Source organism: Metopolophium dirhodum, chromosome 7 (assembly GCF_019925205.1).
Source record: "Metopolophium dirhodum isolate CAU chromosome 7, ASM1992520v1, whole genome shotgun sequence".
Lineage (NCBI taxonomy): Eukaryota > Metazoa > Arthropoda > Insecta > Hemiptera > Aphididae > Metopolophium > Metopolophium dirhodum.
Genome location: NC_083566.1, coordinates 22,314,075 through 22,567,315, shown reverse-complemented (window position 1 = coordinate 22,567,315; position 253,241 = coordinate 22,314,075). Strand labels below are relative to the sequence as shown.

The 253,241-nt window shown below is 30.2% G+C and overlaps 8 protein-coding genes, 1 long non-coding RNA gene and 2 pseudogenes across 15 annotated transcripts; 4 read left to right on the top strand and 7 right to left on the bottom strand.

Annotated features, from left to right (window-relative positions):
• Nucleotides 1-15,332: 15,332 nt before the first annotated feature.
• On the bottom strand, nucleotides 15,333-26,424 carry LOC132949014 (polycomb protein Pcl). Of its 2 annotated transcripts, none has more exons than XM_061019754.1 (12): nucleotides 26,267-26,424; nucleotides 25,565-25,616; nucleotides 24,464-24,592; nucleotides 24,192-24,389; nucleotides 23,381-23,515; nucleotides 22,316-22,488; nucleotides 21,609-21,804; nucleotides 20,873-20,940; nucleotides 20,538-20,708; nucleotides 19,980-20,103; nucleotides 18,630-18,761; nucleotides 15,333-18,575 (listed from the first exon to the last, which is right to left on the bottom strand). In XM_061019754.1, the coding sequence occupies exons 2-12, from the start codon at nucleotides 25,586-25,588 to the stop codon at nucleotides 17,865-17,867; spliced, it is 2,061 nt and encodes a 686-aa protein (XP_060875737.1). In that variant the 5' UTR covers nucleotides 25,589-25,616; nucleotides 26,267-26,424; the 3' UTR covers nucleotides 15,333-17,864. The 2 variants fall into 2 exon arrangements, with proteins under 2 accessions (XP_060875737.1, XP_060875739.1); XM_061019756.1 differs by lacking the exon at nucleotides 26,267-26,424 and adding an exon at nucleotides 25,682-26,208.
• Nucleotides 26,425-37,031: 10,607 nt separating this feature from the next.
• On the bottom strand, nucleotides 37,032-43,681 carry LOC132949624 (rho GTPase-activating protein 190-like; annotated as a pseudogene).
• Nucleotides 43,682-60,993: 17,312 nt separating this feature from the next.
• LOC132948759 (ras GTPase-activating protein raskol-like) lies at nucleotides 60,994-203,649 on the top strand. Of its 4 annotated transcripts, none has more exons than XM_061019403.1 (18): nucleotides 60,994-61,313; nucleotides 123,854-123,993; nucleotides 124,138-124,182; nucleotides 139,490-139,703; nucleotides 194,266-194,363; nucleotides 197,334-197,428; nucleotides 197,928-198,167; nucleotides 198,247-198,348; nucleotides 198,791-198,975; nucleotides 199,058-199,224; nucleotides 199,333-199,754; nucleotides 199,819-199,967; nucleotides 200,242-200,408; nucleotides 200,491-200,786; nucleotides 200,864-201,615; nucleotides 201,683-201,840; nucleotides 201,902-202,047; nucleotides 202,109-203,635. In XM_061019403.1, exons 1-18 carry the CDS (start codon nucleotides 61,196-61,198, stop codon nucleotides 202,362-202,364), a joined length of 3,750 nt encoding a protein of 1,249 aa, XP_060875386.1. In that variant the 5' UTR covers nucleotides 60,994-61,195; the 3' UTR covers nucleotides 202,365-203,635. The 4 variants fall into 4 exon arrangements, with proteins under 4 accessions (XP_060875386.1, XP_060875383.1, XP_060875384.1 ...); XM_061019400.1 differs by lacking the exon at nucleotides 60,994-61,313 and adding an exon at nucleotides 81,632-82,370 and having other exon boundaries at nucleotides 202,109-203,649; XM_061019401.1 differs by lacking the exons at nucleotides 60,994-61,313; nucleotides 124,138-124,182 and adding an exon at nucleotides 81,632-82,370 and having other exon boundaries at nucleotides 202,109-203,649.
• LOC132948256 (myogenesis-regulating glycosidase-like) lies at nucleotides 74,615-80,158 on the bottom strand. The gene is given in 5 exon segments (XM_061018659.1): nucleotides 74,615-74,752; nucleotides 74,754-74,939; nucleotides 75,465-75,584; nucleotides 75,632-75,714; nucleotides 80,155-80,158. Coding segments are annotated over 5 exon segments (531 nt in total).
• On the bottom strand, nucleotides 102,537-107,112 carry LOC132948763 (uncharacterized). Its single transcript, XM_061019406.1, has 3 exons — nucleotides 107,040-107,112; nucleotides 104,062-104,309; nucleotides 102,537-102,707 (listed from the first exon to the last, which is right to left on the bottom strand). The coding sequence occupies exons 1-3, from the start codon at nucleotides 107,110-107,112 to the stop codon at nucleotides 102,597-102,599; spliced, it is 432 nt and encodes a 143-aa protein (XP_060875389.1). The 3' UTR covers nucleotides 102,537-102,596.
• Nucleotides 108,981-114,980, bottom strand: LOC132948761 (uncharacterized; annotated as a pseudogene).
• On the bottom strand, nucleotides 121,337-122,969 carry LOC132948762 (uncharacterized). The gene is made up of 4 exons (XM_061019405.1): nucleotides 122,707-122,969; nucleotides 122,516-122,611; nucleotides 121,639-121,786; nucleotides 121,337-121,561 (listed from the first exon to the last, which is right to left on the bottom strand). Exons 1-4 carry the CDS (start codon nucleotides 122,803-122,805, stop codon nucleotides 121,431-121,433), a joined length of 474 nt encoding a protein of 157 aa, XP_060875388.1. The 5' UTR covers nucleotides 122,806-122,969; the 3' UTR covers nucleotides 121,337-121,430.
• Nucleotides 128,231-136,649, top strand: LOC132948760 (uncharacterized). Its single transcript, XM_061019404.1, has 4 exons — nucleotides 128,231-128,378; nucleotides 134,792-134,899; nucleotides 134,988-135,044; nucleotides 135,250-136,649. The coding sequence occupies exons 2-4, from the start codon at nucleotides 134,810-134,812 to the stop codon at nucleotides 136,396-136,398; spliced, it is 1,296 nt and encodes a 431-aa protein (XP_060875387.1). The 5' UTR covers nucleotides 128,231-128,378; nucleotides 134,792-134,809; the 3' UTR covers nucleotides 136,399-136,649.
• A 1,736-nt stretch (nucleotides 203,650-205,385) lies between the features above and the next one.
• On the top strand, nucleotides 205,386-236,352 carry LOC132948246 (uncharacterized). The gene is made up of 3 exons (XR_009665013.1): nucleotides 205,386-205,924; nucleotides 231,558-231,679; nucleotides 233,535-236,352. It is a non-coding gene; the product is annotated as an uncharacterized LOC132948246 (long non-coding RNA).
• LOC132948245 (piwi-like protein Siwi) lies at nucleotides 206,628-228,144 on the bottom strand. 2 transcript variants are annotated; one of them, XM_061018642.1, is made up of 18 exons: nucleotides 227,938-228,144; nucleotides 221,313-221,549; nucleotides 221,210-221,249; nucleotides 219,325-219,438; nucleotides 218,899-219,110; nucleotides 218,644-218,829; nucleotides 216,078-216,254; nucleotides 214,669-214,824; nucleotides 214,408-214,553; nucleotides 211,757-211,865; nucleotides 211,394-211,683; nucleotides 211,164-211,312; nucleotides 210,233-210,357; nucleotides 209,983-210,151; nucleotides 208,844-208,965; nucleotides 208,608-208,765; nucleotides 207,249-207,414; nucleotides 206,628-207,165 (listed from the first exon to the last, which is right to left on the bottom strand). In XM_061018642.1, exons 2-18 carry the CDS (start codon nucleotides 221,532-221,534, stop codon nucleotides 207,049-207,051), a joined length of 2,658 nt encoding a protein of 885 aa, XP_060874625.1. In that variant the 5' UTR covers nucleotides 221,535-221,549; nucleotides 227,938-228,144; the 3' UTR covers nucleotides 206,628-207,048. The 2 variants fall into 2 exon arrangements, with proteins under 2 accessions (XP_060874625.1, XP_060874626.1); XM_061018643.1 differs by lacking the exon at nucleotides 227,938-228,144 and adding an exon at nucleotides 223,151-223,430.
• Nucleotides 236,353-238,308: 1,956 nt separating the features above from the next.
• On the top strand, nucleotides 238,309-243,876 carry LOC132949351 (uncharacterized). 2 transcript variants are annotated; one of them, XM_061020200.1, is made up of 6 exons: nucleotides 238,309-238,506; nucleotides 239,528-239,648; nucleotides 239,741-239,837; nucleotides 240,466-240,653; nucleotides 242,955-243,005; nucleotides 243,095-243,876. In XM_061020200.1, exons 2-6 carry the CDS (start codon nucleotides 239,562-239,564, stop codon nucleotides 243,176-243,178), a joined length of 507 nt encoding a protein of 168 aa, XP_060876183.1. In that variant the 5' UTR covers nucleotides 238,309-238,506; nucleotides 239,528-239,561; the 3' UTR covers nucleotides 243,179-243,876. The 2 variants fall into 2 exon arrangements, with proteins under 2 accessions (XP_060876183.1, XP_060876182.1); XM_061020199.1 differs by having other exon boundaries at nucleotides 238,310-238,607.
• The last annotated feature ends 9,365 nt before the right edge of the window (nucleotides 243,877-253,241 follow it).

Genomic DNA, 253,241 nt, shown 5'->3' with positions numbered 1-253,241 from the left:
TTTTTTTTAAACAAATAGTATAATAACTGTGAGGCGGGGATTTCAATGCAAATTAAATTTTTCTTTATAAGCTCTAAAACAATGTTTTCCAAGTACAAAATTAGTTTCATACATCATACTATTTGTTTTTACATTTTTTTCATTTTCAGTAAAATATTATAAATATTTTATTATTAATTAGTGATTAATTTTTATTTTATCTGTTATACTAGAAGAAAAGTTTTTCAAATTTCTAAATTGTTCTGTAATCGAAATAAATGTTGAAATGATTAACTGGAAATTACAATAATTGTATTTTATCTTTTATACGCGTTATTGACGATTTTAGATAAAACTTAAGGCTAATGCATAGGTATATTATTATAATATGCATATATACCTATATTTTAAATAAATTAATGCATTTCTAATAATCAATTCTTTCAAAGCACTGACATTAACTAGTTACCTATTAAAGACGATTGTAATCACCTAAGACCTAACCTTCTCGTTTTATAGAAATCTACTAAAATACGTTAGTGTACTACGTGAAGTTGAAGTTTTTATCAATAAAAATAATAGTAAAAGAAAAATTACTAAAAAACTTGAATCCACATTAAAAAAAAACGTAAAAAATAAATTTAAAAAATGTGGGATATTTTTAGATTTTTATTCATTATATTCAATGGTTTTATTTTACGGTTAAGGGCATTTTCGAACAAATTCTTAATCAGATCAAACAAATTACGTACTTTTACGTACTGCTATATTGGCAAAAGAAAATTCTCGGAGAGCCCATTATTTGCTTCGGAGGGGGGATAGGAAAATGTTTCCTCAGCTCCCCTTTTATGGGGAAATTAAATTTTCTGGGGTACCAGATGTCAAACAAATTCTGATTCAGATCAAATATATTCAAACTAATTTCGTACTAAATATTGGCAAAAAAAATTCGTGGAAAGTAATTTATGGGGGGTGAGGGCTGGAGAAACGTACGTATTAAGATCCGCACCCTGATGTAAGTATAAATGTAACATTTAAAACATAATTTATTGTTTTATTAACATGCAGTATCTACTTATACATAATTGTTGATTATTAATAAATAATTTTAATGTATTCAGCGTATATTTTTTTTTTTATATTTTATAATTATACTAGCTGATCCTGTGCACTTCGTTGCCCGTTAAATGTACCAACTCTATATGACTCAAACTTTGTTCAATTCGTTATTTAATATTTGGTGTATGGTGTTCAAAATTTCTCCAAACTTTTCTGTTGCCTGGAATAAAAATTCTGATTCGCAGCATTATATTATCAGGTAGGCAATTTACCTGCGGTAGATTGCGGACCCAGTGCTGTTTGTACGCAAGTGTATGATTTAACTCTAAAGTATCAAAGCTATACCAAGTTTATTTTGATATAATACGGTGGATTAATATAAACAATTAATACATAATCCTAACCTAACCTAACTATACTAAAATCCGATGAATAAAAAAAAACCAAATTTAACCCTTTTTAAATTAGCCTATCTTCTTCCTAGAGATCTGCACACAAACATTCATTTATATATAATATAAATGATCCTGCGCACTTCGTAAAAAATTGTGATTGTTCAACTCCTTTTTGGTGTAACTCACTGCAGTAAGTGCAACTCAGCCACCCTGGTAGGCAATGTGCGAAAATTCGATTTGATGCATGCTTGTACCTGCAGATCTGCCAAATTAACCAATAGCAACCAATAATAAATAAAGACTATTTCTATTAATTATTTCTCCTATAACCAATAGCAACTATTTATAAACAAATATTTCCATCGTAAATCTCAAAATCCCTGTTTGAGCATTTCTATTAATTGGTCGTAGCGTAATGTTATACAGCCTATAGCCTCTAGCTTCGATGAATGGACTATCCAACAAAAAAATAATTTTTTAATTTGAACCAGTAGTTGCTGAGATTAGCGCGTTCAAACACTCAAACTCTACAGCTTTATATACCTATTAGTATAGATACTAACATGATATATTAATATATTATGAATAATGAATATAAATATATAATATATCGTATTATGAATTATGCTTTACTTATAAATTTTATAAGTAGGTCCGATTGGATAAAAATCGCATTAATTGAGAAAAATGGAATGTATTTAAATGAACACATTAAAATATATACAAAACGACGATTTGGTTAATGATCCGTAAAAATTCTCATCAAATAAATATTTATACAGGAAATGCACTTGTTGATACTGAAAGCCGATCTATCTACTACAATTAATCGATCATTAAAATAGTTATAAAGTAATAAATTATAACATTGGTATACAATTAAATTAGAATTAATGTCTTTATTGTGTGCAGTGAAACGATTTTAATTATATTCTAACGCTCACTTGGAAAATCATATTACCCCTACACAGAGTCTTACTTTGGAATTTTGGGGCCCAGGTTTATTTTTCAGTGGGCCCCTTTACTTAAATTATAAATTAAGTTTTTTATTGCCATAAGTCCATAAATAATCTTATTATTTAATGTTGATTGATACAAATAAATCGTACATGACTGTATTACAGTAATGTATAGGGCCATTAGCCATTAATAATGACCGGGCCCTGGGATGCTGCCCTTCCAAGTAGAGCTCTGTCCATACATATTATTATTATAAAGCACCTAATATAAAATAATAAAAATAATATATGTGCGAACTAGGAATATGGCAATTATAATGTGGGCATACAAAATAAGTTTGCCAATTATCAAGTTCAGAAAAATAAAACGGCTTCAAGTGTTTTGGAAAAAAGTAGTATAGATCTATATATTTATTTAATTTTGCAATTCTAAAATCAGACGGGAATGAATATAATATAACAAATTTAATTGGTATTTGGTAGAACAATATTTATTAAATTAAATTTATTATTAAGCTGTGTATAAGTACTTTCATTAAGACAATAATATTCTTAATAATTGTTTTTAAAAAAGCATTACCTAAGTATTAGGTATTTAGGTTTTCAAAAAATTTTAATATAGTCTATAGGCAGGTACTTAACTGCTTTTGTAGGACGTATATTGTCAATCAACTTATAAAATGGTAATATTTAAAAAAAAGTAATTAAATCTTTAGATTACACAATAAGACTATACTACTCATAGTGTATAATAATATATCTACTGTAAAATATTCACAAATGAATATACCAACAAAGCCAAGTGGCACATAGAACTAAAAGGTTCTATTCATTTTTGCACTCAAATGTTTTAATCACTAAACTTAAGTCAATAACATAAAACAGGCATAAGTTTTCAAACATTTAATTCATACATTTCAAATTTGACATTCTAAATTAAAGTTGCTATTTGAAGTATTTATCTATATAAGAATGAATGTTTGTCTGTCCATCCGTATGTCTGTCCTTTATGACAATTTATGCATTTCTAATTAGCTGGACAGATTTTGATTAAATTTGTTGTGTGTATTTTAGTGGTTCCCGGGATATTCATAATTGGGCCCAGTAAGTCCAACCCAGTGAGGGGCTCAAACAGGGATTTTGAGATTTACGATGGACATTTTTGTTTTCCAATGGTTGCTTTTGATTATAGGAAAAATAATTAGTAATTAGGCTGTAAGGACGTGCCCCCATCCGCTATTATTACCAATTTAAATTTTTTAACTTATAATATATGCTACGTCATGTATAAAATATTTTGAATAATGATTATATTTTTTAAATTGTTAACATTTTTGTTTATGTCATTTGAAAATGTATGATTATAAATTCGCATTATTGGTGGTAAATATTTTGTCATCCCAATATTCAAAAACATTATAAACTATCCTATAATCCTTAAGTTATCTTGTGTTTAAGGGTGTCGATACCGGTATTTTGTCAGCTGCCACTCGAATAACAGAAAATTCCCACCAGGTCACGGTGATATAACAGTTTAAAATAACACTTGAAGGGATTTGAAACGGATCGACCTAATAACGTGTATGGATTTTTTAAACAGTTTGGATTCCTCGCGTTGTCTTATTTAGATCTCACTAACTATGTACCTACATTTTTGTATATTTAACCACTATTATTACGCTTATTTAAATAAATTAATGAAAAAGTTGTACTTAAACTACAAAGAAAACATATTAAGACGTTTCAATTTGTTTTCAATATAAAATTTAATAAAATGTTTAATTTTAATACCTAATAAGACATGAAAATTAAATACAAGGTTCCTTATAAGTTGGTACTTATTATTGGAATTAAAAAAAAACTTTAACTTTATGCAATATGCTTGTCTTGATATATTTTTAGGGTGGGTGGGAATAAATAGGGGTCAAATTTGTGTCAAAATTTAAAAGATTTTAGCGGCTGACATTTTTTATGGTTTTTTTGTTTGTGGGTGTTTGTGTCGTGTGTATGAGGGGGCGAGGTTATCAACTAATGTATAATATGAAAGTGATATTTCAATATTAACTTTGTTGTTATTTTATTAATGTATAAGTTCTTGTGTATCAGTTATAAAGTGCAATATTATGTATATAGTTATTATTATTAGATAGGTAGGTATATTAAAATGAAAATACATATTTTCAATATTAAATGGAAAGTTTACCGATCGACGGTCGTACTGATGTCGAATTTCGGGTAGAAGCTAATTATCAGTAAGGAGTTGAAGAAAATATACGGTTGGTGCAGGGAAAATAAATAACATTTTGAAGAAAGTGTGTATCCTTGTAAAGAGGGAGAGAGAGAATTTTTTTCTCCGACACGTACAAATCCTTGATTCACCACTGATTGTCCCGCATACAGCGTAACAATACATATAACACATAACAACATCCCTAAGAACCGACGTATGACAAAATGGTCTAGATTGGTTGAAGTCGGCAATTTACTGGTGAAAAATTTCAATCAATTTCTAGTTAAGTTGCGCGTCAACTATACATAGCCCCGTACGGAAAGAATACATGTATATATGTATATAAATATAATATAATTGCAATTAAATCTTATGTCAATAGTCAAAAATAACTAAACAGGAAAAATTATCACGCCTCGTAGAATACACGAAGTTTGATCTTTTTTTTTTTATTTGAAAAAAGAAAGCTTTATTTAGGTCGCATATTGGACTCCTATTTTTTAATAAATTACTTTAAACAAAAATATCTACATTTCAAAATAGGTACTCGAAAATTTGAGGCTATTTGTATGTTTATCATTCTGAAAATAGAGTTTTTACCAAACAAATGCAACCTATAAGTTTTCATATAAAAACAAATTATCGAAATCTAAATATTTACCCGAGAGTCATGATAATTTTTCATATCAAGCAAATCCTTGTACTATAAAAGTGTTTCGGCTCCGACATAGTTGAATAACTTATTACTATTGTCTATTTATCATACTAAAACATATAGTAAGTATATGCGTAGTTATAAATTATAATATAATGTTATCCAGATGGTTTTACATCAGTTAAAACTGACAAATTTATTTGTTTTAACAATTAATTATCATATTTACTGTGATTATAACTTGAATTTAATGTATATTTGTGTGAGGTGTTTTTATTTATCTTTGTCCCCCTTATTTTATATTTCTGGGGGACCCTTAGTTGTACTCTAGGCTCTAAACTTTACAGTTTACATACAAGACAACTCTATTAATTTATATAATCAAAATATAGATAAAATGTCAAATTATTTCTTTTTATATTCGAAGAATGATCGAACATAATTAAGTTACACTATTATAATAGTAGCATTTTATCAAAAACTCAAAGTATCAGTCAAAGAAATAATTCACCATTTATGTCAGTACAATATATACAATGTTTGGTGTGTTTATTTTTTATCCGTGAGAAAAACAAGCTAAAGAGTAAAGCTGTAAAAAATATTAATTTTTTTGTTTTGAGATTTGAATATTAATGATAAAACAAATAAATCCTGTTTCTCTTGTTACAAAACCTTGATGTTTAATTACTAATGAATACTATTATACCTATTACACGGCGTTTATATGGCCTAATATCTATCTAAAACCATTGAATGGACAAATAGGCAGTGTTATAATAATTAATAAATTACTACGTTCGCTTCACATTGCAGTTAAAGTTAAAACCGTTTCTTCTAATCATACGATATGGTATGATTTTGAATTTTCTTTATTTAATATTACGTTATATGCGCCATCACAAATATAGGATAATTTAAACATTCAACATAATATATCTTATAGCATCTTAACCCATTTTGACGTTAATGCGCTCATACATTGGACCCATGTACCAATATATTATGCATATAACATATCTACATGAAATATTTTGCATGCGCCTTGTACAGTTCTACCTATAGTTACGAAAATATCACATAAGTTTTCAATATTTAACGCATGTGCAATTAGGTGATTCATGGCCGTAGGTATTCTAATGGCGGGGAGTTCCAAGTTTCCGAGACCCCTGGAATTATCTTTGAGATTATTTTTGTTCCACAGGTATGATTTTTTATTTTCCATAGAACATCGGCTCTATACGTGACACCTCCCCCCCCCCTCCTCTTCCAAACCGTTCACACACGCTCACACCGGTAAAAATTATGCTGCAGGGCACGGCCATGAAGTAATTAGTCTTTGAGAAATGAGAATATTATCAAAAATTACTATTAACGGGCTAAAACCAGAAAATTACTTTAATTCGCATTCAACCGTGCAACACGACAGCGCGCGTACCTAACATATTTATGATAAAAAAAAAAAAACATAATACATAATGCGTTCCTATGATAAATATATTATTTTTACGTTTATTACGATCAATACGATATGTACATAAACAAAAATAAGAAATATTATTACAACAACTTACTTTTGAAACAAACTCAAAAATTAGATGAAAACGTAAAAAATATCACTCACCGGCCGTCAGAAAAACTAACGTAGACTGCCATTATTGTTGTATTATTTCATTTACACTTTGTAGGACCGTTTGGTTTTTTTTCTCGTCCGTCGAAAGTTCTTGTAGAGACTTAAAGTATACTATAGATAGAGTCCCTGCTGTGTGATAGCCACAATCAACCAAACACTCAGAAAAATTCTATAAAACACATTTTCTACCGGATTTGAAGAAAATTATTTGTGACAAAATGTCCCCGAGGAGAAATTTTTACAATAAAAGAAAAACATCTAAAATATAAAGTAGGTAAATGCCTATTAAATAGTTTGCTCCCCATGGATTTACTTAAAGAAATTCATGAACACAGATTAGGTACAGAGTGCAGATATTACTTATCTGTAAATCGAATGGAAAATAAACAAAAAAAAAAAACCAAACGAAATATACTGACAGTCTTTATATTATTTTGTTCAAAGTTTAAAGTAGTTTAATTAAAGGAACCTACTTGATAAGTAATTAGTATCAAATTACAAAATACAAAAAACTGAGAAGTAAATAGGTACCTAATAAATAATTGTTTCACCAATTAATATTTAATATTGCTTAACTTAAAAATAAATCAAATACGATATATACAAATTATTTTAGCTGAATTAATTACCTATCTATGTATTATTATAGCTTAACAACTTATATAGGCATTGATAAATAAAAACTGTTTATATATTAAAATAAAACTCTTAATTCCATATAAAAAAAATATAATATATTTTACACTATATTATTGTATTGAATTTTACTCGGATGGCAGTAGGTATAGGTTAGATCTAGTTAATCATCACAGTCGCGTATACGATCATCACGTATACGCATTTAATCCGGCCCAATGTTATATATTTTTATACGAGATTTACAAATATATACAACGCTGTAAGTCGAATACTAACGTTTCACAATCATAATAATAATATACTCGGAAAGTACCTACCCCTTAGGTGATTTCCATGCACCCAACGGCAAAAACGTAGGACAGTGTGTAATAAAAGTTCAATCGCAACTACCTACCAATGACATTTAAAATTTATTTTTTATTTTTCGTAAATAAAGCTTTAGCGACAATAAGGTTTCTAGTCTCCATAAACTTTATAAATAGAAATAATTATTACCTAATATTCGTTATGTCCTTATGTTACACGTTCGGGAAGATTAAATTTACAATTTATGTTTTATAGATTTATATTGAGTGAAAAAATGCGATGCAGATTGATCCAGTACAGTTCTCTTTGTCGAGGGCTAGGTGTAGGTGCAGGTGCAGTTTAAGAGGGTTGTCAAGAATTTTTCGGGCTTCGGCATATTTGAAGCAGTTGATCACTATAAATAAGCGTATGCTCTATTATGAGTATTTCGTTGCAAAATATCACATACTGGTGCTGGGTCTATGCCGACGAGGTATACTGTATAGGAGTGGGTTAAATGGGAGTGGCCTATTCTTGCTCGAGTGATTATTAGGTACTTCCTCTATTCTCTGCGGGGGGAGGGGGCATTTCAATGGTTTTATGTTTTTTTAAAAATTTCTGAGTTAGTTTGAGCGAAGTAAATTTAGCCAGTACTTCTGCCATTCTCTTTTTAATTTGTATTGGAAGTTTCAATTGAAATTGAATCACTCATTTTTATAGTTTTATATACCTACAATAGGCAGGTATTCTACACCGGGATTACGGGGAGGGACAGAGAGCACAATATACCGTACAATATGCCGTACCCAATATTTCGTACAGCCATACGAATCGGGTTACCAGCACATTATTATTTCGGCTTAATTTTTAATACGCTTTCGATATCCGATGAATCTCCTCGCGCGGAAACGTCAACTGCAGCAGCATAGTGCAACATAACTACGGACACCTATGCGTAATAATACTATATGTATATATATACAATATACGCATTGAACACACTCAATCTTAAAACGTGTAGAAACTAGAAACACTATACAGCAGCACGACTATATTAATATAATAATATTATGTATACATAGGCTTACTTACACGGTTACACATAGAATTAAATTGTATTCGCAAATGCATTATATCTCTGAACTTCTCAATTTCTCGTATATAGGTAGTTATTGTATCATAGGTAGGTATCAAATGAGCTGATGGTCACCGCCGCCGTACCGGATCAACGTGAGGCGATGTACTCTGTATATAGATAGGTACCTATATTGCTAGCTAAAGGATGACAGGCAGGCTGTAGGTATATAGGCACTGTGTAGGAAGCAAATGTAAATATATATTTCGCAGTAGGTGCACACACGCTACACGCATAATAATATATTATATATTCGTATATTATTTTGCATTGGACAAGTCTACAAACTACAGGCACTTATATATATATATTAAATATACATAAATATACTACGATAACGAGTTCTCAATTAAATTTAAGGCACGCCTCAGGAGTTACTTAGGTATTTATTCGAAACCGAGCCATATTCCCAGCGCATAATAATATATCGTATCGATAATAATATTATTAAATGTATTATTATTACAAGCCTAAGTGTAGGTACGCCACCAGTCTATATAGGAACATTATAATATAAATAGAATAATATGATATGGACTAATAGTTTAAAGACAGGTTGTAGATACAAAATATATAGGTACCTACTACCTATACATCGTGTAGTACAGAACTGTAGTGGTTACTTCAGCCGCGGGATCCAAGAAATATGCGTAAATAAATTTAATAAGCTACATATGTCATATAGGTATAAGGTAATTGAGCTAGGGAGCCAAAAAAAGTCTTCGAGGGCCGCATGGTTGGACCACCCTACAGCTGTACAAAATTCATAAACAAAAATGTTTACAACTCGACCCACATTCTATCACATTCTATAAGTAAACAAATCCATATAGCATAATAGGTATGACTGTATAAGGTGACAAAAATTAAAATAATAATATAATATGATACCCTTTTTGCAAAATGTATAACAACAATGCACCTCTAATATTATAATACTAGGTATGTAATAATATACCAATGCTGTATCACACGTCTCACACGTCCCCCCCTCCCCAAAAATCTTTTTTTTTAATTATCGGTAATTTAGATTATAATATTAACAACGTCATCTATTAGGTAAGTATAACTATAAGATAAATAAATTATCATCTCGACAACGGTTATAACTTATAGATAACATTTTTATGCCAACTATTGTAATTCATCTTAAAAAAATAAACGTAGCACGCCGCTCAATATTTTCCACTTCAAAGAAAATTTAATATTTATGAATCATAAATGTATATTAATAAGTAACCATTAATTGTATATTATATAAAATATAGCTATTACCTAGTGGGAATTGGGTGATTTTATTCGTCTTTATTGTGATATACATGCGTTAGAACAAATCGATTAGAAAAATAAAGTATCTGTACCCATTTCAAAACATATTTATGTTAAACGTTTAAGAAATTAATTTGATTTTAAACCAATTTTTGATTAAGTGAGTAAAATTGCAGAAACGATTTCTTACAGTAACAAGGAATAGTAGAAACTCAAAAACACAGAGCTAGTTGTAATATTCTTAGTATTTAGTAATAACTGTTGCACTTATACTACAAGGTTTTTATTAATTTTTTTTTATCCATTTTTAGATGACTTGCTCTCTTCTTTTAATTAAAGGTTTAAATCAAATTCAGATATTTTAATTTCACTCGCTTGTTACCTTCTAATTTCTAAAGTACGCAGTAGCCAGTAATCGTTTGATGATGTTAAACTGGCTTATGATTCTTATAAAGATGATTTAAATTCCAAATAGTAGGTACCTACATTAATATTTACCGGGGAATTTGAGTAAGTAATGAAAAAAATTAATTGGAAGACGGAAAAACAGCGTTAACTAACCTACTGGGTGGATTATTATTTTTCCCTGAGGCATCTTTATCTTAATGTTTAAACATTATTGAAAATAAACTCAATTTTACCTGTGAAAACAGCTTCTCTTTAGTCTAAAGCGTACCTAATTGATTTAATGGTTTGGTAACACCTATTTAATATATTCATAGGGACGTTGAAAAAAATATCGAAAAAGGATTGATTATTATATTTCTCTAAAAATACAGGTGATTAGGTTTCAAAATAGAACTTGATTATTATTATTTTCTTCGTCATTCCTTATTTAATTTAATTATAAATTTTGGTGCCAAGCTATTTAATTGTAATTTTCACTACCTATAATAAAACAATATTGATAATTATTATAATATATTCAAATATAAATTTATATTACCTACTTAAACGTTAAAACGATTGTTTTGTGATTCTAACGGTAATTATGAAATTAGTGCCTCCCACAAAATACATTTCTGGCTACGGTTCCTAAGTATAGGTATGGAAAATTGCAATATACTAAATACATTATACATTTACCTATGTATAAAATAGGTGTATATTAGATAATTAGTGGATTGCCGCATAGGCTATAGTATTATTATAAATATGTACAAATAATGAGTAGTTACTAGTTAGTAGGTACAATAGTCACTAATAATAGTTTACCGACGTTCAATAAGTTTTTTTTAACTAGTTTTAAGTTGTTAATAAGTAGGTAGGTACCTAATTTCCCTATTGGCACTTTGTAAAATATAATACTTACTAAACATCACGAATTAATGATTACTTAATGATTGGTCGTCTAAAAATTGTTATATATAGCAGAGGTATTCAAAAATTTTCATCCCATAGCTCCTTCGAGTCTTCACAATATGTTGAAGGCTCCCAATTTATTGGCGACTTTTTAATCAACGGTGACGGTCATAGTCCATTGATGAATACAATACAGACGATAACTATGACTTAAGTACAGGTATTGAAAGATAACTTCAAATTTTCATAATCGGTACCTATAAGTAATATAACGATTAAACACTATATTTAATATTTATACTTATTTATAATTCTTCGACGTGGCTCCCTTTGCCAACTAACGCGGTGCACTATTCGAATATCCCTGTTATATATAGGTATCGTCTTAATCAGATGAATGTGTGAAACATCGTGGATTATAGATCAAAAATCACACGCTGACAATATTCAACTATAGGTTAGGTTAGGCGCCTACCTACTTATATATATCATTGTCATTGTGTTCTGTTATTAAATAATACCTTCCAACCAGTAGGTAAAAAGCGTAGGTAATATGGGCTAGCTCCAGACAGATTGAACGTTTTTATTTTAAAAATTTACCTAATATTATATTGTTTCTAAAATTATGAAAAAATACATATACTGTGTTCTTTAAGTATGTTGAAATCATATAGCAGAAGAATAATCATAAAGGTCATTAAAGTTCACACTTTTTTTCACGTTTTTAGATTTCATTAAAACCTCATACATTTATCGCAAATACAACATCATTTATTTTATATTCTAAAAAAAATGGTTCTTTACTTTTCTATAAAAATGTCAACTTAAAATGTATTTTTTACTTTTCTGTTTTTACTTGTATTGTAATTTTTCTATATCAAGCAGCATCCTACCTAGTTGATGTGTACCTTCCAACACTTTAAACTATAAGACATAAGTAAATATTAAATGAAATGTTAGCTCCTAATATATTACGGTTCCTTCATAGGGCTTAACTTTCAACTTTTCTCTACAATTGTAACAATTCCACCAAGTTTACATGCCTACATGCCTAAACCGATTAGTTTTGAATGCATTGTCCGATATGATATATATTTTATAAGATCAGTCTTCCACTGGGTCCGGCCCGACAGAGATCATCGACACACGGATGCCATCCTCAGACTTTGCAGGAGTTACTTTCAACATTATTATTATTACCTAACGTAATATGTCAATATATTCATATATATAGGTACCTATAGTATGAAATCCGTAAGGAGCTGCGCACTGCTCGATAGATTTTCCAACCAATTGATTATAATTTATAAATTTATAACGCAGAGGCGTATGCAAATTGTCGATATTCTTGCAACAAACCTTCTTCTCCTGTCTGCGTATAACTCGACCTATATATGTATATAGAAATTCACGTCACTTCCACATTAATAGCACTCTGAATATTCTCGTAATTATTGGCTATACGATTTGTATTAATTAAAAAAGGAGGAACAGACTATTGATAGGTAATCGAATAAAAATGTTTTGCCTATATGTTTTTGGTGAACAATCGGCGTGGTAATAAATTTTGTTCGTAGAAATACAAGAAAAATAATTATTTTATTACATCAGTGACCATAATATTATTAAGGGGGCTGGAAGTGCTCTGTTTCTAAGGAGTAAACGATAGGCAATTAGTTTATCAGTTGAAGTCGCGTAGTGCTGTACTGTGAGTAGTAAATAAACATTTGTGTGAATGTCCAGCGGCCAGCGCGCCACCACTACTACCCGCATATTCAATAACGGTGGGATATTAACTATAATTTCCGGAAAACAACTAGCGGTTCGCACGCGCATGCACAAGTCACGGCATTTGATGAAAAAATATATTTTGTTCCAACGAGAAACTAATTTTAATCAATCTAGACCTAAAAGCCTGACAAAAATACGTCAACTCAAAATTATCGGATTTCAATTTTCGAAAAACATTTGAGTTGATCGACCTTTTTTCTAGGTTATTATAGAAGTCGATTTTTGAATGACTTTCTTAAAAAAGACACTAAACACTAAAGTAAAGCCGGGTTCACACTACACGAAGTCGTGTGAACTCGGCTTTAATCTAAAAATTTAAAAACTAAACTAAGATTTAAGAACAGTTTTTAAAGAAATATCAAAAATCGATTTCCACGATAACCTAGAAAAAAGGTCGATCAACTCAAATCTTTTTATAGAATTGAAATCTGATTATTTTAAGTATGCGTAATCTTGTCAGGCTTTTAAGGTCTAAAACGTGAAATAAATACGCCGCTTCCGATCCCCTTAACGACCGAATGAAAATCGCTGGGTAGACCACATAGTGTATCGGAAACGGCGGCCGGTAAACGTAGACCGCATATTGGAAGACGGCCTCCAAACAAATAAAAGCCTAATATAGATGGATAGGTAACAAAAATAAATTATTATCAATTATATGACTTATTATATTATAATGGAAAGAACAATGTTCAGTCTTGACATTAGAAATAATTACAAATGGGGTGAAATGTCCAAGAAAATGCCATCTTCAAGACTTTTAGACTTTAGTATAATAGACAATAGTATATCACACTTTATATTAATATTCAATTTATTTCTCAATTGTATGTTTCTATAATATATATCAACTTGCGGACCGCAGACACATTTTTTAGGGATCCTAATGGCTGCGTAATTATAAAATATATATTATAGTTTTTACATTACATTTTTATAATAAAATTACGAATAAAGATATTTTTGGATATTGTCATTATAGTAAACGTATATAATATATATTATATGCGTGTCTCCTTCACCGATCGTTATGTTGAAAGCCCATAGGAGAAAAATTAATTCCGAGAAGTTGACTGATAGGTACGTTAGACGCCCACCACGCTGATGCGTTATCGTATGTCAAAAAAACGGTAATCGGAATAAAATTCCCCCGACGAACAACCCCGGAAAAAAATCCCCGACCCTAGGAAAAGAAATCCCCAAACTAAAATATAACTCACAAGTCACAACCACATGCAAATGGTTGAACAAATATTTTTTAAACGTTAATTAGTCTCTATAATTACCACATTATTAATATTTAATTACAAATACGTATATTATATCATTCAAAAAAATTATATTTAGTGATAATAGAATATTAATAATAATTTAAATAATATTTTGTTTTAAATTACGATAATATATTATGTGTAATTCAATTTAACGACAAAAATTTGCAAATTATAATATTGTAGTTTAAAATTCTAGAAAATTATTTATAATATTATATATATATTAATTTTTTGAATGATATAATATAGTATAATATAATATAATATAATAAAATATACGTATTTGTAGTTAAATATTAATAATGTGGTAATTATAGATACTAATAAAATTAACGTTTAAAAAATATTTGTTCAACCATTTTCATGTAGTTGTGAGTAATATTGTAGCCTGTGGATTTTTATTCCGAAATTCCAAAAAAAAAACGGTATCTAAGAAGTTCCTATGTTTTATTACTATTACAATAGTATGATTGTTATTAATTGTTAACGTGTGAAAAAGTCATTGGGTATTTAAATGTTTTGGACCGTGGGCAGTTTGATAAGTTTCAAAACGGACCCCGTTAATATTATATTCATTAAGTGTAATCACAAAATATCTTATCAAAACAAGTATTTGAAAGTGGTGCAATTTCTGACTTCAAAGTATGTTATCGACAAAGTACCTACCTAGTGGCTAGCATACCAATATTGTTATTTCTGTTACATAAAAAAAGTTTTGTTTCTTAGAAACGACACTGTTTTATTACTATTACAAAACAAATTGAACTAATATACTTAAAGAAAAACACAATTGTATTGGTCATGCAGAATTTTAGCATTGTAAGACAGAAATCAGAAATAATTTACAAATATGATTAGAACACCATTTACACCTTTAATTAATTACTGATGTTAAAAAAATATTTTTTCACATTGTATAATCACTGGTTTGATTTACACATATCGCAGAAACATAAAAACAAAATACAAAATATATGTATATTATTTTAGTTTGAATAATTCATTAGGTATAAAGTAAAAAACTTGTATTTCTATTTCTCATATGCCTTTCCTTAAATTCTATTAAAAATACATAGGTACAATCACATAATAAATATGTATATAAATACATATTTATATATTAATAAAAATTCCTTTATAATTAAATAGCATAATTCCTTTGAAACAAAATTCTTTAAATACATTGAAAAGAATTATTTTTATTATAATAAATAATCATAAATCATCACACATTAAGATTTATTGGGTTCTGAAAAGGTATCTCTCATCTATAAAAATCTACATGACTACGTATAACAATTCAATTAATATAATATTAAGATGGAGCAAAAAAAAAAAAATAATATTAATAATTCGTTCTAAAGTATAAAGCAGTATTGCAGACTTAATTAAACATACATAATTATAAACGGATAATAAATGCATAATACACTGTTTAAAATAATATTGAGTTTGGATTGCTTCATACCACGTATGATTTGGAAAACTAAATTAATATATTTTTATTTTTATTGAAAAATAATAATTATAGGAACATGCATCATTTTTATGTCGAAGAAAATAAAAAAAAATTGTTTAAAATTATAATTTCAGGTAGCCAAACCAAAATATAAAGCCTAAATGATATAATTAACAGTCATCTCAATGGCAGTGATAATTTACATAATTAATCATTGATAATTTTACATAAGAGAACATAGATTATTTGAATATAAGATATTTCAAATAGTTACTGTATTTGTACTTAAAAACCTGTCATATAAAAAATATTCCTTCATAGAAAAAAAAATATATATTTATTTATTATAAATACTAATAGAACGAGCTTAATATGTATGGCAAAAAAATTGTACTTGAATGTAATTATTTATAAAGAAAAATATCAAAATATCATCACAAATTGAAATATGCTTCTTAAGAATAATTCCAAAAAATGAACGAGAGTATATCTTTATGACATTTCCCAAGATGTTAAAAATATCAATGTTATGGGAAACAAAATTCAAAACAATAAAAAACGCATTAAAAAAAAATAAATTTCGAGATCTACAACACAATTTCAAACCCATAGAATGTATGAACAAAACACTAGAACATTTTATAATAACTACCCATAAAAAATGTCACTTATTTTTAAAGTTCTTAAATGCCATGACCTTAAAACCACTACCAGAAATAATCGTTTTCACGTTTTGGACACATGTTTCAGTCTTAACGCATACAATTCTTTACATTGATTAAAATTAAAAATGTTTTCATAGGTAAAAATTACACTAAATATATCTACATGATACTAGATAACCCATCAGTATAGGCATAAACAATTTAATTACACCCTTAAATCATAAACAATTTGTTCTATTTAAATTTATTACATTCATTTTATATTAAATAAATGTACCATTAATGGGGTTATGTATTTTCATTAACCAATGATTAAATAAAATACCTATTCAATTAGGTTAACATTTTTAGAAATTTTTTTAAATAAAAATCAGAAAATTACACAACTATGGGATGGGTTGAGGACCAGTAAAATGTGATATGGTAATTTCACCCAAAAAGTTACCATAGCTATTGCGCCAATATCACTAAACTATAAATATGAACACAATTTACGTTAAAAAATATATAATAATAAAAATAATAAATACAACTTGTTCTTTTTTTACACTCGCTTGATTTTTTTAATAAATACTTAAAAACCTTGTGCGACCATACACATTCACTAACTTATGAAAGTAATTAATAAGTAGTAGGAAATTATTATAGGCATACAATTTGTGACAAATGCCGAACAATTGATATAGTCATAATTTTTAAAAACAATACCCAAAACTCAGAGTTTTCAGAATAAACTAAAATGTGTTTGGATAATGTATAATAATGGTATGAAACTGAGCCAAGTCCGATGTATTTTTTTTAATACACGTTAGTATATAGGAATCATATTTGTATCAACTAATTATTGCCAACATTCCATCAAGAATATAATATTGATTATAACAATACAAATTTAATACAACTCTCATCACAATAGCTATGAATAGGAAATTAAGAATCAAATCAGGAACGTTGATAATAACAGTCGAATACCAGGTTTGGTAATAGTAACAGAATACAGATGAATAACAGCTTACACAATCATCATTAAAATCATGTTATTAAAATGTAATAACATTTTGTTTTCCTTCTATGGGGAATTTGAAATGTACTTAAATTGAAAAATATTGTTATGTTTATGATTACATAGAATAATATGCTAATCCCATCTAATTAAAAATTCTTCTGACCCATCTGGGTTAGTTCTTTTGCATAATATAGTATATTCTTCACCATTAGCAATTCTATTACTAGCACCAAAATACGAATGTACAAGAGTTTTAAGATCAGCTGTAGAGTCTACAGCATTCTCAGGTGAACAAGGTCTATTTACAGAGTGACTGTGATTTGCAAAGAAATCTGAATAAGATTTATACATTGGACGACCATTACAATTGGTCTTAGACTGGCGTTTTGTTGGAGTCAAACCGCTATTCTGTAAGCCATTTCGACGTAACCTCTTGCGTTTAACTAAATACTGTCCATTACGATCAACACGCAAATCTTTTTCACTTAAACGTCGTTTGGTGGTGCGAACTTGTGGTTGAGTAATTACAGGTGCTAAAGAAAGTGGCAAAGTAATTGATGAAGCAGAACGAGTCTCACGAGGAAGCGATGATCTAGCAAGTGGTCGTCCATTCAATAAACGGTTGACACTAAGTCGAAGTCTCTGACTACGGCGGCTTTGAAGGTCCGTTGTACGCAACGAATCAATATCATCTTCATCATCAAGGTCTTCATCATCATCTGGTTCATCTTCACTAGTCAGTTCTCCTTCAGATGCCGATATATATTTTTCTGGAGTACTCTCAGTTGAACTGAGATCAAACGGTGATCGACTTTCAGGAACTTTTTCTTTTTTTATTGATTTCTAAAATTTAAATAAAATAAAATTGAGTCAAACAAAACCTTAAATAAATATTACTTTAACTTTATTAGTAACCACACTCGAACTTCGAGAACTTCGTTTATTTGTCTCTATTTGTTGTTGCCTAATCCGTCTTTCAATTACAGATCTTGGAACAGGTACAATTGGACTGGCACTTTTAATACATACCTAAAACACATAAATATAAGAATTAAAAAAAATCAAATCAAGCCATGGTAGTAGGCATCTAAAACTATGTCAATTAACATAAATATACAATTATTATTATTTATTAGCTATTGCCAATAGTGATATTATATTAATGTTATTTTAAGCACACATATCAATAATAAGTGCAAGTTATTTAATTGTTTTGTTGAAAAGATCATACAAAATAATATAAATAATAAAAAAAATTACTGCAATTTGGAGATGAGCACAAAAAAGATAGGCAATACTAAAAATACATAATTCAAAATTTGTATTCATAAGTGTTTGAAAGTCAAATATTGACAAAAATAAAATTAATAATTATTACATGTTGCCATTCAAAAAAATATTAATCGTAATGAATTGAAGCTTGTACGTACATTATTATTTTCTATAGACAATGAAATTATTAAAATATTTTGAATAATTTTAAGCTATTTATATCATGAGCCTTTTCGTACAACCTGCCTTACGGTATATCGGGATTTACTAATAAGTCAGTAACAAATTAAAATAATTTAGAAATAAAAAAACAGTGAAACCTTCACTAACGGACACCTCCCAATAGCGGACGTTTTTTAGGGAATGGGGGGACATTTTTACTACTTTTCAATAGAAAAACCTCCGAATAACAGACATTATTTTAATAGGGAGTTTTAAAAATAATGGTAAATCCCTAATTTTTATTTGAAAATAATACATATTCACATTTTTATGTACTCTCGTAATAATGTAATTACGATAAAAACCTCGTTATGTGATGAAAAGATTACGACAAATTGAGTTATCGGTGAAACAGTTAAGTGTTATGACAAATAATAATAATTAATAATAATTTTAAAAATATCAAAATGTAATAATTTACTATCCCCTATAAATAACGGACAAAATTTTGGTGACCAAGAGTGTTCGCTATTTAGAGGTTTCACTCTATATGATTCAATATTATAAATATTGTAATGATTATAAATGGATAATAAACCAATGTTAGCTGATATAAAGATGTTGATTGTTGATATTGGAAAGTGAGATAGGAGAAATTTATGCTTTTGCAAAATGTTCATTATCAACAATTAAATGTTTACAGTTTTTGGTTTAATAGAATATATAAAATGCTCTATGTAGAATAACAGATCAACATAGCAAATTTACTTATATCATTTTTTTACAGTGAAAATTAAAACGTTCAATACTTACATTATGTCCAATGGATGGAAGGCCTTTTGGTAACATAACAACATGTGAATCTTGATGTAAAAATTTCAATCCTTCCACTGAATACATTGACTCGGTAAGTCGTTCATTTATTACAAGATCAGTCCTAAGATAATTTAAATTAAATGTTTTATTAAGTATGCTATTAACTATCCTATGCTTTAAGTATCATACTAAATATTTTCACAAAAAATCAAAATTTTTAAATAGTGATGATTTGTATGAAACATTAATAAAAAAACTATGACTTTTAAATAAACATCTTATTAAACTTAATTTTTAATTAGGTAAGTCTTAAAGGGAACAGATAAGGTGACAGTATTATCAGAGACCATCGCCACTTTGATATTCTTACAGAATATAATTTAAGAAAGAAAGCTTTTGTATCGGTTTTTGTTAGATGAACTAAAATAGAATTTGATATTATTAATAAGTTCTACAAATTGATTAATTAAATATTTAAAAAAAAATTATTTCAACTAATTTTTTGATTGGTTAAAATTAAAGTATATACAACTTTTTTGATATTATAATACTTACTTTTTTGGAGGTGGTAATATACTGAGGTTAAGTTTATTGCGCAATTGGTGATGCAAAAGATTCTCATTAATTGGAACTTCTGCGGGTAACGTAAAACGTGGGGGCTTAGGTGGCAACTTCAGTCGGAGTCCCCACATGTTGGTGGGTTTTTTACCCTGGAATTCAAACCTACTGTAAAGCAGACAAATATAAATAGTTAAATTTAAGTATTATAGAAGATAAGATGCAAAGCAATTAATAATATATATATATAGTTTAGTTTGCATTGTCATTTTTTAAAACTGAAACATACTATGACATAATATGTTAATTGATAGTTAAAATTATATACTAACTGATTGGTGTCTTTGAGCAGGGAATTGACAACATAAACTTTCCTGTCATCAACAGGAACATTAAGAATCTGTAAACAATTATAATACCAATATAATGATAGCAAAATACATTTTTCAAAAGTATTTTAATATAAACATTATATTCTTAACTATAACTTATAGTTAAATCTATCAACAATTTATAGAGGATACTGTAAAACAGATCAGTGTAACATATGTGATATGTGATAAACTCAAATATTTGTTTCATAAATTATAAATGTTGAATAATAAACTGATCTAAAAAGAATTATCAATAAGAGCAACATCAAAGCATATTATCCTGGCGCTTAATTGATAACTCTATATTATAATACATGCTATATGGATACATTTCCAAAATACAAATGACTTTTTTAAAACACTTCAGTTAAAAAAAGTAGTTCCACATTTTAATGCAGCAATGTGGTGAAAAACTATAATTTAATTATGAATATGATTAAAAATTACTGGAAATTACTTATAAAAGGTTTGATTAATATAACTGATTCCATTGCAGTACATGTCTATGAATTAAACAATATGTTTTATGTAAAATATATTGCATAAGTAGTAAAAAATGAGTCATATGTATAACAAATAAAGAAAGTTTAGTTATAGTTTTTCTAATTTTTTTTTTTTCTAAGTTTATATCAAAATAACTGATTTTATGAGCAGAAAATTACAAAAAATATTTACTATGAAAAATAAAACATACTTTAGGAGGTAGATACATTGAAGTCCAATGATTATCTAAGTATGGAAGTATATTTATGTCCACATCATAATATTTCTGTGGTTTATAAGCAGTCATATTAAAAAGGGCAAGATGAACTAAATCCGACCATTCCATTTCAATACGACGTACAAACTCTGTACCTACATTGCACACCGAACACAAAAAGACATAGAACCTGAAACAAAAATATTTAAAGGCAAAATTAAAATGTAATAAGATTGTATGAATTTTTCAGCCAATAAAAAGGGAGTTAATATAAATAAAGCTAACATTTAGATAATCAACATTTACTATTACTTACTAAATAAAAATTAATGTTAGACATTTTTTATATATTTATCTACTGTCAATTTACTATAAATAATAATATTTGTGTTTTTAAAAAAAGTTAATATTAACAATCTATACTCCTTTTCAAAAGAGAATATACAGGCGACCACTTTATGTCTAGCGGCGCGCATTCCCCACAAATTTCCCATTGTTAGCACTTAGCATGATCACGTAGTTCTCGACGTACCAATCAAATCATTCGACATGCGCGAAAGCGGTATATTCTCTTTTGAAATAGAGTATAGTTAATTAACAAAACATTAATTAAATATAAAGGTAATACCTAACTAGTTTTTAAATTGTCTATAGATTTGTTCTCACAAATAATTTTATTTAAATAGATTATTTTAGCTTACCTATCGCCAAGATACAGAGGATATATCAATGAAGTGACACATTTTTCATGAAACCATTGTAAACATTTACCACATTGCAGCATATTGATGAACCAGTCACCAGGTCCTCCACAATAGCAATAGGTTCCTAAATTGTTAATACGGTGATGTATATCCCATTGTAAAGCATTCAACTAAAAAAAAATAATTAATTTAAATAAAGATATTAATTTGATTGATTAGTAAGGCTCGGATTTCAATGTATTTGCATATTTTTTTTTAATGCTTGACTCAATGCAAGTTTAACATTTATTCTAACGTTTTTAATGTGATTTTCAATTTATTAGTAATTTTTACCAGCTTATTGTATACGTAGTGACAAAAAAAAGCACAAGATTGAAACACATTTATATATATTCTTTCAAGTTTGTACTATAATAACATCAGGTTATATGGTTTTAAATAAAATTAAAGTTCTAACCAATTAGTTGATTATATACAACTTTTATTGAAGAAACCAATCCCATATAGCACATACTAATATGTTAATTGTACACAGTTTGTGTTTCTTTGCTCAGTATTACGTGTTTTGTAAGAAGAATTTTCTTATCATGCAATAATATTGTATCAGTAGTGCGTGTGGCCGTTATCGGATACCATTACTTGTTGTTTGTGTGGTTTCACTAAGTGTTTACATTTTATTATTTTTTCAATACACAGGGGACATTGAACTAAAATTTTAAATCCATGTAGCGTTTACGAGGAAAAGTAGGAGTGTATAGTTATGATATTTTTTTCATTCATTTTGTTTTATATACTTAAAGAATTTTAATAAAATTACATGTTAAACAAACAATTACATGTTTAACTTTTATTGCACAGTATTAATACTTATTTAATTCATCGATATATCGCTTTTGTTATTTGAAATAAAAAATAAGATTATTTTAAGTAAATTTATTTTCTTAAGTACTTTTTGATATGGCATTTTTGGAGTTTATAGGTCATTTTTCAAAAGGAAATTTAAATCCGAGCACTGTTGATTACCAATAAAAATTTAGAATCCTAATAGTACAGAAAACATACATCATAAGGTAGTTTAACAACTTTTGGAACAATTGTGCTTGATACAGAATTTGTGACTTGCAGTCTATTAATCTGTTGTTTTTCTTTACATTGAAAACATATCCATACAGTAATATCTGTAACTTCAACTTCCGGCTGCAAAAAATAGAACCATTATTTTTATAAATACATATTTTAACGGTTAAAATAAATATAATTAATTGCATTAGAATAAAAACATGTTATAATATAATATGTAATAAATATTAATTATACTTAATAACAATTTAATAGAATTATCAATACTCCACACATAGAAAAACCAAAAAATAAATAATTACCAAAGAACTTTTTATTGCTGAATTAATTTAAATTAAATTTTTTTTTTAATAAGACAATTATTATACATATATTTAACTATAAAAAGAAGAGTATTCATTTAATAGTACTAATATAAATCAAAACTAGAGCAGTAAGTGTTAAAACAAGTAATAAAAATTGATGTCACTGACAGAACGCAATAAATTACAATATATAAGACATAAGATATATAGTATTATTAATACATGTTATTAGTCAAATTATATAAATTGTATGACACCCGGGATGGATTATGTAATATTTATAAAATACAAGTTCATAAAAATTATTGAAGATTTGGGCACAATTTCTTATACACCAATGAACAAAGTCTACAAAGTCAACATTTTTTTATTATCATGCATATAAGTTTATAATATAAAAATTACTGTTTAAAAGGTTCTAGAACAAATTTTAATCAACTAGCCTTTTATATATTTTTTTAATAGTAGGTAGTATAAATTATATTTACCTTGTGACATTTACGATGGTATACATTAGCACATTTATCACATACACAAATATCATCTGGCATAGCCTCGATATTGCACACATTGCAAAATTGGGTAGTGGTACTCGTACATGTCATCCGTGTAACATTTTTTAAGAATACCCATTTTACTGTATTATCACCAAACTTAACTAAGCATTTAGATTCTTTATACCTCAACTAAAAGTAAAATAAAATTTAGTTAACAGCAAGTTTATAATTAATTGAAAAACATATAATTAAATATTAATTACTTTTGCTATAAATCCTAAATAAAATCGTTCATCATTTAGATGAACCAATACTTCTTCTCCACAAATATAACTCTTGCTTTCAACAGTTGTACTATCAGGAGTAGGGGCCTCGGGGCTCTCCCTTTTTATCTAAAAAATAAATAATATCAATGGTTAGACTAAAATCTGTTCGACTCTTCAATAGATCCTATTATGTATAGTAAATTCAAAAAAGGATACTTTTGTATTTATAACTAAGTGTAGGTAAAATCCCTTAATAGGTAGGTACCAAAGCCCCAATTAGGAATTTTGGGGACCCATAAGTTAAATTATAAATTCCAATTTTTTTTTTGTTAGGTATTTTGTTTTTTTATATTCGATTTATATAGGTATTAAGATTGTAAATAAATTATATCATAAGTCTATAAGTAATTTTATTATTTAATATTGATTGATAAATGATATAAATAAATTGTATAATATAACTGTATTACATAGTTGCATCTCCCTCCCCCCCCCCCCATCACCCTTAATAGAGCTATGTTAGGTACATATACATATTTATATATATATTATTAGTATTGGTGGAAATTTTTACCCCATAAGTTATTGAAAATGAAAAATTATTATATTTAGGTAGGTGCAACGTCTTATTTGAAGGATGGAAAAATATATAGGTATTTATGGTTTCGTTTGATTTTAATAAGTTCAAAATGTTCAAATAACCATAATTCAATCAATAGGTAACTAATAAAATAGCAAATTTTCAAAAACCAATATATATTATATAAAAGCCAAATGTATTATCAATATAGTTTATACTAAAAATTGTATAATAGGCATAGGAAAATATAATAGGTATTGAATAATATTACCATATTAAATGTACCAATATTATAGATTTTTCTTTATTTAGATTTGATTTTTGAATAATTTTTAAAAACAACTTGAAAATGTTAAGATTTTTCTATTTTCAAGAAATATACATAATAGTTCAGTTATAATTGATTAATTGATAACATTCGTGTTATTTTCAAAGATAGAAAGAAATCAATATTGAGAAAAACTCTTGATTCTAATTAAATTATTTAAAAGTTTAAAAAATGTCAATAAATTTCTCACAGATTCCTTTTTGATCTGCAACATTTTGTCAGCTATCCATTGTCGAATAATCCTGCAAATAATAGAATATTGTTAAAAACTATCAAATGGTATCAATTACCTATAAACAACAAGTACTTTCTAGCCAGGTACAATAGATGTACAGAATAGTCAAACAATACATTCTACTCTGGACAAACAACTACAACTTTTCTGTAGATAGACTGTCAGAATGATAGGTAGTGAATAAAGCGTCAAACGCAAGACCAGTGATCTGAAGTAGCGGACACGGTTGTTGTTACTCGTAACTCGCACAGCGTTTGACATACGGAAACGAGTGTCTGTAAACAGTCTCGAGCTTTCCAGCTGTAGAATACCTACGACCACGATTAGGCTGACTTTCTCACTCGCACACACTAAACACAAATACAAACACTACCTATAACATTCACTGATGAAGCTTATACAACACATCCATACAAATATTTCACACACATTTCCGCTTCGTACACAACATACTCAACTTGCCGTCATCACCGGGTAAACGATACGGACGACTAGCCACCCATCTCCGTCGCCAGCGCAAGCCTTTTCACCGGTGTTCACGGCCGTCCACCGTTATCCCTGCGGCCTAAAGCACGGGGACTGGACAAAGGCGTCCGGCGGACAGACAGAGACTCGCTACCTTCGACATAGTCCAGGACACGCCGTGTCCCAACTCACCATAAACGCAAACGACGACGACAACGGCGACAACGGCAGCAGCGATCCAATTCCTCGACTTCTCGTCAGCCTTTTGATTACATCTTCGATTGGACCGCGGCTGGGCTCGACGTCTGCGGTTGTGTTCATGGCCCCCGTCGGATCACTGAACTGCGGCCGCCCCGGGTGGCACCACTGCGCCGTCGCCGCCGCCGCCACCGCCACCTGCCGACCAGTGTTATCAGTCAGCCTTGGTCGGGTGGGCCGCCTCTGAAATTGTTTTTTCTTCGCGAAATGCCCAACAGAATAATATCAGACTGCATGCAATTTACAATGTTTTTTCCCAGTGTTTACGACATAATAACAATGTTGTCGCCTACCCACAGGTACCTACGTGGCTACGTGTATTTCTGCGTGTTGTGTAGCTTATAATTGTCACGATGTGTTGATATTTACAAAGACTGTGCAGTGCACACGACTAATTATTATAGAACCATTTCAATAATAATAAATAATAATACTCAAAATAGATTACAAATAATATTATAATATACTAAATTAAATTGCTATCAACATTGATTCAAATAAGTAGCGGCTATGTAGGACCAAATTAATCCGAATAATTATAATAATTATTTATATGTTAAAACCTTAGACACATCTGATCATTAGCCTTACCATTTTATCTTAGCCTTGAAAAAAATTGGAGGTACCTACCTACTTATACAGCTATACCTACCTGCAAAAAAATATTTTTTAAAACTTACACCCCATACAGTATAGGTAGCGTCTCAGCAACGATAGGTACTGAAGTAGCATGATGGGCAGCACAGTAAAAATTTTAAAGAAAATAATTTATAAATCTTCCAGGACTGTATTTTTGTCTATCTTATTATTTTGAAAAAAAATAAATTATAACTTTATCATTTAAGATGATTTTCACTCTTTGTCTAACACTTAAACACCCATGACCCATCCATACCTAGGTAGGTATCTATATAAAGCCATACAGACATTAAGATGTTTAAATTATGTGTAGATTTTTCGATTTCAATGTACCTACCAATTGATCTAATGAAGTGATATGAATTTTGAAAACAATTTGAATTTGTCGTAAAGACGCAAACACTAACCTCTACTATAATTGAGATCGACTTTTTCTCTCTCACTTTTTTTTAAACATTGGGTAAACACAGTGGTGTTTTCGTAAAAAAACCACAAGGTATACGTTCATTTATGAATTTAAGGCAATGAATATTGTGGTTTTATAAACGCAAGACTAATAGATTCAACCCTTCAAAAAGCTGCACGCTTCGCTCTTTTCAGTATACCGATTATATTTCATGAAAAAAGGCGGCCATTCTTATTACTCAGCGGATCACGAACAATGGTTGACTAATTCGTGGTACTAATCAATCTTGATAATTATTATTTGCTACGCGGTTTTAACATATAGTCATAATATAGATAATTGATAAATGTCATTGATGATAATAAATAAATACGGATTACTTAATTTTTAAATCATATTGCCATGTATTTATTTTTAAATGTTAAGGTAGTATACGGTCGTAATATCGTATACGTGCATATTTGCACTATTTTTACAGTTTGTAGGAACGCAAATTCACTTAATAGTAAATAGTAAATGGGTATACGCCGTATACGGTTACCCCGTATAGCCTCCAAAACCGTTAACAGAAGAATTATGGTTCTAATTTTAAAGCTCATTATAATGGAAATTGTATATTTATGCAGTTATACGTTATAACTTACTGTAGTTTACAAAAACTGATGTGTATACACTATACTGTTTACTATAGTGCAACGAAATTCCGTCGAAACGAGTCTTGAACGAGCTGCGTATCTCATCAGCTCCTATCTGACGGAATGCACGCGGCTGATAGAAGATCAGTTTTCCGAGGATAGCCATAAATCATAATATACTGCATTGCTGCTATCATCTATACCAGTGCTTCTCAACATTTTTTTATACGACGATACCCTAATTATTTATATCCATTAAAATCCAACCCACTTAAAAACACACTCACTTACCTAAATGTAAATTCAGAATGTGACCATCTTCACAATTGTTTTTTCTTATCTGTAGTTTTTACCATCACGACATAACGCCATAATATCATATATTTATACTTAAAACACGTACAATATATAATTATTAAATCATTTTTGGCGACACACCGGTTAAAAACCACTAATCTATACTATATTCACAGGTGTCAGGTTCCTTGTAACACATAAACGGCGCTTTGCTCTAATTGATGGTTGTGGGGGGGGGGGGGGGGGGGTAACTGCCCCCCGCTCACATGGAGAATTGGCTTATAATATTTTCTACTATTGCAAACTCATTTATCAAGAATTTATTGTATATACTAATAGTATTTAGAGAATACATGACTCGCACTACTGAAAGAATAGTGACACAACTCAAAACTGAGTATTAAACTATTAAATAGTAAATACAATTATACCTACGTCAAATAAAATAATAAATTGTATTAATAATATTTTTTATAAAATAAACCCATTGTAACTTGTATTTATATTTTATACCACAGTTATAATATTATTTATTATGTTTAAAACATGGACCACAATATTATAATTTTTTTTTTTTTTTTTTCATGAGCCCGGCAACTATGGCCATTAGCTGTTTGTTTTTATTTGTAGGGGAGGGAACTTAGGTGTAACACGTGTGTGTAGTTTTGACATTTTTTTTTAGTGGGCACCTGTGAGTATTTGCCATGCCCGGGTGGGGGATGGCGGCACTACTCTCCAAACACCGTGAGTCGTGACTTGCCCAAAGAAAAATGCCACCCGTGAACCGAGCTTTGGACCAGCGCCGGTGTGCGTCACAACCGACGCCTTAGTCCGCTCGGCCACTCCGTACCCCAATATTATAAAATTATGCCTCTAATAAAATGACGATCATCAAACAGCAGGAATTAAAGACAATTATTATTATGATAATAATAGAATATTTGACTGCTGGCTGCAGGTGCTATTTATATAATTTTAATAATTTTATATTATTCACGACCATAAAGATAACGAGTAGGTACTCCACAAAACTTAGTTTGTGTCGTTTTGCTAAAAATAAAATTGTATCAAGTCGGTTAAGAACAGTGTCACAACTCAAAATATAAAAATAATTTTGAGTTGTAAAATTTTTCACGCGTGAATAAATGATAAAAACATTAAAAACGTTTAGAAAGAATAAATAATAGTAACATATCAAAGGTTATATGTCAGTTATGTTAGTAAAGTTACCAGATTTTATAAAGTTAACTAAAGAATAGGACAGAGCAATAAGTATTAGAATCAATCAAAACCTGAAAATCTAAAATTTTGAGTTGTGTCACTATTATTTCAGTAGTGCGATGTTTAAGTATATTATATGGGTTAAAAAAATCTAAGTAAAACCATTGATTATAAATAAGTGCTAGTATTTATAATCAATGGTAAAACCTTTATAAAAAAAAAAATGTGAATTAGTCAAGAGTCGTATAAAATATATTAATTATATTATTGCATGTAGGTATTATCGTTATATCGTAATACATTTATACTAGGTATTATTGAATTATAATAAATAATGTATTCATACATAGGTATATTATGTATACCTATAATCTATAGGTAGTGCTTGATTTGGAGGGACGCAGAACCACAGGAGGGCTGAGTACTTCAATTCAATTTTCAGAAATTTTAGATTATTCCAGATATCTATATTTATTTTTGAACAAAGGCGGTAGTTTATTAAGGATTTTTTATAAAGTTATTTTTTAATTAATTACGTGTAATAACGTCGTTGTAATACTAAATCAATCTACAAACCGCAGTACTGCACATGTGCGATTTTCAAATAAAATGAATTTTTATAAATGTACTTATGGAATGATAGAATCAGAATTGAGCGTGCAATACGAATAGGTATTACCTTTTTTGAACAAGAGGGCAATTTGATCTTAGGTAAGGAGCTACAATTCGAAAATCCCCTATATTTTTTTATATTTTCACCCAGGATCCAGGGAGATAACGATATTGTCATCATTGTACATGTTATTGAAATACTATGTTGTTGTATATAGTATCAACATAGAACTTTAATGTTCTATGGTATAAACGATGATAACAACGACAAATAATAATAATTGTTATTGTTGTATACAATATTTTTATCATTGATATCATTGTGACAGTTTGTTCAAAATTAATTAAGAAGACGCCACACGTCCGTACATTTTATATTAAAAACCGTTTTGCGCGGGTAAGAACCATATTCAGTCTGTATCCTAGAAGAGACATCAAATTAGTATAAAATATAGAAGATAATAATATTTTCTGTGTTGTAGCGTTTTTATTTGTTTGATGTCATTAAAAAGAAAAAGTTATAATAGGTAGTTTCAAAAATCAGATATTTTTACGTTTTACAAACTTAATTAACCAGAACAGATAAATTACCTAGTAGGTACCTATACGGCTATACACTTTAATAGTTTATACATGTATTATGTATTTTAATATATTATAAAAATTATACATACACTCCGATAGTTATGTCTGAAACAAAAAAATACCTTTAAGCATTGAGAGGAAAAAATAAGGAAAACATAAGAAATTCTATTTTAAAGATTCCAAAACTTACGGGGTGTAAGATTCGGCGTTCATTAGTTCACCCTCTAATAATTTAATAAGATTATGTCGTTTGCAGGTATCCATAATATATTCACCAGCGTGGCACTTAGATGTTGGAAAGAGTTCAACGTAAACTCTTACGTTTTGCATCATTCATCTCCAAAATGTACTGCCCTTCTCATGATTATTCTTTTGTCCAAAAAACATTAAATCCATCTTCTATTTCAGATCGAAGACGAGGTACTATAATTCAAACTTTTCAAGAAAACTTCTGGCAGTTAGGGACTTAAGAGTTAGGGTTGATTCTTCTACATTGCTTTCCCATATTAATTTTAGAGTACCCCTGTCGCCAAACAAGAACCAATTTTCTTTTCTGTTTCTTTTTCCTCAGCCAACTATTTTTATAGCAATGTCCTTCAGTCCTTTAGCCCTTTTCTCCATTGACACATCGTATGCAACTTTAAAATGAAAAACCCCGTTTTTCTTTTTGAGATTTTTAATTTTAAATTATTTGCTATACGTTATATTCGCTTCTCATAATTTATTACCTATTCTTGTTTTATTGGACTTCAGTCGGTAAAATAATAATTAATAATTTAAATTTATATAAAAACAATAATTTCCAGTATACTATATAGTCCAAACTTTATCTATCCATTGTCCAGTGGCGGATCCAGGTGGACAAAGAAGGCATTTCTTGTAATTTCTGATTATAATATTTTGAAAAGTAGGTAGGTACTGTGGATTTTTTACTTTTAAGTTTTGACATCCCTGGGCCACCAAGTACAAACTAAATCCAACTTGCTTTCAGAAACCACTTCAATTTTTTCTACTATAAAAAGTATCGTTATCTACAAAAATTAAAACCAATACATTCATCGCTCCAATCAGAATCTCAAATAAATTTAAGGTTATTATTATTACTAACTCAACAACCAATGTATACGATATTTAATTACAATTTATAATGTATGATAAGGTCTGTACCTATATCATAATTATTTATAGCCGACAAAATAATACATGCTATTGATAATCACATAGCATTTGCATCGCGACGACTGTGTGCCGTTAATGATTACTGCAGGCTTTTACCGCGATTAATAATTATATATATACACATCTGTCACAGTGTCACACGTTACACGCCCAAGTAAAAATATCACCCTCGTATAAGTACGATCTACCAAAGATAATTGAAAATAATAGATCCTGAAACAATTTAACGTACCTACATGGTATACCGAAAAATATAAATGAACACATAACAAAAAAACGTTAATTATATTTGTAATTTTTGACATAATGAGTGGATTAAGTTAAATGGATCACCCGGTAAATATAAATATATTATAACTGCTATAAAACAAATATATAATAAATAATAATTAATAATATATAATAAATTCAATATTTTCGGCCAAAATTAATTCAACCTAACAAATTACTTATTAATATAATATTATTTTCTAATTATTATAATATAGTAGTATAAATATATAATAAGATATACTTATATAGGAAAACTTATATTATTATAATATATATATATATAAGTTCAGGAAAATACGATATAAGTTATCTGGTATATAATTATGTGTGTTATAGGTAGTTTCTAAAAGAAATATTAAAAATTAATGTCTTCATGTATTGTCGTTCAAACGTGAATGCGAGTGAATAGTGTTGAGAAAAAAAACTAAAACCGATAAAATCACGAATAACTTGATTTTCAAATAAGATTTTTTACAAGAGGACGTTGCGTGGTTGAATGTATACAAACATATACTGTTGCTAGAACCTATATTATGTAAGCGATACTTCAATGTTGTGTAGGACAACAAGGATTTCCCTTGAGATTGCAGTTGCACTGATGATATTAAAATATAACATAAGCTGACCCCAACGAATATCACAATATACCTATAGCCTATAAGTACCCCAAGTATGTTCATATTTTAGAAAAAAATCTTTTTTTAGATAAGACCTAACAGAAAAAGTACACAACCATTATCAGGCTATACGCACGCATAACAATTTCGTATTCGCAATAAATAAAACATATTATAATAATAAACGTTGCGATTTTTAATATTTGTCTTAATATCTATTGACTATTATACATTTATACATTTATAAACTATACGCCACAATTTTCTCCTATCCTTTTTTGGAATCAACAAGTAACTACCTATTTATGTTATATTGTTATACATATAGTTTATACACTTATATCAAAGTACGTGACGATAGATATTATTATTCCTAAGTATTATTCTAGGTATAACGCACTCGTCGTTAAACTTAACGTGATCTGTACTTCGACGATCTATTGCCTATTAAGGATTTTTAATTGGACGACATTGATAAAATAAAAATATGAATTTAATGGACAGTAGCCCAAGGTTAGCCCCATGTCTACAATCTGAAATTTTACCGATATACATTTTGAATGTTTTTCCCTTACAAATTGTTTTATTTTATTTTCTAAAGAAAACTTTTTTTTAATAAACACAATTATTGGAAGAAAAAATATATGTTACCACTATTGCAATTTGTTAAACCTAAATATTACATAGATCAGTGGTGGCTTGAACTTTTTTCTTTGAATCACATTTAATATTTTTACACCACCCAGCACCCACCCTGAATATTTTTAGAGAGAATTCTTAGGTTGTTAGTGATTAAGTAATAGTGAAATGACCTCTAAAAATTATTCAAACTATCTTATTTTTTTTTCGTGTCTCTGGTTATTGTACTTTATTATAAAGTTTTATACATTTTACTAAATAATAAATATCAAATAATTATACTTGAAAACTAATTATTAATTAAAAATAAATAAATTATAATATAGGTATAATAACCAAAAATTGTAATTCAGAATAGGTTGTTGATACCACTTTTGTTCAATATCATGCGACATGCATTTTTAATTTACTACATACATAATTTATAACATTATTAGGTATTACTATTCATTGATTCATGAAGATCAAAATAATGAACCTATATGGCTATACTTATATCGAACTACATGGTTATAGACATAAGACATTATTAAACTTGTAGAATGTAGGTTCTACATTTTAAAACCTAAAAAAATGGTTGAAGGGTTTAAAAGTGTTTATTATCTAGTAACTAGATTCTAATTCATAATTTCATAAATATATATATATATATATAGTATGTAACATTCTTGTAAAGAATACTTTTATTTTATTTTCAGAATACTTATTCGAATAAATGAGTATTAAACTATTAAAGTATTCCGAATATATATTCGAATATTTGAAAAAGTAATCGAATACTATTGGAATATATGTTTTTCCCCAATATTTGTCAGTTTAGGAATGGTTGGAAATTAACTTGGGTCGTGGGTCCATAATATTTCATTCGAAGTGAAAAACTATTGTCTATAATTTATAATGTGCCCAATTTGTAATAGAAAAAATTGTTTTGTCACAAATATATAAACTATTTTCGACTTCAATAAAATTATTCAGAATACGTGATTATTCGAATAAAGAAAAGTGTCTGAATACATTTATACGGTAAACGGTCACTTTGTACGGTCCATTGTTTAAAATGCATAACGCGGACACTTTGTACGGTAGGGTAAAAATGTACATGGCAGACCGCGGACACTTTGTACGGTCCGGTAAAACTTTAGATTACAGAATGCGGGCACTAATTTACTTAAACATAACTTTTGATAATATAATACAATTAAGATTTATAATCATATTTTTGATTGTTTGATCATTTTGATTATTATTAATAAACCATATTTTATAAGACTTTAGTTTTTATTTTAAAATTTTCTATTTTAATAATTTCTATTATATATTATATTACTTTTATTAGGTATATAGCTTATGTTTATGATATATACTTAATGTACATAATAGTACAAAGTGTCCGCGTTGTAAAAATTGTTGTGCATCTTTACCTGACCGTACAAAATGTCCGCGTTTCGCACTTTTAATGCTTGACCGTACAAAAGACATAGAACCCATTTATTCGAATACTTTACAAGACTGGTATGTAGTATGTACCAAAAATGTTTGCAATCAGTTGAGAACTAGTAATATAATTAATTACACTAATAAGTAATAACATTATTATATCTGACTGCAAACCTGAAGCGCAGTTTATTCGGTGACCTTTGGTCAAAAGATTAAATTGCGGCACCAATTCACCATACTATAATCCAAAAAATATTACAACACTCAATAATTCGCTCGTTTCTCGTACAGTCGTAATAGAAATTAAAACGATCAACAATCAAATGGCGAACAAATCATTTCATTACATATAGAAAAAACAATATAACATTAAGTGAAGACAATTCAAGTTTCATTGACACGTCATAATATCATACCTAGGTTACGAAAAAAAATCGATAAATATTATTTTCATATAATTGTTTATCAGATTTATCTAAGCATGGTTATAAAAATTAAAAACAGTACCTAATACACAAACCAAAATGTAGTTTAAACATGAAATGTAATTCATAAATGACAATATATTTTTAGCATGGATTTTACTTGGTATACCTATGTTTAAGATATACCTATAGTAATATGTGTAAATGTGTAATATTCACTACTAAATTTCACGCAATTTAAGTTGAAGTAAATTAATAACTACAATTTATTGTAACTATTAATATTTAATTATATACTAACATATTGTCACATGTTTGAAAAAAATTTAGTGTTTTGTACTTATTATTTAACTTTTAAATGTTTACACGAATACAAGTATTTAAAAATTCATTAATTGTGTAAGACTTAATAAATAATAATTAAATACATATATTAATATGAAGTACCTACACAGTTGATTATACATATAATATGTATCGTTTGAAATAAAAATGTAGGTAGGTAACTAATTACCGATAAAATGATCACGACCGAACCGTAATGGGCACGACCGTTCAGACTATGGGTTTTATCGGCTGCCGAGTACCTAAAAGTGAGATTAAAAAGCGCGGGAATCGTTGTTAATTTTGAATTTAATAGGTAAAAATACTAATTAATAGTAAACTCATTTTTGATTTTAACGAAATGTATCTAATATTATAAGTTATATAATCATCGAAATCAAACTAGCCAACATGTAGTTGTTCGGTGATTCAGTCTGTTTGATGCAATAAACGTGTTCACTTGTACCTACTTTTAAAAGCATATTATTATAATTATTAATATTACTATACTGTATCTTGTACTACTTAAAAATTAAATCAATCGTGTTTTTGTAATTTACATCATTTAAGAAAAACGTTTACATCAGATAAGTGTTTATAAATTCAAAATATAATCGATTTAATTTTTGAGAACCAATACAATATATTTTAATTGTAATATTATAACTATACATAGAAATGAGCTCACTTCTGGAAATAATTTGTATGGTTAAAGCTGCTGGTGAACTTGAAAAACCAGCACATAAGCACAGAAGGTATTGGGTCCATGCTATACATAGTAGTAGGGAACACGACATGCAATTTCAAGTATTTCATAATAATTAAAAAAATATATCCTGAGGAGTTTTTCGACTATTATCGTATGTCAATTTTCTCGTTTGAAGAACTACTCGAAAAGGTCCGACCAAATTTAATGAAGGAAATCACGCACCTTTGAAATCCTATAAGTCCGAAAGAAAAGTTGACGGTGACTTTGAGGTAACATATTTAATTTGAGTTTAATTTTATATTTTTATCTACGTTATTTATACCTAAACACGTATAATAATATGTTATGACTAAGACACATCACATAATTATTTAGTATTAGCTGGTATAATAAGTAACTGAGGAATTTCTATTTTTGACACCACAAAATACAAACTAGATTCAATTTGCTAATTACTACCAAAAATCTCCTTCAAAATGTATGTTCGTAGCATTTTTTATACTAAAAAAAATAGGTATTTTCAGAAACTATTTTTTTTTTATACAACAGTTGTCACTCAGTTGTAAGACCAATACATCTTTGCTTTACTTGGTGACGATTTACACCTAAAACCATGTCATAATATAATAATGGACAGTGATACTTATTGCTACTTAAGTGGGTAGGTACTTATATCAAAACAATTATTTGAAATAAAAATGAGTAATTTATTTTAAATAGCATTACAAAATTGCGAACATTTCCTCTTTTTGTTCAAAGCATAATATCTTTAAATTTATATAAAATAATAAAAAAATATGATACAAAATATATTAAAAGAAAACATTACTTTATAATTGTATTTCAATTATTCGCATATTGAAATAATTAAGTAAGAAAACTAAAAATCATACAAAATAATATTATGTAAATTATAACCTACCTGGTCATATTTTATACCTAATTATTATAATTTATTATAAATAAACAATCAAAAAAATGTTTATTGTGTCTGGTTTGATGGTGATGGTTGTGACGATGACGTAGGCGTGAGTGTGGTTTGAACAGTGGGATCTGAATAAGAGGATGATGAAGTATGAGTATAATTAAGTTGTATACAAGCTGGATTTGAGTATGAGTATGGTTGAGCATTTAAGTAAGAACTGGAATTATATTGTAAGTTAGAAGATGAGTTTTGGTTCATTGTATAATCATTACAATAATTTAAAGGAGCAGTTGGATAATGGGACACAGGTTGTTCATGTAGTACACGTTTTTTGTATGGGTGGATGTTGATTTTTAATAATATGTTTTAAATATTGAAGGATGTTAATAAGGTGAAATTTTAATTTTTGTTCCTCATTTAATAATTTCATGTAGAGAAGAAACGACATTACAATGCTCATGTATGGATTTGATGTAATTTCTTGATTTTTTTCAAAGGGTTTGATTAAATTACTTTGAAGTGTAGTAACTGGATTTGTTTTTGTTTGATTTGAACTAATAAGAGTAGATGAAACGTTAGCTGTTGTCTCGGAGGTATCATCGTCGAGGAGATACATATCGTCTAAACTGTGACGTCCTGTATCGTCTTTAACATTTTCAAGATTATCAGTTCTAATAATAAAATATAATTTTATGTTTAAAATTATTGATTGAATTAATAATAACGATTGTTTGATTTTCATGATTAATATAGACGCATAAATAGGTTATTGCTAAAAAATGAATCTAAATATTTTAAAAATATCATTGAGTATTAAAAATTATCAATTAAGTAATAGCTGAATGTTTATAGTTTCCCTGTGGTTAATATTTTTTAAATTGCAACAAAATGTTTAAGTGAGATCCAGTCGGCTTTGTCAAAATTTAAAACTTATGTGTAAAATTGACCAATCAAAATATAAATTTGCATAATAAAGTTAGGTACTGCGTAAATAGAAAATGATAAACATTTCTGTATTTACTTATAATTGTACCAACGTCTGGTTTACATCAATAGTCTGTAGTCTTTAATAGATTCCAAATAAGGAACTATTTTTGTACGGCCTTTAAATCTATCAATAATATGAGCTAGAGCAATAAAAGCGGCATCAACATTAACATTCAGACAAGCAGATGTTTCAACAATTGGTATAGCTTTCTTAAATTCATTTCGGGATACAAGTTTTTGAACTTCTTGAACATATGTTTCATTTAATTCATCATTTTTGGTAGTAACTAATACCACAGGTTTTGTGGTATTCTTTATATTTTTTAATATATTTGTCACAGTTTCTAATTGTTTTTCTATACTACGACCGGGTACTACACTGACATCAAACACGCATAAAAAACCATCAACATTGAATTTACCGGGAGGTAACACTTTTTGTTCAAATTTTTCTTCAATACCTGAAATTAATAAAATAATAAGTTACTATAATATTGAAAAAAATACCTTTTAGATTCTGAGCGGAGCGATGAATGTATTGATTTTACAATGATACATGTATTTTTTTAAATTATTTTTTCGTGTCTGTCATTGCTTATTAGGACAGTAAAAATGATTACTTTCTTTTAGTAATTAAATATCCACACTGACAAACCGTCACCGCTCAGAATCGTCTTTCGTATACAATGATTTTATATCATTGAATTCAAATTTAATACCATCCATTATACAGTGACCAACTTGTAACCTACTGGCTACTGTACAGCAGAGCGATATCCACTTACCTGCCTTTTTTATATTAATCTCAACAATTCATAAATAAACATCATATATATATATTATGGCACATTAGAAATAAAAAATTATTATTAATTTAACTCTTTAAAAAGTATGTTGTGTGGCAAGGGCGGAAAGTGAGCTATTTCAGTAGCGGGCGACGTGTGCGGCACGAGCCGTATGTGAGGGCCGCATTTCGCCCAAGACTGAAATTGCCTTCCTGCACGAGCCACACATACTATTTTTTGTCACGCCTCTGCGTTCATTAAACGCGCCATCACGGCAAAGATAATTCAGGCTAGGCAAACAACCAGGCTATTCTACGAAAACAATATTTCATGAAAGAAACGATTTGGTTTTATTTATTTTAAGCGTCATGCAAAGAGATTATAATATGAATGTAAGATGTAACCAAAAACTTATGTTTTGTAAGGACCGTGGTGTAGATTTCAGTATAAATAATAATTATTATCCTATACTATATATTAAAATAAAATAAGAATAAAAAATGTAATCAAGGCAAAGGTAATGCATTATACGGGAATCTATGCAACAACCACAGATATATACTAATACTAGATAGCCGTCTTCTCGTTATCAGTTAAACACGCCGCCATATGCAAAGAATACTGCTCGATAAACAAACGTTATCATATAGCTGGTACATAGACTAATTTATCACTTATTATTCAACGACAACCAGACTCCGCATATTGTTCAAATTAAATAATTGTCGTGGTTAAATTATATTATATTTTATTTGACCTAACCTTATTGTTAAAAAAGTTTGTAAAATTATCGATTGCAATTCCTGGATAACAAAATTTATAGAAAATAGAAATGAACATAATTATTGTTTACCACTCAGACACAAACAGTTTGTTCTCCTAAAAAATCAAGGTGGTTTGGTTATAACATCTAATTGTGTATATAGAATAATTAAAGAATCTGAAATTAGTTTCTTATATCATACAAACTATCTTTCAAGTATCAATATTAAAAACGTAGACAAAAAAATTATTAGTCATGTTGTTAACAAATTTGTTTTGACCATTCTATATTTAAAGATTTAAGTTGTGAAAATGTTGGTGTTTTAGAAAGACCGCATAAATTAGTTTTAATAACTTTGCTTGTTAACAAAATTTTAAGTGTTCGTTTACATTCCTATGGTAAACAGTTTTCATCAGACTTGTTAAACCCTGTGAGTAAACGTCAAAAATTAACGAAAACTATTATTTTTTATAATCAATAGTCATATGCATACTACTACCTACTCTACGTTTTTTTGCTAACTGTACAATTTTGCAATAATGTAATAATATTATGTACCTACCTATTTTTTAATAACCTACTATTTTATAAGTTTTGTTAATAATATAGGTAATTATAATAATGTAGTACCAGCAATTTATATCTTAGTATTTTTTACGATGTTTCCTTGTTTCATAATTCATAAAACATTACGATTTAGTTAAATCCCACATAGTCACATATAGGTAGTATTAATTAATGGCTCTGTTTAATAATATAAAACATATTATTGAATTATAAAACAGAGAACTGAGAAATAACAAAATATAGGTAAGTTCTCATTTTTAAATAATAATAACAATAACAATAAAATAATAAATCTATAATATAAATATGTATTATATTGATAATAGTCTAATATTGATAACGTTTGTTTATCGAGTTGTCTTTGCATATGGCGTCGCGTTTCAGTTTATTTTGTGGTGTTTATTCGAAGACGGCTATCTAGTATTAGTATATATCTGTGGCAACAACCAAATTGTTATACGAAAACAATTTCATGAAAGAAAAATGTTTACGCGTCATGCAGGGAGGTTATAATATGAATATAAGATGTAACCAAAAGTTTATGTTTTAGGAGCACCGTAGTATAGATTTGAATGTCTGTTCAGTGAATACCCGTGATATCTGAGTTCAGTACTCTAATGCACATTTCCATTTTACCGCCCGGTACTTTTGGGGAATTCTACTTTACCACCCGGTACTTTTGGGGATTTCCACTTTGCCACCCGGTACTTTTGGGGATTTCCACTTTACCGCCCGGTACTGCTTTCGGGGATTCCCACTTTACCACCCGCTGGACGGAAAAACATCGCTTTCCAACGCTTCAATCGTCATCGAAAACTTAACTTTCGGTGCAGGCGTAATAAAAATATATTTGTATTCAAATATTAAGAGTTTTTAACATACCTAATTGGCTTCTACAAATATACATTAATTTTTCAGCTGATTCAATTTTAGTGGCCACGCAGCGTTTGATATATGGGTCCATTTTCACTCCTTAAAAATGTATATAAATAATCATTAAAAAAAAAAATATACAACTTAAACATTTTTCTCTTCAATAAAATGCTTGTATGTTTTTAAATAAATTTAAATCTAGTAATACTGATTTCTAATAATAATTAATATTATAATTCATAACAGATAAACTCAAAATGTTTAAAACCTTTAAGTTTATTATTAAAAAAAATACAAAACATGACGTGAAAAGACATTAAATATATAATATATAAAAAAGCATTATAGTTTAGTGGGGCTAACGTCGATAACCATATACTGTCTAGTTGAAACTACTGATTATATATATACATTATACTATGCACCTAGGTATATGCAATATGCATATTACATAGTGCCTATTACAATATTAGTAATTAAATTGGTTTGCCTCGTGATCAGGCTCCTGGCACAGTGATTTAAAATAAGTTAAATATGAAGATGGACATTTAAAACTAAAAGGCATACATTTATTAAATTTGGCCTTGTAGCCTTGGTATAAATAAAAAAAAGGCCCGGACCCTCGGGTAGCAGGCCAACATTGTTTATACCAATACGGGTGTTTACAAATTGCAAAAACGATAAGGGTTATTTACCATTAAACGGTTGAAATGTTGAATCATCTATAAATTCAGTTTGTTCAATTACACGAAATGTGTATTCAGTACCTTCTTTAGATGTTTTTATAACTTCTCCCCAGTATAAAAAATTATCATTATTAACAACTCGTCCACTAAAATCAGACTAAATATAGAAACATAATTAGATATAGGTACCTATGTTTTATATTAAATAAATACAGTTACATTGCTTAGTAAAGAATTATGATCGTCTTCGAAGTCATTAGATGATGATCTCATGAATCTGTTACATAGACATGATTTACCGATTCCCACTGCTCCTTTTTCTTTCTCTGCACCAGAAAGTCCCACAACAGCAACATTAATGTAACGCGGTATATCAGTTTTCTTTACGTATTGTTTTTCCAAACGACTATAATGTAAACAGAAATATGAATTTTGGATTAGAACATTATTGGATCATATTTCATAGTAATAGGTACCTATTTAATTAAATAAATTGTTTCAACTTTCAACATAGGTAGATATATAAATTGTCACTATACAGTTAGGTATAGGTACCTAGATACTATATGAGGAAAGTTTTATGATAAGGGTGATTACTGATTAGCTTAGTAAAATATATAAAAATAGGTCGTTGAGACAAATATTATAACTTAATATAAAGCTATTTGCTTTATATAGATTATAGATATTAAAAAACAAAACAAAAAAATAAAAATTCCTATTAAACGTGTTTATACTTTTTAAGATATAGGTAGGTACCTAAATGGCTAAATACATATACCTATTTCAAAATACTTTTAATATTCTAATATTTTATTACTTTAATTAGTAAATATATGGAATTTCCCAACTTAACTCAAACATTTTTTGTAAGATGTATCAACTATCAACCTTTATAATTATTCAAATTAAAATACATGATGCCCGCATGTGTATATCTTACAAACATACTACAAAGAAAATTTGCATTCAAAAGAACCCATTTTGTGTTGTTAGTAAGTTTTAATATTACAATAAATTAACTTAGCATATGATTTAAAGGTAAGAATATGTTTGATCTCATCAGCTTTTTAATAATTTAATTTTAAAGCAAGTTATAAAGCCCGTTTCACAGCCACGTCTACGGTATGTGCAGCTGTGAAACAGGCTATAAATATGTAAAATATTAATACTTTAAAAATTCTCATAACTCGGTTTAAAATTAATAATAAAACATAAAACCCGATAATAATAAAGAACATAGATAATATTCTTACCTTCAAATTTGATAACAGGGCAAATTATTATGATAGGTATTAAAAATAGCAACACAAAATGGATCCTGCTAAATTAAAATTTGCTATGTTGCACGTTTCCAAGACAAGGACAACATATTATGCGGATATCAAGTCATCTTGATGTAAGACTACCTATTCCAATGTATCATAATAAGTTTCATCTTACCAAAATGTGTTGTCCTTAAAACGTTGGTAACTCATAACAATATGTTGTTCTGTACAATCAAATCGTGGTATTTAACTGAACTATATTATAATATGTATATACAAAATAAAACGAATAACATTTTATATAATAGGTAGTTAAATATATTATGCACTGTAACGTTTTAATAAATAAATTACAAAAATTATAGAATTATGGACAGAAATTACAATTATAACTGATGGTCAAATAAAAATTGAGAAAAATTCATAACATTTTATTATGTCTATCGCACATATTATTAATATTATTATGTTTACAAATGTACTTTAATATAATTGTGTTGTACGGACAGTATTTAGTGATAAAATAATAATCGAAATAGTATAAATGTGTATTCACATTATTTATCGATTACACTGTGTACCACAGATTATGAATCATACGTCACATCTCATTATAACGCATAATTTTAAACATTATCATGTAGTATTACAGTTTAAATAAGTTTCAACTTTTAAAATAGGCAAAGATGTAAAGTTCGATAGTATTATTATTTTTTGTTCAAGGTTTCTTGGTCGTCATTTGGCATAATGATATAGTGTGTACTGACCACAAAAATTATTATATATATATTATATATCAGGGGTTCCCAACCTTTTTATCATCGAGTACCACCAGATAATTTTAGAATCAGTTCGCGTACACCACTTCAATTCTAAAACTAAACTAGGAGTCAAAGGTCAAATTTTTTTTTAACGTACATTTTTATTATTTATTCATTTCTTAACATATTTTCTTATTAGATATTTATGAAAGTAAAAAAATCTTAATTTTTAATTAAATCTTAATATTTAAGTTTATTACAATTTTTAAATTTAATGTGATATTTGTTGTTGTTTATTTTGTACAAGAACATCAATATCAGGCTGAATGGAACTTATTTTCACTCTTTTGTGTCATTTTGAATATCGAGCCTACTTCTGTACTTATTTTTCAAATACATGTTTGGCTGTGTTTTTGATTTTTTACTTGTGTTTCCAACGGAAGTAGTATCATCGCTACATTTAAGAAATCTCTTCATTTTTACGTACAAATTGTATTTAAAATAAAAGTTTCATAAAATAAAACACTACTAAAATACAGATCGTTTTATTTGGACGTATAACTCATTGAAATTTCGTTCGTATATTATCCAATTATCGTTATCGCTAATTGAGTTGACTATTTTTAGTGCTGTACTGCTGTCGGTAATCGTCAGTCATCCCGACGCGGCGACGCAGGTACATTAAATATTATCGGAAATAATATAATATTATGTAATATTACATTATAAAATGGTCCGTCATCCGTCGATAACGACGTATGGGAAAACCATCCACATACCACATACGACATTACGACGTATACATAAATAAATATATAATATAATTCTAATTAATTAATATAATGTAAGATATAACATTTTCCATTTACATATTATACATTTTATAAAAATTATACCAAAAAAGGTGGATAAGTGGATGTCGCTCTGCTGTACAGTAGGTTACAAGTGGGTTACTGTAATGGATGGTGTTAAATTTGAATTCAATGATATAATATCATTGTATAAGAAAAACGATTCTGAGCGAAAACGGTCAGTCAGCCTATGATATTACCAAATATACTTGATGATATTATTGTGAAGAAAGTAATTTATATATAACCTATTTACGTCGAGCCTTGTTTTAAATTTTCAATCCTTAGCCATAAAAGTTAAACATTTTATACATTTTTAACCACAAAATAATTAATAAATTATAAATTTGATAAATGTTGTCAAAATTTGAACTTTAAATGCTTATAAAAAAAAATTGTGCCTATGTATTTTTAATATTTTTTAACTACTATTAGAATGATATATCAGGAGCCTTGTATTAAATTTTCACGCTTTTTTACCCAACAAATAAAAATTTATTGATATTTATAGAAAAAAAAACTAAAAAAATTGAAAACTGACAATGTCCGTAAACAGCTCAAAAAGAGTCAAAATATTTTTAAAATTTTATCGTGTATAGAAAATGCTAATATAAACATTCAGTCAAAATGTCATGTCCCTACAGTCATTTGTTTTAGAGTTACACCAAAAACCAAAATCTATTTTCTTGAAAACAGATTTTGCGTAAAAATTCCCGTTTTTCCTTAATTTTTCTTTTGTTTTTCACGTCGCTTGTGAAAACTACTGGGAAATTTTTGACCCCCCAAAGTACCAACTAGATTCACTTTCCTATCAGAAAAGTTACTATTGAAGAAAATCCAAGCACTTTTACTGTCCTAAAAGGTGACGACAGACACAAAAATTTAAAAAAAATAAAAAAAAAACACACATCATTGTAAAATCAATACATTCATCGCTTCGCTCAGAATCTAAAATTTCTTCGCGTACCACCTACGAGCTTTTCACGTACCACTAGTGGCACGCGTACCACGGGTTGGGAATCTCTGGTGAGTCTGGTCTAGTATATTCCACACAATCAGGCTATCAGCATTTTTATTTGTTTGGAAAAACAACATTGGTATTTTTAGGCTAAACCACGATTTAAGATAGTATTATTGCACATGCATTAGTGATAAACTGTAATAGTTTTCCCATACGTCGTTATCGACGGATGACGGACCATTTTATAATGTAATATTACATAATATTATATTATTTCCGATAATATTTAATGTACCTGCGTCGCCGCGTCGGGATGACTGACGATTACCGACAGCAGTACAGCACTAAAAATAGTCAACTCAATTAGCGATAACGATTATTGGATAATATACGAACGAAATTTCAATGAGTTATACGTCCAAATAAAACGATCTGTATTTTAGTAGTGTTTTATTTTATGAAACTTTTATTTTAAATACAATTTGTACGTAAAAATGAAGAGATTTCTTAAATGTAGCGATGATACTACTTCCGTTGGAAACACAAGTAAAAAATCAAAAACACAGCCAAACATGTATTTGAAAAATAAGTACAGAAGTAGGCTCGATATTCAAAATGACACAAAAGAGTGAAAATAAGTTCCATTCAGCCTGATATTGATGTTCTTGTACAAAATAAACAACAAATATCACATTAAATTTAAAAATTGTAATAAACTTAAATATTAAGATTTAATTAAAAATTAAGATTTTTTTACTTTCATAAATATCTAATAAGAAAATATGTTAAGAAATGAATAAATAATAAAAATGTACGTTAAAAAAAAATTTGACCTTTGACTCCTAGTTTAGTTTTAGAATTGAAGTGGTGTACGCGAACTGATTCTAAAATTATCTGGTGGTACTCGATGATAAAAAGGTTGGGAACCCCTGTACTAGACCATGATTCCATAATAATATTATAATATATTGATTTTGGTATTTGTGTAAAAAAAATCTTGTTTTTATTTTACAAAATTACAACTGTACGGTTATGTGTATTACCATACACCCGTGCCCTGCTGAGGTGCATCGAATGTGGCCCACATATAGAACAGCACTATAGAATAGAAATCGGATAGAAATCGCGCTAGCTACGACATAGGTGAGTTTCAATGGCGTAATAAAAGGCTATTAATAACCTTTTGACTGTATTTTTTTAAACTTTATTTACAAAAATGAAAAATACATTAAGATAGTAAATATTAAACACGATTTAGCGTCTAGGTATGTATATTTAAATTCTTTAATAATAGCAACAGAAAAAGACCAATTTGGGGATTGATCCTTCAAATCCCCCCCGTAAATACGCCACTGCCTATAGGCTATAAGTATACAAAAATTGAAGATCCATTATGATATAATTAAACTTACTATATTATAATATTATATATATGATATATCAAATTATACCAACTTCACTCACACTAGTCACAGTGTCACACAATAATCATAATCAACTTTTCCACTCCAATACTTATAAGTTATACGTTTATAACCTTTATATTATTAGTAGGTAGTCTAAATACTAAAATATTGTGTAAAAAATCATACAAAAATGCAAAATATAAATCATCCAAAACGTATTAATTGTCTTTTATTTTAAATCGCTGTTGATAGTGAAACATTTTTAAGGGGTCGGATTTAGGCAATATTATATATCGACTGTGACTGGGTGTGTAGTGAATGATCATTAGTGTGCGTGAATTCCCCGAACGCTTTATGTAATTAAAGATAAACTACAGCTAAGATTCTTGGAAATCAGTAACGTACATGGTACATAATATGCGCAGTCTCAAGTCACTAAATGTTGCGATCAAAAAAGTTTTATCATGAAAGTCCCAAAAAGCGGGAAAAAAATTCAGCCAGTAGGTACCAAAAGCCCGATTTTCATTTTAAAAACATGTTTGAATTCCTTATTCTATTTTCTAGTTTATATAGGAAAAATGGATTTTTCATTTTTTATTTTGTTTAATTGGTATAGTATCAAATGATATTTCTTTTTTTTTTTTTCAAAATTCACCTTTGCTTTAGTGTTACTAAAAAAAAAATCGAAAATCCATTTTCTACCTAACTTAGAAAAGAAAATGAGAAATTTAAACATGTTTTCAAAATTAAAATCGGGCTTTTGGTACTGGGTGAATTTTTCTTCCACATATAAATTATTTCCACGAAAAAACGACGACAAAATGACCCACTTTCAACAGCCTTAAGAGCCTTAAATATTAATTATTTATTTAATTATTTTAAACAATTGACTATCTTATTTATTTATTTTGACACAAACTTAATGATAATTTAGTATTTAGACATAATATACATGCTCTGAAAGAAGCAGTCATGTACTCGTGTGTAATTTTTATACAATAAGCTATTTTAGATTCCACATATATTATACGTTAAGATAAAATAATATTATTTTATATTTTTATCATAACATGTTTATTTTTCTATCGAATTCTTGCCTCATTATTTTTTTGAAAGCTATACATCCATATAATTTTGATCATCGCTAGCTACTTTGTAAAAAAATGTGTACGCCCAAGGCGTCACAATGCCTATTCAGAGTATACGTATATTATATACCTACGATTACAATATTATAGTGTATAATATACGATCTCGGTCCTAGAAGAGGTCACGTTCTACTTCTGTACAATTAAAATAAATCCAATATTTTATTCTATTGTACGAAAATATTATACCTGATGCAAAATAATGTTATTTTTTAATATGTTATACATTGTATCTCGATAACTAATACGTAGTACCTATTGTTTTTTATACATTTTATTTTTAATCAATAAATAGTTGTTAATTGGTATAAATATAAAATATATATATATATTAATTATTTATTAATTAATCGTAAAGCGTTATACGCAATGTTGCCACTATATAAAGGTTTCTACAACTGTCGTTGTGAGCCAAACTGAGACAGAATTATTATGATAACTCAAGCGATTTGGGGCGGGTTCCTCCTTATGCAGAGGCAATAAAATTCTGAGAAAAAAACCACGAGATAAAGCGTTGTTCATGAAAAAATTGAGCCGTCCATCAACGCATACATAAATTTAAATACGTAAAAACAATACGTAAATTGTAGATAACACAGCGTTGAGACAACTGAACATTTTTACAGACAACGAAAAAAATTTTAACTGGGATTTGATGTGGTATGGGGATTGTCAGTTTAAACTTTATTTACTGCTGATAGCTGATAAAACGATACGGAAGTCATTTAGAATTGAAGCATTGCAATTTATTATTCAACAAATTTTAAACAGCCTAGGCTAACGTTTCAAACGACTATATCAATTACTTTTTTGATATATACAACGATGGATGTGTCCGCGGTAGTTCTAGACAAACATATATTGTCTTCAATTTTAATGTTTTATATTTTACGTACGCCGATAATCGTACTAGTGTCTGAGTGTTTCGCCTTTCATACAATCGTGCCCGACGAATTTATGAATAACATTTATTGTCCCGGTTGTCATGGCCGGCCAGTCTGATGTTTGTATTGAAGACCATCAACTTAATTTCTGACGACATCAGCGGTGTAGGTACACCGACGTTTTGTTTGATGTTGCATATAAAAGAAAATTGTTTACTTTTTATCTTTTTCGTTTCATTTGTGTTTGATGGGGTTTGATACACAGACTACTTGTAGTATACTATATTTCTTGAATAGAAATCTGTGGTGTGATATATAAATATATAATAAAAAAAAGTAATAAGTCAGCAAGATGCTATATAGTTACACATTTCCGGAAAACTATTCGTTACACTAAAGGCATAATTAGACAGAGGCACAGAACAACTCCAGAAAGAATCGGAGATATAATATACAAGGTGTAACAAAATTACCTAACTATACTGTTCTAATCAATATTTTGACATTTTTTTTTTTATATTCCTGGTGATTTATTGAACGTAAGAAACTCATTATTCAAAAAGTAATAATGTTTTAGAAAATATTTTTCCATGGTTTCAAGTTGATACAAAACAACGGTTTTTTATCAAAAATTATATTTTCAAATATTTTTTATCCTAATAATATTTTTAATTTTTTACTTTTTTGAATTACAACATACAATTTATATTTTATCTTCGAAAGCAGAATATTTTTCCGAGTATTTAGATACAAATTTAGGATAAGTAGTGTATGAGTATAGCCTATAGGTAGCTATTTAAAATTTAGATAAGCAGAGTAGTGAACCGAACCATAATTTTGTGGGGTAACTGCGTAGCTAACACTCCACTCCACTTATCAAAACTTTAAATCTTATACTATTATAACTATTATGAACTATTCATCCTAAATTAGATATTTTATGTTTCGATTTAATAAGAAAAATATTCTCTTTTGGAATATAAAATTAAAACTGTATGTTGTCAATCAAAAAAATAAATACTTAAACAATTTTGAGGATAAAAAATATTAAAATATACATATATACTTAAAAAATGTTGTTTTTAACGATTAGAAACCATGTAAAAAATTGTATTCAAAAACGTTTTAAATTTTTGAAATATTGAGTGTTCAATGATAAATTATCACCCGATATCTATAATTTATAGACGATGCGGTACTTGTAGGTACAGTATAAAATTGTATATTTTGTAATACTGAAAATAAAAAGTTTTAAAATTTTATATCAACAATATTATTTAAAGAAAAATGTTATAACAAGCAATACAATATTTTGGTGGCAATAATATTGTTCAAATTTCAAACAAAACAATAATATATTAAGATACTAAATGTAGATCTACCAACTTAAAATACTGAACAGCTGCTTCTATACTATACAATCAGCTGTTGTGTTTGTTACCAGCGGTTTTTAATTTATGTAGGTATTGTATATTTTGCATTGTTCTATGGTAGTAGGCGTAGCGGTTGTAGGTTACCTCATCTTTTAAAATGAGTGGAATGACTGTAGTTCGTGAAATATTTTGTTGATAAAATGTAAAATATAAATACAATATTGTTAATATTACAGAAATAAAAAAGCCGTCGAGTAGCCAATACTCAGTAGGTAGCCGCTCTGCTGTACAGACGTACAGTAGATTTCGATTGTACCTTGTCATGAGTAACTATTGTTATATAGATATCTTTAATTTAAATTCAATGATAAATAATTGTAGTTCTACGATAAAAAACGGGTCTGAGCAAAGACTAAATAATAACTAAAAATTTAAAATACATGATTATTTAACGAACCTTAAATTTCTTAAAATATAGGCGAGTGCATAAAACTGCAAAGTGTTTTAAAATTAATTCTGATAACCTGCAGATAGGTACCTAACTAATAAAAGTCCCTATACTAAGATTATTTGTAAAATATTATCTAATTTCGTGCAGTATGATACAAAAAATGTAGGTAAGTATAAGTAATGCTTACTTTTGTTCAAAACTTTTTTTCATAAGGTTTATTAAAATTTTTAAACAAATAACTAATTGTATAATATCAATTATGATAAAATATATTTTAATTTAAATAACCTATATGTAATATGACGTATATTGTAATTAGTTCACAAATATTAATATTGGGTTATTTAACATAGCACATTATTCACGTATATGATTTAATATTGTTTTTCAATTTCATAAGAATATATTAATATAATATCAATCGATTTCGGTAATCGTTAGGTAGTACGTAGATAGTATTTGACAGCATTACATTATTATAATATATTAAAATGTATTTGACTTATTTTTTATTCCCAGGACATAATTTAGTACAAGATTGCCTGATAATTTATATTATTTAAAGTTACATGATATTAATAGTTTAACTTGTTATAAAGTTTATTAAATTTTTTTTATAGTCAGATATATGACGTACGTATTATACAGATATAAACTGTCCATCTGTGTGATAATAGTAAATTATTAAATAGTTTTATCCGTTAGATTATAACAATACTATACCATTTAGTACCTACAACTTGTCTAGCTCAATAAACTATCAATAGTAGAGTGTAGACTATACATAGTATATAATATTTAATAAGATATAAACACATAAACATCTGTAATTATGTCATAAAAAATTGTTGTTACTTGTTAATTGTTAATATTATCAGTATAAATTAAATTACAAATTGTAATCTTATTTTTGAGATAATATACGCCAATGCGTCAAAACGCGTTGTAAACAGTTATGACACGTAGGTATATATAATACTTACGTATACTATCATCTATAATATACAATGTATGAAAAATATTTAGTCTTGAATCGTTTACATTATGAGGTAGAATGATATTCCTATTCGAACGCCTGAGTTTTTTTACTTAAAATATTCCACCATTCATATATTTTAGCTTAAAGCAATAAATTAGGCTATTATAGGTACTAAAATGTGTTATCAGAACTATCTTGTGCATAACTATAACTGAAAAGACACGTTCATGTGTAGGTACAAACTAGACATAATATGATAAAATAAACTTTAAAAAAGTCACACGAGAAATAGCCAGTGGTCGAAACTCGGGAGTATCGTTCTAATTGCAGAAAAGCTACAGAAGCATACTATACTTTATTTGTAAGAATATTAACATAGTGCCACTACAATACACTGCAGTACACAGAAATACACAATATAGCGAAATACTATATCTAAACAATTAAGGATAGCGTATGGAAAAAAATGTAATTTGTCGCCACTTATACCTATTTGATGACAATTTATTAAAGTATTTAAAATAATTACGTTACTAGAACGGCCCTTAACTTGCTCAATGCAAATTTCTTAATACAATACGTCATGATAATTATTATACAACGATGATGATGAGTGTATTTTTGAATTTTTCTGCTAGATTGATATTTAACTAACTATTTTATATCAATGGTATAACATAGATTATAGATAAGAGTATAAGACAAATTATCTCTCTTTTCGTTTTCGACGGTTTTACCTTTTAGGCTTTTTGAATTTTGATTTTTTTAAAGTAAGTATTCAATATTTTGTCCTTTTTATTAAATAACTTAAGCGACTGAAACTACAAGAAAATTAAAAAAAAACAATGTAGCAAAAAAGTAACAAACTACATCATTTAAAAAAAAAAAGTAGTAGCGATAGTGAAAAACTTTTTTGAGAAGTAGTCAAGTAGGTAGCTGTAACGTTAGCGCATCACAAAAAACGGTATAGTATGTCTCGACTCCCGAGCATTAAATTATATCCGACCACTGCAAATAGTTAGTTAGTTTTGTTAAAAGTTAATACCAAATTACATTATTACCATGAAGGTAACTACCTAGCAATATATGATGAACTATTCAAATACCTACCTAATGGCTAATACTATCAAATTACTATATTACATAGCTTGTGTTATAACTTGTCAATGTTACGGGGAGCTATAACATCTTTATATTTATTGTTAATATTAAAAGTGTTTTAATTTTTAACTCTAAAATCACTTAGAACTATTTATGATAGACATATTATTCATGTGAATGCATTTCCACGTCACATGTGTTAATACTTAATGACAACAGTAAAATTTTATCTTGACATCCTCTTTGGAATAAAGATATATTGGAATAGACCTTACCGGCTTACCCATAGATTTATTACCTATATATGGTTATAATATGTACATTGTACATAATTACATAAATATATTCCATAAGATTTTTAATAATATTATCTAGTTTTATATTTTATATAAGCTGCTTGTATATCTACTATCTAGCTGTTTAGTCTTATATACTGGTGCAGTATAGTAAATAATAATCTATATTATTATATAAAGAGGAGTTGTTAGTTGACGTTTTTGAGTTTAATCTCTGGAATTACTGGACCGATTTCAAAAATTCTTTCACCAATAAAAAAAACCACATTCTTTGTGAGTGTCATAGGCTAATTTAAAAAGGGAATTGATCACTCCGGGTACGTGCTTAAACGGACATTTTGATATTTACGATAGAATTTTTTGTTTATTAATGGTTGCTATGTGTTGTAAGAGTTAAGTGTTGTAGGAGTTATGTGTTGTAGGAGTTAGAATAATATTTATTTATTATTTTTTTTTAATTTGAATATTAAGGGAGCGTTTTAATATCATTCGTTTTAATCAGTCGAAGTTACGATCAGACGAGTACACCATTTGCGTGACGCCATCGCTACTGAAGGAGACGCGGCCAACATTGGTCGTTTGACCATTATCTCAGCTACTCATGTTGGAAGCCCACGCATGATGCATTCAATCGCGATTTGCAACGGGAGCAAGTCTATGATCGAGATGAAAGAGCTGAAAGAGTCAAACAAATGTGCCGAAAAAAAGCCTAACACCATCTTCCTCTTTTGTTTAACATAATCACAAATTAGTGGAAAATTGTACCAATAATTATACCTAATAACTTCATCTATTAATTATTTACTTCATTTATTAATGAATAACTGCATATATTAATTAATTTACTTCATTTATTAATTACTTCTTGCAATACTACATTGCTACTTCGAACAACATAAATAGTTATAAATAATGCTGCAAATGGTCAACAATTTAATTCAACACCAAAAATCAAAGACCAAGTTTATTTCAAAGTGGGCTCATTGCTACCAATGCCAAACGAACCACACACATTTTTACAAATTTACTTTATAGGCTGTGAGGATGGATGCACAATAACCTTAATTCACCTTTTGCCAGACGCATCGTCGGTGATCTGGACGCTTTATTGAATGATTACTAATTCAATGACAATCAATAAGTCTCAAGGCCAAACGATGTCTGTTTGTGGCTTAGATTTGGGTATATCGTGTTTTTCACACGGGCAATTATACGTGGCATGTTCTCGCCGAGGTAAACCATCCAGTTTGTTTGTGTTGGGTAAAGATGGACTCACTAAAAATATCGTACATTCCATTGCACTAAGAGACTGATAGGGTTTTTTTTAATTTTCATAATGTGTGATAGAGATGTAATTTGAAATTTATTAATTTATTATTTTGATAATAAAAGTACAATGAATTCAAAAAAAATTAATATTTGGTGTTTTGTTATTGTTCACAGTGATTCATTCCTCTTTCAGTCATATATCAGTATAACACATCAACATACAATTACAATAATTTAGTAATTTATTATTTGACTACCAAAATATTCATTAGAAATAATTAACATGGCAAAAAAGCGTTTGCCGGGTCAGCTAGTTAATAATAAATATGTAGCTAATAAATAAAATATAAATCAAAAATAAAAATATTATACACTATAATAATATGTACATTGTACATCATTTGTAATTATTTTATTTTATTTTATATTCTATTTTTTTTTTTTATTCATATTGTTAAATACACAAAAACACTAGCATTTTAAAATTAAAATAACAACTTACTATAGTTTGTCAACTTCATTAAATAAATTGTATTTCCCAGTATTTTATAGTGAACAATTAATTAGAAGTTAAGACAATCAACAACAATGACTGATGCCATATGAACAGATTTCATATGCACATACTATAATATTAATAGCAGCCATTAATCACATCCGATCATTTTTAATTGATTCCATTCTAAAAAGTGTGTATGCGTTGTAAATGAACATTGTTTGTTATATCAAAAAAAAAAAAACAACTCAAATATATATTTCTTACATAGTTATGCAATACTAGCTATATGGTATTACATATTATACGAATATTTTTCGCAACAATACCGTCCAGGTTCAACATTAGCAGCAACATCCGACTAACAGGCTATGTGCATTGTAAACTCCATTTTATATTTTTGTGACTAGAATTGCGATTCGAGAAATGTATGGAAGTATGGAACGTAAAATAGAAATGTCTTATAAGTATGAGGGGAGAATATCAGAAAAATATTTCTCTAATAGTGAAAATATATTATAAAATGTGCACTGCATTTTTCGATGTTTGATAAAATAATAAATTTGTTTTGAAGGTGATTCAATAAAATGATACAGTAAGGATATTTATATGTTTATATTTAATTAATTTTTGTGTAAGTTTATTAAAATTATTTATAGGCCAGAATCCATCGTAAATCGTAATAGTATAACCTTTGTATATTTTTTTTATTGGTAATGTACTATATAATATTATAATCTACATAAAGTGTCATTTATTAAATCAGTGAATCAGTCACATATGTTTTTGAAAATAATTTGGCAATGTTACAGATATTTTTGTAATCTATTGCTTTACATTTGATGTATTATAAATATAACATGAATATATTTTAATCATAAAATGCATTTTTTTAAGTGCAAAAATACTTTCAGCACAAATTAAATGTTCAGCATTGGGTGCGGTAGTGATTTTCGTGTGATAGTGTATAAGCATGTTATTATCCTATTATATTATAATAATATTTAATATTACGAGTACGCTGTACGCATGTATATATTATTCCTAGTATAGTAGTTTAGGTACATAGATATTAAATTACTATACCATTATAATATACATAATACCTATAATCATAATTGTTACATTGAGTTAATGATTCAATAATATATTAAATTAGGTAATATTAATTCAATTATTTATTACGTGTTAATAAATTGTAAGTATATAAGAGTGTATAATAATTATATATAATATTTTATCGAGAAACAATTTTTATAGTCGTATTTGTATAGTAAACCTGCCCGGTTGGATATTTACACTCGCAGGTGTTTCATATTGATGCTTATAGGTGTACAGGATATTATTTTTCCTTCCCAAATGTATATACATAGACTGCAGGTATATAATATGTTCACTTACCCCTACGGCCAACAAATAGTACTGAAACGTCCATAAATAAAAATTGGGGACAAACAAGATGATAAATATGAGATTTCTAATGTTCTTATTGTGTGTGTTCAAGTAACAGCTGTAGCTATACAATATATAGTACCTATATATACCTAACCTACCTATAATATGAACCTTGCTGAACATGGTTGATGATTGTTAGATTTATACCAACGTGTATCACCACAAAATAATGAAACGATTTATGCTGTAACTATATTAAGACACTTAAAAATATTAAGAATTTTAATGAGAATTTTAATTTATTTTTTTTTATCTTCGTGTACCAATATTAAAGCTTTGTTTTGCGTGGTTTGTCTCATTCTCAAGTATAACTTTATGTTTTGGTATTCTTAAGTAGGTATTAATAAATAGTCAAATAGTAAACACTAATAAGACTTAGTAATAATTAATAAATAATATAGCTATTCACATCAACTGCATGAGAGAATTAAACGGAGGATTTGGTTTGCTGGTTTTCTATTTGTAATACCATTTCCAGATCACGACTATTCACACTAACCACTTAAGACTGACATCTTCGGCTAACAATACAAGGTTCTAAAAATATATAATAAATAATGCATTACTAACACTAACCAGAACAATCGGTTGTATTTAGACAATTTAAAATCCCTCTTCGTATTTTCTGCGCATTTGCATATTTTTTATCCTTGGTACATAATTTTCTATCTACGCAATATTATATGTTAATCCAAAATAAGTGTATTAGACGATTAATGATTGAAATTTGCTGTCAATATGGACCCTTAATCATTAACTCAAACGTTTTTAACAAGGCTATTGACAATAGGTATGTACTATTATTTGAATTTTCCATGAAATTATATTACGCTAAATATTTGTTTTGATTATTTTATTAGCATATTATTTATAATTGATAGTTGTATCTCAACATGATTTCACTAGAGCTTAATATGGAACAAACTTCTCAAAATGCTTAAGTTTGTTTAAATTACACAATATTTCCAAACATAAAAATCGAATTTAGGGCGAGTAGTTTATGAGTTATATAAGTATTTAAAGTTTAGATGAGCGGAGTAATGGACAAACATTTCGCGGGGAATCAAAACTTTAAATACTTATAGTTATAACTCATAAACTACTCGACCTAAATTCAATTTTTATGTTTGAAAATACTTAGAAAAATATTCTGCTTTTTGTAATATGAAATTAAAACTCTATGTTATCATTCAAAAAAGTAAAAACTTAAAAAAATTATGAGGTCAAAAAATATTTGAAAATATAATTTTTTAATAAAAACGTTGTTTTGTAAACGACTTGAAAAGTTGAAACTTTGTAAAATAATATTTTCAAAAATATTTACACTTCCTGAAATAATGTGTTCAATGATAAAAGAATGTCTGTATAAATAAAACAAATTATACATTAAAACCTTCCCCGTGACTCAACCGATCTATTAGTGAAAACTGTATTAAAATCCGTAGAGTACTTTTGAGATATGCACGTACATACAAAAAAGGGATGATTGATACATACAAAAATGAAAAAAGGGACATTATTGAATATTTAGTAGGAATTCCTTATTTTTTCTAGTAAAAAATATAGCCTATGTTACTCAGGGATAATGTAACATTCTTACGGTGAAAGAATTTTTGAAATCAGTCCTGTAGTTTTTGAGTATATTCATTACAAACATACAAATCTTTCCTCTTTATAATATTAAAAAGTATGGATATAGATATAGATTTTTCAATATTTAGAATAGAAATACATAATAGTAATGTATATTATACACCGTTTATGATCAACAGATCGTATTAAGTAATGTAATGTCCGATCGTGATGTTAAGTCGTATAAAGACGAATATACCAAAATCATAAAAGCGGTAGCTAACGTGTGGTTTATGTTATATTCATAGAACAAAGGAAAACAGTTAGGTATATACCTACTTATATATTTATACAACATGCTATTATATCTGTGAATAGTTTTAAATTTCGTTAGGTTAGGTCATTTTAATAATAATAATAATTCAGTGAACAATAAATATCGGATTTTGTTGTTGCTCGTGTAGCACTGAAGATGTACTTGCAATGAGATTCTCGTATACTCCGTAAACCTCATCTATATTGCTGGTATATTAAATAAACACATGGATAATGGATATAAAAATAAAGCTTAATCTAACGTATATCCAAGGTGTCTACGTTGCTTATATCTTAGTATATAACACACATACACGATATACACGAATAACTTTTCAGATAGAACATAACACCATACATATAAATATATAATAGATAATCGGTGATAAATGATAATAATGATAATATGTATAGTTATATAATATAACATATGATGCACACGCCACACGATACATAGTGGACCACAAACTGAGACGTTCAGACGTGATAAAATACTATATCGTCGATTGGTTTTCGTTTTTAACACCTTTTAAAAACGACCGTTAAACAATTTAAGAAAACGTGGCCGACAAAAAAAAACGTCAGCGCGCCAAGCAATAACTTGTAGCAACGATGACGTATATACATATAATATGTATATAATATAATAACGACTACGATTACTACTATACGGCGATGAATATATTTAGACCAATCTGACCGAACAGTAATAGGGGGGGGGGGGCACAACCCTATCGCCTCGTCAGAAATCGATGACAATTGGACCGCATCCAACGGTGGCGTTGGCGGAACAATAATCGCGCCGCGGGCCTATAAGCCGTCAACAACAACTGTTTCTACTTTCCAGAACGTCATGTCGTCATGTCACAGTGACTTGGCGCAAACCTCGGGGCCGTGGCATGACGTACACGATATATGAGAGGTCCCTCTTCAATAACAAAAATTAATCATGATTAAAAAATAAAAAAAACCGTAATCCAGTTCTTTTATTTTTAATTAATGGTGCGGTATTCGTTACAGTATTCTACAATTTTTTGATTTTTGTTACCTTTAAAATATGATCAGTATTGGTCTTTGGTATGCCATATCTGTCGTATACCGGTGATGCGATATCTACCCTAAATTGTATGCGGTAAAATATGACCAGTATAGCATTCTATACATTTTACGTACCTATATAAACATTATTTTATATTTTAGGCATTAGCCAACGATTGTCGATTAGTATCGACTTACTGCCTCGCGTATACACTGCGTCACTGCATGCAGGTGACCCGGATTTTACAAGCTTATCTTGTAAAACTAAGTACAATATAATGTTTTAGAACGCATAGCTTGATAGATAAACTATAATACATGCATAATATTAAATATCCTCAATTACTTTTATTATAAATTATAATCATCCAAAACAGAGTAAAATCAGGATATGCACCACAGAATAGATTACATGTATGCACACCAGCGACCAATAGAGACATAAGACATAAGACACAGTGCTTAAGACGCTTAAGTGCCTATTCACGTTTACGTAAATACATCCATCTTGTAATATTTACTCTGTTCACTACCAAGTAAAATATGATGTTATTCCTTTAATACAGAAAATAACATTAACATTTGTATATTTGACGATTCTCATTTGAAAATAATAATTGATGACAAATATATAATAATCCATACAAATAATATGTATAGTGTTAAATAATAAACTTAACAAACTAAAAATAAATATTAATTAACTTACAACTCACTGAAAACCTCACAACTCGCATAGACAAAAGCGACGAGTCGAGTATGAAATCATGTTGAAAAGAAGTAGGTACCTATAGTGTATACCACGAAATAAATATTAACATTGTTCATTTCTGATTAAAAACGCAATTCGCAGCCTTAACTACCGGTAGTTTACCACAACAAACGCCAACTCCTCCCTCTCACCGTCGCCGGTCAGACCAAAACTTGTCCAATGCCTGTAACGAACGGTGGCGTACAGGTATAATAAAATATGTACAATAATATTATAATATAATAATATTATACTACCACCAGTGGCTGGTGCCCCGGGTACCTCCTAACCGGCAATCGTGTACGCACGTCGCATTCGTCGGTGTGCGGCAGGGGCAGGGGCGGCGGTCGACGGGCGGACGTATGCGATATCAATATTTGAAGAAAAAATCCAACGAAGAAAAACCGTGGCCGTCGCATCTTTTCGCTTTTAACGGACGACTCGGGCACGAGGCGCGTGCGGCGGGCGGGAGCGGGCGCGGCGTGCATAATATAACAATAAAAAAACGGACGGCGCGACGACAAAGTGAGTGTGTGTGCACAAGGTGCGCCCCCCACCCCCCTCTGACAAAATCGTCCACCGCGGTGGCGGGGCGCGCGCCCGGTGGCCTTCCGTTTTCAGCGTCTCCAGCGTCGTCATCGCCGCCGGCCTGGCACGCCAACGGCGGCCACCGAGGCACGGACGGACCGCGGACGGCGGTGCAGTCAGTTCACGCGTTGCCGGCGCACCAGTACAGTCACGCGTTGCCATAGTTCGTCGCCGCGTCAGCACGTCCGTGTCGTTTGCCCGTCTACGAGAGTTCCGAGTGCGCGCGCGAAATCGACTTCCGTTTTCGAACGTTTCGTTTTGTTTCGAGTGTCTGTGTGTTGCCAATGCCGGTTCGGAGCTAAATTGCGCGCGAGAAATGAACAACGGCGTGACCGCCTCCGCGGGCCCCGTCAAGCCCTTTGCGGGTCGGAGGACTCGGTGCACCAACAAGCTCGTGTACCCGTGCCGGGTCGAAGGATGGTTAAATGTTTGCGGTAAGATATTTTTTGTTATACTAACCGTCACCAACGTCGTTATAATCACAAAACGTTGCGCGACATGATTAAACCACAATATTATTATTGTTACTAATTGCTAATTGCTAAATAAATAACAATACAATAATGTAACAGCGGTAAGTGGCAACTAGTACAGTGAAACTTCCATATTACGAAGTTTCACGGGGCATAAAAAATTAGTATTAGAGAAAATTTCATTCAATAAACCTAATTTGATTTGGTTCTCAAAAATATTTCGTTTAACGGATAATTGTGTTAAATGGAAGTTCGTCATAATATGGAAGTTTCACTGTAGGTATTTGTATATTATGTAGGCACTACATAGGTAGCTGCGAATTCTGTATAATGCACTTTATCGTGGCAACAGTAAATTATTGTTATTATTATTATTATTATTATTATTATTATTATTAGGTAATAATAATTATTATACCTATAATTGAGTAGGTAGCTATTATTTATTAACTGCAATATCGGCGAAAAACGTTTATACAACAGTCCGTTTTTTCTCTCGCCGTTGCGGTGACGCTGTCAAATCGAATATTGCGTTGTACGCACATACCGCGTACCTATATACCATACTTACGTAGTTGTATACACTGTAGTACAGTATACGATGTCTTTCGCGCGTCTCCGCCTCACTGTATGAGTTTTGAATGCACGAGACGTGCTCCGAGTCGGATTTTCGGGTTACCGTGAACCCTGTTTCACTGTGCAATACAGGTAAATCGACTCCGTGCTCTAGGTAGAGGGTATTATGAACGTGTTAACGTCGGTCGGATACGACTTATTGTATTATGTGTTTTATTGCGTCCGATGTTCTCAAAGCCCCGGGGGAGTACCGAATTCGGCAAGACGATGACCCGCAGCGGTCGCTCTTGCCACGCTGACCCAATGACCGCGCGCGCGGTAGGTGAGCATAATGTGTATATAGTCGGACATAATATTATACGCGTATGGTATGCGTTAATAAAGAGTCCGAAAATAATAATTTTATATTATTACCTGTGAACATACGTACTACAGTTATGCGTTTCGTACCGGGCGCGCGATATGTATATGCGAGCAGCTCGTATACGTGCCCCGTCCTCCACCTCCTCCCACCCCCAGCCGTTATAAACCCGGTCCCCTCCGACCATCACCGGACCGAAACCGAACGGTACATATTATACCGGACATAATATAATATTATTATTAGTACGTATAATGATATGTAGGTATATACTAGGTATATAGTCGTCATCGTATACATGCATATATATATATAAATACATGTCCGGTGCCCAGTGTATATTATATTATTACGTTTGTGTTGGTGCGTGCGGGACCGCGGTCTATTGCAAACTGAATCGTTGTATTATAATTTATATATATTTTATCGTCGCTGCGTATAATTATTATTAATTTATTATATTATAATAATTATTGTTATCAGCGTTGTGTTTACGATGTGCTCTCGACAATATTACACGAGATACATCGAATATCGATGCAAAAATAATTACAATATGTATCAGGTAGGACGTGGTTCGTAAAACGTAACCAAAATCGTCTTTCAAGTAGATAGGCAAGCCGCAAAATGTTTTGAATCGACAAAAATTTAACGTTTTGATTAGGTCAGGACTTCGTATGAGGTGTAGGTATAAAACCGCGGCGTGTTGCGTTCTACCAGCGATGTCATTTCCACCAACGGTTTTTTCTAGAAAAACGCGATTCCATTTCCGTTATTAGTAATCACGGTGTAGCACCTAAAGAATCTTTGTTAGTAAAGGTTAATATTTTATAGCTGTATTGACGTTGTGCTAGGATTATTAATCGTCGAATAAATTAAATAATTATAAAATATGAGTTGGGTGCTGCTGTTATTATGGCACCAAGCGCTCATAGGATCCCACTCGACTCGTATATTATTAATTATTATTATACCTATATTATCTAAATATCTAATATATAGTATAATGTATCCGATAATATTACCTATATATTATTAATTAAACAGATAATATTATATATTGATGGAAATACCAATATCTACCGTAAGAACAATATAGAGTTACAATAGTTACATAGAAATCTACTATCGAGGTGGATTTATAAATCCCACTATAATATTATACTCGTATATTATGTGGGCGCGGAATTACTGGGTATAATAAACATTTGTTTTGATGATAATTATATGCTGATTAGTAGTTTTATATGAATAAGTATTAGGTCAGAAATTAATTTTAATTGATGCGTTCTTATGAAAAATGAACGTATATTAAATATGATGTATTTAATTTAATTTATTGGTACCTACGTGTATAGATCATAGACGTATTGGTATTTCGTTCGTATAAATAAATAAATACAATACACTTTTTATAGTTTTGTCCAAATAATAACGTGTTCGAACAATACGCTGATCACTACAGCCGTTTAAATTTAAATTTACATAAACGTACAGTTTTTTTTTTTTGTAAATATTTATGCGTTTTTACCAATTCCCAAAATAGGAATCAAATGTTTACTTTAGTATACGATACTCAAAGATAACAAAAGAATCCCTGATTTTCCGGTTCGTTCCATACTACTGACTTAATAATTATTATAATATTATTAAAACCTCGTTGATCAATCAGCGGATCGGCATTCAGTAATATTTCATATTTAAAAACATTTCAACAATCAACAGGTGTTTTTAAAAAAGTGTTGGTATTACTAGTAACTATAGTAATTTAATGATATTTTTATGAACTAATTTTTATTACTATTTCCCTATCTAAGTATACATAATTTGTTTAAATAATCTCATGCGACAACGCCATCGAATTCCAATTTCTGGAATATTTTTTGTACATTTATCACGTTATGTTCTTATTGTTTCCTACAGAAGAGACTATAAAATAAAAGTCTTATAGAAAAAAATTCATGTATATTATATACACAAAATGCAATTATTATCAGTTATTTTTTAGTCAATTTGATGCGTGTTTTTCATGAAAATTACTGATCTAAGTTTTAAATTAGTCTGCATACTAATAAGACTTACTATTTTACCAGCTAAAACTTATTATTTTATAGCTTAAAATTATAATATAATAAACATAATACATAAATAAAATTTTTACGTAAAATCTAATCGTTAAAAATGTAATTTTGAATTTAGTTATAAACTAAAAGTATAATATTATATAAATAGAGAAAAACTAAAAACTAAAATCAATAATTATTATGTTCTTTCTTTTTAAAGCGATGGTAGTATGTACTACCTATATGGTCTATGAATATAATTTTCAATAAAATATAAGAATTATACACCATCGCAAAAATACATAGGTAGGTAGTAACTACACTAATGCGTTTTGTAAATAACTAACGTATACCTAACTACCTACATTATTTATACTAGTTTATATTTTAAGCATACATTTTACTTTCAAGTTTGCTAAATTAATTAAGCACAAAATTATATGATCGTATATAATATAATAATTAAATAATATTTTAACTTTTTGAAAATCTTTTAAGTGTGAATAGTTAATTATGATTTTTAAATGCTAAAATTAAGTGACAATTAGACGATTTGTAGAGTCTATAGCTTTTATGGAAATTATATTAATAAGTAAATAATAAAATATAATATATAGCTGTGATATAGCTGTATAGACACGTCCCTTTATTTTTTGACAATAATCATCTCATATATTCCTCAAACATAAAACTATTTCATTCTTTAGTTTAATTACTGAATATTTACTAATTTTATGAGTTTAGTGTAGTGATGAGTTATTGACGTAGAAACCCACTCAACTTACCTATATAAACATAATATTATGGTGTATGTGACTATACTGACTAACGATCAGCATAATATGTGATTTCTTTTACTTTCGATAGTTTGTATAGACAAGTAATTGGTATAAGATAGTTTTGATAAAGCTTTCTCTCTGATTTCTATACATTTAATGAACACGAAAGTGTATCATGAAATAATTGTATACTAAATAATGGATTGACAATGTTTTTTATGTGTTTTCCTAATTAAAATAAATTACTTTTCTTCCTATTACGGGATTTAATTTTTATAAAGTTTGATATAACATAAATATTTATTTAATTTACGTAATTTTAATCTCATATTGATAATAATAATATATTTCTAAAAAAAATATAGTACATTATTAGCTGTACAAAATAATATAACAACAAAAATTTAATATATAATGGTATTGACGTATGATGACGTATTGTCATCATGTATACTATATCGTCATATAGAGATTTTGTTCGTTTTGATTTGAAATTATTTGTTAAGTTTATTATATCATCCTTAATGGTTTTATTAAGAGTTATGAAATACATTTCAATTTTACCTTGGTATTGTTTCCATACAATATACAAGGACAAATATTACTCTATCGAAAAAAATGGGACTTCCTTTTGTATGACTATAATAATTTTCTTATAATATTAATATTTTATTTAGGTATAATAGGTTTACAATTTAAATAATGCTGTTATAGTGTTAAACAAATAATTATAATATAGGCAAATTCGAAAAATAATCAGGTAATAAACTATAGATTTTAAAATTACCTAATGGATGTAGGTAATTACATAAATTTAATGTTAGATTAACATAATACAATACTAATATTTTTTTTTACCCTATATGTTAAAAATCAATTAGTTATTTAATAATACCAAGATTGCTTCTTATTAGTTTTACTTTTTGGAGTATTCATATTTTTAATCTAAATCATTAAATATTAAATATAAATGTATTAGTGTAAGTACTTGACATTAATGAATAAATTCAAAGTGTTTGATTGTTAAAAATAATAATAATAATAAATTATAGTAATGTATATAATTTGCGAATTGTTGGAATAATATGGATGAATTTTAACATTATAAATGAACAAAATACTTTTGGCAATCATGTTTGGCATATACTTATGACTCATTTGACCTATTTGGACCCTTAACAGCCTTTGCGCATGATAAATATAAATATAAAATGTCATTGGAGATTCGGAGATTACAAAGGGACATTAGATTTTAAAGTTATACATTAATAATACTTCCCATATTTTAAGATCGATATTCAATTAAAAAATTAATTTTTTAAGGTGTACCCTCCTATTTTGAAATAGTTGTTATTAGGTAGCGAAAGTAATTGTTACTTGTAAGTGCCTTCATAATCATAATTTATTTTTTTATGTGTTTTCTAGCAATTTTTTACAATGGTTAGCTAAAAAGTATTTTGGGTCTATTTATATTTTTTTAATTTAAATATTGCGTGGTTAACTATTCTTCGGTTAAATTCTAGAAAAGCGCGAATGGATCCGATGCTTTATTATTTAATTTATTAAACAGATATTATTATAACCCATACACGCTAAGTGCCGTTACTCACTGAATGGTTCTTCCCCCTTGCTAGTTGCTAACAAAGCCCTGTTATATTAAATATCGCCAATGACTCAAAGCCCGGGCCTTAGTTTTTTTTACCGATCTATTGTTGTACCTAAGATTTTGAGTTTGGCTTACTGGGTACCTAATGATTCATTAGTAATGACTAATGAATAATGATTTATGAATTGTACCTACCTACACTGATATATAGGATTGGAAAAATGTCTTGTCTTTTTTAACGGTTAATTTATATGTTTTTGTTACATTTATATTTATTTTACATATGAAATGATTTATTTTTGACCAAACAGCCTGCCAAACCAATAGCCATTGAAACGCTGTTTCGATGTTTAGTATTTTTAAATTTAAATTTTCATAATTTTTAAATAACATAAGGTACCTATGCTTATCCAAGTATAATATAGTTTCTTCATTATTTTCCTTTGATCCCTCACAAGTCACAATGTATTTTTTTTACTAATCCAAGATAAAAAAAACACACTATTCCTAGTGTATAGTAATTATTATCTTTGAGTGATAAAAAAATACGAAAAAGAAATGTAGGCCCCTGGAGGAAAATCGTGGCCTAGGCTTTTATTTTCCTGGCCGACATTGCATATCCCTTATATCCTTGTAGTCTGTACAGTATACAACAAAATATGTAAATATATGAGTAGATTGTATAAACTATTAAATTAAAAACAACAATTATAGAAGTATTACTAATTACTTGACCAAGCTGATAACGAATACCTATAATTGTTTCTATAAACTGTCATTGTCATCTATATAATTTTTGATTATATTGTTTAAAATTAAACATTTTGATATTTGAAATAATAATTGTTTGTGTTCATCATTTATAGTTTATGGTGTATCTAGTAGGTATACGAGTGTTATCGGGCCATTGAGCAATGAGCTGATATTGTTTGCCATTAAAACACTATACATGGAAAATAAAAGTTTATTAAAGGTCATACTACTCATAATGCCATGTAATTTTATATAAAAGGTCAAGCCATTTGATTACAATATTATTTTTCATTTATTTTTTGTATGGGGTGGTTTTTCAACCATGTAGTCATTAGACTGTCTCTAATGTTGTAGTTTGAGAAATGAGTGAATATTTGACGACAAAAGATTATAGTAATATATATACATTTTAGGTTAATGCCGTTTTTAATAATAATAATCATTTTCAATAAATACAGTATAAAGTATTAAAATCTATCATTAAATAAAAGGAAATAACGTTTTATGCTGTAACATCATCAAATTTTAAATACATAATATTATTATGTATTAATATAGAGAAACGAACCATTATTGGAGATTATTCATTATTGGTTATCAACCAATTATCAACTAATTAATAATTATTCGTGTATCGTGCGTTTAATATTTAAATTATATGAAATTATAATATAATAATACATTAATAATTGCTCTAATAAAATATAAATATTTTTACTTATTAAAAATCTTGGTTATAACATTATATATAGTTATATTGCTTAAAAGTTTTTATCAAAAAACAATTTGTATTTTAAAATATGTATTATGTGGCTAAATAGTATTGTACTAGTAATAACTAATATGTATTAAATAGTCTAAATTATAACAGTTGAGTCTTATACATGTCTTTTTTTATTACTTTAAAAATTGTCTTCTTAATATATTTTATAGATATGGAAATATTTATTTCCAAAACTAAATATTTCATTAAATAATGATTTTGATACTAATGAAATTTGATAACTTACTTTTTACTTACAATTAAATATCGATGTAAATATTCTAATATTATAAAATATTTACGACTTAAAAACTTAATTCTTAAGGGGATTCGATACCGTGATTTTCTGTTCTTGTCTAACACACGCGCGACATAGTATTTTAGACGTGTTTTTTGCCAAACATTCCAATTGATCTATTGAAGCGATATGAATTCTGAAAACTACTTGAAATTGACTTTCCCACATTTTTGATATTATCCCCCAAATTCCAGACAACGTAATATCAAAAAAGAGTATTTAAACATTTTTGTATTTCAATTTTTAGAAAAACTAAAATCAAAAAATCAAAATTGTGGGAAAGTCGATTTCAAGTAGACTTGACGACGAATTCAAATCTGTTTTCAGAATTCTCATCACTTCATTAGATCAATTGATATGTTTGGCAAAGAATCCGTCAAAAATCCTGTCGCGCGTGTGTTAGACAAAAACAGAAATCACGGTATGGAATCCCCTTAATACTTAACACTTATATGATATATTATGATATATTTAACAAGCATTAATATATATGGATTAGTTAACAAATGTATTCTTTAAATCGGATTAGAATACATTTTTAGAAAATAATACTTGTATAATATACGTATATATTTCTTAGTATGTTTTATACCCAGGACCAAACAAAGGAAAAAAGATTTTCAATAAGATTTTCGTGATTTGTTTAACAGTCGGGGGTCTTTGTTAAAGGGAGAAATATATTCGGTACAAAATCCATACAATATCATATGACGCATAAATGGATATTTTGTATAAATTCAAAAGGATTAAAAAATCTCTCATTCTTCGAAAATTGAAGGTAAATTGTTGGCAATTATGAACGGGTTTAGTCTGTTTACATTACATTAATTTTGATTTATTAAAACAAGCAAGCTGCAAGATGTTTTATGTAAATACTAAATAGGTACTGTAGGTACACACATATTTATATAAGTTTATCCCATGGTATATTCTTTGCGACTTATAGGTCTTAACGAAGACTACTTAAAGAAAGTATTATTAGAATTTAAACTATAATATTTATGAAATTGTATACGTATTCAATTGGATAATTATTTGTCAGCTTTGTAAGGTTTAACGAAAATAAGTCTCAACACTCAAAATAATAAATAATATTGCATACCTACTATTTTTATTAGTTTTTGTTTTTTTTTTGCTAATGGAAATTTTATAGTTTTAAATAAATATTATAATTTGTTATTCAGAACATTCCTGGTAGACATTGTTTTGAGCTGTAAATTATAAACGTCAGTTTTTTTTAAGTTATAGAACACATAAAGAAATTATTTATTAATAATTAAATTATTGGTAATACTTACAAAGATATATTTTTACAGACGTAGATATGACTATATTAATAAATATTGTAGAAAATGCAACATTTATGCAACTATCCAGAAATATGCGTTTTCATTCAAATATGCAAAACTTTCCAAAAAATAAACAACTATAGACTCTACCTATTGCGAAAAGTCAATATTTTTCATCGAAATTATTCTAGGTGAATTGAAGAAGAATATGCATTTTGCACATAAAGCCGGGCCTTACTTAACACTGTTGTCGGTAGTATAGAATTTATTATAGACACGTAGTTGGACTCACATTCAACATAATTGAAGTATATTATGTATAAAAACACAGCAAATTTAATTTGGTATAAATAATAAATTAATAAATCAATAAATTGAAACACGATGAATCAAAATTGCCAATAAATCGATGAATAGTAATGATCTATGAAATTGCATTTACAATTAAATATTGTTGTCTATTTATTTTTTGATAATTCAACTAGACTTTTGTACTTAAATAAATCATTTTTAATTTATCTTTTATTATTTATTTTTTTGATATTTTCATCTCCCTTCACGTTTATATCAAGTGTATACGTCTTACAATAATATTAATAAAAAAAACATACATAATATTTAGTTACCTATATTCTTTAATTAATACTATTCTGTACAAATTAAAAATACATTATTAGTTTTATTTTATTTTCCTTTGTCTGGACATCACAATTAAGATTGTTATAGGCATTTGGTTGAAATATATACTACTTTGGCAATGGTTAGGTTAGGTTAGTATTAAACTAATACTTAAATTCCCTCAAAATACATTTTACAGTAGACTAACAATTGTTCAGAATCGTAAAATATTTAAATATGTATAACACATCAAATAACAATAGTTTTTATTTATCCACTTGTATAGAAATATAATAAAATGTGTAGTGTGTAGGTATCTACATAGTTTATTATAAAGTTTTGAGTCACTGAATAATATATAATATATAATAGGTAGTACCTTCCAAAGATTCATTCTAGTATCGGTTTTTAATATATTTTAAGAAAAATCCATTTGTTATTACTTTTTTTTTTCATAAACGCAAGGGAAAAATCTTAAACGGTAATGCACGGACTTTTCTATATTTTGATGGTTCGCTATTCACAGCATTTGGGGTCCACAGATGTTACCATGGCAACTGACAAGTGCAACATACACTCCACCCTATAGCATCCCTCAGACGCAAATCGATATCAATCTCTATAATATACCGTGTAAACTTCACTAGTAATAATATTTTTAATAGTTGCTACGTAAACTAAGCCATGCTATAAATCTTAAATAATGTTTTATTTAATGTTTATAAAAGTATAATTTATTAACACCGTTAATAATCTTAATTTAAAGTGAAATTTGATATTTTTATACTATTAAACGTAATGTATATAATGTCCGTAAGTCTTAATGGTGCAAATATAGTCGACTTATTATATAAAAATTATTATTATAAAAATATACTAATCAGAATTCTAAATTTATCATTAGTTTTTGTAAAAAAAGCAATATAAATGCAAATAATTGTAATAAACGTCAGTTTATGAAAAAAAATCCACGTATTTCTAGTAATATTTCGGTAGTGATTTCGCCGAATAAATTATAATCAGTTAATTCTGCATCAAAGAATTTTTGATTTGTGTTATTTGATTAAAAAAATGTATTACTAATGTTATGTTTTATGAAGTCATCGAATTATCAAAGAGGAATTCACTTAATGTAAATGTAAATATTTGTATGGTATTATTATTTATCAAACATAATCAAAATTAGAAATTAATAATTTTTTTTTAAGACCTTAAAAAATAATAGGTATTATAATTTTTAACCTGGGTTATTAATTGTTTTCTTTAAATAAATTGTAAATAGATTTAAATAATTTCTTTATTATACCTAATAGTTCTGTACATTCTATCTTTTAATTAATAATAATTTATATTTATTAATATTTTTTCAAATTATTGTAATTAGGTACCAATACTGTATAGGTAGGTTAGGGGTTATTAGGTTAACCTAACCTATAGCCAAAATAACTATATTTTAATATAAGAATTTAAAATGGTATAATGTCTTGTACCCTTAATTTTGAAGAAGTTTCAAATTTGTATAATATAAACAATTTTTTTTAAGAATCACAGATCAATTTCTCATCTGTTAATGATCAAAATTTGATGTTCAGGCATTCTATTATAAATATGTACCGGTTCGTATTATTTTTCAGTTTTTCACTCATCGGGTTTTTCGATTCAAATTACGTGCATACTTACGACATCATCTTACAATTTTTATCTATCCTAATTATTTATTTTATTGAATAATATATAATAAAATTAAAATAAATTTATGTATTGCTAATTGGTCCGTAAAATTTAATTAGTTATTTACCAAATTAATCGGAATTAAAAACTTTCACGTCATCCTTGTCCGGCACTATATAGGTAGGTACACGAGTTTATTATTGCAAAACAAATAGGTGTGGACGAAGAGTTAGTGACTCACTCATGTAAAACGTGATCATTCAAATAATATATGTACAGTTTACATCCAATGCCCTCCACTCAATGATCTCATCTTCAATTTCCTATTATTATTCGTTATTTATTATGGGACCTTCAACCCAATTTAGTCAAATAGATTTATTTCCATTTCAACTTTTATACCTAATACATAATATTTTTTTTTTTAAATAGACACATTCTGTCTTCATAATTAAAATGAGTGTTATATTCATAGACTTATACAACATTTGAAATCATTGTATTTTATTAGTGTAGGCGTTCATTTGCGTCAGCTTTATAAAGTGTTGTCAAGAACTTTCAATCTTCATAAAAATGATTTAACACTTATTGTTTATAATATCTACAGACTACAACTTCCGCGGCTGTCTATTACAAACATTTTATGTTTACCTATACTTTTTAGAGATGTTTTAATAAAACAATTTTAGTTTTATTGTTTTTTTTTCAGAGTCATTTAAATTAATGTAATTTTTACTCTCAAAACTCATTGTGTATTTTTAAGATTTTTCTAAAAATACTCGAGTGATCAAATTATTAGTTTTCTAGAATATAAAATATATGTAATTTTAAAAATCTGCAGATATTAATGATATCTATTTGAGTTTGTATAGGAGTACTCCGAGTACGTATAGAATACTTAAGCGGGATATCTTAGCATTTACAACTTTAAGATCAACGATGTACGATTGCATTTGAAAAACGATTACATGTGAATTTCAACTATCGAAAGATCAAAATTGATTAAGATCTAGACAAAACCCCTTATTTGTGAACATTAGTTATACTCAGAAACGATTCCATGTGAATTTCAATTATCCGAAAACCAAAAATGATTAAGATCTCAAAAAACCCCATACTTGCAAACATCAATTATACTCAGATCAGTCCAATTTTCAAAATTTTATCAAACTTTGTTTAATTTACAAATAGTATACCTACCTTCTTACGACGTTATAAAATGCCAAGAATTCAATAAATGATTGCCATGTATCAATATATCATTAACAAAGTTATTTTTTAATCTAATCATTGGGAAAATTGAAGTAGTTCTACTTATTATGAAATGTATTACAGTTTTCCGGAGCCAATGACTAATGCATTCATTTTCATTTTCATATTTTTATTTTGGTACTTAAGTATATATAATAATCCGTATACAATATTATTATTGTACCTATGCGGATTATATAATTTTGGCCTTCGAGATTTCGCTTTATGATCTCAAATCTGACCTTTGTCACTTAATAATATTATCTGTTTGCACTGTACCACTGTTCTTCGTGTATTATTTATGATCTATAAAAATGTATATTCTTAAAGTATTATATTAAGTTTATTAATTACGATTATTTACGTAAAATAATATAGAATGAAAACAATAAATACATTTTGTTGAGGTGGATATTAGTACGCTACCTTGTGGTTTAACCACCTAGCCTTGTTTAGTACTTTTACCAACAGTTAGATGGCGCAGTGTAATAAAAATATAATAATATATTAATATTACTTTTATTATCTTATAAAATAGAATGCTCATATTATATTGCATTTAGTAACTCCTTAGTCCTTATTTTATGTATATAACATCGATGACATTTGTATGATTATGTAATTAACTGCACATATGTATAACTAGTATAAGACACATTATTTAAAGTATATAATATTATAAACACGAATATAGCCATTAGATAGTATGATAAAGATTATGAACGGAATATAAATACCTACATTTTGTTTTAATTTAATTTTAATTGTAGATTTATCATTCGTATTGTTATGTGCAACTAATTTCGAGTTTACTAATTTTGAATTTCCGTTACAATTGTTTTGCTTCTATAATAAATGTGGTCGTAAATTTGAATAATATTAATCTGAATTTTAATATAAATTATATTTAATTTTCAAAATATGTTATTTTGATTGCAACTTGCAAGTACCATCCAGGTTTTTGCAGGTGTCAATAAAGCTTTTATTTAATCAATATTATGTTACAGAAATTGTGCAATTTGAGATTGTTATATTACAATCAGTAAGGTAGATCAGTAGGGTTAATCCATCAGACTGGAGGATTCAATCGACTACCCTTACTTACACTATTTCAAAATTAGATCGATAATAGTGTCTGTGTGATTACCACGGATATTCATTAAATTTCTGCATATATTTACTGTCTAAAATACAGTGTTTTAACGGTTATTCACATAATAATAATTCAATTTATTTAATAGCTTTTTTTTTTAAACTTGTTAAACATAGTCACCTGCTGATCAAAATCCCAAGGTGTGTACGAAAACTGTACAACTGACGTGAATACATTTGCTTGCATCCATCTTTCATACATCTCTTTAGAAGGGTATTGGTGAGTCATAGTAACCGTTTCCACCGATAATATCGGGTAATACAAACGGATATCCCACCATATTCAAATGTACCAGATATGTTATTAATGTGGGTAGTCCACGTTGGAAATCCCACCGAGAATTACGATATATCATTCTTAAAAGACGTGCAAATTCTTGACTTCTTCTAGATGTTCTGTACTCATTCTCAAAAGATGCAATAGTTTTAAGATATGCGTTTACAATATTCTCAGGGTATAGTAAGTCAGATCATCATAGTGAAATTCTGGAAGTTACGGGCTCCTGTGCAAAAATAAAAATAACATACTTTTTATAATGTTTTATAGTTTTATGTAAATAACAAATTAATTATTGGTTGTATGTAATATCTAACATAAGTTCTTGATTGAATATTTAAATTCAGTTTTCATTTTTACGCACTGTATATAAATACCTATATATTTATGTAAAACAAAGATATAAAATATATTGGTAAATTGTAATTATTCTTAGATATATTTTAACAATATTGTAATCATAAGTCTTTAATACATTATATAAATTGTGAATGTATTGTAATAAACATGATTAAGCACAAGGTTTAGTTGTTTTAAGAAAAAAAGCTCAAATTAATCCTATATTATGCTTTAAATAATATTTATTTTTATAGTTTTTACACTTAGTTACTCTTAAGTTACTTTTAATATTTTCAACATAAACATATCAACTGACTTCTCCTGCATCAAACTTCAATATATCAATACCAGATGTTGCAAGTAAATTACGTAGAGCATTAGACCACCGTGCAGCTTCTTCAGGATTTGTGAAGTCTACATAACAGCCATTTCCATTCTACCACGTAGTATTAACTTCACCTGATGTACTTTTCACCAACTAACCCTTGTTTTTGACATTTCGTGACTAGAACACTCCGAATTTATGAATGGATGTGTCCACAAGGAAGACTTAAAACCATTTGATTCTATAAAGTAATTATAACATAGAACAGTTAAACAGATATTGAGTATAAATGTCTATAATTCGCAAACGGAAAGATTCTTCCGGAGGATAGACTTACTTAATATGTTAAAGATTAGAATGAGAAATGTGGACCATTTATTATTAAAAATCTAATAGGTACCTATAATAGCATTCTATCAATAGCAGAAGCTATATCCTATGATATTAACAGATTTATTTATTTGAAAATGTTCAAATAAAAAATAAAGATTTTAATTAAATATTTTTAAAACACTAAATTCATTAATAAAAAAAATATGTATGTAGGTATGTACAGTAAAATATAAAATAGATACCTCGCCATAAAAGTTTAAATGAAAAATATAATAGTAACTTACCTTTGTTGATTACAACACAGAAATAATAAATAGGAATTATAATATACAATCTTAGATTAAAATAGCAAATTTAAATTAGTGATTACATTTATTTTATAATGATATTTAAATTATTCAAATTAATAACTTATGCAAAAGCGAAATAGTAATTTTTAAACGTAAAAATCATTTAGTATTAAATTTCAATATTTCCAAAGCCAACCGATTATCACCCACTTAAATTTACATTTTCTAGTAATATATTGGCACCTGCAAGTAATATTTTTACCATCCCATCAGTTTTTTAATGTAGTTACTTATTTTTTTTTTTTTAAATCTGAATGACTTGTTTTCATATGATATTTAAACATGTATTTTATACATGATAATATATAGGTATTAAGTGCTGTATTAAGTAATAAAATAAAATAATTTTAACTATTAAATTAAATTTGATAAAATGAACTCTTGTGAAATGTTAGAAGCTTAAAATGAATCTAAAAAATTGGATGTCGCTCTGCTGTACAGTAGGCTACAAATGGGTCAATGTATAATGGATTGTATTAAACTTAAATTCAATGATATAATATCATTGTATGAGAAAAACGATTCTGAGCGGAGACGGTTTGTTAGTCTCGATTTTTTATATTGTTATTATTTAATATTTATTATAGCCTGTTAGTTGAATTAATATTATAATATTATAATTTTTATAAACAAAGCGTTAGAAATTAAAATCCCATTTTTAGCAGTTTTTCGTAATTTGTTAGTAGATTTTCCCGTGGCATTAAATAACTATAGAAAAAATCAAAAAATGACCTCTTTAAAGTATCGAATTGATTTAATTTTCTAAAAGATAAGATACTGTATGTTTGAATCGAAGCACTCCTTCTAGTAGAAGTTCTGTATACAGGATAAGAAAAAAAATAAAATAAAATAAACACCATTGTAAAATCACTAGCTTCCTCACTCCGCTTAGAATCTAAGACATGTGTGCATGAACTTTCTCTTAAAAGCTTGTAAAAAAATAATCTAAATATTTTGGAAATTGTTGTGTATATATTATAATATACTTAGTAATGAAAAGTTATAAGTCCCTATGAATAATAGGTAGGTACATTTTGAATTAGAACAAATTGGTTTCAAGTCCGTTACTGTATATAAATAATTAAATAATGTAGTATATTATACCTACTAGGTACGTTATGTTATTTTTGATGGAAACCCGAGTATAAATCGTAATTGATATGTTTGAATAATGCAATCAATATTCTTAAATTATTAAAGAACATGGGTCCCCGTGTAATTATGGTTGGGTAATTAAGAACCATGTAGACATAGATTATAGATATGCAGAGTGTAGAAACTAGACATAGTATACATTAATATACATCATCATATTATACATTTATACGAAGAAAATCGGTTACAGAGTAACTACAATGACTTTATTTTAACAAAACATTTTTGCGCCTCGTATTATCAATATGTGGTTGTTATTACGTGCAAGTAAGAAATGAGGTTCGGGTAAATGTTGTGATTATAATAGTATTAATAATAATGTATAATATCCTGATATTTATTTGTCATGCAATTTTGACACGTTTAGTCGTTTAAACATTACAATTCAAAAATATTAATCACATAATTACACAAATGGTGGGTATATAGGTATTAGATTTAGTCCATATAGATAGTTTCCCCGCCGCGTCTAGACGCAACTATACTATTCTAGGTCATGGGCGGCGTGTAAATGCTGCAGGGAGACTGTCCCCTGCATTTAAAACAAAATCTATAAATATACTAATTTTTATAATTTTCAGTAGAATCGTCATAATCACTGTGAATGAAAATGAAATACTGACACAGTTTTCTACAATATAACATTATGTATACAATTAACGACACACAATCGTGATCTTATAACCATTTTGGTGAAAAATTGAGTTTTAGGAAAATATTTGAAAATCTTCTAGAGGGCTATCCGGCTATTTTAACTTTTAACTCTTATCGGATATCTTAATACCTACTAATCTATTATCATTTGTAATAAATTCTAGTTTTTATAATCAATGATATTAAGTAACTATATAATACATAATCGAAATTTGCATACAAAACATTTATAAGTTACAAGTGTAATTGATAATATTATGAATAATAACCACTTAAATAAATGCAATAATATTACAAATATAACAGTAAAATATATACTTACAATTTATACTATTACAAGTATTTTGTTATTAAATTTTTTTTGTAAATATGTTCAGTGTTTATTATTGAACTATTTTCTTTACCTATAGAAACTCTGAGAAAGTGAAATTTTGTTTAAATTAAATTAATTTATGATGTTGTAATCACCTATAAATTTTTTATTGATGTAATTATAAAATAATAACATTCGATTCTTAATATTTTTTTTAAATTCATTTATTACGGCTTCAACATTATAGTCATTAGCCGGGACACTCTTCATATTTTATAATGAACTATTTAAATGTTTTGAAATAATTAGATTTGTATTACGTTTCGTATACATGTGTATGATGTGTACTTATATATAATAAGTAATAACTAATGAAGTAACTACGACTGTAAAGTGTACACACCAATTGTTGTATTTCAACACTACTTTTTTACTTTTGATATTTTTTTGCAGTTCATATACATATACTTTTAGTTTTTCTCAATTGTTTAATTAATGACACACAGGTAATTATTATCGATAAAAATATAATTTTAGAATAAAAAAGCATTTTTTTCATTAATAATTTATTAAACAAAAAGGAGTAAGTGAAAGAAAAAACGCGTTAGTTGTCGTTACATGATACTGTTATAAATAATAATGTATAGTATATTCTTTATTATAAAACGAAGGTACATATATAATATAACATATGTTTGTATTGTAATTTAGAACAAATTGAGTCGACAAAAAAAATAATAATTATATGTCTGCTCGAATAGTGATACCAATGTAATATCAGACTGTTTTGAAAAAAGAAACCAGACAATTAGGTATTCATTAAAATATCATTCTTAGGTGTTTCAGTTCTTGTCTACGCGCGAAGGTCGTAAATCAGACTCTTCTGACAGCCTGACACCATCATCGTCCATCGATCAACACATGTATAATATATAATTATGTATAGAAAAAAAATGTATAAAATGTGATCCTCTTAAATCAAGATCGGCCACATACTCGTAGACACAGTATTATAATAGGTTTAACGCACAGTATTTCGGATTCGGACAATATGGTATGACATTCGAATCGAATATAACATAATTACGTTAGAAATACAATATTATATTGTGTTCACATATTATTATATTGCATTGTATTGTATTAAACTATAATTACCTCGATAATTAAACTGTAAAAACGTGTTTTATAAAGAAGCGGGGCACTTTTCCTGACATTTTTTATTTTTACCTATAAAGTAAATATTATAACTTATAACTTATAGAAGGGCAACGCAATCTGTTTCATCGATTATTATTGTTTATTACTTTTCACAAAAATATTTTGTGATAAAATCTATAAAAATATATAATAGCATTGACAATATGTACTAAATAATGTTGTTAATTTAATTAATTAGTAATAGTTCGTTAAAATGAAAAGCCAAAAGAACCATCATATAAACTTTGCACCAGCTAAAACAAATAGGTATAGGTGCATAAAATGTTGTTTCAAAAAATTATTTACGTTTGTATGGTGAACGGCGAAACTGGCCATACGATGCAATAACGTTTTCAAAATTATTAATTTAATATTTCTTGAATTCTTGATTATGAGCTTTCTTAAGCATGTTTTCATATTTTTAAATCCAAAGCACTTTATTATAATTAGGTACTTCACGAAACATATTACAATACCAGCTTTATAAACGTATTTGTTTGTATACACTATAGGTACATAACCTAATGTATGAGATTTGTATTTTTGCAATAAGAAAAATGGATTGTAAAATATTATGGAATATTTATACAGCACATCACGATTGTCAATGTTACCTACACCTTTTTGTTTGCGGTTACTCCGTTGTTCCTTGTGTACCTACTATATTTTGGTTTACCCATGGTAATCTATTGTTTCCTTCCTCCGAAAATTGTTGGGGAAATTATTTTGTGCTTGACAACGGTTTGTTGTATGACTACGCCTAAGTGCCTTTAACTACCTATATATAGGTTCAATTCATAAACATTGGACACAAGACAGGTGTAAGATGTGTTCGGTCGGAACAACAAACATAAACTCTACGACCATAGCGACACAGTTAAGTAGTTAGCCTTCCATCGACATCCACGATCCACCGAATACGGTAAAAAAAAACTCCGTCTGTTCAACCGACGTCGACTTAACGACGGCCATACGGCAATAATCTTCCGGTAGTTAGGCAAAAGATATTATATACATTTATTACGTGGTATAATATGTTTACCACGCGTTCAAGAGTTCTGGCAAAAATAAAATAAATAGATACAGTAGTATGTATTGGTAAGGTATATGTATGTGGTAAGGGTGCGAAGTGCGCCATTTTAGTCACGGGCGAGGGCTAAAGCTCGTCCAAGACTGAAATTGCCTTCCCACACGAGCCACACGTATTATTTTTTGTTACGTCACACCACGGTAATTCGCGAGTTTTCGTACCTATCCAGTATATTAAGATTCGCCTGCAAACTGTCTCATAGAACAGCACTGCAGGAGGTACCTAGCTCAGTATAGTATAATTAGTAACACACTAGCTAGTATTTGATATTATATTATTATGTCGGACAAACCATATCGATACTCATTCATATGTATTGATCTTATTAGGACGCGCGGTAGCGGGGGATTTCCACTTTTCCGCCCGGAAAATAAAATATTTACCGTAGAATGGAAAATCTAACTCTCGAGGCAGGAATTAACAAATGTGTATAATTAACCGAGGTATACCTTATGAAAACAAAATAAAAGATCATTGCTCCAGCATAGGCGCAATTCGCGGGGGACGGGGGCTAATGGGGCTTAGGCCCCTTAAAAAATATACACTTTTTTAATCGTTTGGCATCGAAGCCTAACCCCCCTACTGTTGATGGTAAAAATGCCCCTCACTGAAATTCTAATTGATTTCTGCCCATGTGCTCTAGCTAGTGTACCCAGCAGCGTATACCGCGCGCGCGCATTATAAGCAACGGGGTCGCCCTCGCACTGCAACGGACGACGACGACGACGGTGACGACGTATGCACAACGCGTATTACCTACACACACACACACACACACACATATTGGCGAACGCGAATTTATCGAGCCGTACACATTAATATTAATTAATAATAATCGTCGAACGCCCTACATATTATTATGTGCGGAGTGGCGGCGGCGGCGGCGGACGTTCGCGTCGGACCGGTTTTCACCGTGACCTTATAACAAACGACGCGCGCGGGTAGAGGCCGCCGCCGCCACCGCCGCCGAAGATATCAGGTGCCACCGCCGCTCGATGATAATACTCGCTGGCGTGACGACGGTCCAGTCGTATCGCAGATTCCGTTACGGCGCCGACCACGACGTGTTGTTCGTATTGTGACGTGCGTGTGCTTGTGTGCTCGTCGTGCGTGTTCTCGCGTGTGCGTTGTCCGTGCGCGTTTAAGGAAAAAAGACGCATCCCCCGTCGTCATGATCGCGGCCGCGGCCGCCGCGGCGGCTGCACACTGTTGCGACGGCGAAGAACTGCGCGTTCCCGGTTCGCCGCAACCGTACGCGCGCAGAGTTCGCGGATCTTGGCGCGACTATTTGGAACCGCCGGACGACGGCGTGGATATCGTCAGCGATCCGTACGTCTACGACGACTCGTACGACTCGTACGACGATGATGACGTAGACGAAGAGGAGGAAGACTCTTACGACGATTCGTACGATGACGACGAAGAAGAGGACGGAGACGAAGACTGTTCATGCTGTTCGCTGTGTTCCTCGGGCGGTGGTCGTCGCCGCGGACGAGACACGCCGCCTACGTCGTTTCGATCCTCCTCGTCGTCGTCCTCGTCGTCGTCCACCGGTTCGTCCGCGGCTGCTAAAGCTGCAGCCAATATTTCGTCTTCGGCGCCGCCGCTGCCACCGACGCATAGACACCTGTCGCCAGTTTTCGAACCGTCCATGCGTGGCTCGTGCAGGTGCATACGGTGCCAAAAGCGCCGTTACTCGTTGGACTTTTTCAAGAGCTCCGACTTCAGGCGAGGCATACCGTCTCCCAACGTGTACATGATCGACGAGCGGTCGTGCAAAATCGTCCACGATTACATTCACGGTAACCAAACCATTTTATTATGAGATATTAAGAAAATATTATTTAGTCAGGTTACCAGTTACCTGATTTTTTCCTTTTTTTTATGGACTTGCACAATTTATATTACGAATCCCTTCGTTAGTGAATATTCAAATTGTATTTTCATGATGATTTTTAATCAAATTTTATTTTAATCGGCGTGATAGACGAAGAGAAAATTATATTATTACTATTGGGTAAACCTTAGTGGGTAGGTACTAAAACATATTTTGTTGAATATTATATAGCAGTATGATTATTATTGCGTGACATGAACCATTTGTAACGGTTACCGTCCGAACCAGTACCTTAAATCCAACATGCCGAATATAATATGTCAGTTGAGTGTTCGCGAGGTTATAACTATAAATAAAAAGTGTAGACGTATAGTCAATATTACATACATATGGCAATACATTTTTATTCAAACGTCAACAGTATTCATTTTAGATTTTTTAACATGGAATATCGTCACACTGCAGCCAAAACTCTTTAGGAACTCCCAAGAGACGACGCAAAAAACCGTTTTATAGAGAATAATAATTGTTTGTGATTGAACGGCATGAAATGGACGCGAAGAAAACGGTTGGTGGCCGCCACCGCTTTTGTCCTTTAAAAATGACCAGCGAAAAATATTGCAAGACCCGAAGACCGCTCGCGAGTGACGTAAACCATACGAACTGTGTGGTGGTGGCCTTGACCGTGGTATAAATTCGGCGATCGTCGTGGTATTTTCCGTCATCGGCCAATGTTTAGGAAAACGTTGTTGTCGTCGGAAAATGTCGAGGTATATGCACCCGTCGTGCTGATCAAACAGTTTTCCCGTACACGATGGTAAGATTGTGATGAAGTTATGCGAAGAAATTCCTGCAGGACGATTCTTGTAATAAATATATTTGCGAACCACATAATCATCCCCGGTCCGATGAAAAGCGTCTCTAGCTCCCCAAGAATTACGAGATGAAGTTAAGTTAAAAGACGTATACTTCGTGTCTTACATCATGGCGAATATATAAAATCTTTCACAGTTCTCCTTAAGTATAGACTAAAGTTTTATCATAAATGTATAATTATATACCTATAGATTAATTTTAAAAATCGAAGTTTAACCCTGTTAGTCTCGTTTTGTTTTAATACTTAATGCTGTGCCAGTTGATTTAAAAGGGTAGGTATAGTTATGTACTATGTCGAATAAAATAGAATTTTAAAAATGTATAATTAAACATAAAAAGAGCGGAATGCACTTAAATGTTATATTGTGTGGCAAGGGTGGGAAGTCGCGGACGACCAAGACTGAAATTGCCTTCCCGCACGAGCCACACATACTATTTTTTGTTACGCCTCTGCGTTCATCGATAACTACAAATGTATTGTAGGGATCTATGCAAAAACCAGACTATTTACAAAAACAATATTACATGAAAGAAGCGATTTGACTTTATTTATTTTAAGCGTCATGCATAGGTAGAGGTTATAATATGAATATAAGATGTACTTAACCAAAAGCTTATGTTTTATTAGGCCCGTGATATAGATTTTAGTATAAATAATAATTATTACCTATAATAAAATAAAATAATAATAAAAAAATTTAATCACGGAAAAGGTGATGCATTATGTTGAGATCTTTGCAACAGCCAGATTATTCTACAAAAACGATTTCATGAAAGAAAAATGTTTACGCGTCATGCAAGGAGGTTATAATTCGAATATAAGATGTAACCAAAAGCTTATATGTTATGTAAAAACCGTGGCATAGCTTTTTAGTGTCTGGTTGTGCAGAGGATACGCGTGATAAAAAATCACTTTCCAACGCTTCAACCGTCAAACTAAACTTTCGATGCAAGCGTGACAAAAAAATCATTCTTTTAGTACGTACGTAAAAAATTTACACATGCCGTAACATCGATCGTTAAAGTAAAAATCACAACAATTACTAATGTTAATGAGTAATGACCATCGACCAGGTTACTATAGGACACACTTATAGGACGTAATATATTTACTGCACTATAGCGGTTTGGCATGATATGACAATTTTATCAGTTAAATCAGTGAAATTATTATAATTTATTGTTATCAATCGCGCTTACACCTGTAACTGCGATATTAATACAATTAAATTATATTTAACTAAAAAATAAACCGCTCCAAAACGCACAAACATATTGGATGAAGTTCTTCATAAGTTGGTTTTCACTTATAACTTATGGACTCCATAGTATGGTTTCAAACATCTCGGTTCTTTTTTAAATTCGATAGCGACGTTCTAGTATATATTATTATCGTATAATATTAACTATTATTATTTATTATTGGTATATAGGATGCGTTTAGATAACGTGAATCGTTTTTATAATTATTTTCAATTTATATAACATTATGTATATTATATCAGGTAAATACACATTGGTACCTAATCAGTAATCACGCGTGTACGGTGTACCACATACCCACTATTATATATTTTCACAAAGTATATTAACGTCATTTGGTTCTTCTTAGTTTTAATATACCCAACGATATACGCATAGTGCATACAAAATACTAGACACGAGTTTGCCTTAAATTACTACGAGTTTCTGTTTGGTGGACATTGTGAGGTTGTTTTTTTTACTCTTTCATTTCCACAGTATTCGTTTAGGTACCTACCATAGTTTCACCGTAGATACTTATGTTCTTATACAACGGTCCGTTTTTAACGAGTTTCATTATTATTACTTTTATGGCTCGTTTTACACGGTATTTTACGTATTATGTTATTTACTTTTCAAGCGATTGAATTCTAAACGTAAAACATAAAAACAATAAAATATTACATAAAAAAAAATGTTAATTGGTTTCTACTTTATTAAACAGGAGCGTTATTTGTAATAATATTATATGCTCCAAAAACGTAGAAAAACATTCAAACTAAGATAATTTCGTGTTGATTTTGTTTACACTTTTATACGGATGGTTTTATTACTTCTAAAAAATAAAACGGTATAGGTAGCCACAATAGGAATGTAAAAATGAATAACTCATTACAAACTTTCGTTGTTATAACTTTCAACTATAACTGTTGCGGTATAGTATTTCATAACAGTATTCAAATTAAAAATTTTGCTACATTGAGTTCAAATAAAATTTACCTTTGGTTTATTTTTATTTTATGGTTTTTCAGCCAAACTGCTTTGAAGGTCTGTTGTATTTAATAGTGTATTCCATACGTAAACATATTCGTCTCAAGGGTTTGAGTGAGTGTTGTAAATCCTATAATGTTTTATTATGCTAATAAGTTTAATTTTAAACTAGTTTTATCTTGTAGTACGGTCATGCCGTGACCATAATTATTAAGAGAAAAAAACGGAAAGCAATTAGGGCCCTGAGGGTAATTGAGGGTTAATTTAACTCGGTTTCCTTGCTTCTGTTTTTAACCTGAAATAAGAAGTCTTTGTCCACTAGTTAAAAATAAAAATTGAAAACGAATTAGCGTGTGTGTGTGTTTTGAGAAAAGAAAACGTTTCGCCAATAAGTAAAAATTGATAAAAAAAAAAAAAATAATAAAAAAGTATGTAATATTATAACCATATTATTATGTTCAATTGTTTACCATGTATCGTAAGAGTGAACCATTGGAGGTCTATAATTTTGAGTCGTGGAATTTGGATTTAAAATGATATGTTTGAATTGGTGTGTTCTAAATTTGTGTCTAATAATATTGTGTTTCAAAATATTTTTGCTCTCGGGTTACGTATGTTACATTGGTCATTGGCACGTCGCCTCCTCCGCGTAACCATAGACTAAAATATACACACTGCAGCACAACTATTTTGTATATTTTTTAATCTCTAAGATCGTGAAACGGTTTAACTCTTTTAGCGCTTTCCGTTTAAACGCTCGCTCGCATATTATCATTACAACGACGACAATCGGTTAATGTCGTATTTATGTACACAACGGGCCGGGTCGCGGGGCGAGGAGACTTGCATGTATACACCATAATATATAATATAATAATATACGCTGCCGCTGTAATTATAAATAGAGATTTAACCCGAGTCGTGAATCGGTTATTAGCATAATAATAACAATAAATAATACGAAGGAGGAAAGAAAAATATGTATTATATATTATTATATTAACGGGTCGGGTAAAACGGAGACGGCGCGCGGATGGCTTGTAATAATAATAATAATGAGATGAGACGAGACGAGAGAAAGAGAAGCGACGACGAGTGCAGTAGCCACGGCGAGCACACACAATGGGTACGTGTGTGTCTGTGTTTAAATTATGCAAGAATCAGGGAGAACATGCGAATTTATTACTATAACGTCCGTCGACCGGTTCTGCGCGAAGGGCCGGACCGGATGATCTGATTTAAACCGCGTCTGTTTGCTCGCAGCGCAAAATCGTAGCCTGCGTGTCCAGGGCATGATAATAATATTATATTAACGTCGTCGCCGTTACCGTGTGAAACGGAACCTTTTCCGTCTATTTCCACGATATTCGAAACGCGACAGACCCCGGTCCGGTACACTATAGGAAAAGTCGATCACCCGGAAACGACAACATGCACGCGTCGACTACAGATTGTGGGATATTGTACATAGGTACCAACGCTGACTGTTTTGTAATAATAATTGTTTGTTGTATTATTCAATTATTGTTGTTGTTGTTGTTATATTTAGGCGTATTACAGTAACAGTAAATATTATTGTGACGCAAACGTCGAAAACTCGAACCCGTCGTGGCTCAAATCTCAATAGCGGTTCTATTGTTTTGTGCAATTAGCAATTGTTTTTTACAATATACTTTTATTGTCGACTTTGTATTTTACACATTTTACGTACTAGGAATGATGATGGATTTCCTAATAAGTATCCATAAGTACTATAAATTGCATACAAATTATGTCTCAGTACTGGCTTTCAAACAAAATGATTTTGGTTTCCCATATGAATATAAAATTGTGTACACGTACTATAATTGTATGCATAAACATTTTTATTTTTGAACGATGGTTCTACACCTATTATAGTATACAATATAAATGCGTTTGAGCGTTCAGCAATATTTGATTCGTGAGGCATATAAATATATAATACGACTATAAGTTCGTTTCTCATGATATCTACCTATTCGTTGTACAATACAAGGTGGATTCACCAACCGTACTCACCCCCATTGTTTCCTTAATAATGATTTTATTCAAATTCTGACTTTTTAAATGTTGAATAAAGTACTTACGCTTAAATTGTATGAATCCTCAGAGTTTTTATCCAATTTATAGAGTTTTCAGTGGTAATACAAACTTTTATTTTCAAATGAAAATCAACATTCTTTTTTAAAAATTGTTTGAATACGATTTTTTGAAAATGTTGATGTACCTAATTCAAAATTCAAACGAGTTATTTCTGAGTATAAAGCTTTAAATTCTAAAATATTGGTATTTGATAGTAGGTCTAGATAACTAGATATATAGCCATATGGAGGCTATAATGATTTTAAAATTAATAATAATAATAATATATTTCAAAAATTGTCCCGAGTACCTACAATAAGAACTAGAGTAAAAATTAACCATAGGTACCTATATTTATTTTTATTTTGTGTAGAACCATAACCTATTAAATTACTGTTAAGTACTCTATAATATATAGTATACTATTTGTTTATAGTTTAATAATGCAGAAACTAATAGTTGGAATTTCAATTTAGACGAGACCAAATTTTCAAATAAATCACCCGATTAACAAATTGACAATAAAGAGAGAAGTTCTCATTTGTAAATAAAAGATCTGTACCTCCATAGGGTATGATACAAATTATCTAAGTACCTATTTAAAAATATGTTCTTTGAGACACTTCTTTCAGCATAATTTAAAATTTCAAAAATCAGAATTTGAATAAATGCCTTAGGTATTGAAGGATCAAAGTTGTATAGATTACTTGTTGAATCACCCTATATAATAACTATTATGCAGTAGTTATGTTTTTATTAGCACCACCCGTCTGTTGTTAGTTGTTAATTGTTTATATTACACGCGTCACGATAAACATAGAAGAAAGTAAACATTTACAAATATTTATTTATTTCGAGCTCAACGTTTGTTTAATTTTAATCGTACGTATTGTATTTTATCCCATGGTCTTAAATATCATATAGCTATAAATTATAATATAAAATATGCACCATAGTGTGAGTATGATATTTTGTTATTCTAGAACACAATATTTTATATTATGCATACAATTGTACGCACGATTACACATTTTAATGGAAAAAAATATATAATATAAATTATTAATATTATTATAATGATATATGTTGTTATCCAATCTGACGTTAAGTGACGTGCCGTTATAACGATATCCGTCATTTTCGCGACGTACAAGTTGTATTTAAGTCGTCGTTCTATTTCCCCAAATGTGAGTGAATATAAAATTATAATAATTTTTTTCTATACAAAGGCGTTTAATGTTTATTTTATATTTTTGTTCTATTTGTACGAAATATGACTATTGTGTATTTATGTATAATTTAATATTATATTTATCGTAATATCATGATAATGTCTGTCGTTAGTACTTCAATACATATATTACACAATATTCATAAAACATTTTTTATGCAGTTCATCTGTGGATTTGATTTAAGTTTTAACCGTCTGGAAGTAATCATTTCAAATTGAAACTTGAATTCTTGCAGTTGATGGTTCATTCGTTTTCACGCGTTTAAGCTATTATGATTATTTATAGTTTTGTATTTAGTCGATCTTGGCTGATTTCATGATTTTACAATGTTATGATAATATTGTACAGCCACAATTCAAAACCGGAGTGCTTATTTTAGTACTTTTCACAACTTAGCATACCCGCGCTGCGTATGCTATCACCTGAATTCTGAGTGTGAATTATAATACGGAATGAGATAGACCTCGAGTTTCGCGTAGGTACAAATTAAAATACCTATGGAGTAAGAAAATAAAAGATGTTTGCAAAATTAGAATCAACGACCGTGGTTGTATTTTAAAATCTTAGATGTAAATTATTGCTTTTTCAAATTTTAATTAGGTATCTGTAATAGCTTGTATAAATACAATATAATATTGCATATTATTATAATTTCATTTGTTCGTAGGTTACGTTTTGAAATATAGTTTAAAGATGTAGCTTCCGAAATACGCACACGCAATTTAAATTGCCTTCTTCCTACGTAGGCAATCATAGCATGCACAGTCTCTGCGAAAAAAAAACAAACATTGTCTCTGCGGCGAGTACGGAGGAGAAAGGTCAATTGGCTATAATAATAGTCGCGACCTGTGCTGATGCTGTACGTGCGGGGGGAGGGACCTTGATTTCCTCCGATTCTCGTTCGTTTGTTCGTGGGTCTAAGCAATTTTTTTTCGACTGCTCCTTCCTTCCGCCGCGACCTCCATATAGTATGTATATATGTAATATGTAATGATACGTCTGTCTGCCGTTTTGACCCAGTATTCGGCGCAACTCCACTTTGCGTGGGGTGTGGTCTACTGCACTCACACATATAATATTATAATGTTCTCGAAAATGTGCGTATGAACTTGTACATTATTCTTACATTAGTTACATTGTGTTTGCATTTTGTACATGCACAAGGCGTATACCTACACACGTGCGTTCTTTAAGCTACGACACTGTTATTACTTATTGCCTTACTATAATAAACTATACGAGTCGATATAGACGCGTTCAATTGTCCCGCCCTGCATTGGCGTCATTTGTAGGACGCAAAGACCATTTTAATTTGTACGACCGTAATTTTTTTTAAATGCCTATACCTTGATCCCTCGTCGATATTATTTTTAAAAAAAGGTATATCTAAATTCAACTACTTAGGTATATTATTTATAATTCTGTAGGTACTTAATTTTTAAACAGAGTAAATGTTATAATAATATGTAAATTATCTAATAGTGAACTGTGAGTATAAAATAAAATAATTTTGATTTTTATTACCTATGCCAATATACCTAAGTATATAGAAAAAAATCTAGTATCTACTACCTATTTAAATCTATAGCCAAACAGAAACTCGTTTAAATGATATAGTTCACAACTCCACTGTATATACGCAATGTCCAAATGACACCTCAAGTTCCATTTTGTGGAGTTTAGACCAGTGTTAAAGTTTTAAGTTTTAAACAGGTATATATAGAGTAGCAAATATTTTAAACACAACGATGCTGACGATAATAATATGATTGTTAGTAATTTCGCTCCGATACGTATATAATTGACTATATATGCGACTAATGACTATAATATATTATACTGTATGGACGATCGCAGCCTATACATACACTCGCCACCCTGGATACTTCCGAATAAAATCGAACGCCTTAATAAGTTCGCCTATAACTCAAAATTTGTATCTTACGTTAAAATCAAACGATATACATATCTATCATATTCTCTATGGTATGATATATACATCATTGAGTTTTCGTTTTAAAAAATCCGTTACGCGTGCAAATCGGACGATAGTTATTAATTATTATTATATACCTATACCATTATAAAATATTATGTATACATTTTAGTAATAACTAATAATTATCGTCATTAAATTTTATTTGTGAGTATAGAGAATTTATAAACCTAGCTGTACACGAGTAGGTAGGTTATACATCTAAAATATATGACGTGTTAGATATTATGTTCATTAGGCTATTTTATTTTACCCGCTGAAAACCCTAGGCGCACCTGATGCATACGCAACTATACACGCGCGGTTATTTTTACAATAATTAACAGAATATTGGCGTTTCGTTTTTTATACAGTAATAAAAGTTATTTTTATAACATTATCGCCATTACACTACGAGAACACGTTTGAAACAGTTAAAATAAAGATATTAATGTTCCGTTAAAGTTAAATGTTTCTATGTGTGCGCAACGACTTTGGAAGATTTCCTCTAAAGTTGTTGTCGCCTCGTACGAATACGCTTATGCATACATTATATACATAATATAACATATTATGAAGTATAACAGAGGCCAACAAACTCTTAAACTAGATTGCACAAGGTTATAGTGTTGTTTCCATACGAATCACGCTTTTATTGGTGTGCAAGTGTGTATAATTTGATAATAATCAACAGCACGACTTTTATTATAAAAATATCTAATAAGCCATTTGGCTGAGATCGTGGTATGTTGCTATGTGGAAATGAACAACGTCCATTCGTCTTAATAATAATAATAATATAATAATACATTCGGATTTGGCCCAAAACATTCGAATTATTCTGCGGCGGGTCTGCACTCTGAAGCAGTGTGTCATTCGGTCAATTGATTTGTGTTATTCCCCTTGAACGTTGACGGCAATCCGTCTGCATCGTTGATCATCTATAATGACAGGCGAACAATCCTTTCAAAATAAGTTCGTCTTACGGACTACGCCACTACGGTCACGATCTATTATAATTGTCGGGAGACGTATGAAGAGAAAGGCCCTCTGTACTACAATACATATTGGGTATAATAAATATTATATACATATACATATATACATCATACGTATAAGTCTCATCGTGACTCGGACGACGCTAATATTCATCAGACGATCATGTATTGTCTATAAACAATACTCATATTTCGTACACTGCGTCCCATATAATACATATTATACATCAACAATCAACGTATTTTGTAATATTCATTATAGATAGCCATCCGAAATGATCCGGTGTTTGGATGAAAAAAATAGAAACAACACGGTATCTGTAATGAATTATGTTTTTTTTTTTTTAATGCGTGCACATAGTTATATTATAGTTAAAGTTTAATGCAGTTATTATAAAATTACGTGTTCCTGGTTGGTTTGGCTCAGTATAGTATCTCAATTTATTCAATTCTAATATGACATTCACGAGTGTGTATTTTAAGAAATTTCGGTTTCACAAGCTGTTTGCCAATAAATATTATTTATAAAAAAAAAACATTTGCATCACACAGTATATTGTATAAAATAATTTACAGTAATTTGTAGATAAATAAAATGGCTCATTGCTCACTTTACGCAAACGAAACGTAAGAACGTATTACAGTTAAGACCCAAATTTAAACATAATTTGGCCTGAAAAATAACCTAATTGAGTCCAAAAAATAATACCAGAATAATTTTTAAAAAAAACTGTCCTTCTAATTTTACCTATTATATTAAGACTGCTAGAACAAACTATTATAGTTATTACTTATTAGAGTATCAAATGCTAAAAAATTAAATACACGTAATTTTTATTTTATTGCAAATCAATTTTATTATTCATTATTATTATTACTATTATGTATTATTATTATAGTCAAATGTCGCTACCAATTACTGGAGATCGATTATAGGTACCACTGATTTATATTTGTATGAAAATAATCATCTCATCCTACGTCCTACGCTGTAATTATTTCATATTATTATCGTTGAATATCATAATAAATTATGTGGATAAGATAATAGGAAAATTCAATATAAACTAGCTGTTTCATCGGACTCAATTAGGCGTATTATCGGACGAAATTCAGCCATAAATATAATTCCCAAATCAGGGACTGAACTGTATAACTCCCAAACAGTACTTACACCTATTCAACATTTCAACGTATTGATTCACACCATAGTAATAATACCAACATTTGTACGTAATTTTTAAGTAAAACCACTTCGTCTGAGCATGTAAAATGCATACATATTATGACATATCTACTAATATACTAATACAACTGCACAAACACAATCATAATTATTAGTAGACGTGCAGACATGCTGCAGTGTATCATAATATCATCAGCCGCCCAGAATACTTCCTTGACCTGTTTATTATTCACCACACGATTGATTAGTAGTCATTGACTTACTTACCCTGTAGCGAACTATTATGATATCATTCCGTTGTATATTGTGCCACTGCCCACTGGTTCTGTATACATTAAATTTTTCATATTTAATATATTGTATGTACACGGGGTGATTCATCAAGCACGCTTATCTCCTTTTATCTTTTAATAATGTAATCATTTAAATTCTGATTTTTTGGAATTTGTAGGTATACTTGAATAGTTGAATCCTGATTCGATACTGGCAGATTAAATACTTAGATTTTTTATAACGAGTAATGTAGGGCGCTACAAACTTCTTTAAATAATTACCGTAATTTTTTCTCTGTAAATTTTTAAGAACATGACATTTCTTTAAAAATGTTAATGCATTTAGATTTGATTCGAATGAATAGTATTTGAGTTATTACTTACAACTAAAAAAAACAATGCAAATGACGATAATGAGTTAAAAGTGGTGGTTGGCGAAGTTGTCGAGCAGTGCGGGGGGAGGTAATTTAATAAATATATTACCTGGCTAAAATTATTTTATTAACGTTTTTGGTCATACTAGTATGAGCTGTAATAACTAATTTGGACTGCAATTATACTTATATTGTTTACAACAGTCTTTAGTTACTAAAGAAGAGAAAATACGTGATTAATATAAAACTATTTATGTATGTATAATGTATATTATAAGTATATACGTATGTATAGTACCTATATCTATGCCATATGGTTTAGTAATTATTATGATAATATTATTTCAAATTATCCATAACTAGCTGATTGGCTACTTCTTAACTGAACAATGTGGTTTTAATGTTCTGCGTCGTTCACTTGTAGGTACCTAGGTACATATTCTCCTAATCATGGCTGTGATAGTATAATAAAAACAATTTTCTCTATTATAGATATTATATCATGTATATAGATTATACACTAATATTATAGTTATATTCAAATACAATCAAAGGTTCTTCATTAGTTCAATGTGTAGTTATTAGTTTATGGTCTAAACCGATATTGCCTGACATAAACTGTTTCTTCTATATATAGGTTACACTATCTAGGTGTACATACTATGGGTACTCTTTTCTAGGACATGTTCATTAGACATCTTATTAGATAATACGTATTACCAATATATAAGAATGTATTGCAAATACTGAGATACCTAAAAGAATATAACGTGGAAAAAAGTTGAATTCGAAAGCTTTTAAAACGGTTCCGAATAGTTTGATATACCACTCACTCGCATGTTATATACTTGTATGTATTATAATAATAATATTATTTTTTAATGTCAAAGGTATGTCTCAGTATAATCTGTTTCGTGAGTCTATATTCATCTGAAATTCTCATAATGTATCGTATTAAAACATAGATATACCTTACTAATGAGAAGTTGATGAGGAAGCAACATAATTTAAACGAGTAATTTCGTTATTATTATATTTTGTAGGCAGTAGAAAATACCATCAGAATAAATCGTGTTCTTCGACGATGTAATTTTCGTGCTTCTCGTGATTCTCATATCGTTTACTACGCACTATTATAATGTTATTTTTTCACATTTTTGTACCTACGCCGCACCTTTTTAAATGGTGTTATGATTTTTGTACACATGTGTCGGGACATTCTACACGAATATTTTATAAATCATAAATACAATGGTTTCACTTTTTTGATTATTTTTCTGGTTTTAATGAGCAGTTGTATGGAATATTTCTGCGGTGTCCTGTTTTCTGGGATCAGTTGAGATTATCCAAGTTAAATTAATAATTTTATGTACCGTGTCATCATTACGAGTTTGCTCAGGAGTTGTTATGGTATTATATAGCTATGTAATATATTACCACCGAGCTTATGTGCGACTGTAATAAATCGCCGTCGTACACGCTTGTATTACACCTATATTTTGATTTAATTGTAGACTTTTTATACATTTTAGACAGTATTTAATATATTTTATTATTTACATTTTATTATAACATCATAATTCAAAGTTAGTCAAGTCTTACTAAAATTTAAACCAACATATTATTATTTTTTTTCTGTAGCTCCAAAATGTTCAAATTCTTTTCTTAAAAATAACATCTTGTTTTTATAATAAGTAGGTATATTGTTTTTGCCAAAAAAAAAATAAGTGTAAAAGTGTACGGTAGCACTAAAACAGTAAAACGTTAGGTATGAGTATATGAGGACTTAGTATTATTTTATGAGTGCCAACAACGGATTAACCGAATTACTTTTTTATTTGTAGAAAAAGAAATGTTAAACACCTAGGTATGTGAATACATTTAGATTTTTTTGGTAGATTTTTCTAATTTTAAGTTTTTAACCTATAAGACACTTTAAAAGAGTATGACATTTGTAAATCACCATTCTATAAAACTATGCAAATTTTAGTGCATATTTATTTTACAACATATAATATTTTTGTTGTCACTTGACAGTGTTTATCGTACATAAAAAATACATTGTCTAAATAGGTAATAAATATATAAATATTTGAAACCATACTCTGGTAATTTACGAAATCTGTTTTTTAACTTATGTGTTTGTGGTCGTATTTAGAAGGATGGGTGGGGGATAACCAAGCCTATTCTCAGTTTTTTTTAGCATACCTACATATCCAACATCTAAAAAGTAAGAATATAATTTTTTTCTGTCACAAAACATTCCACGTAATCTTCATCCCTTCCTATTAGGTACCTATAAAAAATTATGTTTGATACGTGGCTTGTGTATATAATTCATTCGTGTACTTTACACATTATAAGTAAATGTAGTATGTAGTATGCAGTATGCAGTATGCCTACTCCCATATATATATTTATACTTGTACAGGGTGATTCTCTAAACATTAAAACTCATCATCATGGTCAAATTTCATTAAAATTGTTTTTCATACTCAAAGAATTTTTAACGCTATACATTTTTGATTAAAATTAAATTAACTAAGTACCCACAGTTGTAATTTCATCGGTGTTTTAATTTTTTTTTAATGACAATCAATATTTTTTAGGAAAATAAAAATATTGAACTTACAGTTTTTTTATTTATAAGAATATACATTTTAATTGTTTATAAGATATTATGTGAAATAGGAAACACTCTAAACTTTAAATGGGTACCTATATACATACCTACTTTTAAATAGAAAAAGTCATGTACCTACGAATAATTTAACTTCAATAGGTAGGTATTTGTTTTTTGTGTACTAACATTTTCATAAAAGTATTCTGCTTATGATTGCGGAAAAAAGGTTTCGTGATGAGTTATCGTAAAAAGATTATTAACGTGGAAAATCACAGTTTTATATAAAATAATCTCACGATTAAAACCCCTAGTGTTATAAATTTAGGCACTTCAAACTCTGGAAAATCCTTTTTTCACACTGAACGAGTTATTGACGAGTGTTTACTGTTAAAAGAATCACTCTGTATATGTGTGCGCGTGTATCACACGAATTCTGAGCACAGGTATTGTGTTACGCGCCCGGCCGAATGACGCGACACATTCCGCCGCCGCCGTGTTCTTGCAGCGATCGCAGTTACGACGATATATTATAGTGGACGATAACGACTGGCGTACCCAACAACAGTTCGTACTTAGGCAGTTAGGCACATATAATTATTGCAGAATACGATATTCTGTATCTGGACGGGTACGTTATAGACATCGTCGAGAGTCGCCGCACCACTTTTAGCCGGTCGTACCTATTTTGTTATTATTCAATGCGTCGTGTGTGTGTTTGTGTGTGTGAGTATATAATTCCGGTGGGACCGTGTCATTCGGGAAAAAAATAGGTAGGTACTGTTTTCATTGCGTAAAAAGACGATAATATAATCATGGGTGGAACTATACTACCTGTGCCACCTGATATCATATATAAAATAAATATACATAATTTATTTGTTATAAACATTTTAATGAAAAACCATTTGCTATTAGTTCTAATTAATAAAATTAAAAATTAAAATTATTAAAGGAATATAAAATATATACCAATTAAAGTATTTTTAATTGTAAATATAAGGGAATGATGTGAAAATGAAATAAATCCAATAAAACCACTAGAACTATCGCATTCCTTACCAAATCCTCCCCTAGGACCTCGCCCCATTTAACTTAAATATAGATCACCCATGGGTAGAGCTCACGCTGCTCCAAATATACCGAAATAATTTTGACAAATAAGCGCGTCTGCACCTTTTTAATATTATGTATACGCGTGAATACGTTTATTGATTTTTTATTGACATTTGAATAACATTAATAGTACCTATACAATATAATATTATTATATTATAATACGGGTGTTGTACGGTGCACTTATACAATACATCTATACGGTAACCATTATACGCACGCATATGCGGTGCATCGGGCATCAGCAGTTTACGTGGCGTAAAAAGAGGAAGAAAAAATAACGCTATCGTTCCGACGAGTTCGTTGATCTGCCGGTGAGCAAGAAGAAGAAGAAGTCGGAAAAAAAGTCGCCACCGTTATTATTATTGCCAATATATAGAATATAATAATATACTGTTCACAAGCGACTATTGTCGTCGTTTTCTCGCGCGCAAAGCACACCTATAATATCGAATATATATATAATATGAACGTAGATACTCCGTGTCGGCAAGTGGCAACGGGAGGTTATGTACAAGTACGATCACCGTCTCGATCATCCGCCGCCCGTACGTCCGTTTGTATCGCGTATATATATATATATAAATATATATATTATAAATAATATAAATAGCGAATGTGTGTTAGTACGTTCTGGGCCAGCGGAACTGCAACAGTATCAAGATAAAGCCGACGCACCAGGAAAACACCTGCGAAACGACATAAAATACGCTATACTATAATAATTATTGTTATTATGTATTATAATTTATATAACATATATATATATATATATATGGTGTCGACAGTTTGACCGCATTACGATAGTATAATAATGTGTGCGTAACGACTGCGTGAATGGTTTATGTATAGGTATTTAACCTGGTAATTGGTATGTATATATACGAGGGTCACCCTGAAAGTAATGTTACGACATTTATAAAAAAATCCTTAAGTGCATATATTTTCTTGAAATGTACAGAGATTAAACTACAAGCATATAGTTATTTTTGTACATAACCACCGTTCAAACCGATGTATTTTTGTAGACATTGTACCAACTTTTGTTTCCTGCAGTGTCGAAAACTCTTTGCTACTTTGTTTCACCTCTTCATTGTCAGAAAAATGTTTATCACCTAAAGTGATAATTACAGAGTGAAAAATTCAGGCTGTAAGAGGTAGAGTGACGGTTAGGTTACTAACCTAACCTAATCCGAAGGTGACGAGGTGTCAGAAAGTACCTTAGAAAGGCGTTAGTACATTGCCGTTGTCATGAAGGAGGCTAACACCGCGGTTCAGCACTCAGAATATCCCCTTTGGAAATTACTATTTTTTCCGCAGTTTACTTTAGGGTGTCATAGTATTCCGTTGAATTTACTCTTAATAACCGGTAGAAAATGATATTCTGAATATTTCTAACTGATGAAAGAGGCAGTTGAAAAGTGACTAAAATAAAGAGGTATAATGTGAGTTCTTCGACATTAGAACTGGTGCCAATCCTACAAAAATGCATCAATTGGAACAGTGATTATATGAAAAAAACAAAAATATTTATATACCTATTATCTACCTGTACAATCACTGTAAATTTCAAGAAGATATATGGCGTATGCACATTTCGATTTAAAAAAAAAAAAACGTTTGTAAATATTGTAGCCTTACTTTTTGGATGACCATCGTTACCTATATGGCTATGTAAATAGGCATATGGTGCAGCTATAGAAAGCATTGGCCTTGGATTAGGAGCTAAAATGTTATTATAAATGTACACGTACCCCGCCTTGCCAATCTTGGATTTTCAAACAACAAAGCTAAATCATTAAATTTGTTTTAAGCCTATCGATTATATCCTGTACATTGTTTTCATCATATAGGTGCAACTTTTAGTTTGTAAATAGTTGAAGTTAGAAACTTATGAAAAATAAACTGATTGCCAATGACGTTTGTACAAGGTCTGTTCAAAAAGTACACTGATTTTATTTTTAATAAATACAAAAATTATGTTACTCATTATTGAAGATATCTCCTTTAAAAACTAATTTCCTGCCTCAACTCCAGCCAGCTCACCAACGATAAATCTACAATTCGCTCTACGATGTGCGCATTTTTTCACAAATGTCATCGTTTTGGATTCCGAAGTTCATCCAGAATGTGGATAATTTTCAATTGACTTCCGGCCATCTTTAAATGTGCATAGGCACAACTACGTAACCAACCTAACAAAACTATTAATTTAAAACAACCTATAGGCGGCTTATATCTAAATCAGTAGGGAATATTTTTGGGAGGGCTAAATCGTAGTCAGGGGGTGAAGACCCCTAGCCTCTCCCTAGTTATACCACTGTTAAAACTATTAAAGCAGTCCAAAGTCTTCAAACGACTTAAATCATTATTCCCAAAATCGATTTGATAATTATATACATTTCCGTTGCATTTTTGCCTGCTTTCAAACCAAACTTGATGCTGATCGTTCATTTTAGACATGTACAAATCGACAAATGAAGCAAACTAACTTGATTTAACCATGTACCTATAATATTTAACTGAGATAGTTTAAAGCAATATCATGTCTGAATAAGATGTAATAACAATTGTCCCAGTACTTTTTAAATAGACCTTGTATATATCAAATCGTATACAGAAATAGTTGCTACAACTTATAATACCTATAACCAATGATGATTATAATGATGTAACGATGTTTGACCACTTATTTTTATGTCTTCAATCTTGAAAATCAAGTTTAACGACTAAATAATAACTATTTCCCACTATAATTTCTGCTTTGAATGCATTAAATGCATTTTGGATCAATTATTCTTTTTAAATATCATAATAAGTTTAATTAATCGATTTATACAAAATAATCTATTGGTATTTCCATTACAATAAGCTTTTTTATTTATTCACCAAGACATCTCTAGGGAGTCAAGCTTCTTCAAAGGTTAAAATAATTTTTCCATCACAAGGACATAATTACACTACAATAATAAAACTACATCAGTACGTCTGTGGGCCTATCGTTAATCTTCTATCAGTGATATATTAATATATACTTACGGATACGAACAGTCTCGGACCCAGTGCCAATGTACCATACGCTAAACGCATTTCCGCCGGAGGATTGTCAATTTCCCACAAGAAGAACGATATCTGATAAGTAGCATACACATATCGCATCATTGCATATAAATAATAAATATATAAACTTTAGTCTATAAGTTATAATATAGTATAGGTAAATATTATATATAATTACCTAACTATTAATGCCGGGTAAACATATTACGGATTTCGTTAAATTTTGGATTTTTAATATAGCTCGATTATACCACTTGATTTAATTAAAATGACTTCTAATTATTAAACTATTATTTAAAATGTGTTTTAATTCACGATATAATTTTACTTAACATAGTAAAATTAGTTAAAATATCGACTATAATAAGTCTAATATTAAATATAATATCTATTATGTATCTAATTTACAATACTTCAATTAACTAAAAAATCTATATAGCAGAGTTATCCACTATCCTGTAGCAGTCGTAATTCACAACACTACGGGACGCGGGTTATATTATATAATATAATGGGCATATACAAACGCAGATTATTACACATCTGATGACCGACTCTCGAAAAATGTCTAAAATAAAATAAAATTTAGGTTAAGTTAACCTACTGGTTGCCGTCGTTCTCAACACAAGATATATTAGACCAATTATGTATATGAATGTAAAAATATTGTTAGATGTCCCGAAAAAATCAAATTTTGAATTTAGTGTTTGCAGCTATAAAAATGTTGAGAATCAAGTTTTAGTCTACGCAGTAAAACACAATACATGTTTGTCATTTATAAGTTCGGTGTCCAAAAATGATGACAATTTAAATAAAAAATTATACAATAGGTTACACAAATTGTTTCTTTATTGTTTCAATTATTTAGGTATCTAGGATGAATATTGTCGCACAAGTACGTTATCAGTTATCATTGTTTAAAGCGTATTGAACCCATTTACCTAATTATTATTCTTACTCCAACCCAATTGTTTCAAATTATAGATTTAATTTCTCACCAGAGTCGTTTGTATCTTCTCTGACAAAATGAAAAATGTTGTGAATATCTTAACGGACTATACGATAAGTCATATAATATAATATACGGCTAATCTCTTGTTATCACGTTTATCAGTATGTTTCGTATGTAATGTGCTCTATAATATTATTTAGATTTGCTAGACGATTAGGTATTGTTAGTCGACAATTTCCAGAACTACTATCACTTCCATTAAACATCTGCAAAAGTCTACGTAAATATCTTACGAGTAGGATAATAATGTTTCAACGGATTTTTAAAATATAGAGTTGTTCAACGGTGTCAAACACACATCAGCAGCCCACATTGCCCACCTATATTTTCACAGTTACAACAGCTATATTATTATACAGATATCTGGTATATTAGTATAATATTACTCGAGTTTTTGCATGACGTGATGAATGATATTTTGAGATCTCAGTTCTTAGAAAGAAGTGTAGGTATAACCTACAATACGATAATAATGAATAATGAATATTGATGAAAGTGGCAAGTAATTGTTATTTTGCATGCCTCTCGTAGCTGTCAGGTCAAAATATACATTCCACTGATTCCAGTAGGTACCATTAAAATGGGTGTTTAGATTTATTTTGTATAATATTATAATATATTTTTATACAACCATTCAGCATTCTTTGCTCGAGGTTTAGTTTCGGAAAACGGTACTTATAAATTATAATGCTTTATACGCTATGATGATAATAGGTACCTACTTGTAAATAATATTGTTATAGTATAAAATATATATTATTTTTAACTACATACTATTATGGTGAAAACCTCGAGTTTTAGTTTTTGATTTCTGGTAACATTTTTAATTGATTGTTATTTGTATTTCTTTCAACCGTACAGTTGTTATTACTTACAAAACTGCCATCACAAAAACGTTTAGTTTTGAATGAATTCGATGACATTGTGTTTTCATAAAATAATGTATGGTTATGCAGTACAAAAATGGCAGTAAAAGGTTGTCGTAAGACCGCAACATTTGTCACTCGTATTCGGTCACTACATATTGGTATATATACTATTACATATACTATATAGATCATTTTCAAGGATTAGTCTAGTCGATAACTATCCCGATTGCCTTACTTATTATTACACGCGTTATGACACGAACGAGCTAGAATTGCAGACCCGATGAGACGTGATAAAAATACATAATTACTTCGTCTTCTAGATGTATGTCCGCGCTCGGGTTGATGTCCAGCAAGATCGTCACGAGTTTGTTTGCCTGTATGAAATAAAAATTAAAAACAAATTTCTACCCAATAACGATATCCTATATGATATTATATACTATGTAGTATTATTTTAATAAAATAATATCGATATCTTAAGTTCTAAACTATACCTGGGGTGATATAATATAAACTTGCTGTGGGCGATCAGAAAATTGTCGGGAAAATCAGAAGAAATTTGAAAACGCGACACGCATCATTAGTAAAATATTAGTCACGCATTGAACATGATATTTATTTTATAAAATATTTGTATTATATTAATATAATAATGCCGTGGCCGTCGGAAGTTCAGTTAAAAATGCACTAATCGAAGTATATATATTTTTTTTAATTTAGTAATTTAATATTTACTGAACAATATAACATTATAGCGTTGTCGTTAAAACGGCACAATTTCTGTGGCATAACAGATAACACTGATTGAATTAAAATATATATTTTTTACTCGAAAAGCAAGTAGGTATACCATATCATATTACCTATAATATACCTACGTCCACAAGAAAACACGTAAAATGAAATGTTGTTTCGCTGTCCCGTGAAATCAAAAAATAATATGTACGATATTGGTGCCTTTTGGTATAAAACGCCCACGGTACATAATATTATACAGGAAACGGTTAAACGCGATTACGAGTGGCTATTGTGTTTCCCGCAAACTATGCCACGGTTAGGTACCTATACCTTAATATATACGTGCACGTGCGGCGACAACGGTACACTACGAAAGAAAGGCGAAACCGCTTTTTCGATCGTGCGCGATATGCGATATAATTACCGATTAAAAAAGAGAGTGTAATGATATTTTACGCACAATGTGGAAAAAAAAAATAATAATAATGATTTTCATTAAGCTCGCTTATAACATTTACGTGCGTAGCCCGTGTAAGGTATACCTACATAATATTATACCATGCTGCACACGCGCGGTTGCAGGGGAGGAGAAAGACGCGAACGTCCTAGTAAATGCTGTATACCTGTACACACGGCATGATAATAATAATAATAATAATATATTTTACACCTACTCGCACGCTAAGTGGTGCAAGTCTATATATAGTATATAATGTATACGACCTGTGTAGTACCTACCTATACTAAACTCAACGAGTTCGCTTCAAGTTGGTAATGTTGTGCCTACTGGAATATATTATAACGATATTATAATAACCAATAATGATAATAATCATACGGAAATTATTGATTTAGAATTTCGTAATTCGAAAAAATCAACGGCAATTTGAAACCTACGTCGTCGTCGGCTGACGTGTATATTTACTATATTTACAACGCCATCATAATATTATTATTATTATTAGTACTGTCGATTCCGGTCTTACTCACTTCCTTTGCAACGTCGCCGGAAACCTTGCACAACACGAACAGCCTCAGAAATCGTTGCGATACATCCAACAGGTCCGCCGCCGGACCGGAACGTTCCGCCGACAGAAGCGCTCGGTGGACTTCAAACACCGTAGCCGCCGCTGTCGTCCCGATTTCCATCAGTATTTGCGCGCCAAACGCTCCGCCACCGGTTGTCTTTGCCACGCGGTCGATCAACGCTTTTCTCTGCGCTCTCATCGCCAACAGTTCTATATTGTGTTGATGAAGGTTTAGCCAGGTATCTGGTATATACACCGATTAGTTGGCACGATTGCGCCGATGGTTTGTGTACAATATTATATCAATAACAATAATAAGTCAACAAATATAATGTATACCCAATCCATTATTAAGAAAACATATAATTATGTAGGTGTTAATATTTCACCTTGCAGGTGTTGTTTAATAAGATTTCCCAATGTCCACTTATGCCGATGAGGGTTATTTTAAATAAATAAAACATTTTTAATGAAATGTATTGTGTTCGTTGAGTATAATACAATATTACTTATAGTCACATAAATCATACAATAAACAATATGATATCGAGATCGACAATCGTATCGTATTACTTGCGAGCTCGTAATAAATAATAATGGAATACAACAACATTATACTACAAACTAGTCATATTTATCTGAGTTAATGCGATAAAGTAACCTCCAAATACATGATCATCAATTTTAGTATATAACAAATAATATAGAATCCCTATGTCCTGCCTACATAATTATATTTTTAATTATTATACATAATATTTTTCGTATTAATATTATTACTATTATTTTTGTGTGAAAAATTTAAATAAGTAAATTGATTTAGGCTTATAATTCACGTTAACAAAAAAAGTTAAATAAGAAGCTTTGGAATAGCGAGATATCAGGTAAAAAGTATATGGTTATATTATATTTATATTCTTAGGTTTAGGGAATAATTTTTAATATGAGTATTATTGAGTCTTATTTAATAAATTGTAGAAAAAATTGTCGTTGGCCACGCGCGTCATACCCATATATTTTCGTGTTCACGTATAATATATTAAGTGCACCGTATAATCGGAATCACTCGTATGCACATTGCACATCATATATAATTATATAGAAGATTCGCGTATTATATATTATAATAATGTTATACGCGCGTACAGGTATTTATGTATATGCGACGGATAAATAATTACGCATTAATATTCCGTGGGTATATTATAGGTACCTACATAAAACTTAATGTATACCTACTGTGTATTATATTATTACTATTTTTACTATATTTATTTTGAATATTAATCGATCGTGTCGATATGTGCGCTGAAGTCTTTCCACCGCGCTCCGGGGCGTTTGTAAAATATTACATACCTATCGCGACCGATTAAAAAAATTTCCCATAAGAATACGCGATCGAATGTATGTATATAGGTACACAATATACATATAGATATATGTTTACCTATATGCACGTATGAAGGCTCGTCGCTAATGGCATCGCCATTATATTATTATACTTTTCGTCATCATACTATATATTATAATATGAGTATATTATATTATACATACATTTTTATATATAGGTATAATTATTATAGTTTATTACTGTTGCTGCTGCAGCAGTATGTCCTAATTTTTCAAACGAGTAAGCACTCGCGTAAGTAGCTATGGATTAATCACGATTTTTAGTCCAAAAAAACCGTATAAATACGGTGCATATAGGTAGGTATTTGGTGCACAGGCATATATAGGTATTCTGCATACCCATGGTAATGTATAACACAGCTATGTATCATGTTGAGTGTAAACACGCGACGTCTCTAACTCTCCAACCCGTGCTAATTAATTTCCTAACGTATAGACAAGTCACGCGTCGTACAAGTGTCAACTTTGCAAGTACAACAATATACGAGTATAATAAGGTGTGAACATATTACGACGTATACACCGGTACTATATTATTATATGGGACGACTAACGGTAAAAGATTCCGGTTTCAAAAAAGAAGGGTTGTAATACTAATATTACACTATTGTACAAAAATCGCATTCAGAACAAAATATGTGCTAATTACATTTTGTATTTGTAATTAATATGGGATTACCTATAGGTATATTTAATTTTATCGTCAACTTGTCTAGAAAATAAAATAATATGTCCATAACGTATAAAAAAAATTAGACTTAAACTAAAAATAACAAACTCTGTATATGTATTACCCTGTTATTTAAAAAAAAAATCATATTTTACCTTCGCTAAGGGACCTACTTAATTTATTTGAAGTCCCTATTGTATGAGATGATTTTTATGAAATAAAACATTACATTCAGACTTTTCCCGGGGATACACTCTGACCATTGTGAAGAAACGTCCTTCGATTCAAACATTGGTTGTTGCCCGCTGATCGATATGAGAATATGTATACAATAATTACCGATAACTGCAATATTATGATATTATATGATATATTATTTTAATCATGTATTTTTATCGAAGTCAATTTTATCTTAGTATAATATACTACACTTAATAATACTGATAAAACCGTTTTGGATTCGGAAATGCGTAGGTACATTGCGATACAACAATAAATCACACCCAAGTCCTGCAGTCAGTGGTGGACTAAACTTCAATTTTAAATAACGCATTATCATAATTAAGTACTTACCACCACCACCACCACCACCACCATCATCCTTTTTTCTTATAACAAAGTTATGATGTAAATAAAATGTGATCAAAAGAACCAAAAGGTCAGACTTTAGCATGTAATTTTGCGCCACAGTCACGGGGTGGCACCACTCCCTTTGAAAAGTTGACGCAACTGCGTCAAAATTGAGCGCTTCGGCTCGCCACTGCCTGCAGTATATTATTCGGTGTTGGGTATATATACATTGTTTATTTAATAAGAATACATAGTATTACATAGTATTTATAATCAATGGTAATACATACCTGATGTGGTGATACTTCCATCCACCACCAGTTTGTTAAGGTTGTGATGGCATTTTTTAAATTCGGTACACATCCGGCAAAAATTAATTTCCGAAAGAAGTGGAATGAAATACAAACAAATCTGTTTGAACACACGCACATATAGTATGTACTGCTTTTATTATATAATGTGCACTAAGTATACCTGGTTGTGACTGATACAAATATACAATATATGCAATTTACAGAATGATTCACCAAACATGCTAACCCCCATTTTCCTTTTAATTATAAATTAATCAAATTATGATTTTTGAAATTTTGAAATATACTTAAGGACCATATTTTTAAATTCTTTAGATTTCTGTACTACTTAAGGAGTGTCCTGTGGTGATACAAATACAAACATCGGTTTTTAAAATGAAAACCCTCCGTCCCTCCTAATTTAGTATAAATTATTTAGCTGATAACTTTCCTGAACATTTTGTCGTTTCAAGTGTTTTTTGAGTTATTTAACTTTGTGAATTGAGGATAATAGGTCCACGATAATGGATTTGGAAGATATGATGGCAATGCTAATTAAAATTGTTTAGTAATTTATATTATTCTATCAATATTTATATTTTATAAAAATGTCCATAATAAAAAAGTATAATTAATACTAGATCTGATATTACATCAATTTTATACTATTGTAAAACCATTTTTATGAACTTTTATCCTTAATATAAGCATTTTAATAACTTTTTTTTATTACAGTGTGCTATTAAAATTTAATTTGAATAACTTAGCATCGAAATACCGGCGCTAGAATAGTTTTACAATTTATTCACTGGTTCATTTTAATGAAATTATATTTGTTCGACGATACAGTGTAATAGAATTATCAAAAACGCCTCCCCCGCCCCCAAGTATATTATTATTTTTATGACCCTACCTGGAATATGTTTTCCGGGTTTATGGAAATGCCATCGCGATGCAGCAGTCGTAACCAGTTGCTGCTGAACAGACACATAGACGTCACCGCCCAGTAAAACCAACCAGACAACGTTCGGCCTGCAACGTCGTATAGTATATATTGTTTTTGATGACGACCGGAAGAGGTGTTTGGATTATGGGCCTTACAGTCACCGGAAGTGTGGCAGTGTATCACAATATGTCGTGTCGTACACTCCAATAGCGTTATAAATATCTGCACGTAATGCGGTACAATTCGGAACGCGATTTCCGGAATCGACGATTCGGAAGTGGCCAAGTCTCTGTACATCAACACGCACGCCACCAATGCAAACGACCCGTTCAACGTGTAGCGTTTCAACTGCGGTAAATGACACTGCTAAAATGAAAGCAGATACTTAGGGCACCAAATTTCCGCACGGCAGTCTTGTTAAATAATTGCGCGCTATTTTCGCGTAGACTTCATTAAAAATTTCCTATAACGAACCCCTTAACAAAATCTTAGTCTTTCTCAAAAAAGTCGTTATCCAAGACGTTTATTAAATACCGTTTGACAACGGCGCAATCGTAACGATATTGTAATAGTCAAATAGCACCTACCTTAGCTTGTATTGAGTTTCGGTGATCCGCTGAAATTAAAAAACCACTCGTACACAACGACTGCATCATAGCGTGCCTGCTGTGTATGCAACTTTGTACGCGTTCGTGTACACTGAATTGTGTATGCGCGAGTCATGAGGCGTACACCAAAGAATACTATTATTGTATTATTCTAATTTGTTTTTGTTGGATACAACGACGTTTTTGGGTATTTCAATTTATTTATTATTCATGGTATGCATGTAGATACGAAAACATATTATTGTTATTTCAACTTAAAACTAACCTCATTCCCGCGTATGCATTACTAAGTCTAAAAAATAATAATTTCAAAAATCAATATTTTCAATCAACTTAACGTCATATTTATAAAATCCCGATTTTAATTTTTCGGAGAATAATGATTAGTGACATATCCAATAATACATAATATAGTATCGTTGTGGAATATTTTCTATGAACTATCGCGGGGACGCATAAGTGATTTATAAACTGTAAAATAATGAAAAATATAGAATAACGCTTGTTGGTTCATTCGTCAAATTTGTCGGCAGTCGGACGATCATAAATTGGATATTGCTCTTCGATAACTGTCATATACGATTGAATGATGATCACTAGGTATCCTCCCACTGCCATTACACTCTGTAAAAAATATATGAAAATGTATTTCATAAAAATGTCACTTCACACTGACATCATTCATTTTTACTAGGTAATACACATTGTGTATATCAATATTATTAGGTTTGATGTAGTTTTGTATTAGTTTTATTTTAATTATTTCTTAACTTCTTTTTTCCGTATAGTGTACAACATAATTACATAATATTATAACGACCCAGTTCAAAACTGTACAAAATAGTCTATATCGTATAAACCTGAATACGTATTTGAATTCGTACTACAGTTTTCTTTAAATCAATTTACCCACTTTTTTGAAATTTAACTCTTGAAATGTTGAACTAAAAAAATTATTTAAGAAATGAAAGCAAGTCGTTTTTAAATAAACTTTGTTAGGAATTCAAATATTTTTTCAGAAATTTTATCGGGTAAATAGGTAATACATTAGTCAAAAGATTGGTATTTTTAGAATAATATAGGCACCTATGACTTATTGCATATTATTTGTGTAATGTGTTGTCGAAATGTGTGCTCCTCTATTTCTTTTACACTACAGTCACAGTGTCATACACACTAATGATCAATTACTACGCACACATATTTTACATGACACGCATAAAGAAAATTGCAAATATTCAATACTTAAAAAACGATCGGTTGATAATTATAACCTTTTTTATTTGTGTTATAATCGACTTTTTTTTATATAGTTCCTATTGCTTCCCAGAAAAAATAAAATCTTTACTCATCTGAGTATTACTAATTATCAATTATTGATATTGTTATGACATGTTGTTTAGTTTGTCAGTTGCGAATAAAATTTAACTGTTTTTTTGTTAGAATGAAAAAAAAACTCACTGATAAGAAATATTCGTCGTCCAAATAACTCAAACCATATAAAGAAAATCTTATTTTCTTGTTATCAATCCTTTCCAAGAAACCTTTTATCTGAAATAAATACTTAACATAATATTCCCAACAATAATATTAATTATAATATTTAAATGCGTATTAGATTTTCATTGCTATCGATAAAAATATAAAAACATAATAAAATAGGAGCAATAATATTTTACTTATGCCGTCATTGTATAACCGTAATGTATTTCTTACTGTTCAATAAATCAATCAATATAAAATAAAGAGGATGTGATGGCACTTGTTGTCTCCGTCTTATAAGTGCGTAAACTGGCAAATTTACGCTCAGCAGATCATGTTGAGCTTCGTTAGTTTAAAAATTAGAGTAAAATTTAAATTGACCTATAATAAAACTTAATGGTAAAAAGTAAGAACGTAAAGTAAGAAAGTAAAGTGTTTGTATGTTGGTTTTTACGATGGTTCAATTGTTTAACAATTTGAACTGTGAGGCTTACACTTACATTTTAATACTTTATGGATAAAGCAATACTACAAATATGAATTCTAAATTAAAATCGTGACCCTTTTTTGAGCTTAATGAAAATATAGAATACTACACATTTTAATGATCGTTACTTTCGACAACATTTTCCAAAATCATAATTCAAAAACGGTAAATACTAATAATTAGAAAAACGTTTATCGATGTATATACGTTTACGTTCCTGCATATAATAATTGCATTGATTATAAAAACGAGTTCAGAGCTTAGTAGTGACTCAGTGTAGATATTGTACTATAAAGTATACATTTTAATAACATTATTATATTCTGTGATAATAGCGTGGTGTACATTGTTGCAGTGTAGTATCTCCCGCGGCCACGCTCCACTTAATTTACCTATCTAAGCTCTTAAGTCTTAATGTTATCAAACGTGATTTATAAATAGTTGACTATTCGTTAAAGTTCGATATCCATACGTCGAAATATGTAACTAAGATCTAATAGGTTGTCATATGAAATATTGTACAAAAAGTAAAAAAAAAATCGGTATCAAACTGTAAAGAAAAGTTTGAATGATTTCATGATAATGACAATGACTGAAAAAAAACCAAAATCAAATTTACGCCATAAAATTTCTGGTAAAACAAACAATCTATTTAACATTAAAATCAAGTTTAAATAACCATTCTGTTTATTATATAAATGTAAAATTAACGAATAACGAAAAAAACACTAAGCAAATTGCAGCCTTAATATTATTATAGTTAGTAACACATATTGTACCTATTATATGCACGTATTGGCACACGTCATGTAATTTACTATTATAATATTAGGTACTCATTTATTTTTTGTTTTGAATTCACAATAGTTGTTAGGTACCTTATACTTATTAGTTGTTATGTATTGTATAGTAAGTTGCTGGTATAGTAATAATATAACTATAAATAGAATTGAGAAGCTGTAGCAGTAGCTTATAATATTAATCAAGTTATAAAAATGTGTTTCCGTATAAGACCTGCGTGACTACGTTGTACATTTGTAACAATATCAAACGATTTCGTGGACTATTCATAAAATAATCATTTTGTTATTTGTATTATAGCATGGTATGTTTAAGTATGTTTTGTCTGAGCCTTTTCATGTCTTTTATATATTCAATTTTGTTGTATAATAATTTATGTTTATACTTTAAAGTTTAAACCCATAATTTGGCTCAATACTATAAAAATAATATGTAATAATAATCACTACGGCATGTATGATGTATGTACCTATTCTTAATAATCGATAAGTTGTAATATTCATGGTCAATTTTAACGTAGGATGAACTAGTTTTATTTAATATTTCTTATATCCGTTTCGCATAATTTCCATTAAGAAAGTAATTTTATGTAAAACATAATATGCATATTGCATATTGATTGTCTACTAAAATGGCTTAGAAACAAGATATTATAATATTTTTTTAGGTTAATCTCGTTGTAGATATTACAATTAAATTAAGCCGGATACTTTTAAAATACATAAATACATTATTATTTCTTTTATAAATGAAAGATAGTTTATTTTAATTATACTGCAACTAATAATAATATTATGTGAATACTCAACTCCGTTTTTTTCGTCGTCTGTCAAATGTTTGTGAAATGCAGCATTGAGAATAGTTTTTGTCCGTCTGGCCTGATGTATACAACAGTGAATATAATATGAAACAAAACTTACACCGTTCACGAAGTCCGTATAAAATAGGTATATGTTTTAAGTATAGATGTTGATAAATAAAATTATACAATATAAATAAAAACGTGTAGGTACTTACTTCGTTGGACGCAATTGAAGCGGCTTTGCACACGATATATACCCTTATCATGTAGTGCAGCGGCCATATGACCATGGATAATTGTGGTGTGATTTTAAAATTTGAATATGCCATGATGATGCCCAAAACGAATAAATGGGGAAGCATGCTCAGTACGCAAGTGATGATGCTCAAAAGGATCAGCACCTTGTGCAGATATATACAACATGTCATAAGAACGAAATATTATATAATATAATACACAACAAGTCGTATTTTGAAAATGTCGGTACACACCTGTTGAAAATAATATTATATAACATAAATCATATTATATTATTATTACTGCAACAGTTATTCAGTTTTTATGCAGCGATACCTAACCTGATAAACGTCATTTGTGCGATCGAGGATGGTACAGAGGTCAGTGTGCGCTCGGTTTAACTTCCGGATGTGTATTACCATATTGGTTGGTAGCGTCAACCGGTCTGGCATCGTGAATAAGCCCGGGGGGCGTATAGTCACTGAAATTCTTTCCAAAATTGACACAAATTGCAGGAGTCTAAAATATGTTTTTTCACATTCAAAACGATTTTATACTCACCATGATTTTTTCGGATTCGAAGTCTATCCAGCGATACGTTGAGACACTTATAGCATTTTGCTAACACTGAACACATACACCAGAATTGGATACACAGCGAAATCGCCGCCAGTTTGTGAATAACATTGTCCTAAATAAAAAACATCAAAAATCAACAGCCAAAAGTGTAGAAAATTAAAATTGAAAACTTTAGTGTATGCGTATATTGTACTGCATCGTTATATTTGTCAATGCGTGTTTTTATACAAGATTGTTAATTGATAAATAATATTATATGCATAAATAGGTAGGTTCTTGGAGAAATAAATTAGTAAAAAATGTCGGTGGAAAAAATTATAGTTTTAATTTTAGTGTGCATATAGTTATATAGCCTATTGTCTGTACCAGTGTTTCAAAACCTTTTTTATAATATGATGATCATTATTAGACCATTCTTCTGCCAGGTGACTGAAAAAAAATGTCTATAGACTTATATATACTATACCTACTATCTATAATATAACTATGATTATAACTTATATATTGTTACTTTTTATACTATAATAGCCAACAGATTCTAGTTCTAGTTACATCATTTTATTTTTTAATATTATAATACTAGTTAAATTACTCTGCGTTGCCCGGAAAAAAAGACCTCCATTGGTCGGACCTCTAATTTACCCTTTTTTATGAAGCCTATCTTGTTCTCAGAGGTCTACTCTATCTCTGTACCAAATTTAATCAATATCGGTCCAGCCGTTTAGGAATGCATAATTGGCCACATAAACATTTATTTTTATATATTTAGATGTTCATTGTGACCTATCAACAAAAAAATTAGCATCCCTAAGTTGAGTCACGATCCACATCAGGTTAGGAAATACTGGCCAGTAATCTTAGGTACCCACGATCAAGATGAACAGCTTCCAAGCAAACGAAAGTCTTATCCTATTGAAACTTGTCGTAACTGATACGATCGACAAAACTGTGTTCATTATGATCATCATGATGGATTCAATGTTAGTGTTGCGTGCAATCATGTTGATGGTGTTCCCGTCTCCTAAAAATCAGTCATATACCATCATGGTTTTAATTGACGATGTATTACATGTACTCATTACACTACAGTATATTTTGGTTTTTAAACTTAATCAACATATTGGTTTTAACATACATAACCTAACCTAACAAACCTATAATCGAGCCATGGCACTTGAAAAATGCATTGAAGAGCTCGAAAACGGTTCTTAGTCCTTTTAAATGGAACGGCATCAATATGTGTATTATAATCATAATCGTTTGGTTCAACCACAGAGATATTATGAACATGGGTCCCACTACAATCTGTATACGATCGTGAATTGTTATCTAAAATTTAAAATATATTTAATAATTAATTATATCTTATAAGTTATACAAAAACTTAAGTTTTCGGAGAAATTGATGTGAAAGTTCTTGAAGTCAAAAATTAAATGATTTTTATATATGACATCGCTACCACGAAGGGAATAGTAAAGCTACTCAGCTTTACTACCCTTTGAAGTCAATAATAAATTAATAAATAATGTTGCTAATGTCTAATTATTTTACTATATTATTCTATTTAATTTATTTACATTACTCAAAGTTCTATTTCCTTGGTACTTGATTGCATTCCTTAATTCCTGTGTAGTGCTTCCGGAAACTATCAATAGTATGATGTAACTAAACGAAAAAATTAATCCAGGTATACACCACAAGCTCTTGTTTTTCTAAATAAAATTACATAGCTACATAAATCTTGTTAGTTTTTGTAGTATATGTATATAATAATTAAAGTAATGACTAATGAGTAATGACCAACTCCAATCGAAAATATTATTTCTGTATATTTTAATAATTCATTGTAATAAAATTATATAAAATAGATGTAAATATTATGAAATACCATTTCGCTGTCATTCTTTGGTATACGGATGGGCATCCATCCGAACAATATTGAATAGTAATAGGGAACACAAAAACTCTTGAACACAATGTATGAATTGACTTTCATGTTTGCCGTACAAAATCAAATGAATTATTATTTTTAGTAATATTATTTTGTAAAGTACCTATACATACAGCAGTCAGCAACTACGATTGTGAGTTGGGTATATGTATAATATGGGTATACAGTCACTACTGTTTTTGTTTTCACTAATATTAGTCAATAAAGACCTAACAATAGTTATTACTTATTAATACGAAAAATGAATTTTTTGGATCAATAAACTTTTGACTTTTTAATGTTTGTGTATACAACTGATAACTGTACAATAGTATTGTTAGTAAAAACATATTTTTGACCTTGATAAAATGGTACCTATAATATTATGATGTGTATACGGCTTTCTGATAATCATGAATCATGGCTTACTAGTAAATGCTATCAAATACCTATGTGTTAACTTATTATTTTTTTATTATTTTGTGCACAGTATTGTACCTTATCGTTGGACTTTAATAGGTCAAAAGGAAACATGACCTAAACATTTTCAGGTTCTTTTATTACCTAGTTAGGCCAATTAAAATAGCTTTTAAGCAATAATTGTAATTCAATTATTTGTCGAATAACAATAATAGTAATATCAAATCTACATTAAATTTATATCGATATCATATTAATATATTATGGTCAAATTGAAATGTTTAAGTCACGTTTAAGAGGAGCTTAATATACAGGAGCATAATAGAGATACTCGGACACCATGTATTTTATACGTGCAGCTATAATACTAATATGTTATGTTGAAAATGTGAATACACACTATAAATAATATTATGATATTTTTTATGGAATCAATTGTCTAAAAAATTAATTTAGTTCAATTTATTTGTAATGAGTTATGATAATATATGCAGTATACGTAGTGGATATACGTGCTGTACGTGTGACCTGAGATTAAAACCGTAATTACGCGCTCATTATAATAGGTGACTTTATAATTAATTATAAAACATTATAATAATATAGTATATATATACCTAGCTAGTTCATAAAATGTATTATTTTTCTATACACTTACTTTTCTAAACAGTAATGCATGGATACGTATCAAAGATCAAATAACTCAATCCAAATAGGCTCAATGTATATACCAGGGATGGCAAATCCATGGCACGCGAAAAATTAAAATATTTTTACTATAATATATATTATATAATATTATAATAGGTAAAAATATTTTGAATATACGGCTTTTATCGGCTTTATTATATAATATTGCGTTCAGTATGTTATCTACGTTTATTGAGAGTAATAAACCTACCTCAGTAAACATTGATCGTAAACATAGGGAACAAGATTTTGAAAGTGTGGAATGAAATTCAAAAAGATAATTCCACTTTAAAAATAGTAGCATCAGCTGTTTTATCTATTTTTTCTTCAACTTATTCATGAGAGTCACTATTTTCAGAAATGAATTTTATAAAATCTGATTTAAGAAACCGACTAACTGAAGAATACCTCGGTCACGGGCGGCATTTTTCTTCGGGCAAGTCACGGTGTCCGGAGAACAAGTGCCGCCATCCCCCACCCAGGCACGGCAGATACCTACGGGTGCCCAAATCAAAAATTCTGCCAAAACAAACACACACGTGTAAACAAATCTACAGTACCCTCCCCTACAGTACCACAGGCTAATGACCTAGCAGTTGAAGCCTTAACCCTAATAACAAAAAAATAACTGATGAATGCAGTGCCGCATGTACTTTATTAAAAGTTACTAATTATAAACCAAATGACAACGAATTTGCATCAAGTATTCAACATCAAAAATCACATTAAAATAAATAATTAACAAAGTAATATTATTATAATTGTATGTAGGTAAACCAACATTTTTTATACTAATACATTAATTATACAATCAAATTAGGATAATTTTTTTTTACAAGATTGAACATAACAAAATTTTTTTCATGGCACGCTCGAAAAAAAAAAGGTAATTTTTGGCACGTAGTGTTCCAAAAGGTTTGCCACCCCCGGTATATACGGTCGTCTATGTTGATAACTTACTAATTTAACGTAGGTCGTAGGTCGTTATAACAAAAATTTGATATTATATATTTACTTCGGCATGGTGCTAACCACAGCATTTGTGCTGTATAATGTATATCACGTATCTTACCTTAACTCAGTCCTTCGCGTGACCGTGACTGTAGTATTCATTATCTGTATTTATTCACTGTACGATTAATCTATTCTGTATTTCTGTGGTACGATTCTCAGATTGTATATTATGTATAATATCACAGAATATATTAATATTAATAATGTGATAATAATAATTAATAATATTATATTATGTGACATGTATCAATATGCATCGTGCGTATTGTCTAAATGTAAGTATTAAAATACGTACAATGTAACACGGACTAATAAGATAATAATATAAAGAACTGGTATATTTTTATTGAATCGTTATACCACATTACCACAATGGCACACTACCATAGGGAGGAAAAAACAAGTGCGTGAGGGCTCATTACTTGACGTAAATACTAAAATACCTATATGATTATCGACGAAATCTAAGGTAATTCCATTTTCCTAAACTGTGATGAAAAAACCATACATTATACATGCGAGTATCCGATAGATAATGCGATGTAAACTCTGGAACTCCTTTACTTTCTGAATTGTTTTGAAAATGTGAAGTATAATATGGTGTTTAATATATTTTTAATTTTACTGTAAATAGGTACTTAATATTGAACGAAATAATAATCTATAATTAACGGATGGAAATATTTGTGTGTGTAAAAGCAACCCACAATTTAAGTCTACCGCACTCATAGTTCTGAAATTTGGTACATAAGACATCGTACACTCAAGGTGCACATCACCTTGAAGCCAATTTTTTAAGCGTGGTCCACACAGGTACTTGTTTGTTTACGAAAAACGAATATTTATTATTTGCTATTGATTACAGAATATAAAATGGTTGTAAAATATTATTATTTTATATAATTTTAGAGTTTTTTTATATTTAGTCAAAGCCGCCCAAATGACTGTTAAAAATGTGTGTAGTTTATATTATGTTACGGAGTAACAGGGTTAATCCACTGGCATTATTTTATTTGTCACGGGCAACGCCGTTCAGGATCAGCTAGTAGTAATATAGTATAATATAATATAATATAATAATATATATTATATAGCAATTGTATATTTATTATTTAAAAAAGACAAATACCGGTTTTATACACACCTGGTGGTGGTACACTGGAGTACTGTACCATGGTGAAAAATTAAGGTTCTATTCATACATTATTATATAATATATGCTATATACAATATACCTAAGTGGTATAATGACAGCCTTTTTTTGAAAGCTTAATCTCAAATAATTTTTTAGTTGACAATCGCAAGAAAAAAAAATAACACGATTCTTAAAAGAAATCTTTTATTTGTGTTGTATACAGTTTTGAATATTACAAACTATACTATAATATACTATTGAATTGTATAACTATTTTGTGGGTAGTGGGTACCTATCACCCATGGTATACAAACGAAAAGTTAATAAAATTACAATAAATTATTGTCGTATATTAGAATAACATAATGTAACATATTATATTAATATCTAACCGCCGTTTGTCCGTAGTCTACTAGTGCTTATGGTTCAACATGCACCTGTGCAAGTCACGGCAGGGGTGTCAAGTATATCACTGTAGTATATGTTCAAACAATATTACGATAATGATGAACTTGACTTGTATATAAAAGCAACGTAATTAGGAGACATATTGTGTATTGAATGACAATGAATGTATAATATAATACGTATTCGTGTTGTGGATATATGCTATTATTTAAACTAAATCGATTCGCTGGGTTTTTGTTTAACTGTAATTGTACTGCAACACGATCACCAAATACGAAATTACACTGATCACTGCCTGGAAACAGACCATATTATTTTGAAAACAAGCTAATTGTGAAATGGCCCTTTTATTGTATTTGGCCAACCGCAAAATTGTATCATTTTGAATTTTGATTTAAATGTATTGTTTTGTCCATAATTTGCCTTACCGACGATAAAAGCGTCTTGTCCACCATCACCATACCACAAACGTCAAATTTCACTTTGCTATGTCTCAGACGCCGGGACAATCGTTTCATCTGAAACACGCCTATTATATTAGATAATAAGTTATTTTTGTACACTATCCTGGCTGAGAAAAGGGCCTATAAGTTGATTAAGCTGACAGATTATGTGTTGTACCTTGTACGGTTTTTAGGGGATAAAACAATAGTTATTCGATAACAAAAAAAATAATGAACAATTTGGTTGAAGAATATTCGCCACGCGAGCATTTACAGAGATTGGTATGCATTCGATAAATTTAAAATATGTATATTTTATAATTTATATATTATATATAATCGTATTACGTACCTCCCAACAGTCACCGCTCATGTCTAACGTTTCCCTCGCGATCTGAGCCAAGTCGTGTAGACGGTCGTCCTGCAGTGAAGTATAGCACATAGATACACATTATTATAAAATCTCTTTATACGGGTTATTATTACTTATTTTAATTTTATACGTAGGTATTGGTTTGTGCTGTAGGCTAAAACACACACACTAAATGATATACGTGACAAACGCAATACTCAACCCCAAATGATAAAATATAATTGTATGTATTTAGAGCCAGGGCCAGTAACTTTCAACATAGGCGGTCGGGCAAACTTTTCGTGATGGTAGAATTATTCAAAATATCAACTTTATTTATTTAGCTGCGGGGAACTTAAGCCAATTATACCTTGTTTGGGTAGAACTTTAAAGAAGTTGAAAAATAGTTTCTAAAGTATATACCAGTTTAATATAATAATATATACATATTACATTGTGGCTACTACCTACCAAGTACTAACAATTATAACATGTGTAGATAAATATTTCTTACATTCTTAGGTAACACCAACGTCGCGACGTATCAAAATATTATTATCCGTAATGGACCCTATCTTGTTTGGCATTCCAATAAACTTAATTTTAAAATAATAAAACAGTCACTTTGGATTTAGTTGATAGCACTGTAGGTATGATGGAAGGACCTACGCTGTGAAAAGACACTCAGCCACGGTACATATTATATTATATAATAATAGATATTTAATTGTACCTATACACAATCTACATATAGTGTCCATATACTATCTATATACTATATAGTATATTTAGACAAATAGACAGCATACAATATAAGCGGACCATGTGTATACCAAAGTATACCTGGTCGACGACCGAAGACGCGGCGAAACACACCAGGGCAATTCTACCGGCGCAGTTCATCACCCACGACAGGTGCACGATGGCCAAGAAAAGCGGTGCCCCCCGAGTCCTATACGCCGAAATCGTGTCAAACAGACCGCATATCGTGTTGAACATGTAACACGACGTATTTATCAGGACGCGTTCCTCGCAGACGCTGCAGACCAGTGTCACGCCATGCATCAGTTTCCCGTACGCCACATCCACCCTGTAGACGTCGTCTGCCAAAAATAACAATGTATCAATATAATGTTACCACTGGTTAATATAGGTAATAGGTTTGGGACATTGAAGCTCGTATAGGCAGACTTAGATAGGATTCAATTTTTTAATTTCTGTACACTCTGAAGTAGAATATTTTTTTCGAAATACCAGTAGGTACAATATTTTATTGTCTATCGAGTATTGAACGAATAGTTATTTTTTTTATTAAAAAAACATTTGAAGATAAGATGCTGATTGCTAGGGCTGTGTCACTTACTTAATACTTTGGAAAAAATTACATTTTATTTAGTAATAACATATGACATAAGACCCCTGATTGATGGGTTTGACTTTTAAGGCCTCAATTACAAAATGTCAAGAGGTGCCCAAACATACCATGCACCCTCTGGCTACCACCTACGCACGCCCATGTCATGTAGTGTTGTTAAACTGTTTTATCGATGTATATAATATCATTGATTATAAATACTAGTACAGTGAAACCTCGATAACTCGAACGTCTATAAGTCGAATTTTCAATAGCTCGAAGACGAATATCTTCGTCCCTGCATTTCAATAAGAAGAAACAATTTTTTCTATAACTTGAATTTATTATAACTCGAATTTTTTTTTGCCCCCAACCGATTCGAGGTTTTGCTGTATTTATAATCAATGATAATATGTATATTACCTATAGTATACTTACACCTGTGATAATAATTATTTCTCGCCGTGATCGTTGCCCTGCCTTGACTTTTTGCCGCCGTCATAGTCGGTATCTCCGACGAAACCGTCATCTGCTGCAAGACGTTATTCAGCCTTAAAAATCCGTCTTCGAGACTCCAACAAAACCACGCAAACTGAAGATCTACAGTTAGTATTCCCAATTTGCAAAAATCCTAAATCGCCGAGCATAAATGTAGTAGGTATTACAATCATTAAACAAATTCATTTTTCTGGTCCGATTTTCAACCAACTTGAAAGAGTAGGTTGTACGCGGAACCAGCTTTCTTTTGAACACCCGGAAAGTTGTACGAAAAACACGCCGGCACTATGTTTCCGACGAATAATACAAATACGATTACGACTCTCCACGTATCTGCAAACATATTATAGAAAATTATCATAGGCTCCATTTATTTTCAAATTACTCGTGGATTTTATATCCGTTTATACTTGTTGATGTTTCCGGTGGCGACAGTGCTGTAGTTACTTCTATTTTTCTACCGATCAGCGAAAACAAGCAACTAAGTAAGCATATCGCATTATATGTCCAAAAGTCAAAATGTATTATTTTTTCGAAAGCCATGTCTTGTTTAGTTTTCTGAAACCATTATTTGAACGTAAATATAAAGCGTGAACAGGATACGGATACGGATAATATACAGCTGTTTATATATTATAATAGGTGTTATACTGTTATCATACCCATGGCTTAAGCTTGTATAGAATTATTATTATACATTTAAAAGTGTATCAAACATTATTAGGTACGCATATAGGATAGCGTTCGGAAAATTATTCTGCTAGTGGAGCTTTTTAAAGATTTTTTTAAAAATTTTTAATTGTTTGAACACATACAAACAAAAAATAATAAGCGATGGGTTACGATAGACTTGCCTACCACCACTTCATCAACACATAATTTACATAGTTCTTTACGAAATTGTTACATTATAGGTTGTCTTGAAGGCATTAACAAATTTAACACTATCAAGTTGTTAGTAATATCACTATTATAGGTACCTATATATAATAGTAATTAACGATGATGTTTATTTATTATTGATTAATAGTTAATACTTCATAAGCTTATTATACTTCGGCAACTAATTAGTAATTACCATTAATCAATTTAAAAGACAAAAATCATGTAAACAACTACCTTAACTACTGTAAAAAATGCTGTTTTATACTATATTTAAAGCTAAAAATAAGAAAAGAAAAGAAACACATCACCCTAAATCCTATATAGACTATAGGTACAATGTAAAGGTATAATTATCTCTTCGGCCATATAATCTAAAACTAGTTATATATTATTAGTTTTTACCTCAGTATCTTCCATCATCCAAGGTTTCATTACGTAATCTATTTGGTTGCCAACGATGGTTAAACACCATAATAATGAAATTGTGCACCCTATGATCTGTGCACAAAACAAATAATTTATTGTATTGTACCAATATTATAAAAATTAACTAATTACTAATTTTCAAATTAAGTTTGGATTTTAATTATTACCTTATGCGTTTTTGGAATGATTGTCATACATGTACCGAAAAACAACGATACGTAATAAATAAATGTATAAACATGGTTTCCGATGAACACGTCGTTCATTTTAAACCCAATTCTATAAAATGCTAGATTTATATATAAATTGGTTTCAAAATAAATATTGACACAAAAAAATGTATGATACAATATACTTGTTTGCGTGTAACATAAAATAACAAGAAAAAATAATATTTGTTGTGGAATTTACATTAAATGTTTATTGTATTGTGGCGTACTTAGAACGGAATTATATTTATTATAGGACGTACGCGTTTTAGTGAAAAGCTTTATAAATTGATCCAAACAATCAGATAATAAATGTTAAAAAATAATGTCCTATGATTATATTATTTCTATCTTCTATTTATATATATTTTTTTTCATTAATTAACCCGCGGCAACTTAGGCCATTAGGTGGTTTTTAACTATGTGGGAGGGTACTGTAGGTTTAAACACGCTTACACAGTTTGGCAAATTTTTAGTGGGCACCCGTAGGTATTTGCCATGCCCAGGTGGGGGATGGCAGCACTTCTCTCCAGACACCGTGACTTGCCCGAAAAAAAATGCCACCCGCGGCTGAGGTTTTGAACCAGCGTCAGTGCGCGTCGCAACCGACGCCTTAGTCCGCTCGGCCACTCCGTCCCCCTATATCTATATTTTATACAGCAAAAATGTGTAATTCAATACAATTATATGTTTCTATTTTATTATGGTGGTCAAATTAATTGATTTACGAATGTTTTCTAAACGAATCATAAATCCTTTAAATATTTGTGATTATAGGAATATAAATATATTGAATTATTTAAACTATTGGTTATTATAAAAATTATAACGAATGTGCGTGAGATTGCGAAATACATTATTATATTAATAAAATATGTACATAAACTATATAATGCTATTAAATATAGTAGGTACATAATTTAATTTTTGCCGATACATCACACTATCACAAAAATTTAAATCACTTAAAGTTTAGGTTTATAAATTAAATCAAGTACCCAACTCGAGTGGATCATTTCTATTTCAAATTTTTTTTTAAGGAAATAACTTTATTGAATGTACGTTTTAAATTTGTAATAATATTATATTAACATTTTGATTGCAGATCGTGATCTACAGATTGGTCATCGACCGGCTAATGTTGTCAAAGACAAAAAATTGAACTTTGTCACATGGGAACCGTACTTTTGTGTTCTACTGCAAGACGAACAGACATTAACTGCATATAGAAGCGAGGAATTATCCGTAAATACTTTTTTATTTTATTTTACTACAATTCAAAAATTATATTCAATCTCTTACTAACAATTTAAATTAAATTATGTATATATTAAATATGATATTTTATCCGATATACATTTTTAATAAATTTCCTATTTTATTTCTTAGATATTCCCCGGGACTGCGCTAAGGACAATAACGCACGCTTTTAAGGTTGGTGCTTATGGAAATAATAGAATGTATCTATAGTTTTCTTTTTAAGGTACCTAGTCCGAGATAAATAGATAATAATTTTTACAAAATATACAGATAAATCAATAATTAATAACTATAGGGTAGAGTTTTATGCATTAGAAATTGGTATGTTTTTTTCGACGTCCCTTTTAAATTTTTAAATAGTACTTAATGTTAGTTAGTAGAATAGTCTAATATTGATACAAATTATCTTATTTTTAATTTTGCATATTTTTGCAAATATTAAGTTTAATGCATGAAGCATATTATTCAGGGGCGATCCTAGGATTTATTTTTGAGGGGGGTTGGAGTGGATTGACTCCCAAATACTAAATCTGACGACTATACAATATAATAATAATTATAATAATTTGTATTTTTTAAATGTTTATGTTTCTGAAAAGAAATATTAAAAGGAACTTTAAGTATATTCATTTTTTAAGCCTTACTCATATTATTGTATATTTTAACTGTAAACAAAAATAGGTAAAAGATTAGATGCCACATCATATTATGCTCCTAATGATTTCGCCCACATATAAAGTTATTTTGTTCAATTTATTTTTAAATTATAAGATGTTTGAGTATTGATTCCCTTTCACTTAATGATAGTTTTGAAATTATTGGTATATTAATTGTATATTTGATTATATTTTTATTTTATATTTTAATATCTTAAAAAAAATGAAACTCATATTTTACTATTTTATATTGCATATAAATTATAGCCCTATTTACAACCTACAAATAACATAGTATTAAACTATGAATTATAGTATAAATTAATGAAGTCACATTCTCATAATTTATAGTTAACACGAAATCTCTGACTACCTACCTATATAATATTTGTTTGAATGTGTGGAAGTATTAATTGCTTTTATCGTAGCTATTTACAATGCTTGTGCTTTTATTAATTATTATTTATGTATTTTTAAAATTAATTTTTTTTTTTTTTTTTATTTTTTATTTGGCATAAACAATCTGTACTATTTGAGCACAATAAGCTTATATGATAAAAGTAAATATTAGAACATGGTTGTTTTGAATAAGCAGCCACCCATTAGTGGTTCTTGGCTAATAAAATTAATTTATGCTTATATAATAACGATTTTACATTTTTACTGATTTTAGTAATTTACATTTAACATACCTAGATATTGGAGACGTTATATTTGTATATTTAATATATATATTATATATCATGCATGCATATTGCATATTTGTATAATGACTGTAATACTGTATAGATACTATACATATTAGTATATTGCTTAATATAGTATATTATATTATAAGCGATTACATCGAACGTATAAAAAATATAACACAACCAATCACAATATAATACAAATAAACACGAGTTTTATCATATGACATTTACCCGTGAGTCAACAATAGAAATATTTATATTGTCTCCATTTTAGACCTAAGTTATACAAGCAGTTACATAAACCCGTAAAATTATAACAATGTACCTATCAATATTTTCAAATTAATTGTACATACTATAATACTTTTGTCCGTCGTATAGGTATTTAAGTACTTGTATGTATCGAAAAGTAAAAAGGTGTGATAACTTGAATATCAAAAACTGTTCATTACAAACATACACGGTTTGAAATATTGATTTTTTTTGCAAACATTGATCGGGTACACATATTGCGTCACGAAATTATCAAACTCTTTTGATAGGTAACACTTATTTTGATTCAATGCCTGATTGTAGTTTGTCATCAAATATATATCAGTCTGCACCACCGACCTGATATCTATATTTTATCTACAATCACCAGTCCGTGGCAGCCTATAAATAGGTACTTAGAACGGGAAGAGATCGCCATGGACAGGACGACACCGGACAAGTCGTGTGTTAGTTGTTTTTTCAGTGTCATTCGAAATAATAAGTCACACGTGACATATTATTCTGGATAGGACACACACTTTGTGATATGTATGTATATAATTGATTTTAATCTTTCATGATTAGTGTTTTTATAAGCCTAAGTTTAACTAGGTAGTGTTAAAACTTAAAATATATATTATGCAAACCATTAAACAGAGAGAGACTTGATATTACATTTATTTAATCATAAATATTATTTCGCCTCCTTCGCCTTGTACTGAGACACCACCGTTTAAGATGGGCTGCATTAAATTGTGGTATACTGGTATGACTGGTATCAAAATACATTGACTATGATTTAAGGCTGAGAATTAGAGCATATTTTATCGAATAACTTAAAACAGAGTTGTCCAACACTGTACATTCACAGCCTTGAAGCCATTTTTTTTTGCTCGCCCTGGAAGATTATTATATATTCTATTATATTCAATAATTTTAAAGTGTTTAAAAGTGCGATGAATTAAAAAAAAATCACGATAGTATTATATGTATAACAAAATCGTATCAAACTCGTATGTACCAATGCCAATCATCACATACATTTATATTAAATTCTAAATTCTAAATGTGTCTAAATAAAATAATCATTATAATAATATACCTATATTAATTTGTGATATGGATAACTTGTGTATTATATAATAATATTATGTTTGTTATAAAATAAAATATGAAAAAAAAAATTATTATTTTAATATACAAATAAATTCAGAATACAGAATAGAAGGCGGTAGGTGTCTATATTCTATTTATCTATTTCTATTTTTATACAACGATTAGTTAATAAAATATAACGTTTGCAAATATCAAATACAACTCAATAATGTGTAGACTGTAAGAATTAAGAAATAATTTAGGATCAACTTAAAACTATAAACCATTTTGTTTAAAATGTTGAACCATATTATATTTTAATTGTTGTGACACTTGCATTTTATATACTTAGGTAGTTTTTAGAGCATTTACTCCCGGCCTTGGTCATTTATTATGGAAGTGATAGTTAATTGTGATCGGTAAACAATAGTAGTCATATGCCTTTTTTATGACGAATAGAATAACGGAATAACCACCACAAGAGCGGGATTGGCATTAACATTACTTCCCATCAAGTAGTAATATTATACCTCTATCGGATTTTTTTTATGTAGTTTAAAATCATTTATTTGAATAACACGATCAAATCGATCAATACATAATTAAATTAATTTATTATGTAGGGAGCTAATTTAAATCGTAGGTGAAAGTGCTAAACCTTCCATTTTTTGGTGCCAAATTAATTTCGGACTATAGAGCAATATTTGTTCATCTACTGAGTGGTGATTACTGACAAACATGTTGTTTGTTGTTTTGATTAATATTAGTAGGTAAGATTTTTTCAAATAATTATAAATTTTTTGTCTATTTAAATATTTTTTATTCAGTTGTCTCTACGATTCAATCAGATTGTTGAAAATAACAACAAAAGTATTTTAATTTTTCAATAATATTGTTTTCAATGTATGTACCTACGATTATAGATAACACTTTATTGTTTCTAAATAATCTTGAAGTTAAAATAATAAAATAATATATAACATCGGCGAAAACAATTATTTTAAATATTTGTTTGTTATTCTTAGAGCATAAAAGATAAAACAATCGTGAATTCGTGAAACTGCAGTTCTAAAAAAATACCATAAAAATAATTTGTATAATAAAATATAATAATAGTTAGGGTGGCTATTATCGCGAATTCACGATTTGTAATAAATGTTATAGATAATTTATTTCGTGGTAGTATAATATGTATATTCCATCGTTTGTTCCCTTTCCGACGCAGATTGTACGATCTACCCATTTGTATTTTGATAGTATATAATAAAATGTCGTAAAAACAATGCAATATAATCATATAGTAATAATATTATAATACGATGTTTAACTATAATATAATGACGAATGTGATACTACCATCTAAATTATTCAATATTACAATATTTTGTTATCATTTGAACGTTTGAACGGTCATATTATTGTAATACAACAAATGTACAAGAGTCCGAGATTGTAGTTTTACGAATTCATCAATCATCTGATCAAGGGTCATCGAGATCAATTTAATATTATAGTTCAATTTTATCACACAAATATTAATTTTCAGCGCTATTTAAACTTTAAGCTACTGCGGTTATTGATCAGTTGATATTAAACTACCGTCCTGTTGTGAACTATTTGATAAAACCAACAAAACAACCGCATTATATTATCGTCTTGAAGTATTTATTGTCAGGTAAGTCTGGTCTTATTTATTCTATTAGTCTAGTATTATTTTTCAAGTAATTTAACTAACAATTATTTTTTAAATCTTAAATATTTTTAGTTTTGTATGTTAGGTATAGTAAATTAAAACAGTTTTACTAAGTACTAGCTGACACGGCAATGCATTGCTATTTCTAGGTTTTCTTATGATTATGCGAGCAGTATATTATCAGGTAGGCAATCTACCTGCGATAGATCACGGACGCCGCGTGGTGTTTCCGTAAGTGTATAATTTAACTCTAAAATATCAAAAAATAAGTCCACCGAAACCGTGGATCGAACTCGATACATTCTGTACTAAAATACTAAGATTATCGCATTAATAATAATAATTATTATTATTAAAACAAATATGAACCATTTATAAACAAAAAAATAATAATAAAATCAAAATCCCTGTTTGCGAACTTCCCCGGGTTGGACCTCTTATTTATACCTTTTTTCGGGTAGCCTATCTTCTTTCCCGAGATCTAATCTATCTCAGTACCAAATTTCATCGTAATCGGATGATCTGTTTAGGATCGCATAAAGGACACAGACAGTCATTCGTAAACATTTTTTTCTTTTATAAATAAAAAGTTAAATAGATAAATTATAATACTAAAAACTAGGGCTTATTAAAACAATTTAATGAAAGTAAATAAATATTAATATTTGTATGCACAATTGTATTGTATTAAAAGTTTATTAGTATTAATATTGTGTCATTAAATTATTTCTGCAATAATTTTGTAGGTACTAAATTTGTTTATAAAATGAATAATATTACGCAGAATTATACTTCTTCAAAACTTATCCATGATGAAATCATTGAAATCTATCTCAACCAATAACAACATCGTTTTGAAAAATATGTTGTTGACTTACAAACGATTACTATAAGGTTTCTGTTTTCAATTTTAATACAATACAGGCCGAGACCCAAAAACTTAGAGAAATAGATTGTACTATTGATTATACTATTATAATCAATGATAATACATATTACTATATATACAGTGGTCGAACTGGCTCAAAATAAGTGGGGGGATGCCCTTGATTTATATAGTTCTCAATTCTCATATATGACTTAAACAGATATAAACCTTTGGGGGATAGTTCCACTCCTGTACACCTTTTTTTATACTACAATTTATTTATATATTATAGTATATATTTTTGTTTTTTGATTTGCTGGCTTCTTCCTATCTAAGTAGGTCCCTAAAATTATATATATTTTGAATTTATAACATAATAAATAATACATTTATCATGTAAAATGTACGATAGACATAATTTATGCTTAAAACATTTTTGTACAAACAACTTATAAGTTATAAATACTATCAGTACCTATGTATTATACCAATGTATAGAAAATATCAAAAAACAAAAATATTTAAAAGCTTTTTTTAAATACAAATTGTATTTATTATATTTATTAACTTTTGTAAAATTAATCAAGAAAATTGTAACTTTGAACTATAGGTACTCACTTATCTTATAATCATCATAAAATTGTAAGGATTTACATTTAGATTTTTTAGATCTAGTATTCACAATTTAAACGAGCAAACAAATAGGTACTCGTTTCTTATCAGAAAAGTAATAATATTTATAATATCTTTGTTCATTGTATTATTACAAAACTAATTAAAAAAATAATTGTAAAAATAGAAATTTTATGAAAAACACTAGTAAAATCGATAATATTTCGAAATAGTTATTAGGGGGATTTTCTATAAAATATTTTTATTTTTTTTTTGTGTCTGTCATCACCGTTTGGGGAAGTTAAGTAAATCTAGCATTGGGGAGGTCAAATTTTAAAATTCCCAATATGCAAAATTGGTTTTTAACAAAATCGATTTTGGTGTTTGGTGTAACTCTAAAACAAATTACCGTAGATACATGACAATTTCACTGGTTGTTTATATTGGCATTTTCTATAGACAATAACATTTTCAAAAAATTTTCAGCCTCAAATTTGTTTAGTTATATTTTCTATGAATATCAATAAAATTTTATTTTCTATGAATATCAATAAAATTTTATTTGTTAGGTAAAATAGCTTGAAAATTGAATACAAGGCTCCTAATATATTGTTACAGTGTCATTTGAAAAATATTAAAAATCCAGTCTCAATTTTTTTTTATATGCATTCAAAGTTGAATGAGCAAAATGTGCAAATTATTTTGAGTTAGTTATTCATAAAAATTTTAATTTTTAAATCTAAGATTTGAAATAGTAATACAAAATTATTCATAAGTTTTACTACCTTTATCAAAAAAAAAAAATGTCTTCAAGCAAATCAAATCAAATATTTATGAGCGTTTGAAGTTTATATTTTTACAAATTCACTCGATTTCTCATGTAGTGATTTTATTATTTAGTTGTAATTCAAAAACGAATAACTGTAAATACATGAAAATTTCACTAAATGTTCATATTTTTATTTTCTATACACCATACAATTTTAAAAATATGTTGACTCTTTTTGAGCTGTTAACGAACATTTAGTTTTTTTTTTCTATAATTTATTGTCAATAAAATTTTTTTGTTGGGTAAAAAAGCGTGCAAATTTAATACAACGCTCTTGATATATTGTTTCAATAGCAGTTGAAAAATATTAAAAATACTTAGGCACAATATTTTTTTATAAACATTTAAATTTAATATTTATTTTGTAGTTAAAATTGTAAAATGTTCAACTTTTATGGCTAAGGATTGAACATTTAAAACAAGGTTCCACGTCAATAGGTTATATTATTATACAAATTACTTTATCCACAATAATATCATCAAATATACTTACTAATATCATAGGTTAACTGGCAGTCTTCGCTCAGAATCGTTTTTCTTATACAATGATATTATATCATTGAATTCAAATTTAACACAATCCATTATAGTGGTCAGTGACCCATCTGTAATCTACTGTACAACAGAGCAACACCCGCTTGCCCACCTTTTACTCAAAATTTGAAATTTAAATGCTTGTAAAAAAAAACTGTGCCTATGTATTTTTAATATTTTTTAACTGCTTTAGTATTAATATATTAGGAGCCTTGTATTAAATGTTGACACTTTTCGACCCGAAAAATAAAATTGTATTGACAAATAAAGTAAAAAAATTAAAATAATTAAAAATGCCCGTAACAGGTCAAAAATAGTCAAAGTGTTTTGAAAATGTTATCGAGATTGGGAATTGATAAAATAAACATGTGGTGTAAATTTAATGTACTACAGTTATTCGTTTTTGAATTACAACAAAAAGAAAATCGTTCCATGAGAAATCGAGTCAATATCCAATGTTGCAAAAATCTAAACTTAATCTTAGATTAAAAAAGAAAAATGTTATGAATTTCTAACTTAAAATAATTTGCACATTTTTGTGATAGAAGACTACTGGGAAATATTTTTGAGTTTTTACCCCCCCCCCCCCTCAAAAAAAAAGTATAAACTAGATTCACTTTCCAATCAGAAAAGTTGCTGTTTGAAGAAAATCTAAGCATTTTTGCTAATAAGTGATGACAAATACAAATTAAAATTGAAAAATTAAAAAAAAACACATTATTATAAAATCAATACAACGCTCTGCTCAGAATTTAAAACAGATAACTTAAACGTAACATTATTTTTTTATGAACGTTTGAATTTAACATGTTTACGATGTTTAACATTCAGCGGTAAATTAACGAATTCCAATTAATCGATTTTTGATATTTGAAATAATTCTATATTATTTGAAATAACAATAAATCAATCTACCTATTTATTTATTTTGTTGTAACTAAAAACTAATAGCCATAAACACTTGAAATTTTCACAAAATATTTTTATTAGCATTTAACATTCATGGTAAAATTTTCTTTTTTCTTTTGTGGTACTTATAGCCATCATACATTTTTATAATTTTGTAAATGATTTTTCAGCTAGAAATTCATAAATAATTTTATTTTCATATCTAACATTAGAAATTTTAATAGAAGATTCCCAAAAAGTCTTTCTTCCTTTATCAAAAAAAAAAAAATTAGCCGGAAAGTTATGCTATTTATAGCTATGTGATATTTTCGATTATCATTATTTTTTTTTATTATTAAATTTTATTAATAAATGATTTATATAAGTATGCTATAGGATTACACAACGTATCCGCTCAGAATCGTTTTTTTTTTTTGCAGTGATTTATCATTTAATTAAAATATAATACAATATTCATTTCTTACTGTATAGCTGCAAAGCGGAATCCACTTGTCCACCTTTTTTATTTTTTAAATCTAATTAACCCAAGTTATCACCATTATAAATATGAAATTTAATTTTGCATGTTTTAATCGTTATAATGCATAATATATGTAACAGGTATTTTTGATTATTGATTATTTAGGATGATAATATTGGGTTTTCAGAATTTGACACAATTTGACATTTGTTTTGCACACATTCTTTTATAAGGCTATCTATTTTACTCCTCATATTATAGGTACATTTGTTAATTAATTAATTATTTATTATTTACATTAATTGTGCACTTTTAATATTATATGCACATTATTTATATTTCCTAGGTATATCCTTTTGATACTACCTAAGTTCTACTTCCCAAGCTATAGCTCATAATATTATACATATTCATAATTTTTAATATCTTAATAATGAATTAATTTTTATAGTTTAGAAGTTAGATATAATATCTAATTTTTAAATATCTACATAAGTGAATGCATAATTCATTTTTTATTCATTAAATTCAACTTTGCTTATTTATTTGACATTGTTTAGTAAACACATACAATTGAATACCTTATAACTTAAAAAAATAACATTTAACTTAGGTATACTTTATAGAATATTTGGTGCAATAAATAGTTATTTTTTTATTGCGTTAAGTTGATGAATATTTCGGTAAGAAACAGTCCTCGGATATTATATTATAATTTTTCTAAATCAGCATTTTCTTTTGAACTATTCAGTTTTTAAATTTATAATAAATATTTTATAAAAAAATTTATTTTATAATATCTATGCAACTTATTGTTATGTACAAGTCTACTATTAAAATTCATTAGAAAAATTCTTATTGAATTATCCACATGAGCATATTATAGTTCATACAAAAGTGTCAAACAATACCAATAGTATTTTAGTACATTCTGAAGAGAAAAAATAAATAATATAGTTTGTTGATTAAAATTTTTTAAATAATTTTTTTAATTTTATTTTATTACTATCATAAAAATGTTTATATAATATTATATCTGGGTAATAAATGGGCATTGCGAGGAAGGACAATTTAAAAATGTCATTGTTTTTCTTTCGATATTAACTAATTTATGTTTTTTGATATAAGTTTAAGCTTATGTACCATTATAGGTTGTATAATGTATTAAATGATTATCGATTCAATTCAAAATTCTAAATGTACCAATAATTTAACTATTTGATGTTTTGTATTATAAGTAAAGACCGGATTTATATGCCCTTAAAATCTTGAAAATAAGATGCTTCTATGCTCTATAATGTCATAAAAATAATCTATTATATGCAAAAATATTCTTTTTCGTAAAAACTTACTAAACACTGAAAAAACAAATAAAAGTAATATCTATAATATGGTGATATACTGCCATACTGGTGTACCTATATTTAACTGTTGTAACACAAACTTATGAATTTAAAAAATAATAATACTAAAATAAAAAATAAAAAATAATTGAAAATAGTTCATTAACAGAATAATATTATGTATTCAAACTCAAACTTAAATAATTCAGCCTTATGAATTCAAAAAATAATAATATTAAAAATAAAAAAATGATTGCATATAGTTCAACAACAGAATAATATTATGTATTAAAATAACTTAAACTTAAATAATTCAGCCTTATGAACTCAAAAAATAATAATAATAACAAGTTTTAAATAATAAAAATAAAAAAAATTTTTATTATCTATTAGATTTTTATAAATTATTCAAATTTTAACCCAATATGACAATATATTCCTAAAACGTTTTTTACACAATATATTCTTTTTTATGCGCTAAAAAATGTTGCATATCAGTTCATAGGTAAATGAATCGTTGAAAGCTTATCCAATTGGAGCTGCATACTCTCAGTAAAAATATGTAAAAACAAAAAAATCCGGTCTCAAATTATAAGTCATACATTTTGATTAAACAATTATATTGATTTCTTAATATATTATTGTATGTAAATGAAAATATGCATCATTTTCCAAGATTGATTATCATTGGCATTTAGTAAAAAATAAAAATTTTAACTGTCAATTTATTAATCAACTGTAGATTTTCTATATGAGATCTACCTATATGTATATGCATTTTGTATAGAAACTTTTTAGTAGGTAATTAAATAAAAAATAATAAATATTTTTTTTCCACAGTAAAATTAGTTTGTGATAATGCATCTTTTTCTTGCTTTGGGCCTGTTAATTGTTTGCGGAATGGTTGATGCAACTTTCTACAGTCCAAGAAGTCAGACATTTAATCAGGTAATTGTACAGAGCAGAATAAAACAGGCATATGTATTAAATAGGTACGTTTATCAAAATTTTATATATTTTTTTTATCTATTTTTAGTTGATGGAAAGGCGGCAAAGATCTATTCCGATTCCATATTCCTATGGATATCATTACGTAAGTTTTCTTTCTTACTTCAATTTATCTTTTGTTAAAAAATAAAGTAATTTGTTCGTTAATAAGTTGAGCCCAAAAATGCCAATTTCGCCAATTTTAAGGTGCGACAAGTTGTATTTTAACTTGTATAAGTTTTATAGTAGGTACCTATAATATATTTATTAATCTTACAATGCAAATAATATTTATGTTAAATTCATTACAGAATCCAATAGAGCCATCAATCAACGTTTTAGATAGTTTAAGTGAGGGATTGGATTCCAGAATCAACACGTTCAAACCGATATATCAGAATTTAAAAATGTCTACCCATGACGTGAATTCAGTTCCAAGAACTCAATATCAGCCAAAGAATTCTCTCTACGATTCAGAATATATTTCAGAGCAGGACATCCCTAATTTATTTCCGGAAGAAGATAGCTATGACTACAAATACCTAGGTTCACCGTTAAACAAATATCTAACACAGCCATCAACACAAGAAAGTGGCATTGCCATAAACCTAGTAGCTATCAAAAAGACATCTGTCTTCGACTATGGATTCCCTACTTACAAATCTCCGTACTCATCAGTTTCTGTGTGGAACTTTGGTTCGAAAATTCCAAATACCGTCTTCGGAGATCCTCAATCAGTAGAATCGGACCTAGATACTTTTAGAGTATCGTCTCCCACTGTAAAAACAGTAAAACTATCGCCTGAAACGTCAGAACAAGAATCAATCATTACGACAACAAAAAATGATGAATTGAATTATAAAACTACACAAGAAACTCTGACTGAAGCTGAATTGTATCCTACAACTTCAGAAGAAAACCTGACTAAAGACGAATCAAGTTTTATAACAACTGAAGAAACCTTGACTGAAGATAAATTAAATTCTATAACTACAGAAGAATTACAGACTGAAGACGAATCGAGTTTTATAGCAACAGAAGAAATCCTGACTGAAGATAAATCAAATTCTATAACAACCGAAGGAACCCAGACTGAAGACGAATCGAACTCTATAGAATTTAATTCTATCAAAACAGAAGACAAATCGAATTCTATTACAACAGAAGAAAACCAGAAGAAAGACGACGAATCAATGTCTACGACTTCGCAGGAAACAACAACAGATTTTAATCTAAATTATGCGTTTGATACAAATAGGTATTCATCTTCTCATGACTCTGTTATGTTAAAACTAAGAGATCTATTAAAGAAGATTGAAGATCTTAAAAATAAATCTCAGTTTAGGACCGTAGACAATATTCCTGCAAAATCCCAAACAAATTTATCAAGTGACGGAAGTACAAACCAACAATTGGAACCACAGTTTGCCAATGGAATTGATACGTACGAAGAATACTAAAAATAATATTTTATTTTATCAAATTCTATATTATTAACATTATTTTATGTATCATTTATTTCATTATGAAAAAACTATTATCCTATTTTTTATACCAAACAAAACTGTTATAATATATTTAGATATAAAGTAACTTATTTTCAAATAGTATATTATACATATTTTCACTGTTTACATTATTGTAATAAATAAACAACTCATACACACATACGTTGATATTTTGAGAGAATAAATTTACTAACTACTGAGTACTTATAGTATAATTTAAAATGATTATTTATATTTATATTTATTTATTTTATATTTATTATTATTATTATATAGAAATAATGGTATTAATGTTTAATGGTAATGTATGATTATGGTGATTGTATATTTTCTATTTGATATTTACTAGTAGGTACTTAAGTACTTTCTACAACGTACAATCATATATAAATCTACAGATTTTCACATCGTTATTTAAGATATAAAAAAAAGGGTAAGTGCAGCGGGGTGAAGTAGGTCAGCGGTGGTGGAAGTTTGTCCATCGTCTCTTCGGTACTCGGACATGATAGTGTATTATTACAGTATTCAATTTGAATGCAATGATTGCGTTCGATAAAAAACGATTCTGAACAGACGAAAGAAAATGTATGATTCATAAATATGTATTAATATTTAATAGGTAACCATTAATTGTATATAATAAACCTAGTATGAATTAGGTAATTTTTAAATTGTATTCGTTTCTATGGTGATAATGATAAACAAAGCTTAGAAAAAAAAAGAGTTGGAAAAATAAATGTTGGTGGTTTTTACCGTGGCGTTAAAAAATTAGGAGAAAATCAAAAAATGACCTATCTAAAGTACCATCTTGATCCAATTTGCTGGAATATAAGATTGAAATCGAAGCACTCCTTCTGGTAGAAATTTTGTTTACAGGATAAAAAAAGCATCATTGTAAAACCACTAGCTTCCTCGATCCGCTCAGAATCTAAAATAGTTAGTATACTATAAAAAGATAAACGAGATGATATTTTGAATACTTAGTTACATTTGATAAAATTGTATATGTATTTGTGTAATAAATAAAGAAAAAGGTAAATATATTAAATTTCATTTAGGTTACTGTGATGGATCATGGATGAGTTTGACTTCAATGATATTATAATATAATATTATCATTGTATAGTTGTATACGAAAAACGATTCAGAGCGAAGATGGTCTGTCATCCTATGTTACTAAATATATTTAAGATATTATTGTTATTAAAGTAATTAATAAACAGTAGGTTGAATTAAGTTTTGCTAGAAATGAAATATTTGAAAATGTCATAGTGTATATAAATAATAATAATATAAAAACATTAACATTTCAAGTACCCACGAATAACATAGTATTTAAATTACAACCAATTTCGTTATTCTCCGTTATGTTGTTTATATTTTTTGGTTACAGCATGAATTACTAATAAGAAACCTTGTTTGAAATCCTCAGGTAGCTATACAAAATAAGAATTTTTTTACTATATACTATAAAGTAATATCCAAATATTTTGATTGTGATAAATTTTGTCGAAATTTTGTTCTGAAATAATAAACCCCGTAATAAACATTTGGTGAAAATTTCTAGTATTTACGGTTATTCAATTTTGAATTACAACAATATAAGGAAATCGGTTCCAGTTGAAATTTTCGTTCTTTGTTTAACACACGCGCAACATAGGATTTTAGACGTGTTCTATTGACAACGTACCGATTTATAATGAAGTGATAAGAATTCTGAAACAAATTTGAATTCAGCATAAAGTCTACAATAAAATCTACGTAATCTAAATATATATTTATAGTTTTTTTTTTAATAATTACCATTAAATTACCGTTAAATTTTCAAGTGTTGAATTTTTTAACTCAATTTTTTTTTAAGTTAGGGACTGATATTCCAAACAGTGGCCCTTAGATACATTAATACATTATACTCGTTCCATCTTGACGACGTATATTCTCTATAGTGAAAATGTACAATAATAATATATCATACATTTTGCAGTGCCACGCAGTTCATTCAAAGGCTTTTGTTTGGTATTCGTTTAAATATAATATGTATCACGAATGGTATCGCTATTTCAAAACCTAAGCAATTGACGAATAAGGATCAATGAATCATGATTGCAAAAAGAGAATTGTTACACCAAATAAACGTTCATGAATCATAAGTTGTCTTCTTTTTTCATGAGCGAAATATAATATATTTTGTGGTGTTGAATTGATTCGAATTGAACAGACAATAAGTTGGAGTTCAGCCGTGACCATGGACCACGGTTGTGTACCTACCACAAACAAGAAATAACCGTGGTCGTAACCGAAAAGTGTTATTTTTTAACAGGATTTTTCCTGATTACACTGTGTCGTGTCATATTCCGTATGTTTAATATATTCTATAGATAACAACATTTTGGTAACACGTTACCGCTACAAGCTGAATAATATTCAATCCTACGCTAGTACACAGCACAGTATAGTGAAAACCCGACTTTTGATCTACTGATCGAGTTCGTTTTTGACTAGTCTTATAAAATAGTCTTTTGACAGCTGAGTGTTATAGAACAAGTGATACTTTTTGACGGAGCGCACGTCGTGATACAGATGTGTAAGATATCTATGTTTGAAATATAAGAAATGATGACAATCAAATATAATATATCAATTAAGTACTTACCATTTGTATATAAAATAAATGTTTGGATAGCTTTAAAATTATAATCATGAGAAGGACTAATGCATGGGGATGTGGGGGTCTCAGCGGCCAGTCCCCTCTGCAGCTTTCTCCCTATAATAATACCCATTAATATAATATAGTCGCTATATAGCTGTATAGATGTATAATATGCATTATATTTATCATATATTCTTCTCGTGTCGGTCTTCAAATTCCCTTCCTTCCCAATTTGTGGCAATTTGTATTGCCTTGTCTGAAATGTCGGCTGTTGTCGTAAAGTCTTCCTTTCTGCACTTAATCGGTAGTAGTGGGCATTGGGCGTGAAAATAGGACTATTAAATTATTTTATATTAAAAATATAAAAATAAAACTTTTTCGTTGTCTATTTAGATTGGTGATTCGCTGTTCGTGGACCTTCCCCGAGTCCGTCTAGACGGTGGGGCGAAAAAGTTCCGTCAGCGATGGGGTTACGAGTTGATCAATCAGCCGCCCGTCCTGTTGGAAGAGGACGAGGACCAAGACGATGATGACGCGCCAGACAGCGCGTCGCTGCGCGAGACGACGGCGAAATCCACCGCGGCCGTTTGCATTCCGTCTCCCATGGGTAAGTCACTTAAACTTTAAAGCGTACATAAGTAGTATATTAAGTTAATCAGGAACTCTCTCGATGAATAACAGAAAATGTATGTTTTCTACCATCTCTTCACTATAAGAATTGGCGTTGTATAGATTAAACGGTAATGTTGATTTCAGATTAAAATTAAATTGTCCGCATGTCCAATTTTTATGTATCAAATTTTTTAAAAAGAAGAATACTTCAGAATTAGAAATTGTAATCAATACTGTTATCCAAAAAAGTAAAATCTTAAAAAAATTTAACAATACATAATAATAAATTACTTTTGGTATTACACATTTTCTTAGAGAGCGAGGACGTCAAGGGGTGTTTCGACACTATGATATTACTTTGTTATAATATTACCATAATAATCTTTGAAGTTTCTTTGAAGTTTCGTATAATTATTGTAAAATTAGAGAAAATACCTATATCAAGTTAATACTTAGTGTCATAGTACTATTATACTATATTACCCATTACCCAAACTTTAATCCATACTATCCATATTATAACTACCGATGCAATATATACCTATATTTTAATGACTAATTAGTAATTACATAAAAATAAAATAGAAAAATAATATTCTATAGTATATAATATAATCTAAAAAAAAAAAAACTGAATTGCTCCATCCGCCTCTGATCAAGCCAGTGTGTTCGTAATCTATATTTTACTATTTTTTTTTATTTGTACCTAATATCTACACAAATTATAGCAATTACGTTGTCTAAAAAATGAAAAATGTATAGTTATATTATTATATATTTAGGTACATCATAACTTCACAAATTGAAGAAAAAAGAATAATGTATTGTATAAGGACGTTTTTGTTAGCTATTGATAAATAAATTAACAAATAAAAGTCGATTAACACCGTTAAAAAAATAAAAGTTTAGTTTCGTGATACAAATATACAATAGCTTTAAATTGTTATAAGAACTACAGTTTAGATGTACTTCATAGACTCTGAACTCGTAACCTTAACCCACGTGTTTTTGTTTCTATTGTCAACCAAACCACTAAACAGTTTCAGGTGGGTGTTTTTTTTCTAAATTCCGTGTATACATCTATACAGACAATAATGTATAAAATGTATAATATACATTTCGAAATCATTCAGCTGAACAAAATATGATATTTAATACAGACTAAGATACTCCGCCGTACTCGATAGTCGATCACAAACACTTACAAATCAAATATAGGTAATTTAATAATAATTACATAGAAAATGAATACACTAGGTAGATACATAAAAGGCTGTCAATGTAGTTTCAGTATTACTGTACATATTTTACACTATAATGGTTAAAATGTAACGTAAGCATAATTTGAATATTATATAATGCTATAAAAATACACGCACGTTGTACATACTATATGAGTAACTTATAACGATATATATAAGATATAACATAACAATTGGAGCGGAGGCGTGCGTTGACAAATGTTGTAACTTATAACAATATATTATTATAATAATATGGTCGTCGATGTCAGTGACTTAAGCAGCTGGATGCACGGCGTTACTGAATAATAAGACATAATAATAATATAGTCGTTATTTTACGAATTTCACATACAACATAACATCAGCAAACGTACATTTGTTGTGTCGTTTTTTACGTCATTTGTCGTACAGATTTATTATTCTGAAAGCGTGAGAATATTACACGTAGTTCATTTTTTAATTTTTAAACCATATCATTCTATTATTTACTTGGTTTAACGAAATAAATTGCACGATAGTATGTAATATCTAATGCCCGGTACCTACCTGTAGTACTCGAAGAGCCCGTACATATGTATATCGTTACATAATATTTTTTTTTAATTCAGAACAGTTTCTCATAATATAGGTATTATAATATTATATATTTTGAAACGCAATCGCATTCCATTTGTTGTTCGTTCGGTGTAACACCGTATTCAAATACCTATAAGTTATATTATTATTAAGTTTATATTTTTACTATTATATGTATTACCTTATAAACGAATATAAAGTATTATAATATTATATACGTGGATCTGAGTTTGGATAATAATAATTTATTAAATAATAATATTACTATTGATGAATAATGGTTTATTCCGTTTTCAAACTGTTTCATTTAAACTTTAAATAGCAATAAGAAATAGTAACAAAACATACGACTTGCCTTATTAAGTCGCACACGTAATAGGTAGGTGTTATCGTTATACAATATATATTATAAAATATATACATTACATTAACCTAACAGAGTAGTAGGTACATGGATTTATTTTGTTTCGATTTAAGTAAAAATTACTTGTAAGTATAATATACTATTATGTCAACCACGCGGCACGTTGCGGCCATATCCCAAGAACACGAACCGGTGGATATAACATCAGACTGGCAGACAGTTTGTTCTCCTATACGTTTCCGTGACATTACACCCACGTCGTATATTATCTCGTTAGTCGTATTTCCGTAATAATACTACTGTCGTTATTTTAGTTTTATGTTCATAAATGATAAGTTTGTAACAATTTTTTATTTGATTCAGTCTCTAAGAACTCAGTTTTTTTTGTGTTATACCTTAGATGTTTTGTATATTTTAAATGGAGAAGAAAAATGGTTTTAATCAAGTGAAAGTTCATTAACTGTACATTGGTTAAAAAACATGTACCTATGGTGTATCATTTGAACGATGTTACAACTAAATAATTAAAAATATAACAAATAATGATAATTTAATTTCTCACTTAAAATCACCGTTTAAACCACCTTTCACAATTTGATGCGTATGCGATCTCTTTGCAATTCCACTATTTCCATTAGAAATTTGAAATTCTTTAAAAATCATAATTTAACAAGATGAATGCGATTTTATTTTTAGTTGCATTTTCAACAGACATGTTATATATTTTGACAGTTATTAACGGCCAATATATAATATTATACACTATAATGTTTATGACTGTATCAAATGCAAACTGCGTTATGCGAATGAAATTATAAAAAAAATCTTGGTATTAATATCTTGTCATAAAATATTAAAATGTCACTTATTCCACGGTTCACGTTGTTTAAATTTTAAACACGCTCGTGGAATGTTAAAAAGATAATAAAATTATAACTATATACTTATCGTGGCAAAAAGTATTGATAACTAATATATAATAATTCAATGATGTAGGTCTACGCACGTAATATTGTTATAAGCTTAAGGGATTATAAGAATTACTGATTATATTTTGTCCCAAAAATAATTTTTATATCATTCATGTTGATCGATTGGCGTGGAGGGGGGAGGGGCAGGTTAAATACGGTGGTTAAACATAAACGTATATCCAGTTTTGATATTAATAATAATAATATTACTTAGTATACAGTGGATACTGTTTTATTATTATTTTCGTCTGATTATGCATCAATAAAAATGAACAAATACGAAAATCCGCGAGAAACCTATATAAATATTATAATAATATATTATGATGTGTATACCATGTACGTGCAATTCATAATACTTATTATTCACTTCGTTGATTATTAATTAATAATTATTATTATCATCATTATAATATTATTATTACGAGAACGATTATGACCTGCAACACATCGTGCGCCAGTACCTATAGTAACTATAGTTATAAGTTATAATAACACACACATTAACACTATCCGTCTCGTTTCGTATCGTCGTCGTCGTCGTCGTCGGCGGCGGAGCGCGCGCGTTCCGCCTCGCCCAGCGTGCGACGTTGTCTCGACCGACGTCGAGGGCCTCCGCAGTCCGCGTCCGCGCAGCCAGCAGTGTTCATCCGGCAGTCGATCCGAGTGTTTAGCGCGTTGTTAGCTCGATCGCGCATTTCGTATACGCCGCGATTTTACAATCGGTTTTTATTATTATCTTAGCGTAATTATATTTCACCGGAATGACCGAATTGCATTGACGTGCGCGTTTACGTTTTATCTTTTCACCCGTTCGCGGACGAATAAACTATGCTGTCCGTCATGAACGATCTGCCGGACGTACAGCATCAACCGCCCGTGAGTCCAGCGCACAGCACCGGCACGATTACCCGGAGGTTCAGCAAGGGGTTTCAATCGTGTCTGAAGGGCGCCCGCGACGATTTTGACGATTTAGATGTCGATCAAGGTAAGAATAGCGGGATGACCGTGGTTTACCTTCTTACATATGCGTACATCGGTTAGGTTAGGTTAGGTATCCTATTTGGAGGTGCTCTTATTATCAACCAAACCTTTTTTCGAGTCGTTTACTCAGAAAAATAAAACGCCAGATGCTCATAAGATCTTCGATACTGAAAGTTATTCGTTCGTAATCAATTAAATCTTCCACAGTCCCGAGTGAAAGTTTTCTTCAGTTCCCATATTTTTATTAAAAAAATTCGAATTGAATCACCGGCGGTAATAGCCGGTCGCGTTGTGTTACTCCCGAATTTTTCAATTAGCGGATGTTGCTACTAAATGCATTTGAATCTTAAGGTTACTGGGTTTTATATGCTTGGCTGGGTGATTAATGGTTATATTATGGCTCTGGACGGTGATTTAGACAGATTTTTGAGGTTACTCAGCTCAATCAGAGCGCGGAGGTAAGCCGACGAAACAAACAACCGAGAGAGGATATGGTCGACAGAGAAAGGAAAAGAACATTATTAACTATTAGGTGTAATATCTAATATTATAATATTATATTTTTATAACTTATTTATGTTTGTTTATTGAATTATTATATATTTGCATGAGTTGTAGACTGTAGTGGTGGGGCACGGTAATAATATCATATAGTATTATTATTAATGTGCTGGATAAGAGGGTTTTTGGACCGGATAACCGGAAGTTTTTAATACGATAATCTGACGACGGTGGCAGACCGGAAACAGTTAGGCTTGAGCTCGTTGTCAAACTGGTCGTTTGTAAAGTTGATTTTTATATATTTTCTTCGCTAGTCCGCGCGATTCTGCCATGTGGCTAAACGCCGTTTTGTTTAATATAAATCCAAGGGAGAGAATCTAAGAGTTCGTCTACCACATGTCCACACGTGTGTATCGTGTATGTGAGTTATAACTTATACCGTTTTTTTAATCGCAGTCACCAGCACGATTCACGACATGTGGTCGCCAAGGGATTCAACTATTAATTTAATAGAATTGCCAAAAACTTAAACTTGCTTGCAAACATAGTGATACCGTTGCGATTTACTATTACTGTGATTTTTTTTATTATAATCTAAAGTTAATAAATTGCATAAAAATCAACACGTGTAAGTAATGGAAAATAAAATATAATAAACTACCTATCTGTTATAACATCTGTTACAACCGGACTGCCAATAATTATTATTTAGCCGTTACTCGTTCGTATTGTTATTAGTTGATTATTATCTCAGTAAAATTGATTTCGAGAGTTTGATTTGTTTTTGTTTTCCAATGATTGTGGTTCAGAGGTATAGAATACAAAATATGCATACAATACACAGTTTTATGATGCATAGTATTTTGTCATTTAGATGTTTTGAATATTTAAATAAATTAGTAAGTTCTGTGATATAACTTATAACTTATAATAATATGTAAAATGTAATTATCAATAAAACATTATGTACCTATATAGAATTACTGTTTAGAAAATTCCTTAACTTTCCCAACAAGGTTAATTAATAACCGCTAATTGAAAACTAACATTAACCGGCATACATTATATTATGATACATAACATGCAGTACCTATGTATTTCAAAAATATAACCGAAACACATTCTGTAATATCCTTAACAAACTTTGTGCTGGGTATTAAAATAAATAGAAGTGTTAGGTATTATGTACTTATGTGTAACCGTATTAAGAAAAAAAATTATTTTCTCATGAATGTAATCAGAACTTTTTCTAAAAGTTACACTGCCCGAACTTTTTAAATTACGTTGTTATCTTATCTCTTTCGTATAATATACATAAATGATAAATCCAAATCTGAAAACTCAAAATGAACGAGATTAATAAATGTAGGGACCAAACAATTACATATATCGCATAATATATTCATGAATTTTCGTATTTTCATTTGTCGGGACTTATAGAAACACGAGCTATAAATGTCTGCTGATATCCGAACAAAATAAAAATGAACGCCCGTGAATTAATGTAAATTTAACTGTGCCCTTGTTCTTTTCTTCTTTCACTATCGTCATGTGGGTCAAACGCATTTCGGCACCCATTTCCGTTTACCCGTTTACCCGCTATCTATGTGTACTGCCGTATGGTAATAAAATAATTGGCGCGTTCCACGATTGGTGCAAAAAAAATTGATCAAAGCTACAAGGCACCGGCGCGGCGACATAAGTAATATTCGATTTTAAATATTATCGCGCGGACCGGTCCATTGTTGTGGATAGATTTGCTCGTCAAATACGCGTACTTTCCACGCGACTTTCTCCTATTCAACCAGTTCGACGGTCGTGTGCGTTTTTTTTTTATATGTATCGCGTGTATTACAATATTATACGTATTCACTGGATTTTTTAATGCAACCGTGTACCAGTCACTAAAAGTCAATAATATTTTGCATATATAGATTATTAAAAGTCACGGTTTCTCATTTACACCGATCCATCGATGATTTCTTTTATTACTGTGTATATTAATGCTTGGTGTGTTTCATACCATTTTTAACCCATTAAATATAAGTTTTATACCTGTCGTAATTTTAATACATTAAAACTTTATTGAAACAACATTGTTATAATATTGCAATTATAATTTACCAGCATAGGTAATATTCATAATGATTCATGTTATTCATCTATGGGTGATATACGGTACATAATATGCATACGATGTGTGGTTAGTTCGTAATTATTGAATATTCGAATGCAACTGATATAGGTACATACAAAGTAATTGGTTAAATATTTACGGTCGATGGACACATGGAGTAATCAACCAGACTTTGGCTTCATCCCTATATTAATAATAGTATGTATTTATATCGGTGTAAGTACCGAATACGGTATACGTACTATTATGCAAGTGCACCCATAGGCGCAAATCACCCAAAAATATCAAGGGGGCTTAAGCACCAAAATTTTTTGAATTTGTTTTTGAATTTTTAATAAATTTAGTTGTAATGGAAATATTATGGTGGTAGTACTATAAGTTATAATCACAGGATTTGGGGTGCTAACATAAAATTCAGGATGCTAAGCACCCTTAGCACCCCTGCGATTTGCGCCAATGAGTGCACCATAATAACAATTACAATTAACGTTCTATTGGCTACTACAATCGATCTTTTTACCGAATTATGGAAATTAATGAAAGATTACTTGCGATTAAACATTTAAAACAAAAAACTGTTAACCTAACCTTGAAATGTGGGGTGGTTAAGACGTTTAGTACGGTCATCCCTTTTGTAATAATCTTTTCAATCGTCATGTGTGTGTCATATAGAAATTTATTTTCGTATAGGTATTAAATTTATCGTGAATGGATTTCAAAGGATTTCGAATAATACAAGTGCTAGGTAGATATTTTTTTTAAATTATCACAGTTTTTATGCGTTGATTACAAGGACAATATTTGTTTTTTTTTAATGGTAGCAATGATAATCGTGCCCGTGCGTTAGGCGATACGTATACCTATTGTTTGTTTTTCGAACCCGCCGACGGCAATTAACAGACAACGACTCTATAAAAATATACATTATAATTACATTATTATATAATATAGGTTACCCATATAGCAGGCAATTCGGCCGGGTGTTAAGCCAATGCTACTTACCACGATGACGTGACCGCGTAGATATTTTATACATTTTTAATATATAATAATATACAATATACAATATACATCCTATTACATATTATTTACATTTATATTCTGATATTGATATATTAAACATTTAAGTTCACTCGGCGTTTATACAGATGTTGCTCTCGTATGATATATCCATGTATTATACAGTATGTTATTTATGGGAAAGTCACCTTAGTGCATGCACTTACAAATGGCAATTATGTAGAGTAGTTCGTGTAAAACATTTATATTTAATTTAGTTTTTTGCACTAAATAAATTATTTCTGTACTTCAATGTGAATTTAAAAAAATATTTTTTTACCATTATAATACTGCAGTATTGACGGAATTTTAAATTAAATTGCATAGTGTATCCTATAAAAACAATATCATGCTACGGACATGTCTGTGACCTTAAAATAACCCCTGCGAGAATGATGCTCATAATATAATAATAATAATAATAATAATAATGGTACCGATAACAATAACAAAAATAACAACACTCAACACGCGACAACAATATAATAGCCATGCGCCTAGGAATTGTTGATGATTCTGCGTGATAAGATGACAAGTAGATGTTAGTTACCAGTCTTCGACTGTTGCCAAATCGGTTTCTATTTTAAATTATTAGAATTAGATCTATTGCCCTAATAAATTTACATTAAATGTGTTTTTAAAAAAATTACAAATTTTTTGGGACATTAATAAATCTCAGCTAGGGTATTTTTCAAAGTTTTGAATAGTTTTTGTCTTTTTGAGGTACTTTTCAAGTACTGTACTCAATGTACAACGTACAAGCAAGAGAGCTACACATTTCTAACAGAAACTGTTGATATTTTTTTTTTCGAACGAATCGGCGTGTCTGTCGCTTTCAAACTGTACAACATAGTATATCATACACGGTTCGGGTTTAAATCCGAAAATCTAAAAAAGGGGACGAAGCAAAGGAAAACTCAATTATATGCATAATTGCTATGCTTTTACTATTGTCGTGCTTATACAACCATTGTATGTTGTATAATTGCTAAAAAAATCTCAAGGTTTCAGTTCATTAGCTGTCGTTGGGGGAGTTGGGTCGACGTTAGCGGATGGACGGACAACAGACGCGTACAATGATAATTAGCTGACCGAGGACGACCGCGTACGTGACAGACGCCGATCGCGCACGAGGGGCACTTTTTTAGGAGAATGTATATACATACTATGTGCGTGTGTTTAATAATTATTGTCAGTGTTGTTACCGTGCCTATAATAATAGTGATAATCATATGATATATCAAATATTGTTCTCGCGAGTTTTGACATTTTCAACGTGTTTCCAAATGTTTTTATTTCTGACGGACTAATATAGTATTTTTGTATTTGTGTACTAGTTACAACTTACAACACACGTCGCGCGTACTGCGAGTTAGCAAACAATTTACCATCGAAGCCAGAGTCGTCTGTTGTAGCTGATATTTTAATATTTTTAAAAATAGGGAAGTACCTATACGCCTGGTCATAGGACATAGACTCCCTATTCCCCTCCCACAGTCCCACCATAATAGTAAAGGACCAAAGTACCAGCTGTATATATAAAATATATAGTTATAACTTATAAGTTATAACGCGTATCACCATAATAATGTAGGTGTGTGTTAAGTATTAGACATTAAAATTTTTCGACTGCAGTGATAAAAAAATATATACATACCTAGATGTATTGATATATATATATATATATTCATCAAATAAACAATGAACTTTTACTCTGTCGCCGCAAATAATAATAATAATAACATTATCTATCAAACTAAAATCGTCAATCGCTGCTGCCATCCGTATACAGATAAATGGTCTGTTGGTTTTGCTAATCGTCGAGGTAGTGTTATTGTCAAGTAGCATATTGTATTTATATAGGTTTGACGCGATTGCATATTTTAATTATTTTTGAACAATATAGGTACTAATTAAATATACATAAATATTATATATTATATTTTTTTATATTATTTCATACTCAATGGTTGTACCTATTATTCATATCTTCGTTCATATACGATATGTTAAGTCGTGCCTCATATACCTATAATCTATAAATAATGACGAACAATATTGCAGCTTGCGTACCTAGGAAAATGGTAGGTATCAACGGCGTTTCCATAATCGATTGCCTGTTGATTGACTATATATAAATAAATTATTATATAATACTGTAGAGCACAGGTCCTCAAACTTTTTCCCACTTTGAGAAAGACTGCTGTAGAGCCTCAATAACTCAAACCTCAATGGAATTAATAAAAATTCAACTTAAAAATGTTTCGAGTTATATATGCCTTAAATATACAACTTATAAACACTTAAAGGGACAAGAAATAAAATCGAGTTATGATCGTTATGAAGGTTTTCGAGTTATTAGGTACGGGTTATCGCGACTCGACTGTATAGCTTACTTATATAGCCATATTAAGAGTATTATAATATGTAATATGTACACGCGCTGTGCGAACAGGTGTGAAGTGCGAACTCGACAATACCTCACCAAATATGTTACTCTCGGTCCAGTGCCTTATTTGGAGAAATGACAAATCGCATTCTCAAATATTAATGCTATAGGAACTCTACTACTTATAATAATAATAATAATTGAGTTTTATTGCAATTTGTAATGATAGTTATACCTACTGTGTAAACGAACCTAATAACTATAATAAGTCATACTGCAGCGTCGTCGTTGGTAAATTACATTATTTTATAACGACATCCGTTATGCATACTATTTTTATGTATATAGATGGTATGAAATTACCTATTCAAATTAAATCTTAGTATCGAGTCGGAGGAACACAGTGGTTAGTGGTAATGCGTGTGCACGCCTCCCTATAATTGCTCGCTACAGTTTTAGTGAATCATATTTTAGTAGGCATTATGCCCACTGCACTTTTCGATTTATGCGAGCGTGCATAGAGTTATAGAGTTACAACTTATAAGTCGTCACCATAAGTTTTTTTTTCCGACTAAATAATATCTCGAGTAAACAACCGGTAATTAGGATGACAACGAATAACGATATAACGATTATCTTAATGCAACGTTCTTGCCGGTAATTTATCAAGCTGCAGTTTATTTCAATTCAATAATAATAAACGATTATCGCGAAACGTGAGTAATAAATAATAATAAATATTAATTTATAGGTACATTATTCCTATTAGTTTGATTGTCATAAACTAATAATGGTATAACTTATAATTCCGTACGGTTTATTATGATTTTTACATAATATTTAAATTATATACGTATATCATATTATTATGCCGTATAACATTTATAAAAATTATAATTGCAATATTAATTACCTAGGTACGTTTTATCGTAAATGGCGTATGATACTGTCATTATAGATTCTATCCGTCTTACACTTTACCGTAATAATGAATATTATTATTGTTTCATTTATTTATTTATATAAATTAACTGTTCAAACATAGAGTGCCCGATCGAAATACAAATTAGGTAATCGGTGTGCTGATGAGTAATCAGACGGACATTATTCGTTGTCGATCTCGGATTTTTACCGCCGCGAATCATAACGCCCTTACACAGATTCGTTAGATTCGAAACTCTCTCGAAACAACTACGGCGTTCGAACCTGAACCGCGGTTTGACGTAGGTGTATGCTGCCATATGGCGAAGAGTTAGGACACGAATATAATATGATTATTATGTTTGCGGCGCATTAGCTATTTGTTCGCGTGTCATTGTACTCTACGTACGACTATAGCAAGAGTAACGGCGGAGTACGCCGATGGCTTTTTTACACGTAAATACAATTTGAAAAAAAAATAGTAATAATAAAATAACACGTGCCGGTTGGGGACAAAACGCCGTAGCGGGTGGCGCAGTGCGAATTCTAAACTTAGAAACGGCAAGTGGAAACACACTACGGTTCGCTGTGATAGTCAATGCACCCTCCTATACATATTTTACAGGCGTAAAACGTGTACAAACCTTTATTACGGTATAATAATGTGCGTTTAAAACGTTAGTGTGTACAGTGTATAAATAATAAACAATAATTATACATATCGATTTATGTGTGTGTCTGTTACCGTGGTGTACCCTGTATTCGATGCAATGTGCTGCCTGGATACGCGATGACGGCGGTGAGTCACCTGGTCTATGAATAATGCGTTGGGCGCTTTGAATTCGAATTTATACACTACAGCGATCGTCGGCGGCACTCGTCAGCAGCAGCACACCGAGTTACCGATTAGGCCGTTTAGGTTAACTTACTATTAAAATATTATATTATGTCTAGTGTGTGTACTGTTAACGTATTTACGTACACTCAATATTTTATAATATTAATTATATTGGTACTTGTGACTTGTGAATCTTCGACCGGAGAAACATCTGTTTTGTGTTAGCGTATATCGCACACGGGTAATAATATCATGATCATCGTATAAATCCGTTTCCGCCGTCCATAACTAGGTACTACTATAGTACTATAATACTACTATAGGCTCGGTAAGACGGTAACTCCAGACCTGTCGTTTAATTAAATAACTGTCGTTAAATTGGCCGTAAACTGACTGTATACATTTTTCTATTCGAGTGCTAGGCCTATCGAAATCCATACGCTGTTTGGGTGCGCTCGAATGATGAATTTTATCGATTATTTTGTACAATAAATGTGCTGTTACGACTTCTATTTCGTTTGGAATCATCACTTACTTAATTACCTATAATATATTGTGTTCATTAATTTTTTGAAACTAGGCGCGGCGATCTCTAGTGGTAACTGCCATTAATTGCTGGTGAACGTTTTACACACATAATAGTTAGAGAAAATATGTTTGTATTACGAGTAGCGTATTAGGAAATAATAATAACGACTAACGAGCCTATTATGTTATGCTATCGAGTATATTACACGCCTTATATTTTTTTTAATCTAAATTACCCGATAATAGTTGTATAGGCACATAAATCGATAGTGTAGGTATATTATAATAATAATAATAATAATAATGGTACGCGCATCGACGTGGTTTAAGTGTGTAACTAACTGCGGCATTGCTCTTGAATTTATTTTATTAGCAGTGAGGACAATGTTGTTGACATCATAATACTAGTTAGCCACTTAGGTATTGAAAAATATTATATTTTGGACGCATTTTAAGTTTTAACCATGCTAATGAGCGTTTATTAGGAACTGCTTACAAGAACAAGATCGTCAGTGAGAAGTCATTGGTAGGCCACCAGCAACCCTTTATTTAATTTGGGCGATTAGGTATTCGTTTATGATCTATAAGTATACTATTATGCGATTTAATGTGTTTTCAAAAGTCAAAACCAAAAATTGTATTAACCGTTAGATTTCATAGTGTCAAACTTTCAAAGCGTGAAAATGAAAATGTACAGTTTAATTTTATATTTATCCCGTTATCGGCGTAGCCAAAATCGTAGGTACTGCAGGTTATGGTAAATCGCGACTATGGCGATGTCGGATAATGTCCACTGTCCAAGTCGTAATGGGGTATTGTCGCATTGACGTAATATTGGTTCTGAAATTAGACTTTTTTTTAATTATAACTTATAGATTAAACTAATATAAAAATAAATAATATATTATATTTATATCTAAATGATTTACCGCACGTCCACACGTATGGCCCGGACGCCCCTATATTGTATAGTAAATTAGTAAACGCCTGACCCGATTAGATACTATTTCGAACATACGCTTGATTTCGATTCAACGATCGCGTTTACGGTATAATTTATTGTCTGTAAAATTAATTCTGTTTATTGTTACGTACATTATCAATATAATTCATTATAATACCATTCATACGCGTGTCGTCCTATAGTCTGCAACTCGTTGATGATGAATAATAATAATATTATTATGATAACACCATTATTTTATCGTGTTCACTTGAATTATGGAATTATACCAATCACGGTCCTCGTCGATGTTTGCCCTTTCTGACGTTTTTTTTTTTTCAAGCCATAATTTGATCGGGAAAATGGACCGACAGTCTTGTTGTTCTCCTCCGAAACTCTACGAAAGTACGTTATTTTTTTCAAGTTTTGAGGGGTGAGAAAAAAATCGAAGGTTGTTGTCGTTATGTATTCTCCCCGTAACTAACCAGTAAAATCGTGACTGGTTTTAAAAACGATAAAATTGTAAAATAAAAAATAAACTATGGATGCGGTACATATTCGACATCAAATTTCCTGATTCATTCTTGTGTTACCAAGAACACAATCCCCAATCGATCAACACTAATTAGATGTTTGTATTAAAAATTATTTTGAATGAACCAACGGGCAACGAATGGTATCTAACGCTAACCGACGCATGAAGAATTGACAATAACTTACATATTTTTAAATTTTAACATAGTATTTTAACTACTAACAAGACAGTTTATAATTATAATGAGTCATACAAAATTGAGTTTTAAATTACTTCAAAAATTAATATTTGATAGCCTATATGATTTCTGATATAATTTCTTTATTGGAATCTTATCCATTTGTCGTTACGAACTACGGACGAATAAATTTTGTAGATATATCTGATAAAAATTATAATTGAACTTCAGAAGTAGAATTTAGTAGTTATTATCATCCTCCATGTTATACGAGCTAGTTCATTGAGTGATCTTAAATATTTTTATATCATTCTTATTTTATATAAAAGTGTTTATTAAACAATAGTTAATTTAATTAAAGTGTATTAAATTATATAAACTTTATAAGTTTATAATAAGTACCTACATATATTTTATTTTACTTAAAATTTAGTTTTATGGGGAATACTACTAAATAGTAAACTTACTTTTGTTGCTTGTTATTTAGTTTAAAAAAACTCGTATTATAGATAGTATAATGATTTAGATTAATAACAATTAACTTTTATGGTACTTGGTATAATACAATTAAATAATAATTTAAAACAAAAAAAGTTTCAATCGAATCTAAAAAGCCTTATAAAAACAAATAATGGGGTGAAATTCAAATGAATAAAATAAAAAAAGTATATCAATTATACGTAACTATATACGTTATATTATACGTTTAATTACATTTTAGAGTTACAGTATTCTAGTAATATAATTAGACATTTTTGTTTAAAATGTATTTTTATTGTGCATAATATAAATATTTTATTTTGTTTTTTAATAACGTCTGTAGGTTTTTATTTAATAATACTAAAAACAATAAGGATTAAAATAATTTTTTTTGAATGGTTTTTTTGAGAAATCATGAAATAATTAGGTAAACTTTTAAAAATTAAAATATGTTTCAATTATTTTTATTTAATTCAAATCAGAAATAGGTATAATTATTTTTTTAATTTCGATTTTCTGGGCAACCGACTTTTTTTGCGTTCAATAAAATATGCATAATATTATATTATATTTCTGAATTTTACTAACTTCATTATTAATTTAAAAAACTATAAATAGAACGAAGCCAAGTCTATTAAATAATAATTTTGTTGTATAACCTAAACCAACCCTTAGGGAAATAACGTATACCCAATGAATGTAATAGGTACCCATGACCCATCAGTATTTTCAATTTTTCAATATCATCCCATTGCCTTGACGGCTGAACGTATAGAAGGCGACGACTGTAAGCATTCATTTACTTAATCAAAACCGTATTGTCCGCATCTGAGTATCATTTCCGACTTAAACACTTTAAAACTTACAATTTTCCGTTAAGAAATCAAAAACGTCGAAAAAATGTTGATCATACTTATTGAAAAGCAGTAAAAACTTGATATGAAAATGGTCGGTTCAAATAAAATAATCAAGTTTTTGCACTATTTGTTTGTCTTGAATTGGCGTCACATTATAATATATTACCGTCACTGAGAATGCCTGCTAGAAAAAAATAAGGCTGGCGTTCAAAACAAAATCGTATTAAATACGGTCCAGATACTCCTCAAAAGCTCAAGTTTTGCTTTGGCTAAAAATAGGTCAAAGTTGTATAATATTAGCCGCAAACAATTTATTTTTGGAACAAATATTATCCTCCCGGATTACAAAACTAGATTATACGGATTAGGCGAAATGTACGACGAAAAAATATATTAATAACGTATAGTCAGACTCAATGTTGTAGGTAGTAGGTAATAGGTGTATACAGTGGTATACTGCAGTCGTGCCTGCGATAAGCAGTATAGCATTCGTGGCCGTGTCATTTGTCCTTTCATCAATCGTACGTGTACACTGTACACATTATAATAAGTATAATAAGTATATATTATTGTATATTATAGTGTTAGCATTATAACCGATCTCGTCGAACGACGGTTCCACCGAAAATCGATTAAATGCCTTAAATTCCTCGGCTTTATAATTTAACAAATATATATATTATGCATATTGTACATAAGTACATAACCCATATCAAAAATGAACATGGGTGTAATAATAAAGCGTGGGCATATTATTATTTAATATATAAATTCACTTATATTTTCTCTTGTCTCACGATTCATTATTATCACGAAAATATTCTATTCGATATCTCATAAAACGTTAATTATATTATGATATTTTTATTATGAAATTTTACGTCGTCGTTATTCAACTTTTATACGAACATTATTTTTATGAATCCAATTAAAAAAAAAAATAATAATAGTGGTGAATTAGAACTAAAAAAAAATAAAAGGCTTGACCTTAACATTAATATGTACGTGTATTTCTTGTATGTGTTAATTATTATAATATTACCTAATATAATATAACCTTCCTAATATCATTACATTATTATTATTATTATTTGTATTTAAATATTCTCGTATTTAGCAATTATTTATCAAGTGTTCAAAAGTGCAGAATAATATTGCATTGCATAATATATAATTATTTTGGAGGTACTCGGTGTTTGGTTGTAGACTTGTAGTGTAAAAAGTAAAAACATTGACAAAACGCACACATTTTAAATGCACGATTTCCCGTCGGTTGACAGGGTGGTCAAACACAATATAAAAACCTACGCTTTCCATTTTAAAATTGATATTTTATTTCATATCGACTACGAATTTCATCACAGTTAAACGCCCAACAATGGTTAAAATGCGCTCGTCGATGACCTAACGGCGGTGTGGGCTTCTCCGGGTTTCTGTTACTCCTTCTCGACAATCCCGAACGAAAAAAAAATATAAAAAATAAGTCTATAAAAGCAGACTATGTGGTATGATAATGGTGACAAGTTTTGAAAACAATACGAATATTACAAATACGAACATACACACGGTCGCCTCTTTGCCACTTGTATTAATATTATTGTCTAAACAAAAATGCTTTTAAGCGCGGCAATTACACGCGGAGAACGAGCAGCAATCTAAAATACGGTTTTTACTTTTGTTGGAGTATGGCCAACCCCTCTTCGTGGCGTCGTGTTGGGGGGGGAGGACTTCTAATTATATGTACAATGAAAATAATGAAATACCGTTTCCGAGATTGATGATGGAACGTGTGTATATAATATGGTTGTGGTGTGCACTGTGCATGCATGTGGAGGGATACGAGAACGATAGTGTTCCGAAACCGGAAGAACAATGGGCAGACACAGTGCTCGATCCTCGTTGGTCGTTATCGTCGCGGTATCGCCCGTCAACAGGAGACGTCCTGGTTGTCATTTTCTTCTTATTATTATTATCATTATTATTATCATTATTGGTACGCGTCTTAACGGTAAATGGCCGTGCGCGGGGATAAGATTAAATTTAGAAACCGAAAACAGATGTGTGATTTTAACAGTGATGAGAATTACGAGGCGGAATGGGTGGCCCCGTGTGTATATTATTATAATAAGGGATCGTATGAGCCGCCGACTACTGCATCATGCGGGCTAAAACCGTAGGACGCAAAAGGATGGTCGAACGGAACCAGTGCGGGGGGCGGAGGAGTGGTTCGGTCTAGTTTCATCGTCGAGGACCGTCTGATACGGGTACAATATGCAGTCTGCAGTCTGCACGAACAACATGGTATATTTTATACATATAGGTCTACTTACGGCGCCGCCGTAGTGTGTTACCGTGTTTACTTGGTGTTTATGCGATAGTCCTATTTGTAGTTGTAGTCGTTGGTTGCATCTAAAATGATTTTGGTATTTGGATGTTTCTGGTAAAATCTTTTTTCATACCTACTTAATCGTTTATAGCGCACTTAAAAATATTTATTTCTATACAAAAGCGAATACGTCAGGAGCGGTAGCAGCTGTATCCCCCGTAACAAAATAAATTAATGATCAATTTAAAACCATCCAACCAACCGAAAGAAATAATGATAGTAATAAAAAGAAAAACAATTGTTTTGTTGTCAAATTGTATTGACATACATCTATCACGCTGGTAAAACTGAGTAATTTGATGTAGTAGATTCGATTTTATCGCAGGATCATATCGTATATCGTAGTATTATAGTAAGAACAAGAGTGCTGTTGTACTTAGTCCCAAATCCCAATATCCACCTACGACTGTTTGTGCAGGTAAAATATTACTGTCATTATTTCCAATCGACATTTTCTAGAGCTGATGATAAATCTGTTATCCGTGTGTTTGGCAGCCGTTAACAATTATTAATGGTCATTTACCAGTATTTTACGATTGCGGATGTTGAGCTAATTTTAAACAATATCGATTAAGAATCGCAGTTACTTTTGTACATAGTTTATAAATGTCTGAAAATTATAATAGACTGTGTGCTGTAAACACGAGAAATATAATATTATAAGAACGACGTTGTGTTTGGAACCGTTTCAAAATTAAAATAAGACGATTCCGATGCCGCGGCCGCTTGAATAATGGATGTAATCTTTTATTAAACTCTGAGCTTTTAACATTTAAATTTTAACTCGTTGATAAATTTCGCGTACGCGATTCCGGTCGAGATATTATGCATACTATATTATCCACCGCCCTCGCCACTACGTCCTGTCGGATCATATATAATATTATGCGAGTATGCGACCATAAGAGTTATGTAAAAGAAAATTTGCGGACGCGATAAAGTGCTCTACCGCAATCTCATCGGTATATAATATATATTATTATGATGAGATTATTTCTCGCGCGGTAAACGTTGTCGACGTGTGTTGCTTGTGGTGTGGCCGTGTATGACCTTTTTATAAAAAAAAAAAGCCATCGTGTTTCGATTTTATATAAGTCTGTTTGGGCACGACGTGTGAGCCCGTCGCGTGTCGTAAAGATACAAATTATAACTATTATTTAAACAAAACGCAAATACATGAGAGATTTTCGTAGGTATGTCGCATGTTATGTCGTTCGCACACAGTCAGACGTCGTGCGAATGTTTGATAGTCCCTCGTGTAAACCTACACTGATGATCACACTCTTCTATGAATCGCACGCTTATGATCTATTATATTATAGAAACGTGTGTCGTATCGCATCGGCATGTTGTGCAGGACAAAAAACGCTGTGGTGCTCGCTATCGGGCAGCGCAAATTTTTGCGAATTTTTTTTTTTATCACAATAGTGATTTATTCGCTCATTGGACGACGATTTATACTCACTGCCGTGTATCGGATAACAGTAATGGCAAGAAAAAAAAACCTTAAGCTGCTACGATAATAATTGATCGGCACGCGGGAAACTGTACAAGTGCTAGCGACCGCTGTGCCGCCGCCGTCTTGATATATCATTACACATGGTATAAGCCGGTCCGACGGCGGTGTTGGATTCCTGCGTGAAAATAATATTATTATAACCATTGTTCGGATGAGAAGTCGAGTGTGTGTTGGGCTGAAAATAATAATAATAATCATATAATGATGGAAAAATAAAATGCCCACGGAACTAGAAACGCGGCGTGTATAATATATAAATTACATTGTATAAACGCTTCCGCCATATACGATAGCGACACACATTCTCGCCGGCGACCCAGTGTGTGTACCGTATAATATGTGTGTGTGGTTTAGTGGTTATGCGTCTATTTTCTTCAATTAATCATCACATCGACCTTGGCAGTAGTATACCGTGGTTCGTTTTATTCGAACAGAGAAAAAAAAATTAAAACTTTACATTTCTCCGACCTCCGTCTTTAACCGACGCGTCGTATAAGGCCGCTTATATGAACACTTGCAGCAGTGGATATACAAGCATATAGGTACTTTATTTGGAATGTGTATTATATGTACAGCAAAATTAAATATTTCAGGAAATATATAGGGGATGGTTCTCAAACAACAATATTACTATAATAATAATAAGTGCCACAATTTAAAATTAAAATTATCTGTTCTGAACTACTGTGGGCCATGTGCATGTTGTCTTATCCTTCTCCCCACCTAGCAACAACCGCGGAGAAGACGACAAGAATATTATGTGTACCGTGTACCGAACTGACGATCCGCCGACCAAATTCTTCGCGGGACTCTGTTAAGAAGTTGTAATCGCGTGGTGTGTACGCGTACGCAAGTATAAACGTCACTAAAAAAGTAAAATGTGTCAAAAATATAGTAGGCATTAACACGATACCGGCAAATAAAATAATATAATATTTATGTACAAAAAAAAGGAAATGTGAAACGATTTTATTCAACCGCGGTGGTGCGGTCTGTAAGAGGTCGTTTACCGCGGTCCTAATGTTTTAGGCCGCTTGGGCCCTCCGTTTTCACGTCGTGTACTCTGCGCTCGAACCACCCCCGCCGCGCCCCACGATCATCGAAAAAACAGATTTATGTTTATTTTATATATATATATTGTCGCCATTTACGATGTGTACAGACAGGACGGCCGACACTCGACTGCAGGGTCAAGAAACCTCATTGTTCTATTAGTCATGGTCAGAGTTGCAGTGTCTTTTATCACGATTCTCTCTTCATCCGCCGGGGATAAAAATTCATCTTAATCACAACCAACGAGCCCGACTGTGTCTGTGTATTATATACACTCGTGATGTGCACTCTATATACTATATTATATATTCGGCGCCCATTCTATAGAACTCGTCATATAATATTATACTGCAAGATTATAATGTATAAATATATATAGTCTGTCTCCGCGTCGCCAGGCCTTTATGATCTCCTATGTATATATATATAATATGGTGTATTGTATATAGCTATATAAGTATTACAACAATATCTCATTACGAGACGTGCATTAAAAATTATCGCATTATACGCCCGCGATAATCACGCGAACAAAAACAATAACAATCGAAAAAAAACCATCGTTGGTCGTCCCGCACCCTGCCTCCGCCGTGGTTTCGGCTGCAGCTGTGTGTACCACCTATAGTACCTGCAGCGGTTATTATGCCTAACCCGAGTCGTCCTATAATATTATTATGTAGATGGGTTCTTTGCCGCGACCGCGTATTTTATACAGCACTATAGGTAGGACGTCATAATATTATTATAAAATCATGTGTATATACGTACGACGTTGCGAAATAATCGTCCGACCGTTTTTCGGGTGCAGCGGGAAGAGCTAATTCGATTTGTCACGCCCGCCGGAAAGGTTTGAAAAGTTTTCACGATTCGCACTGTTGGCTTGCCCGATAATATATTATATATATTTTTTTTTCTCATCGTAAAATGAACTCTTTGCGGGACTGCCTAATGTCTATAGTAATAATAATACATGCGTATATATTAAAACATTATATAATATACCTATAGGTACCAGCATGCATGCGTGGCGTAAAAACAAATCGAACATCATGCTAGTTGTTGTACAAAACTATGTTTTTCATTTGATTTCTACTGGTTCGTTAATGTTTCACACGCCGTGTAAAACATTATTCGTTTACATACCTATTATTATCATGGTACGAAAAACATGCAGGTCTTTAACATTTTTCCCTTCGTATTCAACTCCCTGCCTCCCGACTTCTAGTTAACGATCGTAGGGAGGTACCCAAAGCTACAGCAAATTTTACGATGGGATTATTCGGAAAACGTGAGAGACCATTGAAAGTTTCAAGATCGACGAGGACAAAATGTGAAATACGAATCATCAATTTTCGTATGGTATGGAAAAATTATGTCTTCGCAAAAAGTTCGTTTTTACCGGCTAGACATTTCAAAATTCGTATATTGGTCAGCCAATCCCGAATCGTGAAAAACACACTTGCAAGTTGCAACGTTTCGGGACGATACATTTTTTTTCTACATAACTGCGTAATTGTTTGTATATGTATATAAAATAAGACGTTGTTCATTGCAAACATTTCGCACGACTTCTGTTTTCATTCAAATTAACGTGCGCTTTCGCCGATTCACACGTCGGGTCGGTGTGTTACGCTTTCGATTGTGTATTTATGCCGTGTGAATATATTTTGAATTACGTCGTCGTTGGCCAAACAAAACAGGAAGATATAATATCACACAGTTTACGTAAACCTTAATGACTTTATTAATGCCTTTTGGGATGTTGAATGTAAGGATATTATATATTTCGACATTTGAGAGTTCACTATATGTAATACGTATATAGTATATTATATTAGTAGGATTTAGAAGACGCATATTACATGGTGATCGGTTTCCGACGTTGTTGCGGCGTAAGAGAAGTACAATAATTGTACAAATATTAATATCAAATTATGTATCTTATATTTCTATTTTAGGTTTTTGATTGTATATTTCTATGTAGAGATTTTTATACGAGTATAGTTTTTATTTTATTCGATTGTAGCTATTCACTGTATATGCAAAATAAATGTGAGGTAACGGTTAGGTTTATTAATTTAAATACCTATTTATTTTGAACAACTATTGAATATTGATATTAGATTTTATCCAAAGCATTTTACATTTTTCTGTTTGATATTTTTTCAGTATTGATGATTGATTTAATTATTCAAGTGTGTTGTATTTTGAATCATATGCGTACAATCGATGTGCGTAAATATTAATTATGCATGACACATCCCTGAAACAGATTTTAAAAATTAAAGTGAAACGTGTAATAAAAATGTTGAGTGTGAGGATGAAATATTCTGTAATAAATCTTATTTACATAATTTTGTGCCAGAAAGAACAGCGAAGGTTACAGGCATAATGACTTCAATTTTTCACACGAGGCGGACGACACCTTAATCTATGAAATAACAGACAGTTTTGTATAAATCCTTAATATTATTGTTAAGTAACTATTATTATTATTATTTTAATTGGTATTATCTTACATTTTAAAGATTTTGTAATTCTGTTGCAAATATATACCAATTATTGTTGATGGCTGGAAACGACCCTATTATTGCACTTATTAAGTATTATCTATATCTAGTGTGAAAATGTATTATCTTCGCATGTGTGTCTTGCTTCGAAATCCTTTCCCGCGCCAATCAATTATTCTATGGCATTTGTTACGCAACAACCAACAATAGTACTGACATATTATGGGACAGTCCCTTTTATAAGAAATTAAATATATTTTAATTGTTAAATTTAAATCATTTTCAATATTTCATTGAAATGGATGGTCTACAACACAAGACCTTTGAAGCGGGGCGTGGCCGTGGGTATGGCGTCTCATTTGATACGTGACTATACTTTTGATTTATTTGGTATTTGCACATAAAAAAAATGAACCGCATACTGCGCAATTGTCATTATTGTATGTGCTACATTATGTATTTTTTCATTACGAATGTTAAGTATGATTTATTGATAAAGAGATCAACATTTTCCTGTGTGTTCGAAAAATATTACAGCAATTCAGATTTTCGACTATTTTTAAGTTAACGGTATTATAGCGCTCTACTATAGTCCAATCCAATGGTTTTTTTCTTGGAACCGTTTTGTGTTAACCATCCAACGTCTACAGCCAAGTAAGCCATCCTCTTAATAGTCTCAAAACTTTTGGCATTCGGAGTGGTAAAATATTGTTTTAATAATATTATTGTTTTTGCATTGTACCGGCCGATAAAATATTATTATCGTTCCCTCGCTGTTTTTTGTTTTTTTTTTTAAAAAACATAATCTCTTGTAGATTTCTTGTAAATCGAATAAAAATTTCACATTCAGTTTTCCACAAATATAACGGAGTGGCAAGAACTACGCAAACGCGACTCTAGCGATCTCTGGCCCGCTGACTTCGCGCGATCGCAGTCGTGTCCAGTGAATCCGGTAGATGGCGCGTACAGTTTGTCGACTCTCGATCCAAGTGCGCAATATTATATTAATTAACTCTTTAAAATGCAGTTATACATCTCGGTCGATTCACTCGTTTCGATTCGAATATTCGATCCGTATAATTTGTTTATATTTTAATCACGAATATAATATTATAAATAACAATATAATAGAGGTAGACGTCATTGATCGAAATAAATCATACACACGACTACACGAGATCTGGTTCGTAAAAAAAAAAAATAAAAAACATTAACCTACAACGCGTTTGTATGTTTATTTAGGCTAATTGAAACGATATTACTAGAATTTATAGTAGAATCGTGCGTACATGACGTTCTTGCGAATGTGCGGATATTATTATTATTATTAATATCAGATATTATTATTATCTTATCTACTACTTCCTCTTCGTCCACGACAACCCACCTCCACCTCTACCAAACCCACACACTCGCTCACAAATAATTCCGACGAAAAAAAAAAACATAAAAAACGCACAGACAATAAAAAATGTATAGGCCATGTCTATATTGTTAACAAAATAGATGTACACGTGGCCGAATGGGGAAGAGAGAACGACAGTTTTTAATTTTTATCAATGGTTCCCATTCTGAGGCAGAGGGTCTTATCATAAATTATATTTTGTGATTGTCATCCTCTATAACCTCAAAACATGTTCATAAAACATTATGTCTGTTGCCGTATGACAAGCTCAAATGGCCTATCCATTCTTTAATATGACGTCGCTAAAACGTCGAATAAGTCGCCTGGTAAAAAAAAAAAATGTCTGCGTTTGTTCCATTTTATTATTCGCGATTAAAAAAAAAATAAAAGAATAATCTCTAACTTTTCCCTCGCCGTCGTTTCTCGCACGTGCAATTTAAACACACATGTGTGTGCTTACACGGTAGCCGAGTATACTTATCAGTTATCATACATTCATACCTATACAATAACCATATAATAATAATAATAATAATTATTATTATTATTATACACTACAAGTGCTCACGACGACGACTTGTTCAAGACCGTTGAAGTGGGCTAGTCGCGCACGAACGTCGTCCCTACTCGTACACTTATCGTTTCTCTGTTCCTAGCTTTCTGCCATGTATATTATTATTATTTATATATATAATATAGTATCTACTATGTAGCACACTGCGCCATGTTATGTATTATATTATACGGTCAGATGGTCCATATAATAGTTATGTTATGGTTATGGTTTGGTCTGTTATGCCCATAGACCTATAAACTAATTGGTTTATACTTTATAGGTCTATAAGGCTATGTCACGTTTTGTCATCCGTCCCAGAGTGAACATATAATAATATTAAGACACATAATATTATATCGACGTCATACAATCATATTTTTTTATTACATATTTTTTTTTTCTGTGAACATATTGCTGTAGTGCTAAGAATGTCTCATGCGGCACCTTTAAAAATCTGCAAATAGGAAGTTTTACGATTACCAGGTACAACAATAATTATTTATTTAGCATAATATAGTTTCTCTTAAAAACATAAAATAGAAATTTATTTAATTTCACTGATTCATATTATAATCCAATTGCAATACAATTATAGTATAATCAATAATAAAACACTAATGCTTTAAATACAAAAATGTCCATTCACATATTTTTTTAAATATTCAATGGAATTTCATTTAAATAATTGAATCTTTGGTTCATTGGTTTATTAGTGTAATATTTTCATCATCCTATTGATAAGAGAAACTAAGGCATAATTATTCGTTCTTTGAGAAAATATATTATACAAATAGTTGTTAACCTAGTTCTATACTGAGGGCCGAGGGGGCATTACAATTAAGAAAACCTAATAGTTCAGGACAATCAATGTAACCATTAACAAGTTTAATTACAAAGTTTACATACTTTATTTTCCGTCTTCCCAAAAAACCAATTATGTCAAACAATGAATAACCCTTGATCTATAATAATGACGGCAACCGTCGGAACTTTTCGTATAAAACCGTCGACTCCACTCAATTGCGTCCATTGGCCAATGCTGCTTTCAAAAGTTACAACAATATCACGGTACAAAGCCACTTATCCTGCAGCCTAGTCTCTAGTGTCCTGAGTTCCTGACTGAGGTGAGCGAAGCAAGACATGTGGCCACCGTCTGGTCTTCTCAGTATCCTGTCCGGCTTTTTTGTTCTGTGCGACGGACCGGCAGTTGAAAACGACCGCCACAAGACGGGATCGAAACACCGTGTGAAGTTATACGGTCCGACGAGTAAGTTATACCGTGCACTTGCGGATGACTATAGGGAACCGCAAATCGAATATATTGTTTTGAACCGGAACCGTTGATCCGTGTGTGGTGTATTATGTATATATGTATATCAGTCAGACCGCAATAACGCCGCACACACACACACACACACACACACACACACGTGAGCGTGTATTATAGACGTTAGTATTTGTGTAATTCACTGAAAGGAACGGACGAAAAATATATAATAATATCCCGTTCGCAGGCGTGACTTCTCCCGGTCCGCGTGTTTCCAAAACCTTTAACCTTATACAATAATGTAAAAAAAGTGAACGCATTATTAGTTTGTGGTAACACATATATATATATTTATTATTCATGTATTATGTATATACCTACTATAATACGGATAGATTTATATATGTGATATTATTATTGTTATTATTATTATTATCTATTTGTAATCGAAATTATCTCATTGTGTAAACATATAGTTATGTATAATATAATTATAATAATAATGATAATAATGTTGCTCCACATTTACGCACGACGGCCGCGTGCTTACTGCTTACCCTTGAACAACAAGTTTTGCTCGACATCGAAATTCGAAACCCCTCCCGGGCAATAATGTTATGAGCCCAACGACTAATATATTATATTATTATATATATAGATTTCGACCGCGTGACGTAGTTTGCCCGAAATCGATTATCTATCTAATTTAATATTCGCATTTACCTATTTGCTGGTGCAGTAGCGGACACGATGTTATTATTGCGTACATGCGCAGCGTTATTATACGTTCATCGTCGAGTCAGAGCAGAGAGATTTGGAATTAAATAAATACATTATTCACGGATTTCGAATAACGTCTGTGAGGGGTGGTGAACAAAGTTTTATTATATATTTGCCAATCCCGCTACGGATTTAATATTAACCTAGTCACGTATATATAATATAATATCGTCGTCGTCGTCGTCGTGCATGTATGGGCGGAACCGAATCGAACATTCTTTCGATTTGCCCGACCGCCGTGCCCCGAAAAGTTTCAAAACTTTTGTAGAAATTTATGTGCACAGACGACCAAACTCGTTATACAAAATATAAAACATGTAAACGTTGGTTGGTGTATACGCCACCAGTTAGTAAAGGAGGGGTAGGTTGTGTTGCATGAAGAGAAACACGTATACTTATTATATTATTTCCTCGGTTTTATAATATAATAATATACAGTAGGCAAATAAAGGAATTTTTTTAAAACGACATGTTGACACCTTAAGTGACGGGGTGCTTTTATTTTGAAATTATGTAGTGATATATTTGTTTTACCAAAGACGATCCGAGGAAATTAGCTTATTATATTGCAATTAAAAATAAAAATAAAATTGTAATTGACCAGTCCGACATATTATGGTGGAAGAGCTTTGTCACCAAATCACCACCACTCATATTACTGTTTAGTATTTTATTAACAATGCAACATTATTGAAATTTTAATACCTATAATGTTCTATTGTTATTGTGCTTTTGTATTTTATATAATATAGATTGTAATATTTTACTAATTATTTACAAACATATATGATATTTTGAAACTAGATATTTATGATTGATAATTTATTGTTTTGAAAACCGTAAATGAAACGATATTAACTAACTAATCGTTCTATACAATTATTTAAAAACTGGTAATTATATTTGTCATAATAAATTTCATATTATACGACTATGTCAATTGTAATAGTACACCAATGTGAAAAGACTCAATGAATGTAATACCGATAACGGCGATAGGTTTTCATCGAGTCGAAGAGCATTATAATAAATTGTACTATAAGTTATAAATGTGCTAAGAAATATCCCTCTTACTGCAGACTGCGCACGTCACGGAGCATGTAGTCGCTAATTTTGTTTTCACCGCGTGTTAGGAACAACTACGATATAATAATAATATTATTGTTATTATTATTGTTGCCGGAGCGGGGATCCCCCGCCGGACGAACGAATTAAAAAAAAAACACGGTGCAATGACATTGTGGCTACTCTCCACCATCTGCAGCAGTTCGTCTCGTCGACATATTATTGTATAATAATATTTTAATAGTATAATTTCTTCAACCCGTTCTGTTTTTGATAAAACTTGACAATTTCATTCTTGTCCGTATAGATTATAGAAGAATTCAATTTTAGATTCTGAGTGGAACGATGAATGTATTGATTTTACAATGATGTGTGTTTTTTACTTTTGTCTACACGATAAGTAGTCAAAATAATGATTCGATTTTCAGCTTCAGTATCTTGTTCGATGGGAAAATGAAATTGTTGGTGCATTGGGAGGTCAAAATTTAAAATTCCCAATTTTCAAAAGCATCGGGTAAAACAACATAAAAATTAAGGAATAACGGGAATTTTTACGCAAAATCGGTTTTCCAAAAAATCGATTTTGGTTTTTTGTATAATTCTATAACAATAAAACGTATATACATAAAATGTTCACTAGTTGTTTATGTTTGCATTTTCTATACACGATAAAATTTTAAAAATATTTTGATTTGTTTTAAACTGATTAGGAACATTTTCAGTTTTCAATTTTATTAGTCTTTTTTCTATGATTGGCAATAAAACTTTATTTTGTTGGGTAAAAAAGCTTCAAAATTTAATATAAGGCTCCTACTATATTGTTACAATGACACTTGAAAAATATTAAAAATCCTTAGTCACAGTTTTTTTTTATAATCATTTAAAGTTCATATCTTGACAAAATACGGAAAAATCACAAAAATTAACAAACTATTTTGAGAATTCATAACAATTTTTCTTTTTAAATCAAAGATTTGAAAATGTAATACAAGGTTACTCATAAGTTTGTCAACCTTTATCAAATAAAAAATATCTACAAGCAAATCAAATCACATTTTCATAAGCGTTTGTAGTTCATATTTTTACAAAATTGGACATTTACTCGATTTCTCATGTAGCGGTTTTGTTATTTTATTGTTATTCAAAAACGAATAAGCCAAATAATATGATAATAATATAATATTATACTTATAGAGTATATCCATTATTTAATAATAACAAATCAAATACAATGTACTATATCTGCACAGGTTAGTGGTAACAGTAAATTTGAAGTTGAACAACATTTATTGTGTGGATTAAACTTGCCTTTAAAGTTTAAAGTAGATATAGACTATAGTAGGTACTTAAAGTGGCTATCAAAATGTATGAAACAGTTTAATAAATAAAATCCTTATTTGGTGGCGAAATCCAACTGCAACTTCATCTCTTCAGGGTACAAACAGATGTGTCTGTTTCTAATGCTCGTCTATGGATAAATATTTTATATTTTATTTATTTTGTGGCCGTTGACTTTTCGCACAGCGAATCGTCGTTAGTACTGTGAATCGTACTATACTATCGCATACTATAGTATAAAACATGCTAATATTGTAGGACAAAACGAGCGCGTTTCCGGTCGTGTGTCCCATATAATATTATATTGTATTATAATTTATAATATAATAATATTACACTCGACACAATCGTACGACGTACGGGACCCCTCCTCCTCATCTCGACAAAAAAGGATCTCGCACCGGAATAACATTTAATATTATTTATATCCGTTTAACGATAATAATATTATTATTATACAAAACCACGATATACCATTTACGTACGATGATGCGAGTGTTGCAACGCTTTTCTTCTTTTTTTTTGTTTTTAATGCCTGTTTCGAATTTACAGTATAATACCGATAATCATATAGAGTGTACCTCGCTGTGTCAATCGAATCAACTCATTTCTTATGGTAATATAATGTTGTTGCCAGCGCGTACAATTCCAATAATTTTACATTTTTAATGCATTTTATTCGTCGCATAATACGTATATACGTCTACACTTCGATGCAATAATTATAATGGAAGATAAAAGAAGAAAAAAAACACTTATCGTTGATCATGATTATACCATATAAAATAATATATTATTGTCATTATAGTTATACCGTTCATTAAATATAATAACGTGCAATTCAAGTAATTCAACGTTATTTCACGCGCTCAGCAAAATAATAATACATAATAATAGTATAGGTACGTCGGTTTACGGATGTTTTTGTGGGGTTCGCACACTCGTTTTTGTTTACGTCGTCGGCAGAGGCGGCGTCAGTGGATATTTGTAAGAATTAATATTTTTGGGGCCAGTAATGAAAACGAACCCTTCAAAATTAACGTCTTCGGGCGCGCGTCACCACCCAGCGTCGGATGTGGAGGCGGAAACCATAATTATTGTATTATACGGTGTGCACGCGAGCCCATAATACTTTACAAATACGTTTAATAACAATTTATAGCGATGTGATTTTAAAGACCGTTTATTCAAATCTTTTCTCGTAATCGTTTGTCAGCTGCAGACAAGTGCTTACAGCCCATTTTTTTTTATCTGCATAAATATACTACGCATTTCCAGTCAGTCGGGTGAGGGGGGGGGGGGGCTACCGATTTGGAAATTTGATACGCACGCGTGCCCCTCCGGTCGCGTCCCACCCCGTACGTGAAAATCGGTCCAACTCCAATACGACAACCCTCAGAGACTTCTTCCTGGTCGACAAAATAAGAAGGAAGTGGTTGGCCTGTGCCTGTTCTGCGATAATACAATGAATCGCGTAATTATTTCGATTATATTTTATTCACACCTGGCGCTGACTGGTGTGTGGAGATCACCGAGCGCCGATAAGCAACGACCTGAAGGTATTCGATTAGATTATAGAATTACTTGAACAAGCGAAACGGACGATAATTATTATAATATAATATTATTAATAGCAATAGTTCGAGCAATGACAACGGTTTCGATCGTGTAATTTATTGCTATTGTTTAGCTATATTTCGTATAACAATAATTATTAGAGGCATTGCATTATAATATATTTATATTAAAGTAGTACTGTGGTAGCATAAATTATGGGTGGATAGGTAGGTTGTAGGTAGTGAGATTCTCCGCAGAGCTCTTTTGTAGCACATTAGCACCTGTAGGCCGTTGTAGTCCTTCTCCGTGCTAAGTTTATGATATTTCTACGTCCGTTGAATGCCTACAAATGACAGAATGACTTGGATGTTTAGGTATCATAATATTTCCCGGTATCGTTCTGTTCATCCGTCTCATTGTTGCCTGTTTTTTGAATTTTAATAAAATTTATGAAAAACCATTGTGAAACACAATGGAGTGTTGTTAAAAATAGGCGCCAAGTTAAGAAAAAAAATAATATTAAAAAACAACATAATAATATGTAAACGTGTAAAATCTGAATACGAACACAATGTCGTATCGAAATATTAACAGACAACAGTTGGCCAAGGACGAACCATTATTATATATTATTATTATTTATTATGTTTCCATGTTACGTTTATCATCTCCCAATATAATACCGTAAATTCGTTCAGTATTATTGTGATATTTTATCATTATGTTCAGTGTTGTTATTGTGATGTTTAATCATCGACCACTTAATTATTTAATTATTTGATGTTTATTATTCCACTTAATATTATGTTTGTTGATCATATACATTTTATTTGTGCACCCGTGCATTGCCTCTTTTGGTGTGATTATTTTATACTTTGTTTCTCGTACCGTACCAATACCATGTTAATTAGTTAGTTTTAAATTTATTTTTAACATTGGCCTTTTACGCCGTAATAAACGTGTCAACGACGTTAATTAGATAAACTCGTTTAAATAGCTAAAAATGTAAACGCAGTATTTAACTGTTACATGTTCTCTTGTAGCAATTATTTAAACGTGCGGTAGGCTTTTGTCTGTCAGTTTTGGTGGATCAGCTGTCTAAAACGTATTTTTTTTTAATGACGAATAGAAATTTAAAATGCAGAATAATTATTATTATGGCGTGGATTGTGGAACACAGTCGATTATAATATTCTTCGGTTGTCTTCTCAATGCTAGGTTAACATGCTCGCAAACATCCAAAAAAATATGTTAAAGAAAAATGTAGAACAGGGCAACAGGCTCTTGTGATAGTGTAGTTATATTTTCTCTCACCTGATCAATTGAGCTTTTAGTCGTTTTAATCGACTTCCATTTATATATCCGTTTCGCCGTTATTACAATTAGTAAATTAATGGAGTTCAACATCCGAGGATTCACGAATCGCAATATTATTTGACTTAATTTGTATCACTAAAACACTCTCAATGGTGTATCCATAATGACAAGCACAGTATTGTTGAATCTATAGTTCACCAACGGTATTCGTACCGTATTATTTTCATAATATTTTATTTTATTTGAATCTGTTTATATAGTTTAATTATATTTGAGTTTTGAATATTTTTATGAACCAATTCTTTTATTGGCTGTTTTTATTCTCTCCATTTATTACGTGACGCATTCTCGTATAATATATCACATATAATGAGTAAATGTTAGCGTTGATTTTTAATGCAAATGTACCTAGATTATTTAATTATGTATATTATTTGCATATTTATAGTATTACTTTTTAACGACCCATTTGGTTTTAGAATTGTTTTTCTTCTTTTTCAAATCTCCGATTTCAAAAATTCCCAATACAGCGACTGCACGACCAACCGCCTTCCAACGTTGTCGTTCCAATCAGCACACGCACACTCGTCACTCACACGATATATATTATATTTTATCGACTAGACTACTTGAGCTATAAATCAAATTCGGTTCCGTAGAAAACGACATTACTCAGAAAATAAGATCCATTAGCAGTCGTATAAAAGTCGTTATCTCGCATACCCTAGTCCTAGTGTGTACTGAATTGTGTGTAATGTGTATTATATCTTATGAAATATATAATCCAAAGAATGTGCAATTTATTCGGTTATTATAACGTATATATTATAATAATATACTAATGTCGTTTATAATACAGTATGTCAGTATATACTATTATGTCTATGTAAACTATTATATTTGTATATTATGTCAGTGGTAAAAATATAATACTTATTACGGCCATAAATTATTTATCATATTTTAATATCGTCGTGGTTGGGGCACTTGGACTGCAGTGTCGCTTTTATAATTTGCTTCCAGTACAAATTCTTAAAATGCTATCAAATACAATTAGTAGTTGTTTCCGACCAAAATGTACAGGTCGTCACCAAACATCACTCGTTGAATATTCGGTTTGCAATCAAACGTAAGGGAGTTTCTATATGCTGTCGATTGACTCGGCCAACGATTAAGCAATAAAGAGGACGAGGCGTTGAGTCGCGTACCCTGCTGTGCTCGAGCAAAGAGGTTTTTTGTATTTTATAATGAGCACTTATAATAAGTACCAGACTAATTTCAAATTTCAAACTCAAAAAATTCGTAATGGAAATGTAAATACCGGAAAAAACTCTTCGCTCGAGCATAGATTATCGTACTGTTCTCTACAGATTCGGCTATTTGTTAATAATTATTCGTTACTCCGATAGTAACTATAAATAAATAAATAAATTGTAGGAACAATCTGGTCCTCGGATTTTCTATGTCCCGCGTGTATGATAATATGTTGAAGATATTTTTTATTTCATTTTTCCCCAAACTCCTAAAAGAGCCAACATTTTAAACATTTTTTTTTTTGTGTAGCCCGGGACAAGTGCCGCGAAAACGGTTCGTCAAATCCGGTGCTGCAGTGTAAAAACACTATAGTCGTACAGTACAGTACGCAGCTGCTGCAGACGCGGCTATATATATATGACGATTACGCATACGGATCTAAAAGCAAAATCGTTCTCCTCCGTAGTCTATATAGTTTCGCGGTGTATTATTTATATATAATATAAGTGTGTGTTCACTGTGCGGTCGTACGGTGTGATGTGCGCCGGCGGTGATATGTTTTTTTTTTCCGTCGCAGCCGACGCCACGCGGAGAAACTGGCACTGCTGCCCACTCTGCACGCACGTACACGCGACGTCGGTCGATGGGGATCGATTTATATATATAAAATTCATATAGATATACGCGCGTACGTTTTATATATAGGTGTAATGATAGTCGTTTCGACGAAAACTAATAATTTCACTCCGATTCCGTGCGTTTTTCCGGGTATATGAAAATATCGAAGGGGTCGTCCGTGTCCCTGCCGCAGCGGCCGCCCCGGGCTACCAGACTTTACCTCGAGACGATGGGGTCGGACCCTCCCCGCGACGAAAACTCGCATTATATCACATACACACATATATATATACACATGGCAACGGCTACCCCATTTCGCATACGGTTCCCGAAGACGTATATACCTAATATAACATATATCGTAGTGGCCGTGCAGCAGTCGTCCCGTAGGATTCGCGACAGTCCGCTCGTGGCGGGAGTGTTTCGGAGCGGCGAAATCGTCGTGTGTCTGGAGGCGTAAAAAGCCTGTGTCATCCGTCCGACCATGAGAAACGGCACGTTTTAATTGCGTTTCGATTATTGTTTTAACGGAACATTAGGTCTACTTCGGCTATCTACGGCCATTATAGTCGTCGTGTACTGTATTTACTGCAGTTGTATATTACTACTGATTTCCGTCGTCGGTTATTTCCTCGCGCCGCTGCTCGCGCAATTCACTCGTCTACCGCGAAACTTGTGCTTCGTCGTACGTCAATATATTAAGCTATTTCATTGAACACAGTGCTCAATGAAAACTAATGCTCAATAAATACTAGTATTTATAATCAATGGTAGTGACCTATGTAGCATACTGTTCGGATTCCTTGCCCCCAACTCCAAAGTCTATCATATCCCATTCCCTTCCCATACGTATTCCCAACCTAACCTAACCTATGATTATGACCATTCCAGTTTTATTAGTGTACGATGGGGTGAGGTCGAGTCGTCGGTCCGATTAACATCAAATGCCGTTTCGACAATTATTGCACAATACATTATTATTATTATAATATATAAAGCGTGTATTGTCACTATGTCGCATACGACGTACAGACGTACATTTTGTGTGTGCGTGCATGTATCGCCTCCTCATTATAAGTTTCTCACATATATGACGTGTGTATTAATATAGGAATTTATATAATATTATTTATGAAGGTCGCACATATCGATTTTCAAACCTGTAGATTCTTGATGTGAAAAAAAAAATCAAAACTTTTATTATTTTCGAGAAAAACGATCCGGTAGTTTTACTGGATTTAAACTGTAATCGTGGGTATTTATAGGGTATTAATTATGATACAGCTAATTAGTTTATAATACAATGAATTAGTATTATAAACTAATTAGCGATTAAGTGTTTTTAATTGTATTACTTATAAGTAAGTTATAACATACGGGAAACAGGTAAGTCATTAAATTTTATTCGACTCTTTATCAAAATATAACTAATAATAAATTATAGACTGATAATCTTTTAGTCGTTATATCCTATGGTTTTTAATTATCAACGTAAATTACGAATACAAAACAACTATATAGGCTAAAAATACTGATATACTGGCAATATATGAGTAGACCCGTTTCTATCGATTCTAGATTTAGAATCGTTAAGAGATAATATATTTAGGTACCTTATAGAAACTGTAGCTTGGCAAGTTGAAAAGCATCATGTCAAGCAACCAAAACATCGTAGTCCTACGTAAGTTTGACACGTACAATAACGTACAATCGATATAATAATATGGTATAATATGAACTAGTTTTCGTTCACAACGACATTATAGGTACTATTGTAGAGCCAATGTTGCCGTTTGAACTATTGACTTACTTACACATCATCGTGTTGCCAGATTGTGTAAGACACTCGCTTATCTCGGGATTTACACGGTTGTATATTTCGTCACACTTAAGATTTTATTTTTGAAAACCCAATACATGTGAACCGCTGTCCATTTCTGACGTGCACCGCGTGATCCGAGACTTTTCAATGCTGCGTGATTGACCGCAAAATTTTGAATATACCGGAATAGTGTAAAATATAATATTATATACCGTACAACTCACGTATTCGAAGAATCGGATACACAATAATATTATTATAATTTATTATACACACACAAGACGCGCTGTAATCGTTATTTCGTTTGTTGGGTTATATATATTATACTTATATTATATCGTCGTATATTGTATCATCGTGCGTAGTCGTAAACAAACGATTTATAACAATATTTTTCTCAACCATACCGGTACCAATATAATTATAATAATACATACTTAGTACCTATTTTAAATTTTAATGAGACGCGTATAAATGCTAATGCACAAATTCGTTACATTATCACGGGCGTAACATACAGCGTACATCATTTTTTTTTTTTTTTACTAACCGCGTAATCGTGAATTTCGTTCGAGCTATATTTGAGCAAATTGGTCCATATATTATTCAATTTCAAGATGAGAACACCGTCACAGATACCGTTTTCATACCTATAGAGACATCAATCCACTGTGGTGATACTTATTTGGCGTACCATATAGGTATTAATTTAGGTATATAAGTGTATTTGAATTGTGTGCGAATCACCTAAGTATAATTTAAAATCATATTTCAAATACGAATGGAGCACTTGAATGATCTTTTATAGATACGTCATATATACATACAAAACGCGCACGGTAAATAAATTGTGCATATTCAATATTGTATATATAACTGTATAAGGCGTGTTTAACTTATATAACTTTTAACTTCTAAGTATTATATGTGTTTCATGAGTGGTTGTTTGACATTATAATTGTTTACTGTTTAGGTTATGTAAAATTAACGTATACAAATCATTCAACCAACTATCAGTTTATTTCCATTTGCCCATATACTCTATTTAGAATAGACTTTTCACAATAAATGCTGAATCCAGTTTTGACCGCAGAACCGGTTAACCACTCTAAAGTATAAGGCGAAATATAAAACAGTGTTTAAGCTTGTGTAGTAATTTAATCGCAAATATAGATCGTGATTATTTCTAATTGGAATATCTCTGACGAACAATCTCCTAAATTATTTTACGTGGTTTTTGAATACTTTCCAAAATTATTCATTTGAACGTCGTTTTCTCGACATTCAAAAACACTAATTAAACCTTAAAACCTTTAAAATATTTATAAACAATAATAATTTTCTATTGTTAAAATATAAATTATTTCCTAAATCGCGCATATATCTGTCTAACGAGTTTATGTTGGGAATGGTAAATAATACGATTAAGGTCTCTTAAGGCTTTAGGGGCTTTACATATTTCTATAATTAATATTAGTTATACACATTATAAAATTCAGAGACATTTTGTTGACGCATATTGTTTTCAAAATTCGTGATGACCATGAAGAAAAATAACGGGGTCCCCAAAAGGGACTCTAGAAATCCTAAAGGGTCCACATAATATTATGTCTCTGCCCTGTGGTCAAAACGGACGTACGCCGGAGAAAATGCATTTACGGACAATTTGCTGTGTAGTGTGTCTTTATAAAGCACTTCCGAGGAACCACTGAGCCAGCAGACATAAATAAAATTCGGGTTTCTTGATGCGGTGGCCTTTTTGTTGTATACAAAAAATTAATAAAGTTCATCGATCCTCAAAATGTGCAGTAGTTCTATACCGCGGTGGTAGGTACCACGTGTACTTACAATTTATAAAGTGCCTACCTACTGCATATTATGAATGATGACCACCGTCATTCTTCGGTATGTCTTTTTCTAATCGTTTTTATTTGATTTAAATTTATTTCGTTTACCAACCTCTGTCGAAGAGACCAAGTCACAACGCCTCCCACTGTAGTGAACATCTTATTTACGAGTGTAATATAATATACAAGTGACTAGTCCGATAGAAGTTTAATATACACAAAGAGAATACACCGCGGTGGTCGACGGTGATGCCTACGTTTTGTGTTATCGATAAAAATAAAAATTCTTGACTCCATAACGCCGGCTTTTTTTCGACCATAATAATATTATTATACTATTTTTTTTATATAATGACAACCGGACCAGAACGGTTGTGTTTTATTAATAGGTTTAAACTATTTCTCCTTTATTTTCATGAAAAAATACCCATAGACCAATAGGCAATAATGAAGCCGCCAACAGTGGTGTAAATCACGAATCGGGCGGCACCGGAAATGGTGCTATAAAATCTGTATTTTCTTTTATTCTATGACAGTTATTTAATTATTGCGCTATAAAAAAAAAATTCGGAAAATAGCCTCGTATAAATGGCAATTGTCAAATAAAACGATAGACAATTGGAACAAATTAGTATGAAAAGATAAATATACAAACATAATACATATACATAAACACGTGAAACAAAATAATATGTATGTATTTATTTAGAACCATATTGTAGTTTCTCTTTGTATTTTTTTTTTATGGGACAAATGGACAATGTTATTCAACGTTGATGAATTGGTTGCGAATTAATTTCAAAAAAGTAATTTATATTATTTTTTGTTGATTATATGTATTTGTATTTTATACTATACATCATACCTATACGTTTTCCTTTTGAATTACATTCAGTTAATAAACTGGACTACCGAAATTTTACTTTACTCCATTCAAAAATATAAAACATTTTATAATTTGTATTTATTAATATGTATTTTAACGAAAGAATGTTTATGATTATTTAATATTGTAATATGATTGTGACACGCTAGACATTTAATAATATTCTTTCGTATTTATATTTATTATTTCCTGTTAACGACTTACGGAAATACGGGGTTCTTATAAATATCCAATAACGTCTTCCTTCCTGCACACGCAATCATTATATTCTATGCATATTGTCGGATATTATTTATATATTTGGAGTTCTATTAATATATTACTTAAAAATTGTTGGTTTTTGATTCACGGGAATATCCTACGAGGCCGATTAACTAGAATATAATAATAACCACCTTTCAGCGTAATTATAAAAGTATTAAGTGTGCTAAGTGTTGGTACTTATCTTGTGCCCGCGTCCCACCAGAGTACCTGATTGGTAGCAACTATTTAGTAGCTTACACTATTAGGGCCCGTTTTACAATCATAGTTTAAACCTCGGTTACGCCTAACCCACCGATTTTACCAGCCGAATTCGGTGGTTTAACCTTAGTTTAACGATTTTAAATCGGGCCCTTAGTGTACTCGACACTTGTTTTAACGAGTACATGGTGATTTTTAAAAACTTTATATTAAGCAATATTCAGAAATAAAATGAATGTCTGTAGTCTGTACGGACATGGGAATTGGGCTTACACAAAACCATGAACTATGAACTGTCTTAACCAACTCAAATTCGTATATATTGTCGTATTTCCGTAGCTCTTTGTCGTCGGAAAACCTCTGTCGACAATTGCAAATTGCAATAGATCGTTAATAATGAAGGTGTCGTAATTAGAGCTTTTTTTTCCATTTTTCAACGAAGTTGTCAATAATTTCGGTTTTTCTTCTCCAAACTGTTCCGAATACTCCTTCAATCGTCACCATTTGTTTCCGTGGGGAGATACATTTTTAAATTTTATTTGGAGCATAATCGATTGGGAAATGGAAACCTCTCCGTTTATTGCCTGCAAACAATCGTCGAATTTAGATTTAGATATCTCTCTATACCACGGTTGTCGCGTGACAAGTGACCATGTGGTATAGTCGATAGAAACCATACATAACATCGACTGTTGAAATACGTAGGGAGTGTTGACGTAGTCGTAGTGTACACACAACAAAACACAAATAACAGTATTAATATGTCCGTTGTCTATAGTGACGTAGTGTAGACTGTAAATCGACCGATAAACTAAGTATATTGAAATAATATAATTCAATCAATTAAACTACTATTCGTGGTGTATTTGTGTACGATATATAAAATTATTAAAAAAAGCAAACGGTTTTTAGAGTAAATAACTAATAAACAGTATGAATCGACCACGAACCTTGGTTATCAGATAACAGTTATCAGACGTACTACATAATTTTACTCAAAAACAAATTTGAACGTTTATAATGCAACGTAAGGGTTCCGAAATGATAACCGTCACGATTCCGGATTTCTGGGACAGTTTACAAGAAAAATCAAAATATTTTGCCCATCTCTAGCATCGGTTTGGAGAAGACAACTCAAGACACTCGGCTATATTATCACAAGAGTGCCTCCCTGCCACAAACAAGACAAACGAAAACGGGGAATAAAACTCAGAACTCGGTAGTAAGCTTGGTTTTTCTTGTTTACACCGGCCGGTCGTCCGACGGGAATTCCACTTACCGTCTTGGTGGGGGGAAATATCTCGCTCGCACAGCCGACGCCGCCGCCGCCACCGACACCGCCACTACCCCCTCGGCCCACGCACAGCAGTGGTTACCGCCGGGCGCGCGCGCGCACTCGCGATAACTGCGAACGTGAACCTGAAACGAACACCACCGACTCTGCGGAGCCACTCGACGGCGCGTTTAGTCAGTGTAGCAATGTCATTCGTGCTGTGCGTGTTTAGTGCGTATTGGTCGACGCGTGAGTGATTAGTGTTTATTGTTTTTACCTTGTTATCGTTTGATTTTGTTTACGTCGTTTTTTACCGAGAGTCGATCTTGTTAGCGTTGAGAAATCATGATTCGGTCGTGTGCGGTTCAACGGCAGTATTAATAGTTTTAGTGTATTGTCGAAGCAATAAGTCTCGCAACAAGTGGACACGACCAATGACGACGACCGGGCAGCAGCAGACCGCGGCCACGGTGACTGCGATGACGGGTAGCCCGCGGCGACGCCGGTCAACGTTCTACATTCCGCTGCAGGCCACGGCCCGGCCGGTGCTGGCCGTGGCCCGGCTGGCGGACGCGATACCTCAGTCGGCCGCCCAACTACAACCGCAGCACAAATCTGCTAGTGGACGAGCCCTGTCCGCGTCCGCCCTGGCCCTGCTGCAAGCCGACCACCCGCCGTCGCACCGTCCACCGTCTTCGCCGTCCTCCAGCCGGCGGAGTTCGCCGCTGGCATTTATACGACGCCCGTCGTCCCGAAAACTGGCCCGCAGCTCGTCCACCATAATCACCACGGGCGGCCGGTGGCTGTCGTCCAAGGCGTCCGTGGGCCCGCTGCGCGTCAACTGCGGAGACAGTTCGTCGTCCCTCGGTGACACGAGCGCCGTCGTCCAGCAGGCCAACAGGTCGCCGCCGATTATAGTCATTGAAGGGTCGCCCGACGAGTATTACCGCAGACAGCGGCGTCGACGACGTCACGGGCTGGGGAAGCCGCCCAACTCGACCGGTGAAGACCAGAACCGAAGCGAAAGCGACGATGACGCCGACAACCAACTCTATGACGACGACGACGATGACGGAGACGACAACCGATCAGGTCAGTTGTCTGCGCATGCGCCGATATGATATTTATTATCATTGTAGCATGTTATAGTGAGTTCTGTATTTCAAGGGGGGGGAGTCCAAGAAATAAAATTCTATAATTATCGTATTAAAAAAAATATGTTGTATGGTCAAAAATCAGATAAATATGAACTACTTTACGTCCCTACCAACTGAATCTTATCAACTAATAACATACAAATTATTACACTAAATTTCCAACAGTCATAATTTACAGGGTGATTCTTTTATTAAAAAAAAGTTATTGAACAAAATATATGGTTGTTGAATTTCGATTGGGTAATAATAAAGGTCGAGGTTCTCTGCCTTGCCGCAAACTTTGAGATAACGAAAGACGGATTAAACTATTTTATAGTTAAGCAACGTTGTGGTGTAGGAACATGCGGTTTCATATTATCGTTAATATCTCTTCGTCGCTGCTAATGCTCTCTCTCTCTCTCTCTCTCTCTCTGTGTGTTTCTGATTTTAATAAAACCTCGCCGGGAGACCGAGCTGTGGGGGCGTTTCGAGCGAGCCTATTGTTTTTATCTAACGTTGACCGGACACACGGAACAGTCACCGCCGCCCGTTTTGAATGCAAATGAAGTCGTCGTCTAGACGACGGCGGGCGGCCATCCGGACGACAATTTCCTCGCATTAACACATCCCGAAACGCGATCAAGAGGACGGTGCGATTCCGTAGGTACTCTGCCACCATGGGGTCGTCTGTTTCGTATATACCACTCGCGACTATATTACGGTGTAGTAGTTCATAACCGTAACTAGTTGCAGGGGATAGAGTCCTTAATAACTAAGGTTCAAAAATATAACCATTATGATGCAAAGCAAAATCGGGGGGGACAGGGAGTACGGTAAAATTAAATGAACCATATAATTAAAAATAAAATAAAATATCTTATATTCGTAAGAACTTTGTGGCCACTATTAATATATTATAGAGGTACGATACATTAAACCCATGACAGTTTCTTTTTATGCAACGATTTGGATTTTAACCAGGAGGTACTTAAAAGCAAAAACTATTTAGGGCTAAGCTCCCCTTAGACCTCCCCACCGTAGTTACGCCGATGTGTAGTACACCGGTAAAATGACGGAAGTTTGTTAATCATTTCTCATTCGTGTATTATTATTATTTATTACAACCGTCGTCACAACTAGCACAACAATAAACCGTGGTGCGTAGCGCACGTGTACGAGCCCCGCCGTTAGATAATGTAATTTCGCGCGCTTCTCCGTAAGTAGGTACACACTAATATGCCACTACAACTCGCTACTGGCTCCTGCTACTACTTCTACTACTGGTACGACTACTTATCACTAATATTATTATCGTTGTGCCGTCTCACTACTGCGTAAAAGTATAATGATCGTGCAACTATAATGATCGTGCGCGCGCAATAATAAAATAATTATAATATGACGTGTGTTAACCACTCGCGACGAAAAACGGACACGTGTGTAGTTTTTCCGTTTTTTTTTTGCGATTATTTTGTTCGGATTTTTTCATCGTGTCCCATCTGCCGCGGCCGAGTGGGTATTTAATATCATAATATACTGAGGAATTTCCGTTATCGGGCTTCGCGCACGGTGAAAGTCGTCGACCGTCGCGCACTGTCGTCGGCAACAACGATACCTTTACATGATAATCACGATTTTAGTTACGCGGATTCTGAGACCGTTCGGTTTTCACTTACAAATATTGAATTATATTTTACAACTGATGACGCGCGTTGTGTTGTGTTTGATTATCATCATTGTTGCCGTTGTTATTGTTGTTGTTGTTATTATTATTATTATTATTTCTTCTAGGGACGGTGGTGGGTTGCTGACCGTGTGCGCTCGTACAAGTCTCCGGCGTGCCCCGACTTTATATTTTATATTGCCGAGTGTAGTGCAAACGGTTTCCCCGCGGTAATTAACACCTCCTGACACCCCCGCAAGTTGCATATAAAAGCATTGAACTTGATGTGAATCAATCTTGTTCTAAATAGTTGAAAGTAACTTTAATTATCACCATAACCTTTTATTACAGTCTTGGCTTATAGGGGCGCAATCCAATTGTCCCTCCCCTCCAAAATAGGACGTATTATAAAAGTGGTAATACATTTTTCGATTTGACCTCGCGCGTTTGTGCGTTTTAAATTTAATATGTATATTGTATATTATAAATTATAATAATATATTCTATTTTTTGTCATCGATGACTAATTCGAAAATACCGCCGCTGTAGTCCAATTTGTGTACCTATAGTCTAAGCGAATCGTCATGATGTAAACTATGAACGCGTTTATCTTGTATCGAAAGTCCGCTGCCAAGTTTACGAGATTTATAGACTTAGAGTGTGTGTGGGTGGGTGTCAACTGTATAGTTAACGCATTTTGTCAACGCCAAAAAATCCATTAGGTTAGTTTTTGACGAGACCTACCTACGTATATTATTAGTATTAGAATTTCATGTCGACGACGTGTGACGTTGCAGTGGAATAAGGAGTAAACGATTTTCAGAGATCATATTTTCATTATTAAAATGAGTCAGATATACTATGGTGTCATCTAAATAATATTATTGGTACTGATTCTATATTATGCATTTATGCGTAATGAGTAATCTAAAGTAATCTAATACAAAAAATACGTTTTAATCATATAAATGTGCACGTTGTTCGCGGTCTCCTACATAATAAATACGTCATACGACACGGTACGTTGTTGAGCAATATAGAATATTGTTGATATCGTGTCAAGGACAGATTTTTACACTGTTAAATGTTAATACCCCTGGTTTTATGAACAATATTATTGTTAATATTATAACCGTCTGTATAGTCGTTGTCGTCCAGTTAATACATTGTGACTGCGATACGTTTTTCACGACAACCGCCAGAGACGATAATAGGTTTATAACTTTCGAACGTGACCACCACTTCCTTTCCACCAGTAGTACTATTACTCACTTATTATACTAATATGATAATTTATATTATATAACCGAATTATATTGTATTTATATCGAAGAACCGCGAGGAATACACGAACGATTATAATTATATTATCGCGCCTAGCACGCGATCAATGCTCCGGAACCGGAAAACCGCAAAATAGAACTGCCGCATCAGTAGTGCCGCCATTGCTGCGTAACGAAACCGGGACCAAATCGATGTATATGCGTATAATAATTAATTCCTGTGCATTGTCAATCGCTTCTATAGATCGGCCTAGTGCCGTTACAATGGCATAATATAGTTCAAATTTGATGCTGGACCGGATGCCATCATCTAGTTCATAGGTCTTGTGCATAATGGCGTTATAACGTATCGGTGAGTTGGATGTCTCTCACTGTTGTCAGACCAACCCTTAGACCTTACCTAAGTCCGAACGTGAACTCAAATATATGTGATCCCGAAATGGACGTGGTTCCCCCGGATCATCGTTTGGCATAATACCTATATTATATAATACCGTATATACTACCGCAGTTTGCATCTGGCCCGGATCGCCTCTCACCCCTAAGAAAAAAGGGTGTTTCGCGTGTGGGGCGTGTTCGTCTTTTGCAGACATCTGACGGAAACCGTACGCGCGCCACTCCGTTGTAAACATAATAAATAATAATATTATATAATAAGAAAATATAATGTCGCGTGAGTTGTCCTTAAAAAAAAAACTATACTGCGGACTTTGACGGTTTAACAATATTATATTATTATACCTTACTCGCCGGAAACAAAACAAAAGAGACCGTTCGCGCAATAATGGGTACTCGTTTTTTAATTGCGTTCTGATATAACAATATTATACCTATACATACGTCCTACTCTTAACGTCGCCGTCTGGAATTCGTTATAATTGCTGTTAAATACGCGCGTGTGGCGTTTGTCGTATGTATATAATATTATATTGTTTGATATTTCAGCGGTCGAACGTGCAAAATATGTGAACGCCACACACGACACGATTATAATAAATAGGCGTCGGCCGTCGTCGTATCTTACATTTTTTTTCTCGTCTTCCTTTACGCTGTGGCGTGGCGTATCCTTGAAATCCAAGTCGAAATGTGATTTTTTTTCTTCCCCTTCGGTCCCTCCCCGCGGCCGTTGCTCGCGCGTAACAAAGAAACACTCCTCGCGTGCTCGTGCTGAGCCAGCGCTGCAGCTGCGCGTCGTCTTAAACCGTCGGCAAAGACCACGCCCACTATGTTCGAGCGAGTGTACTGTGTATGCGGTCTATCCGACTTCTTCGCCGGCACACACATACGCGACAAAATATTATGTTATACCAGGTAACGACCACCTGGACTCACGCGAGAGCGGTGGCGGTATATAGATATATTATACCATTGAGTGATAACGTTTGAATGAGATTTCTCGATTGTCGACGTGTGCCGGCCATATTGCGCCTGGTATCGCTTTTGATTCCGTTAATATTATTTTGTTGCACCGTGTGTGCGGCGTCCCCCCGTGTTGGGTGTCGTGAAGAGCTCAAACTATGTCCGCCGACGCTCAAACGCCGCTGTGGCTATTGACTATTTTGTTTAAATTTTTTCAACGAGTTGACAGTTGTGAATCTACGTTACGGTAATAATAATAATAATATAGAGTTGACGTGAACATTTTGAAACTATTCAAAGCAAAAAATGTATAATATTCTAAAATCTAAATACACCGCGCACGTCCACACGGAAGGACACCCAGGTTTATTTATAATTTAAAAAAATATTAAATATAATTGTTCATAATAATACAATTATATAGGTACATATTATTATATATTATCATGATAAAAAGACAGTAAAATGACTAAACCGTAATTACTCGTCTAGCAATCATCCAACTATTTCGTATTTTGGCCACAAAACAATAACGATTATTGCCTTAAAATATACCTTGTCATGCCGCCACTGATGTAGTATACCACACCCGGACGAAATGCATTTCGGGCCCCTCATGTCATTGCATTAAGGTCGACGATGGTCGAGTGCATAATATTATTATTGTCACATATGTTGTTACAATAGTATTGTTGTGGGTCCAAATCGTGTTTTGCACATCTCGTGCACCTGTTCGTGCCGAGACTGAAAAAGTGGGAGATTTCACATTATAGGTATTAGAATTACAAGCGTCTGCAGCTGCCGCCGATTTGGTTTTATACTTAAACATATTCTGTAATAATAAATGTTATATTTTTTAATACTCACGTCATCAATATAGTTCAGTATTTGGGATTCTTACGTAATAACGCGCGTATTTTTATCGTTTAAATTTTACTTTCTGGCTATTGCTCGTTTTAGGTGTCGCGGGTTGTCGGACTGACGTCGGTGCCCGACATGTACGTAATAATAATCTCCTATAATATGCACTATTTATACTATAATAATAGTATACATTTTATTATATTGAATATTATCGTGAGCTCGGCACGACCCTTCGGCGTCGGTTTCTCTCCACGTCGTGCAACCGGCTGCGATGTTGCGACAACTATAATACAGTATAATACACAATATTATTACATCTGTTGTGTTAGAAAAAAATTTAATGAAAATCACGCTACAGACTTGTGCTCAGTGTAACAGTCTGGCGTCATGTGATTGTCGTGACTTACCTATAGGTGTTTAACCAGCGGCGGCAGTGTTGGGAGGAGAGCTATGTGAATTTCGAGGGTGACGAGGTCAGTAGTGTATAATAATAATAATTTATATTATTATTTTTGTACTAGCAGTTGTGTGTGTACAATACTAAAACTTAAAAATAAATATATTTATATTTGATTTTCGTATAATATAATGCAAACCCCAAGGTATTGTATTTGATCGTATTGTCGTGGTGTATTCCGTTTAAAATCTTCTATAGTCTATAGTGATCGGTGTAAATTAATTATTTTTTGTTTTCAGTTTTTTCTTAAAGGCCGTAAACAATATTTATGATGTAAATTAGATGTAAATATATGTGTGTGCATTGTGAGTGGCGGCAGGGACTGAATTCACTGCGTTATGCATTTGCATAAAAGTAGTTAAGCTATGGCTGTTTTTATTTTTTGAGGAGGAGGGGGGATCTTGGAGGAGGATAATTATTTGTTGATGAATTTGTATGGTCGGTTGATAATTATATAATATTATACTTTTTCCTCCTTTTTTGCATATCTTATCATTTTTTACGACGTAATTGTTTTCGTTTTTTGTCTTTATAACTTTTTACTCAATTTTCTCCCGTACTTCATATTTTTAAGCCGTGTCTATTTTGCCTGGTGAATCGTTATATTCAACAAAATTATTTAGTATAATAAATTATTACACATTTTTCGTGATGTAAAATATTTCTCATTAGTCGCCTAAAATATTATAATATAGTTTTTGCGTGTCGAGCACACAAGCAGCACTTGATTTTAGTAATGTCTGCTTGACTACCAGCAATAATTTTTAATAGGCCTCTTGTATGTAATTTAGAGTCGCTTTATTGAATATTCTATTTTCATGTCGATTGAAATCGGTTCGGGTGTGTTAAAACACACTGTGCATGCATATAATAATAATAATAATAACTATTATTATTATATATACGTACGAAAAATGTGTGTCTGGGAAGACTATTTACGTTAGGACGGACCTGCCGAACGATGACAAATCGGTGAGAGGGGAGTGCGAGTTATTTTTTCGATGTTGCAGTACAGTCGGATGTACGGGCGACTGCTTTTGCGGTGGGACCACCCCGTATTGTTTATAATTTGTTTGTAATGCTGAACGCGATATAAAGGGTAAACATAATAATATCTAAGAGTGTGCGCGTTTGTGTATGTCCAATGCTCACGTATTTATTAGGCGTATTGAGAAAAAAATCTCTAAAATTATTATAACAGTAATAATATTATAATAATATGGTATTATGGTGTGCGTAAATACGTACACAAAATGCGTGTCGTGATTACCATAATATTATGTCAATTTTAGAATTAGTGTTGTATGAATGTACTTAAGTAAATTTATGAAAATTATGCTTGTATCGGAAACGTGAGGTCATGCATAGGACGATCGTCAGATTTGTGCACATTACAGATAATTTTGTTTCTGAGAATTCGTAATGATTAACCATTAACACAAACAAATTCTCCCAAGTCTCGAGGAGGTTATGTGATTTTTCGCCTAGTTTGCGTATAAAAAATCTGATGCCCTTGCGTTTAGTGGTTTTTATTTTATTTTTATCCTTTTTACCATCGCGCGCACATAATAACGTCGTAAAAATTATTTTCGTATACCTTACAAACTATTACCGTACAAGTCATGGAGATGACATTGCCAATAATAGGAAAATAACAATAATAGAAAATGTATTGTACAATTTATTGCAATCGTCGCATTCAATATTAAGTTATTAACCGTATTGACGGTTATAATCGGTGTAGGTAATCGGCGCCGTAAACGTCTTGCAGTCTAGTCATTACTCTGGGTCTAGTGCAGCTAACTGGTTTTTATTCATACGTTTTTCGATAATGATTTGGAAACTTTTGGTTTCGATTTCCCTCGATTGCACAGAAACTGACAATAGTTTGTCTTCGCGCAATAAACTCGTTTCAAAACCATGTTGTCTCTCGTCTCCCCACCTCCTCTGGCGTTCGATGATTTTCATTCAAGTTTTTCACTCTCCTGTAATGTCTCTCGCCCGCAAGACGAATTTCCTCTGTAGCTAACTGCCGTTCCAACACTGAGTGCAAAAGGCAAGCCATGTTCGTCGCATCGATTGGCCATTGCGGCATTGACGGTAGAGCAATCTGGTAGCAACCACATACGTGTCCGGTAACCAGTAACCGGTCGAGGAGGTATAATATCTCTATTTTCCTTTCTTTCTTCTTCTTATTATATTTTTGTCCACCCGGTCTGTGTGAAACGGCCGACGACCGTGTGTGTTTGTGTGTGCGTGCGCACATACCTATACTGGTTTTTGTATCTTACGGAATCATGTTATTATGGTTCAGAACCGGTTATACAGCGGGTCGTTTTTATGTGTGTACTGGTGTATATACGATTATTATATTATTATGTGTACCTACGTCAAACGCCGACGTGCCTCTTTCCCCTGCAGCGACCCTTTCTGTACGGCGCGTATGATAATGTACAATATAGTAGCTAACCGAACGCGTTCGGTTCTTTATTTTCAACCAAAAACATTTTAAACCGTTTATTCCAATCGACTGCCGCTGCTTTTAGCACTCTTTTGACACGACGTATCCCGTGAACACGCATCCAGCGAACAATCGGGGAACGTTGGCTGTTGCGTAAAGCGTAACGCAATGCAGAGGATCTCCGGTCACTTCTCTCCCCCTACCACGCACACCACTCACCGATCCATCCGGTATAAATCCAGGAAACTCACGTTTCCCGTTCCAATAGGAGAATGGGATTTTAGGCTTGTCGTTGAAAATGTATAATATTATAGCAATATTTTATATTATTGTTGTATAAAGTACATGATATCGTGTGTACCGCAGCTCACAGTTCGGCCTCGTCGCGTCCGATAGTTGTTCGGACAGGGGTGACGAAATACTAAAAATAATAACAATAATTAATTTAAACATAAATGATAAAAAATATGGGCACAAACACGAATTTTGCAGCGGAGGACTGTTAAGTTGCGTCCACCCACCAAAACAATAACAATAACACGTGAATTAAGAATTATTATTTCTCGTATCCATCGGCCGAATCGTCAAAATTAAATCATGGATATTATTGAATGTGATTTCTCGGATTGTTTATTAATACTCTACCGTTGGTGGTCTGATAATAATGTGATTTCTATTTTTCCAAAAACTTTTTCAGAACAGTTAATACTTCTTGAGTGTTCTAGTCTTGGAAATCAAACTCCGTACCTATTCAACCGCGTGGTACGCAGGGTAGCACATTGAAATAACATTGTATACCTACTCAATGGTATCAATCAATATTCGAATTGATAAATTTAGAATTATTATTATCCTTTTTAATATTTAAGCTCTAAACGGGTTCAAATGAAACGTTTATCTCCCAAACCTGTTTTATTCGAGTGTATTTTTGTCTATTCGAAATACGTTAACAATGCATGAAATGCGAATGGTTATATTTTCAGCGTGCACTCGTGTTAAATGTGCGTAATGGACATTTTAAGGTTGAACATAAGTCTATACATTGTGCAATAAACGAAATACACACTAAAAAAAAAAAACGGAAATAATGAAACAAAATAATATCGTTTTTATAATAGTAGCAGAGTGGATTAGGCGATTAGCCGCCGAGAGAAAATTATGAGCGATTACAATAACAAAGCGACGTATAGTGTAGACTCGGTGTACTGTGCTGTGTACTGTACAGCACCCATTAAACCGCATACATTTTTATTGTATTTTAATTTTTAGTATACTAAAATAGTATTATAAATTATTACGTTCAAACACGATAGTATTTATTATTATTATTCGTTGTCTGAAATCTCGTTGATAAAAATAACGGTCGTTTCGAAAACCAAACTATAGCATTGCGTTTCGAATGAGAGAGCCACATTATTTTATTTTTCGTGAACTCAACGTGCAAATAAAGTCCGACGAACTGAACGTATTCGGCTATCAAGCAATAAGAGATTGAGTGTTTGGTAAAATAAATTGAATAATAATTAAGAACGATCAATTTTGTTTGAATCCTCTGATGGATTGCATGTGCACTAAAAACAATATTTATATCATGGCTAAATATATAGGTATGATCGCATTGAGACGCATTTTCGTTATATGGGCTGCGCACGTACAATTATTGCATGTTTTAGCATGGAAAGGAATCTCAGCTGGCAGTGATTTTTGTATTTATTTAGCCAAGAAATTGATAATTTGTATGGTTTTGTTGACAAAAAAATCGAAGTGATAAAATCCACTGCCAGTGACGGCCATGACACCTGCGTATCACAAAGTTGCGATCATACCTATATATTTAGCCGTGATTTATAAAATGTTGAATGTTTGTACTGATAAGTGATAAGGACTATTTAATAAATAATATTTAACATAACAATCTGTGTAATCTATGTATAAACTTTATACTCCGGCATTGTATACTGCTCGCTAAGGAACAACGTGCTTTTTAATATCGAGAAAATATAAACATAAAACAAATAATAAAACTGGTACGTACGCCAACGAATCTCGCGCGTATTATGACCAGACGTATTATTCATTTTTTTGAATCTTAACAGAAGTCTTCGACTTGCCGTTAAATACCATTTCGTCAATACAAGTCGCATAATTTCACAAACAATATACTTATATATTAACCGTGTACGATATAATATATTATACCGAACCAATTGTGAGCGTCGATCGTTTAAAAAAATCAAATCGAAGCGGTGGTTCGGACGTCGAAAGGTTAGTCGGTTTTTTAATTAATAATAAACAAGAGTCAAGGTCTACTTTCCGCTCCCCTCTCCCATTAGCTGTTACGTCTGTTGTCACCAATCTTTTATACCGCGCGATATGGTTCCGCCCCTCGATGTTGTTTTCGACTCGCATGCACAATATAATACATTTCTATGAACCGATTTTCAAAAACAGATCGTTGTGGAAAAATATAGTGTGTTTAGTCTCGAAACTTAGTTTTCACATTTTACGTTGTTGTGTATAGTATATTATGTTGTTTGTAATTTTAATACGATTTCATGTTGTGTATTGTCTTAAAAAAACTGTTTAATTATGATTTATATAATAATTCTTATTAAACAAACGTTAAAAATAATACATTTTTATAAACTTATAAATGTTTAATTTTATTGGTCTGATGGTTAAATGCATATTCTGTGTATATAAAATATAACATAATATTATTATTATCATCGTGTGTGTCAAGTGTTCGAACTAATTTACCGTGTACACATAATATACCCATGTTAATTATAATATAAGCATATGCCTATATAAGCTATATGCCTATATAACACAAAAAAAAAATAAACGTTTTTCGTTTCGAATTTCTGGTGGCCATATGTATATATTTAGTTACCTCGAAAAAAAGGTGACAAAATTAATCCATGTAAATTGAGTTTAATATTTAGGTAGGTGTACTAATTGGATGTCTAACTATTAACGTGCTATACATAATATATTATAACTTAAATGCGTGTATTTGTTTGGTTTCTTCTTAGGAGTAAGTGCGCTGTTGTATTTTCATTACAATCGCCAATAATAAAATACTCTAACAGGACACTATTGTTTGTTATGTGTCATATATTTATTAATATTATCGTCATACACAGATAGACGAGTTCACGAGGGTCGCCAGCTGCAAGCATTTTTCCCGAAACGGTACGCACCGCGGTATAAAGTCCTTGTTTAATATCGGCGTCGGATTATGTGCTCGGGAGTATGGTTATCATTTTTAATATAATATATTGCTCAACCGAATACAATATAAAAATTTCACGAAAATATAGATAGCAAAATAGTGGACATTTCTCACTAAGTATTTGTGAGGGGTGGAGTTGTGGGGGGGAGGGGGCGACTAACGCTTGATAAAACTTATATTGTACAATTTAATAACCTATAGATGATGGATCATTCGGTATTGACGATAATGATGCAAAGTTATGTTTTCTAACGTGAGAACTGAGAATGTATTAAAATTGCTTAGTATCTTATTACTATCATTATATTGTGTTTCTCTCTCTCTCTCTCTCTCTCTCCGTCACTGGATATCGTAATACAAAAACATCGTCGTCGTCTTGCGTATTATCAGTATACAATGATACACAATATACACAGTTACTGTGTATAATTGTACCGAGTAGGAAAAAATAAAAGAACCGCAAGAGTTCGTTGACGCTTTTGTTATAATATATTATCATCAAAATTCGTCCGTATTTCATTCCTTACACCCCCCCCCCCCCTCCCACCCCTAAAGGAATGAAATACGGACGAATTACCCGTTGCGTGCCGCAAACTTGTACGTGACAACTGAAGTCTGAAACTCTGAAACGACAACAGACGCTATGTCGCTCCATAGGTTACAGTCGTGCCCTAAAAGAGGAATATTGTGCGCACACACAATAAGAGGACCGGAGTACGCAATCGTTGTGCTTACGAAACTGAAAAAATGTGTGCATACTATCGCCACTAGGTATATAATTATGTTATATTTAAAATGTGAAGACTAAAACCTTTATCGTGGACAAAAACTATTATTATAGGTACTTTTTCATCACAACATAGGGTTTTTAGTTCTCGAAATCACGTACATGGAATAATAAAAAAAAATTAAAACGCCACATTAGTTTTCCCTTTTATAAAAAAAATATAAATACCTAATCCTATTATTACAATATTGATCGCCGAGAACGGTATTGGTTCGCGCAAAATAATTATATCGTTTTGAATATTACCGGTGAATATTCGTTATTATTAAAAATTCGCCCGTTTAAAACCCCTCGAAACGAAACCGTAAATAGACGTCCTCTCTCAATTATTCGTATTGGTCATAGATCATAATATAATAACACCGTTTATATTACCTTCATGAAATATGAATATTTATATAAGTGCTCACGCGTGAGAGTGTTTATACCTTATAGGATATTATTTGTTGACCGTATGGAGGAGAAATTGACGACGACGACGACGACGACGACGTTCTGCATGATCAATCTGTCGTGGAGAGTTTTTTTTTCAGCACGCATCTATCCGCGCTTTCTATACATCATTTGGCTTTCGCTCGTCCGCCGGTTGTGTCGTGTCGTGTCGTGTCGCTCGTTCAAAAACGTCTCGTTGCAGTTATAGTATAACCGTCCTCGTAATATTATTAGTTATAATACCGACAGCGCGCTCAGAGTATCAGTAACTAAAAATTGAATAGTAAATAAAAACCCCGAACGAATATCGTCGAAGTCTTTGCATAATATACAAAGCCACACGCCGCCGGACATTCTCGTTCGTTTGATTATCATTGTTATGTGTATTTTTTGTGTAAAATGTAAAAGCAAAAACAAAATTATTAATATTGACCATTTGTTTTTATCGTTTTTGCAGACACTTCGTACGAAAAAGCCTGCCGCCGAGGAAGCGCTCCCACGACTCCAGTGCTCGGAAACACCAGGTCGCTGGAACTCACGCCCTCGAGAATTGTGGTGAGTTATTATTAAATTATTATTATAGAAACCCGTAATAATAATTACTATGTATTAGCAATTATTATTGTTCTACAGCATAATAATAGGTATATTATATTATTTATATTTCGTGCGAAACGTACACTTTTTAGTCAATTCTACCTATATAATATATTATCGTCGAGTATAAATCGTAATATTCGTACCTATAATATGGATATAATTTGGCAGGATAATTTGTCGGACGTTTGTTTTTGTAGTGAATTTGGAACGACCGACAAATGTCTTTCGTCAGGTACCTTATGTACTACGCTAATAACGACTCGTGCGGACATAATATTCTGTGTAAGGTATGTCCAACGTTTTGATCTTTAAAAAGAGTGAAGAAATTCTTCAAAGAGATTGTCTCTCTTGTATGAAAATTATTATACTCGATGGCGCGGTAGACACGGACAATTAATGTCAACGCGATGACTTTGGGTTTCCGCTCGTAAAACTAAATTGACTCATCAAACAAACTAGCGTAAAACGTGCGCGCATCCGCTATAATATACGTATACTATAATATAGAATCGGTGTACTTGTGTACACATTAATACATATTTTATGGTAGTTGGCCAGGTACTAATTATTTTTATGAGGAAATTAGAAAGATCCACTTTGTCGGACGTGCACGTGGTAGTCCAAAAAAAAAAAAATAATAAAGAAGAAAGGTGTGCTTTACGATACCTAATATCGAACAGGAATATGCAAATTGTCTATAGATCGTTCAAAAACAAATAAAAAAAACCGGCGTTAGAAATTTCGTGTGATTATGAATAAATCTTATACCTACAGAGTAGGTTATAGTATACATTATTATACTTGAAATCATATTATATTAAATCATAATATTATGTGACAATAATAAAATATTAACTTCTTATAATACAACGAATATTTAATCATAAATATCAATAATCATTTCAAACTATTCGTACAATTTTGTTTTAATGATTTTATTTTAAACTCCTTTCGCGAAATCTATAATTATTTTGAAAAATCATTCCAGCTCATGTAATAAAAAGTAATACCTATAATAACAGTGATTTTAGATTTATTAGGAATGATTAGGACATTTTAGAAATGTGTTTAACAAGTGGGTGCCAGGTACGTACACGTGTATTCATGTTACTCCGATCTTTATATAATTGGGTTTTATAATATATATTATTTATTACTCACGTAGACGCGTAGTAAGTAGGTACGTACAATTGTGTTAACGTTATATCACCGAGGATTTGCCTTCGGTAATTTTGTAATTTCATTGTGATTGTACGTGTCGTTATAATATTAGCACCTCCAAGGCAGTTATTTCTATTAATTATATATAATATACCTACCAATGACGGGACAATTCGTTGTTAATAGATAGTGACATGTTACAGTCTTATAATGGTAAAAACTTAAAATCTTGGCTGAGATTGTTTAACAATCCAAAATTATATTTGATTTTAAGGATATAAAAAATAACCATTCTATTTCTATTTCGTAGTCATTTAAAATAGGAAACAGTTAATATTTAAAAAAATTTGAGTTGTAAACTCGAAAATGTGTTTATGTTAATTTTTTTTTGTATTATTAACAGAATGTAAAAAAATATCGTACATTTATGCTGATGAATCATCAGTGATGATAGAAAACATTTCAACCCGTTTCCCTATATCACGCCAATTATAAATTAGGCAAAAAATTAATGATTATTACGGTGCAATAACCGTGAAAAATGTTATACAGGTTATACTACAGCAGTGTAACAGGAAAATGATTGATTTTATTTTCACCGTCCAATTCCAAGTTTATCAAGTTATATATGTATTGCTCATGTGGCCCAGCGTTGATACCTTCTCGTTTAATAGTTGATTTATAAAAATAACAACATTTTGTTTTATATGTTTATAGTAGGTTTTTAAAATTACTAATATAGGTGTTTAATTTATATATAATATATGACTATTATATTCTTTTGTTGTGTCTAGCTGACTATAGATTTTATTTTACATTCCTAGGGTCTGCCTCTGCAACTGTATACTTATGTCTTATTTTATATATTCGTCAAGATGTGCATGTTTGAATATTATAATTACCCCGATATAATAGGTAGGCCGTGGTGACAATAAAATATATGGTTACAATATTAAGCGTTACGTACTGGGTGCATCATTGCATAAAAAAAATGGCTCAAGAGTTGTCCCTTCAATAAAAACATTCCTATTTATTTTATAGTTTATGCCGGTGTACCTTTGTGCTATATTTTGTGAATGTACTTTCCGGGACAAGAGCGCTTTCAGATATACGACGAAATATTATGTTGTATTGTTTTGTATGTATTGTCCGACGGTCATGACGTGATGGGTTGGTCGTGGATGAAAAGCGTTTTCAAAATCGAGCACTGCGCCCACTGGCTGCTGTTGTTTTGGGTATCACTTTAAAGAATATTATGGTGATGCGATTTTTTATATTTCGTGCGCGTAATACAATATAATATTATATTATGTATACATGCAATTTTTAAAGAACAGTTTCATGTTTGGGAAAAAAACCTCGTTTAAAACTTTCACTCCGAGCACAAATAACTGTTATCATCCGAACATGGGCCGAGACGATGTCGTAAACCGATAACGCCGTTGCACAGTGTTGTGATGTAATTATTATTATTTGCTTGTAATTTTTGTATAGGTTAGTTGGTTAGGCTATTTATACCTACTTATATCGATCGAGATGATTTTGTTGTTGTCTATGCATTTAAAATGGCGGAGGTTGGGTGTTAAAACTTCTTTTTGACGTTTTTTTTTCAGTAAAAATGTTAACACGTTTATATAAAACAAAATGTTTATATATACCCCTCCTTCTGCCGTAAATTACTGAATACGCAACTGATTTGTGATTTACATCGATAATAATAATAATATATCGTCATTTACTTACAATGTAGTTTTTTGTCAACAGAATTTCTTTTCAAAACGATCGTTCAGGTCAAATCCGCTAAAACGGACCAAAAGCGTCACGAAGTTGGAGCGAAAAAAAGCGCTGGAATCTGATGGGTAAGGAAAAACAATAATATCATTATAAATTATCATATTATATATTTTATTGTAGATTGTAAATACCACCCTCCAGTGGCGCCGTGCCCCACTAACAGGTGCATCCTTCCGTGTATAATATTACGTCATTATATACTTAACCTGACTCATGTTCAAACTTTAAAACTAGCATTCCTTTTTAAATACTAGAAAATACTCGGAAATAAGTTATACATTTAAAAATCAGTTGTATCAATTTTTTTATTATGAGTATAAAAAAAAAAAAATATTTTCCTAGCCTCATAATAATAAACTATCGCTATGAGTTCCTGCTCACTGGTATTCGTTTTGTGAAATATCAATTAGATAAAAATGTATTTATGGTGAGGGAGGGAGCACGTAGTAAGACACCATAATATCCTTCTTTATAATATAATATGTATAGACTGATTGAAGGTACACTACAAGTTCGGAATTAAAAAAAAATAATAACGACAAATTACGGTTTTTTTCATCGCAGAAACGCTAGCCCGGGCAGCGGACCTCGGCTGAGGACGTCCCGTTCGCACGAGTCGCTTCTGTCTGGCCAGTCACAGAGCATCATGCAATCATTGGACCTGAGCAGCGGCGGTGTGGAGATCAAACCGCTACACCCGTCTGTTCTGGGCCGGGAGAACTGTTTCCAGGTGACGTTGCCAGCGGGTAACACAAGGTACTTCTCATGCCGCACAGCCGAAGAACGCGACAAATGGGTGTACAGGTTTGTTGTTTGTACATTTTCAAATACTCTGTATAATATTGTCGTAGCAATAACAAATTCACATCGGTTTTCTGCACAGTTTGAGGAAATCCGTACAACCCGACCAGGAGCACATACGCCGCACAGAAAATGCATTGAAAATATGGATTCTAGAAGCCAAAGGGCTGGCTAACAAAAAAAGGTACGAGATCGTCTATATTTTAATCTACAACTTACTGCACACTATGATTGTGTCTGTTTTGATTTTATCGATTTTGATTAAAAAAGAAAAAGGAATCTTCTACAGTAACTACAGCTGCTACTGTTGTACAAAACTAAATTATTTTTAATATTTTATGTCGAAATGATTTCTTAGGTATACCGTATACCAGATACCTACTTATGTATTTTATCATTAACCAGTAATAATAGGTTTTCTAAATTTTACAGTAGCGCACAAAATTTAATTTTGCTAGATTTATCATTTAGGTAACTTATTACTTTTTGTGAAATTTTAAAGATACCTAATATTATATACAGTATACAATTCAATTTATAAAAATTAAAATGTCACAATTCCTTTTAATTGAACATCACAACATTATTTATAGTTATATTATTATTAACACTGTTAACCCATGCAGGTATTTTTGCGAGCTATGTTTGGACAAAACACTGTTTGCACGAACATCATCAAAACAGAAATCCGAGCTCTGTTTTTGGGGCGAACACTTTGACTTCACCAGTCTACCACAGGTGAACGTTATAAATGTGCATTTGTATCGGGAAGGCGAGCGAAAGAAGAAAAAGGATAAAAGCTTCTTAGTCGGTACGGGTGTAGTACCTATATTAGTTTATTTATATTTTTAAAAATATACTAGTTAAGAGTTTTTTATTCATCGTATTTACAGGCACCGTAAGCATTCCAGTACATGATGTCACATCAAGATTTCTCACCGAGAAGTGGTATCCGGTGACCACGGAGAAAACCCTCAAAGACCCTCCTTCCTTGAGAGTGAAATGCCGTTTTCAGAGTGTTGACATACTGCCCGTACAAATCTATCAAGAATTCTTACAGGTGATAAAGATTTGAAAGAATTTTAATTACCAAAGCACCGGGCCCAGAGTGTCCAATCAAACTATAATCACAAAACTAATATACCATTGTTGTACCTTATTGTTGTAGTATTTGAGAACGGATTACAAAACCATTTGTGAAATCTTGGAACCTGTTGTTGGAGTCAAGGCCAAAGAAGACATCGCCACGGCTCTAGTGCATGTCATGCAAAAGGAAAACCTAGCTAAAGAGTTCCTGTCTGACATTGTGATGATGGATATTGAAAAGGTCGAAGATGATCGATTGACATTCAGGGGGAACTCACTAGCCACTAAGGCAATGGAAGCATACTTAAAGTTGACTGGAGAAAAGTATTTACATGAGACTCTGAGTGAACTTGTGTCAAATGTCATGCAAACTGGTTTTGATTGCGAAGTGGATCCTTTGAAAGCGGGAAGTGCGTCAAACTTGGCCAAACAGCAGGCTAATTTAAGAAATGCTGTTGAAACCACATGGAATCGTATACTCTCTTCCCATACTTCATTTCCATTGTATGAGATTATATACATTTATATAGGTTCATGTTTAATTTCATTTTGAATTTTGATGTTTTAGTGAACTTCGGGAGTGTTTTACGAGGTTCCGTGAACGTATGAACGGTTCTGGACGCCACGATATTAGTGACAATTTAATTTCAGCTTGTATTTTTTTGAGATTTTTGTGCCCAGCCATTTTGTCACCTAGCCTGTTCAACATTACACATGGTGAGTTTTTATTTCTATTAAAATCAGGGCTTAAAGTGGGAATTCCAGATAGGTCTAATGTCTCCATATACTCTTAAGCATTCCATATATCATAATTTTATAATTTGTAATGTAAAAAATCCTAATTTATTAAAGGGAACACCTTTTAACCACCATCCGAAGTAGGGGACTTAGTCCCCCTGCATTTCCATCAAATTTAATCCCTGATTAAAATACATTTATATTTATATAATATATAACGTTTATTTGAATGATTTTTTTATATCTTTTACAGAATATCCAAATGAAAAAGCAGCACGGAATTTGACACTGGTAGCAAAAACACTGCAAACCTTGGCAAACTTCACACGATTTCAAGGAAAAGAAAATTTTATGGAGTTTATGAACGACTTTTTGGAACGTGAAGCAGCTTCAATGAAATCTTTCTTGAAAATTATATCTGTTAGTCTCAATTTTAATCTCAATCATAAGCTAATTATTGATAATTCTATTTAAAAAATATATTATTTCATCACATTTTCAGAGTCCTGTACCAAATGGTTATTCGACTCCACAAGACCACTCAACTGAGTTTGATGGACACATCGACCTTGCAAAACAATTGAGCATACTTCATACATTGTTAATGGAATGTGTGGAAAAAATATCTCCAGTACGTCTTCAGGAAGTAGAAAAGTTGCACATGATACTAGAAAGAATACAATTAGCACTGGCTCAGCCCGCTGGAGTTCGAACACCATTAAAAAGTTACATTGAAAATCAACCATCTAATGAACCGAATAATATTTACCAGCCTGTACAACATCAAAACATTTTTAGGTGTGTATATGAGGAGTAACTTGACAAATATAATTTGTATTTAACAATAATTATATTTTATTTGTATTTAATTTTAGATATAATGATCCAACATTGAAAGACGCCTCTCAACGTTTGTATGGCTCAACACAAGGGTCGTCTTTGAACAGCACAAATAATTTGGTTGGAAGTTCGACATTATTGTGTGAAAAACGTCCTATGACCAATACAACACGTGCTTCAACTCTACCCCGCAATGCATTCTTCTCGTCCAATCCTGGTTCACCTAACCTACAACTTTGCCCCAAGCTAAAATTTGATGAACCAGTTACCACGTACAATGGATTCACTCCTCATCATCACATCAATCATAATAACGGTCACAATTCTGATGTTGAAGAAATCGACCAACAGCAAAAGGGAAGCCAAATGTCCATTTCCACATTATCAAATGTAGCATCCTCAGGTTATCAGAGTTTTGCAGCATACAGTCAGAGCTCAAGTCCTGTCGATTTGACCAATAACAATAGCAAACCGCCATTAGCTAATGGTAATGCTGCTTTGCCTCCTCTGGCATTTGTCAATCCTGTATATCAACATCATCACCACCACCATCACCACCATCATCACCAAAGAAAACAGCGGCCACGATCATGTAGCTCTTCTGAAGATGAGAATACTCCAGTTAATGATAAAGTAGCTCAAGTGGCACCAAGATTCTTACCACCCCATCGAGCTCCAAGAACTAATCCACAGTGCAATGGTGGTGGTATGGCCAGATCCTTAGCTTGGAAATGGTCTCCGAGCAAAGTTAACGGAGTCAGCCCTAATCCTAAATGTATACCTGGTGGTATGTCATGCTCATTAATGTTAATGGTGATTTTTTTGATTGAATGTTTTTTAAATATTTTATACAGATGTTAAAAAAGTGTGCCCTGCTGAAATGCCTTTAAGAAGGCGTGTGTCCATTGATTCTAGTCGTGGAATGTCTGAAGACTCTTCTGAGGATGAAGACACAAGAAATCAAAATATTGCCAACAAATTAAAAACTAATCGCTCCAATGATCAGATAAGCGTAAGTAAAATTAATATTTATTTAATTATATTTTACTTATATATAAAGAATATAAATTCAGTACCAGAAGGAAATTGAACGTCTTCAAACCAATGTGCAAATACTTAAATTAAAGTTGGAGCAGGCTGAACAGCAATTGGAATCTGAACCAGATTCTCCAGAAATCATTGATAATGAACCAGATAATATGAAAAACATAATAGCTAGGTTAGTAGCATTGCGTGTAATGACTTCAATGACAAATTTAAACTTCACAATTATTCTTCAGGTTGATGTCTGTGGAAGATGAACTGAGACGTGAGCAGCGCAAAATGTCTGACACGCTAACTCACAAACAGCGTGTGATTGAGGCTCAAGAACACCAGATTGCTGCATTGGACGCGGCTAACAACCGATTGTTGAATGCTTTAAGCCAGCTCAAGGAACGGTACCAAATGACCAATGGAAAAACCAATAGTCCAAGTCCCAACATCAACCATAGACTGCTTGCCGAGCTTGGTGAACTCAAGAGCTCATCTTGTTAAAAACTGTCCTCGTATTAAATATTTAAAGATAGATAGTATTTTATCTTAAAAAAAAATTTTATACTTTGTCTGAAATAGGTTCAAAGTTTCAATCGCAATTTTTTTGACTTAATTTTATTGGGTAGGTCGTCGCGTTATTATATTACTGCGTTTTTACGTAAAATAATCTTAATTAAATTACTAATTTCAAATCATTATCAAGTATTATTAACTTTAATGTGTTCTTACATAGTTATACATACATATATTTTTTTTTAATATAAAATAATAATTAACAAATTTAATATTATTTTAAACTTGGTGGTTTATGCGAATTTATCAAAACTTTATTTTAGGTTTTTAACACAGATGTATTTTTCCTCTTTGATGAATCTTTGTTTTTTTATTATTATTTGTAGATTTTAAGCGCATTATGATCATTAAGTTAGCTGCTAAATGTTCCTTATAAAGTTTTCAGTTTATATTACTTAAGGAGTACGTTTAATTTAACAAACTGGTAGTGTATAATATTATTTTAGTGTGTTAATCGATGATTATTATTATTTATTTATTATTATTATTTTTTTTTTTTATACATTCTGTTAGAGTTATGTTGTTGAATTGTTTATTTTTTATTTATTTTTCAATATTGATTTGGGTGTATCAAACTTAAAACAAAATATTTAATGATTTTGGTTTTATTTTTTTTCGTGTTTTCTTGAGAATAAGTTTTGTACCAAAGATTATTACTGACAAATCATTGTATTAATTCTAAAAGGACTGACGAATTATACATTTTTTTTTTTGGTGACCTTTTAAAAATTGAGTTTTCTAATTTATTTTCCTATTTATATAATACTAGCTGAATAACCCGGCTTTGCCCGTGAAAAAAATTGTGATAAATTGAGTCCTTTTGGGTGTATTTTGCTGTTCATAGTTATGGAAACAAAATTATATTATATTTTAATTTTTAGCCATTCCGCTGGCGTTGCCCGTGAGTTTTGCTCATGGTTATGTGAACAGTATATTATTATAAGATGGGCTTTTTATAGTTAATTTTTGAATTACGACAAAATATCAAAAAATTTTTGAAGAGAAATAATTAATTAACGTTGAATATCCATCGTAAAAAATTGAATTTCAAACGCTTATACAAAATTAATGTAACTGAGCGGTAAACTTTTCTTTTAAAGTTTCTCTTGGATAGATGGACAAAAATTTTTAAATGTTCGCAATTTTAAAGAATTTTGTTAACTTTAGACGTGAATTGAAAAAAAATAATTGTGGATCTGTGTTCAACTTGACCGAGAGAAAATAATTATTTATTGACAATATTTAAAAATAAAAATTTTTAAGCTTAAAAAGAGTCAATATTATATTTTGAATATCTTGTAAGGTAAATTCTCATATTATATTATATACAAATGTTGGGATATAAAGTTTTTACAGCTATTCATTTTTGAGTTACAACAGAAAAACATAATCGATTTTGTCGATAACTAGTTTTGTGTAAAAATAACTTTACTTGATAATTTTTTTTGTTTTTCACGACGCTTGTGAAAACTACTGGGAATTTTTTTACTTTTGAGTTTTGACCCAACAAAGTACTAACTAGATTCACTTTCCTATCAGAAAAGATGCTGAAGTAGTAATTTGAACCATTTTCACTGTTCTAATAGGTGATAGCAGACACAAAATAAAAATAAAATATAAAAGCACAAATTCTTATAAAACAAATTCATTCATGTGTGCCGGGGGGCCAATGGGCCATCACCCCCCGCTGTTTCAGTTAATACTAATTGTTTTATCACTTGTAAAATAAAAATAGTTAATGTACTGTATTATATTATTATAAGCTGATTTTTGACTTTTTACACAATATACCATTGATTATAAATACTAGAATTTATTTATTAATGGTCAGCGGTAACACTATTAATTAAATTATTAATTAGTTATTGGCTATTTCTAACGTTATCACACAGTACACACTACGCGTTACAACACACTAAGAAGTCATCTTTCTTATATTTTTATACTTGGGATTTTAAAAATTTAATGGTTCCACTAAAATTAATTGTTGGAATAGAAACTTAGTTTCTACCAGGTGTTCCATGACACCACTCACTTTTTTGAAAGAGAAACGTTTCTTACAGGGGTTATTGAACTTGGATTCTCAAGATTCTATTTCCAAACCGTATATACGACTTTGAATATGACCAATTTTCACAAGATTTTGTTATTTTTATTATGTCTGTTTTAAGCAACGAAATTAAAAATTCATGCGCCCTGTAAAAAATTCTCTTCTTTCTAACGAAAAAAAATTTAATCAATTCAGACCACTCTACGATGCGTGAGAGTTTTTCCTGTAAAGCGTGTTTTGAGCAAAAAAATCATAAATTTTATTTTTCGTTGACATGTGCGCACACGCAGTGTGAAACCGGTCACAGAATAGATAAATGGTCCGGGACCCGCGCATACAGTCACACTCACACTAATCGTAGTTGACGACTGACACAAATGACATGGGCGGCGGCATTAAAATTGCATATTGCCTAAATATTGCCCCTTATTAAAGACACACGAGCAGGCCACTTAATTGTTCAAAACAAATAAGACATAATACAATAAAAAACTGTAAAATCCAACTATCCAAGTGAATTATATTTCATTTTACGCGAAAATGTGACGTGCGGGAGTTGCAGTCGCGGTAATTACAGCGGTCAGCGATTCTCGGATACGCTCACTAATGTTCATTTACTACTCACAAATAGACGAAGCCCAAATGTTCGTGTCATGTGAATTGCCTAAATATTACTCCTTAAACCATGAGCCCGACGCCATAATTTGTATGTAATGCCACAGAATAGATATAAATAGTAAATACCTATTATTACGATTGTCCCTATGGTATTATGTAAACGTCATGATTGTTATTGTCGTAGAGACTAAAAATAAAATTAATATTTCGGGTATCGGACACCATTGTGGCAACTGTCAGTGTGCCCAGTACTACAATCAAGTACTACAAGACGTGTGGTAATGACTAAATATTTAGTAGTGACTCGTGAGTGGTCGTCGTTGACGAAATTACTGAAATAATTAATAATTGTGTAGGTACCTACTACTCCGTAGACCGTCCGTACTATGTAGTTGTGTCAGTTTCAATTATAGACAAAAAAGTAATGGTTTCAATCGTATTTTACTCATTTACTTTACAGTTTATTGTATGATAATGTATGGTGCATTTAACTTCTGATTTTCAATAATAAGTGTAATATAATACCTATAGTGCCTATTGCCTAATCTGTATCAAGAATCGACATTGCCGGTTATCAACATTTTCATTTGTTCATCGTACATTAATTGTCTACTTGTCTACTTGTCGGTTTGTTAATACCTAATTACCTACTTTCTGTTTCTTTATTATAAATTACGATGACAAAATGGTTCCATCAAAAGGAAAATCTCAAGGAAATAAAACTGAAGAAAGAGGAAGAAATAAAAAATGTATAGGATTTTTAAATAGGTTAGGTTAACCTATGTTTATTGTCAAGAACTTCCTACAATAGAAAATAATGGTAAGTAATTTTGACTTTTTAACTATAGTAATTTGCGCAAATAGGGGGGGGCTTGGGGGACTTAGTCCCCCCCCAGTTAAAAATCTAGTAATTAGTACTAATTTTTATATTCCGCAGTATTAAGCAATATGGCCTATAGAAAGGGGGGCTCGAGTCTTCCCTAAAAATTTAGTCAATTTGCGCCTATGATTATAGTATACCTCTATAATATAATATTAAACTAATAAAAATAATTATTTGTTTTGCAAATGTCATTTTACGTTACCTCCTAATAATTTTTCATACGGGGCCCACCAAATATACCTAGTTGGGCCCTAGAGGACTTGTTATACTATACAACTTCGTTTCAAGTTATTGCCCCTCCAGGACCACCTTATTGCTGAACTATTTTATTGAAAAATGTGTATTATATTTTATATATTTTTCTATATTCAGTATTCACCTATCTTTATTTCTCGTTGAAAAACTTAACTAAACGGTCTAAAATACACAATAGTAGCCTATACAATGAACTATTGAAAATCTTTTAGAAGTGAACACTGATTATTGACAACACTCAATATCTCAAACATACTTGAAACACTTCAATCACATTAAATCTACATTCTGTTCCTATTTACCTTCAAATATTCCACACAATTTGATTACAGGGTTAAATATAAAACAAATATACACACATAATACATAATAAAAAATAAAAAAATTATATGGAAAAATGTATATATTTAAAGAAATACAAATAAACAACTCTTGTAAAAAACTTACCTATATATTATATTTATAAAAAAATTGTTTAAATATTATCATAGGTAATAACTAATAAGTAATTATTATATAATAAAATGGCCACCACAGTCGTTGCTTACATTTAGGCAGTTTGTTGTACACTACTATGCTCCAGAACATCTACAATTTAATAATTTTTGTTTACAATTTTAATTTAATCATCCAGATAAGATTTTAATCTATTCAGATTTTACAATAATATGTACTTTTCTCAAAAAATATCTAAAAAAAAGTTATGAAAATTAAAAACATGTGTATTTAAATCTAAAATGTACCGATTTGGCTAATCGTTATTCGTTAGGTACTATTATTCAATATTCAGTGGTCAGTGAAAAAACTTATAAAAAGTACAGTAAATCCTCCAAACCAGGATTTGCAGGATTTTGGAGTGACTGTCCAGTCAAAAATGCTAATTTGTGTGCCAGTTGACATGGGGCAGGAACTCTCACTGTACCCTATAGAAAAATGCCCATTAAAATTATAAAAATATATGGTTCATTTTATGTTCATCTTTAAACAATTAATACTTAGTACTTACCGACCAATTATAGTACATGTGAGTCAACTTATAGGTAAGTTTTTGCATAATTCCGGGTGTAATATTGGTAGCAGTAGTTTCATTGAGAGTATCCACAATTACATTATAGTGAGTTGGGGTAACTGTACCCTGTGTTACATTTTGAGAGATCAGGTAAAAATCGTACCTGTAATGCATTAAAATGTTATTCCATTTATAAATTTTAAAAATGATGATACATATTATTTATAATTGCTGTACCTAACAGAATATATATTATGAGTCATGGACCTGTTTTTTTTTATTATTTTGTGCATCTTGCCTCCATCTTACAAAAACATAGAAAATTGTATGTTCTGAATAATTAGTTTTTATAACTCTGTTGTGTTTAATTATAGAGTGAATTTATTTATTAACAAATTTAGAACTAAGAATATTATCTAGACTAAGTTTTTTATTTTTATATTTCAATTTTAAAGCGAGTAATGAGCATTTTAAAATATTAAATTATTTGTACATTTTAAAATGCTCATAATTTGCTTTAAAATTGAAATATAAAAATAAACCAACATCATCGTCTAGATAATATCCTTACATTTAAATTTTATCATAGACAAAATCACTCTAAAATTAAACATAAAAGAATTATTCAGAACGTACAATTTGCTATGTTATGCATTTGTAAGATTGACAAGGCATGCGGGTATGGTGTCCTCTTAAGTCTATAAGTTATATTAGTAAAATGTACACAGTACAATGTGACAGTAGTTACAGTATGAAAGTAAGTAAGTTTTTACATCTTAATATACAACGTCAACATTATAATATTGTGTAGGTAGTCTGTATTTATCAGACTTTTATTCCTTGTGCTTTTCCCTTGTGATTAATATTTTTTGAATTACAACAAAATATAAATAACTAAAACTGTGAGAGGAATTTTTTAATTTTTAGAATACTAAAGATCAACTTATGAAGAACTTGTATTACATTATAAAGCTTAAGCAAATTAAATTGAAAGTCGTATGAATTTCAGCTACTAAATAATTTGAAAATACCCGCATTCTAATAACTTATTTATACATTAATTATTGTAGAGAATACAGATAATGTTGTTACCTTTAAGTTTGATAATAAGACAATTCATTCTAATATTTAAGCTACATAACAACACATGCGGTTAAGACCTTTCAGTCTTACATAAGTCAACTTGAAATATCAAAGACAAGTATCTAGAGTAACTTTTTTTAATTTAATTTTAATCACTGTGTAATATAACCACATAGGTATGAAAAATTAAATTTAAAACCCCACTGTGTACAGTGGATGGCTAGTTCATAAATCAGTAATTTATTACAGTAAAATAATTATAAATATACTTACATAGTTGGGTCAGTGACAGTATTATCAATCACTGTTCCAGGGGGTGGATTTTGATAATTTTTAGGATTGCTACAAAAAAATCTTGTACTGATTCGTTTTTTAACTATAATAAATGCCATGCCAACTTTTTTCTCCCCGTAGAAATCTTTACAAGTTTTCTATAAACAAAATTATTTATATTAAATTTAATCACTAACATTGTACATGGAAACATAATTTTTAATGTAGATACCAACCTTTACCATATCAACTTCAGTTCGATGGACATATGATAACTGTCCATCTCCCACACCATCTCTGTATATAATTATGCTATTTGGGAGTGTTTTATTTTTGGATCTATATTTATTTAGAGCCTCTAAAAAACAAAGAAAATATTCAAATAATAATACATAGGTATACATTTTAAAATAAACTTCATAATATATCAGTGATTAATAAGTTATTGTAGATTAAGCGATTACTTTTTTTTTTATAAAAAGTAAAAAATATTCTACTGCAATGAGTGTCTAAAATTTTAAAAGGGTTATAGTTTACATACAAATTAAAGCAATTGGGGCAACATCAACAGTGCACTATATTTTCCTAAATTAGTTTGTGCTTTTATTAATCAACAAGATTTCCACATACATTTTTTTTACACATAGGCAAGTTGTAGACACCAAGCATGTGGGTGATACAGAGCTTGAGCATCCATTGAATTATTTTTTCCACATTGTAGTAAGGCATTAAAATAATAAATATGTTTTATATACTTTAAAATTAATGTTTATCTGTCATTGTATTTTATGTGGCTAATTTTAATAAAAATAAATTACAGTTGGATATGTTTCTTGACATTAAAATCAAAACAAATTGCAATTAACATTTAACAGCAGGTATAAGATTAAAAAACATTTTTAACTAAATAGGTAGGTAAATTTGAGACATTTTGAGTAAACTAAATAAAACTTATCAAGTTTATCTTCATAATAAAATTCATGTTTCACCGTGCACAGCTGAACAATTATTGTCGGTTAGGTTTTACATTTTCACGCTCATGGCAATAAATGAAGATTTTTTTGTTGCATACAGAAATAAATAATAATAATATTAAACTAAAATTGTTTATATGTAAATGTGGAGAAAATACGATTAAACAATGTAAGATAATTAAAATCCCTGATCTTAGCATATATGAAGATGAAGGAAGCATTTTATTAAAAAGATGAGTAAGTGATATTATCAGTATATACGACAAATTCATATTGAATGTTGCATGCTAGGTCCCATAAGTGTCGGTAGGTTGCACAATAGACCGGTACCATAAATACTAAATTCTATTTTCTCTATTTAATTTTTAATTTTAAAATAAATAATATAATTATATACATACTAGCAATACTCATTGCAAAATAGCTTGAAAGTTCCTGACCACTTTCATGTGGTTGAACACAGCTGAAGTAAGCAGTGTGGCTATCATTCATTGTCGCTACTAATGCACCATAAGATTTATTTTTATTTTGCTTATCGTGGCAGACGTCAAATCCAACAATCATCATATTCTGATAAAAGACATAATAGAATGATTAGGTCTCTTAATATATTAAATTTGTATATAGCACAAATATACATTATAATCATACCTTTTCAGGGATAACAACACGCCATGGTGCTCCACCTAGTTTACAATTGATTTGTATGGCAATTTTGGTACATACTGACATATTATTTTTTTCTATTTGTCTCATCAACACTACTTGAGAGGGCACTAAAAAATAAATATTTCGAGGTATTTGAATTGAGTTTAAACAGAAGCAGTGAGCAGTGATATTAACATTATGATATTAGAATTAATCATAACTATTAAATTATATATTTATGCATTTAATAAGTAATAACTAGAGCTCTGAACCCAAATCAACTCAAAATATAATTATTATTGTTTAGTGTTTACCGTTATTCAAAACTTTAAGACCAGGATTATAATATTCAATAACATCTGGTACAGAAAATCCGTTTTGATGAATATTATTTATTTTTATTCTGAGAATTTAATTAATACCATATATTATTTAATAAGAAAAATTATGATTATTTGGGAAAATATTATAAGTTAATATTAATCTATTTTATGCACTAAAATATCAAATTTTATATTTTAAATCTCAGTTACAAGAGAAGTACCATGAGATCAATATTGAGTAGAAAGAACTAACTGTTCTACCAATTTAATTAATTTTCTTTACTTTAGTAAATATGTGAATTGATGGTACTTAGAGCTTGGCCACAATCAGTGTTTGGCGGGTTGACTCTATGTCCCGCCCACTACATCATGACAACCGAACCAACCCAAACGCACAGTTTTGTGACAGCCGTTTAATGCGGTTAAATGTGAGCAGTGAGCACTCATAACCCAACCATGACTTATAGTAGACAGGGTGATAGACTGATAGTAGACCCGAGGTAAGACCCGAAGCCGACCTCATCTAATCTAACTCGATTATTTAAGTGTCCATGAAACCAACCTACATTAAAATCCATGAAAAAATCTATAGTTTCAATATCTTTGGTTACCTGCTCGATCGATACTAAGTTGTCTTTTAAGGACATGGTAGTGATCATTACGATTGATGATGCATAAAATAAATGACGGATTCATTCGATTTATTACTTGATCCAAAGTAGTTAAATACGGTCTCATATTTGAAATATCTAAATCAACTCTAAAATAAAAATTAAAACAGTATATTTTGAAATTGAGTTAAATTATAAAATGTTTTAAATAATAAATAACCAATACTAACATTTCAGGTGGTGGTAAATTAAATGACATTTTTTTAGCAACTGTAAGTAGAGTCTTGACAAATTGTCTAACTTGACCACCATTCGATTGTGGACCAAGTACTGCCCAACGTTTTATTTCAGCACAAGTGAACATAGGTGCAGATCGTAAGCTAGTTGTCCAATCAGCTGTATTACCAGCTGGATATTTGATTTGATTTCCTTGCAGTGTTTCTTGTGTTAATACACGACCATTAAATGTAACGAGTTTATTACTCAATGTTAAATTCCATTGTGATAGTGATTCTGCAGACTTAAATATCCAGTAGAAATTAAAGGAAAAATATATATTATTTACTCATCAATATTTCAATAAAAATATTTACCTTGGGTGTATCAAGAATTCGATTTATAAAACTGTTATACTTGCCAATTCTCTCACTGGGACCTACTCTTGTATACACTGCCAAATCAGCCATGAGAAAACGATTATCTCTGTAATTGCCAACAGTATATATTAGATGAATGTACAAATAAATATTAAATGTTATAAGTAATATTACATATCAATACTTTTTGAGCATAATCATTTCTAGAAAAATACCTATAGTTAGCATTAAATTAGTCTAAATATGTTTAAATCCTCATTGTGTATAGGCAATTAAGAAAAGATAATTTAAGCCATACTATAGTAAAATGTTTTAAGTTTCTACAATTATTATTTTTTGAATAACAACTTAAGTTATTTGAGGATAAATTGTATAATATTTGAATATGTCATCAAAATTTGGACTTCAATCGCTCGTAAAAAATGCATGGACTTTACACTTAACATTTATTTAAATTTCAGTAAAAAACTTGAGTGGAATCTTGTTTTAAATTTCCATGTCTATGATGTTATAAATCATCAATTTTTAATTACAAAATAATTTACATAATTTTGCGCTATTGATGAATAATGAATATCGAATAATGTTAACTTAAAAAGGACATAAATAAAACTGAAACTACATATTTTATATTTTTTTATCACTAAGAACAATTTATGAGGAACTTTGTATTAAATTTAAAATATAATATATTAATTATTATACAGGGAGTATCTTATGTCATTGTGCGCGGGGGTTTTCAACAATTATGGATCAATGACATAGAATTTCATTAAAAAGAAAAAAGATGTGTTTCTTTATTTTTAACAGGCAATTTTTTTATAACAATTTCAAATTTTTTAAACACACAGGTGTACCAATAGCAAAATCAAGTTTATTTTTTCAAATGGTAACTTCTAAATTTTTTAATGGATTCTGATAAAGCTTATTTTTTTGAAAATTTTGATAGTCAATCATCAATTTTGGTTTGCTAGCTTATTAACTATGGTCCTCTAAAGTTTAGTATAATATACATTAATAATTTTAATTGAAATAATTAATAAAGGTTTAATTTTCAAGAGCTAAATAATTGTTTCTTATACCTTACTTTTATAACTTGAAATTTGAACCTAAGTTCCCTATATTGGTAGGTATCGCATGCAAAGTATGAATTTAGCAGTTGAAATTCTTTAAGAATTATTCAATAATCGTGATTTAAAATAAACTATTTGCAAGATATTTAGATAAATAGTCAATCTCAATATAGGTTTGTACCTAACTTAGGCATATTTTTAATCTGAATTAATTACAGATTTTCAATATTATTATAACAAAAATCAAATACCAATAGGTATTACCTTAGTCCTAAGCTATTGTTAATTGTTAATTAATTATATTGTAAGAAAAGTATGATAGGAATTTATGATAGGAAAAGTACAAAATAAAATGTAAATGTCCTAAACTAAAAAAATAAGAAGGGTTATGAATTTAAACTCTTAAATTCATACTTTGCATGCGATACCTACCAATATAGGGAACCTGTATGGTTCAAATTTCAAGTTCATCCCACTACGAGAAGTGTACCATTTAATATTGCACTTTTTTCATTACACATTTTTTTTAACCCTCATACATACTTTAGACATTATTGTCAACAATCGAATACCATTTACCAATTTCCCATTATTACTTTAATCACCTAATAGAGAATTCAAATTTATGATATTGTGGGAAAAGTTACTGTGAAGTTATTAATTACCATTACCTAAAATAACAAATAAAATTAAAATAATCAACTATGTTTGCCAACAATCTTGTTTATGTTCTTTTTTTTTGAGTGTCATTAGATTACCGATTAAACTACTTAAGTGTATAAAAAGGTAGTTATAAGAAAAAATTATTTTGCTCTTGTAAACTAAACCTATACCAATTATTATTAATAATATAATAATTAATTATTATTAATTTGAAAGTATTAATGCATATTTTACTAAACTTTCTATTCTATGTCATCAACCCATAATCGTTTAAAAAACCCGCGTACAATGACATAAGACACACCCTGTATAATATTATATTAAATATTGATTTGTGAATTACTACAAAATAACAAATTAAAATTTGAGTTTTTCCCTATTTTTTATTTTTCCAGATCTTGAAGTCCTGAGAATTATTACTTTCGATCCCCCAATCAAAAGTATTAATTAGATCCAATTGTCTACCAGACACCCTCATAGTAGAAAATCAAAGTTTTTTCTACCATAAAAAGAGTACATCATTAAAAAACCAATACATTTAATGCTCTACACAGAATCTAAAATTTGGATCAATAAAAACCAAAATTAAACTGAGATGTTGAGATAGTTCTTCTGTTGTCTTAATAGAAATTGAAATAATATTATATTTGTTTTTTTTTTGCAAGCAAGCATTATATTGTTCAGTGGTGCTGATCCTATGGTTTGCATGTGACAAATATCATAAAACTCATGAATAATTTAAGGGGGAAGAGGTCGTAGATGGGATATTTGTGATACAATGAACCCTAGGGATGGGATGGTTGGTATGTATACTACTGTATAGAAATTTATCATAAGTATTTCAGATGACATCAGCGCCACTGATTTTGTACATCAAATACACAATTTAATGTTTTGTATAAATCTGTTTACCTCATCTTTTGAGTTAATCCAGTCAAAGTACATAATTCAGGAACTAAGTAGACCAGCTCAGATTCATCACCTTCAATTTTAAAAGATTTTTTTTTCTTTGATACCAACATTGGTTGTTGATGATTGCTCAGGTTTATTTTATGTTTCTAAAAAAAAAAAAAAATAATTGCAGTCTTAACCTCGTTTAAAGCTTAAACATAGAAAACTATATATATTATAATGCAACTATAATTAAACTATACACATTCATAAATAACATACTTCTCTATAATAGTCGATGTAAGATATACTCGATCCATCTTTCTTCTTAAATGTTGATTGGGTATTTGAGTTTTCGTCCACATCATCGATTCGGTAAGTTTGGTTATTATAGCGTGTCAGCACTGTACTACCTATAACGCCCATTTTAAATTTAACCTAAAAAAGAATATTATATATTAAAGCTCCAAATTGTACCACAATTTTTAAAGTCATGTACTCTACCACCTGAGCCAATAATTACTAGGTGGGGCTCATGGTTGGTAGCTCATCAATATTATTCTGAGCACTTTAAAAAAATACAAGAATTTATTTCAAAATTAGATCCAGAAACCTCTATGGCTATTAGAAAATCTCAAAATATTATACAAAATTAAACATTGAAAAATAATTTAATTTTCATCTCAGTGAATTTTAGTTTTATTGAACATACAATTACAAAATTAGAAACAAAAAAAAATCTATAAATGATAGTATGCAAATTGTCGAATCAGCTACGGGAAATTAAAACTTGTAAGCAGACAAATAGATGTTGTAAAAAAAAAAATTCATGCTGTTACAGAAAAAAATCTTAATTTTAAAACCATCAATGAAATAATGATTGGCAGACACCCTTCTAAAAATTTGGAATTATCGCCTTCAGATATTATGTGCCTCAAATATGCTCAAATGACATCGGTTGATGTGGAACGATTGTTTAGCTATTTTAAAAATATTTTGAAACCTTATATTAGAAATTGTAATTATTCAATGTAACACATCATTTTGATATTTTTATAATTATTTTATTGTATTTTTTTCATAAGCATTGTACTTATACAGAAATAAAAATTGTTTTTTCCCACATATTTTATAAAATATGCTTCCATATTTATGCGCATACTTTTGTATTTGTATTACATATAAACAACTACAAATTTAGTTTGAATATTTTGAAATTTCAGAATTTTCAAACGTTGATTATTTAGAATTTAAATCAGAAATCTTAAAATGTGGACTGATTGATCTCAATTTATAACAAATTCAGATCAGTTTTCTGAAATATTATCGTATTATTAGGTTAATCAGTAGGAAGGACAAAAAGTACATACAAATGAGCTTAACAATAAATTGTTTACCGTTCACGTGCGCAACGCAGAGGCGGTGACTTGTACATGTGCGGGCGGGAGCGCTCCACTATTACTTTTATATACACGTGCATACACTACAATGATTGCTACGCACCATTTACAAGACCCGCACACATACAATTTAGAAATCTCCTATTATTAACACCTTAAAAACTGTCAATTTGCAATCCCTTTAAGAGTTTAATTGATAAAGTTAATTCTTTACATGTTACTGACTTAAAATAAACTAAACCAGATTTTGATAGTAAATATAAATATTATATCATAATATATATTACTGACCATCCATTGAGGGTCTCTGTTTCTATTATCAGCACAATCTTTTAAAAAATCTAAAACAGTCTCTTCCCTCATGATTTTTGTTGAAATTTCTGACCGTAATAATAGACCACTATCATACATTCCAATAGTAGTTTCATAACCAGGCCATAGTTGAAGTCTATGCTTCGGTATATTGATCTATAATAAACAAAAAAAAATACAATGTAAATATAAAGGATTATGGAAAAAATTTCAAATAAGTAGGTACTACTGATATATAATATATTCTATCACTGGATAGCCTTTATTCTCATTCTATAATCTATTTCTTCTTAATTATGTAGTCAACCAATTTTTTTAATGTGTTACATTTGATTATATACAAATTTTAAATATGTTTCATGTTTTCAACTAAAAAATTTTTTTACAAATATGAAAGAAAAATTTTAAATGTAATGTTATGAACGTTTAACGGTTGTGGTTATTCTAAGTTTACAACAATATGACAAATGAATAACTGAAGTTCCAATACGAATCATTTTTAGTATACTTATTCTAAAGTTTTTTTTTTTTAAATAACTGAATGTAATTACTAATTTTATTATTTTGCAAATATGTGTAATAAAGATTATACCAAATTTTAATAATTAATACTTTATTTTAGGAAAAAAAATATGTAGTTTATATTTTTATAATTTAAACATTTTTGTAAAAAATAAATATACATGAGGAGGTAGATAATAACATAAAAGTCCCAACACAACTATCAACCAAAATATTATTAAAACATTATAATCAGTAGGGTAAATTTATCCCATGCAACTTACTGAATGCAACTAAAATAAACCTAATAATCTGTGATCACACATACTGTACTTTTGAAATTTTAACGACTGTTTCGCCAACTAATTTATGAATCTTTAAAAAAAGTCTCAAAAAATAAACACCATGGAAAAAAAGCCCATCGAAAAAAGTTTAAATTTAAATATTTATTATATATTATTTTGGTATAAATGTAATAGTTATAAGTTTGAAAAATATAATCACAAGAAAAAAACCTACCTATTATAATAACTAACTTGTTCATCTTTCTAATCAAACCAAGTAATATAATAAATTGTAATTATAATTATAATATTGGGTTGCATAGAAGCTGAAGTTTCGCATAGGTATTGAACTTTTTTTTTATTATTATAAATTTCTTAGATATCACTTATCCGGCATTGTGTAGAAAACTAAATGTATTAATTGTAGAATACTACCAAAAAATAGGTTACATTCATTGATACCTTGAAGTTGTTCGTCATAAGTACCTACGGAGCTTTTTGTCAACATAGCACGTTCCATAAAAAATTATTGATCAGCCACTGAATAATAGTGGTTTTTTAATTTTTATAATTAGGTTATAACCCATAGAATACATTTTTCTCATAGGTTTCTCGAATATTTTTTAATAGCAAGCATTGCAAAGCAAGATCGCACTAATCAATATTTATAATTAATATTTTATATTAATATAAAATAAACTAAATATCTGTTATTGTAGTTTTTTTTTTTTAATTATTGTTAATCTTGTTCCTTTTTGTATCTCTCAGTACCATTTTGTGTTTACAATGGTCTAATCATTGAATTCAAATTTTACATCGATTACAGTGACTACTCAATGATACATACACGTCTTTAAACCTACTAAACATATTTTCAAATCTTACATCGATTACAGTGACTACTCAATGATACATACACGTCTTTAAACCTACTAAACATATTTTTCAGTTTTTTTTTTTTCATAAATTAACATCTTAAGGTAGTTCCAACGGATTTTAGACCCTCCGCTGGGCCGAGATCTGATTGTGAGACTTTAGGTGGTTCAATTTTAATACCTTAAAAATAATAACATTTGTTAACATCTCCTCATTAGAACGGTTGAAGCTTTTTTTTTAAATTTTGAACTTTTGACAGTATTATAATATTTAAAAATTTCAGTTTATACAACACTTTTGTTCAACTATATGTATTGAAGAAATTAATATTTCTAAAAATTCTAGGACCGTTCTTTAGAGGATGTGTTAATTGTTAGGATTGTTACAGAATCGCACACACACTAATGTTCATTTACACTTGCACACATTGACACATTGTCCTTGCCACATAATTTGCTAAATTTTACTCCTATGAAAATAACTCACTGGAACCCCCTAAGCAAAGATAAATAGCGTGTAATGAACAACAAAATTAGATACACTACTCGGTATTTTACTCAGCTCATTTAACCTTTAAAGATTCTTAATAAAAACCTAAAAAACCTAATTGTTCAGTATTAAATATTAGTATATTTACATTTTTAGAAATTTATCATGTTTCCATTCCAATAATGTAATTAAAAATACAGATCATCATTTAAAAGTAGCATTATTATTTCAGACTCTTTTTTAAATCTCATTAATTAATAATTATAAATTACTATTATTTTATTTTTCAATATTTTGAATGAGCTAAAAATAGTTCCAAATTGTAGCAATTCCAATACAAAACTTAGAATATCTAATATATTTTTATATATAAATAAAGTATAATAAGTATTTACTTTGGCTTTCTCGTCATAATAATTTCTTCCAACCAGTGACAGGTTTAAGTTCATCAAGGCTTTACGTATCAATAAATTAAAAATTTGGATAGAAGAATGATCACCCTTTTCAATGATTTGAATAAATTTTACAGTAATTATTACTATTTCGTCATCAAAATTTCGTTTTGATGTCAGCTCTAAAGTCTAAAATAAAAATAAAACTGTTATTACTTTTAAAATATTAATTTAAAAAAAAAATTATAATAAACTTACGTTTGGTATATATTTTTTGCTACTAAACAACATTGATCCATCAAAAATATATGCTCCTAAAAGTTCTTTGTGTGAGCTCAATAGGCCTCTTTGAACGTTTATCTTATCTTGAATTGGGTTAAAGTCAACTCGATACTGGTATAAACTCCAATCTGTATAGGTGGTTATCGGAAAATAATTGGATGTCAACTGAATATCTTGTCCGCCTTTACCTATAGACAAAATATAATAAAAACAAAACATTAGATTTTGTAAAAGTTCTAGTGCGTTTTAAAATTTCTTTTTCAAACTTTTGTTTACTATTCTTAATACTAAAATGAATACAGTTGTACACAGTACTAAATGTAAAGAACTTATATTAATATACTAATATTTATAACTCTTAACAATAAACGTTTTTAAACATTTTACTGTCGTACACTATACCTATTTTTCCATCACTAGATGTTGATGATTCTGGTCTCTCTATCCTATAGTATATATTTTCTATAGGTTGGCGACCACGAACTGCTCCTCGACCAATTGGAATTAGTGCATCTTCTAAGATGAAAGACAATATATTAATACATAGATTACTAATTTACAGACAAAATTAAATAATATATTATATTCTGTTCAATAAAAAAAAATACATTTTGTAGCCATGGCTATACTGTGCATGGGAACTACAAGTTCAACACATTTAACCAAAAATTAGATACTAGACATTTCTTCTAATATTAGACAGAGTATATTTTTGTACATTGGAAGAATAGATTATATTTGGGTCAAGCATAAATCATTCATTAAAATTAAGTTATTGTTTAAATGTTAAAATAATGCACTAGAGGATGTGACGTAAAAAATGTAATATCTGACCAATCATTGGTCGGTTTAGCAGTGTCATCACATTGTAGTTTGTTAGTGACTGTATGACAACATTATTATATATTGTTTAATATATTTTGAACAGTTGTTATGAAACATATGAAATTATTTGATAAATACAATACACTCTAGACTGTTAAAATTACATAATCAATAATCATATTAACTAGATAATAAATCAGGTATGTATTTGATGTTTCAAACCTTCAAGAGGAATGCTGTAATGTACATAAAAGTTTGGTATGAATTATTATTTTATACCAGATAATAATTTTCAAGTGGAAAAATAGGTTAGTTTTTTTAAATGGTTACCTTTAAAAGAAATTATTTTAAAAGGCTAATTTTGATCAGGTCAAAAACAGTTTTTCTTTAGTTATGAGCAAATACGAGGCATGTCCAGAAAGTAAGTTTACTGGGGCTCTCACGACTATAGGGAATATATTTTTATTACATTGACTACACTGCACAAATGCATCATATAAATTGAATATTTACCTTAGGAGAGATCATCAACACAGCAAGGTATTGTATTGTGAGACCCTAAAAAAATTGAGAAGAGCTATTCAAAATAAAAGGAGAGGTCAGTTTAACAAGCAGTCTGTCTGCTGCACGATAATGCCAGACCCCACACGGTCAATGTGTTGAAGCAACTGTTGGACTCCTTTGGATGGGATATTTTGAACTACCCCCTGTATTCACCCAACCTGGTGCCTTCAGATTACTATTTGTTCACTTCCCTGAAGAAACACATGGGTGGGAAAAAATGTTCAACAAATGAGGAAGTGAAAAGGCGGTCAACAAATGGACAAAGGAGGACATGCGAGCACCAAAAAATGTATGTACTGCCTCACAACCTGCATTGAAAGGGATGGAGACTCTGTGGAAAAATAGCACACAAATAAACTAATGTAACCACGTAATTTTTTTTTTTAAATGAATTGTTTTGAAGTCTACAAAAATTGAGTACACTTTCTGGACATTCCACGTATAATGGGTACAGAAAAAATATAAACCCCTTCTGAGTTGGAAAAAAATACAATGTTTTCAAAAGCATTAGCATAAGATTATCATGCAAATAAAAAGCCTGGATGAAGACTGAACATTTTGATCTGTGGTTGAAGAAAATACATGAAAAATAATGGAAAAAGACAACTTACTCATTTTAAATAATTATTTAGCACTACAATACTATGATGATTTGATAATAGTTAATGCTGTTAACTAACTTTAAACATTAGTAAAAAAAATGTGAGTGTAAATATGTAAACAATTATTTAAATGGTTTTTAATATCTCAACATCCTCCTACCCCCCCCCCCCCCCCCCCCCCCCCATTATCCCATTACCAAAAATGTTGGCTTCATTAAATGTTATTTTTTAGTGATTAAATACCTGAAACATTTGAGATATTTAAAGATAATGTATATTAATTAAGTAAGCTGTACCTGTTTTCAAGTTTCCTAATCCACTCGTTACTTGTTCAACCTAAATGAAATAACATAAATAAATACTTTTAAATTATTTTGAATTTAAAAATAAATTTCTTACACTTTGTGGACCAGATTGGCTTGGCATATTTCTAGCTTGTGGCCGCGATGGTGGTGCCTGTACTGGTCGAGCTCCATGTGGTTGTCCTGATTGATTAGGAGGAGGTCCACGTGGTTGTCCTATTTGATTAGGAGGAGGTCCTCGTGGTTGTCCTATTTGATTAGGAGGAGGATGTCCCCCACGAGCCCGACCTCTCGCACGCCTTGGTGGATTGGGATCCATAGATAATCTTTTAAGCTATTTATAAACACAATCAATTTTTATAAATTACAAATCTAATAAAATTGTGTAGATGGTGAATGATTCTTGTCTTAGTAGTCAAATTACATTTAGGTGCCTTAAAATTATATTATTCAAATATAATTCTCTAAATGATTGAATAACCATATCTAACTTTATCATTAAATAATTTAATTGAACTTTATTTTCATTAAATTTAAACAATATGTACATGTACAAATATTACAATTAATATTTATATTACACAGTATACACATAATACGTATATAAAATATAACAATGAAATAAAATTGTTGTCTTAGAATGCAAGGTTTATTATGGAGACAAGTTATTAATGTTATTTATTTACTTATTTTAAAAAGTATTAAGAATTTTTTACTTTTACAATTTCAAGTATGTACTCATAGTTATTAATTTTTGGATTACAACAAAATAACAAAATCATTTTGAAGTAAACTTTGACCTACCTTACCTAACTTTTTTTTATATACAAATATTCCCGTTTTTTGTAATTTGAGCTCTGAATCGTACTTTTCATTTGTCAATGGCATAAATAAGGTGTTTGGACGTTAATGATATCATCTTCCTCTTGGCCATATCATAATATTACAATTTACAAGGATATAAAAATGTATTTTTATTGTTACTAATGGATCTTATAAAAATAATATTATTATATTATATATTATATTAAGATTCATTTGTATTTTTACATTTTCAAGAATATTAGTTAACTAACGAAATGGAATATTTCATTGTCACGTACTCCCGGATTTATTAACTAACTTGATAAGTCAAAAAATTTCTAGAAAATGTAACTTTTTAACTAGTTAATGCCCACCTTTGAATATTTGTATACTTATTACATAAGTATACCTTAATTTTGTTTGGTTGAGTTTAATAATTTTGACCTAAAAATGAATAGTCCTTTTAAGCAATAATCATTTATACAGTTTTGGGGGAATAAAATTATTTCTACGTGTGTGACTCGTAAGTGATATTGACTATGCGTCTATGCGTACAACATTACTATATAACAATATTGTTCTATCAATACGTTTTATTATAAATCTTATTATCTCAATAAGAAAAATGGTATTATTTATGTAAGTGATTTTATTTTATGAATTGTTGATTTATCATTTACTGTAATATTACTATACCAATTTCTTTTTAAAGTTTGAGTTCATTATTAATTATGTAAATATATAATACATGTGATTTTATTTTTTCAATTGACTAGGTATGTGCAATGTGCATAATTACACAATATACAAATTAATTTACCTATAAACATTAGACCTATTCATACATAATCTCTCAAATAGTATTTTTTGTGTAATAAACAATCACCCAAACCGCCCACATTTTGAGATTATTTTCCCAAACGGTCTACCGTATACGCCATTAAGTTTGTAGTGCTTAATTTATACACTTTCTACGGTATACTAATAGTTACTACATATTATTATGGCGAGTACACGAATACACGACGTCTTGTCTTGTCCACAATTTATTGTAAACAAAGAATTCAAGTAACTTATGTCTTTAGTCTTTATACGGCCTTACAAATTAAAAATCTATGACGGCATACTCACAGATATAATATAGAACTATATAGAATCCAACGCTGGAGTCGCCGACTTGGTAATTTGTATTTTGTAATTGAAGACAAGTGACCTAACCTAACCAGGAATTAATATGACAACAATATCAACAGGTTTGAATGTTTACAAGCCATTTTTTTATTTATTGATAAGAACTTGGTGAATTATTAAAGTTTAATGTTTAACCTTGGTGAAAAGAGTCGGCATATGTTTTATTTAGGCGCCACACGTTATAAAATGTGTGTCGGGAACATGGTGGTAGTTCCCACCGTAAAAGTATGATGCGCTGCACAATACATGTTGTTCCATATGTTCTACGCATGCGCGGTTAACAAACTAGGTTATGCATAGTTAAATTCAATAACAACATACGTAGTTATCGTATTATATCATGATCCATGTATACTTCTCACAAGATTCATTTGAATTAAACGAATTATGAATAAACTTATATTAAGTAATAAACTAATAACTAATACTACTAATACTAATACTAGCTAGTCTCGCTGTATCGTGTTATAATAATGCATCACTGTAACGCAGTTTGCCGTCACCCATGCTCGCCGTTTAGCCATGCGCATGCTCCGCGTCAATATGAGTATAACATGACAATTTATCATGGAGTAAAAGGTCAATGGTCGGGAAGTTACCCATGACAAAATATGGAGGTATGTCAGCAAAAATAACGATACGTATTTGAATTTTGTTTTGCCCCCCCCCCCCCCCCCACCACTTTCTCCTATGTGTTAGGTTCTCCGATATTCTGATATACGCGACCAATGGGAGGCGGAGAAACACAGTTAAGAGTAGGTGATACCCATAGACCTATAAACTAATGGACAGCGCATTCCACTCCGCCCTGCCAACAATGCACGGGAATCATATAAGAGAAAGAAAGAAGAAAGAACGAAGAGAGAAAAGAGAGAAAGAACATAAAGGGGGTAATCATACGTCTATGGAAACTAATACTGTATTCGTATTCCCCCCACGTTCTCTTTTACTCTATATCGTACGCCTGACGTCTCTCTAAGCGCTGTTCATTAATTTATAGGTCTATGGTGATACCCATAGACATAATATTATATTATATATACGTATATTATACGTATATGGTGATACCCATGCGTATCACAATGTTGCTGACATGCCTAAGCCTAATAGACAATAGTTGAATGGTTTATACTTTGTGATGACGACATGACATTACCTACTACAATCATATTATATTGTATCTATATTTATATAGAAATTAATTGTCCGTGAATTTGGTCGCCATTCGGGGTAACGACAAAAAATCATCAACTAATATACTAGCCTCACTTCCTGCCTCAGTATAATATCCTCTTGCCTTTTACCACAGAAAAATAAATTGTAAAGAGCATTTTTAAATTATAATATATAATTAGGTATATCTGTTTTTATATGTATATAGTCACTATATAGTAATACTATTACTATATAATATGATGTTGACACTTTACAATATCGGCAACCCCTATATTATAATGCGTGATCGTGACAACATGGACTGAATGCAGAATAAGAAAGAGAGAAGATGGTAAAAAACTAATAAAAAAGTGGTATTTCGATTTTTGATGTTATGTTCAAATTTCAATTATTTGTCGAAACGTGTGAAAATATACTGCTTTTGTATAGCGCTCTTACTCTGGCAAGGGGTTCATGTTTATTTCCGTGTGATAAACAGTAAGCTAACCCTCGTGGACTAATAAAAAAAAATATTGATACTTCTGTACATTTTTGTTATTTAAACCTAGGTATATTATGGTCTATAGGGATGGGTCGGATTGATTTTTCAAATCCATTGATCTTGTGAGTAAAAATGAATTAAAATCGAACCAATGAAATCTTCATCGATTCTATATAATTCTCGGAATCTGAGTAAATAATAAAATGAGGAATCAATTAAACTTTAATTACCTACCTACTAAATGTATGTAAATTTTTAAATAATAAATTACTCATTAATTCCAAATAAAATCTGAAACGATTACTAATACTTCAATTAGCCATAAATACCTATAACTATTTTATAATCGGAAAAAAATCGATAAATGAATTAATGGTCAATTTAAAATTCCAAATACAATAGACACAATTATTTCCATTCTAATTAAAAAATTGTAACTGGCCCATACGCCATACCTAATAGTTTATTTAAGAGAATAATGTATTACAATACTATTACAATATAATTAATAAAGATTTTTAAAGTTGAAACACATACCTATAATTATAAAAAAAATACTGAATAACATCGCAATAAATATCTGGTTATAAGAAATAGTAAATACTATTACATTTCTTATGTTAAGAATTTGTGAACAGGTACAGTACCACCTAAAGTATAAAAAGATAAAATCGGTTGAAACATTCCTTACACAATACATTAATATATAAACTGATATTTAAATATTATAACCAAAAGTCATGTATCCGATTGGGTTTTAGCGGGATTGTTGATAGTAGGTACAATCATAGTAGATACCAATATACCATTATTACTAATTACAATCTACAACCTGCACGGAATTCAGAAAGCAAGCTGATGACATCACTTAAAATATATTATTCTGTATTATCACTAAATTGATATACTAGAGTACTTGAGACTTAATATTAATTTGATATCTGAAGGGATTGGAATTTAGCCAGTATAAAAATTCGCCACTAAATTATTATGGTATTTCGAAGCATTGCAGACTGCAGTTGTAGAACTGTGAAACGCGCCTACGCTTATAACTCTATGAGTATTTTGTAATAAGTAAGTATTTTGTGTAACTGCAAATATTTTTTTTAAACCTATATTACATCGTTACATTGTTGATTAAATTTTCAATACTATTTATTAAAGTTGTTAGTAATAAGTAAATTTTAAATGTTGTTTTTTCCGCATTATTAAAGATTACTATCATTATTATTATTTATCTCCGAACTTTAAAGATATAATTTCTAGTAAACCTACATATTATATTAAAATAGGACAAGACAAATGCAAATATTTTATTAGATCCACCTATATTAGGAATAAACGTTTAGAATTACTCGTAGTAATTGATATGTTTAGATTTATTAATTACACTTTCCCCTTTCTATTTATTTATCACCGTAAATGTACGCGTTTACTTTTTACCTTACATTTATTTTCAGTGATTCAGTTCAGAAGAGAATCTAAATGAAAATTATTTATTATGTATAATACGTATAATAAAGTTTTATAAATCTGCAAGACCTTAACTCTGGTTATTAGTTATTATTAGAAATTAAATGAGTGATTTTTACCTATGTGGAGGAATCTAGGAAAAAAGCCCCGTACTAACTAAATACATTATTCTTTTTTATTATGATTTACATAATTAAATATAATCATTACATTTAAATACTTCTTTAATATAATATCTATAACCATAAAATATATAATATTCTAAAATACTAGTTTAGTAACAATTGTTTTTCATTAATTATTATATTATTAGGTATGTATCTAATTTAATATTTATTATACTAGACAATACATTTATTTTATTAAAAGGTAACTAAAAAATTACACCTGTAGTATATGACATTAAACAATAATTAATAATAAATAGTTAAATAACATATTATGTATTACTTATTAATTATTATAAAGTATACAAGTATATCTGCAATCTGCATTTTATAACTATATAAACGAAAAAACCACATTTGTAATAATACAATGTTGTAGATACCTACGTCCTACTCAGATACCAAGACTAGTTCCCAGATAGAGTCTACAATAAAATATAACACCTTAATAATTTTTAAGATAAAGTCAAATGTCAATTATTTTTATTACCCTACTATACTTTAATCTTTTATATTTCAAATGTATATTTATATCTATAGTTAAATAAATATTTGGTGTATTATTATATTATCATGATGTAAAATTATATACTATACATATATATATATATATGGTTATAGAATATACCTATGTCCAAAAAAGGTTAGGTTACCTATATACAAATATTAAATTATAAAATGTACACTATAATGAAAATGCGTTATGTGTTTAGTTAGTACGGGGATTTTTTTTCCGGAGCTTTTTTTCCGAATACCATGTGGAGCAACAGCATTGGCCGATGAACTCTAGATTGTTTAAAACAATATGCAAGTCTTATTTTTATTTTCCAATCATAATAATAACCGTGTAATATAATATTTGAGAATCGAATGAAATAACTATACAATTAATTCAACATTATAACTCTGCTAATACATTTGATTAAATATATATGACTAAGTAATAATACGAAACGTTTATTATATCGACTATTATGATAGATAAATATTTTACTCGCGTGTATTTATAAAATGAGTAATGAAAGTTAATAATAAGATAAAAATAATAAAATAATTATAAAAATGACAACGATAGATGGATATAGCAAATATTTTTTTATTATCCATTGTATCATTAGCGCAAATAATAAATCATAATTATAACCACTAATGACCATGGGCCAAGTAATATTGTAACGTAGTAAATAAATGAAGCATGGTAATTATATTAATTAATTAAATAAATAAATAAATAATAATAATAATAATACGCATCTAGATGACTAGATTAATCAACAATCAACCATACACATTATGTATTTAGTGTTGAGACTCGAGAGCGCCGACATTTCGGCGAAATTCATTCGATACGGCCATTTAGGCGCCATACACGTGCGTTTGATTACATATATTTCGTAGTATATAATTATATTATTATATTATTAACTTACCTTGTTCGTTTGATGTAGATTATTATTTATATATATATATAAACAAGTCGAATATCAGCACAAACAGAATTTATTCATACAGCACACCATAGACACACATTCACACAAATATTAAACTGTTTAAAATATTTATGTTTCGGACGATGTCAAGGCTAACCGTGAAATGGTAGTTGGTTAGTGCCTCAGTTCACCCGAGCCCTCCGACGCCTCGAAAATAAAACACAAAATACTTTCGAGCGTGTGTGCGAGAGTAGGGAGTTGGTAGAATTGCTGGCAGTGCACAAAGAATTAGGCGGGGGACGGTCGTGGAATAGCGTGAAATATAAATATAATACAATGTTCACAAAAAAAAAAAAAAGGTCAGATGTACGCCTATACCATGTCGACGGGAGTTGGATCGCTAGCATATCCCGATTCCACGAACTATGCCCTGCGCGATAATTCAGTGTGCATGACTGTTATAACGATTATTTACTTCGGGATATAATACAACTATATGAATCGTGACCGTTTCCTTTGACAAAAGAAATCGTGAAGGCCTAAAACGTCGTAAAATATAAATGATTCCCGACGACATTTACTATTTGAACCTTTTTTATTTATTCTTCTAAACCCCAACACACCTAAATAATATTATATAGGACCGTAGAGTAACATTTTCCGAGGAATGAACGGTTGTTTGGCTACAACGTATTAGTATATACAAAAGAGATATGGGACGTTGTGCCCAGCGCAGTGAGTGTCAATTCGACAGAGTTTCGTTTGCCACAGCACTTCTCAAAATGCGCTATTCAATATTATAATAATATAAAATTGTGGCCGGGGGATAGGCTTGAAGGTCACCCAAATATCCAATCGTCAGTAGAAAGTTGATTTGTTTTTTTTTTTATAATCAAATACCTATTCACGTTTTGGACTTTTTAACGTTTTGTGTTAATACCTAAACGACTATTGAATTACCTATAATCCGTATAGTTTTTTTTTTATTTATTCAGCTGACGAGTGCTGAATATTTGTGTATTTTTTTAATATTTGTATTCAATAACTGTGCGGTATACGCAACTCTGTCCGCACCATACGCGTACGATTACAGTTTTACACGAATTAATTATAATTAGCTAATAACCATATTACCAACAACTTCCCTGAATAATATTGTAATGTATCCATTTAATAAATTGATACGTTGTATATTATATTGTTGTTCTTTTCGTAAATGTGAATAGCTATTGGATTCATTAAGAAGCATTCTGATTAATATTGGGCAAGACAATTTGAAAAGCCAATTATTATTTATATTTCGATAAAAAATATTTATTAGATAAATAACTGATTTTACCTTGAGCTGTTTACGTATACTACCGTCTACCGTTTACCGGGAAATAAAAATATTAAGTTACATCGACATTTGTTGTCTCCGTCTTGCATAGAAAATTGTGCGCTCAGCAGAACAGTTAGCTTAAAAATTAAAGTGAATTGACCTCTTATAAAATTTTAAAGTAAGATTATTATTATCTAGGCAAATCCCGGAAAAAAAATCCTCAGACTTCAATATTACTCACAACCATACATGCAAAATGAACAAATATTTTTTAAACGTTAATTAGTATCTATAATTACTATTTACCACATTATTAATATTTAATTACAAATACGTATATTATATTATATTATTAAAAAAATTATACATTATAAATAATATTTTGTTTTAATATTATGTGTAATTCAACTTAATTAACTTAACAACTTCACAAATATAGGTGATAATAATAATAATTATCAAACAATAATTTATTGAAAGTAGGCACGAGGCATATTACACATAATATATTATCGTAATTTAAAACAAAATATTTTTTATTATATATAATTTTTTTAATAACATAATATAATATACGTATTTGTAATTAAATATTAATAATATGGTAAATGGTAATTATAGATACTAATTAACGTTTAAAAAATATTTGTTCATGTTGCATGTGGTTATGAGTAATATTGTAGTTTGGGGAATTTTTTTCCGATTACCAGTATCTAGGCAATCTCGTGGGCTCTTTATTATATTTTAATTTTAAAGCGAGTTATGAGTATTTTAAAATTGTAAATTGTTTGTAAATCTTAAAATACTCATAACTCGCTGACCTCCCAAAAATACCAACTAGATTCACTTTTCTATCAGAAAAGATGCTGATCTCGAAAATCGGAGACATTTTTACTACCCAAAATACTTCTGACGGAAAGAAAAAAATAACACACATATTGTAAAATCAATACATATATTCGCTCCGCTCAGAATTTAAAATCTAATTGGAGGTAACAAAAATAATATGGTGAATCAAAATTAGCGCAAAATTCACTGGGTGCATAACAAAAAAATAATAAAACAACAATATTTGTAGAATTACAGAATAAACTCAAGACATTATTTTAAGAATATTTAAGTGGAGAAAGAAATAACTATATAATATATATCTGTAATTTATTTTTTATCAACTATGCAAGTAGTATAAAAACAATATTATACAATACAATAATATAAAACATACTCAAATATTCGATTATATACCGCAGTGGCTTGTTTATGCGGGGGGGGGGGGGGGTACTGTATGGTATACCATAAGATTATAGCCATTGAGATCCAAGCACCTTCACGCCAGACTATTACAAATTATTATCGTAGGTACCTACGAAGTTTTTTTTATAGAAATCTCAATAATCGGTTATTATTTTTATATTTTAAAGTTTCACGTCATTACAACATTAGAACATAAGTTTTATTTGTACTTGAGTGCCTATATGATCTGCAATTATTTAATCTTCACTTCCTGATTAACATCTTACGTGTGTTTAATCATAAGTAATTGTTAACTGTTTATCAACTTTATATGCACGTGCCACGAATCTTAAGACGTAAAGCATAAAGATTATTTTTCATTCGTTGTTTCCCATCGGTTGTCGGTTATAGTGTCACATTCAAGTTAATACTATCAATATGTTTTGAATTATAACATAATTATACAAAAATATATTTAAAAATTATACGAATTAACATACTTACATGGCTACATTGCTCTAAATTTGAACTTTTCACGCTTATAATTAATAATGTACAAGGCTTTATTCTAAACTTTTTTTAATTTCTAGTAAAATAAACTTATGAGTTATCTTATATTTAATTTTGATCCCAAGGTTTTATGAATTTTTAACTATAATTACCAACAAAATAATTTTCAAATTGTCGTTATTTTGATGAATTTTACAAACGCTTACAAAAAAAAAGAAAATGTTGCAAATTTACAGGACCAATTTTTTTTATAAAATCGACAGAATTTATTAGAATCACGAATATTTGTATATTATTGTATAATATTAATCTATTAGGGACTTTTGTTACTGCGTATTTTATTGTTTACTAGCTGCCCGTGTAACTCTTTGTGAGTGATTACCGATCTTGTAGGTATTGTGGTCTATAATTTATATATTAATAATATAATATGCATAATGACTACTGTTTTATATGATATTAATATCACTCACTTGGATGTTTAACAATTTCCTTTGTAGTTTTGCATTAGTGCACTCACTTGTAGTTTATGCAATATTTCATTTTTATTTTGTAGTCGTACCAGAATTGCTTGGTCAACTAAAATTGTATTTTTTTTGTTTGGGAGCATTGTCTGTCGAATCCATTGAAGGATGGTATGAGCCGCTACACGTGTCAAAATAATTTGTCATTTACATAGTAAGTTTTTCGTACATAGAAATATTTTATAAACCCTTCATATATATTCGACACACGCTACCAAACATACAACATTACTCGTTTAACAAACAAAACGCGTCTCTATATAGCTTGTAATTAAATACCGGATTTAATTGTGTTAAAAATATGGGAAAATTTTACTTCGGTATAATATGTCAACATTGCAATGAAAATATATCAAAATTAAAATTACATAATAAAATCATAAAATATTATATAATTGTTAATTACTTAGGTACTTAAATAACATGATGGGCATTAACAAATTACAGAATTATTATAAAATAATAATATAAAAAAAAAATATTAGGTGCTTACCTATAAAAAAGTATTTAAAAATTAAAATATATTATTTTTATAAATTAAATGTTATAATTAATTACATTTCTAAATTGTGTACGTGAAACCTATAATATCGTCCGTTACTTAAAATATGTTTATGTAATGAAAAAGTATACGTTCAACGTCTACACATGTTCTCAGTGCATATTTAACATCATTTTAAACATTTGGCGTTATATTAACTAAATTATCATTTTTATCACTCTCCACCCTATATCCAACAATGAAATGAACATAACATTTATAATCAATTAATGTAACGTTGATTTGAAAGTGAACGTTCGGACCCATGATTAGTAATTAGTAAAGATCGGATTTATATTCTCTTAAAATACCTTAAATATGATGCTAATATTCTCGAAAAAACCTTAAAATATTCTCATTATATTTTCTTAAAAATTTAAAAAATATGCTACAATATGCAAAATATACAAAAAAAAAGCAAAAATAATCAATAAACATCATTATATTTACTTTAATATGCATTAAAAAAATTTTTTTTTCAATTTTATATTAATAGTGAATTAATTATTAGGTATTTAAAGTTGCGTATTCTAATGGAATATTATTGCACTTAGAGTTGGAAATGATAAAATATAATATTAAAATTAAAAATAAATACAAATTTTTCTCACAATTTACGAAATATTTCAAAATATGCTAAATGAGTTAAATATTCTCTAACCCATAAAATATTCTCAAATATGCAAAAAAAACTTTTTTCTACGCATTCAGAATTGAACAAATCATCCACATTTTTTACTCTCATAAGACTGCATAGACCCAGTAACGATATGTAAAAACATATAAATCCGGTCTTTAGTAATTAGTAAACACTTAGTAAACGCTTTAATTCCTTAATATTCTAAGTTCCGTTCTTACTATGTCCGGTTAACTTTAACCGGACATTGTAAGAACGGCCCTAAGAATCAAGCTTCCACGGGGTGCCGCCACTGGGTAACTTCCCCCTCCCGTCAATAAAATCACATCAAATGTACTTATTGTATAACTTGTAAATACAGATTGTAAACATACATTTTTGTTTAATAAAAAAAAAAAATCCAGCTAAACCGATATTAATTAATATTTATAAGTCATAACTCATAAGCATAACCAAGAAGCCAAGTATTTGCATTTTGACGAAAACAACAGCTTTCCCAAAAACACCGACATGAACATCAACCAATCACGCGATTATTTACAAGGCTCGAATACCTACCTAACCCGTTTAAAACGATGTTTACATATTACAACTTAAAATGTTTTAATATTCTTATAAGTTATGAAATAATTTTCAATAACCGATTATGATTTATTTTAAAACCACTACAATTGAATGAATCTAAAAATATATATTTCAATTTTTTTTTAGGTGGGCCCGTGTTCACCCTAGCTAGTGCACGTCTGATATACTAATATATTTAATACTATATTGACTAAAATAAACTATTGGAAAAAATATCAATTTTCAAGATTATTATTTTCTGAACAGGCCAAAAATCTATTTTGATATTAACGGGCGTATTGACTCCTTGGTGCGATATGAAGCGTGACATAAGCACAAAGAATAATCAGCGTATATATACACATTACCAAAATACCTTATCCGTTATCGTCTGCTTTTGAGCTTATAGTAAGTACCTGTAAGTTTATAAAGATAGTAGATAGATCAATAAAGAACAATAATAATGTTATCATTTTTTTTTTATTTTTATTTATTAACCCGTGGCAATTTAGGCCATTCGGTGGAATTTAACTGTGGAGGAGGGTACTGTAGAGTGTAGGTTTAAACACGTGTGTTTGTTAGTTTGGCAGATTTTTTAGTGGGCACCCGTAGGTATCTGCCATTCTGCCATGCCCGGGTGGGGGATGGCGGCACATCTCTCCGGACACCGGACACTTACCCGGAGAAAAATGCCGCCAGCAGCCAAGGTTTTGAACCGGCGTCGGTGCTCGGCCACTCCATCCCCCTAATTTTATTATTATTATACGGATAATAGAACTCTGATACCGTTAATTATATATGATATTCGACAAATGTTTATAAGGCATGAACAATTTTCTTAACGTTAGAAAATATTATATCTTCTATAATATAAAAGTATTAAACATAATATTAAACTTCGTCTATATTTATACGTCCTATAAACTAATATCCGAGACACTAATTTTATCTAACAACAAAGATTGAAGATAATGGTTCGGATAGAACTATATGCCTATAATTTGTGAAAAAAAATTCTTTAAAATGATGTCAATAACCTTAGATATGGTCCACTAATAATTTCCTAAAGCTAAATATCAATAGAAAATAAGTCATAAGCGTACATTTGTGAGCTAAGCCTGAATAAAAAAGGTAGGATAAAATAGATAGGATAGATAATATGATAGGATAAAAATATAAACACAATATTATGTATACGTCATATATTATATTATAAGTTATAAGTCAAAAAACATAAGTCTTAGGTTTATATACATACTAAAATATTGTCTGTTATTTAAATATATTATGTCTACGACCTGTTTTGTATTAACTTATTATATCATTATTTATATAGTTGTGTAATTTTTGTACACATTTTTGTATGTATATACCTAAGACTTATGTGTTTTGACTTATAACTTATAGTAGTATCTATATACCTACCTAAGACTGATATTTTTTGACATATAACTTATAATTTTAAAAATTATAACACAATATATCATGACGTATACATTATAATATAAGAATCCCCGAACAAAAGTTGAAAAGTCCGGTGAAATAAAGTCCGATAAAAAAAGTCGAATGGAATAAAATCCCGAGAATAAAAGTCCCAAATTTAATAATTATTAAGTTAAGTCACTTAATATTTGATTAGGTCTAAGGATTAAGGTCTAACCATATTATATTATATGTTACAGATTATCACTTTATTTGGAAAGTAGTAAATTACAATCTAATCTTTACTTAGCTCTAAGGTCTAACCATATTATATATTATATGTTATAGATTATCACACCGTATTCGACTAAACGAAGCTTATCGATATCAACAATTATGGATAAGATATTTTAGTGTGTGTACATTTTATGTATACCTGAATAATTCTGTGTATTACTTTTGGTACATTATTATTTTTGATTATACGCAGTTCCCTATACATTTTATTGCAACAAGTTATGAACAATAAAAAAAGGTGGGTAAGTGGATGTCGCTCTGCTGTACAGTAGGTTACAAGTGGGTCACTGTAATGGATGGTGTTAAATTTGAATTCAATGATATAATATGATTGTATAAGAAAAACGATTCTGAGCGAAAACGGTTAAATTTTATTGATATTTACAGAAAAAGAAACTAAAAAAATTGAAAACTGACAATGACCGTAAACAGCCCAAAAAGAGTCAAATTATTTTCAAAATTTTATCATGTATAGAAAATGCTAATATAAACATTCAATGAAATTTTCAAGTATTTACAGTCATACGTTTTTTAATTACAACAAAATAAGAAAATCGTTACATGAGAAATCGAGTGAATATCAAATGTTGTAAAAATATGAATTTCAAACGCTCATAAAAATTTAATTTGACTTTCTTGTAGACATTTTTTTTTGATAAAGGTAGACAAACTTATGGAAAATCTTGTATTACATTTTAAAATCTTAGATTTAAAAAAAAAATTTTTATGAATTCTCAACCCAAAATAATTTACTAATTTTCGTGATTTTTCCGTATTTTGTCAAGATTTGAACTTTAAATGCTTATAAATAAAAACCCTGACTAAGGATTTTTAATTTTTTTAATTTGCCTTTGAAATAATAACCTAGGTGCCTTCTATTAAATTTTTAAGCTTTTTTAACCAACAAATACAATTTTATTGATATTTATAGAAAAAAAAACTAAAAAAAAATGAAAAACTGAAAATGTCCGTAAACAGCTTAAAATAAGTCAAAATATTTGGAAAATGTTATGGTGTATAGAAAATGCTAATATAAACATTCAGTCAAAATTTCATGTACTTACGGTCATTTGTTTTAGAGTTACACCAAAAACCAAAATCCCATTTTTCCTTAATTTTTCTTTTGTTTTTCACGTTGCTTTTGAAAACTACTGGGAAATTTTTACTTTTGACCCCCCCAAAGTACCAACTAGATTCACTTTCCTATCAGAAAAGTTACTGTTGAAGAAAATCCAAGCACTTTTACTGTCCTAAAAGGTGATGAGTATTTTATGCAGTTATATGTAATACTAATATCTAACTAATATCCTTGAAGCGAATGAATTATTAAATTACTACGACATCACATATGTAAATGGTTCGTATAAGAGGGTTGGTGCTGGTATGAATATAAAGTTAAGAAAAACTAAACCCTTATTTCTACCAAAAACGTGGAATGTCTTTGAAGCCACTTTAAATAATAAACACAGAACGAATAATATATGTGAATCGTGGAACAATCGCTTCACACACTTAGTAGGACATAGTCACACAACAATATGGATGCTAATTTGCAAAATTAAACTCGAGGTTGGAGCCGATAGGACAAAGATTGCATTAAGTATAGCATGGGACAAGCAATAAAAAAATCGAAAACCAGTCAAAAAATATGAGGCTCCAAACATTATGCGAACGCATTAAAAACTCCGAGTTAAGTGTCGAAGATTTTTTAACTCAAGTTGGAAATAATATTAGGACACGGCCAATGCTTTTTATTTAATTTTTTCATTTGATGAATTATTTTTTTTTTTTTATCATATTTATACTTTTATTCGTGGACTTTTATCTCATAATATATGTAACTAATATTTTTAATTTTTATTGTATTATTACTGTGTTAATTCCAACCAGATTTGTCATTAACATTGATTGATTGAACATGTCATTGAACATATTTATATATTTTTTAATGTATTGTTACTGTGTATTTGGTGTGTAATATAAATATAAATTTTTACCGGACTTTTAAGTACAATAATATTGTGCTCATATATATATTTTTGTGGGCTTTTTTTCCGCGATTTGTCCTATTCATATCTTTATTATCTATGCAGTACATGCACGAATTTTTCGGTTAACGTGATATCGTGATTGTGTGCATGTGCGTTGTGCCATCGCACAAGTTGTGCGATAGGTCATCGTCATACCATTGACTTGTAAAGAAATTGATCTTTACGCATTAATATATTATATGTGTAGGTAATCGATCCACGTGTTAGTATATAATTGTTACTCGAGGCAGAAGCGTTTCTCCTTGAGATGTTCTGGTCTCATAGATGTGATCTCGTAGCTATGAAATATTATATTCCATATAATATTACATTTCGACAACCATTAAAATACACATTTAGCAAACTAATCAAGAAAAGCAGAGTCGATTGGACAAGTAACTGATCACTAAAAGTACTAGCGAGATCCAATTTGCTACCAAAAAACACTCTTGTAGTTGTAGATCAAAGCATTTTTTCTACTATAAATTGCGTGTACTTACATAAGACAAAAAAAAATCACATCATTGTTAAACTAAAACAATAATGTATTTATCATTGTTTTCCGCTGCCGCCGCGGTGAGTTTGTACTTTGTACTGTTTGGACAAAGTAGTCTCATATTTATTCAGTGTATACTTATCTAGGGGCTTGGACATGTCTATGGTTAAATATTGCAATTATCGCCAATATTGGACAATTGCAATCGAATATTGAAACGTTCGTGAAAATTAGTCAAAGCATAATACGTAGCCACCTAGGTACTTCTGTAAATGTAGTGATGTACGATGTACCCAGCTGTTGCTCGGGGCGTCAAATATTTAAATTTTAAAAGTCCATTTAGGGGGTGGTAAATTAATTTTGACATATTATTATTATGTACTAATTGTATCAAAAAAAAAATATATATTTTAATTATTATTATAACTTTTTGTTAAAAGAAATTATTACATCTCAAAAATCTATATATTGTTTAATGTTTTCACCAATTCGACTGTCAGAAATTAATATTTATAATTACAAAAAATATTTAAGGTTAACAACTGATCCAAGAAAGGTGTTTTACGTTGCATTATTGACAATTGAATCAAAAATAACGATAATAAGGAAAGCAGATTTTGAAGAATCACTTTATTTTCAAATCTCCAATGATGGCCATACATAATTTGAATTTATTTGTTTGATTTTGTTGTCCTGTGTGGCTCGGCGGCTCGCCACTAATATCTCGATTGGTAACAGTGGCGAACGGTGATAACACTACATTTTATCTATTCTTTGGTAATAAGTGATAACATCATATTCTTTCTGACGATTACCAAATTCCGTTCTTCCAAGCCCAACTTACTCCCAACTGGCAACTCCCAAGAGTCATAATACGTTAATAATTAGTGGCCACTGGCTAACGTTATTCGCTAATCCAAACCGTTAACTTCGAAACCCAATAACAATTAACTTTGAACACGAACGGAGGAGCGTTCGACGGACTTCGTAACTCGTAAGCAGAGTTTTTCATTTAAGCTTAGAAGACCCACCTCCAGCTACTGCAACACGCCCTAAAGCCCATTGTTCGGCATTTATTATTAACAATTATCTGTGGTAAGAAAACTCGTCGGTGGTATACATTTTTTTTCTGCACGCATTTTGAGGCACAGTCATTGTAACTTAAATTTAAAAAAAAAAACAAAGGTGATCGGTTTAGCTGGTTTAGTTGTACTTTTAGCAGATATGCACTAGTTGCTGGGCTGTGTTTTTACTTTTTACACATTTTTACTTTTTACTTTTGTGTTAATGCATCTCATCGACACTCTTGGTCATAGTATTACTTTGTTTGATATAAGTTATATGCTTAATGTTGACTTATCAGTTACAGACTTTAACTCTTGTCTTCAATTTGATTGGCATTATTGAAAATTATCTACTTTGATACTGTGATTTTACTGAAAAATATTTTACTAAATAAAAAGTATTTATATTGATTAACAGTTATCTTTCATTTTCCAAATGTGTTCGTGTTCATATAATTATATCTTATGTGATATATTTCAAATTTGCTTCAATTAGGTTATGTGGTTTTTAAATTTTTAATTTACAAAAATATATATTATACTATACTTACTTATCGTTCAAATTGATTATTATAAATAGCTTCTTTCCGCTTTCAAACAAATTTACCTAGTTGTTTTAACTAAAGTTAAAATCGTAAATTTTAGTCCATATTTATAAATGTTTATACGTTTTCAATTATTTACATAACATATTTTATAATTTATCATTGTAGTACTGCTATTATCACTATAACCACCTCACTGCTATTATATTAACATAATCTGTGCTATTACTTTGTTATATACCTTGGCTTAAATGTATGGGATTGTTACATAATTTTAATTGATCATGTAGGTATAGTAGTTAGTAGTACCATTTAGTAGTATAAGTGTAGTATAATAGAAAGGCAGATAGTGAAACTATTGTTTTTAATATTTTATTAAAATTAATTAATGTTTGTATTTTTATAGATTTTATTGTGATTGTTGACAAAAAAAAAAAACAATGACTCTATTAAAAACATTTTGGACACCTATTGTTGTGTATCCGGACGTGAAAACTGGTTGTAAATTTGTAGCAGCATACACAATTGTAAATTCATACATTTATTTTTATTTTTACCAGTACATAAATATTTATTTTGTATTTTTTCAGTATATTTATATATATTTTATTATTTTTAGGCAATATCAATTTTCTTGATGGCACTTCTTGTTCATATGCAAAATGGAGGTGAATCGACACAAATGTATAATCCATTTTTTGAAGCTAATTTACGAGGTAAGTATTCTAAAGGCGATACTGTAGGTAATAGTAGGAGGTATCTTATTTATAAACCAATGTAATTTAAAATATGTTTTCTTATATTTTTAAAAGTCCATGGAAATTTTTTACTCAATGTCTCTAAGAGTTATGATAAGCAAGAATATTTTTTGTATTTAAGTTCCAAAGAGATTTAACGGTACAAAACTAATCATTTTCTTATTTGGTTAATCTGTAAAGTACAACTGAACAAAAAACATATTATTTACTGCGATAAAATTGATAAGATACATCATCTTATGTAAAGTATCATATGCTAAATTAAGTACTAATTTTAAAATAAGTAATAACCTATATTTTTAATTAAAATATTTTGTTTACATATAAATAACGGGTATATTTAAAATTATTAATAATAATCAAATATCTCTATGTATTATGTCTAATAAGTTTGGCCTATAAACGAAGGAACTTGTTGCATAATACATTGATGAACTTTATGATTGTTAAATAATAGCTCTGATTGTACTGAGGTTTTCTACTTAGTTTTATGCTGTGGGGTCTTGGGAGGATGTATATATTACTCATAATAATAATTATAGTACATTTATTCTATCACATTTTAATTATTTTGTTTTTTGTTTAGAACTTAACTATTATGTGGTGTACACTTTAATATTTTTCGCCTATATGGTGGGTTCATCTCTATTGTTGCTGAAAGGCTTGAATAACAATCTCCGAGGATTCCTATTACCATGGTTAATTGGTATGGGATTTGTTGTAATTTTTTTGCTGGTTTGGTCTATTTGGCTGCTATATGGATACTATATTTATGTAAGTAATTTATATAATGTCTTTATTTATAAAATACAATTTAAACATTGTTATTCTCAGTTAATAATAATTATATGTTTTAATTGGTTGCCTTTCTGAATATAATTTTGAATTTCAAGTATATTGGTTTTTGAAGATGCAGTACATTTTTTGTTTATTTATATATGTATATCAAATCATGATATTAGGCGTAGACAAAAATATGGAAATCATTACCATCTAGTTTGATTCTAACTATCTCATTAATAAAGTAAAAAATAATACCTATTCATCATTATTTTTAGTTTTTAAATTTGTTTAGAAATAAATATATAAATGTATTAGAAGTATTTATAACTATTAACAACCATCATCAGACATCAAGCAATAATCAAATAATAAGATAAAAAATTGTTGTTGATCTTCAAGAATGGCAAAATGTATAATTTTATTATTTATTGCTCATTTTTCATAGTCCTTTATGAAGTAGTCTATTATTATTCTTATTAAATAATATAATAAATATGAGAGGATAAATACTAAATCAAGAACTAAGTAGGTACACTCAGACAAATTACTAAAATTCTTGGCATAATTCTAGTTTAGCTCCCATGCGATTTTTTGAAATTTTTTTGCAAAATGTGTGTTTTAGTATGCTTTTTTTAATGGTATTTTAAAAAAGTCGCTCGGACATAGTTTCGATGTTAGCTTCACATAGCTTCACTGCCTTATTTGAAGTGTCATAAATTCGAAACTTGAAAATCGAGTATTTTGAAGTTTTATGAACATAACTTCCATTAGAAGTTTGAGCGACTTTTTTAAAGTACCATTACAAAAAGCATACAAAAACACACATTTCAAAAAATCGCTTGGGAGCTAAACTAGAATTGTTCCAAATTCTTTAATCAACGTGTATGAATCATCAATTTTATCATAACCGAATTGCCTATAACATATTATCTAATGTTATGATAGCTGCACAATATACTTTGATCAGTGTTTCAGGGCAACTCATTAAAATAATATTTTTGCCCTAGCAAGGAAATCATTACCTGACTAAAAAGTATAGTTTCCTTTTAATAAATTAGGCGTTTTCATTTTAACTATAGTAAGTATTATTAAACATTAGTTCAATTTTTCTGTTAGTATTTAAAAATGTCAAATACATATACCTATATATACCTATATACCTATATTATACTTTCAATATTTTCAATATTTTCTCCAATTATTGGTCATCAGTTTATAAAAATAATCTTAGTACATTTAAATTTAAAGATCCGTAACTCGGTTTAACCTTAGATACTGTACAAAATTAGTGTATAATATATACATTATTAGAATCATACTTAAAACGTAACATGTGAGCACTGTAAAATGTTAGTACTACTTGTGCAATGCAGTCCGTCATGTGTAATGAAGTGTTCTGAAATAGTTTTTGCAGTTTAAATTAAAACAAAATGAAAAAAACATATTTTTGAAATAAAAAATTTTACAAAACACAAAATATTATTAGTAGGTAGTACATATTTGACCTAGCTTATATACATACAAACAATCGTACCTACATTGATCGAGCTAGACTGGCCAATTCCATATAGTCCAAACATTATTTAATTTTAGTTACATTGCCTGTTGAAATCAGGTAGTACTGTAATGCAAGGATAACAAACACTTTTCCTGATAGTTCATATATATACCAGGTGATTCATTTAACATACAACACTCATTATTTATAAATTTGTAACATCTTTTACATTTTGTTTTCTTCAATGAAGTTACAATTCAAAGTTTTTAAAAAAATATATATCACAATTTTTATTGTTTTAATTTTGCAAGTTTTTTCTATTTTTATTGACACCATGGCATACATTTTTAATTTCATATTCTGAAGGTAGGTGTTATTTTGGAATAGGTATATAAAATTAAAAATTCTAGATGAGTACCTAGTAAGTTAAGTATTTATTTTAAGTTAAGATAAATAATAGTAGAGTAGTGGACCAACATTTTGTGGGGTACCCCTGTATGGTTATGTCAAACAAAATAAAAAAAATAAAAAAATATGTGATGACTTTAAATTGTGTAAAAAATATATTCATTAACGTTCATAGTTTTTTATATAATATTTATTTTTTAGAAAAAAATAGCCTAGTAATATATAAGAACTAAGAAGTCTACATATAATAAAATGTGTTGTATTATATTTAGGTCAATGGTCCTAGTCGTAGCAGTATTAATAATAATATTTAAATAATTGAATATGCTTCATAATAATTTCACAATTTATATTACATTCGTAAAAATGTATATTGTTTTTTTTAGATTCACATAGTATGTGCTGCTGTGATTTATTGGATCGTGGCTGCTATGCAAGTATGTTTGCCAAAACTAAATAAAATACCAATACATAAATTGCATAAAATAATCCGTTCTTTAAATATTCTAATGTATTTTATTTTTAGTTTTATTGCTGGTTGTGTGTTTACACCCAATACAGAGTGATCAACGAAATGCAATCTCCAAATATCGAGCTTCTTATATTTTAATAGGCTTTTACGTGCATATTTTATTAACATTCTTATAAAGAAAATGTTTGTATTACGACTATAAAAAAGTATTATTTTTTTTTTACATAAATGATAAATCTAGTTTATTGATAGTTTGATAGTTTTGTATGTTATACTACCGCCGCTGAGAGAGCGCTACTCGTTGGCGCATCCAAATGACCGAGTTCCGCGTTTTCATACCCAAATTTCTCCCACTCTACCACCTAGTTGTTACTAGCCTTGTACAAGCCACGACTGTGGTGGTGGCAAGAGTTGACGGCGGCTAGCGTATGGGCAGGTTTAGTGGTGGGAATGTGCGGACGAGTTTTGGTCGCCGCCCAGTAGCACTCTCTCAGCGGCGGTAGTATACCTAAAAACCATTTTGTTAAGACTGCCATTAATATGTAAGAATTTAAGGGAAATTGCAGTGTTCTAATTTCATATGGAAATAACTGTTTTAAGAAATGTTATATGAAATTTGATAACTGCCATTCCCCTTAATTAAATACTATACATCTAATCTGATCATTATTGTAATCCGTCCATATTTATTTTTCATTCAAATTGTGCCTTAAATAAAATTAAAATTAAGTATTATGTATTTTAAGTTAATAAGTAGTTATTTTTTGATTGCATGAATACATTTACATACATTTTTAGTATTTTTGATAATAAACTATTTATATATAATTTTTTTATTGTTGCCTATTGCGTTCTCTTTTGTAACTTAATATAGTTCACAGAGACAGGGTTGTTTAATTTATGATTCTATCAATTAAATATGATTGATAAAAGCACAGATATTTATATTGACATTATTGTAGTGAACACGCCACTGGATAGTTCAATTTAAACTACCTTCCATAATTACATCTGGCAACTAGATAAAAAATCATTTTCTAGTGATACAATATACAGATTTATAATTTATTGTGATATTATACATTTATACCTGTAATGATGATTGCTTGAAATTTTCTATGTGATAAAGTTTACAATTTGCTTAATTAAAAGTTAGGTTTTTCATATTTAAATAAAAAGTTCAAGTTCATAATAGAAGAAATATAGAGATTTTCATAATATGATTAACATTTACTCAACGACCCCACTTAATGTAACAATAGTGAATTTAATGTAGCATGTATAGCTAACTGGCCAGGTATTGTAGTACAAATTAATTCTGACTGCCATATTGTATGGTTGTCAACATAATTTGAATGATGATACCTTTCAATTACTACTTAACTAATTTTACGTAATTTGTACCTACTACCTACTATATACTACTGTATTTTTACTCTTTTTGTACTTATAATGCTAGGTATGTGACAAATATAAATCTCTCGTCACCAGCAGCCTAGCTCGCCTTTCCAGAGGCTGAAACACACTAAAATTCAACACTATAGTAAGCTGAAAATGTGCGAATACCGTTTTGCGCCAAAACTAAATATTTGAAATTAAAACCTATTCAACTTTAAATTTTTTATTTTTAATTTGTTATTTATATTAAAATATATTTTATCGATGTATAAATAACAAAAAATGTCCGTACACTTATCTACAAAAGTAGTGCAGTTTTCATCGTATCGATCTATGTAAATTACAATATTATTGTAGTCGGCCGGTGTTCTCGTGTTCTCGCTTGCGATGTGGATTAGGCCTATAGGGGACATCACAATAAAAATACGCGACATTCGTAATATGAGGATGCTTTTAAACAACATGGACGATGTGATATAATGTCGTTTAACTAGTATAGGGCGTATAGGTGGTGTAGAAACTTATGCGGTGCTGCAATCATCCTATAGGTATAGGTAAATCGAGTACATTTAAGTCATATAGATAACACAAATATTAATTGCCTTAGGATAAAAAACCTGTGTAACAGGATCATACATGAATAGATCTATTTAGTCAATTTTATTAGTCTTTTTTTCTATGAATGTCAATTAAACTTTATTTGTTGGGTAAAAAAACTTTCAAAATTTAATAGAAGGCTTTTCTAGCTAGTATATTGTTTCAAAGGAAGATGAAAAAAATTAAAAATCCATAGTCACAATTTTGGCAAAATGTATCAAATTCTATTCTAAGGAGTAAAAACTAGGCATTTTATATTTCAGTTTATATGGGTCTTGTCAATGGGCTGAAAGTAAATGAACATTAGGGTGTGTAATTCGTAGTACCGATCACGTTGTATAGGGGCATCGTAGTGATAGGATATGTCGTCTGTAATTTTACCTACGAGCATGCAAAAGTCACCAAATATTAGGTACTTTATAAAATAACAAACATTTTTTTTCAAAATATACTGCCAGTGACTTCAATCACTACGCTCAGTAGGATGTTCCGATTTAAATTTTGAAAGCAGATTTTAATTCTCCTCTAAATTTTCTATGCTTTAACTGTCGTACATTTTTCATATTCTATATCAATGTATTTAAATTTGAATTATGAATATGATCTATTTTTACTCTTTTTGTTAATACATTTCTAAGTAAAAAAAAATAAAATTGTCAAAGCATAGATAATTTAGTGACGAATTCAAATCTACATTTTTCATATTCTATATCAATGTATTTAAATTTGAATTATGAATATGATCTATTTTTACTCTTTTTGTTAATACATTTCTAAGTAAAAAAAAATAAAATTGTCAAAGCATAGATAATTTAGTGACGAATTCAAATCTGCTTTCAAAATTAATATCAGAACATTATATTGGGCGTAGTGATTGAAGTCGTGGCTATGTTTTCGACCGAAAATGAATCAGGCTCCAGCCCCTTTAAGTAGGTATAGGTAATTTTGGTGTGGGCTTTCCTATCTCAATAATACTATTATAATAATAATATTTTTTTTTATTAAAATTCAGTGAACCGAAAGACTTTAAAAATAGTTTTTTAATTGCACACTCACAGACTGTATTCATTATTCGTTATTAATCAGTTTAAAAAAAAATGTTAATTTATTTAAAAACAAAATATCCCAACAAACAAATAATACGCACGTCTAAATGATAAAAATAAATAAAATACGCGGCGGAATAACGTGCAAATATAAGAAACATATTTACACTATTTTATCCTGTTCTTAGATGTACATTACTATTATTTATGTACTCTAAATGTATAACATTTTCTTTATGTACTCATGAACCCAGCTTATCCGTTTACGAGCATATACCTATGCTTATTGGATGAGCTTGCAAACCTGTTATCAATGTTCTGTTTTTAAACTTTTTTATTGTTTGTTTTGTATGCTAAATATTTCATAGGTACATTATTATTATTATTATTAAATTATATAATATAATTTATTATTATATATATATTTATTTATTTTATTTTATTTTTTATTTGTTTCTATGGTGATAAACAAAGCGTTATAAATTAAAATCCCGTTTTTAGCGGTTTTTCGTAATTTGTCGGTGGTTTTTCCCGTAGCATTACATAGCTATTGAGAAAATCGAAAAATTATCTCTCTAAAGTACTATCTTGATCCAATTTGCTAAAAGATAAGATACTACCTATATGTTAAAACCAAAGCACTCCTTCTAGTAGAAATTTTGTATACGTAAAAAATAAATAAACAATAAAATAGGACATAGGTATACCTACTATTATAGTGGTAACGGAGACTTTTAGTCTATAATATTAAATCGGTAACAAACCAAAAATATTAAACATACTAACAAAAAATACAAATAAAATACGATCAGATATCAGTTGGTGGATGACCAAAAAAAAAATTCAAATTTCGAATCAGTTACTTTGAAAAATTGTAGACATTAACATTTGTAAAGTCAGTTAAATAATTCCAGATTACTTCAAATAAACAAATAATTTGTCTTCTTTATATAATATTAGTATGGATATAAATGTCAATTAACAATGATTAACAAATAACAATGCTAATTAATATACATTTTAAGCATAAGTCATAACTTTCAAATAATTTTTTCTCGTTTTTTTTCGTCATCAAAATAAAATTAATACAATTTTCTATTAGTTCCTAAATAGTTTTAAAGATCAGTCTTCTGTTGCCTTATACACTTTTACAGTTTTAAATATGTATGCCTAAATTCTGTGCCTCATTTTCATGCTTTTGAAATCTTCTTTTAGATTCTGAGTGGAGCGATGAATGTATTGATTAATGATGTGGTTTTTTAATTTTTGTGTGTTATCAGTCATCACTGTTTGGGGAAGTAAAACTACTTTGATTTTTAACTTCAGTATCTAGTTCGATGGCAAAGTGAATTTAGTTGATACATTGGGGAGGTCAAAATTCCCAGTAGTTTTCAAAAGCGCTGGGAAAAAATAACAAAAAATTAAGAAAAAACAGGAATTTTTACGGAAAATCGGTTTTAATAGATTCTAGTTTTTAATTTAGAAAAAAATACTGTAATGATATGTAATGAACAGCTGTTTTGTATAGACATTGTGATAAAATTTGATGTATTAGTATGTATATTGATAAATTGTTAGAATTATTATATTACTGTTACTATCGTTTCTATATGTTTGGCAATTTATTATAATAGTCGGTGGTTTTTAATAATTAAAAAATCATTGACAACGAGTGATTTGTGAAAACAAATCACTGAAACAAATAACTAATAAGTAATAAGCAAACAATCACAATTTACCGTGGTATACCGATTGAGCCAACTGAAAATCAATTAACCTTTTGAGAACTGAGGAGCTGCCTTGTAGTATACTAATACTATTCAAGGTCCTCGGATTCACCCAAATGGAAAATTGAAATAAAAATACTCAAATTGATATATGAAAATAAATCGATTAATTAAAATTAAACTTTACAGATAGCAGCACATATTTTATATAAGGTATTTTATGGTAATTTAATCAGGTTAAGAGGCCTGTTCGTGTGTCTTTGATAAGGGGCAATATTTAGGCAATATGCAATTTCGTTGCCGCCGCCTATGGCATTTGTGTTAATCGTCATTGATGATTAGTGTGAGTGTGATTGTATGCTGTTACCGGGCTATCTACGCACGTAGATTGTTAATCATTGTTAATTGACATCTATATCCATACTAATATTATAAAAAGAAGACAAATTATTTGTTTATTTGAAGTAATTGAAATGGAATTATTTAACTGACTTTAAAAATGTTAATGTCTACAATTTTTCAAAGTAACTGATTCGAAATTGAATTTTTTTTCTGTGCGCACTTGTCAAAAAATAATAATATTATAAAATCCTGTGAGAAATTTCACTTTTTTCTCGCGTACACGTGCCCATCACAATTTTTTTAAACTTTTAAATTTGTGTCTGTCATCCTTTTAGGACAGTAAAAATGCTTGGAGTATCTTAAACATCATCTTTCTGATAAGAAAGTTCTGATTAGGATAATTAGATAGAAATCTAGTTGGTACTTTGGGAGGTCAAAAGTAAAAATTCTCAGTAGTCTTCAAAATGACCGGGAAAAAAAATTATAAAAATTTCTTACGCAAAATAGGTTTTTGACAAAATCGATTTTGGTTTATGGTGTAACTCCAAAACAAATTAGCGTTGATACATGATATTTTCACTGAATGTTTATATAAGGATTTTCTTTACACCACAAAATTTTCAAAATATTTTGACTGGTTTTGAGTTGTTTATCGACAATATTTAAGTTTCTAATTTTTTTCCGATAAATGTCAATAATTATGTATTTGTTGGGTCACAAAGCGTGAACATTTAATACAAGGCTCCTGATATATTTTTACAATAATAGTTGACAAATTTTACAAATACATATGCTCAATTTTTTTTACAAGCATTTAAAGTTCAAATTTTGACAATATGTATCAAATAAAAAATTTAAAAATGTATAAAATGTTCAACTTGAATAGCTAAAGATTGAAAGTTTAAAACAAGATTCCCCGTAAGTAGGTTATTCTGTAACCAAAATATATAAAAACACATTTTTAGTTATTTTATGTTCAAATTTGGTCGAAATTAGATATTTAAACGAAGAACGATTTAAGTTTTGTGTTATATTCAAAAAATATTATTTGTGACTAACTTCTAAAGTACCTATTTATACAAAAATATAATAACAAACTATAATAATTATAATTAAACTGAATCGGCAACCTGCTACCATATATTAATAATAACAATATAAATAATATAATATAAAATATCCTATAGACTGACAAACCGTCTCCGCTCAGAATCGTTTTTCGTATACAATGTAATTCAAATTTGACAGTTAACACCATCCATTACAGTCACCCACTTATAACCAGCTACTGTATAACAGAGCGACTTCCCACTCGATAGCTTTTTTTAAATTGTTATCATATTTGTTTTAAAATATTAATATTATGGCACCGGTAAAAATTGTTTAGTGAAGAGTATGCCACACGAAAATAACATGAACTTGGAGTTAACAATTTTACGCAGTTAGGCACCTACAATAAAATCAAATATGACATCTTGATTATAATACTAATCTTTATTAATTCTTCATGTAAAATATAAATATATGTACAGTTTAAGTCGTCTTGAGAGGAACAAATTACAAGACGGGGGACTGCCCCTCGACATGTATGTCAATACGACGATACACGATGTTTCGATTTAATGTTTTAGTTTTTAAATAAATATTATTTTTTTATTAAGTAGGTATACATTTTATTAAAATTAAGAAAATTTGATACCGGCCGTTTAAAGGAGTTCAATATAGGCAATTTTCCAAGATTGTCCGTGCGTTGTTTGAATTTGTGCGTAGTAACTGATTCAAGGCCAAACGCCACTTTTCGTGAAAGCGACTTTAATTTGTAGTGTGTGAATCTAGTGTAAAGGAAATAGCGGGGTAATATGATTATGTTTCATGATATTAAAATGTGTTTATTTATGTTTGTTGAATTTTTTGTTTTTATGATGTGTTTTTTTGTCGATGGGGACACTTTTTATACAGCTGAAAAAATGCTTTAATCTTCAATATTGAGGGTGATTTCTACATTGATTAATTACTGCACGTTTCCCCAAATCCGTATTCTCGAATGACAATTTTCCAGAAAGATAATTTCATGATAGCCAAAATCCCAAATCCGTTTTCTGAAAAGGCCAAATTCCCAAACAATTTTCAAAACCAGATAAAGGCAATAATTTTAAAATTCTCAACGTACAAAAGAGAAGACTTTATTTAGTACAATATAGCTCCTATAGCATACAACGTTACACTAAAATATTATTGAATTTAATTATTATTAAGTATTAGTCATAGTAATTTTTTAAGCTAATACATTTTTAGGTTTCTAAAAATTAGTTTAGAATAATATCTCTGCCCGTCCGTTAGTTACGATAATTAGTAATATTACTTATATATAGTTACGATTGTTGATGTTAAGATATTTATTTATTGTCCGTAGTGGTATTGTTGGTACCAACTTACTTAGGTATTTGGGATTATTCTTAATTATAAACTATCTGAATAACTCAGCTTTGCCCTTGTGCAGTTGTATTGTGTTAAAACTTTTTTAACATAAATATATGTTTTTGGGCTGGGTACAGATACTTTTATTTTCTAACCAATTTTGCTTAACGCTTTGTTTATCACTATAAAAACGAATAAAATTTAAAAATCCCCATATTACTCATTAGTCATTACGCTATACACATTTTTGAATTCCGTTTGCAGGATATGAAACAAGAGTACAAGACCACGATAATTGTGATCAATGTCCCGCAGATAGAATTCGAAAATATGTATAGGGTACTGAGTAATATATGTTATTGTATGTTCTGTTACTGTTTGTTCTGTTACTGTATGTTCTATAACTATTAACTATAGAATGTACCCAGTTTTCGCGGACATGCGTTATTATACGTCTTAAACACGGTTACTATTATTAATACATATTTATGATTCATATATTTTCTTCGAGGTGAAAAAAATCGAGTAGCATTATAAAATATGTTTAGAAATCTGGAATTTAGTACGATCGCAAACCTTACCTTACTTGTTTTATATTGATTTTATTAATTTATTGTATTATGTATTTAATGTATTTTCATTTTTTTTTAACATTTTACAGTTACAATGATAGTTAATTGCTAAAGTAGGTAATATAAATATTACATATATGGCGTAGTAAAATTGCGAGGCCGAAAATATCATTTTCGACAGTTGGGGCAGTTGCATATCTTATGATATATTATAGCATATAGCCATATAGGTATAAAGGGGCAAGGGAGCAATTAGAGTATAGACTATTAATATATAGTACCTTGTATACCTACAAAAATATGAATAAGTAAATAAATATATAACATGACACGTCGTATACTTAAAATTAATACAATGATATTTATAAATTAATAAGTCAATAAATATAGTAGCTATACCTACCTAATACAATATAAAAATGTATTATAAATTAACCTACGTTTTAAATCAACATATGTGTCAATAATTGAATAATATCATTATATATATTTTAATTGGTCAAGAATTTCTTTTTCTATAGATATTATAGCTAAGTTGGAGGGCCCCGCTCGTCCTGCCCCGGGGACAACCCTGGGTATCCACTATTATTTATATGTACTTAGAAATATACATATATCTACTTATACACTTATAACATAATGATAATACTTTCATAAAAGAAAATTAATTCTGGATTTTTGTTTTTGTGTAATAGTATTTTGGGAAAATGTATTAGTAATTTTGATTTTCCTGTAATGATCTTTTGGAAAAATAGTGATTTGGGAATACAAATTCAGAAAAATGTCTGGGAACCAGTTAGATTTAGGTAGTAGGTAATATTTCTTTATTTTTTATAGGGTGGGGGGGTATTAATAGTACATTTTAGTACTTTTTAAATAATTAGGAAAACATACTAATGAAAAAAAGCGGGAAAACGGAAATGTTAACGGAACACCAGCCACCAGGTTTCAACAAAATCGATTTTGTGGTTTTGTTGCAATTCTAAAATAATAACCCGAGAGGCTGAGACTAAATTGAAACTTTTACCAAAATATTTATTTTAGAAGTTTCCAGAATAATTAAATAAAAAGCTTGGAAATAGAATAGTGGTACTCATACAAGTTTCCTCGTTAGTAGTTAGTAAGTTTTTTTATTAACGATTTGTGTTATTTTTTTATTATAAAAATATTAATCGCAGAGACTTGAAACTATTTTGTTTACGTAAATAATAAAGTTTGAGAAAAAAAAATGGTGCTTCAGTCTCTTTAAATAAGCTCCGCTTATGACCGAATCGCCCCAAGCAAAGTAATGGCAGGCCGAATATAACATGTGTCTCGTATTCCAACTTGATTTTTTATCGTTTGACACGGATCGTGGTATTATATTATACCTTATAAGTATTATGACGGAGCTATTATAAGGAAACGCTAGGAGGGTAGACTATGTCGCTGGTCGTCAAGTCTTCGAATCGTTGAATTTAGTTAGTTGTTCTATAGGAGCAACAACTCCGTAAATATATTAGGTGTCATTTTTTTGTTGTTTTCGTTTTGCTATTTTAATTTAATTAGGTATATCATATGCTATACATTTTATTATCACTGGAAATCAGTAGTGTCGCAAACAATTTTTATTCATGGGACAGTAACATTTTTTCAACCCTGCACCTATCCTTGAAATATTGTTGCTGAAATGTAGTTACATCCAACAGTTATTCAGTGACAACTGCCCACTGTCCTGCAGTATTCTAACAAATCCTATCTACTCATTTTCTTTGGATAATGTTGATTGTAACCATAGGACATTTGTTGAAAAAATTATAGGTATATGATGGTCGACTAGGTCGTAGGTGCACTTCAAAATTTGTGGTGTCGAGTAGTCAGTAGGTACCTAGACCAACAACTGTACAGTTGAATGCAAAAGTTTCTGTTGAAAACGTCTTGGACAACGCTTGTCAAGACCAAATGATTTATAAGCAGCTTATTGAGACCACATGGAATAGGTACATTGTTTCACGTTGTTTAGAAAAAACTAAATACCTACGATATAATTTATCACAATGAATATAATTTATAGTTTATATAGACATGTATCTTGCAGTAGTTACAAAATAATAAAACTTGG

Bases quoted from the DNA above. Each gene is read 5' to 3' on its own strand.
- LOC132949014 (XM_061019754.1), bottom strand. From the start codon at position 25,588: ATGTTGCAGATCAAAAAGGAATCT. The intron at 21,805-22,315 runs GTAAGCTAAAAT...TTTTTGTTTCAG, and splicing joins CCTCTGTATCTTGGCGATAG to GTTCTATGTCTTTTTGTGTT. The intron at 18,762-19,979 runs GTAAGTATTGAA...TATGTGTTTTAG, and splicing joins TTCCATCCATTGGACATAAT to GTATGTATTAAAAGTGCCAG.
- LOC132948759 (XM_061019400.1), top strand. From the start codon at position 81,740: ATGATCGCGGCCGCGGCCGCCGCGGCGGCTGCACACTGTTGCGACGGC. The intron at 200,409-200,490 runs GTTAGTCTCAAT...TCACATTTTCAG, and splicing joins CTTTCTTGAAAATTATATCT to AGTCCTGTACCAAATGGTTA. The intron at 202,048-202,108 runs GTTAGTAGCATT...ATTATTCTTCAG, and splicing joins ATGAAAAACATAATAGCTAG to GTTGATGTCTGTGGAAGATG.
- LOC132948763 (XM_061019406.1), bottom strand. From the start codon at position 107,112: ATGTGTACCGAATTTAAAAAATGCCATCACAACCTTAACAAACTGGTG. The intron at 104,310-107,039 runs GTATGTATTACC...AACACAATATAG, and splicing joins TGGAAGTATCACCACATCAG to AACTGTTGGCGATGAGAGCG. The intron at 102,708-104,061 runs GTGAGTAAGACC...TATTTCATACAG, and splicing joins CCGGCGACGTTGCAAAGGAA to GCAAACAAACTCGTGACGAT.
- LOC132948762 (XM_061019405.1), bottom strand. From the start codon at position 122,805: ATGAACGACGTGTTCATCGGAAACCATGTTTATACATTTATTTATTAC. The intron at 122,612-122,706 runs GTAATAATTAAA...TTTTGTGCACAG, and splicing joins TCATTCCAAAAACGCATAAG to ATCATAGGGTGCACAATTTC. The intron at 121,787-122,515 runs GTAAAAACTAAT...TAATGGTTTCAG, and splicing joins GGATGATGGAAGATACTGAG to AAAACTAAACAAGACATGGC.
- LOC132948760 (XM_061019404.1), top strand. From the start codon at position 134,810: ATGCATCTTTTTCTTGCTTTGGGCCTGTTAATTGTTTGCGGAATGGTT. The intron at 134,900-134,987 runs GTAATTGTACAG...ATCTATTTTTAG, and splicing joins GAAGTCAGACATTTAATCAG to TTGATGGAAAGGCGGCAAAG. The intron at 135,045-135,249 runs GTAAGTTTTCTT...AATTCATTACAG, and splicing joins ATTCCTATGGATATCATTAC to AATCCAATAGAGCCATCAAT.
- LOC132948245 (XM_061018642.1), bottom strand. From the start codon at position 221,534: ATGGATCCCAATCCACCAAGGCGTGCGAGAGGTCGGGCTCGTGGGGGA. The intron at 216,255-218,643 runs GTAAATACTTAT...TGTTTATTATAG, and splicing joins ATTATGACGAGAAAGCCAAA to ATCAATATACCGAAGCATAG. The intron at 207,415-208,607 runs GTAAGTATATTT...AATGCATTACAG, and splicing joins ACTGTCACTGACCCAACTAT to GTACGATTTTTACCTGATCT.
- LOC132949351 (XM_061020200.1), top strand. From the start codon at position 239,562: ATGACTCTATTAAAAACATTTTGGACACCTATTGTTGTGTATCCGGAC. The intron at 239,838-240,465 runs GTAAGTATTCTA...TTTTTTGTTTAG, and splicing joins TTTTGAAGCTAATTTACGAG to AACTTAACTATTATGTGGTG. The intron at 240,654-242,954 runs GTAAGTAATTTA...TGTTTTTTTTAG, and splicing joins TATATGGATACTATATTTAT to ATTCACATAGTATGTGCTGC.